The 220363-nt window shown below is 45.4% G+C and overlaps 3 protein-coding genes across 4 annotated transcripts; 2 read left to right on the plus strand and 1 right to left on the minus strand.

The window, feature by feature from the left end:
- Positions 1-33225: 33225 nt before the first annotated feature.
- On the minus strand, positions 33226-140943 carry LOC144097272 (putative 4-coumarate--CoA ligase 2). The gene is made up of 12 exons (XM_077630016.1): positions 140877-140943; positions 76703-76740; positions 58540-58595; positions 55070-55276; positions 52676-52877; positions 52074-52177; positions 49073-49278; positions 45798-45966; positions 44185-44460; positions 41577-41721; positions 34082-34339; positions 33226-33407 (listed from the first exon to the last, which is right to left on the minus strand). The coding sequence occupies exons 4-12, from the start codon at positions 55190-55192 to the stop codon at positions 33280-33282; spliced, it is 1611 nt and encodes a 536-aa protein (XP_077486142.1). The 5' UTR covers positions 55193-55276; positions 58540-58595; positions 76703-76740; positions 140877-140943; the 3' UTR covers positions 33226-33279.
- A 3314-nt stretch (positions 140944-144257) lies between these two features.
- Positions 144258-174809, plus strand: LOC144099353 (uncharacterized). Of its 2 annotated transcripts, none has more exons than XM_077632581.1 (5): positions 144258-144394; positions 163605-163756; positions 166005-166072; positions 166768-166851; positions 174530-174809. In XM_077632581.1, the coding sequence occupies exons 1-5, from the start codon at positions 144260-144262 to the stop codon at positions 174673-174675; spliced, it is 585 nt and encodes a 194-aa protein (XP_077488707.1). In that variant the 5' UTR covers positions 144258-144259; the 3' UTR covers positions 174676-174809. The 2 variants fall into 2 exon arrangements, with proteins under 2 accessions (XP_077488707.1, XP_077488708.1); XM_077632582.1 differs by lacking the exon at positions 144258-144394 and adding an exon at positions 159053-159206.
- Positions 174810-185021: 10212 nt separating this feature from the next.
- LOC144099354 (uncharacterized) lies at positions 185022-190797 on the plus strand. Its single transcript, XM_077632583.1, has 5 exons — positions 185022-185175; positions 186026-186177; positions 188500-188567; positions 189262-189345; positions 190510-190797. The coding sequence occupies exons 1-5, from the start codon at positions 185059-185061 to the stop codon at positions 190653-190655; spliced, it is 567 nt and encodes a 188-aa protein (XP_077488709.1). The 5' UTR covers positions 185022-185058; the 3' UTR covers positions 190656-190797.
- Positions 190798-220363: the final 29566 nt, after the last annotated feature.

A 220363-nucleotide genomic window follows, 5' to 3' on the forward strand; every position in this document is an offset into this window, starting at 1 on the left:
AAAGCTTCAGGAAGCCTTAAAATGGCGTAAAATTAAAGTACAAGTGGCGCCACCACTTGTGGATTTGTACAACTGCAGAAAGTGATGCCTTTATGCGCTTTACCGACGAACGCTATTTCGACGTGAATGGTGACTTACCTTCTAAATACGAGTAAAGAAGCGCGGCGAGCGCACCCAAGAATGTTAAGAGTCTTAGAATAAAAACCACGCAAAACTGACGATGAAGACAAAGGCTCAGTGCATGCACGTGTGCTGTGTCATGCGCCTCGGATTCTTTAACATCAAACGTGGTAAAGTTGATATAAAGGTTGTTACTAATTCGGGTGTCAGCCATTGTGGACCGCCAAAGTATACTCAGCCCGTGCCAACTCGGTTTCCAGCCACGGTCTTCGATATGGAATGTACATGCTGATCTTGAGAGCAGAATTCTCCTTGCTCGTCGTCAACGCCTGGTCACGGCTTTGGTTACGTTAGATGTCGCCAAAGCTTACGACAGTGTAGAACACTCCATCCTGATACATAGGCTACAGTCTCTTCAATTTCCAGATTATATAGTTGCATGGATATCTGCATTTCTTCATAACAGGGAATTCTTTAGCGTCCATAATGGTGTTCATTCAGAGAGGTATAGAAAAACGCGAGGTGTACCGCAAGGAGCTGTTCTTTCTCCTGTGCTCTTTAATATTCTGTTAAGGTCAATTCCTCTCCACCGCCATGTACGCACTTACGTCTATGCGGACGACATTGCGTTTTTTGCTGCTGCGCCGGATATACATTCTCTGTATGGTCTGTTGCAGTCATATATGAATACACTGGAGCACTGGTTGAGCGCATTACACCTGAAGTTAAATGTTGGCAAGTGCGCTACTCTTGTTTTCCCTCTATTCACTCCTGTAGTGGTCTCTCTCACTTGCCAGTTAAAAATAATACCGCAGGTTCAATCCCTAAAATACCTAGGGGTCATTTATGACAACAAACTCACCTGGCGACCTCACATTGACCATGTCGCGGCGAAAGGGGCTCGTGCCGTGGGCATGTTACGGAGATTATGTCATCACCGGTACGGCATGCGCAGAGATGCGCTATTAATTATCTACATAATGTATGTCAGGCCAATTTTAGAATTTGGATCAGTGTTGTTTTCAGGCTCGGCTACATATAAACTTCGCCCGCTCGTACTTTTAGAGAGGGAAGCACTTCGCATGTGCCTCGGCCTTCCAAAATTTGTGGCTATCAATGTGCTGTACCTTGAAGCCCGCATTCCGTCTCTCTTATCACGACTTCAATTTTTAACTGTGCAAACTTACCTCAGGATCTATGAATCCCATTTCCACCGTTCCCAAAGCATTTTCTGTTCTCAGCCGACCTCCTTTTTTGGTGTCCCCTGGTCTCGTTTCAATTCCCCTCAGGTAGTGTTTGTGCAAAGATTACTTCAGCCTTTAGATGTAAACATTTATGATATCCTTCCTGCGCTTCGGAATGGGCCAACTATCCACATTGTTTTCGACGACATATTCCCAAAAAATGCTAAACTTTTGCCACCGAGTATTCTAAATGGTCTTCTAGAAGATCATCTGAGGACCCTACCAACAGATATAGCAATAGCCATTGATGCATCGCAATGCAATGAAAAAGCAGGCGTGGGAATATTTTGCTCGCATTTAGACTGGTCCTTTTCTCTGCGCCTTCCAGATTTCACCCCTATTTTTCAAGCAGAGTTTCTAGCAGTTGTACTTGCTCTACGCAAGCTAGGCCCCTCTATTACAGCAGTTGCAGTAATTACTGATTCTTTATCTTTGTGTTCGTCCCTCGCTGCACAGGTTGACGGTCCCATTTTATCAACTTTCTTATCCCTACTTCCTCCGCATTTGAGCCTTGTTCATTTAGTATGGGTTCTCGGCCACAACAGTGTGACAGTAAATGAGATTGCTGATAATCTCGCAAAGGCTTCCCTCAGCGGCCCCGTGTTGCCAATCATCCCGGCTACAGCCTACATTACAGCATCTAGATTTCGGCGACGTGCGTTTTTAAGCACGCAAGACACATCACTTTTAACATCGGCGGATTATGAGCACCTTAAATATTATTGGAACAGGAAAATTTGTTGCTCTCGGCAGCTTGAAGTATCACTGACGATGCTACGCTGCCGCATCCCCCCTCTAAATTTCTATTTACACAAGTCGGGTTTGGCGCTCTCTCCCCTTTGTGCATTTTGCCGTGAGCCAGAATCTATTGAACATTTTTGGCTGTATTGTCGCCGATTCAACTCACTGAGAAAAAGGTTGCTGGAGGAGCCCTTGCAGCATCTTGGCCTTCGTTTGAGCAGCCCGCTCTTGCTATCATTTGGCGCCACCACATTTGGGTTCAGCCACAGATCTGTTTGCACCGCTGTTCAAAATTTCCTGATAGAATCTCACCGACTGCCTTGCTAAGTGTTCCAACCTTTCCTTTTATATCACTTATTACATTTTGACTAAATCATTATTATTCAATCCCTCTGTTTATTATTATTCTTAAAATTTTAAAATCAAAACACTCATCCCTTTTCTGTTCATGACGAAAAATTCACCGGTGTTGCGCTCCCACGTGCTTTTCCTTTTTGTTAACTGCGTTCAGGTGAATAGCCACCCGATTCTTGGCCGATCCCCCAGTGTGGGTATGTGCCATCTTTTGATAGGCTAACAACAACAACAACTATATAAGTGGCGCTGCGCGTGCTGCTCGTGCCGTTTCGCGTGAAGGAAGAAGCTCGTCCTCCTGTTGACGTGGCTCAGCTACCCAGGCTGCGGGGCAGTGGCTAAGTACCTTGCGGTGTTGCGCTAGCTTGCTAAATTTTTCCTTATTTTTGTCTGTGCCTGCTTGCTCCTGTTCTCGGGTGATTGGGCGGGGGACGCGAGCTTAATGTCTACTTCTCCTGGCCAGGGGTTTTCCCGTTGGTCGGCATCTCTTCCTAAAGACCAGCTCCCAATTGATCTCTTTTTCCGCAGTGGTGTTTCGAGCATTCTGGTCGCTTTAGTGCCTTCCGATGGCGGCGCTATCCGACTGAACAACCCGGAGGCAGTGCAGGCGGCTCTTCAGTTCACATCGCAGCACTTCATGCACATTACCGATGTCCGGCAGTTCGGCAGGGGTGGTATTTCGTGCAGGTCGCCGGATAAAGACTGAATTGAAGATCTTCTAAAGTGTACGACCTTCGCCAACCACCCGGTGAGCGCAATCATTCCGCCTCATCTAGCATGTTCCAAGGGCTTGGTTCGAGGGGTCGACTCTCGATTGAGCCCTGTGGATACACTTGAGAAACCTCTCGCCTGCAGGAGTGATTGCTGTCCATCGATGCAGCAGGATGGTTGACGGAATAAAAATTCCTACGGAGTCCGTCATTGCCATATTTGCAGGAATATTTTGCCCGTCAGAGATTAAGGTGTGGCTATTGGTTTTTCGAGTAGATGCCTTTAACTCTCGGCCCCTTCAGTGTCAAAACTGCTGGCGATTTGGCCACAGCGGCAAAGCCTACAAATCGGCCTTACGCTGCTGTGCCTGTGGGGAACGTCATTGAATAGAGGAATGTCCTGAACAGGAAGAGAAATGTTGCTTGTGTAGCGGTGCTCACCCTGCTGATCCGCCTGACTGTCCTGCACGAGCACAAGAAGTTCAGGTGCTCGAGCTTATAGACAAGCGCAGATGCACGCGGAGAGAGGCTTTTGCCGCAGTGAAGGAGAGAGCCTCAGCCTACTCTAGTGTGGCCGCCAAATGCCCACCCATAATGGATTCTAGTTGGTCCCGGGCTATTACCGCGGCAGTTGAGAAAGCTGTGGCAAATGCAATGGATCGCGTTATGAAAACCGTGTCCACGTGCATTTCGCAGGTCATAGCTGCTCAGATGACCAATCTTTTGCAGGCGTCCACCGCTCCGCTCTTGTCTTCTTTGGCTTCGGAAGCTACCCCTCCTTCTGTAGTAATCGATTCCGCTCCACAGGGCAAAAAACAATGTGAGCAACAGAAGACCTCTCAGGCCTCTCCTTCGAATAGCGTTATGAACGCATCCTCTATGGATTCTATGGATATGGAGTCTGATATCCGCGCCCAGAAACGAAGTGGGTCTCCTCTGAATATTGCAGGTCCATCTTGCCCCCAGTCGAAGACAAAGAAAAGTAACGCAAGTCAAAACGCTAAGGCCAGGATTCTAGAAAAGGCAGTCGCGGCTGCGTCACTTCCGCCAAGATAGGGTTCCTAAGTGTACTCCAGTTGAATTGTCGATCTATATTCTCAGCTTCAACAGAATTAAATTGCCTATGCAATCAGCTTCTTCCAGATTTAGTTGCTTTACAGGAAACATGGCTAACTTCAAATTTCAATTATCACCTCAAGGCTTACCGTCCGTTCCGGCTTGACCGGTCATCACGAGGGGGAGGGTTGTTAGTGCTCATATCTTCAAAGTTTTGCCACAGGGCATGGATTTCTTTTCAATATGCGGATAATGAATGTGAAATCCTTGCGGTTGACCTCAGTGTCCCAGATCAACAGTCATTTACGGTAGCTGATGCATATTTCCCGTCTGGTGTGCATGACACTCGGCCGCTTGACTCAATCATGTCTAGTAGCCGATCTCAGGTTCTATTACTTGGCGACTTCAATTCGCACCATGTGACTTGGGGGTTTAAAACAGACAGCTTTGGTTCTAGACTATTTGATTGGCCTTCTGGCAACAACTTGATCTGCAACAATTCCGGATTGCCTACGTTTGTTCGCAGTTAATGCCGCTCTGCCTTGGATTTAACTTTTTCCTCCTCAGGAGTCTCTGTTATGTCTTGGGCGCCTGTTGACTGTGCAACAAACAGTGATCATCTACCGATTAGTTTCAAGTTTGCGTGTAAATTAACTCTTCCTGAACGACATCAGCGCACGTTAATAAATTACAATTGCTTTAAAGACACGCTAAAATCAGCCCTCCAAATCACTTCAGACACTTGCGCTCAGAGAAGTGCCGAAAGCAAGGCTGCACATCTATCTTCAGTACTGGACCATGCAAGGCAAAAGTCTGAATTTTTGGTTAAGAGAACAAAGGGTGCTATCGCGAACAATTGGGGGAATTATGAGTGCACGCGTGCATATAGACGACGGAAAGCAGCTTAGAAGAAACTTCTCATCAATCAATGCCCAAAAAATTGGCTGGAATATTAGTATGTTGCAGCAACATTTAAGCGCACTGTCGACCCTGCAAAGGAGGAGTATAATACAAATCATTATGATTTCCTTTCCCAATCAGGAAATAAAACGAGCTTTGTTTAATTTCATGAGGCGCAACAAGGTGATTCCTCCGGCTGCCAACATTGAATCCCTCGTTCAGTCCCCTGCTGACATCGCAAAGGCCTTAGAGGATATTGCGTGTGGCTTAGAGCTTCACTTTACATCTGCTTTACCTTCTCCTACTATATTCACATGCACGTCAAGTGATTTCAGTGAGGTCTCTATGCCTGAGCTGTCGCAAATGAGGTCTATGCCTGAGCTGTCGCAAATGAGGTCTCTATGCCGGAGCTGTCGCAATTCAAAATGTGAAAACTTATGTGTTCGCCGACGATATTGCATTTTTTGCATCAGCAGGTGACACTCACACCATTTATCGAACCGTGCAAAATTACCTTAATGTTCTTGACAACTGGCTAGGAAGAATTCATCTGTCCCTTAATGCGAAGAAATGCGCATTGTTAGTATTTCCAGTTTCTGTTCCTTTAAATATCTGCCTGCTCTATAGAAATAACATAATACCTGAAGTTCAGACGGTGAAGTATCTTGGAATAATATACGACTCTACTATATCCTGGCGGCCACACATTGAGCAAGTTTTTGCAAAAGGAGTTCGGGCCATTGGCATCCTGCGCAGGCTTTGTAGTGCTAGGTCGGGCATGAGAAGGCATACGCTTCTGATGATTTATAAAATGTACTTCCACCCAATTTTGGAGGACGGCTGTGTTTTATTCTCAGGAGCTCCTGCCTATAAACTTCGCCCTCTTGTGCTTTTGGAGCGTGAGGCGTTGCGCCTTTGTCTGGGGCTTCCAAAATATGTCGCCAATGCTGTTCTGCACCTTGAGGCGCGAATGCCTTCGTTATCAGCTTGGCTTAGCCTTTTAACAGTTCAAACATTTTAAAATTGTGCGACTCACCTCTTCACGCTTCCAGTATAATATTTCTTAGTCAACCTTCCGCCTTTTTTAGTGCTGCCTGGTCTCGATTTCATACCCCGCAGATATGTCACGTGCAGTCCCTCCTTGATCGCATAAATATTCATTTCACAGATGACCGGCAAATATATACCAACTACTCATTTGTCCAGATTGAATTCAATGGCATTTTTCTATCGAATGCAAAGCTGCAGCCCTTCCCGCTTCTTCAGGGTATGTTGCAAGACCACCTAAGGTCCTTTCCCTCTCATGTTCTTATTGCTGCCGATGCCTCGCAGGATCGCGAAAAGGCAGGTGTGGGAATGTTTTCGCCTTCACTGGATTGGTCTTTTTCTCTCCGTCTTCCTGACTTCACTCCAATTTTTCTGGCTGAATTATTAGCAGTAATCTTAGCTTTACGAAAATTAGAAACTACCGTTCCCCAGGTCATGGTTATGACAGACTCTCTGTCCATTTGCTCTTCCTTATCCACACCCACTGAGTTTCGGCCATTACGCCTCTTTAAGTTCCTGATTCCGCTCCATCTAAATTCGGTAAGGCTGTTTTGGGTGCCAGGTCACATGGGCTTTCACTTAAATGAGGTTACAGATTCCTTAGCAGGAGCCTCTCTCAGCGGCCCAATTGTTGCTGTCCTGCCAGCGTGTGCATATACAGCTACGGGGAGGTTTCGCAGCTGCACAATATTTCAGGAATTTGCTGCCTCGGCTGTTACATCATCTCCCGAATATCAGCATCTTCTGCATCCTTGGAGTAGCAAAGACCGGCGCTCACGCAAACTAGAGGTCTCTTTCACGCGCTTGCGTTGCCGGGTTCCCCTTCTAAATTTCTACCTTCACAGATCTGGCCCTTTTTGTACTGAACCTGAGACAATAGATCACTTCCTGCTGTTCTTCCGCCGCTTCTTTCATTTGAGGAAGCGTCTTTTGCAAATTCCATTTCATCAACTGGGCTTGCCTGTGTCTTCCGCGGTTGTTCTTTCCATTGGCGCTTCTTTGCTTGGACGAAGCGACAGGAGTTTGCGCTCTGCTGTGCAAAATTTTCTTCAAGAAACGCAGCGACTCCCATTCTAATTTGTTTTTCCAGCTCTCAGTCAGTACGACATTGCAACATTACAGGCATTGTATACTATTATGCACATTAAGCCATTGTCCCGTCTTCGATCTCCAAGTTAACTGGACCCCTGTCCTTCCCTCTTCCAATCTATCAGACTACATTCTATTAGCACTCCCTTTGCCGTAAAAACTTTCCTGTATCCAGTAATTAACTGCCTGTGTCTTGGCCACTCCCCCGTAGTGGGTATGTGCCAGCAACGTCTGAGGCCTTCCTTCCTTCCTTCCTTCCTTCCTTCCTTCCTTCCTTCCTTCCTTCCTTCCTTCTATATATGCTCTAAAGCTGCGTTTGGCTGTTGTACGAAGCTACTTCAGAGCCGCTAGCTCTCAACGGCATTCACATTCTGTTCTGCTTGCTAGGGGGCCTGTGAAGCGGTTTCATCCTCACTACAGCCGTCGAATCGGCTGCGTTGTGCAGGCGGTGTGAAATTGCAGGTTATTTGGCTCTTTTATATTGGTAGTCGCTCATGCACACACTCGCGAGACGTTGTCAACGTGCGAAGCACGATGCAAGCGCATGGTCTTTTCTGCGTTCTCTGCAGTAGAGAGGAGAATATGCTACGAGATATACGGGAAATCACCATCTCCTCTCATTTGGTGTATAAAAGAAAACCATTTCCCAGCGCGGGTCGTCTGCATGCAGTACCTAAGGCGCCGGCACGCAAGGAACAATTTCAGCTCCCTTGTTCGAGTGCGCCTTATCTATGGCAAAGCTATAGCATACAGATGTGAAGTGTAGCTTAATTGGTACAATAGTACACATGCTTGCGCAAGAAAGTCATTCAACAAGCTGATGCATGTTTGTCGAGATTATTCGTGTATTACCTGCCGACAGCTATAGGCGACAGGCGGCACACTGCAGGTGGGCGAAAGGTAGCCTGATCCGTTTGCGTTTACAACCGACAGGAAGCAATTTACGGACGTAGAAGTCGCAAAGACCACAGCAGAGTCAATCACAAGGGTCGTCTGCGATCTTATTTACTGGACAGGCGAAGAGACTGTGTATACCACAAGACTTCTATGTGTTTATCTACATCCGTGTGCCATCACTGCTCTTGCCACCAATTTTGCGAGAAAAGCGTGGTCTCTGTCTATCTGCATTCATGAAGGCCTCCAACCTCCGACAGTAAAGACTTTGGTGGTTTTCACCGATCTTCTGGCCACGCCAAAAGGATGTGCAATATTCTAAGCTTTGCGCCTGTGTGTTCCCATTTTCTTGTCGATGTTGGTTGTGTGCGCAAAATTTTCATTCCACTAAGACTGGCAATAACCGACTGCCCAGTGCACCGTTTGCTGAACACTGTGCCTGCAATGTTTCACTCAGATTTGGTACTGAATGAGACACGTTAGAGCGCGACAGATACTCGCATACCGATGTGGTAAAATGTATAGTAAGAAACAACCACCCTTTCATATGTCCCTCTTTTATACATCATCGCGTACTACCAGATATTTAGCGTAGGCTACTTTTATCTACAGGCCACGCACAACGTATAAGGAGAATGACGGATCTTTTTCATTGGTGTTAAAATATGGAATACTCTTCCACAAGAAATAAATACGCTCAAACTTTTGCACTTACAGCTAAACAATTCTTTCTGCGCATGCATTCAATATGTTAAAAGACATATATCTGCTGTTCGCATACGATTTATTACTATAATTTAACATGCAAGATGTTTTTCAATTGAAGCGACTGTTCCTTGTTATGCATTTATTTGTCATTTGCATCATATATACACTCTCCCAGCTCTTCCATGTTTTTATTGTGGATGTGACGAAGTGCCTCATAATAGCATTTCTTTTGTTGAACCAAAACTAGCCTACGGCTACGGGTACAAACAGTGCTGGACACACTTCTATTGTGTTTTCAAGGATAAATAAAGAATTTGAATTTGCAGCACCGGACAGAAGTCATGTTTTTAAGTTGTGTCTGCCATGTTTTGCTTTTGTGGACAGACAATCAGAAAGCTCTGCTCATTAAAAAAAGATTTACAATTTCCCTTTTACAGCATCAGATAGCAGGTGGTCTGTTTGTGAAAACGAATCTTTTTTTTATTTTATCAACGGGGGTCATGTTTAGACAACGTAATCCGCTAAACAGTCGGGCGTTTTACTGAACAAATGCTGTGCAAGCGTGCATTTGTTAAGCCTTGTCAGATGAAGAAGGGAAACCCATGATTCAGAATGCCTGGCGCAAAGGAAGAGCGTAGGCCAAGCGTCATCTGTTTGTGGCTGTGCGTAGAATGAGAAGTGACAAATGGCCCGTCGCCGCTTTACGGAAACGTTTGCGCAGTACAATGTGGTAAACAGCAAATATGTCCTTTGGCAATAACTTCTTCTCAGGGTGGCTTGCACATTCGGCTGAACCTTGACGGTGAAAATACTGCATGAGCAGAATGAAAATAAGAATGCTTGTTCCTTAGGGAGACCTTTTACCGGGTAAATTATAACTATCGCTAGTGCTATTTTGAATCTGCTGTGGGTTTTTTAGCGTTGGGTGGGTTCTTTTAATAGTCAAGATCTCGTACAGTAACGAAAAGTGCTAGTTTAAACAGTACCTGAAATGAAAAGTAAGAACTCTGAAATAACAAAGAGAACCTACCTTTTGGAAATAAGGACAGCTAGACAATTGTTAGTGGCATGGCTTGAGTGAAATGCTGAAAGGTGTAATTTCCGAGGAAGCCTTAACTGTGGCACATACAAATTTTCTCCCCGTTCGTTCTGAGCTGCAGAATGTGCTTTGCGCAGTGTTGTCGCTGCATTACCAATGGGTAAGAAGAGATATGAGGTTTTCTGTTATACATCTGTATCAAAGATGCCAAATCGCTGTTTGCTAGCCCAACGGAAACATACGTCTGTGGGTGCATTGTCTCACTGGTGTGTGCATGTCTCTTAGTCCTAATCACATTTTCATGGGTCAGTAGACAGAGTGACCATGTCTATGTAATTATGCAGCGACAAACCCACTGCACACTTTCTCACTAGGGGCAGAAACATAAATTTTCCTGGTTGCATTTGCTAAGGGGCTGTGAAAAAAAACAGCGGTTGGAAGACAGTAACTGTACACGCAAGGTACTACTTGCCTTGTAGGTTGGGCTTCTCAGGAACAGCCATTTGCAGGACTTCTCATGAATTTATGACACTCGGCTAGCGCTGATGTTTCAGTGTGAACGGTATCAGCTGCGAGTTGCTGTAATAAAAGTTATAAAAAATATTGAATTAGACCGAATGGGGACCAAACATACGCAATATTAGACTAGGCATATTTTGAAGGGGCGATGCCTTGGTTTAATAGGGATATGCAGGATTGAAAAGCGCTATATTGATATTATTTTTTGAATACTTAAACTGATAAAAACGAGTAGTAGGATAGAGAAAAGAGTTCTGAGTTTCAAGTAGCGTTTACACCTAACTTTATAATTTACTTACCCAGAACAGCTATTATGAAGATGCAATAGCTAATACATCGCCACGGGGCAGCCTTCGAAATGTGCATTGTATGACAACCAGAAAATCGAGATACGAACATCGTGTACACATAATAAGACTGATATTCTCACACAGGCGAAGTTGTTTGTACGCGGGTAATGCGCTCGTCAGTCGCCCCTGGACGTAGAGAGATAAAATTCTGATAATGCTTTATGACGTTCGATTGCGGCCTACAATCGTCAGAACAAAAAAAAAGGCCTTTGCCGGAATTGAATCCCCGGCGTTAAATTATCTCGCACAGACGTTTTGCAGCGCATCGCCAACACGCCAGTGTGCACCACAGGAATGACGTAAAGTTGAATCAGGGCTGCCCTGCATACGTTTAGGTACTTTTAGTCAACAACTTATGGAGCGAATACTCGCAGCAGTTGTTGGGCAGGAGTAGTTCGGCCACGTACACGTCGTAATTAATGACGCATAATTAAAAGGAAGTCTACAGTTTCTGTGGTTCAGCATGCCTTAACGCTATGAAGAGTTGATGCGTCGATATTCATTTAGCAGCGTACGCTATTTCTGCTCATACTCTTCACATTTGGTTGCGGTGTGGAGCCCCTGTTTTTCTCTACTGCTCTGAAAGAAGTACAAAATTCTGGTCAGGTGGCTTTGTCTTCTCACGGCGCTTTTCCATAAAATATGTGAACTACGAGTTCTGCAACTCAGTGCACTTTCACCGCTGCAAGTTCCCCTTGCCATTCGTCTCAGCACACGATTGTAATGAGGCATATTTTAGCTTGTTTGTTTGAGCGACAGACTTGTCATGTTTATAGTGATTACAATTGTTGAATGCGCTGCTCTTTTCACTTCATTTTTTCTCTACTATAAGATATAATGGCCTTTTAGTAACCTAAAACAGGCGAGCTCATTAAAGGCCATACGTGGTATACCAAACATGAAAAACAAAGAACTAGCCCCTAGCAGCTGCGTTGTGACTGATCCGTTGAGGAGTGTCGATTATAAGCGCATCTTGGTCATTGCGAAACCCATTACCGGCATAACGAACACAAGCAGCTCTGCCCGTATGCCAGTAGGGGGACAGTGGATGCGTGGATTTAAAGCGACGGCGCTGGTATACCTCCATGAAGGAAAAAAAAATATTCCGGAGTTGGCGTTGGCGCCCATTTGAAGCCTCGCAGCCGGATAGGCCGCCGCACCTGGGTGGGCCACCTAGGTCACGTGACCTTGCGGCATCATCAAAACCAACCTACTGGAATGTTACCAAACTGCTCACCATGGTAGGTGCCAGTTAAATTATTGATTGCTCGGGAGAGCTTTCTCAGGAAGAGCAACATGGGTCGCAAAAGCCCCACCGGTGGCAGCACCTAGCATCGCAGAACAGTTGCGCATCGCTTAACAGCTGTTTCACTGCGCCAGGAGGCGTATGAGAATTCCCAGTGACCTATGAAGGTAAAGTCGAGAATGACCAATTCCGCATATATGGGCTTTAACCCACTAACGCTAACGCACCTTACCCTTAGGGCGGAGCTTAAATGCCTCCTCTAAGTTTTTTTAGCTTTTGGTAACAGGGCACCAAAGCTGCGGCAAGCAGGGCATATGAGGCGCTTTGGTTCGAGAAAAACTATGATTCACCAAAGAATCATCTTGACGCCAGCTTAACTGGTGCCAGCCAGCACTACCCTGCGTTCCGAACTGGAGCAACCTTCGTATTAAGATGTGTTTCGTTGAGAGTAGGATTGCTACCGCGAAGCAGTAAATGTCAATCGTTCTTCAAAGTCTAGCCGAGATGTCGTCCTTGGACGCAGCCATTTTGATCGCTGACTTAATTAATCGTAGTATGCCCTCAATCTGGACCTTGCAGATGTGGCAAAAATCTTGAATTTGCAAAGGTTGCTATAGAGTAATCAATATATCTAAAGAACTTATTTTCTCAGAGCACTCTTTGCTATCGGTAGCCGCCGCGGTGGCTCAGTGGTCATGGTGTTGGGCAGCGGACCTGAAAGATGAGAGTTCGAAGCCCACCGAGGCGGTGGCATTTTCGACGGAGGCGAAATGCTAGAGGCCAGTGTACTGTGCGATATCAGTGCACGATAAGCTTCCACAAGGGGTCTAAATTATCCGGAGCCCTCCACTACAGCGCCTTCATAGCCTCAGTCGTTTGTCTAGTTAAACCCCCAAAACCAAACCATCTTTTGTGTCTGTTACAATGGAACTATTATCTTTCTTTTGGTTGTAAAAAGTACTCATCTGGCCTGAGAGCCTGTATCAGTCAGATTGGCGTGAAGACGCATGAAAAGTAACACACATTATCATTCATATTCGAATCCTGCAGCCCAGGAAATCCCATCACACGGAGTAATGTAACAATGGCTCTTCCTGCCTCCTTCATTTTTCTTAAGTGCCGGGTAAATGATTTTGGTCAAACAAGCCAATTATTTTCCAAGCGATATTATTTCTTTCTGGCGCTCTGCGTGCCTTCCGGATACCAGTTAACGAATAGAAGATGCTTCTACGCGCTTCGGATGACAAGCAGACCTGCCGTGTATTCCGCGCGAATGTGGCAAAGCGTATTGGAAAACGGAAAGTGACGTTCCACATGGGTCAACCACCTGTGTCACCCATTAGAAAGCTTGTGAAACTCAAACAACAGAACGACATTTTCTTGATGGGCCACATGTAATAATGTAGGCATTAAGAGGCTTTGGGCGTCTGTCAGTTACATGCAAGCCACAACTGTCTCACTTGTGGCGGCGCCCCAACATCCGCCAAGCAGGAAGCAGAGAACACATGAATCATTCTGAAAGGCTTGGAGGTAAACGGGGCTGACAAGGTTATTAACTTCTAGCTGCGAATAATCAGACAGCAAGAATCAGCGTAAAATGATATTCTGGCTTGAAATTGTTTGCGACCACAGGATGCAGGATATAAAATGCTACTGCGCGAAGCTTAGAGACACACCGGGGAGTAAGGATGAACCGCTCGCTAGCAGTTGTCTTGGCCAGCTTTTTGGCATTGCTTGTCGCACCCTCCAATGCTGCGAATGGTCCGATTGCTCTTCCGCACGACGTTCCAGATGCTTTTGAGGTATCAAACGACCACTGCATCAGTCAAGCATGTTTACTGCCCTGCGGTAGCTTGCATGATCGGGAGGCGTTATTCAGTGACGCCAGGAAAGTTACCAGCATGTTAAATGAAAAGTGGTAATCTTTCTGCATTGCGTCCGGGAAATGTCGAAAAGGATCTCATTTATAGCATCAGGTGCGACCCGTAGTTTTCTGATTGCTCCTCTCTTCCTCTGATGCGACCAACAAAATGGGAGAAAACAATGAATCAAAATAATTGTCTTTGCTCGGTACACCTTGATGATAGCCTTTTCTCTGCAATACTTTGGTGAAAAAAGAAAGCCTTCTGTGCTTTTTGACCACTTGCGCTTGCAGAATGTTGAAAAAGATAGAAGCTATAGAGCTCAAGAAAAATTTAAAAGCGAAAAGGCGTATGGAGATATAACATGACACTGAAATATGCAATATTTATTGATGTACAAGTTTTTTTTTCGGGTGCTGTTACAACGTTTGAATAAAAAACATTAGCTGAAAGATTAGTCCTACTATATGTACTTACATAAGTTGCACTAGGTTCGGAGTCCAAAAGGCATAACATGAAAAGTATAAAGAGATGAGCAATTTGTTTGCGCCGGTGTGATAACTTTTGTATGCCTTCTTTTAAGGTCATTGCAAATTTTCCTTACTCCGTCGTCATATCTGATGTGAACGACGACGCCATTTTCGAATGCTTGACTGCTAAATGAAGACTTCCACGCTGCGGCAAAAACAGTCACCTTTGTGTGGTGACGGCAAAAGGTACTTTCTGTAAAATAAGGCGTATTCTTTGTGTGTGTTCTCCAAGCTGCGATGAGAAAACATAAACCGCCACAATGTAGGCCCCTGGACCAATTTGAGCCCCTGGGGTTCTTAAATGAGGGCAAAAAAATCGAATCAAAATTTCATTGTATTGTCGCCTCTAAGAAAATGCGAATGGTGTGGCCGCATTTTAACACGTGATTTTGTGGTCAGTAGAAGTCTGAAATAGCCACTGACCAGGCGAGGCTTGTAATTATAAGATTCAGTGGGAGTTAATTCACCGATAGCAGCTCTCTTCAATCAGCGCTCAATATACCAGAGCGTTTTTAAAGCGAAAGTTTTACAACGCCAGCCAGCGAGCCATTTCGGCACGTCGCGCACTTCAGCCGTATGCCGTATGTCGTGTGCCGTGTGCCGTATGCCGTATGCCGTGGCCGACGAACGACCTTGAGCCGCCGTTGCCTAGCAATGCCGCAGGCGCGCTCGAACAGATGGCGCCTCCATCGATGCCGCTGCCGTCGCCGCTCGCTCCACGAGATGTTCTCCGCTGGGGTAGAGGGAGAGGAGGTGTCGCCTCGCGAGGGTATATATATATATATGTGTGTGCTTCGCCTCAGTGTATTAACGCGACAGCGCTAAGGAGCTCGTGTCGCAGTAAAGCCGGTGTCGTTGGCGTCTTTGGCCGTGAGCGAAAAATGATTAATCTCGGTGGACACCTGAGCCGCGCCGTAAGAGAAGGGATTTTCCGTCTCTTACGGAGCGGTATGGGTATTTAGCGAGAATTGTGAGACAGGCGTCATTTTCTTTCTATAAAACCAATCGACTACTGATCCGGAGTTCACGGGTTCGAACCCGACCACGGCAGCTGCGTTTTTATGGAGGAAAAACGCTAAGGCGCACGTATGCTGTGCATTTCAGTGCACGTTTAGGATCCCCAGGTGGTCGAAATTATTCCGGAGCACACCACTACGGCACCTCTTCTTCCTTTCTTCTTTCACTCCCTCCTTTATCCCTTCCCTTACGCTAGGTTCAGGTGTCCAACGATATATGAGACAGATACTGCACTATTTCCGTTCCCCAAAACCAATTAATATTATTTCAATTTCCTTTCCTACGGCCTGGTTCTGGTGTCCACCGAAATATGTGAGACAGGCGTCCTTTCCTTAAAAATTTTATTTTCATTTTCTTTGCCTTACGGCGCTATTCGGGTGGCCACCAAGATATTGTCACGTAGTGGTGACGGCAGTCGAAGCAGCGATGAAGACGGACGAAAGGGTCTTGTAAAAGAACTGTTTATTGGGCTGACTTGCACCCAAAATGGACTGAATCACTCGGCGGCGGCGAAGCGACAAGCGTGCTCGGCGGTCGTCGAACAGAATGCCCGCCGCTGTCGGCCGTGCTCAATTTAAAGCTGATAGCGAACATTCGAGATAAAGGGCGCAAAGTTACTAGAACATTCCGGAACAACGTAGAATCAGCTTTGCCTGGCTGCGATCAATCGAGATAAATCTAGTCGCGTCTTGCGTCGCAAACAAAGCGATAAAGTGGTGTCGCGGCAGATTTGAAAAACGAACAAACACTGCAAATATACGCGGCATTACTCCCCTCTCAAAGAAGCATCGACCCGATGCATTAAAACAAATAATGCGACTAGTAAGGGAAAAAACGGATCTTGCGAAAATAGAGCATGGAAACGCAGCGGCCTTTAGCGCGCATAATACGGCTTCAGACGGACTACATGGACAACTTCTGGTCGTACGCGGCGTCGCTGGGATGCAGTCATTGCGTCAGGGATGACTTCATAATCCAGTTCACCCAGCCGACGAAGAACCTTGTACGGGCCGAAATAGCGGCGCAAAAGCTTTTCACTCAATCCACGGCGGCGAATGGGCGTCCACACCCAGACTTGGTCTCCTGGCTTGTATTCCGCGTTGCGTCTTCGTAGGTTATAGCGTCTGGCGTCGGACCGCTGCTGATCTTTGATCCGTAATCGGGCAAGCCTTCGAGCTTCTTCTGCGCGTTGAAGGTAGGCGGCAACGTCGACGTTCTCTTCTTCTGTAACGTTGGGCAGCATGGCGTCTAGCGTGGTCGTGGCATCCCTGCCATGGACGAGCCTAAAAGGCGTCATCTGGGTGGTCTCCTGCACTGCGGTGTTGTAGGCGAAGACGACGTAAGGCAGGATGACATCCCAGGTTTTGTGTTCGGCATCGACATACATAGCGAGCATATCGGCGATGGTTTTGTTCAGGCGCTCGGTCAGTCCGTTGGTCTGCGGATGGTATGCAGTTGTCCTCCGGTGACTGGTTTGGCTGTAGCGCAGCATGGCTTGCGTGAGTTCCGCCGTAAATGCTGTTCCTCTGTCTGTGATGAGCACATCGGGGGCACCGTGTCGAAGAAGAATGCACTCCACGAAAAATTTGGCCACTTCTGCTGCTGTTCCGTTCGGTAGGGCTTTCGCCTCGGCGTAGCGGGTCAGGTAGTCGGTCGCTATGATGATCCACTTATTTCCAGATGTTGACGTTGGAAAAGGGCCAAGCAAGTCCATGCCAATCTGCTGAAAGGGCCTTGAGGGAGGTTCAATGGGGTTCAGAAATCCTGCTGGTCGTGTGGGAGGAGTCTTTCGTCGTTGACAATCTCGGCATGTTTTCACATAGTGTGCGACATCGGCAGACAGTCGGGGCCAGTAATACTTGTCTTGAATGCGGCGGAGGGTGCGAGTAAACCCGAGATGTCCAGCTGTCGGCTCGTCGTGTGAAGCCTGTAGAACTTCTTCGCGGAGACAAGTAGGTACAACAAGGAGGTAGGCTGTTTTGTTCGCTGTAAAGTTCTTCTTCACAAGGACCTCATTCTGCAAACAGAAGGAAGACAGTCCTCGCTTGAATGAAGCAGGGGGTGAAGAAACCTTGCCTTCCAGGTACTCGATGAGGCCTTTTAGTTTGGGGTCCGAGCGTTGCTGCTGAGCAAAAGAGCTTGCGCTGATGGGTCCCAGGAAGGCGTCCTCATCGTCGTCCAGCGGCGGTGCATCTACAGGGGCTCGTGAGAGGCAATCGGCGTCAGTGTGCTTGCGTCCGGACTTGTAAACGACGGTGACGTCAAAATCCTGGAGACGCAGACTCCATCGAGCGAGTCGGCCAGAGGGATCCTTCAAATTGGCAAGCCAGCAGAGCGCGTGGTGGTCGCTGACCACCTTGAACGGCCGTCCGTAGAGGTAGGGGCGGAATTTCGACGTAGCCCAGATGATGGCAAGGCACTCCTTCTCAGTGGTCGAATAGTTAGCCTCGGCCTTGGAAAGGGAACGGCTAGCGTATGCGATGACCTTCTCCAGCTCGTCACTTTTTTGAACGAGAACGGCGCCTAGTCCCACGCTGCTTGCGTCGGTATGAACTTCAGTATTGGCGTTTTCATCAAAATGCGCAAGGATCGGTGGGGACTGTAAACGACGCTGAAGTTCCTTGAAGGCTTCTGCTTGCGGCGCTTCCCATTTAAACGGCACGTCTGCCTTCGTCAGTCGGGTCAGGGGCTCGGCGATGCGCGAAAAGTTTTTCACAAATCATCGGTAATATGCGCATAGTCCGAGAAATCTGCGAACTGCTTTCTTATCGGCCGGCGGTTGAAACTGTTCAATAGCAGCTGTTTTCTGTGGGTCTGGGCGTACTCCTTCCTTGCTAACAATGTGGCCTAGAAACAGCAGCTCTTCGTAGGCAAAGTGGCATTTCTCTACTTTCAAGGTTAGGCCAGACGACTTGATTGCGTCTAGGACTGTTCGAAGTGTTTTGAGGTGCTCTTCAAAGTTCGAGGCGAAGACAACGACGTCATCTAAATATACCAGACAAATTTGCCACTTCAGGCCTGCCAGCACTGTATCCATTACTCGCTGAAACGTCGCTGGTGCGGAACAGAGACCAAATGGCATCACCTTGAACTCAAACAGCCCATCCGGAGTTATGAATGCTGTCTTCTCGCGATCTCTTTCGTCGACCTCAATTTGCCAGTAGCCGCTCTTGAGGTCCATCGATGAGAAATATTTGGCGTTGCAGAGGCGGTCCAGTGTGTCGTCGATGCGGGGGAGGGGGTAGACGTCCTTCTTTGTTATGTTGTTCAAGCGGCGGTAATCCACGCAGAATCGAAGTGCGCCGTCTTTCTTTCTCACTAGAACAACCGCTGCCGCCCATGGGCTGTTTGAAGGCTGGATGACGTCGTCGCGAAGCATTTCTTCAACTTGGTCCCGGATGGCTTGTCGTTCTCGCGGAGACACACGATAGGGGCTTTGACGGAGAGGTCGGACGTGTTGATCCGTTATAATGCGATGCTTGGCAATTGGCGTCTGTCGCACCTTCGGCGATGTCGAAAAGCACTCACTGTAGTTTTGAAGCAGATTGCGGATCTTGTCTTGTCTGCTCCGGTGCAGGGCTGGGTTGATGTCGAAAGTGGGCGAGTTCTCTTGGTAAGGCGGATCTTCTGCGGAGGGGTCGGAGAGGGCGAAGGAGTCTCGTACGTCGGATATTTCGTCGAAGAAAGCAATCGTCGTTCCTCTGTTAATATGCCGGTATTCTTCGCTGAAGTTAGTCAGCAGTACTTCGGCCTGGCCATTGCGGAAATGTGCGATGCCTCTTGCGATGCTGATTCCTCGGTCTAGTAGCAACTGCATGTTCCCCTCGATGATGGCTTCAGTGTTTATGGCTTTCGTGGCGCCTACGGTCACGATAACCCTTGAACGGGGTGGGACGCTCACTTCTTCCTCCAGGACACTTAGGGCAACGTGATTTTCCCGAGTTTTCATCGAAGCGATGGCTTCGTCCGTCGAAAGCGTGATCAGCTTGGATCGCAGGTCGATGATCGCCTGATGCTCATTAAGGAAATCCATACCCAAGATCACTTCGCGGGAGCATTGCGGTAGCACAACAAAGGTCGCAGGATAGGTATGTCCTTTTACAGTCACTCGCGCTGTGCATCGTCCTGATGGCGTAATGAGGTGGCCCCCAGCGGTGCGAATTTGTGGGCCGTCCCAAGCCGTTGTGACTTTTCTGAGCTGCGCAGCGAATGTTCCATTCATCACCGAGTAATCGGCTCCTGTGTCGACTAGAGCGGTGACTTTCCGGCCGTCGATAGTCACTTCTAAGTCGGAGGTCCTGGCTCTTGCATTGCATGTCGCTCTCGGCGTCGGGTCACGGCTTCGTCGCGTATGCGAGTCACGGGTTGGGCGTGTGGTCGAAGCTCCTCTGGGTGGCGGCGTCGATTTCAAGGTAGCTTGCGTCGTGGTCGAGGTTCTCATTGTGTGCGGCGTCGGTGCAGCGAGTGTCGGTTCTTCATGCGGCGTCGCGGGTGTATCGTCTTCATGGGACGTGGTCGGTGGAGGATCTTCGGCGTTTAGCTCGTGAGCAACCTCACCTCCAGAGGTTGCTGCCTTTAGTTTCCCCTACGGGGGCTGGGAGACCTTCCTCGTACCGCGGCTGCGTAGCTGCGGCGTGGCGACGCAAAGCGCGAGGTTGACGGCGATGGTGAGCGCGAAAAGCGGTTCGGCGTGTACTCTTCTCGACGCAGGTACTCGTCGATTTCGTGCGGTCGTTGTCCGAAGCGTGGTCGTGGGGCGTTAACGACAAATCCTCGAAGACCGATACGTCGGTACGGGCAGTGACGAAGAATATGGCCGGCCTCACCGCAATGGAAGCACAACGGCCGGTTGTCGGAAGTCCTCCAGGCGTCGCATTTCCTGAGGCTTGAGCGTCGGTCATAGGCTGGGCGGGCGGGGGCTGGGAGGCGGCGTTGTGGAACGATTGGCTCATCTCGGGGAGGACGTGGGGGTTGTCGCTGGGGCTGAGCAGTACTTACTGCAGCGGCGTAGGTCATGGCCTGGGGTTCTGTGGCCGTCGGGGTGCCAAGTGCCTGTTGCACTTCTTCCCGTACCACATCCATCAGAGTCGCTTCTTGTGGCTGTGGGGAAGATGGCAGTAATCGGCGTAGCTCCTCTCGGACGATTTCGCGGATAAGTTCCCGCAAGCTGACGCTGGTGGTGGCCGGCGTGTCCGAACGGATTGCACAGGCAGAGGAAGGGCGATTGCACTGCCGAGCTCGAACGTCGAGGGTCTTCTCAATCGTGCAGGCTTCTTGCATAAACTCCTTGACTGTTTTTGGCGGCTGGCGGACGAGGCTTGCAAAGAGTTGTTCTTTTACGCCGCGCATTAAAAACTGAACTTTCTTTTCCTCGGTCATCCCGGGATCGGCGCGGCGAAATAGGCGCTTCATCTCCTCGACGTAACTGCGGACGGGCTCATTCGGAAGCTGGATCCTGGACTCGAGGAGTCGTTCGGCTCTTTCTTTCCTCACGACACTGGTGAATACCTTCAATAGTTCTCTCTTGAATAGCTCCCATGTCGTAAGGGACGACTCGTAGTTTTCGTACCACGTGCATGCGGAGCCATCCAATGAGAAAAAAACGTGTCCAATCTTAGCCGCATCATCCCACTTGTTGAATGACGCCACGCGCTCAAATTGGTCCAACCATTCTTCAGGGTCTTCGACTAGGGATCCACTGAAAGTTGGCGGCACCCGCGGCTGCTGCAGTATGATCGGTGTCGACATCTTCGGCGAGGTTGAGGTGCTCGTAGCAGCGTCTTTTCGCTGTCTGGTGCGGTCCGGCAGTTTCCCAAACTCAGGCTCCTCTCCCTGGAGACGTCGGCTGGCTCGCTGAGCTGCTGGCTCGTCCTCGGGTGCGAAGCGCTCAGGGCTGGCTTCACGACTTGAAGGGGGCGTCCGGAACATGGAAGGCTACCCAGCACCTCCACCAGATGTCACGTAGTGGTGACGGCAGTCGAAGCAGCGATGAAGACGGACGAAAGGGTCTTGTAAAAGAACTGTTTATTGGGCTGACTTGCACCCAAAATGGACTGAATCACTCGGCGGCGGCGAAGCGACAAGCGTGCTCGGCGGTCGTCGAACAGAATGCCCGCCGCTGTCGGCCGTGCTCAATTTAAAGCTGATAGCGAACATTCGAGATAAAGGGCGCAAAGTTAATAGAACATTCCGGAACAACGTAGAATCAGCTTTGCCTGGCTGCGATCAATCGAGATAAATCTAGTCGCGTCTTGCGTCGCAAACAAAGCGATAAAGTGGTGTCGCGGCAGATTTGAAAAACGAACAAACACTGCAAATATACGCGGCAATATGTTTCCTTTCCTTAAATTGTCCGGGCAAGGGGTCGCACCGAAGGACGATGGCGTTCCGTGGATACCTTGGCAATGCTTCAACACGCTGTCGCGTCCTGCTCTTACAGGCGAAGCTCAAAGGTCCTCCAAATTTTTGTAGTCGTTATGGAGAGCGCGAAAGAGACGCAACAGCGACAGAACGAAGCATGGAAGACCCAATGCGCTCAAGAGACGCCAGAAGAACGCGCCGCACGACTCAAGAAGCGTCGTAACGAAGATGCGGCCAGAAGAACTCGTGCGATGTCCCCGAATGACTCTTCAACTGCGGAAGAGACCGGTTTGAGTTATCGAGAGCATCGGAATGAGGCGCTGCGTAGACGACGTGCCGAGGAAACGAAGCTTTCGCTATTCAGCTAGGGTTAACCAAAGCAAAACGACCGCCAATTATTTTTATAAGGTCCAAAATTGAAAAAAATGCTGTTTTTGAGGTAACGAAAAGCTTTTTGCTGCATAGTAAAAAGCAATTTGGCGGGCATAAAAAACCCGCGAATGATACTAACTAGTAAAGTGGTTAAATAAATACTAATAATTAACTTTCAACTATTACAGGTAGGCATCTGATTGCAATTACATATTTGTGGCCGGTCCTTAGTAATAGCCATATAAGTTTTAGAGTTTTGAAAACTTGATTACCCATGTCTCTATGGCTCACGTTATATATTGCATTTGTCGCGCCATTCGAAAAACATGCTAATGCGGAAAGACACAGAGACCTCATTCAAGTCGCGACACACCGTGACGCACGTACCAGGCGACAATCTCAGACCTGCCCGTGCTGCAGTGCTCCCCGCTCCTCGGCACCTCACTGGTAGAGCGCGGGCGGTGCAGAGAATTTCATGTTGTATGTGCGAGTCACGTAGTGTCGCCATTTGATTGACGTCACTCTGCGCCCTCTCGCAAGCGCGCGGTTTTCGAATGACGCAAGAAATGGCCGAAGTTAGTCGAACCACTGCGGCGACGATAATCCCCTGTTCAAAATTCTAAAACCTGTATGGCTAGTACTAACGGCCGGCTAAAATACTTATTTGCAATCAGGTGTGTAACGGTAGTAGCTAAAAATTAAAGTAAAATAATTTAGTTAATCACTTCACTAGTTAACATGATTATTCACCAGTCACTGTCGGTTATGGCGGGAACTGAAATGAATAACTACGTTCAAGACGCATAAGTGTCGAGTTCACAATTTTGAAGCGTTGGTAAATTCAATTGTGAGTGTGATCGCCAAGTCCCGCTTTTTTAACCTCAGTTATATCAGTTATCTCACTGATCGTGATTCAGTTCAACACATTTTAACGGGTTAATGTGCTTAAAAAAGTAGTTTCAATTTTGTATGGTACCAAGTCAGACATCTGGTCCCTGGTAAGAAAAGATAGCAGAATTCTCAAGTAACTCGTTTTCACGGGGTATGCGGGAGGAACCAGCGGTGAGCGCGTTGGGAAGCAGAGCAGCTTCACTCTCTCAGCATAAAGTTTTTAAAAAGGTGCTTGCGCTTTGCAATGCAACAGCGTCACGCTTTCGCATGAGTCGTATGAAGAAAATGCAATGCATGCTTCAATAGGTTACTGACCCCGTGAAAGTTTTGAGCTACAGTTTTGTTGAGTTTTCCCTTTCGAGCATTAGCGCCATAAAGTGATTGCCGCTAGTACGAATTGTCGCGTCCATAACTTTTCTAAATTCCTTCGCCACTAAAACGCACATTGCCCCCGATATGAAGAAGAATACGTGCGGCACTGACCCTGCGCCCGTGATCAGTGCGAGCAACTTTATGAGGGAAAAAAGCAAAGGCAGTGAATGGGCGCCGCCTAGCCTCCACGGAAGGATTAGAGTAGCGAGCATCACACTTAATTTTATGTGGAACAATCAAGTGGGTGAGCACACTCAATGGCTTACAATGATCATTAAATGTGGCCTATCCACGCGTTTGAATGCCACTTGTTTCCCAGGAAACACGTCGGCTTCCACCACACCGCCGGTGCAACACCAGACGCCACAAATTTCGCCGTCGGCCAAGGTAAACCCTTTTGGCTACGTCCGATGTTCACAATAACGAAAATAACGTCTTCTTTTTTTTTCACAATAGTAAATAGATACACGTATGAGCTGAGCGTGTGACGAGGAGGCCTTATTTACGTAAGCCCAGCAACAATTACGCATGCACTAACTCACTGAATGTATGGATGTCGTCGTTTGTTTTCCAGTTCTAGTAGGTATTGGTTAATGCATGTGGAGTTCGTAAGAAAAAGGATTAAGCACGAGAGTTACGAAGTTATGTAGACAGCGCAAGTTGTGCATACGTCGATATGCATCAAATACAGGCGCATTTGGTGTATTTGATGATCGAGAAGAAGTGAACTTCATTTCGGCAACGATATAACGCGTAGCGACTTCCTTTTTTAATTAGGTAATGCGGGAAAACCAAATGAACCAGCTTTCAATTGCTTTCTTCTGACCTTTGATATTTCGGAGCACACTCCTGATTAAGAAAATATAAAAACAGTTCTCACCTTCGATCTAGGTGGTCATCAGTTTCGCTACAAAAAACTGCACCGTAATATCGAAAATGAAAAAAATATATTACGTAACTTAAGTTAATAATCTAATTATTGATCGATATGAGGTACACAATGTCCGCTTTTGTGCATAATTCCGCTCAATAGAGCGCACAGACGTATCTCTCACAGTTTTTGAAATAAAAATATGTAAATGTTTGAAAAAGGCCGCCACCGTCTGGAAGACGTTGAAGTAACGAGCGTTAGCTTTATTGGCAGTTTGTAAAACGAAAGTCTTTCCGCATCTAGCGGGGCCAGTGAAGAAAACCCTGAGCAGTTCGGAAAAGTATACAAACTTTTCCACCTAGCGGAGCGTTTGCGCCTAGCGCCATCTATCAGAGAAATTACGATGCACGTCTACCCGTTGTCGAATTGCGCCACCAGGTTCCGCTCCCGCCAAGATACGTCCCAATCAGAACTTTCTTCGTTTGGGGGGTCAAGGTGGACCCAGAATTCGGTGCGCTGGGCAGTATAGTAACGCTTCAATTTTTAATTACGTGTATACAACGCTTGCCTATTACAGAATTGTGGTTTTATTTCTTGCCTACCCGATTCGGTAAACAACTGTCACCGGATAGGTCCCCCTTCTTGGAGTGTGTGTGTGTGTATATATATATATATATATATATATATATATATATATATATATATATATATATATGGAGGCTTCAGCCATTACGCAGGCCCGTGCACTTTCCGTCTTCCTGTCAGCAGCACAGTTGCTGCCACAGGACGTGCAGTGATCTAAGGGTGGTAGCAAACCCCACGAAATGTGCGAATGTGATGCGAGGAGGAAGAGCTAACGCTCTTAAAAATCATCTTGCATAATTTGGTATAGGCCGCTTCTACAGAAAGCTTGAGCATGGACCGGCTGGGTAGATCACAGCTTGCTGGTTTGCAGTACTAGAGCAAACAGCTGATGATGTCATTAAGAATATAGGTTCCCTCGCTGATGATCACTGCTAGTTCGTGGCAGCAAGTGTGAAAGACTAAGCGCGTATAGCACACCGAAAGGGAAAAAATGGCAGTGGCTTAGCTGGGCTATGCCAGGATATATGTAGCGACAGCAAGTGTGAAACTGTCTGGCTGGCCTTGTTCACATATTGCACAACGTAAGAAGCACAGGCATAAACGTCCAGTATGACCTGTAGGTCCATGTTTGATTTCAGCACCGAGGCTATCCAAGGATTGATGGGGTCGCGTCACTCTTACGCCTTATGTTTAGGCTAACGGCCTGTTGTTCTTCGGTTTCCTGAGCCCGCCGCTGAAGTCTCTTAGCCTCATTCCATCGTTCATCACGGACCGTCTTCAGTGAAGCAGGACTCAGGTCTCTCTGTGGCTGCTGTCGCTGCTGCTAGCGGTCGAGACACCCGACGTTAATCGTGCCTGTCTCGCGGCAGCGTATTACGGCGGCGTTTAGCCAGTCGTTCGACGTGCTGTTCGTCTATTTCCTGGGCGATTCGTTTCCTCTTCATCTCGTTCCGTCGTCGATTCCAGGCCCCCTCCAGCTTAGTAGAATTGTCGCCGTCCATACAATCGCCTCAACTGTGGTTGCGGCGCACGCCAGCTCTCCTTTTCAATCCTGTTACATCTTATCACGCATGCGACGCAGCTGTCGAAGCGAGCGGAGGCGAGCGCAACGACGAGGAACGCGGTGTCACGTCCTACCAAACGGCGGCGGCAGTGAGCGGTGCGGTGTGACGTCATGCCAGATGGCGCGGCGAGCGCGCGGAGCACAGTAACCTTCCGCGGCGATGCGCTCGTTGTGACGTCACGTGCCTGGAAGGCGTACCGAAATCATGAACAGAGAGACCGGCTACTCGTAGGTCGACCGGAAAAGTTTCGATTCCACGGGTGAAACTGAATGCACTTCAATTAAAGAAATTGGAATAAATTTCCGATGTTTTTCGCCCTTCCATTTACAGTTTCACCACACGGCGTTGTTTTCACCACTTCCCTAGCAGAGGAAGAAATATTTGGAAAGAAAAACAATTTTGGCCGCCTTACGAAATGTTCTCGTATTCTTCTCTGTGTAGTGGAGGAGGATCAGTGAGTAAAGGTACAGAAAGAAGCCTGAGATGTTTCTAACGAATGTAACAATTCATAAACGCACGCCTGTAACGCTGCTTTCCGACTTCAAAAGCGCAAAAGACCGGTCGATGGTGCCTAACACTGTATGCCATAGTCTTGCGCACCGAAAGTCTACTGGAGAATGGTCGAGGGGCAGAGGTCACAGTGAATTAACAAAGCGGGATCATTAGAACAGAGCAAGATGTACCGAGTTCCTTGCCTGCTGTTTTGAGGGTCAACCCGCATTGCTACACTTTTTTTGTTATTCTTACGCAGCGAAAGAAACAAAGGCAGGTACAACTGTTGCTTGTGATCCCTTTAAATAAATATCACATATTTAAAGTCAAATAAGCACCACGTAGAGAACAAAGTCTTGCGAATTTTAAGTTGCGAAAGTATTTATACCAGCCGCATCTCGCAGACTCTGACAAGGTGGAAGTTGCCTAATTCGGTTGGAGCGACAAGGACTGTGCCATTACCACACTACGCAAACCGTAAGCATCCTGCAGGAATCGTTGCGTCCCCCTTATTTAACAGGGCGCTAGCCATGCACCGGCATCTTATAGACAGTCACCTTGCAGCGTCGCCTGCAGAATACGTGACTGGCGGAGGAGAGACGAGTGCTAAAAACGGAGGTTGAAAAGAACCGCGACCGCAACAGGACGTGGGAAGAGAAGTGGACAGGACGAGCAGCATCTGGCAACCGGAGTTAACTGGCCCATAAAAAGTGTGCCTGTGCAAGCCATATCACCACAGAAAATGGCCATGAAGAACGTCCGTGGCAGAATTCAGGCAAAATGACTTTGAAAACTAACGAAGAACCAAAAGCAAATTGCATAAAGAAAAAAGCGCGTAGTACCACGCGAAAGATGGAGTTTTCTAATTTAGAAGATCCACAGAAAATTCTCTATTGCGTATGTCTAGCCCAAGTTCACGCATGCATGCCGTTTATAAAATTTCTCTTTCCATCCTACGCTCCCCCCGATAACCGATAATAGCAGCACCCTTCGCATTGCCTGCCATGGTTTGGGAGATTGGTGCCATTGATCACGGAATGCCAAGGATGCTTCAAAAGGTAATTCTCTAATCCTCGGCCGCTAATCCTCTCCTCTTTTTGTGTTGAGGGATTTACACCACGTGTAAGAGGGATGTCACATGGTGTACACAAACACAAAAAATAACCTCCGGCAACTAGCTTCCCAATTTCAGTGTTGCTTCAAGCGTTTTGTAGACGCATTTTTAAACGTGGAGCGCTCCATAAATACGAGAAGAAGGAATATTAAGAATAAACAAACGAAGTAAAATACTAAGTAAATTTATTACGCTGTAAGGCTTCGCGATTTTGTCTTAGACCTGGTATATATATCAAACTCCAGCGCTTGCTTGCGAAGACGTGCGTAGAAATATCTAATCCCTTATCGGAAGCTAGCTGTGAAAGCAGTTCGTTTGCATTTCAAAATTTTGAGGCTCCAGGCTTTCGTATTTAAGTTCCTGCATCTCGATGGAAGGACAAAAAGCGTAACTGAAGCCCGCATAGTCTGCCTCACTTTTGCCTAGCACAACCTAACAACGGAAGCCAACACGGACGAAGACGGTTATGGACGGTGTTGTATATGAAGGTCTGTGTAGCACTCCTGTTGGCACTTGGTTTTGACTGTAGCAGCTACACTATTAGTGCGCATTTGGGGCTACAAATGACGTTCATTGTATACACCTGAGCCTTTGGAGCAATCTAAGTCTGTTCAAGCTTCACACTTCTCCAACCTTGCAGAATGCACCCGGTGGGTGTCGAAGGCCGTCGAAGACATGGTGCCAGCCCACTGCCTCGGGATGTTTCACGACATATGCGGCGTCGCGGTGCCTCTTCACGCCAGCGACCTCTGCGTGGATGACGAGGTCGACACCGAAGACTCCTAGGTGCAATAATGCCTGGCCTGATTACAAATGTTGCTCTTCGTGGCATTTGCCGCTTGCTCGGATCACCTACTAGGCTTTTTGTTCAATAAACTTCTTTACGCAATGTACTCCTCGTTGGAATGGAATGAGCTCCTAAGAACAGCATACTACCCTAGCGGTTCAAACGAATGACGTTCGACAAGGTGATATTGGCCGCACTAATGTGTTCTGCTGTACGTATTTTTTATTTTCGTTAGGTTTCTATGATCTTTGCGAAATGTATTCCAACGCAATTTTGTCGCCGGTGCTAGCAGTTTAACTGACATAAAGGCTTCAAATATAAGCCGTTTTAGTACTATAATATATGTAACCGTTCTAGTAGTAACTGAAATCTATGTTTCGCAGGCCTGAAATAAAGTGTTTTCTAAGGGCTTTTCTTCCCCCCCTTTGTTACACGGAGAGGGCGTCACGGCGCAACGAGAACTCTAAAGTTTTTTTCAGCTGTTGAAACGTTTGTACATGCTCAAAATATAATGAAAAAAGTTGGGAAGGGACCATTTTCTCTGGAGCTGTTATCGCTTTATCGACCATCCTCATGAAGCCTTTCACTGATTATTTATTTATTTGTATGCGCTGCAGCCTCTACGGGGATATTGCAGGACTGGACATATACAGACTTTTGTAGATATAGTCAAAATTATGAGATGTGACATCAAAAATTAAAACAGCAAAGTTGAAAACATAGAGAACACTACACAACTTGGAGGTTAGGAACAGTAAACAAAGAAATTATGAATTAGTTGTGGCATGCATAAATCTGTGTATTGGGAGGGAACGCATTTGACCGGGCAGTGCATTCAAATGCTCAATGGGACGCGGAAAGAAACTATTTAAACACATTCATGGAAGCAAAGTATGTTGAGAGATTAATATCATGATTACTTCTTGCAGACGACGGTATGGAACTCGTGATGTGCCGTGATGTACGACACAGTGCAAAACATTTAACGATTCCAGTTTACGGCCAGCGGCGAGGGTGGTTATTTGCAGTGATTCGAGGGCAGAAGGGGGTCAAAAGTCACTACGATATTGAAGTGAACTGATTTGCTTTGGGCGACCTCAGTTTTGTTATGTCTGTTACCTTGTAAGGGTTCCACACAAAACAACCATAGTCAGGAATTGGAAGGATTAGGGGTTTATACAATAGTAGCCTCGTTTCCTTCGGAGCCAGGTTAGCGTTCGTCTAAGATATCCTAATTTTTTTGGGCTGTATTACAAATAAAGCCTATATGTTTGGACCACGATAAGCTGGAGATAAAGATAATTCCCAGGCACTTGTACAAGGACACCCTTTGAAGATGTATATTGTGAACCGATGAACCGGTACTATTAATTAAAGGGAAGCTGAAACGGTTTTCAAATTGCATGAAGCGCTGTGGTTGAGAAGAAGGGACTGAAAATCATGTGTGTAAATTTTTTCTCGATTCTGTTCGAAAATGAGCCGCAATCGCTTACTAAAAACCCGCCGCCGACACGCCCTCTTTGTTTCCGGAAGCGCCGAATGGGGGGACGGAACTGGCGGAAGTGACGCCATTCACGGGTAGTCTGCCGGGCGGCCTGATTTGCTTGCTGTTTTCGGCCCGCGCTTTGGTAAACAACGGATCCATAATTTGCAAAACGCAGTCCTCAAGCCAGCTGAAGCAACGCGCTACGCAGCAACACAGTCGGTGTTAGCCGGAGATCCCGTAGATGACGTCACGACGATCCCGGCAATTCGCGGCGTTCGCTCCGCGCCCTAAGGCGCTGGTGCCCGTTTTATTTACTCCCTTTTCGAAGGCGATATCCTTTTGCAACGGACTAAAAACTATAAAATGCCGCATGGAACTCAATTTTTTCGAAAAGTGCGTCAGGTTCCCTTTAATGTCTACACAACACTTTTGAGGAAATTAGCATCCATGTGCCACCTTTCACACCACCTATAGAAGTTAGAAATTGATTCAGTAATGCTAGTATGATCATCTAAAACGTGAATGATGTCATTCAAAACACAATCATATGCATGCATGTCAGTATTCGAGTTGATGTACAAGGCAAGTGAGTAATCTACAATCGAAATACAGGCCCTAAAGCCGAGCCTGTGGCTCGCCAGATCTTACAGGGGCGACGAAAGACTGGGCTGAACCGATGTTAAGCAACCTCTAAAGCTTGAATTAACTTTGCGCCTCGGAGGACAGAGCAACAATTTTGCTTGCTTTTGGATCATAATTCCAAGCATTTTATGTCCCACGAAAGTATCTGTCTGTGACTGCCTAACAACGTCATCCGCTTAAAATCTTCATCTTCTTCTTCTTCTGTCGTTGTAGAGAAGGATGAAAGTGGGAGGACACGGGCTTGTCTACTGGAGGGCTAGCCTCCGCGCCCACTGCCGGCGTGTCATAGGAGGAGGAGGGGAGGGGGAAAAAGATTGACAGGAGAGGGTAGGCGCGCAGCCGCAGTGATAATGTCAGATGACATGTGCTGTCCCCTGTGGCCTAGAGGCGGCCGGAGAGGCCGGTGGCCTCCAGGAAGGAGAGGAGGTGCCGGAAGGCCTTGGCAGGATGGTGACCGCCAGGGAAGAGAAGGTGGTCCGCTGAGATGCAGGGGAGTTCCATGGAGCGGTAGCCCGCCTCTCATGATAGTCATTGCGGACACAAAGGCAGGGCAACCACACAGGAGGTGCTGGGTTGTCTCTTCTGGTAATTGCAGAGGGAGCACCCAGGGGAGTCGGAGAGGCCAATGTGGAAAAGGCGGGAGCCGGTGTTGGCGCAGCCTACCCTGAGCCTCAGGAGGAGGCTGCGCTCCTTGCAGTGCAGGCCAAGATTTGGAAGAGGGTGTGGGGTATGGCCGTTAGCCACCCTGGTATCCGGGTGATCGAGGAGGAGGAGGCGGTCCACTATGCTCCTTGCAAGGTTCAAGGAGCAGAGGTTCCTGGAGAGCACAGTTCCTAGGGAGTGTGCCGCTTCAGCCAGGGCGTCCGCTTCCTCATTGCCCAGGACACCGACATGGGCCGGGACACAGGTCAGCCGGATGCGGGTTTCCCTGGTGCACAGTGCGTCGAGCCGCCAAGCCAGCCTGCGGGCGATGGGTGGGCCCTTGAAAGGCCTCAGGAGGAGCTGGAGGGCTGCCCTGGAGTCGGTATAGATGGCTGCCTCCTTGATCCCAGGACGTTCGTTCAGAATGTCAGCAGCCAAGTGAATGGCGGCCAGTTCGGCGGTTGTGGACGAGGAAACAAATGGGAGCCTGGCCTGTCTGCTCACGAGGAGCCATGGGGCAGTGCAGGCTGCAGCCACAGATGGGCAGGGTCCTGGGAGGACGGAGCCATCCGTGAAAATACGGACAGTGCCAGGGGGTTCGGCCTTGAGAACCGCAGCGACCTCCTGACGTAGGCCCACAGCAGCAGTGTTCCGCTTCATCCGGGAGCCAGGTAGGGAGAGGTGGACCTCGTAGAGGTGTGCAAGGTACGGGCGAGGAGAGAGGGGGAAGGTCTTGGGCTGTCCCCCAACAAGATCTTGGAAGTACTGTGCCACCTGACCCATTTTGGAGTTGGGCGTCGTGAGAAGGCGGTCCAAGAGGGGGCGCCCATCGGGCGTGTTGTTGAGGCACTCTATGTGGCGGAGGGAGGTGCGCCTGGAGAGGAGCTCCAAGGGCTTTGAACCTGCTTCTGCCAGGGTGGCAGCCACAGGAGAGGAGCGAGGGTGTCCCAGGCATAGTCGTATGGCCGCCCGCAGTTTACGCTCGATGGCCAAGTGTTGGGCCACAGTGAGCCGGACGAGGGGTGTAGAAGTCAGCGATCTGCGATCGAAGCTATTACCAGAGTAGAATAAGTTAATAAGAGTTAGTCCGTTCTTTGTTAGATATATGATTGCCAGGGCCCCCATCTGTTCAATTAGGTCGTGTACTATTTTACAATGGTTGGCCCATCCCTACCTCATAGCACGCAGTTTCACATTACGAGCACGTCTCGCACTCTCTCTGTCGGAATTGCTTCTGGACAGCGCAAATGCCTTTTCCCAGTAGTTAATCAATCCAAGGTCGATAATCTTATCGCTGCGTTTGATTCGGCATTCTTAAGCAATGAATATTCTTCGGGCAAAGTGTATGAAAGGTACTGTATGCAAGTGAAAAATTTTGATTGAGTTTTCATTCGGTTGGTAGGTAAGTCGATAAGAAAGGGTCTGGGCTGGATGAACAAAGAAATTCTCTCCGCAATTTCACCAAAGATACTTTATGGAAGTGTTGAGAAAGAAGTCCGAGGAACTAAGCGCTTCAATTAGAATACGTCCGCAAGAAACAGGATTGCCGCTCTTCTGCGTGGCGTCAAATGCTGTTGACTTTTCATTAATTTCGGTAATAATCAGTGAATGTTGCAGAGTTTGGTCTATGGTTAATCATCCCAGAAGGGCTAGTTACCTTAAATGTTCTGTTGTCGGTTCTTTTCACCAGCTTCTGCAAACAGTCGCAGATGCTTTCAATGGGCACTTCGTAAGAATGTTTAGAATGGCTGTTTCTTCGTCCGCAAACACTCTATAGTTAAAGCAATTCATATCTCTGTTGCTTTTTACTCGTAAATGTTCGAGTCGTAAACTGAAAATAATTCTCAGTTTACGTTCCAGTAAGCCCTCTGGATAAAATGGAATGTCATCGCACATCCTCCAAAAGAGTGAGATATCAGCCTTTGCATACTGAACGACCTTTTGGAGGGTGACCAAATTCCTGAATGCTTATAGCCTCGAGTCCTTTTACCGCTACACAAGTAAGATAATAAATATAACAAAGCTACAGACTAACTTCTATTTTACCAACAGAGGTCTTTCTGGTGACTTAAGAAATCAGGACACGTTTCAGTCGACGCAGACGTTGATTACCCGGTCAAAAGAAAAATTTATTCCCACCCTTTGGCGCATCAGAAGTGAGGATGCTCGGGAGATTTAAAAAACCTTGGAATTCTCGTACAAAGTCTTGAGTTGATGCTTTAGAACTTTTCCGTTCGTGTTTCTAGTCAGGCGGTCCACAAATATAACCCCGCCGTTAAGGCGCTTGTATGACTCGATGTTGTCTGAAAAAACAAAATTAAGAAAAAATAAAATAAAAAACAGCCATCTCGATACCGCCCTTTCTTTTGATAATTAAATTTCTCAAATACGAGTTTCGATGAAGAAGCACACACACAACTATAAGCAGTCACTTTTTTAACGTGAACAAATATATAACCCTTTCTAGGGCAGTGGGGCATATGTGACCCATTTCCTTCATTCCCAGCATTTCTGGACAAAAGCATTTTTAGCGGGCCCCCATTTGTGAACGCAGTTTTTTCATATATTGTTAAATTTCACTATAATAATCAATATATTCGCACATCAACCGACGGCAGTCTTGTAGTTTTTTTTTGCTCTTGAGGTTTTTGCTTTCGTTAAAAACCGCTCCCTATTGGCTTCATATGGCCGTCCTAAGTGTTCGGTGCTATTGCTGGAATCACTTTAAAAGAAAGATGTTGCTACATATCAGATTGGTGAACCGTTACCTTCGGTATTTCCATAAGAGTGTCTTACAATTTTGTAATTTTCAAAATTTTTGCCAGAGGAAGCTGGACTTGGAAATTGTTGGTAAACGGATAACTGGAGTACCTCTGTCATTTACACGTGTGCGCAAACGATTCGGGTACGCTAGGAAACGTGTGTAGTAAGGCAGCGGAACAGAGTTTGAAAGCAGCGAAGAATAGAGGAAGCTCACCTGCAACTAATGCTTTCAGGTGGGCGGCCAGCTCAGGCGACGCTGCCGACTTGTCTCGAAGGACGACGAAAGCAGTAGCCGCGTCCCCGTACCGTGTGTCAGGGAGCCCCACGACAGCGACGTCTGCCACGCTGGCGTGAGTTTGTAGCAAGGACTCAAGTTCGGTGGTGGAAACTCGCTGGTCCAAGCACTTCATGATGTCCTTGACGCGGTCCACGAAATACACGCGGCCGTCTCCGTCGTAGTACATGAGATCTCCTGCGCATGAACAGGAAACTGCTTGCTGCTTTGCTGATATAAAAAAAATATCGTTTTTTCAGTGGAGGCATCTAATTTAGGCTGATATTTACGGCTATCCTTAAATTTTATCTTGGACTGGTTGGGTCTGCGATAAGTATTTTCTACGGTCTGACTTTTTTGCGTTCAATGTAGATTTTTCTAAACACGAGGATGCATTTCATGTTGGCACAGGAAGAAATTCAAACTCGACGCGTGTCATTTGAGAACCCACTTGCATACTCTTTCACGTTTTGATACAGACATCGTGAAACGAAAGTTCATTTTGCGCTTTGCTTCCCTTAAATCTTTCCGATTACCTTAATGCCAATGTCATTGTGATTGAGATTTGTATTATGGAGACAGAATATATTACAAGGTATAGCTCACGATTTTTATCTCGTAATTTGCTGCCAGCATCCTTATGATGACGATTTTCAGTTACGTTGAACTGCACTAACTGGACACCTGTGCGACTCATTTTTTGTGTGTGTGAAAAGAAAATAACTGCGGACCGTCTCCTGTTTTCTCCCGCCTAATACTCTTTTCTCGAGGGTGTTGCGAGAAGTTTTTTGGTGGATGGTGCGTGTGGTCGTGTGGCATGTAAATTGTGGGAAAGATTCAAAACTGCATACGCTTTTCCCTATCGGTAGATAAACACTTCCTCAACAACAACCCAGCCGTTTCACCCTCCCACCACCCCAATACACACTAGATTCAAGATGCATTGCGGTCTGGCGGCAACTGCAGACAAACTGCTGCCTCTCACCCGGCCTCCTTTATCGCTACCGCACTACTTTGACCCTCCTACTCATCTGAACATGTGGGCAACCAATGCCGCCCTCATACACTGGTTGGCTAGTTCATGGTGTTTAGCGTCCCAAGGCGACTGAGGCTATGAGGGACGCTGTGGTTGAGGGTTCCGGAAAATTTCGACTATCTGGGGATATTTAACGTGCACTGATAGCGCACAGTACACGGGCCTCTAGTATTTCGCCTCTATCGAAAGCCACCGACGCATCCGAGATTGAACTCGCGTCTTTCGGGTCAACAGCCAAGCACCATAACCACTGAGCCACCGCGGCGGCTCATACACTACCTTTGGGGATGCCCCCTGAACATGGAAGCTCCCACAACCCACTCATGCCCCCTCCTCGTGGGAGGCCGTTTTTCCAATTGCTAAACCAGCTGTCCAAAGATGGCTAGTGGGCAGAGCTCTCCAGGAAGGCCAGTCCCGTAGACTCTAGGGCAAGCAGGAGCCCACCTTTGAGGACCTTTTCGTCTTTTATTGAAACAAAGTAGTTACCGTTACCTCCTTATGAAACGGGTGACGTCCACTGTAGGATAACGACCTCTGCCACTGGCCTCCAAACATCCCTCTTCTGCGCTGCTAGAGGCCATCATGACGAGAAAAATTCCTAATGTTTACAAGGGATTTTTTGACGCTTCCCTTGATATCTACTGTGCCCCATTGTAGACAATCTGCTGTATGGTTTTCGCAGCAAATGCCACCCCCACTTCCTGCTTTAGCAAGAATGCTATTTTATCTTTGTTCTCTGATCTGTGCTTCCGTATTTCTGGCTTAGCTGTGTTTTTTTTTCATTTATATTATTGTCCTACAGCGTCCGATGGTTTTCGGTTGTAGAATCCCATGGCAGCGACATATCCCAACCTATCTTTGTTCTCTAATCTATGCTTCCGTATTTCTAGCTCAAATGTGTTTTTTCAATTATATTATTGCCCTACAGCGTCCGGTGGTTTCCTGATGTAGAAACCCATGGCAGTGACCATATTCCAACTTATCTGATTATTACTGGCCATTCCACATTTTCCACAGCCACGTATAGGCAGCGCATTGACTGGACAGTTTTTAAATTACTTATGGAGGCTGATTGCACAGAAGGCTTCTCTACCGGTCTTGAACAAAAATTAAGGAGGCCATAGAACAGGCCACCTGCCCCTTTAACCCTGCGCTAACTACACCGATTTTGACTTCGGATTGCTGCGACTGCGATCCCAACGGCGCAGAGAAGAGAGCAGATACCGACGCACAAAGTCGCGCCTAGACCTTAGAAATGCTAGGCGCATACAGAAGAAGATTCAGCGCAGAATTCAGGCACTGCAAACACAACGTTGGAGGACATTTTGCCAAACACGTGAGCAACGGAAGCCTTTGTCATGCGTTTGGAGTGTAATTCGGAGTCTTCGCACGTACCCTCAACAGCGCTACCCGTTCAAATCCGTAGTGCTCCACCAAAGGCGCAGTATGGTTGAGGTAGCCGAGGATTTCTGCGCAAGAATAACAGGCCCTCCGAATCTAGGCAAAACACTGCACTGCAACAATGTTCCACCCTCACGGGATTCTCGGATGGATGTACTATTCTCCATGGAAGAACTTGATGCTGCGCTGGCTTATTGTAGAAGGTCATCACCAACAGGGCCCGATGGTGTGACTTACTCTGCACTTGCCAACCTTGGCCAAGAAGTTCGACTGGCTCTTTTGGACACTTATAACAAGTCATAGACTGCTGGCATAGTTCCTCATGATCGGAAGACCAGTCGTCTGGTTCCACTTCCTAAATCGGGGAAATCACCGCTCGACCTTTCATAATACCGTCCAATTGCCCTCGCCAGCTGCGTCGGCAAAGTCATGGAAAGAATGCTGCTCACACGCGTGGAATGGTACTTGGTGCGATATGATATTTATCCGACCTTCATGTCTGGGTTCCGACGGGGCCGCTCTTCTATCAACAATGTGGTTGACCTTGTAACGTCGGTGCAACACAACAAAAGTTTGAAAAGATTGACCGTGATATTGTTTTTGGACATCAAGGGCGCGTACGACGTTTTTGGATATCAGGCCATTTTGGACGCAATGTAAGTTGCTGAGATCGGAGGCCGCCCGTTAAGCTGGACACGCAGCTATTTATCAGATAGGTCGTTTTCTGACCTGACTGCGGACGGACCAACGTCTTTACACCGAAATCCGTGCGGAGTCCCTCAAGGCGGAGTAATGAGTCCAGTTCTCTTCAACCTTGCTCTCATCGGCCTGGTCGACGTATTGCCACAATCTGCTCAGATCTCTGTATATGCAGATGATATCTATATTTGGGCATCAGGGGTGACCCGTCCTCAAGTTCGTGCAAGAATTCAAAAGGCGGAATCGATATTGACATCTTATCTTCGCTTTCAGGGTCTGAACATTTCGACCGAAAATTGTTCACTTGTGGCGTTCACACGCAAAATAATGTCACGTTACACCATTGGCATCAATGGCGAAGTCATTCCCGAAGAGAGAAGCCACCGATTCCTTGGTGTTGTCATCGACAGGAACCTCTTGTAGAGTCCACATATCTACGACATGAGAAAGAGACTAATTGCGATTGCCCACGTCCCCTCTTTCCTCGGGGAAAAATCGTGGGGAGCATCAGTGCGCTTGATGCTACAACTTTATCGTTCCCTATTTCTGGGCTACATGCAGTAAACTCTTCCGATATTCAGTTTCATTAGAAAGACAAATATCAAGACACTTCAAAGTGTGCAAGCGCAAGCTCTTCGTATCTGCCTTGGACTGCCTAAATGTGCATCAACAGCAGCAACTGTTCTTGTTGCCCGGGAACATCCTCTTACTACATACATTGCTGTTGACACCATGAGAACACATATTCGGCACCACACGGTTTCCCTGTCATCACCTCGCAACACTCACAATAATTATGCCGCGTACTGCCTTCGCCAAAATCATTGAAGCCCATCGCGCATATCTTCCATCGGAGTTCACCCCTGCGTCAAGACCGTGCTCACCCTTATGGAGTCTTCATGAACCTCGGGTTCACCTCTATATTCCTAGCATTACGAAGAAAGCTGGTGTATCACTGCCCGCTCTAAAAAAACTCGCATGGAATCGCCTGCATTCTTACCACAGTCACCGCATACATGTTTACACAGATGGATCAGTTCACTCGACCAGTTCTGCGGGGTCGGTGGTGATACCGGCCAGATCCATCTTCATGAAAGTGAAGACGACCTATCCAACATCTTGAACTGGTAAGGAACTCGCAGCCTTACGGGCTGCAGTATAGTTCATCAGTCAAGAACCTCCACATGACTGGACGGTTTTCACCGACTCTAAAGCAGCCCTTCAAGCCCTGCAAGCTGCGCTACGCCGCGGGTCGCAGGAGCAACTTGTTGCTGAGATCCGTCTACTGTACCAGGCCACCGTATCCAAAGGTCATGACATCATTTTTCAATGGCTGCCAGGACACTGTGGTATTAACGATAATCACCAGGGCGATGCGGCTGCGCGTTCTGCCCACAACGACGGACTTCCAGTGAGGATCCCAATATCAAGACCTGACGCTGCGTGTGGGCTTCGCCCTTTGGCGCTGGAGCTCACACTTTCAGCGTGGAACACGGGAAAGATTTGCAACCTCCGTCTCAAGGCATTGGACCCTGGACTGCGTCTTAGTCTTCCATATAACTTAGCACGTCGCGAAGCAACATTGTTATGCCGTTTACGGATCGGTGTTGCTTTTACCAACCACTACGCTTTTCGGATGGGGATGGCCGATAGTCCTGCGTGTGAAAGCTGTGGTTGTGAGGAGACCATCGCTCATCTTCTTTGTGAGTGCCCTGCATTTGCGAGTGCAAGGCATACACTGCGTTGTGCCCTGGACCGCCTCGATCGTCGCCCATTAACAGAGCAAAAGATCCTCGGTCCATGGCCACAGCGGTCGACTGCCTTCAAGGCACACAAGGCATTGTTTGCCTACTTGACAGCGACTGGATTGAGTGACAAATTGTGACAGCGTTGTGCGTGTGTGTGTGTTATGCCTTTTTCCTCTTCTCTCTTCCTCCTTTTAGGCCCCTAATTCCTCTTCCCTAGTGCAGGGTAGCCAACCGGAACACCTTTCTGGTTAACATCCCTGCCTTTCCATCCTCCTCTTTATCTGACTTTCTACTTATTGTCCTAGGCTCGTTGGGTAGTGATTAATCAAGAATAAAACTTTCGCGTCCAAGCCGAGAAAAACTTACGACTCGCGGTTTATTGCAATTACTCTAAAATAAACTATCACACTAAGCCACGGACATAGATGGGGGTGTTCCATCTAAAATCAGTAATCAAAAGAAAATCATTTTTATACGAGTGCTTATATTGGTATGATATTGTGAGCGGTCTGAATATCGAAATTAAGCTAAAAGGTGTTAGCTAGCAGGCTAATTAATTACTGCTAACAACAAACGTTTTAGTTGTTTAAGCAAGACGCTCATATATTTAGTGGCTTCAAACTGAAAGTAAATATTATTTACTCGCTTCTAGACATTCGAAAATGCTATTTTCTTCGTCATGCAGAGCAGTGCATCCAATTTTGTGGCCAAAAAAAGGTGAGACGTACACACGGTAAAGTAGCGCATGCGGTTGCGCCTAAATGGCAAGTAGTTTCGGTGGCAACCAGTTTCGGTGTACCGAGGTAGGAACTACGAGTTGGCTGAGAGCACGGGACACATTCGTCGCTGTGCTCCCTGTGCTCGCAGGTGCGCTGAGTGTGCCATCCAGCCGTTCGAGTTTTACCATTGTGCGGGCCCAATGTCGCGACGAGTATTGCATTCTCGAAAGTATGAAATCTAATCAAAAACATTGATAGCGATGAGCTACGAAACTGTAAGTTAGTCAGATGCTAAACTTTTATATTTAAAAGAAATGATGAAATATTAGTTAATCACTGTGGTAGTTAACACGTGTTACCTGTATTTTGATACGCAAAACTGAAAACAGCACCGTACCAAAGAAAGCGCTCTTTAAGAAAAACTGGGAGACGCCTAAACTCCGCCGTAAGCGTAATGGACTAATTCCCGTATATGCAGAAGGTCATTCTCTACTTTACAATCACAAATACCTGGGAGTTCTCATACCGCTCCTGGCACAGTGGTGCAGCGGCGCTGTGGTGCAGTGGTGTAGCACCTGCCATCGCCACTGCCCTGTGGTGATAGGTGCTCCCAGCGGTGGTTCTTGTGTCCCGGGTGGCTCTTCCCGAGCGACCAATCGTTAATTTAACTGCCACCTGCCCCGGGCGGCAGTTTGCTCACTATCCGATGGGCAGGTCGTGATAAAGCCGTAAGGTCACGTGGCGTAGGTTACCTGCCTTCTAGGCTGCTCTCTCGGGACCACCTTCCAGAGCCATGCCAGTTATCATTCTCCCACAGCGCCGATACCGATTTTTCAGGTCAACAGGGCCCTTAATGCTCTCTAGCAATAATGCTGCTTTAGAAAATTACTTCGAAATATTAATTAAAATGACCTGTATATAGAAATGAAAAGTGTTATGTTTCTCGGTTAAATATACTCTCAAGAATATTTTATAAGCGTTCAGAGTTTAGTTTCTGCTAAAATGGCGACAAGTTTCTTGCTGCTTCGCGAAGGTTTTCCGTCGGTGCTGTGGCAGTTGCTTCAAGCTACCGCCCCCCCCCCCCCCCGCCCTTCATTCTTTCCGTTATTCAGATATTTATACCGCAATCCATGCAGAGTACTAAGCATTTCGCGTGCACTCTGCAGTCCGGAGTTATTTCGTCCTCTATTTCTAACCAGAGGTTTTTTGCAATAAAAAAAGTCGGAATTGAAGTGAAATTGGCAATGGAGACGGCAGTGGCCCTTAAGCGCTGCAAAAAGCATCTTGAAATATATTTATTTACAAAGCTTCATCCAGAGAACTTATTTATACCAAACACATAAGCTCGGCAGGTTGATAATGTTTCTGCTAAGTGCCGATCACTTTGTGCGTTACAGAGAGGATTCGTAGGATGCCTAGAAGTTATCGTTAACGACTTCTGTCATGAACGTAACAAGCAACTGAAACATGAATGCTCATCGTACTGCTTTTATTCCTTGCCGCAACTTTTGGAGCCTCCGTTTACATGAATGCCATAAACCATTACTGTACCGAAGTTCTTATTACTGTTGACACCCTTTATGACTGCTTTCTTGGTTTTAGAATCTTGCCCACTGCTCCACAGAGGATTAGTGAAAAATAGCAGCTCATTTTTTGCAAGTTATGGCTGCGCACCTCAGCTCCACATTTCAGTAGAATGAAGAGAACAAAGGAAAAGATAGAAACAGATTGTCTCCCCGATTCTTCATAATTTGCGTACGTTATCGTCAACATGTCTTAATTTTCTTTCAGTTCGGTCGAGAGGCAATGAGTGCATTAGTGTCTGGGCTTACCTGATCGACACCAGCCGTCTTCATCCATAAACTTTCTCGCCAGCTCCTGATTCTTGTAATACCCTTTCATTACGCTGGGGATCCTGAAGTACACTTCACCATTTTCACCCGGTCCCACCTTCTCACCCGTGTCCAAGTCGAGGAACTGCGTCAGAACCGAAAGGCGGCCACATTACCGAAACCATTCTGGTCTTGAAGCAGCCACCGCCGTTTCATTATGGCAACTAGGGCGCGTCGCTCTGAAATGTGTTTTTTATTTATTAACTTATCCGCTTGCTATCTAAGCGCCGGCTAAACAAAAAAAAATATATTTGGAAGCGTTTCAACACGTGACAATGAACTGGTACTGACTCAAAATAATTTGATAAGAACAGCTGAGATAAAACCTCCTATTCTGTGATTCGAGGCACGTGTAATCTAATTAAAAAGCGCCGCTCATTATGAGGAAGTTCTTGAAAAGAGTGTGCTCTTCTATGGCTGGACCCTCCAAGATTAAAACATAAACAAAACTTTTAGTGCGTTAGCATTTGATCCCACACTCACCGATTCCGTCGCTGTCTGTCTAAAGCCACTGGCAGGTGGCCCACCTGTCTCAGTAGGCTGGTGGCAACCTGCCAACCGGGGTATGGGGAACCTGCCGGTATGCTTTATGGCCAACCATGAAAGTGCATTAACACTTAAATGCGTAGCCCTTTAACTCAAACTCAGTGACTTCGATGATGTTGGCCTGAAGCTTGCTTGACCTTGAAGCATCTTAGGTGGGCGACCTAGGTCACATTACCTTGTGACGTCATCGCAACCTGCTCACGACATTGTGAGCAAACTGCACACGGTGCAGATGCCAGTTAAATTAATGATTGGTCGTGAGAGGCTGGTCGGGAGGAGCATCCTGGGGGTCAAAAAACCCACTGGGGTCAGCACCTGCCATCCCAGGGCAGTAGTGTATTGCTTGACAACTGAACCATTGCCCCAAGATTTTTGTGGTCTCCCAGCGATCTATGAAAACTGAGGCTCGAACCGATTCGGAAGTACTAACGCACTTAATTCGCAACTGGCCTAACCACGCTAAATCCCCTGTCATTTCACAGCTGTAGCTAAAAATTAAGCATCCGTTCCCGAGTGTCTCGTCATGGTAGCAGTAGCATGTCGTAGTCGTCAGCGTAAACGGTGGGTGCGTTGCCATGGGAAAGACATGGAGGGTGTTTGCTATGCAACGAGAAAGGTTTGACTTCAAGGAAGAAATGCTTAACTGGTGGTTGGATATTAGAGGAGCATTATGGAGGTTGCTCACCATAGAAAGAGGAGGGTATTGGGTAGGAATAAGTCCTATCCGAAGGGTAGTTACCCTTGAAGGAAGAAGGTACGTCGAGAGTGTAAGAACGCGCCATCTATCGGTGGTTGACACGAAAACCATTCCGAGAGTAGTTATTTTGGAAGGACGAAGAAGGTTAGCATAGAAGGATGCTTTGTAGCTAGAGCTTAGGAAGGCATAACCAAAGGACGGTTACAACGATAAGTGTCCGTAAGGTCGTGACCGTGGAAGGAGGAGAGGATGGCGAAAGTGTAGGAAGGCGTGCTACGGTAGTCCGGAGAGTGATTAACGTGGAGGGAGGAGGTAGGGTAGGGCGAGAGCGGAGCAATGTAGCGCGGTACATTCGCGGCAGCCACTGTGAAACGCCCCACACGTATAGAGAGTAATCATCGGCGGCGCTGCGTTTCTAGAGGCGGATTGGAGTGCAGACCTAGATGAAGAACGCGTGTGTGTGGAAAACTAAACAACTGGTACGGTTTTAACATAGCTATACCGAGCAGACCTGCGAACGCATCTGTTTAGCCTGGTTGGCTCATGGTTTTGTTTTGCTGGGTCGTCGGCACGTCTGGCTACGATATCAGACTCGGGTTAAGCTCTGATAGATGTTACGCTGATATGATCTGTTCGCGCCGCACGTTAAAGTTGATGAAGACGAAGACGTACAATGCACAGGGCGAGAATATGTTGAACTTTAACGCGAGGCTTGATCGGCGGCGGCGATAGCATCAATGCTCTTGTGCAGTGGCTAGCGAAGCTGCTCTGTTCGCTTTGCCGCCACGGGTTCGAAATCCCGTCGCGGCAATATTTATTTTATTTTTTCATGGGCTGTGTTTGTGTTAGGTTGTGCATAAGTGAGCTTAAAGGTCAAGCTCCACAAAATCTCCGTGAGCAAGTTAGACATTGTGAACTCGTGCTTCCCCACAAAACCGCGCCCTAGTACTATATTGTGACGAAGAAGACGACGAACTGCGCAGTGGCGCGGGCAGGAGCGCTCGCGCTAGGCCGGCAGCCATTAAATCATCTCATTGCCATCGATCATCGTGTCTTTTTCTTCGGCTGGCCGCCACGTAACAATATAAATGTGGGTCACTCTCACACTCTCTACCGAAACTTATCGTAAAGAACAAATATCTTAAGAGCGGTTGCTGTATATCGCGTTTGCCAGTGGTAACCGTCCTGTCAATTTTTATTTTTAAACTAGACCTGAACCCCTATAGGGTGGGGCACCTAACTATAAAACAACAAATGCCATCCGTTTAAATGAGAACTGGCGTGACCATGGTATGTTACGCTCACCTTCAGTTCCACCATGGGCGCGGGGAAACCGACGTTTCCAGGGGATATATCTCCTTTAGGCGGCGTGCATATGACGCCACAAGACTCCGACATGCCGTAGACGTTCCGTAGAGACTGCAGGCCGTCAAACGCCACCATGATCATCTTGGCGAATTCTTGTGTCAGGACTGTGCCACCTACGTTAATGTATTTTACTGATGGCAGCTTTGTTCCCGTTCTTAAAATAGCGGCCACGTAGTAATGCAGACGCGATGGGCCAGCCGCAAACGTCGTCACCTGGTGAGAAAACATCAGATAATTCTAGGTGAACCGTTAAGTGTGAAAAAAAATGCATTATGCAGCTGAGGTAACGGTGCTGTGTAATTTTAGATGTAGTTTTGTGAAAATAGGCATGCAAAGTAATTTTTCCCGATGCACCGAGTACATACATATGACACTCTTACTTCCTCAACCTTATTTAGGTTGTGGCTGAAAGACTTGTCATACAACAGTCAGCGTTTGCTTGTTTTCTATTTTAATACTGACAACAAGATGCTTTCACTCCGAACCCTGGAAGACAGTACAGATTAGGGGGGCCAGCGCAAGCCAAAAAGGCTTGTCTAGCTTCAGCCGGTAGTCGTGACTGACGAAATCAGCAGTACCAACAGTACCAAGAGCACCAATTAGAAAATAGCCCCGGCTTTGGTGAAAGATTATTTAATGGTCAAGAATCTCACAAAAAAATATATAATTTTTAATGCATGTTTTGATACCAAGACAAGGCATCATCAGGAAAGGAGTTAAAAACATTGGGAATAAAGAAATTTATCACAAATCGGTCTCGTCGTGCCCGAATAAACGATCTGGAGTATAAGGAACCAAGAATTCAGATTTCCAAATTTAAATAGGAGTGCGCCGCATTTTGTGTAAATGAAGGAAGGTAAAACTATCTACATTTACTAGGGTTTTTGTAATGTAGTTCAGAGATTGCAGGATTGGCTCTAAAATAAAATTTACTTTGGGGCGGCACGCAAAAGAATGGCAGTAAAATACAGTAAATAATACTATACTGAAAAGTGCCGTTAAGAAGAGGATGAGTAATTACGTTCGGATAAATATCTCACAACGAAATCGTGAATAATGAGCGTACGAGGCATGCCACGAAATTTATTAGCGAGGAAACATTAATGACTATTCCAAGTCATTTGCTATCAAAGTTTACTCCCGAAGCGCGTATTTTACAGTAACCGAGAGCGGCACAGAAGCATATCCGGCAATGTGAAGTGTGGAGAAGAAAACGTAAGAGGTGAAATTTTTTTTAGGGTAGTGGAAGCGTACACCTTTTGCTTCTTATTTGCTAGTGGAAACGATGTTTTTTAGGGACGGATATATATTAAAAAAAACAAGCAACAGATTGGAGGGCTAATAATGGTGCTGCAAAATAATGCAGACATGGCGACGTCACTCAACAGCCCTCAGTTTGTTTCACTGTGCAAGGAAAATTCTTCTTCTTTAAAAACTTGTTTACCCTTAGCTCAGACATTTGGTGTTTGTCTGGATTCACAAAGGTAGGTATTCACATTTATTGTAGCCAATCTCAGTGCCTCAAGATCTGTGTCCTACTTACTACTCACTTTATATTTGTTTACATAGTAGACGAACTCGTCGAACGAGAGATTAGGGTTCACTACGAGGCAAGTGGACCCCACACAGGCAGCTACAGGAGTGAACATGAAGCCAGAGGCGAAGGTTATGGGGTACCAGGCCAGGAGGACGTCTCCAGGCTCGTAGCTCACAAGCGCTCTGAAAAAAAATATCAAAAAATTATCCAAAATTATCCAAAAATGTTGATTTGGATAATAGCCAGCCATCAAAATATTAAAACGTCTTAGTAGCTGACGTGGCTGGCAATGGTATATTGATTCACAGTACATACAAAGCTCCTTCGAAGGCCAGTGCAGCTAGTGCACGAAATTACATTCGATAAGGAACCTTGTTCCTCTTTTCGGCGCGGGGTTCAATGGCGTAATTTGTCACGAGCTGTTGAGTTTCCTTATCTATGGCTGCCATTATAAAAACCCCAGCAAATGTAGATTGTTTTAACTTCCTTCAATTACAAAAAAATTGGTGCCCTCTTTTTTAAATCATTTCTCCGTGCTCACTTTTGGAAATCAGAATTTTTGCTTCCTCATACTACAGACCGTTCATTCAGGCATGACCCGAGATTTCATACTCCAAAAACCCAAACCAATAAACGCGTCATTTCCATCAGCTTTGAGAATTGATTGTAAAGGGCACGAAATACTAAAGCTCTTTTATTTGGTTTTTGAGACAAAGCATTGCTTCAATGAACAAAATGAGTCCAACCCCTCCTGAAGCCACAATATAAAAGTGTCCAATCGGCCATGGTCTCTTTCAATTGGCTTAACGTCAGTATTATGACAGCATTAGACGAATTCAACGAGTGGGCAGTCACAGAAATCACAACATAGCGCTCCTACATAGACAGCTGCGAAAGATTTCATAAAAACACAAATAAATAATAAAATAAAATTTTAAAAATCAGAAGGTAAGCAGTAAAATAAGAATTGAAAACAAAAATGTAAGATATAAAATGAAAATTAAAAACCAAAATGAAAGAGAAAGAAAAAGAAAAGTTTCCCATCTATGGCTGCGATTGCTTGAGTATGCAACCAATAATCATTTGCAGTCTCGAACCAGCCACTTATGCTGTTGCATCCCTCATACGGTTGAAAGCTACGATTATATCTCCAAAGAGCATTGACAAAAGCGAGAGGACGAAATCAAAAACTGACGAATAAACCCTTATGATGGTGCGTGGTGGTCGTTGATTTCACAAAACCAATTTGGCGCCAATTGGGAGCATGAAAGTAATTTATGAAGTACTTTTGTCTCTAGAGCCCAGAACGTCCTCTTGTGGCGTGAGGATGACGTTATTGAGTGTTGGTAACGGCCAACCTGCTGTAGAATTTAAAGCCGAAGTCAGAGAACAAGCGAAAAAAAAGATAATTTGCAGCATATAAAACAAACTCTTCCTAATTAGCTACCCGCGTTGTAAATTCTGACGTCTGCATGCTGAGAATGCGGGAGACTGAGCACTGAGTCCACTGTGAACGAACCAAATGATTTTCCACCCAGGCAGGCAGCGTTAACAAAGACCTCAGAGGGTGCTTTGATACGTGTTTAAGTCCTACGTACAGCTACTTATGCATGTTCAGATAGGTTCACTCAATTTTTTGCAAAAAGCAAGCTATTTATCCTTTGCAGTTCAGTAAATACAACGCTGCGAAGTTCAGCCGCTGCGAATTGGTGCAGACCAGTTCCAGCTTTGCTTCTTGAACACTTTTGCAAAGCCCAACCCTAAGCCATCATTTGCAGTTCTCACTCTGCCCCTTGTCTACATTTATCCTTCTTCTTCACTGACAAAATACGTATTCAACTAATTAATCCGGCAGACGATGCACTTGCAGGGAGAATGGTTAAAGATTGTGTCAAGTAGGCAGTTGTCGGAACCAGCTCTACTAGAGAACGTCACGTAATCATCCAGTGAAACTATGGAGGCATGTACTGCGCAATATATATCGCCAAAACTGTCAAGCTAAATATATATTAGACTTTTCTCGACCTGGCTTTGACGAGCGCGGATGCCTAGCGTGACAAATTCCCGACAAAGCAGAATTAAGCTGGGTACTTACTAAACATGCGTGCTTTGAGTGCCTGGTACCACAACAGGCAATAGACAAAACTGCGTATAGGGAAAGCATCATTTCTTGCATCAAACCTCGCCTTATATTTTTGGGATGTATTCTAACAAAACGAATAAAGACCAGTACTCTCAGAGACTCTTCTCTTGCTTTCAACGAATTTATCGCGATGGACTTCGGCATTTATGTTCAAAAATCTGTCTCCCAGGAACATGTGAACGTAGAGACATTTCTGCTGCTCTCTTTTCGCCTTCACTTTCCCCCCGTGCAGGGTAGCAAACCGATTATTCTTCCGTTTAACCACCCTGTCATTCTTCTTCTTCTTCCTCCTCCTCCTCCTCCCCTAAATAAGTACAGTGCACATTCAGTTTATCACGAATTACGGCAGTGGACATTCGCAGAGTAACAATGATATCTTTAATACCGGCGCTTTTTAACATGGCGTCTTTTCCATCATTACAGCGCCAACCTAAGAGACTTGCTAGAAAGGTACCATGCAGTAATATACTGGTGGAGCAGTGCAGATGCTGTCCAAATGTTTGGGTATGTCTGTCATAAAAAATCACCAATAAAATAACTAAGGTTAGTAGGTCTAGCTCAGCAAAGAGTAATTGTGTGCAGAAGGGAATTAAAAATACATGATCCACGTAAAGGCCCAATGCTATACTTTTTATCTTGATCTGCATTCCCAATTAATTGATCTTTAATGCGACCGCTGTTTTTTTTTGTAATTACAGTCAAGACCTGCCAAGCTTGTGTAGCAATTACTTAGGGCACACTTAACCAGCAGCATCTGGCTTGTCGGTTCATCATATTGAGGACTACAGTGCAGTAGCAGCTCGGACAGGAAAGACAGGCTCTAACACAGGCGCTGACATGCAACAATCTTATTAAACGGAAAGAGATCTCTTGCAAGACCACGACGACGCAACACAACGCTGCGTTGCTGGCAGTGCCTTCGAGCGATCATATGTCAGGCTAGGGGCACATATGTGCGTGTAGGGCAGTGCAATCTTGGCACGAGTCCTCTTTCGACGAAGTAGTGCAAGGACCCAGGTTGGTCGTTGCGGACTGCTCATGCACCACAGTTGGCGTACCTAGGCAGCCACTATATAAGCCTCCTGAATAAAACCCGAATAAGCTTTTAGGGCAATTGTTTTAGCTTGATAATCAAAAGCACTTACTTTGTGAGATGCAGGTTAGCCACAATGCTGTAGTGCGAAATCTCCATTCCCTTGGCTTGTCCCGTTGTGCCTGAAGAGTAGAGGAGAGCTACGGTGGTCTTCTTAGGGTCCTCAATCCGCACCTCCTTGAAGTCGTCCTCGTTTTTATTCACGAAGTCAGACACGGACGTAAAGCCGGGTGCAGAGTCGCCCACCATAAAAAGACCCTACGTTAAAACATCAAAAGAGAAGTTGCAGTATATTTTGAGGCATGTAAAAAATGAACTTAAAACCTCTTTTAAATCAATTTCTGGACTGCTGAGCTTGGTCGCTATTGTCGAGAAGACCGCATCAATATGAGGTTCTGTCAGAAAGCATGTAAGGCTGAGCCATTTCAACGAGAATTATTCATGCATTAGTGTTTTCTCCTCAGTACCGCACGCATGTCGCCTTTAACTATTCTTGGCCACATGGCAACGTTATTCCGTGCCTGTTCACGTGCTTGGGCTTAACTTCTAGAAAGAGGCGCAATTTGGAAAATGAATTATCGTTCCTTCCCGGAATGCTCGCCGTGGTGCAGAAGAGTGATCCTGAATCTTGCATGTCTGCATAAGAGAAGGCTTTCGAGAGGTTTGAAATTTTAGATCGACGAGTGTCGATTGCGTGTTTCTGCGTATATTAGTGGGATCTAATGTAATTCTTGTCCGCGCACTTTGTATAGTCAGGGTATGTCTAGTTTTCCGACTCATGATCACGTAACGTCTGCTGGAGCTTGGAGCTATGCTTAGGCGGAGTATAATAAGGACTCCACTTGGCTGCCATTAAACGAGCCTCACTTGGCATCTAGTAGTAGATACCAAAGAAGTGCTCCGAAAGCCGCTGGGAATTGCTTCCAAGAGAGCCAGTATTGACATTAGCTTCTGTACTGCAGAAGATCAGATTTTTGCACAAATGAGCACGTTCCTACCACTACTCGCGTGTTTTAAATTGTTGTGAGCGTTCTGGAGTTTGCAACGCATGGTAACAGGATTATCAGTTGTGCCGAAGCAATTTTCGGAGAGTTCAGCAGCGTGCAGATAGTTACATGAGCTTTCAGAATTACCGATTAAAAAAATAGAATGGGCACTTGAGCTCTGCCTCAAGGGTATGATGCAATAGTATTATTGATTGTTGTTCATCTATGGGGAATTGGTAATTGTCTACTTAACGTTAATAGATATCTTGTAAACCTCACACCACTCCTGGCGCAGTGGTGAAGCGGTTGAGTGATGCACCACTGCCCTGCGATATCAGGCGCTGGCTTCGGGGAGCCTTAGCGTCTCAAGTTGTTCTTCCTGAGCAAACTCTCGAAGCAATCCATTATTTAACTGCCAAAGTGGGCAGTTTTCTCACTGTCAGGTGGGGATGTTTTAATGTCGCGTCAAAGTCACGTCGCCTAGGTGGCCCACCTGGTCCTGTTTTCTCTGGGATTTTTTCGTGAATTTTTCGCTCACTGTCAACGACGCCGACGATTACGCCGGCTTCTCAGCGACACAAGTTACTTAAAGCTATCGCGTTAATTTAATCACCAATATAATCACCGAAGCTCCGTGGAATGGCGAAGAAAGGCTTCTTTCATTGATCCGTAAGTAAATCTGCTGTGCCCCAACTGCAGCGACCCCTTCCCTCTATCTCCACAGATCTCCTAATTTCATCCTTCCACCTGGCTCTGTTGCTTTCTACGTTTCCTTTCCGTTGGAATATACTCATTTATCCTAGGAGGAATTATATTCTCTGCTGTCCGCAGTTAGAAAGTGATTGACTCGCAGCAGTTTCTATACCAACTACGTGCCTTTTATATCTCATTGCTTTGATATATTTTTTCCTTACATAGCTCGGTACGCTGGTAAGAGGTGGAAGAACCTATAATGTAAGGAAAAAGCTTTCTGCACAGCGCTCCGCTCGTCAACTAGTGTTTTCACCAGGGTGCTTCATGAAAAGCAAATTGTTAATTTTTTCTCAGTCGCGTCTGTTTGCTGTATTGTGGTTAATACGCAAGGCATGCAGTGAAGGAAAAGGGTTGAAAAATGCGATCCTAGGGATCCTTTTGGAAGAGACAAATGTAGCTGTAGCTCCTATTTATTCGTAAATTAATTTATACCTTGTACAGTATATTATTTATAATTGTAAACATTGTAATACTATGCTGTCGAATTGTAATATTGTAAATTGTAAATTTTGTTGTACCATATATTGAAGTAGGAAGCTACGCATATAAAGCAGTATGCAGGAAAGAACAAATGCATTTTGTGTGATAGACTGGAGCGTAATTTGTACTGACGGAAGCATAGGTTAAGCTGATTATTCAACTTGGTACCGTTAGGGTTAGGGCCAGCAGTTAGTTCATCTAAGCATTCATAGCAATGAAACACGCGCGCCAAATAGAGAGAAAAAAACGCTGACGTATAGCGTTTTCCTCTCGCCTTCTCCCGCGTGTCTTAGCGCCATGAAAGTTCGCGTCTTTATCATAAATATCAACGTCGCATTCGTTGAGTTACGTTATAAACGTTTTAGACCACTTTTTTCTGGAGTACAGGTGTTTTCAGTCCATTAGTGAGTGAAAAAGAGACACTGCTAGCGGATGCTGTATGCGCATAAAGCCAGGCTAACGGAACCTCTGCGATCTCAGAAGTGAATCATGGCCACGCGTACTAAAACATCAACATCATATCGTGCTTTAATGGCCGTGGCTGACTGCGTTTACTTTTCAAGAAGCAAGCTGTTACGACGTCAGTAACCTCATCATGAGCTCTGTTTTGCGCACATAAAGTAGTGCGGGCAAATATAAAAAAGCTCGCTCCGCTGTTTGGCACAGAGCAGGAAAAAACGTTTTTACGAAGTTTATGGCTCAGTCAATAGGCGCGTTTTATAGCATTCTCACGAGAGTAATAGCTTTTGGAGCCTGCTAATAGCGTCAAGAATATCATCCTTTCCTGTCGGGTTTGATGAACGCAATACAAAACGCTAGCGCACCGTGACTTACCTCTAATTTAACCTTTTCTTTAAGGGCTAGGACCTTCTTTGAATAGCGTGGAATGGTCAAGATGTGCGTTGCGTCTGCGTGCTCGATGTGAAATTGAAGCTCACCTGCGAATAATTTATCACGACTGAAGAAAGCGCGGCGAATGAGGGGAGATACACGTCAGTATCTACGGAATTTATAAAGTAGCCCACTTCAAGGAGAGCAGAAAAATTATTATAATAAAGTTCTGAAAACCAATTTTTTTTATTGAGATACAGACACCGTGTTTTATTTAAAGCTACACTTTCTATCTCTTCCTCCGTTCCCCTTACCACGTGCAGGGTAGCATACCGGGCGCTGCCTAGTTAACCTCCCTGCCTTTCCGTTTGTCTTTCTCTCTCTCTCTCTCTCTAGACACGCCTGGTAACGATATGTTACCTGGCCATAGAGGGCTGGCTGCAAACATGCTGGATGCAAGGCCAAGATACGCGTAGCAGTCTTCCAACACTACATAATGCACCCCCCCCCCTTCCCCAGCTTTTTTTTAACACAACACTTTCTAAGGAGGAAGGTGGAGCGCTTCATCTCAAAGACGACTCGAGAGCTTGACAAGTACCCCTTACTTTCATTCAGCACGGGGTGGGAAAGCAGCACCGATGCTCCCGTGAAAGTGAGGCTGAAGAGCACCACCATGTTGTCCACGCTGTTATCCAAATGAACACAGACGCAGTGTCCTGGCCCGACGCCGTGCGCCTGGAAGCCAGCCGCGAAGCGGCAAAGACGAGTGAAGAACTCGCCTCTTGTCAGCTGCGTTTTGTCGTCCACCTGCGTGCCGTTAAGGCTGCTTATAGGCGATGTTGATGTGGAACAAATTAAAGGAGTTGAGTGCTGTTTTGGAATCCTCTTGTAGACAGAGATAGCTGTGATTTTGAGAAACTACGGTGCATGTTCCGGCGCCAGAGCCGGTTCGAACAGCTTCTGAAGTTGTATTCAAGAGGATCTCAGTTTCTATAGTGGGATACAGCTCAAGAACGCTGCAGATTTTCTCTTTAAAGGATTATGGCGTCGGCTGATTCTCATGGCCCTGCTTGTCTGATTCTCATGAAAATGTAGAAGGAGGTCTATCCCCAACCACAGAGGGAAGGAACCATCTCCTTTCTTCTATCACTCCCTGCTTTGTCACACCGGCAGGGTCATGAGAATCGGCCGACGCCATTGGCTGGAAGAGGGTACTTTGAGGGAAAAAAGTCGCTGCGTTCTTAAATTGTATCCGACTATAAGCAATAGCATTAGAGTCCCTATTCCGCGTTGTGGGTCACGAAGTTTGTCAATTATTTAATACAGGTCCCGTGACTTAGTGACGTCATCATAATACCTGCCCACGGAACAAAAAAGCAGAGAGGCAAGAAGGAATGGCCACAAATTATTGTTAGAACCAGTTCTTGACACAGTCCAAAAGAAAAATGACGTGAAAATATTAAATTAGGAACAATGGGAGCTGCAACGCTATTTCATTTCGCTCTTAAGGTGCGTTATGTGTTCCTCAAGTTTTTAATGATACTTCCAAGCTTTTCAGGCGTACATAGCACGAAACAAAAAAACACTATTATACGCTCACTTCATTGTCTGTGACGAAACAACATTTTCAGAAACTCTTGAGAAATATTTGGATTCACGCGAAAGGTGTCTCTGCGAAAAAAAAATGTGTCAGTGAACACAACTTTGGCAAGCGCTGCTTTATGGATACTAGAGACGTTTGTTAACATTGGTATATCGCTTCGAGATAACTAACGGTATCGTCACAACGTTGCAGCTGGCGAGTATAATTTTTAATCTGCCTCAGCCAGAATATCAGGGAAGGGGGGGAGTGTTCGCGCTCGACAGAAATTTGAAACAGGTAGGTCACCAAGTGTCCACTTGAGGCCACCAAAAATTCAGCGGTATACTTAGACAGAACAACAGAAATAACTATCGTAAATGGGCGGGAAAGCTAGGCACCTCACATCTCAACAGGTACATTGAGTGCCACCCGAAGAGCTCTTCATAAAAATGCTCTTTGACCGAGGATTGCCGCTATTGTTCTTACATGGAGAAAGCCCACACGAAAGCAGGTTTCTGCACTATTTTGCGGCGCTGACTTGATGTTCGCGTCTCTTTCAGCGTCAATTCTTCCCTCTGCACGAAACTGGTTCGAAACTACACACCCTAGCAGAAGCAGCGGTTGTAGCAGTGGTAAGGCCTCCCTTGTGAAAAGACTTCGTGAGAACGTAGAAAGCAATTTATCTCCCTGGAAAGCTATGGTCAATGTCTCTTGGAGCAGTAAAGCAGTATCGGTCCAGGTGCTTCCAGAAAGGAAATTATTAAATATTACACTCTGTCCTAAGCCCTCTTGAAGGAATTCTTGAAGAGTGCAAGTCTGCATGACTCATACGAAAGTGCTGTTCTCATAGCCACTAGTCTACTGACACCAATATGTACCATCGCCCACTAATCTTACTCCATCTATTCTTATGTAGACAGTAGCAAAGTTTGTGAAAGTAGGTATCGATTATAAAAGTAAAATTTTTCGCTGCCTTTTCCGGATTTTGCCCCCTTTTGTCTATTCACTTCTGCAAATATGAAGTATCGCTGCGGTGCGCGTTTTATTTTTACTCTTTGGACGCTATAAAAGCCTTAAGACTTGGTGGAACAAGTAGTATGCAGCTCCGAATAAACAATCTGTTAGAAATAACACGGGTATCTAATTTGAATGGCGCTTAACCTGTTTTTCTCGCATTCATCAAACCATTCTAAGCGCTACCTTTGTGCGGCAGCAGGGAATTGTTTAATATGCTGCATGCCAGGAAAGGCAGAGTTCTGTCTTGCGGGTGAGCACATTAAGCGCATAACAGCTGCCAGGTAGGGGACGTTGCATGTAAGCTCTCAACATCTCGATACATTCGCCTTTCATCTTCGAACTTCAGTCATTGATGAAGTGCTTGATACCTCTGTACAGCGGGAGCACAATGGTGTCTTACCAGTGCCAACTTGTCCGGAGACTTTGTCAGAAATTCTTTCATGGCGTTGTACACCGAGCACGTTGGGATGTCCACTTTGGGATACGGCGAGTACACGATCCCGTCTTTAATAGTAGCCTTCATCTCGACTTGATTTTTCTGATTTTTTTTTCACTTAACACGAAGAAGTAACCCCGGTTCTGATTCCTTCAGATGGACTCCTGAATTCTGAAAGAGTACAAATAGGTGAGAGAGATAATGCACCTTTTTTATCTAGACAAGGAAGGATCACATATCCCGCTAACAGCGCATACCGAAGCGTTGAACGCATACGAGTTCAATGAAAAACAACGCTGGATTTAGCGTGAAGAAGAGCTATCTACCATACATATATTAAAGACACCATTAAGCGTTACAAAATATCCATAAATTAATTTATCAACGGCGCCACAAAAATTTTTGTTTTAGAGCAAAGCTCCTACTAGCTCTCCACCTGTGGGCCGAGCGGCTACGTTGGAGGTGGTGGTGACGTAAACATATCACGTGACCGGAAATGAAGACAAAGATCTTCGCGGCAGTCGCCTTGCAATGCTTTTAGTTGTCAAGAAGACAAAGACGAATAACGCGTTACCACATCTGGCCTAAATCGAAATTTGAGGTTTCAGCTTCTTACTGCGCGGACGTATTTAAGGGTTTTGGAGCCTGTTCCTGGATTGGCTAACCCAATATTTAGAACCAATCCATCTCAATTCTTTGCTACTTTTTGGCCTAGCTATAAGCTTCCTCGAGTTGTGTTCACTAATTGCCTGCTGTCAAAAGTTTCTGTATCAAGAAATTCGGTAGTACCAGTTAACAACCGCCATGCTAATACTGTTGTCTCTTTTGATGACACCTTCCCAAGGAATGCTAAGAATCATCCTGCCAGTGTATTAAATGTTGTTATTGAGAAGTATCTAGATAACGTTCCTTACCATATTGCCGTTTTTACATATGCCTCCCAGCAAACTGAGAAGGCAGCCATTGGCATTTACTCGAGGGCTCTTGATTAGAGTTATTTATTTTGGGCCCGTGACTATACCCCCATTTTTGTTGCCTAGTGTCTGGCCATTGAGTTGGCCTTAATAAGGATTCTCTGCAGTATCTCTCAGGCTATTATACTTTCAGACAGCCTTTCCCCTTTGGCAGCACTCTAAAAATCGAGGGATACTCCTATGAGCCGTTCTCTTCGATTTCTTATTCCGCCGCATATTACAGAAGTACCCTTTCACTGGCTCCCTGGGCACTGTGGGATTGCTTCTATAGAAGGCTGATTTTTTAGCAAAGTCCGTCCTTCGTGAGACTATTGTCCCGGTCCTCCCTAACACTGTCTACTTGACTGTAGCACGCTTGCAACGGTTCCAGTGCCTCCACTACTTGAGGCACGAGCCTCTCTTTGCTGCAGAGGATTTTCAAAACCTGGCATTTCCTTGGCATTTTATCCTCTCCTTCGGGGCAAGCGCTAAGGGATATGCTTTGAAACCGTGTGTGCGATTTTATTCACGGATATATAATTGCATCAGGTAGATTCCTCTGCTAGAATGTGAATTCACAGCTTTTTCATTTCCTTTTTTTTTCATGTTTTAACGCGAGAGCTTTAAGGAGCTCGTGTCGCAGAAAGACCGGCGTCGTCGACGTCGGCCGTGAGCGAAAAATTCTTCATCCTCTTCCTCGGAATGCACGCCAATCCCCCAAAAGATGGCCCGCGACGGGAGCTTCTCCCGCTCGTCTCGTCCGGGCGCAGTCGGGCCGTGCGGGCACGCAGGAGTCACGCGGTGAGCGGCGAACAACGCAGCGCACATCCAAAGCGCGTTCGCCACAAAGCTTTCGGCTTGCTACCCGTTCGTTCAGCGCGGAAGCTATGCTGGCGTTCGTGGCATCGGGTTCGTCGAGAACGATGTGCCGACGAACTACGACTGCAACTTGAGACCCGCGAGATTCGGGAAGGCGCCTGGCAGCGCTTTTACGCGGGTTGCCGCTCCGCGCGTCCATTTCACCGTACGTAGCAGAGCGATTTGTCTAACGGGGAAGGCGTCGGGCCGAACGGGCGATGGCGTTCCGTGGACTCCCTGGCAGTGCAGCAACACGCTGACGCGTCCCACTCTTAAAGGCGAAGCTTAAGCATCCTACATTTTTTTTTCAATCCGAATTGAAGTCTTCGTCACGAAATTATCCAATTACTCGACTCCTTGCTCAGGTGTGCGTTCGTATCACCAATGCACCCTTGCCAATCCCCAGCCGTGGGTATGTGCAATTAAGCATGAGGACATCATCATCTTCCTGACCGTTTTCCATCCCACTCTGGTCGGCCAAACGGTAGTGGTCTTCGGGCCTGCTCCGTTCAGTGCGCTGACCTCGCGCAAAAGTACAATAAAATAGGGAGCCTGCTACACCGAAAGCCTGCCTAGAAAGCCATTCGAACAGAGATGGGCCGCCGCTGCCGTCCGGACACCGCTGTTCACGGCGCCAAAGTTGAATCTCAACGCCGACGTCAGACGATCGAAGACATACGAGTATAGAAACAATTAAAACAAAGAGATATCAGAACAGCTCAGCGTAACTACGCCTCACGAGAAATCATAATGAAGTTTTGAGTTTTCTCCCCCTAAACTGATACCTAATACTCATCTCTAATTCAAAAATTTTTACGAAATTGTCACATCCTTACTAGGTCGCCTATTCTTAGTAGGTCTCGCGCATTATTGCTACAGCAGGGCATGCGGCACCGACAGCGACATGTCAAGTACTTCCTTGAAGTCGGGGTGTGAGTCCCTCAAACCACGAACCTCAAAGTTCATCTTTCTAGTGAGGGTGTGCTTCATTGCTTTGCGCAATTAGGGACGCTTGGCACAACCAAATACTTCTAAATGTTTTGCTAGAGCTGAACACAGAGCATCAAGGTTATTCTTTTGCAGTCAAATGGTTTTCCTGCCCCTGCCATCAGAGAGTTTTGTCGTAGCTCGAATTTCGAACTTGGAAGCCAAACCATTGTGACATAATTACTGACCCTAAACGTATTGGCATTTTAATTCGTTCTAATCCGTTATTACTAACTACTAGTACCATCATTTGTGCTAAGGTGCTTCCCGCGACGCTGTGTACACCGCCTGTGCCAGGATTGAAAGCCGAATTGGCCGAAAAGTGCAAGGTAACTTATTACATAAATTTATGACCTTGGTCGTCCTAATGTAACCATTACTTTCCGGTCGGCCTCATATAACTCTGCTTCCACTGCTTCGGCTCACCGTTGCGCCGTTGCTGTCACCAATCGCTCAGTTAAACTGATCGCAGTGAGCTGCGATGAACATTTAAAGCGGGCCGATGAAACAAGGATAGAAATTAGGATTGTCTCCGCAATGGCAGCAAAAATGCACGTTGCCACTTGTTAAAGGGCTGAACAGACATCATAGAAGCGCTTCATACGCGCGAAATAAAGGATAATGCTTCAGTTTTACCTGTGATGTAGCACAGGCCTTGCGTTGCTTCTTGCAGACTCCGGGAAAATGTCAACCTGCGTGGATCAGCGCGAGTATTTGCGGTCTCTGCTGTTAATACACAAATAAACTGCAATGGCAGCTGCCACGTGGCCGTCCCGAAAGGTCACTGTGCTTTTGTTTGACCTGCACTTGCAACTAATACAAGCTAGCGCACACAATTGGTGCGCTACATGCGCCAGACTTTGCCCATTAAAGATTGCTTCCGCTCCTAGCGGAGCGTTAAGGCAAACTCCACTAAAAAGAAAGAAACAGGGTATACGAGCATTAAACTCTTTGATTGTAATACCCGCAAAAGCACCGAGCTGGAACGGACATAAGAAACATTCACTACCAGCGATGTTGAAAGTACTTTGAAGCAGGACTGTAAGAACTTACCGTTCGAACAAAGTCTACCGGAATAGGATGTACTATTTTGCTTCCCCTTTACAACACAAAAATATACGACGGATCATTCGGATGCAGGTGGCGTGGTAGTACGCCAGATATATTTTTTTCCAGTACTATGTCAGTGGCCTTGTTTTCAGAATTTCGATTCCCCGCTAAAGCTCGAAGTTCTTTATTTCTGGCGTTATCGTGAAATAGTAATCGGGTGCCGAGAGTTCTAATTTTAATTTGCAGGAAAGAAGACATTATTTTAAAGCTGTGGTGCTATATAATAAAGACAGTGACAGAGTTTAGGGGCCGCTGTTCGCCAGTCTTAATACGAGGCTTTAGGGCAGGTTAATTTATTGAACATTTCAATAGTTTAGTGTGAATACCTTCAATACCTTAGTATTATTATACTGTAGCGAAGAGAAAGAAACGCGATTGCGGCGTGCCGACGACGACGCTGCTGCTGTTGGACCTGCCCGCTCCTGTGTTCTTGTGCTCCTGCTATCACCACCTGTGCTAGCCGCCAGCCTCTGCGTCAAGCAAGCAGTGATATATGGTGGAGGTGCTGGGTAACGCATCTCATGTGACGCACCCCGCCTCGCAATTCGTGCCCGGTACTAAGTCCTGGCCGTCGGGATTTCCTGGAGCCCTCGGGAGAAACAGAGGCCTGCGCTAGACGACGTCAGCAAGGCTAAGCGCCGGAATTCGGGCTATTGCCCCAGGGATCGAAGGCATCTAGGACCAACGCCACCATGCCGTCCCAGTCACAACAAGCCGTCCCCGCGATTGCACCGAGGATCGTGTACGTGCCCGTCACCCCAAGATCTGTCGCCCCGTTCCGTGGCGATGGACTTGATGATGTTGAAGACTGGGTCCTGCACTATGAACGGGTAGCTCGACATAATGGGTGGACACCCGACCAATGTCTGCAGAAATTGTACTTCTCCTTAGATGCCACAGCGAAATAATGGTTCGAGAACCGCGAGGCTTCGCTAACACCATGGGAGACGTGCAAGAACTAGTACGCACATTCTCAAACCAGCAGCGGCGACAGCATGCTGAAGATCTGCTCCACGCTCGTATCCAGGCTCCCACCGAGAGCGTGAGGAGTTTCATTGAAGGCGTACTCCGTCTGAGTGCCCGAGCTTACCCTCGGGCTACTGAAGAAAAGAAGGTGCGGGCCTTGATGAGGGGTGTCCGGAATGATATCTTTGGAGGCCTCATCCGCAACCCTCCTACCACAGTGGCCGAATTCGTCGCTGAAGCTACCAACATCGAGTACGCATTTGCCACAAGAACCAGTCACTTCCAGAGACTGAGCGCCCTTCCTGTCGTCTCAAGTCTTGCTTCTTCTGGCCTGAGCGGTGTTGGCCTTGCCGATGTTCGCGAAATTATCCGCGACGTCGTCCGAGAGGAGCTGAAAAGGCTGTTCCCAGCCCCTGACCAGCCTGCATCTGCCTCCATCGCGACGGCTGTTCGGGACGAACTGCGACACGCGCTGGCGTCCAAAGACGTACCCATTGTAGCTGCAGCCGACCAACCAATCCTGAGCTACGCTGCTGGCGTCCGTCGTCCACCTCCCGTACATCGTCAGTACCATACCGCTGTCAATTCTGGTTCTCGACGCCACGAGTTCGTGCCGCCCGTCTGATGCACGCTTGGAACCGCTGGGCCGCAGGAAAACCGACATCTGGAGGACTGCAGACCGGAGGCCGCTGTGTTTCCAATGCGGTGAGCCCGATCACATGTACCGCTACTATCTGTACCGCGAACTCGGCCTTCGAGGTTTCAACCGGGCAGATCCGCGCCCCCGCCCCGGTGAACAGCCCCGCGAGATACAGGACTACCTTCGACGCTCTCCATTGCCAGTGTCAGCTCCATCTGGCACCTCCCGGTTGCCGCCGCCTCGCCGATCATCACCCCCTTCTCGCGGATCTCGCCGTGAGAGCCTTTCGCCACTTCGGGAAAACTAAGTACGGCGACGCCTGGAAGTGGCGTTGCCGGTGTTGCACGCAGTAAAGAACCTCCGCCTGCGATGGAATGTCTCCGCTCGACCGAAGGCATCCTCAGAGGTGAAGACTGTTCTGTGGCCTCTAGCAGTGTACACGTTTTAATCGACGGTCGTGACGTAACGGCGCTTGTCGACACCAGTGCCGATTACTCGGTCTTCAACGGCAACTTCTCTCGGCGTCTTCGCAAGGTTACCACCCAGTGGGATGGCCTGCCCATACGTACCGCGGGAGGTTACCTCGTAAACCCTGTTGGGTAGTGCACTGCCCGCGTTGAGATTCACGGTGAGACATGCCCAGCCACATTCGTGATCTTGGAGAATTGCTCCAAAGATGTTATTCTTGGTATCGACTTTTTCTGAGAGTATGGCGCTGTAATCGACGTAGGGAGGAACAAGATGACCCTCCGCGAACGTTCTTCATCGCCAGTACCTCCTCAGGTCCCTCGCGCTGCGATGAAAGTTGATGCTGACCATGTTCACTTGCCACCATTGTCGACAGTTTTTCTTCTGGCCCGAGCCGATGCAACCGTATGTGGCGAAGCGTTCTCGATGGAAGTATCCAGATGCTACTTACTCGGGCATTGGTGTAGCGCGAGGGATCGCCAATGTTGAACGTGGGCGCGCCAACATTTAATGACCAACTTCAGGAACGAGCCGCAGTACCTGAAGAAAGGGGTAGTTATTGCCTAACTGGAAGAACTTAGCGACGTTCGAGAAGCTGTTGCGCTGCCTGAAGAGGAGGCCCCGCCCGAGTCATGTGACCCTACAACGTTGCCCTTGGACATCGATCCCAAGCTTGAGCCTGCCCACACAGGCGAACTACTCTCTCTTTTGCGTCGGTACCACAACTGTTTCGCAACGACATCCCGAGTTCGCCAGACGCCCGTCGCCAATCATAGAATTAATGTCGATACCGCGACGCCCTTGATTCACCAACCACCGTACCGCGTTTCCTTGAAGGAGAGGGAAGCCATACAAGAGCAAGTGCACGAAATGATTAACGACGACGTCATCCAGCCATCCAACCGTCCGTGGGCCGCCCCTGTAGTAGTGGTCAAGAAAAAAGACGGGACCCTTCGATTTTTCGTCGACTACAGCCGACTCAATAAGGTGACCAAGAAAGACGTGTATCCACTACGTCGCATCGACGACACTCTCGACCGTCTCTGTCATGCCCGCTATTTTTCGTCCATCGACTTGAAGAGTGGAGGCTGGCAGATTGAAGTGGTTGAGCGCGACCGCGAGAAGACCGCATTTATAACACCGGATGGACTCTACGAGTTTATGGTCATGCCGTTCGGCCTGTGTACAGCGCCCGCGGCATTTCAACGAGTCATGTATACTGTGCTCGCCGGAATGAAGTGGAAGACGTGTCTCGTGTATCTGGATGACGTTGTCATCTTCTCCAGCACTTTCGCTGACCATCTTGTGCACCTTGAAGTGGTTCTTCAAGCTCTTCTGACCACCGTACTCACGCTCAAGCCTTCGAAGCGCCTCTTCGCATACAGTGAGCTGAAGTTCCTAGGCCATGTCGTCAGCCAAATTGGTGTGAAGCCAGATCCAGAGAAAACGGCTGCCGTAGAGTCCTTCCTTCCACAATCCGACAAGAAGACTGTCCGCAGCTTTCTCGGTCTCTGCGCGTACTTCAGACGTTTCGTTCGCAACTTAGCCCAGATCGCAGCGCCACTTTACCGCCTTACGAAAGATAGCGTCGCCTTTGAATGGATCGAGAGGCAGCAATCAGCATTGAGCCAATTAAAGCACTTCCTTGCAGTGCCTCCCGTACTGGGCCATTTCGATCAAGAAGCCGACACTGAACTCCACACGGACGCTAGCAACCTAGGACTAGGGGCAGTGCTTGTGCAATTCCAGGACGGCGCCGAGCGGCCTACGCCAGCCGAGCTCTTTGGAAGGCGGAGGGCAATTACTCGACAACTGAAAAAGAGTGTCTCGCTGTCATTTGGGCGATCACTAAATTCCGGCCCTATCTGTACGGTCGCCCTTTTCGCGTCGTTACCGACCACCATTCGCTGTGCTGGCTCGCCAATCTCAAGGATCCCGCAGGCCGCTTTGCTCGGTGGAGCCTGCGGCTACAGGAGTACAGGAGTCACCATCATCTACAAATCCGGCCGCATACGTATTGATGCCGACTGTTTTCTCGAGTCCCCGTGAATCCGGCGCCAGGGGGCGATAATGACGACGAAGACGGCTTCCTTGGGGCATTGGACACGGCAAATATGGCTACTCGGCAACTCAATGATCCTCAGATTCGTCAACTGATGGCACACCTGGGAGGCCACGAATACGTGGTGCCCCGCGTTTTCCTGCGTATTCTGCCGACGTTCCGGATTCTGTACGGCGTATTGTACAAGCAGAACTTCGACAGCAGCCCGAAGTCATGGATCCTTGTTGTGCCAGAAGACTTGCACGCCGAGGCGGCCGAAGCTTGTCACGATGATCCTACAGCTGGTTACCTTGGCTGCAGCCGAACACTTGCACGTATTCGAGAAAAGTATTATTGGCCGCAACTTCCTAAGTACGTCCGTCACCACGTAAAAACTTGTAGAGAGTGCCAAAGGTGGAAGAGACCTTTTACACGACCAGCTACACTTCTAAAGCCGCTCGATCCACCGCATGCTCTGTTCCACACAATCGGAATGGATTTTCTCTGCCCATTTCCAACGTCGAAGTCGGGTAAGAGGTACATTATCATAGCCACCGACTACCTAACCAGATACGTCGAGTCCTGAGCACTTCCGCCAGCGACGGCTGCAGAGGCAGCTCAGTTTTTTATTGAGTGTATTGTGCTCCGTCATGGTGCCCCTGCCGTTTTATCACTCACCGGGGTGCCGCGTTTCACGCACAGCTCACACAGGAGATCCTCCGTCTCAGCTGCACCAGCCACCGCCGAACTACGGCGTACCACCCGCAAACCAATGGGCTGACGGAGAGGCTGAACAAGACGATGGCTGACACATCGCCATGTATGAGGACGTCGCCCATCGCATTTGGGACGAGGTACTGCCCTACGTTACATTCGCGTATAATACCGCTGTCCAGGAGACGACAGGTATGTCCCCTTTCCAACTGCTGCATGGTAGACAGGTCACCACGATGCTTGGCGCCACGTTGCCACACGAGCCGGCTGTCGACGTAGTATATGATGCCCGTCTAGCCTGCGAGCGCGCGGAGGAAGCTCGGCAACTCGCTCGACTCCGCCTCCAGAACCAACAGCATACAGACGCTCGTCGGTACAATCTCCGTCGACGTGACGCCCATTTTTACCCTGAGGTAAGGTCTGGGTGTGTGCGCCGGTACGCCGTCGAGGTGTCTCCGAGAAACTCATGAAACGCTACTTCGGCCCGTATACGGTTCTTCGTCGCATCGGTGACCTGAACTACGAGGTGCTGCCCGAATGAATGCGACCGTCATCTCGTCGTTCCCCCCGCCCGGAACTTGTGCACGTTGCCCGGCATAAGCCGTATTACGCGCGATAATCGCCTGCATTTCCCACTGCCTTCAACATCGGCCAGAATGATTTCTGGGCCCCTGTGTGGTTTTCCGCCAAGTGTTTTCTGCTCTCGGGTTAGCATCGGGACGATGCTTCTTTATAGGGGGAGGTAGTGTAGCGAAGAGAAAGTGGAAGTGCGATTGCCGCTTGCCGACGACGACGCTGCTGCTGGCGGACTTGCCTGTTCCTGTGTTCTTTTGCTCCTGCTATCACCACCTGTGCTCGCCGCCGGCCTCTACGTCAAGCAAGCCGTGACAATATATTGGCATGAAAATGTTTTCACAACCTCGCACATAGGGACATGCGTCGATTAGAATGTTAATATAATTGCTCTTATAAAATTAAATACTAACGTCTCAAAATGCAAATGAAGATTCAACGTTTTAATCATCGGCACACGTTTTTCGTCTAATAAACCGCATAAGCCCGGAAAGCAATGCTGAGCACAACGGACAGACGCATAAATATTGGTGTCTGTTTAAAACGTAATGCGTCATAATTATCCCTGTTCAAATTCAAAAGTCCTGTTTCAGGGACCAGCAAAAAGATTCCATCATAAGCCAGTCTTGGTTTATTTTTAAAAGTAAAACCTTTACGAGTTCGTTGCGCTGCAAACAGCCACTTAACGCCACAATACACGTGGATATAAACTTGGAAAAAAAACGTAGATGCAATTTTTAAATACTTCACATGAGCTACGTGCTGTGCTTTTGCCGTACAAGATTTCATGAATCGCTGCCAGAATATTCATGTAAATAAAAGGATTTCAACATTGCTCCCATTTAATACAGTTAATCCCTGCTCTTACGGAGCGATTTGTGACGAAATACAGAAGAAAACAAAGTAACAGCTACCGTTGACTCCTCCCACAGAATTGTGAACACTGAAGCACTGGCAGACGACGGACGAAGGGATGACGAGAAATACAGTGCGCTTAGGTTATTGTATAAAAACGTGCGGATCCCCTTTTTTATATTAAAGTAATTAGTTCAGCGCATTGTGTGTCTCGTCCTCCTTTCGTCCATCGTCTGCCAGCGCTTCAGTGTTCACAATGTCAAACCAACTCGCCCAGTAACACACCCTGCTCCCAGAGAATACCATATAATTGGTGCCTTGTTTGACGGACTTAAGATTTCCTACGACCGGACATAACAAACAACAAGTCAACTTTACAGACCATTTGGCACTGAGCGCGTCGATTTGGTGCGCTAATATAGGAATTGGGGGACAAGTGCTACACCAGGGTGGATGTACTGAGGGGGTGCGTTGTCGGCTCTTGTCACCGGGTTCAAGCCTCACCTCAGGCCAGGTTGTTAAATTAGTACCTACACACGTAATACATCTTGCCCTCTCGAGAATACTGCGGCGCCAGGTTTTGAATCACGGTAATCTTGCTACCTCAACGCCAACACTGGGAGCTGTGCTGTTCGGCGATCTAAACGATGATAAAGGGGATGCCACAGGGCTTAGGGAAATTATGAGAACTGATGAAGCATAAACAATTCCAAACGGTGGGAACGTACTATACTAAAGCAGTGAAACGGACAGACGAGAACTAGATGTGCGATTGTTTACCAATAGGGATACACCTGACAAAATGAAATATAGACATGGTAGCGCTTATTTAACTTAATCTGAAAGGGACACTGCAGTTAGTAGGAGAGAAACTTGGGGGAGTTAGTACAGATGCACACCGGGCGGAACAGTGCAACCGGGCGAAAGACAGACAGAAAGAAACAACACAGATGGCACTAATGGGTAACACTAATTAAGGGTAGACTGATAATTTAGCGTGACGTGATGGCACATGAGTCATTTTTACAGAAGACAAAGCTTCAGCAAGCCATAAAGTGTTGCCAAATCAAAGTGCAATTGGCGCCACCACTTGTAGATTCGTATGACTGCAGGAGGTGATGCATTTATACTCTTAATCGACGAATGCTATTTCGACGCCAATGGGGAATTACCTTCGAAATACGAATTGAGAAGCGCGGCGAGCGCAGCCAAGAATGTTCAAGTCTTAGAATAAAAACCACGCAAAACTGTCGTTGAAGAGAAAGGCTCAATGCAAGCACGAGTGCTGTATCTTGCGCCTTAGTTTCTATGCTTTAAAGCTGCATTTGGCTGCTGTACGCAGCTACTTCAGAGCCGCTAGCTCTCAACGGCATTCACATTCTGTTCTGCTTGTTAGGCGGCCTGTGAAGCGGTTTCATCCTCACTACAGCCGTCGAATCGGCTGCGTTGTGCAGGCGGTGTGAAATTGCATGTTATTTGGTCCTTTTTTATTGGTAGTCGCTCATGCACACACTTGCAAGCACGTTGTCAACGTGCGAAGCACTATGCGAGCGCATGCTCTTTTGGGCTTTCTCTGCAGTGGAGAGGTGAATATGCTTCGAGATATAAGCGAAATTTTCATCACCTCTCATTTGGCGCATAAAAGAAATATATTTTCCAGCACGGGTCATCATGCATGCAGTACATAAGGCGGCCGCAGGCGAGGAACAATTTTAGCGCCCATATTCGAGTATGCCTTCTCTGTGGCGAAGCCATAGCATACAGATGCGAAATGCAACTGAATTTGCACAATAGTACACACGCTTACGCAAGAAAGTCATTCAACAAGCTGATGCATGTTTGTCGAGATTATTCGTTCATTACCTGCCTACAGGTATAGGCGGCATGCGGCACTCTGCAGGTTGGCTGAACGTAGCCTGATTCGTTTCTGTTTACAACCTACAGGAAACAATTTACGAACGTAGAAGTCGCAAAGACCACAGCAGAGTCAATCACAAGGGTCGCCTGCGATCTCATTTACTGTGTAGAACAACAGACTGGGTAGACCAAAAGACTTCTATGCATTTATCTACATCCGTGTTTCATCACTGCTCTTGCCACCAATTTGGCGAGCAAACCGTGTTCTCTGTCTTTCTGCATTAGTGAAGGCCTCCAACCTCCGAACGTCATGACTTTGTTTGTTGGTTTTCACCCGTCTTCTGGCCATGCCAAAAGTATGCGCAATATTATAAGCTTTGCGCCTGTGTGTGTCCCTTTTCTTGTCTATGTTTGTTGTGTATGAAAAATTTTCATTCCACTAAGACTGGCAATAACAGACATAAAAGTGCACCGTTTGATGAACAATGCGCCTGCAATTTTTCACTCAGATGTGGGACATGTGGGGCTGAATGATATTTGTTAGAGACAGACACTCGAATACCTTTGAGGATTACTCGAAGCATTCGCGTACACTTCATGACAGCATACAACGCATCGAAGGGCACACGCTCGCGTCATTATCGCCTATGTACGCGTGCGTGAGGGCAATTAGCACTTTGTTCTTAAGTCTGCGGCTGCCCTCGATAACCTAGTTTTTTCGCAGCCACGGAGCCTATTTCTACCGTAACCAAGCACTAGCGAGATGCAGACACAAGGGATGCTACTGAGAGCATTTTCCTTTCGGTGAAGGGATGAGGTACAGTGGAGTCGGTGATGGCCGACCGTCTGTCACGGATCTCCCCGAATAACACTCGGAGCGAAAGAATGGACTAGGCGACAGGTGTACCCACACAGACTCACATTTAATACACCCTACGTGACACACACACTAGCACACAAAACTAACAAAGCTAACACAAAACACAAGGACTATGAATACACACGAGCCGGGAACACTGCTACCAGCGTCTACTACTAGCGTTCTACTATCAGCGGTCGGCGTTCATGCTCATGGTTGGTTCGGTGTGGCTGCGGAGTTGTATAGATCCAGTAGCCGGCGTCAAGGCGGCGTTCGACGTCCTTGTGCTGGCGTAGCTGGCTGCGTCGTACAAGCTCCCGGTCCAAGCGCTTGTGGAGGTGATGCCGGTGTTGTTGGCGTTGGGGCCGCAAGTCGGACGGGTGGCAACAGGGCTGGAGACACCCCTGGCCGTAGCAGGTGGTAGCGTCCTCCGTTGACTCCCCAGAACGGGCTCAGGCACGGCAGGAAGTCCACGATTCGAAGCCGTAGAACGCGAGCTCACCGGAGCAGTAGCCGGTGTCGCTCTGTCGCTCTCTTCCAGCCGAAGTGTCCCTGACCCACCGGAGCCTCCGCTTCTCTGCTGTTCCCGCCCGTTCCTCGCTCTTCCTCGCCATTTTATCGCCTCGGTGTTAGTCCACGTAAGCCTTGTCGTCGTCTTGATCTCTTCTCCACCTAGTCATCTCTCTCCACCTCACCGAATGCTTCTTCTTACTCTTCTTTATTCTTCGCTTAATCCACGTCGTCTTCTTCACACCTTTTTCCTTGATAATTTTATTTTGGACTCCTTAGTATATGTGACACCGTGACGGTGGACTCGGCGGGTCAAAGACAAGCGGGCTAGTTTCGGTTTCTGGCCGCGTTTCCAGAGGCGTCTCCTATGGAGGGCATTGGAAAGACGTCGTAGAAATGATCTTCTGGCTGTTCATTTTTCGTGGGCGCTTTTAATGTGGAGTGGTTTCGGGAGTTTCATTTGCGGCTTCGCTCGGGAACGCTCCCACCTTTCAGAGCAGAAAAAAAAGTTGGTGGTGTCCCTGAGGAATAATTCTTCCGTAATGCTTAGTTTATTATTTCCTTCGTGTCCCTTCAGTAAAAGGTTCAAATTGAAGCTGGTACAGGCCTACACGCGTATGTCCAAGTATGATGAGCATATAGTCGAAAGCGTCTATGGTGATGTGTTATTTGCAATGAGCGTAGCAAGGACAAATAATACTGCACAAATAGTAGCTTCAGCGCCAAGGTAGGCAAGAAGCAGCAGGAACAGCAGCTTCTGGGAAATAGACTGGAAACTGGCAAGCTCTCTCGGGAGACGAAAGCTTTGTTTAAGAAACTACGAGCTGTGAAAGCGTTTAACCCCATAGATAGGAACGAGCTGGCGGAACTGTGAAAGTTCATCTAAAAGCGTAAGATAAGTAACATAATGAAGTAGAGTGCACACAGAATCGCGCAGGCTGTAGAGAAAGGCGTTTCATTACAAGTGGTGAAGAGTAAATGGGTATACGAAAAAATCTAATGTATAAGTGCGCTTAGCTAGAAAATGGGCTGTCATTAAGAATATTAAGAACATTAAAAATATTCTTCAGGAGATAGTCAAGACAACCGAGGACTTCTACAGAGATGTACACGGTAGTCGATAGAGTCAAGAAGGTAATGGCAGGCGCATATAATGACGCAGGTTGCTGTTAACCCTCTGGTAATTAAAGATAAGGTAATCAAGCCCGAGAAGCAACGCAGAAGGCGTAAAGTTTGACGTGATCAGGTAACTGGAAATATTTTGAAGGACGATGAGTAGGTCGTGCACGAAAGACTAGCCGCCCTCTATACGGCATGTCTCATGACTTCTAGCAGAAAAATAACATTCTCGCACTCCGTAAGAAGTAGGACGTCAAGGACTAAATAAGAAAGAGAAATTTCCGATAAGCTTTTTTTGATTGGATGCTTACAAGGTTTTTACTAAGGTAATCACAGAATAAGAGCAATCTGAAGAGAATGAACAAAAGGACAAAGCTAGCTTATGTAAATGATATGTTACAATGTATCGTATTCGCTCAATGGATCAGGTGATGGAGAAACGAGCAGAATAACTAATCCTGAGATATATACTAATATGTTTCCTAGATCTATATATATATATATATATATATATATATAAACACACACACACATAATATATATATATATATATATATATATATATATATATATATATATATATATATATGCGTGTGTGTGTGTGTGTGTTTAAGATCATCATCATCATCATCAGCCTTACTACACCCACTGCAGGGCAAAGGCCTCTCCCATGTCTCTCCAATTAACCCTATCCTTTGCCAGCTGCATCCACCCTTTGCCTGCAAACTTCTTAATCTCATCCGCCCACCTATCTTTCTGCCGCCCCAGGCTACGCTTACTTTCTCTTGTAATCCACTCCGTTACCCTTAAGAACCAGCGGTTATCTTGCCTTCGCATTACGTGCCCTGCCCAAGCCCATTTCTTTCTCTTGATTTCGACTAGGATGTCATTAACCCGTGTTTGTTCCCTCACCCACTCTGCCCGCTTCCGATCTCTTAACGTTACACCTATCATTTTTCTTTCCATGGCTCGCTTTGTTGTCCTTAACTTAAGCTGAACTCTTTTCGTTAGCCTCCACGTTTCTGCGCCGTAGGTGAGTACCGGTACGATTATGCTGTTGTACACTTCCCTCTTGAGGGAAATTCGTAAACTGCCACTAATGATCTGCGACAATTTGCCATATGCGCTCCACCCCATTCTTAACTTCTAGTTATCTCCCTCTCATGATCCGGATCAGCTGTCACTACCTGCCCTAAGTAGACGTATTCCGTCACAATTTCTAGGCTCTCGCTGCCAATTGTGAACTGTTGTTCCCTTGCTAGGCTGTTGAACATTACCTTGGTTTTCTGCACGTTAATTGTTAGACCCATCGATCTGCTCTGCCTGTCTAACTCATTGATCATGATTTGCAGTTCACCTCCTGAGTGACTCAGCAAGGCAATGTCATCAGCAAATCGCCGATTATTTAGGTATGCTCCATTTATTCTTATTCCCAACTGTTCCCAATTCAGGCCTCGAAATACCTCCTGTAAACATGCGGTAAACAGCATTGGCGAGACCGTGTCTCCTTGCCTGACGCCCTTCCTTATTGGAATTTTATTGCTGACTTTATGGAGGACTATAGTAGCTGTGCAGTTGCTATATATACCTTCCAGTATTTTGACATAAGGCTCTTCTACCCCCTGATTACGCAATGCCTGCATGACTGCTGAGTTTTCCACTGAGTCGTATGCTTTCTCGTAATCAATGAAAGCTATATATAGAGGTTGATTATATTCTGCGCATTTCTCTATCACCTGGTTGATAGTGTGAATGTGATCTATTGTGGAATATCCTTTACGAAACCCTGCCTGATCATTCGGTTGACTAGTCTAACGTTGCCCTGACTCTATTAGTGATTACCTTAGTAAATACTTTGTAGGCAACGGATAGTAAGCTGATCGGCCTGTAATTTTTCAAGTCCTTGGCGTCTCCCTTCTTATGAATTAGGATAATGTTTGCATTCTTCCAAGCTTCTGGTACAGTCGAGGTCATAAGGCATTGCGTATAGAGGGTGGCTAGTTTTTCTAGCACGATGTCCCCTCCATCCTTCAACAGATCTGCTGTTACCTAATCCTCCCCAGCTGCCTTTCCCCTTTTCATTGCTTCTAAGGCTTTCTTTACTTCATCGTTCGTTACTGGCGGGATGACGCATTGCTGTGCACTGCTGTCTTTCTCATTGACGCTCTGATTACATTGGCTACTGTACAGGTCTGTGTAGAACTCTTCGGCTACGTTAACTATCTCATCCATATTGCTAATGACATTGCCCTGCTTGTCTCTTAATGCATACATCTGGTTTTTACCTATGCCTAGTTTCCTGTTCACTGTTTTTACGCTACCTCCGTTTTTTATAGCATGCTCGATTCTCTCCATATTAAACTTCCTTATGTCGGCTACCTTGCGCTTATTTATTAACTTTGATAGCTCCGTTAGTTCTATTCTACCGGTAGGGTTAGATGCCCTCATGTTTTGGCGCTTCTTAATCAGATCTTTCGTCACCTGAGATAGCTTCCCGGTATCTTTTCGAACTGTCCTACGCCTACTTCTACTGCGCACTCCGTAATTATTGATGTCAGATTATCGTTCCTTTTATGAACTTCAAGATCACCTTCCTCAGTTTAAGCCGAATATCTGTTTTTCAGCGCTATCCTAAACTCCTGTGCTTTCCCTCTTACAGCTAACTCGTTAATGGTCTTCTTCTTCACTAGCTTCTTCCGTGCCCTCTTCAAGTCTAAGCTAATTCTAGACCTTACCATTCTGTGGTCGCTACAACGCACCTTTCCGGGGACGGCCACATCCTGAATGATGCCAGGTTTAGCGCATAGTATGAAGTTGATTTCATTTTTAATCTCACCATTGGGGCTCTTCCAGATCCACTTCCTGTTTTCTCGTTTGCGGAAGAAGTTATTCATGATCCGTAAATTATTTCTATCCGCGAATTCGACTAATAACTCTCCCCTGCTATTTCTAAAGCCGATCCCATAGTCACCTACCGCGTGGTCGCCAGCCTGCTTCTTGCCCACCTTCGCATTGAAGTCGCCCATCAGTATAGTGTACTGCGATTTTACTTTATTCATTGCCGATTCTACGTCCTCATAGAAACTTTCAACGGTCTGGTCATCATGGCTGGATGTGGGTGCGTAGGCCTGCACCACTTTCAGCTTATACCTCCTATTAAGCCTAATTACTATAGCTGCTACCCTCTCGTTAATACTGTAGAACTCCTCTACGTTGCCAGCTATATCCTTATTAATGAGGAATCCCACACCTTGTTCTCGTCTATCCTCTAACCCGCGATAGCACAGTATGTGTCCGTCATTTAGTACTGTATACGCCTCACCTGTCCTCCTAACTTCGCTAAGCCCTATCACATCCCATTTAATTCCCGCTAGTCCCTCAAACAGCACTGCTAGGCTAGCCTCACTAGCTAAAGTTCTAGCGTTAAACGTTGCCAGGTTCAGATTCCAATGGCGGCCTGTCCGGAGCCAGAGATTCTTAGCACCCTCCGCTGCGTCACAGGTCTGACCGCCGCCGTGGTCAGTTGCTCTGCAGCCGCTGAGGACTGAGGACCGAGGATTAATTGGTTTGATCATCGAAGGTTGTGGCCAAGTACTACACCAGGGTGGCCAAGTCCTGCTCTGGTGAGGAGACTTTAGGAGAATGCCTTCTAAATCTAGGATTCGCTGTTGACGCAGCCTAGATAAGTAAATCATGGGACGAATTGTAAAATCATGATCAGTGACTAATGCAAGGAAGAATAATAGGTGGAGAAATTTATATAGAGAAAACTAATGTCATTTTCTAAAGTAAAAACGCAACAACACTTTATGTTAGGCTGTGTTGTGATAATATATGAGTGGAACTTTTTTATAACGAAGTTGAAGAGGAGCGGCTATTACTTCGTTAATGCTGTAGCTTCGTCACAGCCCATGTTGACCATGCTTCTGAGGTGAATCGTCATACCTTTATATATCGAATATTTCTTTAAGAAACCGCTTTGTTATATCGAGCTTCGATTAATTTATAGACCAGGTAGTGGCCCCAGACCAAGAAGACGAGGTTAAAATAAGTAGCGCGTTTATCAGGCACTGAAAGATCAAGAATGACAGTTTAGCTGTATTAATCAAGAGAAAAGTATATAAAGGCTGTATCCTACTGGCAGTCACATTAGGGTGGAAACATATATGCTAGATTAATGGGTAGGACATAAACTTTGATTTATGCGATCAGCTACGGAGAGCAAACTGGTTGGTATAACTTTAAAAGGCAGGAATGGAGCAGAACGGGTCAAATAACACACCCTAGTTAATGACATCGTAGTAAAAATCAAGAATCAATGGGCTTGGGCGGGGCATGTAATGTGAAGGCGAAATAACTAATGGTCGTTAAAGGTAGCGGACCGGATTCCAAGAGAAGGCGAGCGTAGCAAGGCTTGGCAGAAGGTTAGGTGATCGGAAGAGATTATGAAGTTTTCGAGGTTCAGGTGGCCGCAGCTGTCAAAGGAACGGGTTAATTGGTGATGAATGGAAGAGGCCTTTGCCTTGCGGTTGGCGTAATTGGCCTTACCTTAATAATTTTTCGTGATAACGATTTGTAACGGTGCACATCAGTTTAGTAACCATAAAGTTACCGCAAAATAAAAGCAAAATAAAGTTACCGCGTACAATCAGCTCTATCAAGCACCACAGAAAACACGCGCAAAACTTTTCCCGCCTCAATTTTTGCCAGCCTAGAGCTTGTCTCTGGACCATTCCTCGGCTTCGACACAAAAAAATTTGCATGAGGGCAAACTGCTCACCACGAGGGTGATTGCGTGTCCATCCCCATCTCAAGAGCCGACGCAGCGCATAGGCTTAGACCACTTTCCCGGGACATCACGCTTGCCGCGTGGAATTCAGGCCAATTCTCGCATTCGCGTTTAAAAACCGTAGACCCAGATCTGAAGCTTCGACTTTCATCCGGCCTACCACGACGTGAGGCAACTTTGTTGTGTCGCCTGTGGCTTGGTGTAGCTTTCATCAATCATTGCTCATCTGTAATCGGTGTGGCTGACAGACCTGCATGTGCCATCTGCGGGTGTGATGAGACTATAGCCCACATGCTTTGTGAGTGCCCGGCCTACAGCGCCGAAAGACAGTGCCTCTGCCGTGCACTGGAGCATCCCGACCAGCGCCCACTGACGGAAACGAAGATTCTCGGCCACTGGCCGCGGTGATCATCGGCGGTGAAGGCGTCGAAGGCGCTGCTCCGCTTTTTGCAGACTCGTGGCCTGCACGATACGCTGTGAGTTTACTGAACACTGTGACTTTACTTAGTGACTTTAATTTCCTGCACTTGTCTTTTCTCCTTCACCTTTTCTCACCTCACCCCTTTCCCCCCGTGCAGGGTAGCAAACCGGCTATTCATGCGGTTATCCTCCCTGCCCTTCCTCCTCCTCCTCCTCCTCCTGCATGCGCGCTGCGCTACTCAGGTGCCATGTGCAGTTTGATTTCTGTTTCCATAAAGTGGTCCTGTGCTTTGAGCTTCAGTAATTTGAATAGCTTTGGTATTTATTCGTACAGAATAGTAAAACTTATACGACGTGCACAGAAGTCGGTCGGTGATCGGAAGAAAGTTTAATTACGAAAGGACAGCACTCGTTGTTTACGATATTTCAAGGACGGGGATCAACCAGTTTGCATTTTCATGCTGCTAAGCGACTGTTAATATAACCAAAAAGAATGGCTGCCCTTTATACAAGCGTAAAATCTGAAATCAAAGCTTCAATGATCGCTGTTCTGAGCCGATGTTGGTAATGCACTTACTGCAGGTTTTCTTGGGTTCCCTTGCATCCAATGGCGATGCATGCTTACAGGCTTACATTGGTGATTGTAATGAATTAAATTTTATATTCTACTATCATTTAAATCAGCCGAATGTCAATTTTGTCGATACAAGTTATGATAGTTCTGTCTTGTTATTCCGCCAACGTGTTTCTAAACCCAGCGCTATTCCCGAAAGCGTCCATCCTGACACAGCCATGAAATAATAACGGTATTATATTTATTTTTCTCTCATTGAAACAGCAACATAAACTGCCCGTATATATTTAGTGCAAAGTCTTGTGCTGCCAGCCAGCATTGAGTTTCTGCGGCCAACGAATGCGCATGCCAGGAACGCTGCGCATATCATCGCATCTTGCGGGCGTACGCAGGCTGCAAACAGTTGCGCGTGCACTCTACGATAGCTGGCTATAAATAGTGGCGTTCGCTTTTATTTTTCGCATTCCCGCCCAGTCGTCACACCATAAGCGAAAACTAACTCTTCTTTTTTAGGTCATTTGGCATCTTTCAGGCTTTGAAGCCGCTGTATACGCAAGTCTTGGAAACGACGCTGAGTGAAGCAGTTGAATAGTTTTTGTCAGATTTTTGCATTAGCAATGATTACGGTTTTTTTTTGGAGCAAGAAAATTAGAGAACGCAGTCACGCTTGCCATCTATTATTACCGACAGAAGGTCCTTCATTCCAGCGCCAACAATCTTTGACTTCTTGTGACTGAGTGGTGCCACGGGGTGTGCGGACATTTGAGGAAAGTAATATTTCGAGGAACGCAAATGCCCAGCAAAGTAAAAGTGTTTTGTTTCCGCCGTTTACAGCGTACGGAACAACAGTGAGCGATGCGTGCACAATCTCGCTGCACATGCCCCAGCTAAAGGTGTCTCATGCTCGTGAAGATTCGGTTGCGCCACGACTACTTACGCATAGAGCAGCTAAAGAGCGCCTCCTTCCGTCTGCACTGCATCTGTCACTACGCATATGCGCCCTTCAACATTCGGCTTCCTTAAGTCGGAATGCCACCTATTTTAGCCCTTTTCTTGAGTGCTTTAGAATATATGAGTTCAAGCCAGAATCATATTCTTGATAGAGTAAAAAAACATGCTTATAAGTTTAGTTGATGCAGTCTACCTAGTACTAGTATTAGCGAAAAACTATAAGCGGTGATTCTTCGCAAAAATGAACCCGAAGAGCTTCAATGAAACGGTGCAATATCACTTTCTAAAAGCATATGTGAAAAACTGCGTACCGGTTGGAAATGAAGTCTATAGAGTGTTGGAAAAATTTTTACCTTCGTTTTTTCTGACGCTGAGGCATGGATGGATCATCCTAGAGCGGAAAAAAAGTCAGTATTAGATGAGGCATGTGATTGATACCTGCAACAAGAAGATAAATTTTTGTTATCTCTATTGATAAAAACTTCATTCCAATCTATGAATACCTATTCAATTAGATGCTTTTATATCTGGCTCATGTCGTGAATGGCCGACAGGTTTTTATGGAGATTTTAAAGTCGGTGTCGACAGAGCACGCGGACAGCAACGGTATGCATCAGCTTTGTTAGGCAGTAGGACGACAACAACCATTGAAAAACAACAAAGGACAATCATTAAAAAACAAATTTCTGAAAAGCAAGTGAGACTAAATCGAGTAAGAAGCGTGCACGAGAAAAGCTTTCACAAGAATCGTCACTGAGTTTTGTTTAAACTGCGGGCTTGCATTCAAAGCCGTACACGAAGCACAATTCGTTACGTTATATTATTGACCTTGCTGAGGATTGCAATACCTGTTTTTTTTTAGTAGCTGGTTTAAAAGACTCACTGTAAAAATGAACTACTGCTGAGATTCTGCTGCACTGGTACGACGAACTGGCTAGCAATTTAATACCCTGAATAATATAAGCTTCTTAACGCTTATCCTTGATAGGGCCATCAAAAATGACCATTTCCTTTCATGCGCATATAAGTCAAAGATGGGCTTCGGGTTCTCATTGCTAGTAGACATTCTTCTATGGCTGAGGCGAATCATGACTTTCCGCCCTTTGCTGATTGTAACGGCGTTTCTAGTCCGAGACGAAAAGCTGACGGCAATATTCTTGCGATTGACAACCTCAGGATCTTCAGGTGAACTGAAATACAGGTCTGATTTGTTGTTGCATAAATATTACCTTGGCACATGGAGCGTCTCGGAATTCCACGCTATTTTTGTTTATGTGTTCTTGATTCTGAGAACACTTGCAGGGCCAGAGCTATTCGCTTTGAGAAGCAAGAGAGCTGCCTCGAAGTTGTGCCGCTTCACCTCCAGTAACAGCACAAGGGCTTTCGAAAAACATTTTCTAAATTGGACTACCGAGCTATACGCTGCTGAAAAGAAAATCAACTATATGTATTACTTTGTTCTTACAATCTATCAGAGGAGGCTGGATTAAATTGATAAATCTTTATGAATAAGTATTTCACGTAGTTTATCAGGGTAAGTGTGCACTTAAATTGCGCTTTGCAATTAACATTCAATTTCTTCAGTTATCTTCGTGAGTTAACTTCAAGGTATGTTAGGAAAAATTCGACTTCTTGCGCTGAAGCTGCCACGCTTATGCAGGGTCCATACAGATGGGCGCCTTACGCTTTCATTACAGCTCACCTATTTTACACGGACGAAATCAATGAATTCCTAGCAAGCTTTTGCTTTCCGTCTTTTACTGCGGACAGGAGAGAAGCTGCATTACCAGAAAAAAAGTCATTTAAGTAGTGTATAGGCTGCCTTGTCATTGCAACCACAGGAATCGCTTAGGCTGTGATATCGCGGGGATTGTGCGCCTTTTCAATTATGAGGCCAGCAGATCTGGCATGCAGCCGGAAAAGTGATGCATTTTTAAGACCCGAATATGAAAAACGGAAGTGAAATGCTTGATGTATATACGACACATGTGCGACAGTTACATGCAGCCATAAACTGCCGACGTGCGGGAGTACTGACCCCTGTCATTACTGGTCGTAATTATGGCTCTAACACATGGGGCAAGGAAGTACCTTTACGATGTTTTCATATAGGATTTCGCGTACGTGTATTCCTTTTATTAAGTTTTTAGAAAATGAGACGCGTTTCTATCACTTTTAACCAGCTGCTGTAATTCGGCGAAAGAATACCGGTACTTAACATGGCGGCTTCACTTCGAACACTACCGTAAATTAGAAAGAGGAAGATGAATAACACAAAGGTCACATCGATACACATTCCTGAAATTATTAGAAGCAAATGCTGTTCGAATCAACACTGAGCTTGCTGAATGATTTATACTCTGGCGCAGAGGCAATCAGGTGTTCATGCATTGATATAAGACGGCGTCAATTCGCACTAGGCTGTTGTTTTAATTCTCATGTCGACTACACTCATGCGTAAGACGCTTCATTGTTTAAAAGGTAACAACTTGGCATAATATTGCCGCGAATATTTGCAGTGTGTTCGTTTTTCAAATCTGCCGCCACATCACCTTATCGCTTTGTTTGCTACGCAAGACGCGACTAGATTTATCTCGATTGATCGCAGCCAGGCAGAGCTGATTCTACGTTGTTCCGGAATGTTCTAGCAACTTTGCGCTCTTTATCTCGAAAGTTCGCTATCAGCTTTAAATTGAGCACGGCCGACAGCGGCCGGCATTCTGTTCGACGACCGCCGAGCACGCTTGTCGCTTCGCCGCCGCCGAGTGATTCAGTCCATTTTGGGTACAAGTCAGCCCAATAAACAGTTCTTTTAGAAGACCCTTTCGTCCGTCTTCATCGCTGCTTCGACTGCCATCACCACTACAAGGCAATATGCAAAAGGTATCACGCTGGTTGATATAGCACTTTGGTATATTACGTGAGATTCGTGGATTGATCGGCGGCTATTGGTTTAAATAATGCATAAGAAATAAAACCAAAAGGAAAACAAATGGGCAGAAGAAAACAGTGACGGGAGTATGTGCAATAGGGGTACGTTTAACATCGTGATACCATTCATTACATGCATGAGACTAGAGTAGCGTTGCACATCGCGACTACATCAGCCGTGGAAATCGGCGGCCGCGCACTTTTTTGTGTCTTAATATTTTGTAGCAAACAGAAGCATATTCTCCCGAGTGATGGGATTGTGCTAGAGGGTTTTTACACCCATCTTGCACGAAAAAATTGGAGAGGCACCTACGCTTCACCTTAAGGGTATGACCCGATAATGTAATAGGCTAATGCGCATATATGCGGAATTGGTCATTCTCTACTCTACATCCATAGATCTCTCGAAGTTCCCATGCCAATACTGGCGCAGAGGTGCAGCGGTGAAGCGATACGCTAATGCCCTGCGATATTGAGGCTGGTGGGGCTTTTGAGACCCAGGTTGTTCTTCTTGAGAATTTTCTCGCGACCAATCAATAATTTCAGGATCACCTACTCTATAGCGTATTTCGCTCACAATCCGGTGGGTAGGTTCCGATGAGTTCACAAGGTTACCTCAGCTGTGTGGTTCACCTGCCTCCTAGGATGCTTCTGTAGGTACGTTTCGTGCATTTTTCCTTCGCGATCAACGACGTCGACGGATCCCCGGTTTTTTTTTCATACGAGCTCCTTAACGCTATTGCCTTAAAACCTCCCGGCTTTTTCATCCTTCAGAGAGTGAAGAAGTGAGATGGATATCTACAACATTTGTCCGTATAGTTCTGAGATTGAGTCTATTAAAAAAATGCGTTTAACGTTGAAATAATTTGTGCAGCACCCCTTGGAAAGTCAGCCTTGCAGTCTATACACAGCTTCCAACGCTTCTTGAGGCCTTGGAAACAGTTAGAAAACGCTTCTTTTGGCATAGCTGTCGGCTCCTTTGTGGTGGCGTCTTCAATGTCCTCCACGCTGCCCATCTAGCGACCTTTTAGGGCTGTCTTCAAATGAGGAAACAGGAAATATTACATGGGCAGAGGTCAGGTGAGTATGGCGGATAGAGAAGTACAGTAATGCTGTGCTTGACAAGAAATTTTATCACGCTGAGTGCAGTGCGCGGCCTTGCTTCATCGTTAAGAAGGCTCCATTGTCCAGACGCCCATAAGTTAGGGCGATGGCGTCGCACTGCATCACGCATGTGTTGGAGCACGAAGATATAAAACTCCTGATTCACCGTCTGCGCTTGTGGGAGGAACTCGTGGTCTGTGACACCTCTGGCATCGAAAAAAAACTATCAGCATCGTCTTTGTTTTGGTCTTCTGTCGCCGCAGCTTTCTCGACGCCGGAGAGCTTGTGGACCGCCATTCGGCGCCCTCACTCTTTGTTTGAGGATCGTATAGAAAACACCATGTTTCCTCTTCACCGATGATGCTGTCGACTAATGCAGCATCCTTCTCTGCCTCGGAGAGCAAATCAGCGCTCACTGATGCCCACGTGTACTTCTGGTCCTGTGTGAAGGAGTGCGGCACAAGCCTGGCATTCAGCTTTCGTTTCCTTAAGTTCGCGCGCAAAATTTGGTGGCATGTTGTCTTACTAATGTCGAGAGCATCTGATTGCATGTGGAATCTAATGGTGCGGTCTTGCTGTACGAGTTCCCTGATCCGAGCCACGTTGTTGTCATTCCGTGAGGTTGAAGGGCGCCCCAGCCTTGTGTCATCTTCCACAGACGTTCTCTCCGAAACGACCCTCTTGTGCCAGTATAAAAGAGCTGCTATTGCACAATGTTGATGACTCCTCCAAAATTTGACAACGTTGCTACGCTCCAGTATACGATGGCACGACACATACCACCAACATGGGGGCCGTGCATGGGCAAGGACTACGTGCCTATCCTGGGCTCCGAACTGTTGTGATCAGTGCCGTCGATTCTGCCGCCTTGTGTTTCGCATGTATACCTGTTTAATAACAGTGTGCTACTTTTTGTAGACACTGCAGTTACATTCACTCTAGGAATTGACAATATCTTGAAATAAATAAATAAACAAACTAAGTTAAATACTCAGTAGATTGCGGGAGATCCTTGCTTGACATGATGAATTTGGGTGCGAAGTAGTGCCCGACACAGCGCCAACATTCAGCGCAGAAGGTGTGCACGTCCTCAGCCTAATCTCCGTTATCCACTCTAGTGGCTCATGTTCTTGCTTTCGCAGTGCTCTTTTATTTACCTTTCTTTTCGTTGTAAGCATCGGGCCGATGCTTGATTAAGACGGGCGCAATGCCGGTAAGGTTTGCTATGCGTGTTTTCATGTCCATTGTTTCAGGGCGCGGTCACATGGCCTTATGAATTTGTTGGCTACGCGAGATGTCCCTTGAGCCATCGCAAACTGTAATGCTCACACGCGGCGGTTTCTAAGCGGTACGCAATGGTAATGAATGGAAGTGGCCTTTATCTTCAAAGTTCGATGCTACTTTTATGCTGAGCCCGGCAGGGAGCGATTGTAATTCCAATTTTCGCCTGTAGCCAAGCACCCTTGCCCGTATCGCCGTCACTGATTGCACTTTTATTTGCGGGTAAAGATGACCATTAAACTGTTTTGCTTGGATTCTTTCTGCTCTCCAGCCTTGTAGATTGCCTTCGCCGCCACTTCACAATACGCGGCGAGGTCCATTTGCAGTTGCTTAACACTAAGCTAATTTATTGACAGCAACGAATGGTTTGGTTTTTCGGATTAATGTACTAGAGCAACTCTATCTATGCGGGACGCCGTAGTGCTGGGATCGATCCGGATAATTTCCACCACATGGTTGGAAATTATCCGGATCACATGCTCTTTCACATGCTCTGCCATCGCGCAGTGAACGGGCCTCTAGCCTTTCGCCCCCATCTAAATGCTAGCGCTGTGGCTAGGATCGAACCCGCGTGTTTCAGGTGAGCAGCCGAGCACCATAACGACTGAGCAATCATGGTGGCTTACAGAAAAAAATTCTTCAGCAAAGCAATCGTGTGTGATCCAAAGCGAAATGCTAGGCACACATACGAAGCACTGTTGAAGGGTTCTGGACAACTACAACACTAGAATAATATTTCAGGAATGCACTTCGTGAGACTACGAATGTGTTGTTGAATAGCACACAAGTCTCGATCACTCATGCGGGTGTTATTGTGTACGTGGACTTTATGAGCAACTCGCGGTTAATATGCTGAATCGAGTTAGAAGAATTTCAGTAACTAAACTTGAAACTTGGCTAAGCAGCATTGCTCCAAATATCGGTAATGCACCTGATGCGAAGAGTGGGATGAATGCTTTCTCTCCTGTAGAGAGCCGCAAAGAAAACAGGACCATTTTTATTTCAGTATCCTACGTCATGCTTCTTTAAGTTTTCACGCATGTTTGAGTACCTGTGCTGCAGAACTAATTTAAATTCCTTATTGTTTCGATTGAGGTGCAGTGATACCTGGAGCTCTGATCATCGCAATCTAAATTACGGTGCTGCCGAACTAACAGGCCCACCCGCAAATCAACAAGGCAAAAAACTCACAAAACACCAGCTTATTCTACCAAACAAAATGTAAGACTCGTTTTATGGCTTTGTTAGCCGTGGGCGATCGGAGCGATAGCTCAGCTCTTTGTTCGGCTGAACTCGTGGAGCGTCCAGCGAAGAACGCTTGTTGTCTTTGTCTTCGTTGACACATTGGCGTAACTTCTTCGCTACAGTCTTGCCCCCGCAGGAAAGGGCAAGCCATCCTGGTAACTCAATTATGGAGGCGAAAATTATAGCGGAACCACTGTATCACTTTGGACAGTCGGCATAGATGATATGTCGTCTACGGTGGCGAAGAACGCTTTAGAGGGCTAGCGGTACAGGCGAGCTAGTTCACAGGGGAGGACTGCTGGATCACACGATCGAGGCCGTGTTACTTGGTGACAAATTTGTTGGAGAGGCCAGCTGGAGTCGAAGGTACCCAGAGCCACACGTGAGCGGCGGGAGAGCTTTCGGCCTTTCCCCCTTAGCCATTGTTCTTGACGTTGCGAAAGCTTACGACAGCGTGCTTCAGAGCTCAATTCTAAACAGTTGGCAAGGCATGGGTATACAGGGTTATATGTTAAGATTCATTTACAAGTTTATAAGTGATAGCGCGGTACGTGTACGGTTAGGGAGTACGTTAAGCACCGAAAGCGTTCTATCACGAGGTGTGCCTCAAGTAAGTGTTTTTCCCCCACGCTCTTTAACGCCGTAATGGCTGGCCTTCCCGATTCGATGAAAAAAAGTTGCAGGCGAGTGGGTATGTCACTTTATGCTGACGACATTTGTATTTGGATTACTGGCCACGAACACAAGCGATTAGCCCTGAAAGCTCGACAGGCTCTACTTTCGGCACAAGCTTACCTTCAAGGTGTGGGGTTGTCTCTGTGAATGGAAAAATCCGGTTTTGTTCTGTTTCCAGGCGTAGGAAGACGTCAAGCGCGGTTGAAGATAGACCTCGGTCACTCTTGCATCCGTCAATTCAACCACACGCGTTTCCTGGGCGTCTATTGACTCCCGTCTACAGTGGCGAAAAGCTGTAGACGCGATTTTCATCTATATCTTCTCGTTTCAATCTGATCCTTAGAATTGCACGTGAGCAATGGGGAAACCATCCTTCTTCAATGGTCAAACTTCATGAAGCGCTGGTGGTCAGACGCATAATGTATCAATTACCTTTAATTTCCCCCTCGGCATGACAACTTGAACGTCTCGAAGTACAGAAAGGGCCTAAGAAGAGCCTTTAGAGTTCCCCAGGCGGCTGCGAATAAGGCAGTACTTCATGAGTCCCTATCGAAACCTCTTAACCTTATCGGTTTTCAGAGACTACTAATGCATCTTGACCGCCTATGAGAGACGGTAGCTGGGCGATCCCTTCTCAAGCGGCTCTGCAAGAGGTATGAGTCGAAGGCTCACTTGGCACTCAGTACTCTTAGTTCTTTAGGCATTAATGTTCGAAGACAAAGGAAACGGTTGAAATCCCCCTGGTCTTTTCCGACCCTCGACTGTAAGGTCAGAATTCGCCATGTGAGTGCAAAGCGCAGCTCTTCTTTGGCAGCAACGCGTTCGCTTGTACTGAAACTCTTGGAAACAGAGTATACCTGCCATCTTCAAATTTTCACGGATGGTTCTGTGGACAAGGTCAAAAAGGCTAGCGCAGCGGCTTTTTACATTCCTTCTTTGGACTGCAAGTGGTCCGTACGCTGTACTGCTGTCGTATCCTCCACAACAGCTGAAAGTGTTGCTATTGAGGCGGCTTTACGGAAGTTAGGGTCTTGTCCGGCTCAACCTGTTGTCAACCTAACTGATTCAAAATCTGCCCTTCAGAGGTTAGAGCGCGGATTCCCTAATGACGCCTTGTCTATAAGCTCTCTGCGCTTGGTGCAGAATCTGCACAGCAGAGGCTTTACTCTACATTTCCAACGGGTGCCCTCTTACATAGGAGTCAACGGTAATGAGGTGGCAGACAGTCTCGCCCATAAAGCTCTCTCAAGGATTCTATCAAAAAAAGTACCTCAAGATGGAAAAAGTCTCTGCAGGAAAACGGTGCTTGATCACTTCAGTACCCTGTGGAGTGCGTCCCACAAGCCAAGTCATGTGTGACCAAAGAACTGAGAAGCTCTCAGGCGACCCTTCTACATCGAATTCGCACGGCCTCTGCTCGCACTCCTGCATGGATGCATAAGACCGGCATAGCATCGTCTCCGCTCTGCTCTTTAAGTGGTGTGTGCGGGGATATAGAACATTATATTATGCACTGCCCAGAGTACAACGCGGAAAGGCATGTGATGTTCGTTTCCTTCAAGAAGACAGGAACCCGTCACAGCACAGTTCAGGACATTGTCTACCCGAGTGGAAACCAGACATGCAGAACGGAGGCTGCACGCCTTCTTTTAACATTTCTGCAGGACACGGATCTTGTTTCCAAATGGTGAGAACAGGAACGGACTATGACCTACTGTGATTGAATGTGTGCGTAGATGGTGTCTTCCGGAGTGGACTACGTTATACTTTGAGGGAATGTGTGCATGGATTGTGGCACTGCAATGGCCTATGTTCTACTGTGACTGAATACGTGCATAGATGGTGACTTCTAGAGTGAATTGTGATGTGGATTGTATGGATTGATTGTGTGCATAGAGGGTGACTGCGGGAGAGAATGTGTGCTATTATAAGTGACTGTGCGCATAGCGGGGTAGATGCGTATTGGTAATATAGAAGGGACGCTACGGTGGGGCAATTGCCGGCAGATAAAGCAAGGCTAACCCCACCTGTAGCATTCAACACCTCAATTCAACTCAACTCAACTGGGCGGGAGAAAGGGGTTGGCAGGGTGACGTCGCTACGGGCTTGCTGGTGACGCTGCTCTGGACGTTTGCTTGATGGTTGCTGGACATTAAAAGAAGCAAGGAGTACGCTGAACAGTGCGGGGAGCTGTGACTCTTTATCATTAGAAATGGTGTAGTCTACAGCTGTGGTGAAGGCTGCCATTAGCGATGACGCGGTAAAGGGACGAGGCGGGCCGAGGGCAGTTAGCGGTAAACTGAATGATCGAGTAGGAACTGGAAAGATGCGATCCGGATGAATGAGCCCGGCGTGTTCAACGAATTCACCATGCGGTAAAGTGAGGGGGCAGAAAGAGTTGTTGCTTATTGCGATTTCAGCGCGAAATGAAGAAAGGAGACGGTGGGCGGAGGACCGTAGACATCGGAAGAAAGGCATATGAGGTGGGAACAACGGCACAAGACGAAGTCAGTATATCGGTAGCGTGCACAACGTGATATTTGCTTCACTAGTAACATTAGCGTCCAATGACACCTCACAGAGCGGAGACAACTCTACCTCTGCACGCACACTTTTAATGATGGCTTGATGGCGAGATCAGAAGTATCACTCTAAAATAAAGTCATCAGAGCAGGCACGCAGAACATATATTTGATCACCTAGAGAACGTCCTGCGTCACAACTTCGTCCGTAAAGGTACCAAGCGGCTCAATGCGCAGCGCAGTTGCCGCTCGAAGGGATACATGAAGCACACCTACGGCGGCTTAGAGAAGTAAATGATAAACCGTATCTCTTATAAAGGGTACAGCAGCTCCAGTATCGAAGAGCACATTGTGGCGGCGTTTTGAACGTAAAGCTGGATAAGATTTGTATGGTACGAAGCAGGATTTGGAGAGTTAGAGGAACACGCAGGTCTTGTCTGTGGGAACAACGTTTAGTGATTTTCCTGCGGTGGAGAGGTAGGACAGCGAAGCACCGGCTACGGCGAGCGACGACAGGGAGAGGTTGAGCGGCGAGCCGCCGACGAGATTAGCGGTCAAAATTCGAAAGGAGAGGTAGACCAGGAAGATGGGAATGCGGCGCAGCATATGCAGCTGGTCTCTGGCCGGCGACGTACAAAAGAACATTCTACGGCGGCAGAGACATGGCACATGCCAAGGGAAGCGAGGTTTCGAAGGTAAAAGGTCGGTTATCAGAGGGGCGTCAAGGGTTCAAAGAACTTGGCGCACGGTGATGAGAGGAATATGTACGTAGGGACGGATTGTGGGACGAAAACCTTCGAGTGTAATGTACAAGCATGTCTACTGATGCACATATATTTTGAATATAAAGCAATATCAATTCACTTCAACATACAGCGCTGAAGAAAAACATACAAATCCCCTCAAAGGATTCCCCTTTGCCGGTGGGGGCGACCAATTTTTATGACCTCGAAGACAATCCGCTTGGAACTTCTAGCATGACATTGCTGGGCGGAGGAGATGAAACGTAAGTAACCAGGGCATCATGAAAATTGGTCTACAACATTGGCTACAGGGCTTTCTTTGAGTGCGCTTGACCTTTCATTCTTGAGTTGTATCCGACTATAGTACGTTCGTGCAAGCAAATGTGGCTGTTTTTCCCTCTCTGTTCCTTCTCAGCCAAAAGAAAGCAAGCACAGAAATTCACAGAGATGCACAACAGGAGACCTATAGTAGTATAAATAACTGAAAAGAAAACCAAATTGTGTCAACAGTTTGACATCCATATGCGATGCTTGTTTCGATTTTTTTTTGCTTCGTCGGTTCAGCAAGTCAGGAATTTTTATGTTTTGAAAGGGGTGTCTTCTAGTATTGTAGTATTTTTCATAAAACGCATATAGCATCTGCAAATGGCATAAATTTGTCTCAGACTACTCCAGTAATGCTTTAGTGCTTCTAAGGGGTTTTCTTCAGCCGGTTTTCTTTTTACACGAGAAGCTATGCAGTCCTTGCGTTAGCTTCTAAATTTTACGCTTTGAAGAAAAACAGAACTTTTCGCCTCGCTGATGCTCTTCAGCGCAAAGCCGTATTGATGGGTGCCTAGGAGATGAGCTACAAATCAGGAGCCTGCAAATTGTGCTCCATATTCGAAAACATATTTTTGCGTGTTTATGTGAGACAGCAAAAGTGCATGATCCGACTGTTTGGAAGAGTGCATGAAAGTGAATTTGCTGGTTGAAGTAAAAAAATGGATGCTGAAGCATGCACTGGTATGTGTCTGTCCTTTTTGAATGCTATTGATATCTTCTTGGCGTTGAGAACACAGAGGAAAAGCCGAACTATTCTCTCCAGCACCTATTGCATGTATGGGCGGCTGCAATTTCGACTGATGCAATAAATTACCAGAGAGCGTTGCACTGCTATACGAAACAGTGAAAAGTTACTGTAATGAATGGCACATCATAAAATTGCAACATGCATAAAGGGTATGAAAGCTGAACGAGGACCGTTGCACTACTTAGGAAAGGGTGAAAGTTACATGAAACACGTTTCACGGTTTCTGTTCAAAAACGGTGAAATTGAGAAAAGTACGTAGATAATATTTCACTCCGTCGATGAACACACGAGTTCTTGCTTTGACTTTCAGTGGTAACATTTTCGCCAGTGACTGACCTGAACTACACGAACGCTATGTAGACTGCACCCCCGAAAAGTCACAGGTAATGGCTGCTCGAACAAGTTATTGGCGCTGTTGTTGCTGTAATATATATATATATATATATATATATATATATATATATATATATATATATATATATATATATATATATATATATATATATATATATATATATATATATATATATATATACAAAATACCTCACATTTTTTGTGAAATATCATTTGAACCCCAAGAAAAATTTTTTTCTCGCATAAACCTTCACTGACTCGATGCCTCACGTCTCTCTTTCGAAGCTACCGGCATTTTTTCAGAAGGTTACAGCGGCCGCTCAGCCCGTTCCGCCCTTGTTACTGTTCTTTCATTGCTTTCTTGGGGAATGTCACAAAGAAACGCATGAAGAGAACACAACAGATGATTAGTAATGGCATGGGATGAGTTGATGTGAAATTACATATTAGAATATTTAGAGGTACAACTGCAAGGTGGCTGTCGCAAGAAAATCATCTGAGTGGCTGATGATAATGGCATGGGGAAACATTATGCATCAGTGAACAATAGTCACTCCTCAGCTTGTATTTGAGATAGACGTGAATTAGTTATTTCGCATTTACTCTGTAATGTCACTAGAAATTCAACGCTCATTTTCTCAGGGAATGCGCAATACATCATTGCTCTCTCTTTGCATTTTCATAAAGAGCCTCGGCGCTTAGTTCTTCTACAAACACTTTTCCGGGATCACATATTTGTGATGCTTCAGGTTCACGCTAATAAATTATTTGGGTGAGTGTTGAACCTATCCTTGATACTTTTCGATAATGTAGAGCCCGAGTTTTTACATGCTTTCACTCTTCTTGAAGTTTCCCCTAACGTATTGGGTTGAGAATAAAAGAGGTAGGCAGAGGGACCACCATCGATTGAATAGCTACGAGCGACAGTTTGTGCACATGGCATATGCTATTGGTTGCACTGCGGAAAATTCATTGCGATGGAATTTTGTTTGTCTTATGCTGCTCGTACTCTGAAGGAACACGGAATAAAAAGAACGGGACAGAAGAGAACAGACACACAGGAGTGCTGACTAGGAACTGGACGCATGTATTGCGCGAGCGTATGCATACATATGAAGAGGCTTGCCCAGAAGCTGCGCAGAAGAAATGAATGTTCCGTTACCAACTCGCACGACAACGTACCATTGAGGGCAAAAGTATCCGACTTCCCCTCCAGTTTCCCACTTATGCCACTCTGCGGGGGGGTGGTCTAAATTGCGCCTGTCTCGACTCCACAGGCGGTTTGTTTGGTCTCCCCCCCACCTCCCTGCAGAACAGCATGAGTCGAAATTTGGAGGGGAGGTCGGTTACTTTTGCACGCGACGGTACTTTAATGCATTTACTGGTATTACTTCTTATCCTCCGTTTTTAGGTGATCACAGCTTTAATAATTTAATAAAAAAAATTTGCTGGGCTTTAACTCCGCCTAAACCAATGTGTGACGTACGAAAGCGCGGTGCGGAAAATGATGACTCCGCGAGCTACCCCATAGAAACCAGATGGCGCAAACCTGAAAGCTGTGAACTTTTTCGGGGGTGGCCTTGGACCACATTTTTCGGAAATAACCCGAGTCATATCTCGAAGCCGCCATCCTGCCGGGCACGCTCAATTACGTTTGGTCAGGGATTTTGGTACAAATCAGCTAAGGTCAACATTGGGGTTGCACGGGACAAATGTTTAGAAATGACCCTGGCAAAATGTGAAGGTTCCCATCGTGAGTAGCATAGTCAGTTATGATTGGACAGCTATTTTTATCCCGATCACCAAAGGTCAAATTTCAGGGTTGACCCGAGTCAAATTTGAAATTGACCATCGTGTCGGGCACACCCAGTTGTGGTTGGGCATCAATTTTGAAGAATATCGGCCGAGGCCAAATTTAGGGGGTGGCGCGGGCTAAATTCTTGCCGCTTGTACTCACAGTTGCTATGGCAACGAGCAATGCAAAAGCAAGAGATACAAGCAAAATGCAATGCGCAAGCAAGATATTTGCACAGCTGTGACGATCGTATGACAGCACTAGCGGAAATTTCATTTCTATGGAACAATAAATACAGGGCTGCGTACCCGCAGAGACCAACGAGAGTTTGAAGGAGTAGTCTGCATTACTGCTGCGCGAGGCCTCCGTTCGTTAAGCTTCTTACTACAGTGTTTTCATTTTATTGTTGGTAATTTACTGCTTTGAATACCTTGACAGCTCTGCTGCGCTGTTCCCAATTGCGTCTTCCTGAATGTACACATGAGATCCTGGGTCAAATCAGCGAATTCCGGAAACTAAGTTTCATTTCAGACAAGAGTATGCGATTAACTGTATTAAAGGGTCATTCCACGCGAAACTCCCCATACCGCGAAAGCGACCATAGCCAATTCTCTTGAAAAGAAATTGGGCTAGTGGGCTATTAGGTGCATTAGATAATTTTCAGTTCAATTAAGTCATTTTCACGAAAAAAATTTTTGCTCACGTGAGCGCTCTTTGAAATTTCCGCAAAGAAGCAAAAGTTTGAGTTAAAGAATATAAAATCAAATATGCAGCAGGATATAATAACAAATGTACTTTTATTAGATTTTACTTGCGTTGCTCTTTTACATGATGTTCTTAATGAAGCTATGGAAGAATTTCCCGCGTTTTATTGATTCAGTAAGAAGCAATAAATGACCCGTTTTCAGAAATTGTTTACACAAACATTGGTAAACTTATGGCACAATATTTTTCCTCCTTTCACCTGTTGCTGTGGCTTCTGCTTAAAATAAACTAGAATTGTATAACAGGGTACTTTTCAAAATAATTGTAAGGTTCGCAACAAGCGACTTTTCTCGCATTCAGACCTAAATTCTGACCAAGGCCCACGAGATAAATATACTTGAGAGTGATCATAATACAAACCAACTCTGATGCCAGCACATCAGAAATTTTAATTTGAGTGAATTTAATTGGACGCGAGAAAATTTTTTTGAAATCTGCAGCCAGCCTCCTCGGTAGATACTATCGAACTGTCTTAACTGCAGAACATGTACTATCGTGCTGAATATCACCTGCCTTGCACAAGATGTGATAAGATCTCGGTTCGTGAATCAGTGTAAGCACAATGGGGCTAGAAGTTGTTTGAGTTAGCTCTCGATGTAAACAGCAAAGCTCACTTAACGTTTGTGAAGTGAGGTGCGGTTTGACATCGGACATTGATTTACTACAAAGCGGAAACTTGAGCTGGTTCTCACTGGATGTGCTGCAAGCTTTATTAAGCACAATAGTACGCGTCGCTGCCTCTTTTTATGGCACTAATATGCACTGTGACTTTCTGCCAAGTGATAATGTGTTGTTTTATTTTACGCCTTGCAGTTCATATGGAGCACGATAGTGCGTGTTCTGCAGTGAAGAACGTTCGGCAGTATCTGCAGAGGAGGCTGCCTGCGGACTTCATATTTTTTTCTTGCGTCAAACTAAATTTACTCGAAATGAAATTTCTTGATACCAAGCATCAAAGTTCGTGTTTATTTTGAGCCCTCGGACGTATTTTTATCTAGATGGCCTTGATCCTTAAATAAAGTCTGAATGACAGGAAAAATGCACTTTTGCGAATTTGGGAAGAAAATTTCTTAACAAGCAGTTGGCTTACCAATTTTAATTTATTTTTAGCATAAGATATTGCAACAGACGAAAGACGGAAAATGAATTTGAGGCTGACATATTGAGGAAGTTTATGTAAAAAATGTCTTATAACGGCACATTTCTTTCTTTTTTACTGAAGAAAGAAAACACTGAAAATTCTTGCTTGCCTTTATTATGAACTCAGATTAAAGAACAACGCAAGTGCAATCCTGTAAAATAAAATTGATTATTGCATCCTGTTTCATGTTTGATTAAAATTTTTTAACGCTAATTTGAGTTCTGGGAGGTTTCGCGTGGCATGACACCAAAGTTACTCTCCTCTCCCAACAAAGTGTGTGACGTCAACACAGCATCATGTTACGCACGAACTTGAACCTACAGCGCATGAAAATAAAAGTGGACAACGACTTTCAGAAAAATAGTGAGCTTTCAGCACAAATACGTATTGGCGCCTGAGGCCGTAGCAAAGGGAGACGCGGTTTTTTTTCTGGCGGCTGACCTCGAGAGAGAGCCCTTTTCGGAAGCTGAGGCTTCAGCTGTTCACGCACACCACTGAAATTTACACATACAAGGAACATATTCCCACATTTCAATAATGAACTTAAGGGCCTAGACCCCAAGCCACAGATTAGTACGTACGCAGTTAAAACTGCGCGCATGGCGGCTGGCGATTTCCGACCTTTCAGCAGCATCGACTACGTACAGCTGCACTACACAGCTGCAATACCGCCGCGCGGCCTGTTTGCCAGCACCCAAGCTTTCTCAGTGCTATACGGATTTTTCATCATCCTTAGTCGCATAATAAAAATAAAATTGAAATTCATAATGCTGAGAAGCTATGTTCACAGCTTGCAGTGAAGTCATCTAGCACTGCCACTGTATAAAGACATTTTTTCGGGTACTCTTCTTCGCCAGCGGAAAAGCACTGATGTAAATTTAGCAGGAAGGCTCTAAAACTCCGGGGTAAACTAATGCATTTTACGTGTCAAAGCAACACCTGAGACACGAGACACAGTAAAAGAACTGCACCTTTTAAAGGAGGCTTGAACTAAAAGTGAGAAACTGGCCGTTCTCGTGTCTCCACTGTAGGTTTTTGGAAGGCACGTCGTTCCGTTTTTTTTTCTTTTTCAAAGGGGGGCGGGGAAAGGGCAGAAGTAAGAGAAGTGAAGCGGTGCTGTACCGTTTTTCGCAGTATTGTGGGTAGCTTACAAAACGCAGAGATGCAAAGGAAGCAGTACCTTGGGAAGTATTCCTTTCCATCAGTGCTAGATGCCTACCAGTTGCACCAGAATCCGATTTGCCGAAAGTGTAGGCACACTAGAGCTACGAGCAGGCCTATGAGTGGTGATTAAGCTTTCTATTCCGGATCTATGTCTCCCTATTCGCTTACTCTCCGTCGACTCCATTTTTGGGGTAAGAATGATGCGTTGCCGAAGAGTGTTTGCCAGCACTGGTGTTTGTAGGATAATCGCCATATTGTGGTAAATATTTTTGTTGCAGTCCTGTCTTCTATGCAGTGCTACCGATGCGGTTTACTTCCTTATTTCCACGCGCGTATTTCTGCAGCACGGGAAGGAGATAATTCCAGACAATCATACATTTTTTTAAATCAGTAGCTCAGGTGGCGAATAACTGCGGAACTAGGCAGAAAATTCGACGATAAAGGATGTCCTGTTTTCATCGTAGTACAGTGGTGCATCCATTGGTGTTTCCGACTTAGTTCAATGTTGGGTGCCATCTTTTTTCATTTGCTAGCATAAATATCAACTTTTGATACAAATGAAATGAATGATGCCGTTTCTAGAGGCATCGTCTTCCAATCGTTATCAGATCTGCATGCCACTTATGGGTTACTACCCATGTGCAAAAAAAGGTAATCAGTTCATTGTTTTGTCTTTAGTCACCATTAGCAGAAAGAAATGTTAAACTTACCAATTAAAGGGAATGCATGACAATATATACGCACTCCCGACGTGAAAACATGGCAAGAGATCGCAGTGCATTCAGCAAGTCAAGCAATTGGGCGGAAATTGATGCTCAAGATCTGTGTTATCACTCCGAAAGTCTAGCGTTTTTCCTCTTCTGGTGCAATGTACTCGCGTGAAAAATAAATTTCTCGATGTCGCGTTGCTCTCTTCCCTGCTGTTGGAGGCGACTGTACTGAAGTGCGGTGGGAAAAACGAGCAACAAAATGAAGTCGTTTTGTGAAACGCCTAAACCACCAGATTTGTTTTTTGTTCGCTGAGCGGAGACACTTACGAATTTTGAATAAATAAGAACGGTTGCATTTAACGCTCATGACAGTACGTAATTAACGTAGTGGTGAAAGTGTACGGGATTAAGTGAAAAGTGATGTTTATACAAACCTGTGTTTGCCGAAATGCCAATTGCGGCCTATACATGTATAATAGTTAACGTTTTTTGACCAACGGACTATCTGCTCATGCTATAATACAGCATATTTATTTACGAAATTAGCTATGACAACTTATTACATCAACTCAAACAGCCCGAAAAATGAGCACAAGACAAAGAACGGGACAGACGAGACTTTTTTTGCGCTGTTGCCATTTTTTTATTGTGCGTTACCAACTCGCCCAGTTCGCTATGTCGTGCGATAACATGTCTCGTTAAATGTGATTCTCTCTGCCACCATCTTTTATCACAAAACCGCTACTTCACTAGCAAAGCTGAGGAAGCAGAGGTATGTGTGCAGCCTCAACCTTTCGCTTTTGACGGAGCGCCAGCGGCGGACGCCTTGCGCAGCTGCTCCGTCCACGCATGGAGCCGCTTCCTCCCCCCCTCCCTTCCCCACAAACTTCCCGCGCGCGGATGCGGAGAGCGGCTGACGATAAGAACTTGCATGCGGTTCTCTTTGAGGCGGTAATGCCTCAAGTGCTTTCGCACGTCCTACTCGGTCTAACCACTCTAAAACCATGTCAGTTCTTTGTTTTCATACAGTGTTACATTCAAAGGCATTGCGTTTCCATTGCGCAGAGTGAACTGGCGCTACGCGTGGTTACTGGCAGCTACTGGAATCCTGATTTCAAAGGACGTTGTTCGCCTGACTTTACTTTGAAAATATTGCCCGTCGTTTACCTAGGCACCTCTCTAACAAAATGCATGTGCTGCAAGCAGTTGACGCAAATATGAGATATTCCTTCACAATGCACGTATTACAGGAGGTTGAAACTGCGACCGTATAGCAGATGCAGACAAGCCGGAAAATATTAGCACTGCAGTTAACGGGTGCTTGAAAAATGTCAGCTTCTTTAGCATCTTGGAAAAAAGACCTCGAACTCGATATCTTCGGACAGGCTGCTGCTATCTCTGAGCATAATTTTAGTTACGCCATGGGGAAGACGAGTGCGGTCTTTGTGTAAAGAGGTGCACTGTAATAATCCCGCTTCCTGACTACTCCCGGAGGCTTTCCAACGGCCTGATTACCTTCCCCAATACACCTTCATGCCTCAAATCTTTCTGCTTACTTTTGAAGACTTCAATAGGGAACACTGTTATTCGACATAAGGATTGGTTTATTCATATAACTGAACCACTTCCATCATTATCTAATCAGCGTAGGCCATATTTTAAGTTATTTATAGGCGCCAACTTTTCTTTCATTTAAAGTAGCAGTTAGCGATTTACTGCTGCCCGTTTCTTGAAAGGCCTATTTTTCATTTTGTAGTCATTGGTGTTGATCGGACCGCATCGATTTTTGCTTGCGTGGTCAGGGCACCCGGCTTTCTTACAAAATGTTCTGTATTGATGCGTGCACTGCATTCGATTGACGACTAGACAGCTGTGAAATGTTGTTGGTATTTTTCTTGTTTTTGAAATATAAGTAAGCTCTCCTCAAGCGTTCTTCTCCCTCGAAGTGATTGAGAGTCTGTAGCGCTTCTGGATGAAAGCGACAACTTCGACTGTTTCAGATCACCGGTACTTGTGCCAGGACCCTTATAGCATTAAAGATTTGCAAAAGTGTTCTTTTGGAAAGAAAATAATATATTAATTGTTGTGTGTACAATACTTAGTCTATTTATAAGTACGTATATCATATAATATGCAATGACGTTTCGTTGCTGAACTTATCGCCTTCTTAAGGTTTTGTGAACTTGGTTGCTTGTTCATTCCCAGTATTTGGGAATGTTTTCCGAATTGATTGGTAAACACGCTTATGTCTTCCAGAGCAGAAACGCCCGAATTCGTCATACAGTTCTAGCCGTCCTTACTGCATGCTAAAAACGAATGTTGCAGTACAGTCGCATCTATCTAACAACACGGTCGCTGTGGCCTCGCGTTTTTCGGGCAGTTTTGCTGAATACAAACAGACAAGAACAATTTCACGAAAAAAAATACTTCGGGAGAACAACGAGTTATTCACTCTCCTATGTAAACAATCGCCAGTGTTCTTTAAGGGCAAAGTTTTGCCAATTTAGTCGAAATCTCTTTGGAGCTTCTTTCACTTTCAGCGCATTAGAGGGCATAATGTCCGTGCTACAATAGCAGCGTACTCTGCTAGACTAGAAGTGAGACTGTATTAATGAAGGCTAACGTCGTTACAGAACGTGTTAACTGTATTTTCAAGAATGAGTCGGTCGAGAAATCTCGGCACGAATTGACGGCATGAACGCTAGAAATATTCCCTACATAATCTGGTTTTTTGGAACCTATCTGGTGTTCCATTTATTCTGCACCGAGACAAGATTTTGTGCTTAAAAATATATATTTTTGTTGTTCACCGAAGCCTCAGCAAGACGAAAATGAACGATCGTAGCAAGGAAACGATTATATAATTGTCATTAATGTGTAAAACAGATGGACGCAAGCTGTCAGTCTTCCTATCATTTCAAGTGCCGCTTCTACGTTCTGTATTTTTATTCGGTGCATTTGACACCGTCGCGACTCGCATACATTTGTCTCCCGACCACTTTTTCTACATATCTGAACATTATTGGCGAATAAATGGAACAGACGGTACGCTTCATAGCGAGCCAGATGTCTTGCGCATATTTGGTCATCTCAGAAATACATATGTTCATATGTTAGGATAGCCATATCTCCTACTACATCGCATAGATGCACATGAGCAAAACAGCGGTGCCTGCGCTCCGCAGCGCGGTTCAATTCAATCCAATCCACAGCGCTACCCAAATTTAGTGGTGATGTACTTTACACGTTACAGCAAATCTAAACCGTGATTAAATAAAAATTGTGCAAGCAATTTAGTCATTATCATCACACACATTTTGGATTTTAGCGGCATTTGATGAGAAAGTTTGAAATTGATCTAGTTTCGTTCGGAAAACTTCATTCCTAGAGTGTTTTTAAGCTCTGTTGATAAAATAATGCTTAAAAATGGTTATCCTTGAAATAAAGCAAAGAAAGAATTAGTACATTCTTTGTGTGCACTCAGGGGCACACGTGTGCGTCAACACAAGCTTGTAAATTGAAAAGCAGGCTTCTGCCACAAGCACTCACCTGACAGCCTTCTTTCCAAAACGTTAACACTTGATGGAATGTACGGGACCTAGTATATCTTTTACTTCACTGTAGTTTTCATAATTTATTATTAGTAGTGAAATAATAATTGTTTTTTTTGGAAAAGGAAATGGCGGAGTATCGGTCTCATATATCGTTGGACACCTTAACCGCGCCGCAAGGGAAGGGATGAAGGAGGGAGTGAAAGCACAAAGAGAAATAGGTGCCATAGTGGAGGGCTCCGGCATAATTGCGACCAGCTGGGGATCTTTAACGTGCACTGACATCGCACAGCACAAGGGCGCCTTAGCGTGTTGCCTCCATAAAAACGCAGCCGCCGCGGTCGGGTTCGAACCCGGGAACTCCGTATCAGTAGTCGAGCGCCCTAACCATTGAGCCACCGCGGCGGGTTGTAGTAGTGAAATGGTAGACGCGTACAGGGCGCCAAACAGCACGACAACGGCTACTTTTGTTTCCTCTCTACGTCTTCAGTTTCGCTTGTAATACTGAATTGAGAAAGCCACCGCAAACTGACCTAGCAGAACCTATTAACGTTGTTGTGGTTGTTATTGGCCTCCATTGTAGCACAGGGACATCCTTGTTTCATCGGCGACAGGGCTAAAGAAAACATACTTATCGTGGTCTTTCAGCTTAATATATTCCGCCGATCTCTTCCTATCCTTTCCAGTTAATCACACAGTATTCCTGGGGAAGAATAAATGAAACTTCGCTCAAAGCAGTCCTACCTAATATGAAACTATAAGAGGCTCAAGCTGAAATTGAAGGCTCTCGCAAGTGGATAGAGCTCATTTTGATCCATACATCAGGATAATCAGTGTTATTTTTTTATCTGACATTGGTTCTGCGCACAGCGATTTATACTTTAGTGGGAACTTTTCTTTTTCACAGCTTTTGCAAAAGAAAGATCTATGGCTGAGCTTTCTATTAGGATGAAAACTCGCTTAGTTTTGGTATATGCATTTCGCCCATTTCGAAATAAACTCTTATATATACGCTTCGTATAGTGTGCCCAACAGCACGTTTCGTAACAACAAAAAAGTCGTTTAGATACAAGTGATGCTTGGCTGTAGTATAGTGCAGCAGTTTGTTTGCCACTCTATTAGTCCCACCCGGATATGCCTTCCTTTCCTTCGCCACCTCCTGGCGTCATCTGTGAAGCGTTTCTCACGCCCTTATCAGGGTTAAAAGCACTGTATATTTGTCCCTTCCCTCATTTATTCTGTAAACAACGTGCCATATGACTCGTTAAGTGCCCCGTAGTCGGATCTTTATAACCTTTTTCAGTCAATGACGGAAGTACTGACTGTGTTTGACATGACTACTTTTTCCCCTAATATTTAATGAGCTGAAACTACACAAGATTCTTGACTCTGCTAGTCGAAACTTATAGGAATATAAGGGAAGTCAGAAAGACCCATTCCAAATCATGAAAGGAACACATTTTTCACAAGATGCACAGCCGCAATGTAACGATCCACAGAGGAGGTGCTTTTTCCGACAGAACCTCACGCCGTATTTTCGCAACTTTCCTATGGTCACGCAGATGTAGAGCATATATATGCCTCAAAGCCGCTGTCAAATAACCTTATTTACCTTACCTACTTCACCTATTCTTCAGTGCTTGACTTAGCGATGACTAGCTGACCTACAAGTGGGTCTTCGCGGAATAAATCCTATTTGTTCTTATTTTGATCTAGATCAGTGAAGGAATTAGTTTTTATTTCTTCCTTCTCCACCAGTGAGGCAAGGAATGAATGAAACAGCTCCAATATTTTTGCTCAGTGCTGAAGCAACGTATTTCTGTATGCGTTGTACAAGTGACGTCTGGTCTGCCCTTGATGCTACAGGTAAATTTCCTCTGACTTTTGGTGCGGCAGTGTTGAGAAAGAAAGAGAAGGCCAGGAGGGCTCGTGACGCACGCCACCTAAGGCTAGACATTAAGAAAAAAATTGTTCAATTAAATAAATTAATAATTAATAAAATTAATGGCATGCAGTTCAATCAAGTAAAACGGCTCATTCATCACAGGAGTCTTATCTAGTTCATTCTTGCCGCAAACAAGTTGTTTTTCAGTGAGGAAAAGCCGTACAAACAAAAGCAGTGCTAGCTGATTTCTTTCCCGCTAATACTTTCTACAGTGCTTCAAATATTAGACCGTACAGTTATGCTACCATTTTCAAACTACACTTTAAACTTCTTTTTTATGCATACCTTTATCGAAAGTTGCACTTAGTATCAGTCCGAGATAAGTTAATCAATTGCGGTTCAAAAATTTGTAACAAAGATGTGATGGAACGCAATAGCGCACAGACAAAAAATCTCGCTTTTTTGTTTCACACCACACCAAGAGTGCCTTTCTTTCTCATTTGAAGCAAAATGTGTCTTAGTTTCTTTATTTAAGAAGTACACAAGAGTTTTTGCAACAGTACTGTAAGAATCCTGGGCTGAACGCGTTCATTAATTGCTGAAAGCAATCTGCTCTGCACCTAGATAGAGCCTTGACAGGAGCAGTCAAGGCGAAACGCTGTCAGCTCCATTTTAGTGCGGAAACCGTACTAGACGCATTTTCCGATATCGTGCATAAGTACGTGCATAGGTACATACGTACGTCCCTGCAGCCTGGTTTGTGGCAGGCGCGGCTCACCTGCCACCGGGCTGTGGGCAACCTGCCAGGTATACGCGGCTGACAGACCTTCAACTGGGTGAATGCCTTTGGGCCTTTAACAAAGTCTTTACTCAAAGGCCTTCATGCTAATTGTCTTCGGGGTCTCCACCTGGCAGGCCTTCACCTTGGTGGAGACATTTAGGTCTGTACCAAGGTCTTTACCCAAAGACCTTTATTGCAAAGGCTTTTGGAAAAAGCCCTAAAAGTGAATATCATCATGGTAAATACCTTTCGGGTAAAGGCCATATGATAATTGTCTCTAACGCAATGATTTACCATGTAAGGACCTTAAGTGCCCTCAGCAACTAGTGCTACTGCACGATATTGCGAGCTTAGCCGTGCTAAACCGCCAGCTATTTTAACACGATAGCGTTAAGGAGCCCCTGCTGCAGAGAACCCGGCGTCGGCGTCGTCGGCGTCGTTCACCGTGAGCAAAAATCCACCAAATATCCCCAGAGAACAGGTGAGTGCATGTTGCAACCGCGAAAAACGACGAGGGACGAAGAGAAGAATGCACAACACACAGCGCGGAACTTCAACTGAGGTTTACTACACGGAAAACCACATATATACAAGTTCCGTAATCACATCCGATAAGCAGCAGACAACATCACGTGACACTGGCATGCGGGCGCGCGTGGCACAAGTTAGCATCAAGTTAGTTGAATTCCTTCTTGGATAAGGATACGTAAGTGGTGCTTATGCAGCGGTCATTTTCTTTTCTAATACTGTAGGCTTCAAAAATTTCCCTGCTAAGCTGGATCGGTAATTTTTTCAGGACAGTTGTGTCTCGGAACCTGGGTGTGCAGTTACGGCAATGGCGACAATGTTTCGCCAGTTCGCCTACCCCCGCCAATGATTGAACTGCTGCGCGGTACTCCAGAAGTCTCACATTCAGGCAACGTCCAGTTTACCCCATGTAACAATTCCCACATGAGGGGTATTAAGTACGCCACCCCGGTTTTGAAAAGAACAAACCTGTCTACGTGCTTATTGCGACACCCATTCTTTTTTTCATTTACCTGCACCATATTGGGCATGCCTGAAAGCTTGTTGGGCGCCGTGAAGACCACCGGGACCTCACATTTCATGGCCACTTCTTTGAGGTGATGTGAAATCTGGTGGAAGTACGGCATAGCCACGGGTCTCCGGCGGTGCGGTTCTTAACTTAGGCAGTGCTTCGGTGGGCATCGAGCTTCCTTGGCAAGGGCTTCTATCACCGAAGTGACCAGCTCACAAGGGAAATCCGCACTAGTCAGTCGTTGTAACTGAAATTGCACGCTGTTCTGCATTTCGTGTGGGCAAGACTTATCAAGAGCGGCGTGCAGGCAGTTTTTTGCTATCCCCCTTTTTATAAGCTGACTGGTGGTTTAAAATACCTTTTTTTTAACGAAGCTGGTACCTTCAGCACACCTGGGTTTCACTAGTACTCGTAACAATACAGATCTCCAAAGGCTGCAAGCACCCCTGCGACGGCAACTCATAGGTGAGGCTGAACCCAAAGGCACACTCACCGAAGATTTGAAGAATTTGGTTCACTACTGTAATAGCTCCTTCTAGAGATGCGGCTTTCAAAAAAATGGCATAATCGTCTACATATCTAAAAATCATAGCCGAGTGGGCAATGTCCAGGTTTGTCGCGATTCGCCTGTCACAATATGATAAAAAGATGTCACTTAACAAAAGGGGAATACGTGAACCGATGCAAACACCATGCTTCTGAATGAAATTCTTTCCCTCAAAATTAACTATGCTCGAAGTAAGATAAAAACGGAGCATTTCTACAAAGTCGTCCACACTCATGCCACATGCGTTTTGAAAAGCCACTGAGCCGCAGTGATCTATGGTATCCATAAGAGCACAAAGCAGTTTGTCTTGTGATATGGAATAAAAAAGGTCAACAACGTCAATTGAAAAAGGAAACAACGATTCACCTGTGCTTTCCTGGTCACTAAGGAATATGATGAGCTCTTCAGAATTCTTAATCAAGAACGGGTCTTCAAAGCTGAGCATGCGTAGGCGTAGTAGTCATCGCTTGACTGCTGCACCACTGCGCCAGGAGTGGTACTGATTCTGCATATATGGGAATTAACTTATTACGCTATCGCATCATATCCTTAAGGTGGAGCTTAAGTCTCACCTAGGATTTTTTTATTCACTTCCAGGGGTTACAAGCGATCAATCCACAGAGCTTCCAATTGCATCTTTTGCTTGATCAAGCCGAAAGCAGAATTGCTATACTTCGGCGAAGCGCAAGCTTTTTCTAAGGCACTCTGGATAGAAGAAGTTCGGTCTCGCCTGTGTCGAATTCAACCGAGTATATATTCACAGATGCACAATTGTGAACTAAGGATGAGCGTCTGTTTTTGTGAGCCACTTTTTTCTGCCTTCACATACCCATAAAGCTTTCGCGGCAGCAGCATACTTATTTGCATTCCGCGGGGCTCTGCATATATCGGTCGTCAACAAAACCGGAGTCGTCTTAGGACTCTGCATGGCAGCGTTCTCTGGCTCCTTGATGACTTTCGCTCGGCTGAATCTTCTTTACGGGCCGCTCATGCAGGCATGAGCGGCATTGATTGCTATTAGTGAACGAATGAGTTCTTCCAATGGAGCTTGCAGACGCAGAGAGCAGCTTGTCTGGTTCTATGAGCACTGGCAAAGAGCAACTTCCAATTTGGAACAATGAACACCTGGCCTCATTATCTTGTTAGGCTCGTTCAGACGTAGCACTTGGAACGGCAATATACCTCGCGGGAAACCGATCGGAGAGCGCACTTACGCGCTATTGAATGAACACATTCTACCTGTAAGACGCTTGTAGCCTCATTCTCAGTACTTTGCGCTGTTCAACATTTTTGTGCTTTATGTAAGGTCGAGCTGAAACATTTCCCTTCGGTTGGAAAAGCGCCATTAACTCTCCGAACACGTGTAGGGGCTTAGTAGTAGCGAAGAGTGCTGTTTCGTTCGTAATGAAAATTACATGTTTGAGGCTTATATTCCGCACGTCATATTACTTACTGCTTCAAGCTGCGGCGCTAATCTGTATTGCGCCTGTATGGCGCCAGAGCTGCAGGCGTTCGAGACATGAAATGAGCACACGGTCGGTCCGATTGAGCAGCATCCACCAAAGCAAAGCTCTAATCGAAATATAAATTTTTCTCGCAACAGGGCAGGTGTGACGCATGTAAGCTATGCTTCGTTACCTGGTCAATAAATCATGTACCTTCAGGCGCAATTCTATCGACAACTGTTTATGTTTGCCAAAGCGATTCGATAGCTGAATGGATGAGGCGCTTTTTAAGGCCTTCACAGCGACTGCATTATGCAAGTCGGGGGGGACAGTAACAAGTCATGCCCGAACAGATATGCAGTAAAACATTAAGCTATAGCTAGGGATGGGCTTTGCCTAAAGCCATTCTGATACTCATTTCATTTGAGGAAAGGCTTTGCAGGGGAATGCTTGTTGAGCGTCGATGCCAAAGTAATGTTGAGGTACAGTTTTAATAGAATTGGAGATATGGCTTATAGTTTGAATCGCCGAGATCCGCGAAAGGAAAACATTTTACAGGATGTCAAGTCATTTGTTAAGTTGGGCGTGACGTTTACAGTCCGTGGCGATCATCGGGAATCCACAAAGAGCCAACTTGTATATTTAATGTAGCTTACAATATTTTTTAGTCAAGAAGGCTCATTAGTATATAATAGGGTAGCCTTAATACACTTTCAATGATATGAAACCTAGTCCAGTCCGCGTCGCAGTGCGAAAGGAGCGTTATCGCTAGCTGCATGATTATATTAGGGGGAAAAATTGGCTCGCTGAGTCGCAGGCGCATTTTTTAATATTCGCCTAATGTTCCCTGAATCTATACACATAGCAGCACTCATTTAAATGTTGAGGGTATAACCTTAGCTGTGGCGTTCGAAATGTTGTGTGAGACAGCTAATAATAACTTTTGCAAGGCTGAGTCAAGCGCAAACGACGTTAGGATCTTTTTGGTAATAGTGATATCTCATTTCTCATTCCTTAGATGGATACTGCATAAGCCGAGTTGTATATAACGGAGCAACTTCGTCGTTAGTCACCATATTTCTAGCAAAACCAAAATTCGGAGTAGTCTCCAAACGTAGACACCACACAGTTGCTCCACCAATCACCAGCACCCAAACACTAAATACGAGTAATCCTATACTGGAGTCCAAAGACAGTAAGCTGGCAGCCATTTCATGGGAAATGTATGATGCTTATGTTGCGGAGCGGATTTCGATTACTTAATATGCGGAACGCTTACTTTTGGAAACTGAGACATGCATGGTAACTTGCAATTAGCATATTTGGGAGAAGGCTTTCAATTGCGGCATTGGGAGCCTCAAGGTTACAAATAGAGGTGGTTGAAGCCACGGTTAAAATATTACTAACTGCAAGATCTTTGCAAGTTTGAAAAAGGTGATTTGCTTTTGTTTCTAACCTTAAGTATCTCGTATGTTTAGTGATGAAAGTCCAGCTGAGGGCTTGGGCAGTGTACGCTGCCACGCCGAGGCAGTGCGCTAGAGGACAGCTTACTCTCTTGTTACTTCTTTATATTTTGGAATGCGCCATTCTATGGAAAGAAGTGATCATCATTTACTTCTGACCATCTAACCTGTGAGTATAATTAAATGTTGAGAATATTCATAAAAGTTACAATTGCTCCATGTGAGAAAATTCTTATCAAAACGCTTCGGTAAACAATTCATGTTTCATGTTCAACGTTATTGGACAAAAACTTTCATATTTTGAACATTTTAAAATACTGTTATGAAAATATTGGAGGTAGTGGTCCAATCTTGTGATATGTAGAAATATCTTTTTATAAAGTGCTTCCATACAGCGCCTCACAAAGTTAAGGCTGCCTTAGAAAACCAATCGACAACGGTTCTGACGACAGTAATAACGCTAATACAAAAAATGCATAACCGTGCTCGGGTGTTCTGCGGATATATTGAGTGTTAAAGAAAATCTTATATTATATAAAAGATTGCGTTCGTAAATGGTTCCCCGCTCAAACATAATTTTGTAGTCCAGAATAATTCTACTGTAATGGGCACATGTACCTTTTCATATGCTGCCCCTCCAAATTGAACGCTAACATAATTTAAGAGTTACATGTCTGGTCAATCATAGTTGGTCTAATATTTTCTTAGCTATAAACGATATTATCCTGCGTTTTTGCTTACTACTATATAGAGCTAATATTTAAAATGCTTTCATACTATTTTAATGCTCATGTCTGTATATAAATCTGCTACTAGCTACTACGAGAGAAAGTGGTAAACAGGCGGCAGGTAGATCGGATTCTTGAAAACAAAAAAAGAAAGCAAAGTGAACAAGGTAGTGTGAGCTTCAAGGTGCTTAACCAACGTTATGACGCGAGGACTTATCTTCGTCTGGGAACATTCCTCGCCACTGGTGGGATTTAAATGGGACCTTCACTCCGAAAAGGAAGACCTGGTGAAAGAAAGGAGGGTGTGATGTGGAAATAATGCTAGATTGTGGGTCATGAACGCCGATATCTTGTCTAGGCAGGATGCCTGATAAAGAGTATTAAACTATTTATGTGTAAAACAGGTATGAAGAAATACGCCATCTCACCTGAAAGGAAGCCGGGGGAGGGGTGGTAGATATAGCAAACGCGGGATTGAAACGGTCTGTGTTCGTGCATTCGAGCCGCATGGTATGCGTGATTGGGAGTACTTGGAAAAAATACGCGGAATCATTAGCGCAACAAGGAAGAACGAAATAGTTCAAGGTTTTATGCTTTATACGGTTTAAAATCCCGAAGAGGTGCATTCTATAAGGGGCGCCGTAGTGGATGGCCCCAGATACTTTGGGCTCCCAAAACCTGAACTGACACCACAGAGACCACAGGGCTTTAGCATTTGTCCTCCATCTAAATGCCACCGCCATGGCCTGCATCGGGCCCACGTCTTTCAGGTCAGCAGCGGAGCACCATAACCACTAAGCCATCACGGCGGCTCGAAGTAGTCCTGTTGTTCCAAATCTTTCAGCCGTAATAACATCACCAAATTTTATTATAGTTCGAAAAAACTAGATTTCATGGCTAATCCAAAAGCCCGCTAATAGTGGGAATAAATGTATCATCAATAATAGTTTATTTTTCGGAATTTCAAAGTAGCATTTTGTTCTGACTGTCATTAGTTCTTACATCCTATAAATTAAAGTCTATTTATTATTCTTTACTTCCTAAGCACAGTATGACAAAGTGTAATCATATGTATGAGATTTTATTTCTCTTTATAAAATATTTCGCAAATTGTACATCAATTCAGTCTTTAGCTTGACCACTTTGTGGCAGCCCTTGCTGCATCAATTGTTCCCAAAACAATCACTTTGCAAAAAAACTTCCTGGCGCACATTCGTCCCAACACTTTCTCTCTAACACATATTTCAGCTGAAAGCTAGTCCAGCTTTCGTGGACATCCCTTTTAATTGTCAGGCAGTTGCCGATGATTGTAGGCGACTTATGGACACATTGATTTGAATAGTCTAAGCTTCCGACGCGTAGCAAAATCTTGCTTTCGAAGTTTTGTTTGCGCTCGTACCAACTGCTTAAGAGCCAAGACCGCCACAGAACGAGAAATCTTTGTTTTAGAATATATAACAAAAATATGTAACCATCCGTATACTTGGTTTAGAGTTGGTTTTGACAAACATATTCCCTTCTTACTTCCAGGTCGTAACTATATACTGCAAACGAATAGGAAGTTTTTGAGTAGCATATGCAGGCTTGCGTACTCGAAACGTGAGCATTTCGCGGGAAGTTATGACGTATGTGACAACCGCACGTTTAGTTTAGCGTTAGAAGAACGGAAATTTGGGCAAGCTGGTTAAAATGCATAGCTGGAAAAGGCACATAGGCATGAATAAAAAGGAATGCAACAACCGGCGCTGTCCTTGTAATTTTTTTTTTGTACGAGTGTCCCCTTCGCGCTTTTATCAGCTGAGCGCATAGAAATGTAGGCGCAATCATTACTTCGGTAATCCTGGCTACTCGGCCAATGAGTTCATAACGGCGGCAACCAGACCACGGCGCGGCCGTCACAATTTTGAATAAAGGGAGAGGAAAACTTTTAACTTCAAATTCTTTGAAAATAAATGCTTCTTTTGCTGCCGTACAAACGCTAAGACAGCTGAAAAGAGCCAAGGAATTATTTTTCTGTTATTCTTGATATTTTTTGAGCTTTCATTGAACTTTCCTTACGAAGTGATGAACTTGTTACAAAGTATTGTTGAAATAAATATAACAATGAATTTGTCGTTATCAAATGGGATTTGTAGAATATAATGAGTTTTGTATTTTCATAAAACATATAGAAATAATGCTCTTACGCTTTTTGTGTTACGTCACAGGAATATAATGCTTTCGCGGTAAACAATTTCAATGAACAAAAAGAGAGAATTGAGCAGTGCTTTCAAATGCGGCCCCTTTCGTTTTTTACATAAACTGGTTGTTTCCTGCATATTCGAATATCATTTCTAGACTTCGCAGAAAGTAAGGGGTTGCAGTTGTCAGATTACTGTACAATCATGAGGTGCTCAGATGAATATTTTCTGCCTCGCCTGATATTTGAATACCTAATCGATGCAAAGTACTCAATGTACATTATTTTCTGTGCTAGCCTTTGCTTAAACGGCATTTCCTATAAAAGGCCTCATAGCTGACTCCGCTGACAGGTTTACTGAGGTTTATCATACCGTTTGCAGAAGCAGTGACAGCAAAACACGTGGGTGTAAGACATTTTTATGCCATGCGCACTGAGCACATGGAAGCATAAGACAAAAATACATAATTATCGGCGCTATTTAAGCAGCAGACCAGCAGAAAACGTTCTTAAAAACCACAGCTAAATTCTCGAGGTACCAGTCGGGAAATGTCCGTGTCCCATCTTAATTCAAGGACTGCCTTCTGGGAGTTTTTCTCCTTGTCATAATGCCGCACCAATATGAGAATTGTTTCGTCCACGTTGATGTTTGCCTATTTTGTTAATGTTAATATATATTTTTGCGCTCTTACATTCAAAAAAGGAAATGTGTCTGCGTAAGTATTTATGCTTCTATGGTGTATAGAACAGCACTACGAAATAGAAAGTCAGAACAGAGTGCTACCTATCTCTGTACTCAAAAACCACATGTATTTACCACATAAGTGGACACTGAATCGGGGATTAAAATTCGGTCGAAAAGGCAAACTCTGACGTATTGAATAAATCATAACGTCTGTCATAAATTATCAAACCATTCAAAGACAGACAGGCAGAAAATACATCTGTCAGCACGTAAAATAACAAAAGTTTTTCACAACGCGCCTCTCGTCCTTCTCAACACATGACACAAAAGAATTCTAGAATCGTTTATCGTTTTGGCGAAACGCGCACATAGTAAAGGTTATAATATACGGCAACAGTCAAAAATCAACGGCCAGTCAGACCGGTAGAGTTAGTGAATAAAAAAAATTTCTGGGGTTCAAAGTGGCTTTAAACTAGTTATAACAGCGAAAGCTCTCCACTGTCTGAAATGAAATGCGAAGTTCAAGGTGAAGGTCAGACATCAAGGTCTGCTACCCAATAGTTATAACCCTATGATCACGTCGTCATACCTCCGTAGCTTTGGCCTTTCCACCACGCAGTTCAGTTTGACTATGTGAGGTATTGAAGGTCATTCGTCAGTGTGGTGCCCACTGTTTCATATCAAATGTAAAGGTCAAAGGTCAAGCTCAGGTACGCTATGGTCAGAGTCATATGATCACATGGTCATACTATAACTTGGGCCATACCACCACGCAGTTAAGTTCGGTTTTACTTTCTGAGGTATTAAAGGACATTTAATCATCCACAACGAATCCCCAAACTAAAAGAAAGCTCTCGAGCAGCAAGGGTATAATAACCACCTCACTGTAATTAATGCATAATGGCCTGCATGAGTTATAGTGAGCTGAAATCCGTTTTCTCCTTGTGGCCAAACTGATGCTTCTTTATATAGAAGTTTTCCAGTTTAACAAACAAAACCTGTCCGGGAAAAAATAACGGTTTTTCACTAGTGGACACTGCGCACCTCAGAATGTGGCTTTTCCTTTCCTTACACTTTCTTCGTGACGCACTGGAACCTCGGCACCTTGCTACAAAATTGCAGCAGGGCGCAAGGGAAGGGCAGCATCTGCTTTCGACAAGGAGAACGAGACCGACTCAGCGCTTGTGCGAGTCTTTTCTTTCTCTGGCCCTTCATTTTAGTTGCGCTGTCCTGTTTTTCCAAGGTGGAATACCAAACTCTCCCTCTATGCTATGTTGTTAAAATTCATTTCAAGAATATAGTCCATGCTGATTAGCAAGAAACAACCATATAAATCTTTCTACTTCGGTGCTGCTTATCCCTGGCTGAATCTTTATTCCTTGCTGCACTCTGCAGTTGCTTGAAGAAGCTTAGATGACGCTCATTTGAGCTAGATTGCATACCTCATGGCAGCAACACAAGGGCACCCGGTAGCCGAATATTTATGTTGCTTTCATGCAGTTCATATTAAATATGGATCGCATGAAAACATTATAAATATTCCGCTGCAGCAAAGCTGTAAAGTGAGGTAGTAATTCAAATCAAATCAAATCAAAGGTGTATTTGCACTTCATACAAAGAAATGCAGGGCACAGGGACAAAAAAGCTTGTCAGAAGACAGCTTGACAGGACCCCTGCGCCCTTACAAATTGCTGGCGTACAGTGCAACAAAAAGCATCACTAAGGACTGAAATAACATGACATAATTACCACAATCAAAACGAAATTAGGTACACAAAAGAACTACTACAAAGATTTAGTTGTTTTGACCTTGAGGAGTGATCAGTTGCAGACACATTTATTAAACATTCAACAGATACGTCTTAAGTTCGGCCGGTTTCATGCTGTATACATTTACATTTTTTTAGATTAACTCATTTAGAAGCCTGCTTATACGATTTTCAATGTTGTTCCACCCCTGAATCGTCCTAGAAAACGGAACCAACCATGATTCCTGGTTCCGAAGAGAATATTGCATGTCAGGAGGCCGTTTCAGATTAAGCAGTGATAGGTATGCCTTATTATTGAATTTCAGGCATGCCTTATATCGCGTTATCAGTCGGTAGCTGTACAAGTTAGTGAACGGTAAAACGTTGTACGCTTGAAAAAGAGGCATTGATGGTGCGTCCCAAGAAACTTCCGCAACTTGCCGGAGAGCTTTTTTCTGTAATATGTGGATTCTATTAATATTTACCTTTGATGTTGTACTCCAAACTAAAGAGGCAGTAGTCTATTTGGGATGAAAAAAAGGCAATTATATACCTGAAGTTTAAGCCTTGCAGGTAAGACATGACGGCAGTTACACAGTACTCCAACTACTTTCGCCAAATTAGCAAGGACATAGTTCACATGCGAGTTCCATACCAAATGTTCATTAAATATGACACCGAGCACCTTAGTCTCTGGTACAAGTGCAATCTTGTCTGACCCAATATAGAGGTCAAATCTGCAACTTATGCGTTTTTGGGCCACAGTAAAAAGGATTGCCTTAGTCTTTTTAGTGTTAATATGCAGTGAGTTTGCTTGGCTCCAATGGTGTAACGCCTCAAGGGTGGCATTGGCTGCATCATGAAGATCGTCAAGGCTGTCAGACTTTATAAATACGCTCGTGTCGTCTGCATAGATAATGAAGGAAGCATGGTCTGTGATGTTTACAATATCTTTTATATATAAATTGAATAACAAAGGTCCTAAGACACTACCTTGTGGAACACCGGCTTTCAGGAATTTCGGAGTAGAATAGTCCTCATTTATTACGACGGATTGTTGCCTGTTTGTGAGATAAGATTTCAGGAGATTTATTGATATTCCCCGAAAACCATAGTGTTCTAGTTTCGCTAAAAGTGTTTCGTGATTCAAAGAGTCAAAGGCTTTTGAGAAGTCTACAAAAATACCAATAATTAGCTCTTTTGCTTCTAAAGATTTTATTATGATTTCCTTTTGTGCTAATAAAGCAAGTTCGGTCGACATTTCTTTTCGAAAACCAAACTGGCATGGGGATATTAAACTGTGTTTTTTCGCAAATAAGAATTCATTCTAGTGCAAATAATTTTTTCTAGTCCTTTGTAAAAGGCAGGGAGGACCGAAATTGGCCTATAATTTGAAAAGTTGTTCTTATCACCTGATTTGTATATCACTACGACCTTTGCACGCTTCATGTCTTCTGGAAATTTGCCGGATGTCATGGACAGGTTAAAAATGTGCGCAAGAACCGACAAAATGTGTTCTAAAACGAACTTCACTGGTTTTATTTTGAGACCGTCAATGTCTCTAGCTTTACTATTTTTTAATCCGAGAAACGCTGCGCAAATTTCACTATATGTCGTTGGAGAGAAGAAAACGCTGTCTTTGTTGGAGGCGCATAAGTACGGAAGGTAGGACATATGATGTTTGCTATCTGCTAGGTTAACGAAATAGGAATTAAAGGCATCTGCTAGAGGCTTTCCTGTGAGAGTATTTCCGTCGCACTGTATTTCTAGAATTGGTTTGCTGGATTTACTTCGATTTAAGAGCAGGTTTAATGTGCTCCACAATTCGTCAGCATGAGCAATGTGAGCTTTTGCGAACAGATTGTTGAAGTACGCACGCTTGGCATTTCGGAGAACGTTCGTGAGAGTATTTCTAAATTTTTTAAACTGAACCAGGTCTTCTTTTTTTCTAGATTTGATAAATTTGGCGTACATGTGGGTTTTCTTGCGTATCATTTCAAGGCACTCGCGCGTAATCCATGGCTTACGTATCTTTTTGCACTTTTTTATTCTTTTCAGTGGAAAAGACTTTGAATATATGTCAGTGAAAATTGACATAAACTTCCTGTAAGCGTCATTTACGCAGTTGCAATTGTATACCGGTGCCCAGTCTGCCATAGAAAACTCGTACTTAAATTTGTCAAGAGTATTTGGGGTTATATCTTGTATAAAGAAAGTGTCTGAAGCGGCCAGTGTTTTTTTGGTGCAGTTCGTTTTCCAGAAGATGTATATCGGTAAATGGTCGCTAAGAGAAGTCTCTATAACACCACACTCTGTATCTACGTAGCATTGAGTTATGAACATGTCAATGAGGCTCTCAGAGTCTGTTGTAATACGTGTCGGTTCGGTAATGACATTTCTGAAGTTATTTGATTCCAGTAACAACAATAATTCACTAGATGGGCTTCCTTGCTGTAGTATATTGATGTTCAGATCACCTCCTATAACAAGTGCCAGTTTGTTTTCATTCGCATAACTTAAAAGTTTTTCCATAAATTTTAAGAAGCTGCCTTCGTTGCCATTTGGAGGACGGTAAAGAACAACGAACAAACTATTTCCACAGTGCACCGACAAGGCTTCATAGTTTACACACGAAATACTAAAAGCTGGAGATATGCTTGCTGAATGGGAATTTTCAATCAGCATCGCCACACCACCACCGCGTCTGTTCTGCCTGTTTAGGAAGAAACTCGAATACCCCGGCAGGTTTAGCCAAATCGTACTCGGATGTATACCAGGTTTCTGTCATCATCAGGACGTGGAACCTAAAAGATAAAGCTGATAGAAAGGCTATCAGTTCGTCGTGCTTATTCTTCGCTGACTGCATGTTGCAGTGAAAAAAACTGATGTGCTTACCAACTCCGGGGTAGACGAAATATTGTTGCTTAATCATTGCAATTCTTTAAGCAATGAGGTAAATACATTGATACATGACTGGAGTTCAGGCATCTTATGAGCACACTTATGGTAATCTCGGGACAGCGTGTGGCAACGTTGGAAAGCAAGATGTACTGAGAAGAAAAAAAGTACTACAGCGCTTATTTCGGTGCAAAGAACAAAGGCTCGAGTGTCAATGCATGTATAAAAAAATGCACCTTGTTTGCTTGGCTTGATAACGTAAAACGAGTGGTCGCAAGTATACACGTACAATTGAAAATGGGAAGAACGGGCACAGCACTGACAATGCTTATCAAAAGTCGAAGTTGATGTCAGATAAAAGGTCAGGAGTAAAACAGCTAGGTGCGTTTTACAATTCACTCTGTTGTAGGTCGCGTCGCTGGCGACTTTGGTACACAAGACAAAGAAAAGAAAGCTTCAGGAGGAACTTACAATCTTATCTACGTCAGCTGAGCTGGTAATCCTGATTGACGGAAGTTGGTCACTTTCTCGAGCGTAAATTTTGCCATTACGCACCCACACATACTTCCAATGTGCTTCACGTTTGCGCGCCGTTGCGAGGCCCAGGAGCCGTTTCAATTCTGGGCAAAGATGTTCATTCACGAATACCAGCTCTTCTGTTTCGAAACCGAGGTCAGAGCAGTTTAGCCTCAGTCGCCGACACTTTTCCAGAAGGCTGTCTCGCAGTTGCCTAAGGGCGAACTGAACGATTATGTTTGTCTTGTCAGAGTTCATGATCGGCACGCGGTGAATGACTTCAATGTCAGCAGGAAGCACAGGTACATTAACTTTTTCACCAATTTTTGCGACCAATTCGTGAAGGTTCTCTTCCGCTTTGCGTGGAATGCCCTTTATTTCCACGTTCTTGATTCGAGAATATTGCTCTACTCCAAGGATCCTATCCTCGTGCGTTTTCACCTTACGAGCTAGTTCTTCGCACATCGTCTCTAGTTTAGTATTAGCAACTTTCAGCTCCTTGTTTTGAGCTTTAATTTCCTCGTATTCCGCACTCATGAAGCTTAAACTCTGTTTTATTTCTCTCATTTCCTTCCTAAGTTCTCTTTCAATGCTCTCCTTAAAATCTTTCAACTCCGCTCGTAGCTCACGTTTCACTTCGTCAACCAATGCAGCTATTTCTTTAGACACCATGGTTCAGGAACAAAATCACAAATTGGCAGCAGTGGCAGCAGAAAAAAAAATCTTCCGGATTCATCGTTGTCCATCTGCGATGTATTTTTTTCTTTTTTTCTTCTACAATTTTGTAATTTTTTGACACACTGATTTCCGCCATCTACATTTTCCTTCTAGCCCCTATACAGCTGCCAAAACGGAGCACTTCATTTTATTTCACAATTTTTTAAAAATTTGTGGCACTTTTTAATAATAGCAACATGAGTTTCGGATATCATCTAAGGCTATTGATAACATTTCTGCTTACCTCTCGAAGAGCTCATTTCCTCCTTAAATTTTTTTCTTACTTTCAAAATAGTACAGTGCCTGACCATCAGCTTGAGTGGTTAACTTTGCGTTGTGAGCTTTTACCACTGTGTTACAATCGCTAAATTCCCACGTTAATTCGATAATACTGACTTGAAAAGAAAACAAAACAAACCACGACTTAGTCGTATATTTCTCTTATCAAATGCTATCATCTTCGATCCAACATTTAGCGCAAGAAATCGCTATGAGAGAAGAAGCTTGTAAGAAGATGTCTTCGAGAGATCCGCTACCGATGAAACGCACGAAATAAGGGCCATTAGCACCGGATATAGTTCCTCAACCCTCCAGAACAGCCTTTCCGGGTCAGAAGCTTCTTCCTTTGCCTTAACGATAGTGCGTTTTACATTTGCGGTGAACTAATTTAAGGCACGAAGTATTTGAAACAGGCGTTAGGTACAAGAGGGGGAGTAGATTGCGCCAGGTGGTTCTTTGTGAGTGCAAGAACCTACAGCGTATAAAAAACATTTGCGAAAACAGAAGCAGGAAACGGTAAGGACGTGTCCTGATTACCAACTGAATTTAATAGCTTAAATCTAGCGCTAATACATGTTCTGGAACACAGAAGGTAATAAAAGAATCAATACGTTGCACTAAATGAGGGAGTCACGTATACAAAGTCAGCCGAAGAAGAAGCAAATGCGAAGGAATTAATCAACCTCATTAGGTAGCAAGAGGGAAGAAAAGTAAATTACTGACTATTCGGCGGAGCACATGCGGCGGAGCAGTGTGACCCAGCATTGAATGCAACAAAAGTATATATTGCAACATTACCAAGCGTTAGGGAAGAAGGATACGAAGATTGGGAGCGGGGGTGGGAATAGGAGAGGTAAACGGGGAGATTGGAATGGGCGAGATACCCGCTTGAGTCAATAACCACTGACCCTGACGGGTAAGGGAAAGCCGGGCGAGTTGTGAGTCACGATGGAGACTGAGAAGAGAACGAAGAGGATGGAAGAGGCCTGTGGCAAAGAGCTTAGTGGTAGAGGTAGTGATAGGGAGGTTGAGAGCTGCCTTGTAGAGGCCCACAAGGGCAGTCTCGAGAGCGTTAAGTTGAGTCTCATTGAATGAAGCGTAGGGTGCAAAGTACAAGACTTTGTTGAGGGCCAGCGCGTGGGCAACGCGGCACGCGTGAGCCTCGTGGAGACCTGAGCGTCGAGTGACCACGCGCCGCAGGAGGTGAGTTACAGAGTGGCAGGTGGTGACAGCGCGGTGGAGGGCTTGCACATTCTTAGCCGCATGCAAAGGGAAGCCAAGAACTTTGCACTGTGTGACGACAGGAATGGGAGAGCCAGAAAGGTGGAGAGAGACGAAGTGGTTGTGTGAGCGCTGGTAGGAGGAATGGTTGAGAAGGAGAAGCTCGGATTTCTCAGGAGCAGGAGAGAGGCCAGCGGTGGTGAGAAAGGAGTCGATGAGATCTAGGCCACGTTGCAGGGTGTCCTGTACGTGACCGGGAGAGCCAGATGAACACCAGAGAGTGATGTCATCGGCGTAAAATATATGATGCAGGTCGGGAATTTCAGCTAGCTGGGAGGCGAGAGGGGCCATAGCGAGATTGAAAAGGGTAGGAGAGAGAACAGCACCTTGAGGAGTGCCACGGGTGAGGTGGTGTGGGTTAGACAAGTGGGTATCTACTCGAAAGCGAGCCACACGTTTAGAGAGGAATGAGCGGATATAGGAGTACATGTGGGAGCCACAATCCAAAGAGGCGAGTTGAGAAAGGATGTGATCGTGGCAAACACCGTCAAAGGCCTTGCGCACATCGACAGTCACAAGTGCGTAAATTTGAGTGGGTGTAGGGGACAGGAACGTTTGCTGGAGAATCAGAAACATGTCCTGTGCACAGACGCGGCGTCGGAAGCCAATGAGAGAATGGGGGAAGAACTCCCGTGCCTCAAGGAAATCAGAGAGGCGAGTCAGAGCCATTCGCTCAAGGGTCTTACCAACGCACGACGTCAGGGAGATTGGGCGGAGGTTAGAGAGAGAGGGAGGTTTGCCCGGCTTTGGAATCATAGAAATAAGGGAGGATGTCCAGGAGCTCGGCAAGCAGCCGCTCTCCCAGGCCTCATTATAGGTTTGAAGGAGGAATTCTTTGGCGCAGTCAGGAAGGTTACGAAGTGTGGTGTATGTAATGGCATCCTCACCGGAAGCCGAGCGTGTAGAATTAGCAGCCAGAGCAGATTCGAGCTCCCGGAGAGTGAAGCATTGGTCCAGATCGGGGTTAGGTCCACCTGAGTACACCGGGTAGGAGGGTGCCAGAGGGGGCGGGAGGTAGAGAGAGGCGAGTTGATCAAAAACTTCGGAGGGAGTCCCCTGAGTGAGGGCTTTAGCTAGAATGGGAGCAAGGGCAGGCTTACTGCCAAGGAGGGATTTAAAGAGAGACCATGCGGATCGCGAGTGCAATGCAGAATCAAGGCCATCACAAAGAGTACTCCAACGAGAATGCTCGAGGGAGGCGCAGTGGGCGACGATCTCAGCCCGCAGAGCAGTGATCCGGGAGGAAAGTTGGGCATTGTGTGGTTGGGAGCGAAAGGAGCGTTGAAGACGTTTACGGCGACGCCATAAACGGATAAGGCGTGGATCTGGGTCCTGGATTGGGTAACGAGAGCGAACGCGACGGCTACTGGACGTGAGCGCTGCAGAGATGCGCGACGTCCAGTCGTCGTAGGATTGAAAGGAGTCGGAGGCGAGATTTGTGCGAAAAGCATGCCAGTCAGTGTGAATAACCGGATGACAGCGAGGGATGTGGGAAAGAGAGGTGGTGATATGGATGAGAAAGTGGTCACTTAGAAGAGTTTCGGCTGTCACCTGCCAGTAAAAGGAAAGTGATCCCCGAGAGAAAGTGAGGTCGGGTGTCGTGGAGCGTTGTGAGGCAATACCCGCTCGAGTAGGAGAGCCAGGAGTATTAAGAAGGGTGAGGTGGCGTTCCTGGGCCAGACAATGCAGGAGGCGGCCGGGTTTGAGGGTTTGTGGGTAGCCCCAGAGTGTGTGAGGGGCATTAAAGTCACCACCAAAGAGGAGATGGGAGGTAGAAGGAAGAGAGTGAAGGAATTTGCCCAGAGCAGAGAATAAAGAGGAAGTGACAGGGGGGTTGTAAAAAGACAAAAGGACGAGTGAGATGCGGGAAGAAGGGTGGTAATAAACCACACAAACTAAATATTTAAGGAGGGTGGAGGGGATGTCAATTTGCTCTACGAGCATGTCACTGCGTACATAAATAGACGCAAGTGGCGTGGCCGTAGTGGCATGGTAGGCGCGGTAGCCTGGGACATTGCGGGCCGTCCGGGTCTCCTGGAGAAGGAGAAAATGAGGCAGAGAGGGGCGGGTGAGTAGGTACTGGTGGAGGGGGGTCTTATTGTGGCAAAGATTTCGGCAGTTCCACTGCACAATTTCGAGGTTCTCGCCAAACGCCATTATGAGAGTGGAGAGGAACGCGATGGTACGCGTTCCTTCTTTTTTGCCGGGGGCAGTGACTCATGGACGGATTGGAGCATAGATGTGAAAGATTCCAATTGCTTTGATTGTGCTTGGAGGGTGGTAAGAATCTGGAGAACCGAAGTTTCCAGCTGAACCAAGCGAGTGTGATGTGCCTGTGTGGTGGTTTCGACAAGGTCAGCCAAAGGGGCGACCTGGGCGCTGGAGGAGGGAGTGGGGAACGTGGCAAGGTGCTCATTTAGCTTGCTAAGCTGGGAGGTAAGAGAGGAGGTGGTTGTCTGGAGGGTTTGAGTCAAGGCATGTATCTGCTGTTGTAGATCGTGGGAAATGCGCTGCTGCTCTCGCTGCTGGCGTTCGAGCATTGCTAGCCGGAGGTCGAAGGAGCGGCTCGCGTCAGTCAAGGATGGAGAGGGTGGTGTAGTGGAAGAGAGGGACGCTGGCACCGAGGATCCTTTAACTATGGCGGCGAAGGAGCCTGGTGGTGACGTGATCGGAGCTGATGGATATTCATGATTAGAGGAGGAGGACGAGGAGGAGGAGGAGGGGGGTGGTGGGTTGAGTGGCCCGGCGCAAAGCTAGGCGTCGGAGGTATGCAGCTTTAGCACACTCGCGTTGTTTAGCAAGGAGGAAGGGGCAAGTGGGGTCGAGGGAAGGGTGGGTATTCACCTGGCAATGAACGCACCAGGGCTGGGCACACACATGAGCGGAAGGGTCAGCGGGTAGAGGGGCAGCACAGCGACGGCACTTTGCCGGAACGCTGTGCTGGGGGCATTGGTGGGCGCGGTGGCCTAGAGTGAGACAACGGGTGCAGGTGGGAGGCTTAGGTTTATGAGGACGGCACCGGAAGGCAACGCGTTTGAAATATACAAAGTGGGGGATGACGGTACCAGCGAACGTTATGAGCACTGATTGAGTGGATCCCATCATGCGAGCAGCGAGAATATCTGTTTTGAAAGATTCTAGTTCATGCATGAGCTCATCAGGAGTGAAGTGGCCACCGGCGTTATGGATGACGCCGAGGCATGAGATGGGAGGATGGGGGGAATAAGTTTTGATGCTGACAGGCTTACCGTGAAGGTGGAGGTGCGTGATAGAAAGTAGGAGGTGGGCGGTGAGAGGAGAATGAGTTTTTAAAAACACAAGGCTTTGGGCTGGCTTGGCCTGAAGGGTGATGTCTGCACTGGTCTTGGAGGAAAGGTGTGCAGCGGAGGTGACTGCGGCGAGCACGTCGTAGAGAGGCAGCTTGGGATTGAGGGTACCAGGAGGGAGTTGTATGCCAACAGTGATGAGCTCGGAGCGGGGTCGGGTGGCGGAAGCAGGCTTACGGCTGGCACCGATGGTGCTCCAGCCGATTTCCGGGGATGGAAAGTCGTCTACCGGGGACGCCATGAAGTCCATGTCTGCCGATCTTCGTATCCTTCCCCTCCCGACCATCATGTCCCCCGTCCTGCACGCCGGACGTCGTCATGCGGCCGCACAGCACCATTCCCCTCTCTTTGATACCCAGGGTGTAGCTTACACGGATGCCTCCTTCGTGGCTCCTCGAGGTTCCTGCGGCTACGCCCTGTACCATCCACACCTCCCTTCTCCTGAAACCCACACCAGCGGGCCGTATCTACACCCTCCAGACGCATTGTCCCTCGAGGTCCTCGCCATTGCGCATGCCCTCCAGTCATTTGCCCTCCTTCCCTCTCTCCAAGAGTACACAGTCTATTCAGACTCACAAGCCGCTATACACCACATACAGAAACGCACCCTGACCCCTTCTCTCCAACAGGAGGTCGAGCGAGCGGTCTCCGCACTGCAGCCTTCCATCGTTTTTTTCCGCTGGGTCCCTGGGCATTCAGGGATTGACGGCAATGAGCTGGCCCATCAGCTCGCCCGCGACACACTATTCCGGGAACCGTTGATCCCCTGGCCCAAGCCCTCGGAGGACGGTGGGAGGCTCACCCTTCGCCGCACCATAAAAGAGGTCTACCTTGAGCTCCGCCTCGACAAACGCCTTTACCCTCCTCCTCATCCATCACTCACGGTGCCGGAGTCTCGCCTTCTTCGGCACATTCAGATGAATGCAGTTATCACCCCGTCCCGCCTCTTCCACTATCGCTATCGATCGGACCCTTCCTGTCCCAACTGCCCCTGCATCTATGCGGACCTGGCCCATTGCCTCTTCTATTGCCCGGCTGCTCAGCAGTCGGGTTCCTTCCCCCCACCCTTTCTATCCATCACCACCTGGCTCGACTGGCTTGGCGCTGAAGGGGAAGAAGAACAGCGGCTTCTGGTCGCCCAGGCGGTCGACATGCTCGGCCTATAAATTATGGTCGAATAAAAGTCTTTACTACTACTACTACTTTCTACAAGGAGGCTTTGCCACATAAAAATTGCCAGTTTCTGGGGGTAAGAGTGTTAATAGTCCGACGAGTTGTGGAGCGAGATGCTAACGCCTATGCTTTATTCAAGCCTGGTGGTCATCGACGACGGAATTGCTACCGCAGCTGCCTGGCGACCCATCCAGGAAAATCAGCACTAAAGCTGCCGGTGTGCGTCACCTGAAGCAAGACAGGAGACATGTTACTCGAAGTATTTTTCTCTGCACTTGCGGAATTTTTAATTCACCACAATCGAATTAATACAATAAGAGCTGTTGACCTTAATATTGACTTTTCCGAAATAAGGAAACCTGGTGTTGAGCGCTATCTACTTGCTGGATACGGAATAGAGGATATGATTTATAGTTTAACCAGGGAAGAGGAAATGGGCACTAGACTTAGTCATGCATCGACCATATAGCGGTCAGACTCCCGTATAACGTCGCCAACGCTGCAGTGATACGTACAAAGGTGGCGCATCATTATCTCACAGTGCTGTGTGTTCTCAATCAAGAAATGGGAACATCGAGTCAGACGGTCAGAACGAACAAATAATTGATAACAAATGTTTTACCGAGCTCGTCCAAACATTTAATTGGAGATCTCTGCTATCTCAATCTCACATTGATGCTTATAACTCATTAGTAGCCAAGGTTGATGAGGTTTATGGCACTTCCATGAGGAGATTAAAATCAAGAAATCCAGAGAAGTGAATAACGAATGATACACCTAAACTGTCTCATGAGAAGGACAAACTATGGAATGACCATCAACAAGACGTCGAGAATCTTGCCTTGAAAGAGCAGCATAGAGCAAATTGTAATAATCTTACTGCTATGCTGAGGCAAGCAAAAAAGCAATATTTTTCTTCTGAGTTTTCTAGGTGTAGCAGCAACACAACAAAAACTTGGTGTCTAATAAATGAATTATTAGGTAGACAGAAGAAATCTAAATTGTATGAGAATTTGCATAGTACTCTTGTGAAATCGGATGCTTCGACCATTGCGAATTCTTTTAATGATGCGTTTGTATCATCCAATAATGAACATAAAAAAATCTGTCATTTTTACTATCGAATACCAAGGCGATGAAACAATTATTTCTGCTGCTTTTCCTCCTGTTGATCAAGAAGTGTAGTGGAACATTATTAAGACGCTACCAGGCCGCAAACCACCAGGTTACAATAGGATTAGACTGCGTGATTTGCGAAACAATTACTCCAAACGTAAAGAAGTACTTTTACATTACTTAATGGTTGTTTTAAAAACAGGAAAAGTACCATAAGGTCTCTAGATCTCAGTGCTAAGAGCAATCTACAAGTGGGGGAAAAAGACAGATCAAACAAAGACCAATTGCCATGCTACCACTCATGAGCATCCTGATGGAAAAAATTTTGCGCCAATATATGACATATTTTTGTGAGAAGTATTCTTGTTTGAGTACTACACAGTATGGTCTCCGTCGTAATATTGGTATGGTTGAGATTCTTGAATATTGCTGTGATTTTATTAATGGTAACTTGGATGAGAACCAATGTGTTTTTGAATTATTTTTGAACTTATCGAAAGCATTTGATGCCGTTGAGCACTCTGGTTTGTTACATAAGTTGGAATGTATTGGAATCCGTGGTCCATAGCAATTTCTTGCTACCTAGCTTTCGCACCGTAAACAAGTAGTAAAAATTAAAAAAATCCTTTAATATTTTTTGGATATTCAGCACGATGTTCCACAGAGTTCTGTTTTGAGACCCTTTTTGTTTAAAATTTATTTAAATGATATGGACAACCTAAAATTAAATGCAGAATTGTTTCAGTATGCTGATGACACAGCTTTAGTATTATCCCATGAATCAAGCTCACTCGCACTGACACTACTTCAGTGCGATATCAATAAAAAAGTACACTGGTTATCTAGAATTTAAACATACACAAAGAAAAGAAAACTGTGTTAATATGTTTCATAAATCCGCACAAGAACGTTGATCTTGCGCAGTCAGTTCTGCTTAATGGTAGCAACTGTGCCAATTGTGAATGTTCGCCACTACCCTACTCGAAAAGTGTTAAATATCTTAGCTAGTATCTTGATTCCAACATGTGTTGGTATTTCGAAATTGACTATTTATTCAAGCGCCTCCGTGCTCATTTTGTGCAGCTTTATGGTGTTAAATACACTACATCTGTAAACTTGCGTCACACTGTGCATAGATCTTTAGGAGAATCCACCCTTAGTTTTTCAGTGCATGGTTCTTGTGTTCCTTGTAAGGTCAAGAAGGTAGACAGTTTACTGTGGAGAATCTTCACTAATTTATTGTATAGCACTGCTCAGGAGAAGTCCGACCACAAAACTAGAATGGTTAAAGCAGGACTTATTCCTCTGCATGACTTGTACGTGCAAGTGGTAGTTCTCAGAAATTACTTTTCAGTGCAGTTTAAACAGCCTGATAAAAAACCAGAGTCACTTAGGCACCTAGCGCGTTATAAAGTTCCTAGGGTTTATACCAACTATAGTAATAGGACACGATGAGATCTATATACACTACTATTTTAACAAACTGCCTGCAAATATGTTGAGTTGTGATTTTATCTGGACAGGAAGTGTGGATGGAGAGTTGCAATGAAAAAAATACTAAGTTGCTTTGTAATTTAGATTTTGTTATTGAAATTTCTGTTCTGTTTATTGACTGCAGATTTCCTTTGCTTTACATAAATATCAATCGGTAATTCGTTGACTAAACTATATATAATATATCTATTTGTGTTATTGGTATTTGCTCTCTTCTTTTTTTTGCTAACAATAACAGTTGCGTACTTTCAGTGTTTTGTATTGACGGCACATTGTTGTGACTTCCGTGGCCCGCCCACAAGCGCTTACGCTTCTGCGTCCGCACGCTATGTACTGCATAGATATATCTTGCAATAAAATTCCTTTATGTATGTATGTATGTATGTATGTATGTATGTATGTATGTATGTATGTATGTATGTATGTATGTATGTATGTATGTATGTATGTATGTATGTATGTATGTATGTGTGTATGTATGTATGTATGTATGTATGTATGTATGTATGTATGTATGTATGTATGTATGTATGTATGTATGTATGTATGTATGTATGTATGTATGTATGTATGTATGTATGTATGTATGTATGTATGTATGTATGTATGTATGTATGTATGTATGTATGTATGTATGTATGTATGTATGTATGTATGTATGGCGGGGTAAAAAGAGACAAAAATTTGCACACTCATACTCTTGTTACTCTCTTAGTACAAAACCCGAAAACGTTGTACAGGAGCCTTCCCTGGCATCTTAGCTATGTGGTCGGCAAAACTAAGAAAACTTGCAACATCACAACTATGAATATTCTTGAATTATAAAAAAGTGTCATTTGTGTCATTTTGCCCCGACGCACGGGGCAAAACGAGACATCAGGTGGGGCAAAACGAGACATTTTATCAAGACCAAACAAAAAGAGTTCTTGCACTCGGAGCACTTGAAGTACAATCCATGGGGTCCTGAACACTCTTCGTGAGCCCACTTGTGACACATCGTGCATTGGATTCACACAGAATTAGGCGCTGTGTTGCCCCATAATTCTTTGCACACGAGCCACTCTCAGTCATAATTGTTGCTTGTTAACCGCTTCGCAGAAAGTTTTCCTTTCAGTGCAATAATATCCTGCGACTGAACACTGCCACCAACAGCCCATTCATTCTATTTCCTGCTTCGTTTTCTTGCGGCCATACCTGATTCCTTGGGAGGTTTTGCTGCAACTGACTTTGACTTGTAAGGCGATGAGGTGAAAACTGTGCTTGTCTCCGACTTACCTCTTTTTTCTTTTTCCATAGCAGGCACAGGAGAGTGAACTCGAAAGGTCATATCACTATAAGCAGGCTCTTCATTGCCTTCGGTAGAAGTAGGCTGGGAGCAGTTAGCGCGGGATTCTTGGCGTTGACCGCAAGTCAAATGTCCCGATGTGCTCGCCAATGGCGCTTCATCGAACTCAGCATCATGCAGCGGCGCACGACAAAATAACCAAACACCACACTTCCTGCAATCCATTGGTTACGTTACTGATGTTTTCTGATCGCTCAAAGGCTTTGCTTACCAGCTAATCTACATACTCCATCGTGATGCGACTCCCAATGTTGCTCAGCAGCCATTCCAGGCATGCGTTGTTGTAGGCAGCTTTGAAAACTGAAAAAGCTTACGTCAAGTGGCTGTAGCTTGTGTGTTTGATCCAAGCTGCTTCTTACAAACCACGTATGGACCACGCGTCTCCAGTCGTTTTGCTCGCCGTTGAAGGGCATCCTTAGTCTCAGAGAAGACTTTCGGTGCAGCGCGAATAGAATATTTTCGCTGGCACACGATTTCTGGAGCCGCCTTCATATTGGCCTCCCTCCATGCAGCCCTCGTCGTCTTTCGTGTGTGCGGGCCGCCATTCTAGAAAACGAGACAAAAAATCCGAGCTAAAGAATGCATTTTGCGTAAGCAAAGACTGCAATTGCTTGCTCCGCACGATGAACAGTCGCGTTTTGCCCCTTTCATAGGCTCCTACTAAACCAATTTTATAGTTATGAAGATTAACACATAGGGAACTGTAATTATTTCCACAGCTAGCCAAGGAGATGCAGTAACAACACAAATGCGTACCTTGCAGCAGTAGTTCACGGCTACGCTGCTGCACAGGTCCAAAGAAACAGGACGTCAGAATTTCGCAGCTTTTTGGCGGTACAGCAACTCCACGAAAGTCCCTCCAGAATTTTTTCCGGAAATGGGCAACACATGATTCTCGCCGTTTTAAGCATACATTTAGTGGACACTTGGCGGTACCTACGGTGGTTTAAGAAACCTACTTAATCCAAAAGATTTTATGCTAGATGTCGCTAGACGAGACATGTCTCATTTTGCCTTATGTCATTTTACCCCGCCCAACCTTATGTATGTATGTATGTATGTATGTATGTATGTATGTATGTATGTATGTATGTATGTATGTATGTATGTATGTATGTATGTATGTATGTATGTATGTATGTATGTATGTATGTATGTATGTATGTATGTATGTATGTATGTATGTATGTATGTATGTATGTATGTATGTATGTATGTATGTATGTATGTATGTATGTATGTATGTATGTATGTATGTATGTATGTATGTATGTGTGTGTGTGTGTGTGTGTGTGTGTGTGTGTGTGTGTGTGTGTGTGTGTGTGTGTGTGTGTGTGTGTGTGTGTATGTATGTATGTATGTATGTATGTATGTATGTATGTATGTATGTATGTATGTATGTATGTATGTATGTATGTATGTATGTATGTATGCATGTATGTATGCATGTGTGTATGTATGTATGTATGTACTCTAATCCTCCCCTGAGGGTGTAACGTGGTTTACAGTGCACGCCGCGCAGGCTTTAGGCCAAACTTTCCAAACGTGTGTCGGCTCGCAAAAAGAGAGCACGGGGCAGGGACGGCTTCCGGCACATGTGCTCCCCAAAAGCACCCCAAAATCTTTGCCCACATATTTTGCACCATGCTCCATAGCTCGATGGAGGAGCATCCTCGCCCCGCTGAACCATCCAAGGCTGCTTTTCTGCATGGGCGGTATTAGTTTTTATACGGAAGAGAGGTGCCAGTTTGAATGCGGGTGGACACCTGCGCATTACTGCGAACGGAGCGATTAAATTTTTTACTGCCTAATGTTGCAAAACGTGAAAGTAAAAATCTAAATTTTATACTTTCCTTCTGCACCATTCCTCAAAAATATTGTTTCCGCATACTGAATTATGATTATAGAAAAGATATTAACTATAACATTCTTAATTGAATTATCTAAAGGCTTCGAATTATTACTTTTAAACGTACATATTTTGCACGTTCTCACAGGCGAGTGTGTGTGGAGCCATTTCGCAAGAAAAAAAAAACTCGAAATAATCTAAATAGTAAAAAGTGAGGAAAAACTTATACTGATTTCGTGAAATGAAAATTATTTACTAAACTCTGCCTTTCTCTGCAAGTGTGATTTATGCAGATGTTAGTTTTTTGAACATTCGCGTTGGACAGTACAAAAATTTTAAGACACGCGATGCTCCTGCTTACTCCCGCGTTACGCCTGCTTGCGCGAACACTACCCTGTTCTGTATACGAATTGTGTGGGCAAAGATACGCGAATGTTACATTGCGCTGCGTTTGCGACCAGCGTCCCAAGAGGAGGCTACGTGTGTTGGACACTTGACTCTCACATCCCAGCTACGTCGAACGTCTCATGATCGCGCGTACCACGTTGTGACTGCAAAGACTGCGCGAAGCGAAAATCAGGGACTAATGGGGCCGTGTTCACTTAACCGCCTCCGTCGCCTGTCTAGCACGCACCCACCTGAAGATGATGGCAGCACGAGCTACGCGCAGAGGTTCACCACGTCATCACGAAACAGAGCCACTCGTGGTTGTCGTGGAACGTCTGTACGAGGGGGTGCTCAAAAGAAACCGAACTAATTTTCTGGTGGGCAGAGCTTGTGTAGTACAGCGTTTTGCTGCTAGGAGCGCATCGAGCAAACATTCCACAGTCAGTAAGTCGTGCGCCGTCACTGAAGAAGGCCGGCATTAGTTTCGGCAGAGTTTACAGTGACAACTGTTTTGTGTAAGTCGTTTTTGCAGTGCAGTTTCGCGAATAGCGTGCGACCGTGAATTTCTCCTTTTTTGCTAAGAAAAAGCGAACAGAAAATCTTGAAATGTTAGAAACTTCGCACAAGGATGATGCCATGGGAAAAAATGAAGTGTTGCTGAATCATATCTTTAATCAATGAAAAATTCAAGCCAGTGGAAAACTTCAAATTGCCTCGCCCCAAGAGAGCTCATCAGGTGAAATCAAACCACAAAACAATGCTGATTTGTTTTTTATTTCGATGTGAGAGGAGTCGCTCATTCAGAGTTTCTTCAACAGGGTAGGACAGTTAACTAGACTTTCTACTCGGAAGATTTTAAAAGATTGCGCAAAAGTGTGCGGTGGAAGCGGCCTGATTAGTGGCAGTCGGGTGACTGGTTTTCCCATTAGGATAATCCCTTCTCACACCCCTCTCTGTACCACAATTCTTGACAAAAAATGATAAGACCCCTGTTTCCCCTCCACATGGTCACCCGATCTTGCCCCGTGCTTCTTTTGTTTGTTTTCTTGAATGAAGAGACACATGAAAGGAAAGCGTTTAGCTCATGTTGGTGAGGTGAAGAAAAAACGACGGAGGTGCTGTCAAGCATCACAAAAGATGAATTTAAACAATATTTTTAAAAAATGAAATGAAAGATTAGACAAGTGTATCAGTGCGAGTAAAGAGTACTTTGAAGGGGATTGAAGGTCTGTGCTTAAAATGTGAATAAATAAGTTCAAAAGAAAATAAGTTCGGTTTCTTTTGGGCACCCCTCCCCCCCCCCCCCCCTCCTGTATCATAGCGGTGCCATAAAAGCCATTGCTCAAGAAATGCTTTCTGGCCTGGCACGGCTTTTCAAGAGCTAAATGTGGTAAAGTTCGAGTGTTGACAGAGAAAACTTCCAGCACAGGTATTTTCACATAATTTGCTTTTTATATTGTGCAGTCGCCCTTGACAACAAAGAAAAGAAATTTAGACTGCACAAGCCAAAAAAGCTGCTTCAAGCTACATTTGCATGCTCCATAAGAGAAAGGCCTATTTTCCAAAAACTGAAGACGGCAAAAAAGAATCTTCAGTCAATATAAATGCATCACGTTTTTCTTCGCGGCTATATTAGAAAGCGGGGGTGAACTGTCGGCGGAAATTTTCGTCTGAAACGTTGCGTCATAGTGCGGCTTTTAAAACGTTAAGGACGAAGGAAAAGGGCGTCATTAAAAAAATACGGTTTTCAAGTTAATCTCGGTTAGCAATCAACAAATAAGCAGAAACGCTGTTAAATTTTTGGTGGACTCCAACTTTGCGAAAAAACACTGCCTTCGGTTCTAAAGCACTTCCCCTGTCGTTAGTGGAGAGCTGGCTCCGATGACATGCGCCTGGCGTAAGACATAAAAAAGGCGCCGTCATAACAACTAAATTCTATTCCGCTACTACCAGTTCAAGTCCCTGGAGAGAATATTAAGAGCTATTCAGACGGAAAAAAAATTCTTTTGTGTTTTCCGGACCTTGTCTGTGGTTGCCTGATTATTATCGGTCAGGTTTATGTGCAAGGACACATATAGTGACCGGTAATATTTCCATCTTATATTTGGCTCTTCAGTGCATGTCAGCCATGTAAAAGTAGTTCGGGAGTTTTGTCTGACAGCAGACAGTGATTTGGGAAGGCCATGGGGGGGGGGGGGGGGAGGGGGGTGGTACTGTAGGAGAGATATTCATCTCACTTGTGCACTGCGTGAAGGACGATAAGACGGGGAGTATTTCCAAGCGTGATTGATGTAGAATAAAACAACTTGCACACCATTCGACGAAAATCTCTGACTCAGGGCACACTATCGTGTTTCGCTCTCCTAATTTTTTACTTCTGTTTTGTCGCCAATTGTTAAGATTTAAGGTAACTTAGGCGAAGTTGCACGTAATAAAATCTCTTGAACCTTTCCCCAGGTTTGAGAAACCTTTTATAAACACACGAATATTATTCAGTCGTTAGGCTTACTGGAGAATATTAACTGAGCATTAAGGTGGGGAATTAAAATTGGAACAAACTACTTAGCACTGATCTAAAAACACCTTATTGCGAGTATATGTCCGTTATCAAAGAAATCAAAATAGCCATAATATTTATTGTCTTCGCGATGGTATATTACCTCAAGGATTTTTTTGCATAATTACTCGAAAAGTATTCGACTGACAAAGTGAACACGTGGCATACCCATAGAATGTCTTCATGTCAGGCAAGAACATGGGAACTGAAAAAAAAAATATCATTTCACGGCACGTGGCATATGACATGCGCATCGAGTTCAAATAATGTGCAGGTAAAAAAAAAAACATGACAGATTTAGGTACAGCTCAGTTCTGAAAGCGAGCCGCACTGATTGCCGGGGGAATTAAAAAGAGGGTTGCTGTTTATTCCGTACCTGGAAGAGAATTGAGCCTAAAGTCAGGACAAAAAGCATTCTAGGAACAAAATCAAGCATAGCCTTTACTCTACAGCCGCCATTTCTAGGGCGAAATTGTTTCCAGCTTCTCTATTGCCATTGGATAACGCATGTTATGGCCTATAAAACCCTAAATCAGTTTGTGACTCAAAAGGAAATTTGTATTCTCGCGTTCGTTTTGGACATCTGATAAAACAAATGAAACCCAAAACAGGACTCTTGCGCGTCCTGCTTACAGCATGGACTAAATGGTTTCGTTGTAGAACTGCAAAAAAAAAAAACGCTGTGTATCACCCCCAACGGAAACAGCGACATCTGCTCCACGAATGAATATCCTGATCGCGAGCGATTGTGGTGTTATATGACATGCTTTCCTTATTATCGACTCGGAACTGTCTCCTGCCCATAGAGGTCGAGCCGGTAGTTTTCTTTGTTAGTACTTAGTAGTAGTTAGTTGTTAGTCGTTTGTTAGTATTTAGTAGTAGCGAAGCAAACATGCCTCAATGTTTCATCTTACGTCTGCTAAAACGAATGACCAACCAGAAACGAACACGCGACGTAGCGTTTCTGTTCGCTCGTAGATTCAGTGCTCATTATATTAAGTGATCATTCTCGGGGGCTTAAGACCAAAGCGCGCAAGCATTATCTGAACCAGAAATGAATCTGCGACCTTCTAGTGCGCATTATTAGGGCAGTCCATCAGAACCGCGGAACAATAAGAGGGTCCGTGTCCAGGGCGACTATTTCGGTGAGCTTGTTGCTCATGAGGAATCCTTCATAGCACGCGAAGCGGAAGCATGAGTACAAAGTGTTGTCTATGTTGCGTCGAATAAGCATGAGCTGTCTACTGCGTTCCTTTCCGGTGTTTAAAAGGCTGCAAGTTTTATATTAACGGAAAGTCGTGCTTGCGTTGTGTGTGTGTGGATTGGGGGAGGGGGTAGAGAGAGGGGAAGATGGTGACTAATATCGCTGCGTATGATAATGGTGCTTCCTCAGCCTTCTAGGCCATAATTACTCTGCAGGCGATAGCAGTGAGCTCAATGGAAACTAATTCTTGACATGGTTTCAATCGTCAATGAGTTATTCGTAAGGAATAAAACAAATTGGCGGTGGTTTAGCTCTGGTTAAACCTGGAGTGGCGCGATAGCTACAGCTGGCCGAGTGTAACTTGGCTACGTGACCAGCCAAGTGACGAACCACGTGATCAGCGACGGCGCCGCGCCGCCGCTAGCTGCTCCGCACGACGTAACCAACCACGTGACAGCGTGGCGGCGCCGTCACGCTTAAGGCTCCAAATGCTACCGTAATGTAACTATCGCTACAAAACGCCGCTGTAACTACTAAAGCTGAATCTTCTAAGTGGACAGAGGATCTGATGTCAGCCAACAACCGTGACTTTGCAACCGCATTGCTGTTTTAAATTACACGCCAAATTGAACTGATATCGTCAGCAGGTAAAGTGGTCTGACCTTCATTAAGCAAGTGGACCCAACAAGTCCAACACTCTTTATATATTTTAGGTGAGGAACATTTATGAGGGCGCTTTCATAGAAAGGTCTTTCACTATTTGGGCGTGTCAGGACGTTCTATATTTCGTACAGCGAGCGCTTCAACTTTACTACATCATTATTCCAAAACACTGCTCATTAGATCAAGCTAAAAAAAGGTGCGCGCATACTCCTCCCATGAATACGATTTACCGGATCACAAATGCGGCTGGTGTGACCACCTTTGGTACTGATTTCAGATACGGTTGTTCTTATCTTTTTCGGGCGAGCTTCAGAATTCAGCATGGCGGGCAGAACAACCGCCCCATAAACGTCGTTGCTCGCGAAACTGTAACTGAAGAGGTCAAAATAATATGGATGAAATGCATGTGAGCAAATGCATTCAACCAATACCGCTTCACACTTAGATACGTTTTTATCTAGTTCACGTCAGTCCTTATGGCCTTTCGTTTTTATCCGGAGTGATGACGTACACCCCACAAGGCACGCGGAAAGTCATGCTGCCTCCGCTGCTAACATTTCATCGACAGTATTCGGTTGACGAGGATGAGAAAAGCCACTGCATAAACGAGATTCAGGAACGGTATTAACTGCAAATAATTGTAAAATGCACGCATAAAAATTGTAATAAACATCTTCATAGCGTTTCTGCACACTTGGTGCCTCAATAAACTGCCGATACATAAGTGTAGGTCAATAATTTTTTTGCTTGTTTGCTTAGAATTACTGGAACTTTTCGTTGCGTGGCTGGTTCAAAAACTCATCAAAAAGATGAGTTTCTGCCTGAATGCTACTGTACTGCAACGTCCGCCTCACAATAAATTTGGCCTCCTGCATATTTACTTGAATCAGCACTCCATCGTTAAAGTTTTATGTGCCACAATGATCTACTTACGATGTGACCATGAGAAATGAACATTAATTTCTTCGCATAACGTCATCACTGAATAGCGCTGGGCTGTCAATGATTGTCGAGATACGTCGATATTAGGCACAAACGGGCACCTTCCCATCCTTGATTGCTTACTAAATACAGCAAGAAAACTGACAGCAATTCTCTTGCAATTTTATCACTTATTCACTCGCCGGTTAGAACGTCCACAGTCAGGAGCCGACGTGAGACAAACACTATCGCCAATAACAGAGTTGGTCATTGTGGCAGAAACGTTACCTTGTTTGCATTTCAGTTTTCCTGGACATAAGGCGCCTTGCGGGGCACAATACCGTGCTTCAATTTTAGCTGTTTGGTTTCGGAAGCAAGAGTGTGGTTTTGATGTCTTAGCGTTTTGTTTTCAGCAACAAAGAGCACTATTTCCCATACCCAGCAATTCTGGACAAAAGCATTTTTGAGTGGGAAACCGTATATGAACGCAATACTTTAATGTAATGAAAGATCTCGCTATAACGGTCATTATATCCTCTCGGATCACCCGTCGGCAGTCTTTCATTTTTTTTCTATTCACGTTTTTGATATCCTCAAACACGTTGCCCATTGGTTTTCTATGGCAGTCTTAACTGTCTGATGCGATCGTTGGAAACTGTTAAAAAAAAGATTTTGCTACATATCACAATAATGAATCATTACCTTCATTACTTCCAAAACTGGGTCTTACAATTTAAAATAGATTAAATTAACTTAAATCTTCTAATTTTCAAAAATTTTGCCCGAAAAAGCTGGACATGACTAATTTCTAAACGAGGCCACCTAAGAATTCCATGCTCTAAACTGAACCACATATTCGCTTGCCATCTCAAGGTGATTGACTGCAGCTGGCTAAATTCAATTAAAGAGAAAAAAAATTCCCGCACATCATTTACTTTATTTTCTAATCTAAATTTGAGTCCACAGCTCTTTGTCCAATACAATGCAAGTTCTATTGCTACGGTACACAGTCGCGAAGCGAAGAGGACGTTGTTCTTTCTCTGGGCAGTTGACGACGACGAGGACGCTGCAGCTAGTGCTTGAGTGACTCGGTTATTCTATCCGGGTCGAAGCTTGGACGCCAATTTTTGCTACTGAATGTCTCGCTGATGGCTTGGCGCTCCAAAAAGTGCCCCACTATATTTTTGATGCAATCATTCTCTCGGACAGTCTCTCAGTCTTGGCATCGCTTGAAACCTTGAGGACTTCTCTTTTGAAACAGATTCCTGATGTGATTTGTGCCTATTCATGTGCGACCACAGGTCCGTGCCAAAAGCCAAATAAAAGAAAAAATTCACGCTGTCCATACACGCCGGATTTATGCGCCAATGAGCTAGTGGCATGAGGTAGTACTGCCCTCTGACATTATCGGCCGTATGCCTTGGCCAAAGTAATTTTGCTAGAGGTGGTTTTTACGATGCTCTGACATGAAATCTGGCATGGATGTAATTCTTGTAGTACTTGTGTAGAGTGAGGCATGTTTTTTTAAATTTTTGATAGAATTTTTTAGTTCGTCAAAAAATACAGTTCCTTAATAGACCGGCTCTGTTTCGACCACTTTGCGACCGGTTTGCAGGAGGGAAACGAATCAAGCCAACTCCTCATCCCTACGCAGGTGTAAAATATTTCAAAGCTATCTGGGAACGAATAAAAACTTTTGTGTTAGTGGCGTAGCGGCACTGTAGAGGCCGTCGATTAATATTTAATGGCCTGCCACACGGATGACATTGTCTGAGCTTTGACTTTGAAGGTACCGAATGAGTGAGACGATTAATGATTAATTATTTAAAAGATGACAATTTGGCTTAACATAAAATAAAACTGAATAGCTTCTTGTCTTAACGAAAGGTGTAAGACATAATGTTTGGGCCTGATTGAGCAGATATTTTTATTAGAAAGATATATGAAATGGAATAAAAATGAGGAAAAATCTGTTAAAGAAGAAGGAGTTAGGAAAGCACTTGACAGGACGATACCTTTTTGATCCAGATACCAAATGTAGCAAAGTGGCCATCATCTTAGTATGATACGTAGCATATTCATGAGGGGTTTTTTTTGAGGAGAAGCGGAGGGGCTCGGGAAGGAGACCTAATTATGAAGGATGACTTTAAACTGCTCGAAGACGCCGCGTGCGCGACGTGAAATGGAAAGTGAGAGAGGCATAGGAGAGGGGAGAGGAGGTAATAATGGGATTCCAAGTGCTTCAATGACAGGAGGAGGGAGGAAGACAGATTGTCAGGGTGTCGGGGAGAGGTACTTCAAGTTTCCTTTTCATTCTTTTCAAGATACACCGGGGTATAGGATTGGGTGAGGAAAAAAGCATAGAAAGTATAGTAGAAAAAAGACGGCAACCAGAACCACAAACCGCAACCAGGAAAAGAGAAGGGTAGAGAGCGACCACTGCTAAAAGGCCCCGAAGAAAGGAAATGTGCTATCGAAGTATCTCACATGAATATGAAGAAGGTTGGTACAGGGAACACGATCCCCTTCTTTTTCTTTTGCCTTGAATGGCTATCAAATTTTCCTTGTAATGATGTCATCCCTGTATCCGATGCTGGTGGAGAAGTTCTCGATCATAGGTACGCACCTACACGAGACAGATTGCTAAGCAAAGTTTCAACCGGTGGCGTTTATTTTGGGCCTTTCTTAATCGCTCCCTTAGTAAGTCATTAAAGTACATGCTGGTTTTCCCATTATAGAATCTGCCACAGTTGAGCAACACTTTGTACACCACTTTGGATAGACAGCTGGCGCACAGGTTCTGATGTCTCGTGGTGCCCTGGCCGAATGCTTGCTGATAACCTTCCTACAAAGAACTGCGAGGTGGCTTGTGCCGAAAAGACAGCACGAATGCTTGCACGCTGTAAACTATAGGAAGCGCTAAATACCGGACGACGGACAGAGTAAGGGACACAAAAAACAGGTTCACGAGCGCTCCCTTACTCTGTCCGTCGTCCGGTATTTAGCGCTTCCTATAGTTTACAACATGCATCACCAACTAGCCCGGCAGCTTGCTCTCCTGAGCTTGCACGCCTTGAGGGATTCTTGAGGCGATGTGAACGACTATGAAAGAAGAAAGAGATGCTTTGACATCCTGGGCGAACTTTGGGAATGTTCTTTAGGAGCGCCTCACAGGTTGTAGGGAATTAAAAGGAAGGTTAGTCAGATTTTTGCAGGTGGTCGACCGTACATAGAAAGCTTGCTTGAATCTGTTGCGCGCAGGACCTGAGTGGACACTCTTTCATAGTAAAGATGTGAAGTCATTTAGTAAGGTGACAGCGTTAAAAGGTCCAGTTCGGCGGAAAACCGGTTGCCTGTTTCGTCGCGAACAGAAAATCTTGATTGGTTGAGATGCTAGTGGAATAAACAAGCAGTTTCGGTGGATACAAAAATGCAGTGAAAAGGATTGGAACAGCTATCATTTGGGTCGGTTACACATGAAAAGCTATTTCTACGCTACTGAAGATTTTTTTTATTACTGGTTTGGCAACAGCAAACACAACACGACAAAGGACGAACTACATAATGCTAAAAACACATATTGCAGTTTTTTCAGTATACTTCAGTTAAAAGGTTCTAAATGAAGTCAGCTGAACGAGCACCTGGCAACTGGTAGAAGGAACTATAACCGCAGAATAGGTGAAATACATCGCAGAAACAGTTGGTAAAGGTTACTAATTATCGTCACCAATCATTATGGGCGACGATGTGCAGTAAGGCGGTATGTGATAGCAACAAGCTTTCTGATGTCTGCAAAAGGGTGCGCCAGCGAACCCGCAAGTAACCGTAGGAGCGCTTTAACGTTGGCTGGTTATTTCTTGGAGGTTTAACGCCTCAAAACGACTCAGGCTATGGGGGACGCCTTATTGGAGGGCTCTAGATTATTTCTACCGCATGGCTTTTTTAACATGCGCTTACGTCGCACAGTACACGGACTCTAGAATTTCGCCTCCATCGAAACGCAGCCGCCGCATCCGGGAGCGAACCCTCTTCTTTCAGATAAACAGCCGGACACTATGAACACTGAGCGACGGCGGCGTTTGCACCTTTTAACGCTATCGCATCATATTCTTATGGTGAACTTGAGTGCCTGCAAAGTTTTTTTGCAATCGCCCCTTGCACGTCCAATCCCTTCTGGCAAGTATAACATAGCGCGAAGGCATTTTTGTGACTCAAGAGCAGGAGGATTCTGCTGCTTGCTATTTCTTTTGCGTTTAAAACCGTGGGAGTGAGGAGGTGACATGGAGAGGCAAGGGTGTCCATGTACACGGCTGTTTCGTTCGCATGTCTCTTGTTTTGATCTTACTGATGTCGCAATAAAAATAAAAAGTGCTTATAAAAGCGACCCCTAATTTGTGTATCTTTTGGTGCCGCCAATGCTCCTCAAGGAGACACAATCTTATAAAAGTTTGACGAAATAACTAGAAACATTATTACATATCTCGTTATTACTGAAGCATTTGCAGAGCTGGGCTGGGCAGTTAAGAGGGGGTATTCTGAATTTCTTTCGAATGACGTTGATGGCTGACGTTAATGTGCATGGTTCAAGGCGGGAACTTACGTCCGTGGATTAAAAAAAAAACTGAGGAAATTCTCCTACAAATAACATTTTGTGAAATTTGGCATATATTTTAGAAGTAGACTGACAGTTGCCTTCACTTTTTCTTTTACTAAATATATATAAGGATTCAGATGAAAATTAGGGTAACATGCATGGAGAAGTCACGGACGCGTTCTCCGTAAGACGCTCGAACAATTCGTAACCTCGGAAACAAGATATTTCTGAGCAAACAGGAGTTCCCATCAGTCGCTATACTTGCGAGCTGCGCTGAACCCAGTAAAAATTTTCAAGGTTAGCAGACGCTAGGGAAAATGCTGCAAGGCTTTGAAAAGTTGAAGATTTACTTATTATGGCACATGAATTGCGACAAACCTCACTGAAACCCAACGTAAATGCTTTCTATGTTTTCACACATGCTGTCGGAGGGAGGATTGTAGCGTAGAGGCAACTTCGCAGTAATCAGGTTCAATTGCCAGGTTTCTACCTCTGCAACTTTTTAGGTTGGTTTATCTTTGGCATAGCCATTGGGCGTATGCAAGTTTGTGGCACACGTTGGGATGACTGTTGTTTGCTTATTCTTGTGAGCTGAGCATTTTCAGGTGCCCAACGAAACCCTGGAAGCAGGCTATTTTTCTTGTTTTGACGTTCGCAGTTTAGGGGCCTTTAAACCTGTAGCCGAATTTCACTCAACACTAGATTTCCGTTTGTTAGTAGAGAGAATTTTTGCTACATTGGCATGTTTTCCTGGAGACTGTTCAGCAGACTCCTAGACTATGTTTATCTGAGAAAATAATCAATGAAGCGTGCTTTACTTTTCAAGGGGATGCTGACTGAGGTAAGTGCGAAAGAATATTTTAGCACCGGTTCCTTGCACTGCCCTTGGAATCTTTCAAAAGTAGGAAACAGCCGCGATGGAATCCGTACCCTTTGAGGCGGAGCACGAAGGCGAAAGGGTCACGTGTTGCCAAACGGTCTATCGCGCGCTTAACGTGTCCGGCTTACTGCGGCCTATCGTGTGTACGGCCCATCATGCGTCGTCTTTGAGCTCTGCTCTTCGGAACCCTGCAGAAAGAGTCCCGGGCCTATGGTTACCGCTACCTTTAAAAAGCGGAAAAGCCTTAGCCTGCCCGCTCACCTATGCTATTTAGCTTAAAGCAGCTAGGACACGCACGTGGCATGCGAGCAGTGCGCCCGTTACAGGACAAATCATGTAGTTGCACGTTTCTTTTTAGCTGTGGCGGCGAATCCAATTAAACGGGATGTGGGCGGTGAACGCGAGTATAAACATTCAGCCTGCGAGGTTCAAAGCCTGAAGGCAAAGGGTAAAAGCGTGAAGTGACTACAAACACTGTTCGCAGCAGCAAGCGCCAGACACAAGCCTGCTAATTATTTTCGCCACTGAGCAACTGTGGTTATACACATTAGCTCAATGGAGTAAAATAAGCGGAGGTCATAAACAGGAGCAGTACACAGCTGTCAAGCTGTTTAGCTACATCCTTCAGCCTAGGGGACATAGGACACGACAATGTTGGGAAAAACCACCGGCTGGATTTTCTAGTCATTTTTGTTTTTTTTCTCTATCTTGGTTTTTCTTTTAAGCAAAACTACCGGTTGCTTCTAGTCGTTTTTGTTTCTCTTCCTAGGCTGCTTCTTTTTTTTTCTTCTTGATTGCACGTAAGACATCCTCCGCAGATTTTTGGCAAACATGAGAAGCCCTTGGTTGGAAAATACTGTCAGCAATTGATACAACCACTGTGACAGCGCAGTACAGGAGACGTACGGCAAAAAGATAGAAGGAACCATAGCGTTGCTAAGCGCTCTCTGCTTTTGGAACGTAAAGCGAAGAAATGCCCTCTTTCGATTTGCGCAAGATAAGATTGACCATTGACATGTCCCAAAGATAAAAAAGTTAAATATTTTTAGCTGCTTTACTATGCAGGTGACATTATGATAGTTTTTTATGTGAAGCATGTTTCTAAAAAGCTGCAGTTAGAAGAAACAGGTTAGAAGAACCAGGCGTCCCCCTGTCTTTCCTCAGTTACCAAGAAATCGAATAACTCTCATCCATACAGTCATTGCATCGAAACCAGCTGCTGCATGAGGTGCCCGGTGGTAGTAGCTGGTAAATTTGCAATTTTCTTGGTGAAGACTACTCTACCTCGGTTGCATAATAAGTAAGTCCCATAGCTTTTTAAGAAAGTTAGCACTATCTTTAGATTTTAGGGAGCGTGAGGAAACGACACCTCCGTTTCTTTGTAGAAACGAAGTGAATTCTTAAGAAATTCTCAATAAGTGAGTTATGCCTGTGGTTATGAATGAGAATCGATCACTAGGATGCGAGGGTCACGCCTTTGATATGTCAGAGTTTTTATTTGTTGCTATGAGATGTATCAGCTTCTCTTTTTGAAGGTGTCTTGTTTTACAACATCCGGAACTTGAGAAGAGAGGAGCCTCAAGAGGGATTACTGAAAGATCTGGATATTACCAAGGGCACAGTATGTGCATCACTTTTGGTGTACAGCTCGATCGCCTGTCAATGACAAAGAGAAAATAAATCGCTTTGAGGCAAGGACAGGATTCTTAACTGTTCTACTGGTCTGTGCACAGGTGAACAGCGTCGTGAAGGAAGTGATAAAGGATGGGGTGAAGGTGGTATAGAGAACGAAGTGGTGCAATAGATGGCTGGAAAGAAATTTCGACCACCTTTCGTTCTCTAACGTGTACTGACTTTGTGCAGCGCATGGAAGTCTCTTAAACTACGTGTCTGTTGAAGTTCAACCACGAGCCGCCCTCATTTCTCCAGCATCCTGCGGCTCGACAGCCGAGGAATGGCTAAGCATTGAGTGGAAAAAGGAAGAAAAATAAGAGTAACTACTCATTAGCATCCACCAAAGTGCGCCCGTTTGTGTACAAAGTTGTTGCTGTTTCATTTATTTCTTTATTTTATCTATTTATATTCCTTGTTTTTGTGTTGTGTGTTCGTGTTAGAAAGATTATCGTGTTACAAAATACATGAAAAAAAGGGGGTTGAATCGACTGTGATCGTAACATAAACTAGAACTGTGTCTAAACAAGCAATTCTTCGTACAAGTAGTGACGGACTGGGAAGTCGTGTAAGTCATTGACACTAGAAGAAGCTAGAGATTCACACAGAAATGTACAAGATATTGATATCATTGAGTGCAATTAGCAGATATAGGAACAAAATAAAAATAATTTTTGAAGCTGTTATACGCACAAAAGGAACGAACAGCTGTTTCAAGAAAATACAACGAATATACTTTTAGATGAAAATAAGCACACTGTTCATGCACTTATCTAATTAAACCATCAATCTTCAAAGCAACCTGCCAAACAATTTTTAATGGAAACGAAGGGAGGAACGATAACACTACAGACACATGCTCTGACACACGAAAACTTTTTGTTGTTTATTACGACTGTATATCTCCAAGTGAGTACCATTTGCAATAAGTGCTCCATGAGCTGTCAGAAGCTATGATGATGACGTTCGTAGTTTTAAATCTTAAGCCTCTATGGATGGATGTAAATTAGAAAAAAGTTAACATTGACTTGGGCCGCTAGGCTGTGAATGCTTGCCGTAACTGTTGTGCCTTTGATACAATTGTTCGCCTTCAGCGCTTAACTGATGATCTCTGCATAGTTTGCACCGCGGGACAACCTGAACACAGTGTTCTTGCGATTTTGAAATTTTAAGCCTATCCGGGGTTAACAACGTTACGATCGAAAGACAAACTGGGGCAAATTTCGTCATTAGCGGTGTAGATTGTAGTTGCGGAACCGATCTTGGCACGTGGAGCGGCTTGTATCGCCGCGTTGTCTGCTTTTGCATCTTCTTTCAGGTAAGAAACTTTGCGATAGAGAACTCTACTGCCATGTCAGATGCTTGGTATTAAAAATCAAGCGAGTAGTCTTGAAGTTCGACCGCTTTCTCTTCAGAAACAAGTGATGCGTTTTCGGGGAAGAAATTCTAATGTAGGCAACTCAGAGACTTGGCGCTCAAATATAAGCCCCATATGTGTTTTTCATCTCTGTATCAGGTCTTGCAGAATGCGAAATTCAATCATGGAATCAATACACTTTCGCTAAAATCATTAACTTCATCTCTCATTTTCAATATCATTTCTTCACTTCTCTTCGCGACTTCAGTGCAAGGTATGTACATTCACAAGAAATGGACTCGGAGCATTTTATTGGAGACACACAAAACTTTTGAGAGGGCTTAGATGTTATAAAGGCCAAAAACTACGTGGCCTGAAGGCGGTAAAGGAAATGAAAATTAAAAAAAACCTGGTAGTGAAGCGCAAAACCGCACACCTGGATAAAAAGAGGAAGTGCACGGTGCGCGATCATGGCCCAGAATATGTGTGCCCCCTGTACACATTATAAGTATGCATGAATGATGGCCGATATTCATCGAGTGCAGTAGCAACGCAAACTAAAAATGACCTGGGACGAGCTGAATCAAATGCTGAATTGTTCCCATAACTTCCATGACCTAGAATACTGTTTTTAACGGTTGAACACTCCACTGCGGGTGCTAATGATTAAGAGCCTTGAACCGAAACTGCCATGCGTCTGCAGAATCCATCGCCAACGGCCGTCTCTCACTTACGCCACAGCTCACCTTACTTGTGGGGAAGAAAGCTGCACGATCACTATTGAAGTAATTTATCCGACGCTTTCACTGCTGGCGTAGAAACTGCTTAATGTACCGCACACCTTTGCGCATTTTGTGAGCGTGAGGGAAGTGCGCATGGCATGAACCCAGAAAAAAGCGTATTTCAACGACCGGAGAGACATGCCGAAAGCCAAATAGAAAGTGTCGCGATCTGGGCGATATGTAGCCATAAACAGTGAGAATCTGCGACCACTGCCCCCTGACATTACCGGCCGCAGTTATGGAACTAACCACTGTGGCAAGAAATTGTTTTTGCAGTGCTTAAAAAAGAAAGTGGATTAGGTGCATGCAATCTTTGCCAGAATTATTGTGCACATCGAGGCTCGCGCTCTAATTGTGTTAATACACTGAAAAATAGCACCTCTGAATACAGCGGCGCCATTTAGATCATTTTCTGATCAAGTGAAAGGTGAAAAGCGGATAGAACAAATGCCTACCGACACTTAGTTTTAAAATTCTTTGCAAGAAACTGAGACACGAATGACCACATTTGTGCTTGCGAGACGATATATTCTCTGGATAAAAAGCAATCAGGCTTTATTGGATTAATAACACTCAGTATGTCATTCTGACGAGGATATCGCATCAGGTTTGAGGCTGTTCGTCGGTTAAGGCGTAAAAGTTGGCGTAATATAAGAAAAACCGGCATGCCACTAGGTATTACGAATGAGAACATATGTGAGATATTTGCTTCAATTAGCATCTAGTTTTGTTATAAATGAATATGAAATCAAATGAAAAGAAGGCCTATTAAGGGTGAGGCAAACGTTAGGAGAGCACGTCTAATCATCCTTTATGTAACGTCGCAACACCGTCAATAGCGACATGGCCAGCAAGGTGATATGACAAGTAGCGGAATGTCGAAGTGAAACTGTAGTGGTTGGATAGTTATTCCGAGATCCCAGCAGGGAGCTGTAGTAATTAAATGAAATACTGTTGGGAAATCTAACATACTTCGTCAGATACAGAACAGCGACAGCTCTGTATACCCCTGCACAAACATCCCTTAAAAATGAATGCGTTGGAAGTGTTAGGAGAAAAATACAGAACCGGCACTACGTCAGCGGACGGGGAAGAGAATCACGAGAATAGGAACCACACCGAATAGAACGTGCACGGCATTTGCACGTACTACGCACTGGGTTGAATGGAAAAACCGTTACGTTTTCTCCTACAGATAATATTTTATAATTCTCGTTTGCAGGACCGTTTGGAAAGTATTATTAAGCACGATATCTTTGAGACTTCTTCCTTGCTGTAGCCTTTTGGTGCTTGCGATTCCTTGCACAAATCAGAACCAGGGGGCGAGTGTGTTAGCAGGAGGGGCCAAGGAGCAAAGAACTCCGACAAATCAACGAGTCTCAGTGTCACTTTAACAATCTAACAGATGCGACTGTCATAATAAAAAAAATACAATTTTGAAAGCTTGTAATCGACTAATTAGATGCACCAGAAGATGTCCTATTGCTTTAGAAAGAATATTAAGCTAGTGTATATTTCACTGTGGGATTCTTTATACAGCTGGTGGCCGAGATCTTTTCACAGCGCCTGAGGAGAATAGCACAGTTGTCCAGCGCACGTGACACGTAAACATTCCCTACTCTCTGTTTCCTTTGAAATGTGCTATATTAACGGTAAATGAAAATCCTCCTACAAGGAAAAAAAGACTTACAAGATTAGCAGTTCAAAAAACTTTAGTTCCAATGTGTGGAAATTTTCAAGGGTGAATTCCTCTGCGGAACAGGCACAGGAAACTCAAAGAGCAGTTCCAGAACGATTAGGAAATTACGCCAATCACCGTTTTGGCACGAAAGCGCTACTTCACTAGCAGAGCGGAAAAACGCGCGGTATGCGTGAATCCTCAACCTTTGACCTTTGATGGAGCACCAAGGGCATAGGCCTTGCGCAACTGGTGCATCAGCGCGGAACCAGCACCACTCTACTACCCGCGCGCGGCTGCTGACAACGGCTGACGATAAGATCTTACATGCGGTTGCCTATGAGGCGGTGTTGCCTCAAGTGCTTTCGAACATCCTACTCGGTTAAACAACTTTAAAGCCCTACCATTTTTCCCCATGCGCACTTTCGAGGCGTCTTAGCCTCTAGCAGAATTTATTTCGCAAAACTAGGACCACGTATTCACTTGCAAATAAACTGTGTATGTGCTACACTGCCAGCATGTCAGTGTCGTTCGTGAACATTGTTGAATTCAGGAGACGTGTAGACAATGTTTACATGAAGGTATTGTCACGAAGAAGATGGCAGTGGCATAGATCACGCACTCGAGCTAGGCCAGCAGGCATTAAATCATCTGATTGCGATCGCTCATCTCGTCTCATTCTTCGGCTGGCCGTGACATAACAATGCATTTAAAGAAGCGTGCGTTACATTGTGAGAGCAAGCGAATATACGTAGATTGGAATAAAAGTTCAAACAGTTCGCTTGCGCTCCTCTTAGCAGCTCCCAGCTTGCTTTAACCCTAACCCTACAACGACACGTGCGTAGTATGTGAACAATGCTTCCATAGCACTTATCCACTTTCGGTTGCATTTTAATTTTTTTGTGTGTGCCAGGGAATCCAATTAAAAAAAATGTCTGTGGCGTATGCGAGCAAGAACATTCAGCATGCGAGCTTGAAAGCCTGAAAAAAACTGTCAAAAGCATGGAGCGACTGGAAACACTGCAGTGGTGTTGTGACAGCAGGCGTCAATCCGAACCGTGCTGATTATCTTCACGCGTGCGCAGCTGTGCTGCCAGAAACACAAGATAAGCAGTGCGGGAACGTAAAAGCGAGTTAACCAAGGAAAGCGTAAATTAAAAACCGTTTTTATCACACAATAATTCAATTCGAATTACAACTGCATAAAAAATTTCAACAGAAAGTAAAACAGCAAACGCTCCATATGAAACCAGCGTGTATCTTCTTCGCAACCGCGAATTTTAAAGCATGCACAGAAAGGATCTTCACCACATAAGGCTTCATAAGACCTGGTGTTCTTGCTTTATCCGTGATGAATTAAGGGGCCACTTCAGAAAGAGCTTTGTTTTCCAGCCGTCATCGGAAAAGCTTTATATAGCTCTCGCGTAAGCTTATCTCGTCACATAGAAAGTTAACTGTGTTGTCAAACAATGAAGAGCACTTTCACCTGGACTTATCTACAGCAAGGTTGTCACGGGCGCTTATAAAAGGGCAGGAGTATTTACTATCTTCTCTGTTGTCATTCAAATGCACCCTGTTTGGTTCAAGTTGTCCTGACAGCATGACAAAGGGGTCCCGTACACAACTCTTGAAGCGCAAAACGTCAACTTATGAGTACGCCTCAGCCCGCATGTCTTTTAACTGTTTCTGCACCTCTGATTATTTATCTTTTGCGCACAAGCACTATAGTTCTGCAGCGGTGAAACAGCGTACACTCGTCATGCTGTTCAGCCTCTTCAGCGTACGTGGCACGCCACCCTTGCACGTAAGGCAAAATCTCTTTGCGTTTATCTTAGGCGTTTTGTTTCTTTCTTCTTGTGCTTCGTTGTTTATTGTTTCCTTATTATTTGCACCAGACAAAACCTTGGCTGTCTTCTTCGGAAGTCTGGCAGGCCCTTGGTTGCAGAACTTTGGCAAGGAATTTGAATCATCACGGCATCAAATTCCGCTCTGCAACAATCGAACCGAAGGAGCATAGGAGGGCCCTTAACGCTAATAAACACTATTTTATGCCACGATATAGAGCTAATAAGTACCTGTTTATTGTTGCAAAAATAAAATAACACTAATTCTGATAATGCGGCGACAATCCGCAGTTATCTTCCCAATGTGCGCCGCTAGAGAAATTCACTAGTTTAGTTCCTTTGTGAAAAGAGCTCAGTGTCGCCGTATCTTTCGACTGCTATGACGAAATTCAATAATAAGCTAAGGCAGCTACCAATACTTGATGATTAACCTCGTGTTTGGCGCATGGTAGCCACAGTTGCTTATGTGCCATAATACCTAACACAACACACCATATCTTGATGAAACAAGCGCTTCTCAAGGTGGGCACTGTAATTATATTGTGTGCCTGAAGGTTCCTGGCAAGATCTGTCTCGCATCGGTTGCGTAACAAGGAGACACTACAGCTGTTTGATGGCGTTACGATATGTCCGGAAATGAGCGCGAATGCATGAAAGAGGCCCTAGATATCTTGGAAAACGCGGAGAAATTTTGTATAAATGAGTTGCTACTGTGACCATGCCTGAGAATCAGTGGCTAAAATGCGCACATTTTGACTTTTTTGATGATGAATAGTTTTTACAGTGCAAAGTTTGAATTGTCAGTTAGCGCTGTGCACTTTTCCAAAGCTTTACTTCACGTTTAGGACGCCCTCTGCTTCTGTACCAACAGAAGCGTACTTCTGAACAGCAAATAAAATGCTAGCTAGCCCTTTTCACAGTTTTCATTATAAAAATGTTGTGATAATCACCATCAATTTATGTAAACGTGCTAGAAGGTATGGCAGTGGGCATTAGAATTACACACAACTTCTGTCTTCGAATGGTAATATGTGGGCTGGAACGGCAATCATCGTTGTGAAATGTTTTGGGAGCTACAATATAATCCTCATGTCCGGAACGCTTTGCTTGCCACCGCTAGTTAAGCAAGTCTGCCTCTAATTTCGGGAAGGATCGTTTTATGCATCGTAACAATGTAGAAAAAAATTTATTCCATAGTTGAGCTGAAAGTATCTGAAGAAGTGTCGTTATGGAAGTGGTAGTTTTAATCGCCTTTTAAATGGCAGGTCACCAATACCCCCGAAGAAAAAAGTTTACAACAGCTGTATCTTACAGGCGCTCACCTACGGGGCAGAAACATGGAGGTTAACGAAAAGGGCTCATCTCAAGTTAAGGACAACGCAGCGAACTATGGAATGAAAAATGATAGGTGTAACGTTAAGAGACCGAAAGCGGGAAGAGTGGGTGAGGGAACAAACACGTGTTAATGACATCCTAGTCTAAATCAAAAGGAATAAACGGGTTTGGGCAGGGCATGTCCTTAAAGGTAACGGAGTGGATTCCTAGAATAGGCAAGCGTAGCAGGGGGCGGCAGAAAGTTAGGTGGGCGGATGAGATTAAGAAGTTGGTGGGATATGGCGGGCGCAGCTGGCAAAGGACCGGGTTAATTGGAAAAACATGGGAGAGGCCTTTGCCCAGCAGTGGGCGTAGCCAGGCTGATGATAATGATGATGATGTATGAGAGGGCTTTGGCAACTCTTCTTAGGGTAGATTCGCCGCGAAGGCTTCATACTATTACGCCAGCGAGAGCGTCTCCAGCAACATTTTGTGCAAAAGCCACATACGTTGCCGAGCGCGCGTTCTATATATTTTAGACCTCTTCTTTTTGGCAGGTAAATGTCCAAATCATAACGTTATCAAAAGATTAACATATGAATCGGTGTGCTCTTTCGTCACCTTTGCTGGGTGTTGCAAGTAGAAATGTTAGTACCAACTAGGCTCGGCGGTGCCACACGACCATTTTTGCCACATCCAGCAGAGGGAAAGTTTGCGAGAATTCTCTTGCATCCAAGTAAGAGCAGTAGTGCGGTCGATCAGCTGACGCATCGTAACGATTGCGGATTGAAGGAAGACGTGCCCGAGTGGCTGTGACTTATATCCTATCCATCCGATACAAAGCGCTGAGATCAAATAAATCTGAACTATATTTTGTTCTTCGTCACTCCTACGCAAGACAACAGAGAAACGCCTTTATTGCAACACATCCACACTCTACCTAATGTATTATACAGCTTCATGCTCACTGACTCTGAACTTGGCTCCTGTTGAAAAGCAGGTTATTCAATTAGTTTTGTAGCTTTTTGTCCTTAAGTTTTGTGGAATCACTGCGGGCTTGCAGTTTCTGCTTGAATATGAATACTACAGGGCTTTTCTTTCATTTTAATATTGTTCTCTCTGCTTTCAATTTTTTCTGAAGACCAATGAATCTCCTCATATTCATTTTCCCCCTTGTTTTTGTCGCGATGGTTGTTCTTCTGCCCTGTTTTATTATTTTTCTGTCCGCTACGCCTGCCGCTAGCCTTATAATAATTTAAGAATATTGAATTTGCCATTGGGAACTTTTTCCTAAATAAACTATAAATGATACCTTATTTTATTCGACTCGCCAATTCGACAAAAGAAAATCACTTATTTTCTATTTGTGCCACGCTGCGATTTTAGCGCGTGTGCTTGGTTTCAGGTGGCTTCAAGCAAGTTTCAGTGCATAGTTAACATCATGCTAGCGTTTCTGAAAAGGCAAGTTTTCTCTTTTATTAATTAGAAATATCAGTGAGAAAAAAGTCCCATTCATGCATATTCGAAATATATACGAAATCATCTGCAAGATTTATTACACGAGTTCCCTCCTTGCGCGCCTGCAAGCTCCTGATGAGAGTCAGTTCCAGGGCAACAGTATGTGCCCTCTGCGCCAGAGAATAGCTCTGTCGATCAAGAGTGCTACTCGAAGCTCTATTAAAAAAAGTTACTGTTGAGGGGAATGGGTTCCTGATGGTTTTGTATTAACGGCCCAATAGCTTCAGTACAATATCATGAAACTGTAAGTTTTGAATTTGATAGATTACAAGAATAAGTCTTCAACCAACCCACAGTCCTGCGGTTTTCCGCTTCAAGAAATAAGTAGCTATAGTTGACTCATCCCGTTGCAGTCGCACAGCAGCGAAAACAAGACGGGCAACGTTTTTGAGCACACTGCTAGCAGCCGCCGCAAATTGCTGGATTTTAAGTAAGGTCACCAGTGAAACCGGTTGTGATGTCTCTTAGAGGCTGGCTGTGGCCGCGTTTATAGGCTAAACTTCGTGTCTCGCACTGGCTTCCTCTATACAGGCAGTAAAATTCAATGTTCCATTTGAGCAGTAATACTCTGTTGCCGCGTTTCAGTTTTCGTAGGTGCACAGCACTGGAAATCTTTTTTTCAGGAGACATATTTTTCGGCATGGTGTGTGTTGTGAGGTTTTCCCAAGGTCATGTCAGATCACTGGCGTGAGTTTAAATAATTGATGACACTGAAATTAGGTTAGCTTCAGTGACGATAGAAGGATGAGGCTATTGGCTAGTGGGAAATGACATGAGGTTCCATAGCGCCAATCAAGAATAGGCAAAACAGGAGCGTTAACTTGCACTGCACTTTTTTGGCGCTCACAGGATTAGAAAGGAACAAACGGAGTGCGCAGAGAAAAACTTTCGAACTCTTACCATATCATATGAGGGAAGTTTGAAAAACCTGTGAAACTTGCTCACTAGTTAGCCTCTATGTTTCGATGTTTTTGTGCGTGTATTTCTGTTTTGTCTTTAAAGCCTCGAGGGGTTGACGTGACAAAAGATCAAGTGCTTGTTTACTCACACCCTGTTTGCTCCTTTATAAACCTGCGAGCGCCAAATAAAAACGGTAATTGCTAGTGTCTTGTCCATGCTTTGCGCTACGGAACCTCATGTTTAGTGAAGCGCACGTCTACCAAGTACACCGTAGAAGCAGATTAATATCATGCATTTATACCCATGTTTTTGCGGGGAATTACGAAGATTAAAGGCCATTTTCGCGATTTTTTACGTCAAGCAGACACGCTCCCCGCTTTCCGGTTTTGAGAAAAACTCTTTAAATGAAGATTATTGCACAGTGGCTGCGTTTAAAATTGCGATGCGAAATTATCATTGAGTTCGGCAATTAGGCTTGGAATATCAGCCTTAGCACTGAGCTAAAGTAAAAAGAAATTATTGAAGTTGGGATGGTTATCAAACATGTACAGTTCCCGTCACAGTTATTGTGCCCGCGATCGCACAATACATAAAGTCCTTTATTGCCGGAACAAAACAATTGTATTGCTCTTTGCAGTGGACATGTTTTGTACAGATAGAGTGCAAGCTCTTCTAGCGTGCAAGGACAGAGTAACTGAAAAATAGTTCTCCGTTCACGGCACGTGGCAATGCACTAGTGCACCCAGTTCAAATAACATGAAGGTCAGAATGGCATGAGTTATTTAGATACAGCTCCGCAGCTAAAACGTGTGGCTATGAAGGCCAGTACTAAAAATGGGGTCACAGCTAATTCCCGAGCTGAAAGAGAGCTACATTAAGCATTAAACATTAAGCATTAGGATGTCTTAGAGAAAGCATTCTTTGTCGAAAATCGAGAACAGGCGTGCATTTATTGCTGACATTTGTACGGCACAATCGTCTCCAGTTTCTTTACTGCCGTCCGACGTCATACCTTACAAACAATGAAACAATACGTAGCAGTATGACTAGCCGGGAAGCAATCCTCTTTCCTGATTTTGGGACCTGGTAAACAAAATGCTGTCTTGCATCGTATCTTGTCATATATCATGTCTTGCAGCATACATTTAAATGGGTTCCGGGAAGAATTCTCGTACAGGGCACGCAGCAATATGAGTGAAAATTTACACATTCTGTCGCGCGAAATAATATGCAGGTGGTCATCTATATGTGGCGATATGGCGCGCCTATCCCATCGTCTCGGAACTGTGTTGTGTCGTAGAGGTCAAGTCGATAGTTTTATGTAATAATTATGTGGTGTAAGCCCCGTGTAATTAGGCATTTAAAGTAAACTTCCCTAATAGTGTCATTCTTAATGAGGAGAAAACAGTGAACCGAGAAAAGCACACGTGATGTAGCCTCTCTTCTCAGCCCTGCGCTGACAGATACCCAAAACAAGGCACAAGTTGTAAACTGCCTATGATACACGTATACAACAACTCTATGCAGCAATCAACTGCGGCGGTAGATATCGGTCGTAGTTATTGGCATAAGTGATAACGCGAGCATTTGTTTTGCAAATGCTTTAAAACAGCATTTTTCTTACATGTAAATTTTGGTACTGCGGTTTTGAAGTGGGACTGGCGTTAGTTTTTCAGCGATCTGTTTTCATACGTTGAAGAATACTACTCCTGAAACGGGCAAAAAAATAAAATAAAATTGAAAATAATAAAACAAACGCCACGCCCCTTCTCTCTCCTAAGATTCTTTTGAAGCGATGTGGGCTCGAATGAACACCACAGTGCTAGCCAAGTTATTTACATTATTTAATAGCGTGAAATCGGCAGTCATGGATAATGGTACATGGTCTGCTATAGAGGCAAGGGAAATCGGGAGTCATGGATTAATGGTACAAGGTCTGCTATACAGCCAAGGCTACTGTCCGAACCTCGACTTCGATCATACTACTTGGGTCATTGAAAAAAAGGCAAGTTGGCCTAATTTACAAGAAAAACTGACCGATTTCTTGAAATAACAAAAAGGCCAAGTTGGCCTAATTTAAAGGAAAAACTGCCAGATTTCTTCACATAACTCCTGCGTTTAATGCAGGAGATGCGGTCCTTAATTATCAGGTAATCACGTTTAGAACTGATATGGAATAAAAATAGAAGGAAACAGATATGATTGCGAAGTATTGAGGAATGCATGAGAACTGACGGGTAGTGTAATGTTGCGATACAGCCAATAGCAACGTGGCAGGCTAAGTGGACTGATACGTAGCGAGGTGGTGGAGTTCTGATAACAATGTTTGTAACTTCGTTTAGAGACGGCGGTGAGTAGCCACAGGAGATACTGCAATGTAGGTGGTATACCAATGCTATTCGCCCCTGGTACAAAAGCGTGAGAGCAGAATGGCTGCATCAAAATGGCGGGGTAAGTGTGGAACAAAGGAGAAAAGGTACTATGAGCGCGCCTTCGCGTACGGCTTCACGGAAGAGGCTTCTATGGCAAAGACCAATGGTTGGTGCCAAGTACAATACAGCACGTTGACTTTTTTTTTGCCTTCTGCTACTTGGTCTTTCTGGCGCGTGTCAAAACGTGGAATTGAGAGCTTGACAGCGAGAGGCAAGGGATTCTTTGGATACAACCTTGCCGCACGCGAGTTAAAATGTACCTCGAACAAAGTGCGCTGAGAAAAAAAATAAAAGGAGCGTACGTTTTAGTCATGAATGCGCTTGAAGAAGTGATTGTTAAAAACTATTATCTAATGACTCGAGTCTTCACGACGTGACTCGTTTTTGCTAATGATCATTGTGGCTTTTGCCTAGATGAGGAGACAGGCTGGGTTGTCCAAAGGAAGTGCTAGGTAAATATGACTTATACTCGATTTTATTTCAAACACGATAAGGAAAGTGCATGTTTCAACACCAAAGCAGAGTCCTTCGACCCTCTCAGAGTCGGCAAAAGCATCCTGCATACAATATATTGGGAGATAAGTACGACTGCGGGGAAAAAGTTTGTGCAACTAGGCAGAAGGGCTAGAAAGAGACATAGTTTCTATGATTTTTTTTACTAATGAATTTGAGATATGAATGAAGAAGCGAAATAATATAAAATAACGATGTACGCAAGGAGCACATTACCCATAGGACGCTTTGGAAATTCATAGCCTCAGATTCGCGGGAGCTGAGGAAAAACAGGAGTTCAATGAATTATGATTTGCTGGTTCCCTGGCAGCGAAGGCCATATTGTGAAAAGGCAAGATTCAAAGAGCCTATAAAAATGTTATTGTGTCAAAGGTTGAGGGGTAATGTGTTTTAGAGCGTAAAATGCATGAAATCTCACATCACAGACCAAAGAAGAAGTTTTCGCTGTTATCGCAGCTGCCACAGAATAGTGGACTGTCATGTCCGGGGCAACCACACACTAAACTCGACCTTCTGCCCGGTTTTATTTTGAAAAAAATTGCATGCTAGCTGATATCCTTTCGTGCGCTAAACTATTAGGAAGTTTGTGAATAAGGCGCAGGTGATAGCTTGTGGCACTTCCTCTGAGCAGCTTTACCTGCGTAGCTGCTATTGCTGACTTTCCCATGAATTTATTCCCGTTGTTACTTTCTGTACTCATCGCATACGAAGAGCGCATATGTTATTGCCTTTAAATCCGGAATTTTTACAAATATAATTATTTTCAACGCGCTGTAAAAGAGCTTGAAAGGCTCTTTTAGACTGTAGCCTATATTCATGCCCATAGGTAACACCAGATATCTATTAGGAAACAAGGAGAATTTGTATTACGTTGTCAACACGTTAAGTGCGATTTCTGAGTGGTCTTAGTTCAGTTCAAAAATTATTCACAGAATCGGGCTTTACTTGTATGAGCTTGTCAATTCGCGTAGGTGAAACTAAAACACTTTCAACGTTTTCACATACGTCGCTAACACAGCCCTTGGCAGCTCTACGCTGGTGTTTTTTTCTAACGGAACAACGACACGCGCGTAGAATGCGACCAAAGCTTTCGAAACACCAGTCCACATCTGGCAGCAGTTTTTTGCTGCTTTTCGAGGATGTCCAATTAAAAAAACACGTCGGGAGTGTAGACGAGCAGGAGCAAATGACCTGAAAGCTTGAAGGCCGGAACGCAACGGCCGGAAGAGTGCTGTGACTACTGACACTCTAGCGGTGTTATTACAGGACGCGTCAATCACAAGTTTGGGAATGGCATTCGCCAATGCTCAACTCAGGTCATATGTAAACACAGAACTCGCAATACGGGAAGCTTCAAGGCAACACACCGAGAAAAAGTCTAGAAGGCAAACGCCGTATCTGCAGTCCGCGCTTATCTGAGGGTTTCATTTGTCCATAACAATCATAAACACCACCAGCACTATCACAATAGACAAACTACAACCACTGGATCAAAAACGACTTTCACGTATGCGTACAATTACTCTGTCCTATACAGCAGGGGTTACTTATCAGCGTAAACTTTTTAATCATGCCCGCCTACCTAATAGCCTGCCACACCCTGCTACGCTTTCTCATTTTTGGAATCCACTCCGTTACCCCAAGAAACCATAAGTTATATTATATTAACTGTGCATTATATTCCGTGCTCATGCCCGTTTGTTCTAGATTTCAACTAGGCTATCATCAACTCGAGTTGTTTCCTGACCGAATTTGCTCTCTTTCTGCTTTCCAAGGTTTCACCTCAGAGTTTTCTTTCTATAGCTTATTGCGCTGCCTTCAACTCAAAACCTAGACTTTCCGTTATCCTCATATCTTCAGCCCCATGGAGAAATAGTGCTCTTGTAAACTTTCTGCTTGAGCAATTCCAGTAAGGCGACATTATTGCCTTAAGAATGCGTGCCAAATGCAGTGCAGCTGATCCTTATGCTTCTCTATATTTTAATGCCGCACTCCGGTTCAAATGTTTTTACCTGCCTTAAGTAGATGTATTTCTTTACAACTGCTAATCGTTGGCAGCCTATGGTAAACTGTTGCACCCAGTTATGCTAAGTGAATATTACTTTTAGCTTATTCACATTATTTTTAGACCTATTGTTATCTTTTTTTGTCTAGGTCACAAGTATGCCTTGCATATTGTCCTCTGAGTTACCTAACAAGGAAATGTGACCAGGAAATCGAAGGATTCTTGGGTATTTTTCATAAACGTTTAAGTAGACTAGCACTAAGATTCGCACTCACCGATTTCGCCGCGGTCTGTCTGGCGACGTGGGTTGTTCGAGAAAAGAAACTGGGGTCTTACAAGATGCACCGGTGGCAGCACCTGCCATTGCAGGGCAGTGGCGCGTCGCTTAACCACAGCACCACTGCGCCAGAAGTGATATGAGGGCTGCCAACGACATGTGAACGTAAAGTGGAGGATGACCAACATTCAATAGATAGGCATTAAGCCATTTATACTATACCGTCGTTTCCTTAAGTTGGAGCTTAAGGGTTTCCTCCAGTTGTAATGTGGTAGCGCCAAGGTCCCCACACACCAATTTCGCCGAAAAATATACTGCATTGGAAATAAAGCGTGCTTAACTTTGAGAACCGAGCTTCGAACTGAAACGAAAGCGAAGCGAAAACCCAATTGCTGGCGCATATACGCATTTGCCTTAACAACGCTGAACCGCTTGTCATTTTTTCCACAACTCATACCAATTCTATCCACTGGACACCTCCTGTAAGCATTAGGTGAGCGTTACTGGAGCGATCGTTTCTGCCTGACACACGTCCTTCCTTAGTCGAATTTTATGACTTCTCTGTGGACTACTGTGGCGGCTGTAAATTAACTCTACATATGCCCGTATAACATCTTCGTTCTGAGATGCCGGTAAGACTGCGGTGGTTTCCACTAAGTGAAATGCTGTCTTATAACCTGCAAATCCTATACAAGATCACCAGTACAATAAGAATAACAAAACAATTTTTGGAAAATGGTCTCTCTCACGTGATCCCTGCAAACTTCATAATCTCACCTTCCCAGCTGACTTCATACCGTTCCATGTGGCGCTTGCATTCCGTTGGAGCCCTCTCTTTTGCCCTTAACTTCAACAACCATCGGCTAACTTGCATTGCAACAACACATGCCCGGCCCAAGCCCATTTGTTCTTGATTTCGACTAGGATATTATTAATCCGCATTTGTTCTCTGACGCACTCTTCCTGTCTCATAATGTTACACCTATAATTTTATTTCCATAGCTCGCAGTGTTGTCCTAAACTTGAGCTAAACCTTTTTCGTTAGCCTCCACGTTTCTGCCCTGTAGGCGAGAACTGCTAAGATGCAGCGGTTGTTTACGTTCCTCTGAGCGATACTCGTAAACTGGCATTCATGATCTGATAGTACCTGCCATATGCGTTTTGATTTGCCTGTGTGGGTCCTCCATAATACTATGCATTTGCTCCCCTATCTTACTCAGCAAGCCAATTCGCACATTTTGGGAAGCTAAGGTATCCTTCATTATTTCTTCGCAACTCTTCCAGATAAAGATCTCTAGATACCCCCTGCAAACAAGCGGTGAATAGTACTGTAGACATCGCGTCTCCGTGAATAGTGCTCATTTTGATTGGGATTTCATCAGTTTCTCTACGAATGCCTATGGTGTCAGTTGCAGCCGATATATATTTTTCTCCTGCCCTTTAAGAAATGCCTCTTCTACAACCTGGTTCCGTAACGACTGCGTGACAGCTGAGGTTTTGATTCGGTCGAATTTTTGCCACAATCTACTAAGGATGTGCTTAAGGATTAGTTATTTTCGGAGCTTATCCACATCACCGCATTGATATCGGTGTAGTCTATTTTCGGATAATTTTTATGAAATCAATTCTTGTGCTAATATTGTCAGGGGTCGTCCAGACGACGCGGGTCGAAGGCGCACTGGGTGACCAGGACCACAGGAGCAGGCGCCAGAGACAGGCCAAACGGTCGCGGCCGGGCTCAATATTATCTGAAGACTGAGGTTACGCTACTTCCATTTTCTAGTACCTTTGCAAGTATCTTGCAGGCAACAGACCGTAATCTGACCAATCTGCAAATTCTGAGGTCCTCGTTACCCCCTTCCTAATAGAAAAGATAACCTCACCATTCTTCGATGAGTCCAGCAAAGTGGAGGTTGTGAGGCCTTGCGTAAACAAGGTGACAAGTTTGTGACACACAATCTGCTTATCTTCCTTGAACAGATCTCTATTTACCTGTTTCTCATCACGCGCTTGCCCATTTTGCGTCGCTTCTTGGGCTTTCTATGGTTCCTGTTTTGATATCGATGAGATGTCTGATTCTTCCTCCTCTCTGTCTCCGTCATCAGCGTCCTGATTGTGGGAGCCACTGTGAGATATTTATACAATTTCTCGGCTACTTTAGCTATCATACATATTTATAATGACAGTGGCATACCTGTCTTTTTGTGTGTAGTGTTATTTTTGTTGAAAACAAGCTTCCTCTTCACTGGTATCAAGTTTCTTCGGCTCTTTATAACTCGCAAGATTCTATCTACATTATCCTTCATTATGTCAGTTAACTAAAGCTGAAAAAGTTGTCACAGATCTACCAGTTGTATTCTATCTATACTTTAGGCACTTCTATTCTTTGGTGCTTCTTAATCTGATTTTTCGTCTCCTGAGAGAGCATGATAGTATACTATCGAGCTGGCCTATCCTGAGTTTCCTTGGCACGCTCGGCAGTGCTATTTGTGAGATTATCATTCATCGGAGGAACACTATGGTCGTATTCAGATAAAGCGTAATATCTGTATCTGAAGTGATATTCTTAATTCTTCTACGTACCGCTACTTGGTTGACGTGCTTCTTAGTTCCTTCGTTCCCTATTCAAGTTTTGGCGAAAACGGCGTTCTGCTGTGCGACTTGAATGCCCGTTAAAGAATTACAAGTGGCCCTAAGTAATCTTTAATACTTTAATAGGCTTTAATCTTTAATAGGCTTTAACTACGGCGACTCTCATATTTCATCGGTCGCTTTTGGAAGCTATACTGCACTTTAAAGTCGAATGCAATATACTGCGGTTTGAAATTGATGCCCTTCGAACCACCCTTCAACTCTTTTCTCCGTAGATGTCTGAGAGACTGGGGCGGAAGAAGTGGCAAGAGGCCCATCCGCATACCGGGCTATTACACGCTTTACTCACCTCGCACCACCCATGCCTAGAACTCGTCCGAAATATATCATCAAGTCATCAAAATTATTCCCCGAAAGCCCCGCAAGCAAAGTATGTTCATCTTCAATGTGCACAGTTCCCCTCACCAAAAAACATGGCAGTGGCTTAGCTCAGCTATGCCAAGATATACGTAGCGAGAGCTGCAGCGGCGCGGGTCAGGTGTCATAAAACACCGGCGGACTTTGATGCGTTCACTGGAACAGTAGGTGTGATTCATGCGACGCCTGCCGGGGAGACCGACACACGAACCGCGGCCATAAGGGAAGAAAAATGAAATGGAAATTGGGATTAAGGGAAAAATATTACACGTGTCTCGAAGAGGTCACGGTGGCATCGCATGCGCAGGTCACGAAAGTGGGTTCTGCCGTGGTGGCTGAGTGGGTGGGGCGCTCGGCTACTGATCAGGAGTTCCCGGATTCGAACCCGACCGCGGGTGCCGCGTTCTGATGGAGGCACAACGCTAAGGCGCCTGTGTGCTGTGCGATGTCAGTGCACGTTAAAGATCCCCAAGTGGTCGAAATTAATCCGGAGCCCTCCACTACGGCCCCTCTTTTTTTCTTTTTTCTTTCAGTCCCTCGTTTACTCGTTCGTTTACGGCGCGGTTCAGGTGTCCGCCGATTCGCTGAGGTCTACGCCAGATCACTGGAAAAATTCTGAAGGCTATAGAATTCCCTTAGACCAGAGTACTTTATTTCGAGAAGGGTTTCGGAGAGAACTCTAGAGGCCAACAGTTTTTCACTGACTTTGTTACCTAACTGTCAATTAATATTTTTCCTTTTTGCAGCTTACTTTGCACGCGCAGCATAGACACCCTTGTGCAATTGTCAAGACAATGTGTTAAAATGCTTTTAGAAGCACCAATTTTTCATTTAAGTCATTGCAATATAGAGGACATTCGCTTACGTGAGCTGACTATATATAGGAATTTTTCCTGTCTAATTCCATCTAATGCCTGAAAGTAAATGGTGCCTGTGTTTATGTAAGAGCGTTCTGGGGAGTATAGTGATGTGCTAAAATGAAGCACAGTGTCATGAGTACGTTGAGGTTTGATAATATATATACCCAGCTCTCAAATTCAGCGAATAAAGTGCAATAAAACTCCGCTTCCAGCAATCCAACTTCCAGCATATTCTAAGTTGTACTTCGGTTCATTGAAAATAGTATGTGTTGGAGTGTAATCAAGTGTTTAAATTTCACTCCCATGAATGTTTTCGGTAGTTAATTCTAACAGATGGCTCATACGACATGCCCCGAGGCGCCCAAGCACAACAGCACGCCGGCTATCCCTCCAGCGAAATAACAAAGGCCACCGATCATGCGACCACCTGTAGTACGTTGTTATCACAGTGCTCCAGGTACTCTGTTCACTGGCAGCTTGCCATTATTTGTCTGACCACATGCCGTCCGCACGGTCCGCTAATCACCAGCTGGTTCTCATTGACAAAACTACCCTACCCACTTTTCCTTTTTACCATCACGGCAGGTCGGACGTAACTCGTGGTTTCAACGCGATCGCGCTCAGGGCCCCATGTCAAAGAAAAGTGGGCGTCATTGTTAGCGTCGGCGTCGTTGGCCGCGAGCAAAAAATCCACAAAAGATACCCAGAGGAGCACCCAGGGGGCTGGAGGACTACGTAGGCCTTGTGACCTTGTGGCATCATTACAACCTGCCGACAGGATTGTGAGAGAACTGATTACCATTGCAGATGGCACTTAAGTTAATGACTGGTCGCGAGAGGTTGCTCGAGAAGAGCAACCGGGGTCTGACAAATCCCACTGGCGGCAACACTTGCCTCGGCAAGGCAGTGGCGCATCGCTTAACCGCTCTCTATGAATGTGAAGTAGAGAACGTTCAGTTCCACGTATGTGTGCATTAACCCAATAACGCTACGTCGTCATACATTCAAGACGGACCTTAAGTTTCCTCTCCAGTTTTTTTCAATCGCTCTTCTCCCCATTTTCTCCCAAGAAGCTATTGGGGCTGGTGAGTGGCTTATTTTACAATGATTACTCATTTAAATTGTAATTTTTCTACCAGCTAATGTAATCCGCTTAATGATAGGATGAAGGACCCGATCCTTATCAGTCGGTTTACTGCTGATTAAACTAAAGAAAAGAAGACTGCGGACCACAGCAGCATCAAGAAGGACTCATGTTACAGTACCTCTACCAAATCACGTACCTGCCCATGAACACTATATTTCACTGCCTGCTTGCAATTTCCTGCACTTCACTCATGACACGTGTGAGCGATGGGAAATTCATGAAAAACTGTTTCCAATTGATTAAAGGGTTTGTCAGAACTTGCAATTATCAAATTACATATTATGACATTTTGCCATCAGGTTTTTGAGGCGCAGTTAACAAATGAGCAAGAGGCCTCTTATTCATAAACACGCCACTCAAGTAGAGCGACAGGCTAATCAGCTTCTACATAAAACTGAACCTTGAAAAGGTGCTTGTAACTACTTACTTTGCAATAACAAAGCAAAATATTCCGACGGATCACCATTGCTCTTTTGAGGCATGGCGCATGCACATGCCAAGGACATTTTAAGTCCGAAACACGTCGCTCATATAGAGCGACAAGTTAATCTTCCGCTACATGAAAGAGTACAGAAACTGATTAATTCATGAGCTTAATGCTTCGAGCCCGTGAAATTAGTCTTCCATTCGAGAGTATAAAACGTCGGTAGTCATATCCCTCCTCTGAAACAACCGTCAGCATGAACACTTCTTCAGGACTCGTTGTGGCTTTCCTGGCTATCTTCCTGCTGGTAACGACCACCGAAGCAGCGAGAGGGCCAAACGTGCTTGAGCGGGATGTCCCAGACGCCTTTCAAGTAAGAGAGGGGCAATGCAAAAAAGCATCCCTGCTCTTGGTACTAACCTTTTTCTCGGCAGCGAACTAAATACTCTTTATATTTATTTTGCAGATGCTGAGTGCACTACAGTGCGAGTTAGGCGCAATCTTATCATAAATCCCTCTCTGTGGTTATTTTCGCTTGAGACCCAGCAATCAAAGACGTCTGCAGTTTACGAACAACAGAATCTCAGGCGCGTTACACAGTGAAGATTTCGCACCATGAAGAGCACTTTCTCACTCTCTGGTGAGGCGGCGGTTCCTGGTTCGAACCCCGGACGAGGAGGAATATTTCTCTGACTACAAACTTTCTGAGAAAGCTGCATAGCTTTACTTTGTAGCCGTAATGCTACCCATCCTTGGGGGATTTCCCTAAAACTTGTGATGTTTAAAACTTGTTCTTACTAGTGAGCGTGGTCACAGCCGAAACTTTCAAGTCCTATGCTTCAGCTTTCAAAACGATGCGGCTCAGCACGAGCTTGTTTCACGGTGGCAGGCAGAAAAGTGTGCGCATTCATGTGTTTTTCAGCATGCGGCGAAGTATGGTTAGGCACTTTAAATATCTGAAGGGGCAATAAAACAAATTATTACGATTTTAGCGCATTGGGGCTCTTAAATTTCTCTGCGCTTGAGAAACTTGATACTTTTTGCTATTCGGAGATTTTTCAGCTCGCAGCCAAACGTTCTTGTACTTTTTGCTAGTTTGTTCTGTATACGATTTCCTCGGCTTTTACAAAAACGTGAGCGCGTTAAGTAAAAGGACAAACTTACCCTCTAGCTGGTCAGTTACTGATGTTGTTAAGCTCTCTGTTTCCAATCGCGCTATTACATAAGGCATTGTAGTTTTGAAACTTTGGACACAGTGGCAGTAAGCGCAATTAACGTGTTCTGTGAACATAGGCCGGACAGCGTAGCGAAAATAGGCGTTTACGTGACGAAAAAAGAGCTGCAGATCGCGAGGGACATAAAATAAACTACATATACTGTTAGTCGGCATATGTTTTCTAAATGGGTTCATTGCAGTGAAGTGCGAAGAGTCAAGTTTCAACATGGTGCCTTTGCAATTGCTAATTAGGTATTTATTCGGTGATGGCCACGTGGTTAAAAATTTAGGTATTTATATAAGAACGAGAAAATTAAGAGACTAACATGAATGCAAAAGTAAGCGACATGCTGACATTCGTTGATGTAATGCTGTCTGCAGAGACCAAGGCAGAAGCGTGAGGGTCAAATGTGTTTTCTGAATGCGTATCAGGAGGACAAAGGGACAACTGCAATACGTATGACGGACAATATGAAGGAATAGACATCAGCTCGCGACTAACGCTAGTACGTTGTAAAGAGGTATGCAGAATGACGAAATTTGGAAGTTGTCGAAATGGTTTACGGCTTCAAAAGAAGACCCCACTGTACGACCAAGAGATGAATATTGAGTTTTATTCTTAAATGAGGAAAAAATGAACATGGGAGGGCATGTAATGCGAAATAAGGACAACTGATGGTCCTTAAGGGTAAGAAATTGGATTGCAGGAGAAGCAATCGTAGCAGGGATGGAAGAAAGTTCAGTGGGCGAATGTGATTAAGTTTGCAGAGAAACGGGGGCCGAAGCTGGCGCAGGGCCGTGTTAATTGGAGAGATTTGGGAAAGGTCATTGCCCTGCAGTGGGCGCAGTCAGGCTTATAATGATGATGGTGAGTGGAGACGGTAGCTTAAGTTTCTGGTGTAACGTCACTTACAGAATATCAAACCGTGACAAAATGAGGTAGGGGTGGATGCGTACTGCTGCACATACATTCGTTAGGTTGGGGCAACCTGAAAAGAATGAAAAATAATAAGCCCCTGCCTGCACCACTAACGTAAAACATGGTTAATCCAATCTGAAGATAAATGAAAAGGCCCTTATGCAATGATGTAATTTTACCAACCGTAGGTAGGGAAAATGGAAAAAAATAAAGGGGGGTAAAAAGCTACATAGCGACCCACAGTCGGGGGAGCGAGTCCGGGGAGGCTCCCCTGATCTCCCCTGGGACGTAGCGGAGAGGATGGGCGTAATGGGTTATGGGAATTGGGATGGGAATGGGCACAGCCAGTTTTTTGTTCTGATCCTTCAAATATCTCGGCTCCATTACTGGCCTGCCTGGGCAGGACAGGGAGGGCGTAAGATTGCCCAATGATGTGGCCCCGCTACAGCAGAATCGCCGCTGCCTTCGCAAAGAACCTTAATAAATATAGACGCTGGATAAGGGTAGGCACGGGAGTCTGAGTACTGAGTCGCGGACATTGCCATGCTCTGATGATTGCGACAGATAGGGCCCTGGAAGAGCTGGTGAACACTATACTTGCCCTTGCACTGTAGTAAACCGAATTCAGCTCGCAATTGCAGTGATAGCCGGTGAGATATTCCTACACTGTGAGCAAAAAAAAAAACGGCAATACGGCAAGGAGCGGTAAATAGCACTTCCTCTATCACAAGCAAAAAAGAAGGTTTAATTTACCCCAAATGCTCGAGTAATTTATTTACTCGGCTATACAAGGCAGTCAAACGTTCACTACGCTGCGAAGTGAAACACAAACTTGGCGCCATGTTTTATATCATTGCGCCATACTTACAGCAGAAGGCAGAAGCGAGGCTGCAGAAGTCGTCTGCTTTTTGTCTGCTACTGTTTTGCGAGCTCGTTTGGTTTCCTATTAACCGTAGGTGAAGCGTATAAAATTACAGTCAATGGTTTGCAGCTCAAACGAGGCTTCACAGTAGTTTTTGTGGTCATTAACAACGCTGTAGTTTTTAACATTAACCAGAAAAGAATATTTTGAAAATCAGAACACCACCATAGGTGACCTGGGATGACAGTAAATTTAGAAGCTTCGTTCCTATATGTCTGAAAAACAATGAATGCAGACACGTAAACTTTATAAAAAGTAGGACTTCGAAAATTTTTCTATGTGAGTTTCATGTGCACCACACTGTGGTCGACTACAACGCACCGCACCAAACAGATTGAAAAAAATCTCGCAGAATGATGCCAAAGCGCGCGCTCTAGTGGGTCGGCGGCGCAAATATAGAAAGGCCAGGTATTGTGGTAGCGTGATGGGAGCTTCAGAGAGGGGCTCCGTGTAGGTTGCTACAGTGTAAAACGGCCACAGTCTTATATCTCTTATCCGCAGGAGGCGCCGGTGGCGCCCCAGAGGTCAATCAATCAAAATAACTTTATTTCGCAACTTTATTTCGCAAGAAAATACTGCTACAGAGAAGCTTGACTGGGTTCCAGCCACTTGTCAGCAATGGAAGCAAAGATACATCAAAAGCAATAATAATAAGCACAGTAAATAAAAGAGGAATACATTAGAAATGCAACGCGCCACTATATGGACATATTGATATACAGGAATGAAGACTAATGAATGTGATAACAGGAAGGCATGTACTACCTATGAGGTGCACTAGTTCATCAGAAACAAAAGCGACACGCAGCAAATGATCTAACAGACGACAGTCATTATCTTGCTGAAAAATTAGCACATAATGAAGCACACTGAAGCTGTTAACCTAGAGTAAAACATATATATAAAAATGCAACATCTTAGAGAAAGATATTGCAAAAGAGCTGCGAGCCAGAGATGATACCTGCCGCGGTGGCTCAGTGGTTAGAGTGCTCGGCTACTGATCCGGAGTACCCGGGTTCGAACCCGACCACGGCGGCAGCGTTTCGATGGAGGCCAAACGCAAAGGCGCCCGTGTGCTGTGCGATGTCTGCGCTCGTTAAAGATCCCCAGGTGGCGGAAATTATTCCAGAACCCTCCACTACGGCACATCTTTCTTCCTTTCTTCTCTTAGTTCCTCCTTTATTCCTTCCCTTACGGCGCCGTTCAGGTGTCCGCCGATATGTGAGACAGATAATGCGCCATTTCCTTTTCCCAACAGCGAATTCAATTCCAGCGATAATCGTAATCGATAGGACGTCACTCATCATCATTATCACACGACTGACGAGTCTTTAAGTGGCAGAATGGGCGGCGGAGAACGGTATTTTTTCTTCCCTACTGGGAGCCCGGGGAGCGTTGAGAGAAGGAAGCGCGTAACTCGTTCCGTCCAGTACCTGGCCGCCGCATAACAGCGGTCACTGTAATGCCCACGAAGACCAGCTACGCTCGGACGAGAGCAAGGGAACATTCTTACATGCATCGCACTTATTCTTATTTTCACGACAGTACATCGTTATTGCAAAGAAGTCAGGAGAGACAGGCCAGGGAGCGCTTAAGAAGGTCCATTAGAAGGAATCGCTCTGCTAGAAACAGTGGTTCTTTTTTGATACACTCGCATGAGGAAAAACGTGTCTCTGTTTTTGGGTTCAGTTGAGAAATTATAAATCTCTTGCAGGTTTTTGCGAATTTTCCCTACGGCGTCGCCATCACGGACATTGACAACGACAACATTCTGGATTGCTTGACGGCTAAACGCAAAGATTTTGATCCTGAGGCGAAGACAGTCACCTACGTATGGTCGTTGAACGGCGGAGAAGGCAATAATAGGTAATTTGCTACCGTGCTAAAGGATTCGTTACACATGAAAGAAATCGCAGGGAACGTAAGAGCTCAAGCTGTACGGGGTTCTATACTTTTTACCTATAACGCACATAAGGTTCATTTCACGAAAATACTAAAACTGTACAAAGAGCGGCTTGAAACTGAAGTTCATTCCTTGAGGTACATGAAAAATGCATGCATACACCGAGTGATAATACAAAAAGAAGTCCCAGAGCAATATGCCATAACGGAACCTCTTACAATCGGAAGGTGTGGTACACTTTTCGCATTGTAAAAGATCATAAAAGGTACCTGAAATTCTCGGTCGGCATATGCTACCCATGAGACTGGTGCACACCAGGATTTCGAAAAAAAATGTTTTTGCAGTGGTCAAACCACTTAATTCTCTCTCAGAATTCGGTACGACGCCCACACGTTAGCATCAGGCGCGGGCCTGTTACGAAGCCCAATAAGCCCCCTCCTCAATTCGAGCGGCCGGACTTTTGGTCCCGTCAACTTCAAATATATTTTAATATTTAGAGCCTGGCTCATTCATCCCTCTTTTTTGACTGCATTTCTTTTTTGCTTACACTGATGTGCTCAAAGATGTATAACAATTTCCTAATCTCCGCGTCATTGACTTCTGACACGAAGCCGGGGTGCATTTATAGTGAATAAATAAACGTCAGTAAGTCCTTGAGACAAATTATAGATAATGCTCCAAGAAAAATTCTCACTTCTCACAGTGACCTTTGAACAAAGGCTTTGTTTATATCTCCTTCTACAAAATCATCAAGGACAGAATTCTACGGCTTTTCCACTGACTGCATGAATCAAGGACGAAGCTTGCAAATGCTGCACAATAGCTCAAATGAATTTCTCATATCAAAAGTTAGAGGATTGCAGCATGTCAAAAGAAACAAAGCAGTCAGTAAGCCACCCATGATTGGTATCTCTCAGAAGGTAATTTATTTCCTTCAAGAGTTTTCCAGATATTAGCATTTGTAGAGAAATTTAGTCTGTCTGGTCTTTTTTTCTAATTTCGGCCTCGCATCTGGAGTGCGCAATGCTAAATTTTCCATGTTTTTAAGGCAGCCAGATTCCTGCAACAGAGATTGGTTCTTAGACCTAGCGTACGTTTGCCGAAGCACTTGTGCAGTTTTTCTCGCCGTAGAACCACACTCATTTCGCTGTAATATGCAAAAATACCAGGATCGTTGTTTCACTCCTCTTTAGTAACAAGTGTCGTCTCTCCTTCATCAATCGTCATGAACCACAAAGTTCACGCGAGCGTGCTATAGAACTGTACTCGTTTTCAGAGGATCTCAGTCTACACCGCGCAGAAGTTCAGTCCTGCACGAAAAACACGTACGTTTACATTGACGGTGGAGCTAAGTGCTTTACATGAAACACATTATGACGTCGATGGTGAAATTTCTTGTCCACGATCCTATCAGTATTATCTTCACGCCTGCCAATAAATAGTACAAATTACCTCTTCAATTTTATTACTAATATTTCATTTGCCTTCATGATTTTGTGCCGAAAAGTATGCATAATAACATCTTCAATTTAATGAGCGCCCATTGCAAGTCATTTCAAACGTTCTAGGCCTTTTTGCGGTTATGGGCTCGTTGCACTGCATGCAGGTTTACATGTTTTCTCTTCCCTGCAGCTTGAACACATGACCTCCGCAACATCAGCTAGGAATAGTAAAGGTCTAAGAATTTGCCTTCGTTAAATTTTGCGTGCTCATGCAAAGAAACTAAGTGCGTTGAAAAGAACAAAAAATGTATACATCACTGAACAAGCCTCAGAGACATTTTTATGAAATTAAGTGCATATTATGGCATACCTGTCACAAAATCTGCGAAAAATTTTCTAAAAGTAGTGTAAGAGCTATTGATCACTTCATTCACTAAGATCGTGGAAGTGAAACAATGAAATTTTGATCGAAACACGCTTTAAAGTCGACCCTTTGGACTAGCCATTCGTACCAATGATTACGCGAATTGCATGTTTTCGATGTGCCAGCTGGCGAAAAACTCACTAAGCAACTGTAAACAGTGCTAGGCAAGACCAGCTTAGCAGTCGAGCGGGAACATATGGGAGAGTAATTGGCTTTTGGCCTTTATCTTTCCTCTTTCGTTGAAGTAAAACAATTCCACCCGTTGCGATGAAGTAGCCAGAGCCAATTACCAGCTATACGGGATTCCGTGCAAGCTAACTTAGGTCTTCTTTCAAATAATTTCAGATATCATGTGGCTTTTCACCATACAGCGGGGGCTACGCCAGACGCCACAAACTTCACAGTGGGCAAGGGTAAGCACTTGAAATTTGCCACATGTTTCTCCCTTTCCTGTAATAATATCCATGCCGGATGCTCGCGGGGCAGGATGACTTTTGCTCGCGGTAAAAGTTTAAAGCATGCAGAGGCCATGACTTGTAAATTCTGCAAATAATAACGGAGATAATCAGTAAACGCTTTCATGGCCGGGAATATTTTTGTGTCCGCTTACTTGCCTCGATAATTCTTAAAGAAGTTGAAAAGAAGTTTCTATGCCAAGGAACCTAAAAAAGCGAATTGTTTTATCAGTTCCTCAAGGACAGCTTTTCTTCTGGCTTGTAAGCAGATAAATTACTGAGACACTCAGGAAAGGCACCGGGCACATGCATCTGACAGTAGTTCTTCCAGCAGAGGCAATGGTAAATAACTGCTTGCTCCTTGTGCTAAGCAGTTTCGGAAATGTATGCTATTGCACTGCTCGGCATACGTTTGATGAAGCTTTAATGGATGTTTGATGATTTGTGGGCTACGTTGGAGAGAATGATGCTTACGCATGATTAACGCTGTAGCACACAAGAGCTTAAGTTATTCCTGTTCCTAATGAATACATTGCTTTAGCGCACATAATATACGCATGCTCGGTTTTAGGCGTCGCTAATTTCACAGCTTGAGATAAAGAGCCAACATGCGTTCTGTTTTGCTTATGACTACTTGCTAATGATAAATGCAGACTCCGACAATGTGGAAGTGGCTCACTTCTTATACAGCGACAACAAGGACTGTGCCATCGTTGATGTCCCGCACTTCGGAGACGGTAAGGAATACGGACGCCATTCTTTTACTATGCATTATTTCGCTCATTGAGCAGCGTGTCAGAGCATAGTGAACCCACGAGTGACCGCGAAAACACCGTGTTAAATAGTATAACCAGTAATCTAATGGCAGAGATGACAAACTTAGTGGTAGCGCTCTGTTTAGTTTTTATTCAGTATTCGCTAAGTTTCCTAGATATTGTATAGAATCTAAGCAATGATTTAACTAGCGGCACAGCAATACATGCCGCCTTGCCAATTATGACAGCTCTATGAAAGAATGGGGAGCGCACGGCAAGCCTCTTAGACGCACTAGGCAGCCATGTTAATGCGAAGTCGAAGACAAGCAGCTGGTGACATTCAGAATGACTTCAAAGAAGTCAAAGACAGAATATAAGGATTATTCTTTTGTAAAGTGCGGCGCAGTGTCCCACAGTGAGCACTTTTACCAGCCGCATTTCTACGGGCGCTGTAGGCTTGTGCTAGTGCCGTAGTTTTTTAGCCGTGTCGCGAAATTTTCGCTATGATATGAGGTTTTGTTTCCTTACTGAGTTTTATAGATGCAGGAACTGCGTAAGTGATGTGTGAATAAATATTAAAAAACATGCTCATATATATATATATATATATATATATATTGTAGTGTGGTAATCTTCATCGATATAACCACTGACATGCGTCGCGTGCTGCCGCTCTCAAGGACGAAGAAGTTGTTCGCTGCCTTGCTCTTTCGCCACGCCTGACGCTTCGCTGCGAGTCTCCCCTGAGCGGCTGGAATCATCTGGGTTCACCGAATAAACACACCCCTACAATTGGTGCAGGTGCTGCTGGGTACGTTCCCGTCCACCCTGGAACTAAGAAGCCGCACGTTACCCTCTGCTTCCAGCATGCCGGATGACACTGCCACGACATCGTCGCCCCTCCCAACCACCGTGCTGTGTTCTGGAGCTCTACGGCAGCGTGATCCGTGCTTCTTCAGTGGCACAGCCGACCAGGACGTCGACGATTGGTTGGCGGCATATGAGCGCGTCAGTAGCTACAACAGATGGGACGACGCTATCAAGCTAAGCAATGTAATCTTTTATCTGACTGACGTGGCGAACCTCTGGTTTCGCAACCATGAGGCAGACCTGCCATCTTGGTCTGCATTTAAAAAGAATTTTGCAGAAGTGTTCGGCCGCCCTGCAGTTCGCAAGCTCCGGGCAGAACAACGCTTGCGTGAGCGCACTCAGCAAGTCGATGAGTCGTTCACTAGTTATATAGAGGACATCGTGGACCTATGCAAGCGTGTCGATCCGCTAATGACTGAAGCGGATAAGATCGAGAACATCATGAAAGGCATCTCTGACGACGCGTGCCAAATGCTCTGGGTAAAAAATCCTGCCACGGTGAGTGACGTGATCAAGCTTTGCCAGAGCTACGACGTGCTTCGTAAGAAGCGCGCTTCTACCCGGCGGTCCGGTGTTAGAGACGACGCCATCTCTACACTTGCGCTGGGCGGTTCTACCCCATCAGAGGACAGCCCTTTACTTCAGCAAATCAAAGCCTTCGTTCGAGAAGAGGTCGCCCGCCAGCTATCGCTGGTCCCTCAGTTACAGGATAGTGGCCGCCTTGTTCCTGACATGGCTCCGTCTTTGGCCCCTACCATACGGCGTGCCGTTCAAGATCACATCGCTGACGTTCTTCCTCCCAGCTCCATGCTCCCGCCCAGCCCTGTGCTGCCGCCCAGCCCCGTGCCAGCGCAAGTAACGGCACCACTGACTTACGCCCAAGTTGCGGCCAGGCCGCTCATGCCATCAGCATCTCTTTCCTACCAGGCCGCTCCTTCCAACCTTCCTTCGCCTTTGCCTGGGTCTGCATTCCATGTCCCTATTCCAAGGGTACGCCAACGCCCTACGAACCCTTGGCGTACCGCGGACAACCGACCAATCTGCTACTCTTGCGGGCTGCCGGGCCATGTCGCACGCCTTTGCCGCCAACGCCTTCCACCTTCTCGACCTGAACTATGGAACTACTCCTACAATACAGACCAGCCCTCGCCGAGAAATCCGCCCAGTTCCGAATTTGTATCTCGTGACAATCAAACGTACACAGCTCGCCGATCACCTTCCCCTCGTCGCCGTTCCCCGTCCCCACTCCGACGTTCTACCGGCACCGTTGAGGGAAACTAACAGTCGCAGTTCCCGGGGCAAGAACTGCGCTTGGTTCGAACTCTTCAAGTCCTCGGTGTTCTCCCACTAACGTAATTCAAGTGTTTGTCGACGGCGTCGCAGTACTCGCTCTAGTCGACACGGGCGCTGCCGTATCAGTCATCAGTGAAGCTCTTTGCCGTCGTCTTCGTAAGGTGACCACCGCACTTTCCGACTTTTCGCTTCGCACCGCCTCATCACAGCGCATTCATCCCTCAGCGGCGTGCACGGCCCGTGTTCTCATCGAAGACGTCTTATACACCATCGAGTTTATTGTACTGTCTCGCTGCTCACACGACATCATCCTGGGCTACGATTTCCTTTCCACTCATCATGCCGTTATTGACTGCGCCCGCGCGGAAGTTTCCTTTTTACCTCTTTGTGATACCGTCTTGTGTGACGTCCCTACCCGGCCTGCAAAACTCCTCGTCGCCAGTGACACAGACATTCCTCCATTTTCTGCTGCCCTCGTTCCACTCTCCTGTGAAAGCGTTCTTAGTTCGACTGTCTTCTTCACACCTTCCGACGCCGCTTCACGCCATCCCTGCCTCCTGCTTCCATTTGCGGTCCTCAAGATCGAAGATGGCCTTAGTGCAATGTACGTCTCAAATCCATTTTCGTGCCCGTCCGTCCTGCTACGCGGCGAGTGTCTCGGTCGTATTGAAGAACTTGATCCCGCGCTTGTAAATACTCTTCCTGCAACGCCTACTTCATTAGACGTTAATGTGCTCAGCTCTTGCGATACAGCGACCGCTTCGACGCCACCCGATGTTCTTCAACAAGCTATTGACGCAGATCTCCCACCCGCACAACGCGATCAACTCGCTGCTCTTCTACAGAACTTCACTTCTGCCTTCGACCTTCCTCACACTGCTCTGGGTCGCACGTCTGTCGTTACGCACGCAATCGACACTGGTACAAACGCACCTTTACGACAGCGTCCTTATCGCGTGTCGGCCTCTGAGCGCCAAGTCATTGCTGACAACGTGGACGACATGCTTCGCCGGGGCGTCATACAGCCATCTAACAGTCCATGGGCTTCTCCGGTTGTTTTGGTCACCAAGAAAGATGGTTCCATCCGGTTTTGCGTCGATTACCGTAGGCTTAACAAAATCACGCGCAAAGATGTCTATCCTTTGCCGCGAATCGACGACGCCTTGGACTGTTTACAGGGAGCCGAGTATTTCTCCTCTTTGGATTTGCGCTCCGGCTACTGGCAGGTACCGATGGCTGATAATGACCGCTCGAAAACTGCCTTTATAACACCGGATGGATTATACGAGTTCAACGTTATGCCCTTTGGCCTCTGCAATGCCCCGGCTACTTTCGAGCGCCTGATGGACACTGTTCTTCGTGGACTCAAGTGGCAGACCTGTCTTTGTTATCTGGACGACATCGTAGTTTTTTCTGCCGACTTTTCTTCTCACCTTCTCCGCCTAAAGGATGTCCTCACGTGTCTCGCCGGCGCTGGGCTTCAGTTGAATTTGAAGAAGTGCCACTTTGCCGCTCGAAAACTCACAATTTTAGGCCACGTAGTTTCTAAGGACGGCATTCTTCCCGACCCCACCAAACTTCGCGCAGTTGCAGAGTTCCCGAAGCCAACCTCCCTGAAGCAGCTTCGGAGCTTTATCGGCCTCTGCTCCTACTTTCGACGTTTCATCTTGAACTTCGCCTCTATCATCGCTCCTCTGACCCAGCTCCTTGCCGGCAGCTCCGACCTTTCCGCCTGGACTCCAGCCTGCGATAAAGCCTTTGACACTTTACGCCGCCTTTTGGTTTCGCCGCCCATTCTACGCCACTTTGATCCGGCTGCGCCTACGGAGATCCACACTGATGCCAGCGGTATTGGGCTTGGTGCCGTCCTTACCCAACGTAAGCCTGGTTACAGCGAGTATGTTGTGGCATACGCCAGCCGAACATTGACAAAGGCAGAATCTAATTATTCAGTCACAGAAAGGGAATGTTTGGCCATTATTTGGGCTATCGGAAAATTTCGTCCTTATGTGTATGGTCGACCGTTTTACGTTGTGACCGATCACCACGCTTTGTGCTGGCTTGCCTCTCTGAAAGACCCATCCGGTCGCCTTGCTCGCTGGGCTCTTCGTCTCCAGGAGTTTGACATTCATGTCATTTATCGATCAGGGCTGAAGCATACGGACGCGGATGCTCTTTCCCGCTCGCCATTGCCTAGAGATAATTCGTCTGACCACGTCTGTGCCTACGATATGTCGACTCTTACAACTATCGACATGGCTACCGAGCAGCGGAATGACCCCTGGATCAATGCACTTTTGAATTTTCTCTCAAGTCCTACTCCCGGTCATTCCTCCAAAGCGCTCGTCCGCCAAGCACACCACTTCTCCATTCGTGACGGTCTTCTCTATCGCCGCAATTATTTGCTTGATGGACGGAAGTGGCTTCTAGTCATCCCGCGTCATCTCCGCGCCGACATTTGTGCTGCGTACCATGGTGACCCACAATGTGCTCACGGTGGCGTATTGAAAACCTACACACGCCTACGTCTGCGATTTTACTGGCGTGGAATGTACCGCTTCGTAAGACATTTCGTGCGCGCTTGCGAATCTTGTCAACGCCGAAAAACTCCTCAGAAGTCCTCTGTTTCGTTGCAGCCGTTACCCTGCCCTGCTCGTCCGTTTGACCGCGTTGGCATAGATCTCTATGGCCCTCTTCCGACTACTCCTGCTGGAAACCGGTGGATTATTGTGGCAGTAGACCATCTGACTCGCTACACTGAAACATCACCGTTACCCTCTGCCTCTGCAAGAGACGTTGCTTTGTTCATTCTCAACAACTTGATTCTTCGCCACGGGACTCCGAAGGAACTGCTCAGTGACCGCGGACGCGTTTTCTTGTGCGACGCTCTCGAGGCCCTACTGAAAGAATGTCGCATCATTCATCGCACCGCTACTTCTTACCACCCTCAGACGAATGGCCTGACAGAACGCTTCAACCGTACTCTGAGTGACATGCTGGCCATGTACGTCAACGACGCTCATTCCAACTGGGACCACGTTCTTCCCTTCGTAACCTACGCGTACAACACTGCGATACAGACCACCACTGGATTCTCTCCCTTTTTTCTTCTTTACGGGCGCGAGCCAACCTGCACAATGGACGCGCTTTTTCCCTACCGCTCTGATGTTTCTGAATCGACGCCACTCTCGGACGCCGCCCAGTATGCAGAAGAATGCCGTCAGCTCGCTCGTTCGCTCACAAAGGAAAATCAATGGCAACAAAAACACCATCGTGACACTGGTGAGGCGCCTTCATATGCGCCCAACTCCCTGGTGTGGCTCTGGGTTCCTGCCACAACCGCCGGCCTGTCAAAGAAGCTTCTTGCTCGGTATCACGGTCCATACCGAGTGCTTCAAAAAACATCTCCTGTGAACTACGTAGTTGAGCCCGTTACGCCATCTGCGGACTTGCGTCGCCGTGGACGCGAAATAGTTCATGTGGACCGAATCAAGCCCTACTACGATCCGTCTGTCCTTTCGGCACCATGAGTCGCCAGGATGGCTCCTTCTCTGCCCGGGGGGAAACTGTAGTGTGGTAATCTTCATCGATATAACCACTGACATGCGTCGCGTGCTGCCGCTCTCAAGGACGAAGAAGTTGTTCGCTGCCTTGCTCTTTCGCCACGCCTGACGCTTCGCTGCGAGTCTCCCCTGAGCGGCTGGAATCATCTGGGTTCACCGAATAAACACACCCCTACAATATATATATATATATATATATATATATATATATATATATATATATATATATATATATATATATATATATATATATATATGACGCGCTCCCCAGCATTTATAGTCCCCTCACAGGGAAGTGAGAAAACCCAACATAGGATGTCAGGTGAGGAGACTCAATCCGTGACGTTTAGTGGAGAGGACGCTTAGAAGAAGTATTCTGTGCATTGGACTGATATAAGTAGGGGCTAATATTACTTTAGTATGCATTAGTAGCCTCTATTTTGGTGATTGTAGTGGACATACGGGTTCCTATACTTTTGCGTAGACGTCGGAGGTTGGAGAAGCAGCGCCAGGGGCGAAATACTCTTTAATGGGACACCGAGTGACTTCATGGCAGCGAGAAGCAGCTCATGACGAATGAGAGATAAGATTGTGGTGTCTTCTTCATCTGTTGTTTCATTCAATAATCGATAAAGAATAGATGACATTCCTTCTGGTTAAGAGACGATGCTAAGTAGCCTACATCAGCTGCAATACGCGAATTGTACGGCTGACAACTGCCCTTCGCTGCAGCCTAAAGGACGAAGAGCGAACTTTCCCATTGCGTCTGCGATCAAAATCCTCAGTTGCTGCGAAACTGCACAAGCTACTTGGTCATTCTTTGTTGGAGAACAAAGAGCACAATTTTTTCAGGCTTCGGCAGGTCGGGTTGCTTCGCTTGGTTAGTGAGAAATTTCCTGTGCTCACTGAAGAAATCTTTAGCCCAGCGTGACCAAAATGCTTGCAGCTTTCGTCATATTCTTTTCAGAACACTCTCAGCTCATCCGAACAGGAATTTAAAACGAAAAAAAAAAACCGTCGGCATAGTCGAGAGCCCTGTATAACAATATTCCGAAATGGAACTTCCTAGGAGCAGTGACCAGAAAGGGCGTTGATGTGGCTCCGAACGGTGCTTATGTTCCTCCACATCTTTCATCGCCACGGCACTCGGGCCACGGTGCCGCAACGCTGAAGGCTCTAAATGCTACCGTAATGTAGCTATCGCCACAAAAGGTGGGCGCAGAAAGAGCGAAATGACGGAAGGGACGTTTTTCCAGGTCAGCCCAACCAGTCCTACCATGACACTTAGTCGCAGTTCCCCATAATGCGGACACAGTCTTTAAACCCATGTTAGCTATCACTACAGCCTCCTGTCTGCTCAGCTTGACTGTTTTTTATGACAGTTTTGCAGGTAAACAGATTAATTACCTTCAGGATCCATCCAGCCGAGGCAACATGTTTAACTTCACGGTCCTCAAACTATTACCTTTCCAAAATCGCACCTTCCTTTCTCACCATAACTTCCTCCTTAGAGTCAAGGCCATTTAACCCCCGCCGATGACAAATGCTTCGCCCAGACGAAGACAAGTCCGTTTATCGAAACGTTGTCTAAAGGCCCTGAGGCTCTATCCTGTGTTGTTCACATTGTATTGTCTACAAACCGCTATTTCTGCCCTTTCTCTAACTTGGAAAGAATTTATGTTGTTATCTAACAGAAAGCTAGAGGCACATTTGAAGTCACCGAGAATGCACTTGCATCCTAGAGGCTTATTGTAAGTAAGATGTTGTTTACACTGAGTACAAGTGGTGTCTCTCACTACTGCCGAGAGCTAAAGCAACAATTCTTCAGTGATGAAAACAGCCTTCTGCTTTTCGATAAAATACCGCGTTTTTCTAACTAAATATTTTATTCATTTACGCCTGTACCTCCCGTCTTCTTGGTTTTTCTCAAACAGAATGTGTCCTCTTCGTGTCGCAAGAGAAGGAGAATGACGTGCCCGAGATCTGCCTAGAGCATTTCGCTGACATCTGCGGTGATGCGATCGCAGTGCGCGACAGACACCGCTGTGTGGACGACGACACCGATGAAGAGGACTACTAGCACTTGAGTCTTCCGCTGCTGCATATAGGCGGAGCCAGTTTGCCAATCAGCGCATTTGTTTGCTTGCCAGAATGAAGCTACTCGCGAGTATTGTGCACTGAAAAGAGAATAAAATTGCACGTGTTCTTACTAAAGCGGCTACAAATCGAGTTGGTTCGAAAAGATTTTTTATTCCACGTGATCACAATATGTTTTCTCAGAATGCGTAGTGGCAGAGACAATGGCACTTTGAATCAGCTTGGGTAGTTCACATGGGGGGACGGCAGGAAGCGTAAAAGATTGTTATCGGCATGCGAAGCGGACAACGAAAGTTCTGCGACCACCTGGATAATTACAGGGAATGTAAAAAATAGCAGTGATGGTAAAATAAAGGAAACATATAGCGCCTTTCAATGAAGCTAAACAGCGAAGTGGGAAAGCGCCCCGTCATTGTTAATTCAACAAGACCATTGAACATTCCTTTCCAAGAGCTTTGCTTTCTATGACATGGTGCCCAGTGCAAATTTTTCATCGGTGGAGTGTATCGGGGAAAATTATATTTCGTTCATTGGAGGCATGCCCCAATTTATGCCGGCAGTCTAGTTTCTTCTTAAGTTGGCGTTATATACCTGGTGGTCATAATGAACATAGCTAATCAGCCATCAATACCGGTAGCCATCATCACTTCAGTTTGCTCGCAGGCTGATCTAATTGTGTGTGATGTAGCTGCTAACACCGCTTCAGTGATCTCGATATCTTTTGATTTTACCTCAACCTATTAGCGATCTGAGCCCAAAATCCTGGCTAAAACCAGGAAGAAGCTATGCTCGAAAATGAATCGTAATCAACTATGCACCACTACGAGTTTTTTTTTTTTGCCCAAATTACAGGCAGTAGAAAAAAAATCATTATGATACATTATTCACGAGCGGGAATCCAATCAGCTCCGGCTGAGACAAAATGCGAACGTTTTCTTGTCCTTTTCGCAACAAAGGAATTCTCGTTCTGTTTTTCTGACAAGGCGATCCTTTTGCGCTTCGTTTTGTAGACAGCAGGTTTCCAAACCCTTCATCCCTCAGTTGTGCGAATTGCTTGGAGCCACTAGCTCTGGCACCGCGACCAAGAAGCACCGCCGGTAGAGTCAGGAGACAGAAAGCGGCGACTAAGTCGCCAACAACACCTTCAAGTAGCCGCCTGAGAACCTTATAGCGTGTGCAAACAAGTCACTAATATTGATGAGCACCGGAAAAGCACTGCGATGCGCCAAACACCAAGAGCAGGTACGGGTGCTGACGCACTGCCCAGCAAAACGAACAGAAAGGGCTGAAAGCGGTGGCATGCAATGCAACGAAAGTGACGAAAGAAGTCCAGTACACTTTTCAATGCGCTTCAAAGCTTGCTCAATAGGCGAAAGCATCCGGGGCTATTATACGCGCGACCTACGTCCGAAGCAGAGAAGCAGCCGAGGAGCAGCGCAACAACAGGAATCCAGAATTCCTCGCCATAACTCGCGTACGGTGACGGCCATCTAAGAGGCTCAGTAGAATTTGTTACACCTTTCAGGGATGAATGCCATGCCTCCGTTTACTCTGGTGGCCGAGATAGGCTTCAGTCTATACAGCGCACCTGTTACGCGCCCTTCCTGGCGTAATGGTTAATGGTTAAGGTTAAGGTTAATGGTAATGGTTAAGGTTAATGGCGTAGAGAAAGTGAAAGCGCCCAATAGAAGACGGCGGAGGTGACAAAAGGCGAAAAGAGGTTCATAGGCCTCTCCCCGATCGTATGGCACGTGGTAACTCGTCGCCTCCGAATGGGCGAACGACGAGGACGCACGTAGTATTGCTCATCCTCAATCATAAATCTTTAAGCGTAACAATCGACTTGCCCCCTCAGCGGATGAGTTCCCGGTCATTTCATCAGCCGGATCTCATAAGGCTTACCCTGATTAAAGATGTTTAGTGGCCAGCAGCCACAGGAGGATCTTACGCGAGCGCATAAAATAGTTGAGAATTATTCACAAAAAAGCCATTTTGCTACTCCACCAGAACTTAAAATAAAGTAACAAGTTTCTGCTCAAGCTTCTGCTCTGTTTTAGAGCTCGGATCTCACACACCAACCACGTAACATATACATAAGGGCACACTGGGAAGTAATGAGCAAAATAAAAAGAGGGCGCTGCTTTTGGTGGCCTACTGGACCAAGTTCTTTAGTGTCAGAATAAAATTAACTACCCGGAACACATCTCGAAACTACTTCCGACATGTTTTTTATCGACCATATCTGGAATCTACAAGCTAGAGCAGTAGCAGGTTGCAATGTCCAGGTTCTGTTGTGTGGTGGCGTTTGCTCATGATTCTAGAGACTCGGCCTTATTTAGTCCGAGCTGAAATATGCTTCTATTTCCAGTAACGTATACAATTTACAGGCTTCGAGAGACATATCTCAAAAGGTCGCCCGCCTATACGCCACGTTTTTCAAATTTTTTGATCAGTTCCGTTAGGTCATTCTATTGCAATTACCTCCATATCCCACCAGCTATAACACGGAAAGTAATAAGCCTCCTGAATGACCCCTTTTACGCAGCTGTTGACTCCCTGGCGTTCATTTCCGCCACAACGGTGGAAAAGTATTTCTAATTTTAAAAGCTGAAAAATTAAATGCCGCTTTCATATTTGACATCGGTATCAAATCGGGTCACTGCGTTGCGAGACAGCCGGCTCACCGCTATATCAAAGTTGGAGTTCGCTTAAAAGACTGATATTGGCAGCACACACAAAGGAAATGTTATGACCAGTCACAAGGCAGGGCACCAATAGCACACTCCGTTCCTGGGTCTGAAGTTGATAACAAAATTCCATGCTCTAAGTGTCAGTATTAACTCCTGATTGAATTCTCTGGTATGGCAATATATAAAGCTTGTTCAAACGCAAACACTTAAAATAATTTTGCCATTTTAGAGAAACATCTAAGTAAGAGGGTATTTTGATCAAATGAACACACTTTGCATTTAGATACAAAGTATGAAAGTACGTATGGCTGAAAGGCTGCGCAGGGAGGAAATAACTTCTGAAGGTGCTGTCAATCTTAATCTCGTTCGCGGAATGTTCACGCATATTTAACCAGAGTAATGCAACCCTCCTTATTTTTACAACGTTCGGGGAACCTTGAACGTAGCATAAAAAACGAGCTTCGTATTTTTCTATGCATCGCTACTGTAAGAAAGGAATGGTTTGTAAGTGTTTGTATAGCATACCACCCTCATTTCTTCCGCATTCTACCCATTTTAATGCAGATGTATCGTTAATTACGACCTAACAGTGAAAGCAAAGTGAGCAGCAGGGTATGCGCAGGCAGGCTTTCTGTCGTCAAACATATCAGATGTAACGTTACTGAAGTTACCATCGAGCTGATATTGCTTGAATCAATGGAAGTCACTTGTTTTCAAACCATTTGTTTTTCTACCTTATTTCTTAAAACTAACTGTAAAACCCTTACTTTAAACTCGCGCTCTGATCGGCCACGTGCTAGTAGATCAGCTGTAGAGCAGAATTACGCATTTCCCGACCGATACCCTGTCGCATGCCCATCCCGCCACCGAGGAGCGTAGATTCATCCGTCCATGCTAGGATCGTGTGATGTCAACGTCGCTTTCAAATTCTGATCTGAAACAATTCATAGCCAAAAATCCTTAATTTTGGAAAATATTTTGCTGTTGCAAAGTTCAACAAGTGGTTCTGAGTGGCGTCCTTTGCTCGGCTGTTTCTGATTTCATGGTTTGCTGAAACGGTTCGGGAAGGGCACAGTATGTTATCTGCATACGGCCAAAACTAGCGTCGGCGGACATCTCTTTTTTTTTGCGGCCTTCGCTCGAAGTAGTGATAGCGACACTTATGGTGTCTGTGTGCGGACCCTTGCTCTTTTCATTATTTTTGTTTCTTTCTTGAGAAACTTTTTTTCTCTATATGTCTCTAGCTGTGTTTTCGTGCAGGCGAAAGGCTAAAACCCCCCAGCTTTATTCAGGAGTTTTATCCACTCTGGCACCAATTTTCGTTCTTTCTTTTTCTGTTTATTTCATTGTTTCTTACGCAGTTGCTTTCTTTCTTTTTACTTTTCTTCCTTTCTTTCTTCCTTCCTCTCTTTCTTTTTTCTTTCTTATTTTTCTTTTATTTTCTTTCTTCCTTCCTTCCTTTCTTTCCTTCTTTCTCTCTTTCTTTTTCTTTCTTTCTTCCTTTCATTCTTTCATTCTGTCTTTATTTCTTTATTTTTATCTCTTTTTTCCCCTCTTCTACCCGCACATTTTCCTACGTTTCTTTCTTTAACATTCCATGACTTTTTCTTCCTCTTCTTCTTTCTTTCTTCCTTCCTTCCTTCCTTCCTTCCTTCCTTCCTTCCTTCCTTCCTTCCTTCCTTCCTTCCTTCCTTCCTTCCTTTCTTTCTTTCTTTCTTTCTTTCTTTCTTTCTTTCTCCCTTTCTTTTCTTTCTTTCTTTCTTTCTTTCTTTTCTCTCTTTTTCTATTTTATTGCATTCCAGTCTTGTTTAACTCGCTCTCTAGGCCATTCTCGCACAGAGCGGTTCGTATGCCAACCCCGAAGTAAGACAGCTGCTTCGCCACGTAAATTCCCACCTGAACTGCTAGGTTTAACAATCAACCTTCTCGATAGATGCCCCGTATGCTTTAAATGAGTGCTACGTCATTAGCCTTCAGATAAAAAAAAAGTTGTAAGTTTTAATGAAGAAGTTACCTCTTGACCCCCGCGTCATATTTTCTGAGCTTCGAAAAACCGGCGCTATTTAGGACCTGCGGTCGTAGTTATTAAGTAGCTACGACAACGGCGCGGTAGCAGAAAAACTAATATTCCGTGGTCACAAGTACTGCACGTCTCAGAGAAGCTATTTAAAGATAAATGGAAAAGATGAGAAATAAACCAAGAACCAAATGAGAACGTTTACGCTTGCTCTCACTAAGTTTTGCTTTTTGTGCCGCATGGGGTAGGCGTACTCAAACATCCTTTCTTAAAATGCGACACCTCAATACTCTTCCTATAGATGCCTCCAAGTTGAATTTTTTCTGTAGTCTTCAGCGTAGCGAAGGCTTGCTAAAATTTTTAAGAAGTGGCTCATCCTACACCATATATCAATATGATCATTCAGTAGGGTAATGTTTTTCGATCCCACATAAAGTAATTATTTACTTGTTGACAAGTTTTCTTTACAAGTGAGCACTAAAGGAAATGGTGGTACTCGTAAAATTTTCTACACTATACTTGATTAAATTCTTTGCATAGTGTGACGCAGTATCTGTTTCAGCCTAAAAAAACTGTCTCTCATATTTCAAATACAGCCACCAATATATGAAGCACACTTAAACAAGAAGATTTTGTAGCTTCTCGCCCTGCTCTGCGTACTGAAGCAGCCTCTTGCCATCAGTGGAAGCGTGCAGGCAATATAGTTGTGATGTTTGTTATTCGCCACATGATGTTTTTTTTCTACCCTGATAGGCCTCGCATCCACGCCCGGACCCTTGCACTGGGTCAACCTGGACATAGTTTCCCCGATAATGCCGAGTGTCACTGTCGTTTTCGTTTTATCTCCCATCATCGACGCAATCAGGAATCTGGTGGCTGTTGAACTGAAGCTCCTAGACCAAGCGAAGAAGACACCCTGCCCTGCTTCCTCCGGAAGCAATACCCATCCCTTCTATCGGCAGTGTCATCAAGAAGAATCACGAACTTTTCTGATAGTAATCGGTTTTTACTTCCAGGGAATTTCTCGCTACCAAATAGTTGTTTCTTCCACCAACCATTTATATTTGCAGGAAATCTGGCAAATTTGCGAGACGACGCCTGCTGCAGTGTCACGTGTTAGCGCCTATACTAAGTCAAACGCGGTTGTATCATCCACTTCCTGTGATAATGAATAGCGTGTCACTAAAATAAAAGGCCTTCGCCATAGTACGTCCCAGTTCGGATAACAGTTCAGATGATATTATCGACAAGGCCGAAAATCATGCAGCAAGCAAAATATATGCGGAAGCAGCTTGCTAATTTAGTGAAGTGCTGATTTCCTACACGAACATGCCAAGAGCAAGGACTGTTGTCTAGTTTTTGGTTGCAGTTGTTCAGACAGTGCACATGCACCGCAGCGTAGTAAGGGTGTGGAATGTCCGATGTCTGCTTGGTCGTCTGAGTGACTTCTCATAGCGTGTCTATAAGTAACGCTTCCATCTGATTGTCAGCCCACCATGGTTTCTGCATTCCGCCTTTCTAGGTATATACTGGTACGGTCTTGAGAAGCAGTTGAAATGAGCGAAATGTTCGTGTTCATACGCTGAGACGTTGAGCATGGCTGTCAAATTCAACAGCGACAAAACACGAACGACTGCAACTGCTGGGCATTAACACTAAAAGGACGGGCCTTTCAGTAATCGTCAGCTACATTCCACCAAGAGATCAGATTAAATTTTCCCACCTATCACCAGTGATGCAGTGCTATACTCCGATACAATGCTATACAAAGGGTCACCTCTTTTCTGCGTGGGACCTCCTAAATCGGCTGCTTGGATATGACTTTTGTTTCAACCGGTCTCCAGTCCTCCGCTGCAGGCTGGTGCAGTCATGCGGAAACACATGAAAGTGACCACATGCCATGGTAAGTACGCGTCAAGTGGTTCGCATCTACTAATTCGTCTCGTGCGTGATACATAGACTGGCCTGCCTTTAGGACATCCGCGGAGACTTCCTGAGTAGACCTCAAGTCATCATCTCAAATAGAGGAACTTATCTCGTTCTATCTGGGTCAGACAACACGGTAGATATGTGCGCCTATGAAAGGGTATTCTACCCACTTGGAATTCAAGATGCACTTAGTCGGCGCGCCGAAAGAAAATACAGAACAACAAAATCCAGGAAGGATTCTCGCCGTTAGTCATTGTGCTCAATGAAAAATAAAGCTCCACCTCTAGAGGTCAGTGAAACAATGCTGTAGAAACTTTTGTAAATCACTGAATCCTAGCAAGAACCGGTCGCGCATTTAGCATGTTTTTAGAAGCTTGCGCTCATCCCATTAAGAAATGCACCTTTTCCGTGACCAAGCCCTTTACCAACGCCGCACTTAAGTACAGCTAGAAGAAGATTTATGCAAAATGGTTCTGCGCAGAACTCAGGCAGCTTCAACAATTTGGTATTTTTTGGTGCCTCAGTCGCAAAATGACCACAACGACTTGCTCTTTCCTGTGCCTGAATTAGATGCCGCCCTTGCCTCGTGTAGGCTTCCATCTGCACCTGGCCCTGAGGCCATTTGATACTCCTCTCTATCTGCATAATTATTACAGTAAAGCGTGAGTTTCCGCTACTGTTCCTTAACAATGGAAGAGCAGCCGCATAGTTGCTCGTTTCAAGCCCGGAAAGCCTCCCTACGAGCTTACCTTATATCCGCCAGTTTCCCTTACGAGCTGTATGAAAGGTTATGGTGCGAATGGTGCTGCGGAGACATGAGTGGTTTCTTGAGAGAAATTCGCTTTATCCGGACATCTTGACAGTCTGTTGGCCGTACGCTTTTGAATTGACGGCTTCATTGACCTCGTTACGAGAGTGAAACATCAAAACTGTCGCCACCGAGCAGCAGCTTAGATATTCGTAGACAATAAAAAAGCATACGACCACGTCTTTTATGATGCACCCATGATGCGCCATTCTCGATGCACGACGGCTTGGGCGTTGGCGGCCGGCTGTAGCCGTGGGTTCTGAGCTGCATATCTCATCGGCCGCTTAGTTTACACGCCTGCGCCTGACGGAGAGACTGCTCGTCATCAGTTTGGGCCGTGGAGTTGCACGGGAAGGAATCATCAGCCGAACATTATTTAATGTCTGTTTATTGGATTGGCAAGCGGATTGGCTTGGTAAGTGAACATATGCTGATGACACCAGCATCTGTTCTGGCTCGGTTGGAGAAAAGCATGCTGTTGTCGCATTCAGGCTTCAGTCTGCCTATCACTACCCAACAACACTTCACGGAGCCGAAATAACTTCTCTCCCGCCACAGAATATTGCGTATTATCATTGACCGCGGCCTCTTCCAGTAGAGGCACACTAATATGCTAAAGAAAATGCTAACTTATTTTTAAACGTTCTTTTTTTCGTAGCAAACTCAAATGGGGTCCAACAAAGCGCACATCCGTAAGACTACACCAGGCTATGTTGCTAGACTACTGCATTCTATACAGCCTCCCAGTGCTCTCTAATATGAGTACTTCCTCCTTGTTTACGGTAGAGAGCGTTGAGGCGCAGGTGCTCAAAATGTGCCTTTAAACTGCCACGGAAGCAAGATTCGGGAAGAACGTGCCTGCAAAATATTGATATACTACTTGGAGTGTATACCCTGCAGCGCTGTCATCCACTAGTTATGATTGAGGATGAGCGGCCGAAGAGCAGTTTTCCAAGTGCACTGCCATGAATCTCAAATACCATCAGATTACGCCATTCCATATCATTCCGCCAAGCCACCGTAGGTGATAGTTCTGTCTTCGGTATACCGGCGTGTACGACCCTATACTAAAGGAATCCGCGGCACCAGTTAGTGGCCTGATGCAAATTGAGTGCACATCTAGCGAGAATATCAGAACTATACGTTCATCTAATCATCTCCAGCCTGACTACGCCCCGTGCAGGGCACAAACCTCTCTCATGTTTCTCCAATTAACCCTGTCGTTTGCAAGCTGCGCCCACCGTATGCCCGCTAACTTCTTTATCTCATCCGCCTACCTAACCTTCTGCCGCCCCCTGCTACGCTTGCCTTCTACTCTTGCCTTACATTCATGTATCCACTGTCGAATCTGCGTCACCAGTGTCATCGACAGCCACTGCGGTGGTACGCACTTAGCAGATCACTCGCGGTTTCCTTTAGGACATACTTCAACATTAACCGCTGAGCTTGTTACACTTCAGGCAACATTGACCACATCTGTGGGGAGAAACCACCTAAAGAGTTGCATATACCCACCGAGCGAAAAGCTGATCTACGAATTTTATTATGTTTCCTACGCTACATCACCTACAGATCTCTGGCACTAGGCATCATCAGTGAGCTCCTTTCACAACTAAGCTCTGTACAGTTGTGCCTGTCTCTATACAAGGCACCACTTGTCTGCGTTCGTGCTTTGTAAGGAATGCGACTTACTGCAAGATACAGGAACCAATTGAATGCTGGGCACAATCACCATGAAAGACGAAGTCCGACCGACAGTGACATATTTGTTTCGCGTGGAATTCCGCGCCGCCTTGCATGCTTACTGCACATATTACGTTTACACGTTGCTCTCACGCGCAAACGCTTACATTTATTCTGACTAGGGGACTGCCCGGACAGCACAACTTGAGGCACAAATGAGGCTATGGAGCATCTACTAGTGGTGTGACCAGTACATCCGCGAAAAAGAGTAACGCTGGCCGCTTCCTTGAAGCGTTTCGACAGCAGGCCACTGTCCGAGGGCTTATTGCTAGTAGCACTACCGGAGAGTTGGAAAGGTCTCCAGGCAATGCAGGTATATTCTCGCTTCTTGTCTGACATGGGCCTCGTCTCGCGATTGTGATGCCAACAAATTTGCGAGCATATATTTTCTTTTCTCTTTTTAACACATCGTCACCCATCGCAAACCTCTTTTTTCTGCTGTTCACCTTCCCCAATGTTGAGTATCAGACCAGATATTCATCTTTCCGGCCTGCTTCTCTGGCCTTCCTGTCAATAAAGTTATCGATGTATCTGGCCAAATTTTATATTCAAGCGATCTAAACTTTTAGTTTTTTTCTTCCCACAAAGGTACGGCAACATGCCTTTATCAAAAGCAAACACGCATATACAATTCAATACTATTTTTTGTGTCTGCCTAATTCATCATGTCACTACCCGTCATGATACTACCGCGTCGATAAAGTAAATCCATAGCAGGCTAAATATAAAACTTCTATGGAGCAAAGCACGCGTACACAGAGCACAACTGTTACTACCCCTGTCACAAGGCTCACGTGCCAACAAACCCGCGTTTAACCGCTTATTTTAATCACCGGTCACTCACCCCTGACGTGTATGTGCGATTGGAGGCTAAATGAAATTCTCTTTCGCAACTCTCAAGAGGTGTTCTTTTTAGGGTTTATTTCGCAGTACTAATGGAAAATTTCACAATCCTGTATCTCCAATTTCAGCCGTAGGGAACACTGAGTGACATGGGCATTCTAAGTCACAAACACGTAACTCAAGTAGAGCGACAGAGTAATCTGCTTTTTCGTGGAACTGCATACAGCTTGTCACTCAATAATGAGCTCAAAGTCTTGGCCTCTCCAAATATTAGGCTCACTTTCCAGCGTATAAAAATGTATTCGATCACGGCTCTCCTCTGAAACAGCCGCCAGCATGAACACTTCTGCAGCACTCGTTTTAGCCTTCCTGGCTACCTTCTTGCGAGGAGCGACCCCACAAGCAGCGAGAGGGCCAAATGTACTCGAGCGTGATGTCCCCGACGCCTTTCAAGTAAGACAGGGACCGTGGCGAAAAACTGGCTTTGTCACTGGCGTTACACTTTTACTCGGGAGAGTGGCGAATCTTCGTTATTTGTTCTTTTTTTTAGTTGTGCGGAGCACTGCACTGCATTTTGCGCAGAATATCTTCACAAAACCGTTTTGTGCCTTCTTGCTCTCTTGATGCCCGGCAATCAATAACTTGTGCAATGCATTTCACAACGTAATCGCAGGCGTTGCATCCTGGGACAGTGTTCTGCCGTAAAAGATCTTTCTAACACGCATTTAGAGCCAGTTCTTCCCTCATGTTAATAAGGCCATAGTCTAATAGTCTCACTGCCCTTCACGAGCTTCCAAAAGGGGGCAGTCAGTGGCAGAATGTTCTACGGGGATGGTCAAGAAAGAAAACGCATTCGCATTTATTTCCGCAAGTGTTAGCGCATCTTCAATCACTTATAATACTCAAAACAGTGCACTGAACAAGCATAAACGCATATATCAGAGAATAGGGGAGTAATCACTCTTCTTCTACAGTCTGAATTTTATCTCTCAGTATCCGCTCACCTTATAAGAGCCTTGACTGCAATGTCCACGGAAACTGCCTAAGGCGCACTTGAGCTACACAAAAGCAGCATACCCAAAGAAACGCACACATCCCGTATCTTGCTTCCCTTATCTCACTGGTAAGCAGATCGACGTGATTTGGTCAGACGGGGCGCTGAGGTGGTGCCATTAGTAGCTATTGTTCTAAAGAAGGAGGTTCTCTATTACAGTTGCAAGCAGAAAAGCTGATGCCTCCGTTTTTGTTCTTGCTGATAACACTGAACGATTTTGATTTGCAGTTTGATATGCCTGCTTTACAGATTTTTGCGAACTTTCCCTACGGCGTTGCCATCACAGACATAGACAACGATGATATCCTCGACTGCTTAAGCGCTAAACGCAAGGATTTCGATCCCGAGGCGAAGACAGTCACCTATGTATGGTCGTTGAACGGCGGAGAAGGAAAGAACAGGTAACTTATACTAACGCGCTAAACGATACCTTATACGAGAAATAATTTGTAGCGGACATCAGTACACAACTTATTTATGTTCTGCCCTTTCAAATGACCTGTCGTATAGGAAACTCCCAAATGATAGAACTCAAATTGCAAATAATAGTCCCAAAGCGCAGTTTGCGCGTTCCCGAAAAGCAAAAAAAAAATTATGTGTGACTAACATTTGTCCGAGCGACCAGAACTGAAACAAAAAAATCTAAAGGCTGATTCGCATGCAAGCGAAACACTCGCGACTCTCGCCGCCGCGGGGCATACACCATCTCTCGAGCGGCGGCGGCGGAAGCTCCAATGATGGAGCTGTGAGGTTCGGGCAAGCTGGAAATTCTTTACGCTTCAGAACCAATGACAGCCCGGCGTTGCAACGTAGCCAGCAGTACGGGAGTTTGCACGCCGCACGTACGAACGTTTGTTTGAAAAAAAGATTATTATAAGGAGCGTTGAATGGTTAGAACGCGAGATTCATATTTGTTTAAGTCAAATATGAGAATGACTGATAAAATGATGGTGATAAATTACGCTCATGGGTGGAAAACGCGCGGCGGTGACGCATGTGAAACGAAATTTCCCGAAGCGCTTCGCTGTGCCACGCCGCTGTTCACTCGATTTGCCGAATCTCTTGCCTGTGAACCAGCCTTAATTGATACCTGAATGTGATTAGGATTATCGTCCACTGTATGCTACATCAGGCAGCTATTCGCCACAGCACCAAGAAATGGGAAAAACTTTGTCCAGTGAATCCATAGACTTCATTACTTGGGAGTATTTAATACGTGGTGCCCACGTTGATAGTAGTCAGTTGTACTTATTGGAAAAGTTAGCAAGCCACTGGTTTTATGGTTTATGCTTTGGGGGAGTTCCATACTGTTAATCTAATTTGAAAAAATCTACGCCTTCCAATGCCGAACTTCCAATTTTTTAGGCCTGAATACCAGCGACGCAAACGTCGCATGTATAAAAGAATGTGAAACATTAACTGAAATTCGCCTGTAGCGATTGTTTGCCATGTTTTCGAAACAAAGGTGATACGTTTATAGAACCTGACATTTCATGAGCTAGACACGGTCAAATATTGAAAGCTGTCTTCCCCACCAGCCAGCAGGCACTCTGCTGTGTGTCGAAAGAGTTCTTTGAGTAGGAAATTAATCCATGAACGTGTCTGCATCGCCATTCTCTTCCAAAAGATGATCATAGAGCACGTTTGAATGTTTAAATAAAGAGATTGAAATGAGGACAAATAAAACTGTTCAATCCAGTTTTCTTAGGAATGAATGCGTTATTTGTCACTGGATGAATATGCAAGTAGCCAGAAAGATTCATAGAATTCCTTTGTATTACGAAAAAAAATTGAGTAAAGTGGCTTTATTTGTCCCCTTAAAGCAGCCCGCTCGGGAGCGCCTGTTTCATGTGTGCACAACTTGCGTGCTGAAAGCCTTAAAATTGATATGCATTTCCTCTTGTTTGTTATTCTCCCATCTATTTCGTAACAAAATAAACGAATTCTAAAAATTTCTTCCTGAGACCAAGAAAAAAATAGCGAAATAAAGTGAGTAGCATTCCTCTATACATACAATGTCCCAGAACCTGCTCCCTTTCTAAAAGACCCTAACTAGCCGCAAAGCTCCCCATTTTGTTTTGTTTTAAGGAACTGTAATAAAGACAAGAAAAGACCAGATTGTAAGTTAAAATTCACAAAATCGAAAATGTCATAAACTACAGTAATTGTTCTTTTTGCGAGCATCTTAATCGATTCTTGAGTTGCATTGAAAGCAAAGCATTCCGTAAGATGTAAGATGGCAATTTCAGTTTCGTGTTGCAGAAAGCGAAAAATTACGATTTGCCTTGAAACGCACTTCAAACTAGACCTTTCAGACTAGCCGTCCTTAACATGCCGGCCACCTTGAATCGTGTTGTGCATATGTATGGTTGGGCTTGGTAATTGTGAGTAAACTGTTTGAAGTATCCGTCCAAAACGATCTAATTTAAAAATGCCGACGTTCCAGAGCGCGCTCGGTTCATTCTTCATAGGCGACAGAGCGTGAAGTCTTGCGCGAAAGGTCATTAGGCAACTCTAAATAACGGTGGCGGAATATGAGCCTAATAGTTAACGCTGAAATAGTTTAAAAAAAGCATAATCACAAGTAATTGCTTTCTTGGCTTTCTCAAGTGGTTTCTTTGTTAATGAGAGAAAATGTTCAACCTGGTGCAATCCAGTTGCCAAACTTGTTTGCCAGATAAAGCGACGCCACATTTCATAAGTCTTCACTGAAATCATTGCAGACGTCACGTGGCTTTCCACCATACAGCCGGTGCTACGCCAGATGCCACTAACTTCACAGTGGGCAAGAGTAAGCACCTGAAACCTTGGACCTCACTTTATGCTAACGCGCAAGCCAGATGCTCCTGACGAAATAGGATTGTTAGTCCTGATCTCTTGCGGCAGTAATGGTTCAAGCTCAAGCTTGCCGTGATGTGTAAATTCTGCTGGTAGCAAGATGGGAAATGAGTAAAAGATTTCGCGCCTTTGTACTGTTTGTGTGCAGAAAAGTTTGCCTCGTTGCTTTTTAAACTTAACATAAGGTGAAATTCATTCGTTCCCAAAAAAAATCCGATAACCTGATTTAGTTTTGCAGCTTCTCGACTATCGATCACCTTCCTCCTCGTTCCTGAGCAGTGAAATTATTGAAAAATAATCGAAAGGTGCTAGGAAAGAAATATTGCGCTGGGTATGCCGCAGCGAGGAGCTATAGTAAAATGACGCTTGCTACGTCTATTGATCACTTTTCAAATTATATGCCGTTTGCTTCATGCTTGAATGAATGCTTAACGATTTAACAAATGCGTACAAGAAAATTAATAATTTGCACTATTATTTCTATAGCTCAAAACAGAAGAACTGGTTTCTTCTGCTGCTGTCAGTTCTATTGTTGGAAGCGCGCTCAGCTCAGTTTGTGCCGCGGCTGAAGGCGGATTTCTGTGATTCAAATATACAGGAAAATTTCTTTGTGGCTCACTTATGTCTGTGCGGTTACGTACACGCAGACTCGGACAACGTGGAAGTGGCCCACTTTCGCTACACCGACTACAAGGACTGTGCCATTGTCGAAGTGCCGCACTTCGGAGACGGTAAGGAAGAGCAATGTCATTACATTTACTGCGTCCATTCGCCCGCAGCAGATCGCATCGAAAAACATTGAACCAGGCAGTGGCAAGAAAGTTGGAACCTCGCATCGTTGTCATGAAATAGAAATAATGAAATACACGCAGCTGGGCTAGAGCCAATTTGGTAGGGTATCGGAGTTTATAAAATGCAACTTCCCGACATTTACAGATAAATTGTATAAAATTTTTGTCCTCCCGGTACACACTAATAGCGCTGAAACCGGAAGCCAGTAAAAACATTTTAAATCGAATTGAGGAAAGCGCTGCGAGGTGTGTAATGGAAGATGGTAACGGCAGTGTTGAGCTGAAAAAAATGAGCGGAGTAAGGAAACAAGATCACCGTGATTACATCTATTGCGCAGTGCTCAAGGCCTTTAATCAGTCTGAGTAGGTTCCCTTAAGATACAGATATAACGAGATGTAGAAAGCCATGCTGGGTGAAGAGAATAGGGAGTTCGAAGAGATAGCTGGACTATGGCTAGCTAAGAGAGGTTTAACTGGGGACCATTCGAAAAGGACTTCATAATCAAGTGCACGGAACTATGGCTTAATCAGCGTCTTTGGAGGCGGTGGCTTCGGCTTCTGCGTGAACCCTCCACCAGCCAAACATGGCAGGTGGTGTTCATGAGGATCTCCCTCTCTCCTCCTTCCACCTGGCAACCGCCTCCCCCTCCACTTGCAGGAAAGAGGCCGGAAAGAGGCAGGAAAGACGCCGGACAATATATGGCTAAACAAAAATAAAAATTGCTTTGAATGACTCAGCAGCGATGAATTAAAGAAGCCATTACGAATAGAAATTGAAGAAGAAATAATCACAATTGGCATAAGATTGGAATTGAATACGAATAGTGTGAGATTTCTAACAGATAGGCGAATAAAAAACAAAGCTACCGCATTTTGTCCGCACCAATCAAATTTATCTCCCGCGAATATTACTTTTTTTCGTATAAGATTGGAATATAATACGAATAGGGTGAGGTTTCTAATAGATAGGCGAATAAAAAAAAGCTACCGCATTTTTTCCGCACCAATCCAGTTTATCTTCCGCGAAAGTTACTTTTTTTTCGTACTTTTACCACTTCTGCTTACAACATGCATTCTTGTTTTGTTTTTTAATCTCGCGTGCAGAATGCGTCCTCTTTGTGTCGAAAGAAAAGGAAAATGATGTGCCCACGAGCTGTCTCGAGCAGTTCTCCGACATCTGCGGTGAGGCGATCTCACTGCGCGAGAGACACCCCTGTGTGGTGGACGAAACCGATGAGGAGGACTACTAAAACTTGGAAGACACACCACAGGTGCTTAGACTCGCACTATTTCCACAAGCCAGGGATTGTGGTTCGCGGTTCAATCTGCTTTCCGATGCATACTTTGAAGACTGTACACTGAAAAAAGAATAAATTTATTTGTGTGTCGACACAGTGTATCTACACATTCTTGTGGCTATACAGCTAAGTGCCTGCTCCAATTAGGCCGTTGACAATGATGATGCTTTGTCAGCGTTCAACTGCATCTTTTCTCAGCCTGCAGAATAGTGTGCTCAGTCCTTCTAACTATTTCTTTTGATTCCCGGCATATTCCACGAATGATTCGTCAGTAATTGGTGTGACACTATACTAAACTACTAAACAAACAGCTTTGGCTTTGTTACCACTTTTCTGTAACTACAGTATACGAGCCAAATTAAGCTGGTCTTGCCAATCTGCAGCGGTATTTTTCGTTCAGTCGGTAAGTGCATTCAACACTCAATAATAATCTAAGGAATGAAGCACTTGTGACCGCAACTTCTAAAAGAAAATACCTTAATTTTGGGGCGCGCCAGGGCAATCTGTATTTTGTACAGTGAGCGCATAACTCGAAGCGCTCCTATAGGCAGACATACTGCCCTATTTTTTTAAGTGAAAATAAATGTGAGCCAATTTCTTCCCTCATTGCCATATTACCTGGCTAGTAATAGGGCTGGCGAGAAAGCTTGTTGCTCTGGGTCATTTCATATATTGAATATGGTTGTTAGAAACATTATGGACTGATCTTTAGATCGCGAATTTAGGACGCAAAATTTGCACTAGAATATCAGTGTTTGCTTAGCTATAACCAAAGAGGCCAATAGAGCATGAATGAAACGCATGATACATGGCAGTCTCAGCGCTGGCGCGTGAACTGTGATGCTCGATATCGCGGCCCTATTTTCATGTGCATATTGTGTCTAATTCTGTGGTTCGCCGCCGTTTCACCAGGCATTATAGTTTTGGTCCTGGCTGATATGAGGGAATCTGCCATGTTGTATTGGGACTTAGTAAAGTCAGTGTTTTCGTTTGAGCTAGTTGGTTTGCTGCAATCAAAAGACTAACCAAATGTGAAAGATCGAGGACGCTGAGAGGACACACACAGCACAGGATGCGCTCTCGGCCTGTGTTGTGTGTCTTTTTACAGTGTGCTCTATCCTTCGCACTAGGCTAATCTGTTTCTTAGTAAAGGGTCCGACGCAATGCCTCCTGGTTAGGAACTAGAATAGTCGAAAGAATATTACGTGCTTGAATACTTCGGCCGGTTCTTTATGTGAACAAACGTCAACGAACATATACCACGTGGCCGGTGGTCTAAGGTTCTACCCGTTAGTGCGCGTTCACGCCAATACTGCCGGTAAACAGTAAATGCCGAAAGGTCAGAGATAACAGGCATTCTTAGCCCGGGGGTTAGCGATACGCATAATTTAGTGTTGCAGAAAAAAAACGCAACGCCGTGAAGCAAGGAACGTGTGCACTGGGGAATCCCCACTACACACACGAAAAAACACTTTCAATGGTTCGATGGCAAGGACAAGCTGAGCCCTTCGGAAGAAAAGGAAAACGTGAAAATTAAAACTTGAAAATAAAAGCAGATAGAACTTACGACAGAGATTACTAATGTGCAAAGCCGGAAAAACGTTTAGCATAAAAACGAGAAATGTATTCCACAGAATCTGCGGCGGCCTGTGGTCATTGTGTTTTCCAAACGTAGGCGTCATTTTGTTGGTAACACAAATGCTCGCATTGAAGTCAAACCGTCAGTCATCGTATCATGGCTTTCCGCTACGTCTAAGCAAACAATGCATCAACAAAACGTGACCCCCAAGAATAATGTAAAAGTCGTAGAAATTTGGAGAATTCAAAAGACGCCAGAGGCGCGCAGAATGGATTCGTATGCGATCAGTATAGATATTCAAGAAAAAAACTTAATTCTGAGCTATCTAAACAAGCACAAAAGAAAAACCAGGAGGTGTTTGGTGCGTATACGATGAGTACACGGAGCACGCACTGAAGGTACTGCAGTGTGTGTTCAAAACCCTGTCTAATGAACGCACAAATTATACAAACAACTTAAATACAAACCTTTTAATGACAGGAAAGGAAAGTTAAGGCGCACTTCTGCGATTGGGTACATGCTGCGAGGTGAGTTCCGTGAGATGTTAAAAGCAGCAATAACCCATTTCTTCTTTGAAATGCTATTGCCTGTATGGATCGCTTTGCGCTAAAAAATTCACATTCATTCGCACTGGTATGTCAACGCTTGCCGCAATTGTTGCATCCTTGAAAGAAATGCTCGCCTTCCGTTCATTGCTGATAATCTCTCTAGCTTTTGTCCGGCCAAAAGACCAGACAGCAATTTTGTTTTAATTGAGGCGAGCAGACTTTCTCTGCTCTCCTAAAGAAATCACAATCATTTTTTGCTCATTACCGGTCAAGATTGCTATTGTGGAAACTTTATCTTGGCTCATGAAACACTGGTTTGCCGTGCTGTTTTGCTTTAGGGCATTTTTGAAGTGGAGACATATTACCACTGGGCTGAAATTTTAACTGTTTGGTTTAAGAAGCAAGCGTGCAGTATAGAAGTTTCAGTGCTTTGTCTGCAGCAACAATTCGTGCCTTTTAGACAAATAAATTCTGAACTTGGCAACTGAGATATTCGTCGGTCAAAACTGAGCTCCATTTGTATTTTTCATTCCTTTTTCATCCCGAAAGCTAAATTCAGTCGTGACACTAATACAGTGTCAAACGAGTCTCCAATGCTATTTATAAATATGGAAATAATACGTTCATTATACCACCCGAGAAAGAAAAGATCTCTGATAGGCCTGAAATAGAACTTTATAGAGCAGCTTAATGCACAAAACTGCTCAAAATTAGGGAGACTATAGGGCGCGATCATGGCGCAAATAACTATGCTCGCTAAAGCCATCATAAACTGAATAGCATGCATGGATGATCATCGGTAACTGACGTGTCGAGTGGGCGTGCACCACAACAATAAATTCCAGGGAGGAGCACAGTCGAGTACAGGGTTGTTAGCATGTATCAACCATGCATGGCGGCCAGGACATGAATTTGAACGAGCAGAAATATGAGTTTATGGCATGCATACACTCCGCTGCGGTACTAGACAACGATGTTATTCGGTGTACCCGCCATGCCTGTGCAGGGTCCATCGCCGATCCCTTCCTTACACTTGGGCCAAAGCTCACCTTACCAAGGAGTTATATGCTGGTAAGCTTTTATGTGCAATAAATGGAGGTCAGTACAGAAAGCTGGATGACAAGAATTTAAATGATTTACCTGCACTCTCTCTGCTGTCATAAAAACTGTTTCATCTGTACCATATGAATTTATGGCACAAGATACGCTGTCGCAAGAAAAAAAGAAAAAAACATGTGCACGTTTATGAGTGTGAGGTAGGTGCGTGCGACATGTACTGGGATAAGCTGCGTATGCTCTTCCGACCGATGCGACGCGCCCGACATAATCTACGTTCGCAATACGACGGGACCAGGATAGATATATGCAGCCATAAAGAGGAAGAATGTGTGAGCACTGCTCCCTGACATTATCTGCCGAAGTTATAGGCGCAAATAGAGACGCGGCAAGGTGCTTTGAAATAGTATTTTGCATATAAGTAATTTTTGCAACAAAATTTACGCACAGTCAGACCTCCCCGTTTCTAGCTGCCTGACTTAATCTGGCGGAAAAAAGCTTCTCTTTTCTGAACCGTCCCATTTAAACCACCTTATGATGAGTTGAAAGAAAAATGTATTCAACAAACGCTACGCCCACACAAATATTTAAAAACTCTTCTCAATAAATAGCAGCACGAATGAACACCTTCGTTCGTGCAAGGTGATTTACATTTTGGCGCAAATTCAATCAGCCTGTCTTGGAATAAAATTACCTGAAGTGACATTTCTCGCGTCGTTCATTCGTGCCTTATGATTGTATGGAAGGTGCTCCTGCGGGGGAGGTTCATGGGTCAGACGTAAAAAGTTAGCATAATTAAAAAAAAACGGGGTTATAGTTGGCATCACAAATGTACATGATGCAAGTGATTTGTAGCTGAAAATCCAGCGAATTGGGTTGAAAGAAAAACTGTTAATGGCGCAAGAAAAGGGGACGCAGAAGGCACACAAAAAACAGGACTGACGCCAACTTACAACTGCGGTTTATTGCACCTAGCCTGCCTTTTGTTCCACAACCAAGCCATATCAACAAATGCGTAAACGTTGTACATATCAAACGGCAATTTATGCGAAAACTGGCAACAAAGTAACGCTGATCACTACAGAATCTAATCTACACAGAGCTTGGGAAAGCAACTTCTTTTCTGGCCAGCACAAATAATAACAACATCATCCAAGGGGCATGACAAGTCCACACTATCAATTTATGAAACGCGTGAAGAAGGCGAAAAAGAGCACGAATTGAACGACTATGAGATAAAACCACGTGAAAAAAGATGACAATAATGAGGGATGAAGTCTGAAGATACAGCGCCTAGCGTCAAGTGACGAAAACTGAATATCATTCCTGTAAAAAACAGTCGTCTTAGCGTCTAAAAATCTAAAGATAGTAAAACAACGAAAGAAAGGACGAAACACGAGCACAAAACCAAGGGAAATCTGCGAACTACAAAAAACCTTCTATAAAAGACGTTTCGGCACTGCTAAGAATAATGGAAGGCCTGCTAACGCATTTGTTTCCAGCTTTTTTGATGAAATATGCCTCAACAATCTCTCTCTCTCTCAGTTTTATCTTTTCCACAGCATCAAAAATCTAGTTCCCTCGAATTCTGGACGGCACTTAGAGCAGCTTTTGCAGTGGTCAGCGAGGAAGCTCCTTTCGTTGTTGCGCAAGTTTCGGGAATGTTCACTTGCACGCTCATTAAAACAACGATCTGTTTGCCCGATGTAAACGAGGCCACAGCTAAGCGGTATCTCATAAACCACTTGTGTCCTGCATTGCGTGAACTTTTTTTGGTGTTTTATGGTGCAAGCCGGCCGCTTTTCTCTGTTGGTCATGGCACAAAGTCTTGAAAGCTTACAAGACGCGGTGAATACAACCTGAACATTATGTCTGCTCGCTATTTTCTTAATATTATGCGACACCTTGTGAATAGACGGTATTACTGTTACTGATGTATGCGAAACCGGCTCCCTTATGCGAGTGAGTTGCTTGAGTTTCTGCAAAAGCATTTCGCAAACCGCCGAAATTAGACAAGGCGGATAACCTGCCTGTTTTTGCCTTTCAACTTGAGAGCGAAAGCTTGTTGACAACATGTGGGGACAAGATTTGTTTAAGGCAGATTGCAGGGAGATAGAAACAATCGCGCGTTTCACAAGCTTTGAATGAGCGCTGTCAAATGGTAGCAAGCCTTTCTTAGAACGCGGGTTGTACATCCAACAGAGACATTTTTCCGGAAAGAATAACTTGATATCTAAAAACTGGAGTTGGCCGTCCGTAGGGACCTCCTTGGTAAACGTGAGACCCTGGCCGTGGCTTGAGAAAACGGACACAATCCTCGTGACGGCAGCGTCTAAATCCTGTACCGGATTGTCCTTCATAATGACCAAGAAATCGTCGACATACCTATGTATGGAAACTACATGAGGGTCACTGATATGTCTGCTGATGTCCGCTCCTACCACTGAAAGGAAGATGTCGCAAAGGACGGGTGCAAAAGAAGAGCCGATGCAGATTCCTTTCTTCTGGACGTAGAACTTTCCCTCGTAGGAAATTGCGGTGGATTTCAAGTAGAGTTCTAATAGCGTAATGAAATTATCAGTGCTTATTCCAGCAGCATTTTGGAAGCGAACTTCTCCTGTAGACAGGGTTTTATCCCTGACCGCTCTTATGAGTGCTTGGTGAGGAACCGAATAGTAAAGTTCCTCTATTTCAATGGAGAACGCGGTGTACTTGGAAAAAGGTCTCTGTTGGATGTACAACGTGCGTTCTAAGAAAGGCTTGCTACCATTTGACAGCCCTCATTCAAAGCTTGTGAAACGCGCGATTGTTTCTAACTCCCTGCAATCTGCCTTAAACAAATCTTGTCCCCACATGTTGTCAACAAGCTTTCGCACTCAAGTTGAAAGTCAAAAACAGGCAGGTTATCCGCCTTGTCTAATTTCGGCGGTTTGCGACATTCTTTTGCAGAAACTTAAGCAACTCAATCGCATCAGGGAGCCGGTTTCGCATTCATCAGTAACAGTAATACCGTATATTCACAAGGTGTCGCATAATATTAAGAAAATAGCGAGCAGACATAATGTTCAGGTTGTATTCAACGCGCCTTGTAAGCTTTCAAGACTTTGTGCCATGACCAACAGAGAAAAGCGGCCGGCTTGCACCATAAAACACCAAAAAAAGTTCACGCATTGCAGGACACAAGTGGTTTATGAGATACCGCTTAGCTGTGGCCTCGTTTACATCGGGCAAACAGGTCGTTGTTTTAATGAGCGTGCAAGTGAACATTCCCAAAACTTGCGCAACAACGAATGGAGCTTCCTCGTTGACCACTGCAAAAGCTGCTCTAAGTGCCGTCCAGAATTCGAGAGAACTAGATTTTTGAAGAGTGGAAAAGATAAAAATGAGAGAGAGAGATTGTTGAGGCATATTTCATCAAAAAAGTTGGAAACAAATGCGTTAGCAGGCCTTCCATTATTCTTAGCAGTGCCGAAACGTCTTTTATAGAAGGTTTTTTGTAGTTCGCAGATTTCCCTTGGTTTTGTGCTCTTGTTTCGTCCTTTCTTTCGTTGTTTTACTATCTTTAGATTTTTAGACGCTAAGACGACTGTTTTTTACAGGAATGATATTCAGTTTTCATCACTTGACGCTAGGCGCTGTATCTTCAGACTTCATTCCTCATTATTGTCATCTTTTTTCACGTGGTTTTATCTCATAGTCGTTCAATTCGTGCTCTTTTTCGCCTTCTTCACGCGTTTCATAAATTGATAGTGTGGACTTGTCATGCCCCTTGGATGATGTTATTATTTGTGCTGGCCAGAAAAGATGTTGGTTTCCCAAGCTCTGTGCAGATTAGATTCTGTAGTTATCAGCGTTACTTTGTTGCCAGTGTTCGCATAAATTGCCGTTTGATATGTACAACGTTTACGCATTTGTTGATATGGCTTGGTTGTGGTACAAAAGGCACGCTAGGTGCAATAAACCCCAGTTGTAAGTTGGCGTCAGTCCTGTTTTTTGTGTGCCTTCTGTGTCCCCGTTTCTTGCGCCCTTACCAGTTTTTCTTTCGACATGAACCAGCTCGCCCAAACTAGAGTTTTACTTGAATTGGGGTGATAACAGAGAAGAACCAAATCTCATGAAAAGTTAATCTGAATTTGGGAAATAGTGAGGGTAGAAAGTGAAATGATCTCAATATGACGACTAGATAGCCTGGAAAGCAAGGTGGCTACTAAACACTATGATATGTAGCAGAGCCTTGAAGTGGGGGCTATCGTGCTGGAATGTTTCTTTAGACATCCCAGTGGCAGGGGGGGGGGGGGGGGGCGGCAAAGGAATAAAGTGGAAGATTGGAGGTAATTACACGCTATCACATGAAATATGAAACGGGGACAGCTCGTTATATCACAGCGGAATAATAGAGGGCTAGTGATGATCACGACACGAAAGGAGACCTCAAAACAAAAACAAAAGTCAAGCGCGTACGGCATTTACGCGGTACTACGCATTGCACTGAATGGAGTGACACCGATGTTTTTGTGCAGCGATCATTGGCGCAGGAGTAGTTGGCGAGTAAAATATCGCACGATGGTTTTTTGACGGCTCTGTTGCTGTTGCCTTCTGCTGCTTGCTCTTTCGCTTGGCGGAGAGCGGATACAGGGATGTGACCTGGGGTGGGGGTGGGGGGGGGGGGGGGGGGCAGAGAGTCAACGCACACGGCCATGTCCCAAACACGTCTGCAGTGACCCTTTAGCATTCTAACGGGTGATGCTGTCAAATTAAGAAACAGTTGCCAATTTATCAAGGGTTTAATTTATCACCCGAATGTAAAAACAAAAACATATCGTTACAATACATTACACTTTACTTCATATCCATTTCAGCAACGCAGAATGGTGTCCATCATGCGCTCGAAATTAGATGTGGCTACAAAACGGTAGGTCCAGGTAGGTCCATGAAGACCTACCAGAACGCAGAGCGTAAATCGAGAGAAGAGAACAGTTCCACTCTTTTAAGGCAGTTCAGAGCACCATAAATGCGGGAAAAAGGGTAAACATCCTTTCGCGTGATCTTATTCAGGCGGCGGTAATTGACGCACAAGCGAATAGAGCCATCTTCTTCACGAGTACCACGGGTGAGTCTAAGGAACTCAGTGAGGCCTGAATCACGCCGTTCTGAAGCATGGTGTCAACCTCTTCATGAATAACTTGGCGCTGGCTGGCGGAGACACGATATAGGCGCTGACGCAGAGGGGCGTGGTCACCGGTGTGGATGTGGCGGGCGACAGTCGGCGTGCGGGTCAAAGCAGGTTGGTGTCAATCGGAGGAGGAACGAAATTGATGAAGCAGTTGAGTGCGTTCGGGTGCAGGAAACGAGGCGTCGATGAAGGGAAGGAAAACGTCTGGAGGCGGAGTGTTGAGAACAGCAACCGGCGGGCTGAGGGCCTCTACGTCGAGGGACGGCGAACGATCAGTCTCATCGCGATAGAGAATGGAATCAATGATCTGGACGGTCCCGAGGCACTCACGGTGACGCACAGGGGAAGCATATGTAAACGCATCCGTCGCGACCAATGCGGTAAATCCAGCTGACAGGGCAAGTATGGCGTAAGGTACAGGCAAGTACTTGCGGCACGTAGAGAGAGGCGATGGTGTAATAAGTACGTTGCCGTTGAGGACAAGGCCAGAAGTGATGGGCACAAGAACAGAAGAGCACGCAGGCAGGTCAGTGTCTTCGGCAACGATGCCTTTAGCAGAAGAAACAGAAAGGGCATCGGGCGGCGAGGAGTGGCTAAGCGCATAGAACCCGACTTCAGCACGAGCACAATCGATGACTGCGTTATGGCGCGACAGGAAGTCCCAACCGAAGGTGATTTCATGAGAACAGATTGGCAGAATGATGAATTCATTAACGCAGAGAACCTCCTGAAAAACGACCCGAGCCGAGCACGTCGCTAACGGCGCAGTAGCCTGCGCGCTTGTGGTGCGCATAGAGAATCCAGAAAGTGGCGTCGCCACTTTCCCGAAGGAGCGGCAAAAGGGGGCAGCCATGGCAGAAAGAGATTACCGGTGTCGACAAGAGCCAGAACAGAAACACCCTCCTTGGAAACGGCGATCAGGTATTCGGGAAATAAAATAGGTCTTGGACCTTTCGCTGCTGGCACAGTTCTCACCTCAAGAACTGCGGCATCTATTTTTTCTCTTGCGAAAGATCCGGACAATGACGCATGGGAGTTAGGCAGCGGCGACGAAAAGGTGAGTGCCGGGTGGAGAAGATAGTGCGGTGAGGTGAAATAGGGCTACTCTGTGGCGGTTCGGCTGGCGGTGATTATAAATTTGGAGGAGGCCAATAACTGGCGACTTGGAAGGCTGGCACATGACGACGGCCAAGCCGGGCAACATGACCAGGCAATCCACAAGAGTAACAAATCGGCCGATAGTTACCAGTACTCCAGGAATTGCCGAATTGTTGAAGTGGGCGGAAAAAATTGCCTGTGGTTTAACTCTGCTTAACCCTAGTTGAATTGAGAAAGCAAGAGCTCCATGGCTACGCTTCTGGTGTTAGCTTGTGGTTAAGCGTTTGGTTTAGCTCTATTGCATAGACGCGATAAGACGCAGTGTTCAGGTAACGACTAGGATTTCATTCCTTATACCAATGAAGACGCTGCGATGATCAGTCAAGTATTGGGACTTGGTTTGAACAGTTCTGACGACGTGCTCTGTATCTGCCGGGGCTGTGTGTAAAACCAAGTCTAAACTGGTTGCCCATTGTGTGGTGGTTTGAGGTTGGAGCTGGCTCGACTGCAGTAGAAACCGCTCCTCTGCAGCTTGGACGAAGGCGGAGTTCTTGTCTTTATTAAAGTCCCCCCGTACGACAACCAACTCCTTTTCACTTCGGCTACGCATTCCGGTAGCCAGAACGTCCAACGCAGTTTCAACGCTGGCATAGGGAGATATGTGCACCCCGGTTACTACGACCCCCGTCTCGCACAGTTTTACACAGAGAGTTTCACCATGTTCACTAAGCAGATTAGGATGGAGGAGCATAGCCTTCACAACGACTTTTACATAAAAGCATACCCATGCGTTTCGCTCCTGATTTATTCTCCTGGCCGCAGCAACGAGTCTAAAGCCTGGGATCAATAGGGCTCCATCTTGCGCGACTCCCGTCTCGGTAAAGGCAAGCACATGGGCAGACATGAGCAGAGTATCTCTGCCTATTTCCTGCACGTGGCTTGTAAGCGACCGAGCGTTGAGTGTCGCTACGGTAAAGTCGTGGTTTTGTATAAGGTCCTTCCACCGGTCGTAGGCAGTGTCTAGCGGGTGTCGTTCAACGTGGTCAAGCTCAGAGCGCAACGCCCTGCCGGGATTGTTAAGGAAGTGCAGAAATTCATGGCGGCCTTCTTTGTTGGTGAGATAAGGTCCGTCCAGACTAGTCACCCTGCTAAGAGCAACGTACACCAACTTTTGCGGGTGGTTGCCAGCATAGTCGTACAGCACGGCATCAAATGTGCCTCCCTGGGACTTGTGAATGGTCATTGCGCTTGCAGGGAGCAATGGGAACTGTGTCCGTTTCACACACATGTGTTTCACGGGTTTTCCTTTTAGATGGAATTGCATGCAGACAAGATCTATGGGTTATCCAAGTTGCATGGTGTCGTTTACGCGCACGTTGAGCGAGTCTGGTTTTTGCAATCAGGCCAACGTTAGGCGGGCAGCTAACCCGAATTCTGCTTGCTTCTTTTTCGACGTTAAACTCAATCTCTTGCAAGGCCCCGACCGTGCCGTTAACCAGTCTATCGGTCACGTCGAGATTCTTGATGAGCATGTACGGTTTATTCATGCACAGAGCGATCTAAGATGGCAGATTTGCACTTTCGACTCTACTGTGTTTACTGACATTCTTCAGCGCAAGCATTTTCTCTTCGTATGATCTATGGCCAAAGACGACATCTATAGCCACGTGAACGACCTTGTTACGAGTTCGTTCGGCCACTCTCTCGTCGTATGAATCGACATTTTTATTACTGTAATACAGCCTGACTGCGTCGCTGCATTTGGCGCTCGTCTCTTCCTGCGTGACGAAACGAGAGTTGAGCAGTTGTATTTCCGTGCCATTCAAATCTCGACCGTCACCAGTCTTGGTTAGCAATGCCGAAAACAGTGTGTCGCTCTGGCGGACGACTTCTGTCAAGGGAAGTATTGGAGGTGATGCCAGGCCAACACATCGGTGTTATACATGCCCCGGCCGACTTTTGTTCTTGTACGCCTCATTGGCCCTGACTGGTGGTAGTTGCCTCATGTCTCCGCACATAATGACGTCAAACCCCCCAAACGGTTCACGCATCCAGTGAGGCCGAATTTCGCGGAGACGGCTGTCCACCTGTCTTAGCAGATCAGCAGACAGCATGCTGACCTCATCTATGATTACGCATTGCACCCCTATGAACAGGACGCCAAACGTCTGAGGTCGCCGGCAGACAAACTCTTTTCGTATCGGGATGACGTCATAACGATCTTAAATGCCGAATGCACGGTTACCCCGTTCAGGGCAAATGCCGCCTTACCAGTCGTGGCGCACGCTATATAGGCATTGATACCCGAGAGTTCACCATCGCCGTAATTGATTCGCCGGCTCTTACAGTAACGGTTGTACACGTCCATGATGAGGCGCAACGTGAACGTCTTCCCACAGCCGGCCGGTCCCGTGAAGAAGAATTGGAGGGGCCTGGCGTCGGTGATGCGGTGTATAACTTCTTCGATCAACATGCGTTGACGATGGTTCACCAGGCTCATTCGGGTGTAGTAATCCTGCAGGCTCATGCCATCTTTCTTGCGTCTAACAGCAGGAGACATCGCCGCCACGACGATGCAGATGCTGTGGTTTCGGGTGCCAAGTCACTGTTGCCATTGGTATCGAGTAGAGTGGGAACGGCTTCCTGTTATTGTTCTTGCTGTTGATCCGGCGCAACCGCCGCGTTCAACTGTTGGCAGCATGCAAGCAGCTCGGCAGTAGTCACACCACTGTTGTATCTGCTCTTCATCTGCATGAGTCTTTCTCGATTTTCATCGAAGAGTCTCTCAAATGAATTGCCGTCGAAGAGGTCAATCTCCTTTCTGAAGGGCAGGTAGAGCATAACGTGCTCTCGTTTGTAGTTCACCTGGTCGTCCAGACAGTAGTCTCTACACCACAAGATGGCCGTTTTTTGGATTTTGCCGTCTTCGCGCGGTTGTAATCTGTCATAACTTCGGAGTATGTCACGTCTTCTATGTCGAGCGGACTTTGTTCGTACCGCTAGACCAAACAGTTATACCAAATGTCCACGCTCGTAGAAGCGAGGCCCTCTTCGTCCATCTGCTCCGTAGTCTTTCTGGACTTTGTTCTCTCCTCCGGCCACATAATGTTGGAAAACACGACGTCGCGGCTGGTGCTACTCATGTCAAACTTGAGTGGCATCGACACCTCTTCTTGCGCCGACAGCACTATGGCGTTGATCATCTGCACGCCCAACTTTCTGAGTGCCAGTTCGTATGTAAGTCTGGCCTCGGGGCTATCCTCAATTATCTTCTTAATGGCACGGCTTAGAAATGAGACGCCCCTGTTAGCCTTGTTTATGTATTCAACCACGTACGTAGCGCAGGCGTAAACGTCCAGGATGATTTGCAGGTACGTGTTAGAATTAAGCACGAAGGCTATACTCGGATTAAACGGATTCACCTTGAACTGGTCTAAACCGCGCTTAAGCAAGAGAATGGAACAAACGAGACCCGCACGGATAACCATCTGGTATTTCGCGTAGTCTGGGATTCCGCGATGTTCCCACATGGCTTCGATGTCAGTGTAAACCGTCGTTTTCAGCGCTTCGTACAAGGCGTCTCGCTTGGCTTTCAACTTCTTCTGTCGGTTGAGTGCTTCGACGTGTTCAGAAACCGGGACGGCGAGTGGGGTGGGTACCTTGGTAGCTGGCATGGGCCAGAACGGGACATGGAAGCGGCATTTCGCGCGGTCGCCCTTATAGCACGTGTTGGTATGCTGGTGTTCCTGACTTCTGGGCCTATCAAGTGCCACGTGATGGACACTCAGTGGTCTCTCCGCCATTGCCACGGTAAGCGGCATGTCGGCGTTTTGAAACTGTTCGTTCGCCGCATCGCTCAACCAGAGGAGAAGATGGGCGTGGGCACTCCCTCTGTGCTGGAAGTCAATGCGCTTAAGGTGCTTGACCACGTGGTTAGGCTTGAACGGGCTAATACGCTTGTTAGACAAGATGGATATGATGCCCCGGACCATGTGCTCGAAGTAAAAGGCACACGTGGCCGGATCATTGTTCACAAGCGTAGCGGCGTACTGATGTTCCATCTCATTGATGTCAATGCTTACGTCCGTCAGTCTGACCTTTAGACGTTGCAGCAAGTCGAGAAGGTTAGGCCAGTGTACTTCAGCTGCCGATAGAGTCAAGAACACACTTCGTTTGCCGAGCTGGCGAATCATAGCAAAGAGTTCTGATTTTCGCATATGCCAATACTGCATAGCGTTCGACACACCCTCCGTAAGTACCATGTCCCGTTCAATCATCTGCTTGACCTTCTCGGTATTGTCGATGTCGGCCCGTGTAATCCTTGCTGGTTTCGCCCTTATTTCTGAACATCACATTCATACAGCCGCACACCCGGTGACAAATGATTTTAAGGGCTATATACAGTACGTTCACGGGTAGCGCTCCTCGTCTGTCGCTCCACCTAAATTCCAACGAAGCCATGGTAAAGGTAGTCGGTTAAGCCTCCGGACAAACGTTCCTCGCATGGCCGAAGTAAATTTGGGGAAACGACAACTCCTCGGCACGCGTGTCGTAGATGATGCTTAGGGGACGTTTTCCTTTCCCCGGTGCCATGGTTAAGGTGAAGTCCTGTCGTACACCAACGTATGTTGGCCTAAAGTTAGAGCCGTCCCTTCCACTAATGGGTCTGAAAAGTCGTCTAGTTCGTCGCATTCTTCCACAAACTGCTGGCGCCACTCGGCCTCATCGCTCATCTTTTCGAGTTTAGCGGCGTCTATTTCTATTCCGTAAAGTGTATAAAGTGGTGAGCACCGGAAGACCTCGACCCACGGCAGAGAACTGCTCGCGAAACTTTGTCTGCCAGATACACGGTCTTGGCGAACATGCGTCTCTTTATGTTCACAAACACCGAACGCTGGTCATCCACGTATCTCAGCAATTGCCTAACCATTTGTTCGGTGTCGACGGGAGCTTTAACGATAGGGCCCTTGATCGCAAACTGGCCATTACTCCAGTTCATGAGCCTCCTGATTTTCACGAACGGTATGCGAGGTGAAATCAGTCTTTCGGATAAACTTTTAGCGGCGGCAAACCAGGCGGCACTGGGGGGTAACGGTAACCGTTCGACACAATGTACAGCCGCACTTTCTGCTGTCGAATGCTACTCCGGCACGGTTTACACACTGTAGCATTCTGTATCACCTCATGGTCCAAATCTGGGTAGGCGAAATGAAGAGTCAGATGCATAAGTTAAGTCACCGGTGTTAGATCGCTTTTGTGCCACAGCCGGTCACACACAGAACACGCACTTCCAAAGGGGTTGTTCGTGAAGCGGCGGTGAAACTCTCGCGTGGCCGACTTGTGCTCACTCACTGTTTGTGCAAAGTCTGCGCGCCGGCGACTTTCGACGTCTCCAGGCTGAACTATTAAACCGGCCCTGGTTTCGCTGCGCCTCGCAAGTCTGAGTTCTCGTAAAGATGCTGCACTTGGGGGTTCTTCTTCGGTTGCCGCAGAGTGCAAGCGAGCTCGTTTAGCTGCATCGGCGAGCCGCCGTGTCTCGAGTCTTCTTGCACGTTCTTCTTCCGTTTCCTTGGCACGTCGTCTACGCAGCGTCTCATTCCGACGCTCTCGAGAACTCAAAGCGGTCTCTTCCGTAGTTGAAGAGTCACTCCTGGACCTGGCACGACTTTTTCTAGCCGCATCTTCGTTACGACGCTTCTCGAGTCGTGCGGCGCGTTCTTCTCGCGTCTCTTGAGCGCGTTGTCTCTTCCTCGCTTAGTTCTGCCGTTGTTGCATCTCTTTTGCGCTCTCCATAACGACTACAATGCACTGCTGCTGCTACTGCCACTGCTGTTGCTGATAGGAAGAAAGAAAAAGGAAAGTGCGTGGGCTTGCCTACTGGCTCAAGCCGAGCCACGCTCGCTGCCGCGTGCTGAGAGTAGGAGTATTAAAGGATAGGAGAGCAGAGATGGAAAGAAAAGGCGCGCGCTAATAATCCCCGGGCCAATCCCGGAGGCAGTGCAATACCGGGCCGACCAGTGCCAGAGTGCCTCAAGCCGAGCACTCCGCCATATTCCAAAAATACATTTAATATCTTGGGCCCAAGGACCTACAGCAAGCATAAAATCTACAATACACTGAGGCGAAGAGCATATATATATATATATATATATATATATATATATATATATATATATATATATATATATATATCCACTCACCCGCGAGGCGACACCTCCTATCCCTCTACCCCAGCGGAGCACATCTGGTGGAGCTAGCGGCGGCGGCAGCGGCGTCGACAGCGGCGCCATCTGTTGTAGCGCAGCTGCGGTGTTGGTGGGCAACGGCGGCTCAAGGTTAGGCCACGAGCATACGGCTGAAGTGCGCGACCAGCCGAAATGGCTCGCTGGCTGGCGTATTAAAGCTTTCGCTTTAAAAAGTCGTCGGAGCGTGAGTGACTTGAAGCGCAGACGCTGGAGACTTGAAGCGCAGACGCTGGAGGTGGAGCGTAGGTTGGCTAGTTAGGCAGCCGCAGCCGTGCGACGGTTGCAGTGTACGTCAGGGTTGCAGCAGCCGGTGCGAGCGGCTGTGCTGGTGTGGGCGGAGAAACCGGTGGAAGGGCCTCAGCCACACATTCGCTGTTGACTTCGCGAAGGTCGGGCGCCGGGCATGGAGATTGTACGGAGTGGGTTGGCTGAAGCCAGAGTTGACGTGCAACTTCCTCACGCACGAAAGCTTTAATGTGTGCCAACAGATGCGAAAGGTCGGGTCCAGCCGACAGGCTGGCAGGTGACTCGGCAGGCGCTGCTGCGTGCTGACGAGTGATGAGCCTCTGCTTCCACAGCTCGTCGTAGCTCTGGCAGAAACTGACGACTTCGGTAACGGTGAGGAGATCTCGCGACAACAGCATCTGAAAGGCGTCATCCGCGATGCCTTCCAGAATATCCTTGATGTTTTCAGCCTCGGGCATCTGGGTGTTGACGCACGAGCACAGGTTTGCCATATCTACAATGTAGCTTGTGAACGCCTCACCCAACTGATGAGAGGTATCGCGCAAGCGGTGTTCGGCGCGTAGCTTGCGCACAGCAGGACGTCCGAACTTTTCGGTGAGGTTTGCCTTGAAAGCAGCCCACGTGGAGAAGTCTGCTTCGTGGTTTCGAAACCACAGGTTGGGAACGCCTGTAAAATAGAAGATGAGGTTGTTCAACTTAGCGGTATCGTCCACCTTGTAATATGTGCTCACCCGCTCGTATGATTTGAGCCAGTCTTCATCGTCATGATCGTCAGTCGCGCTGAAGAAAGTGCGGTCGCGGTGCAGGAGGGAGCCGGAACCGAGTACTGCTGAGACCACCTGCACGGGTTGGCGGTTGGCGTCTGCGGGCATACCGAAGTTAACTAGCGTGCGGCTTCTGAGATCCAGGGCAGTACGACGATGGGGATCCGAACCTCCACAAACTTTAGCGGAGGCTAAGGTCAGCGATCAGGCGGCGGCGTAACCACGGAGGCGAAAGAGTCTCTCCTCTGTCAAGGTCAGCCGGCTCTGGCTCTGAGCGATGGCAGTGCGGCTAGGGTAATGCCCTTCTTCTTCTTAACAATATATTCACCGTCCTCTAAAAAGCAGTACACGTTTGAACCATTGTGACAATACAGCTTTCTCATCCATGCCTAGATGGCTTCTGAAGCTCGTTTTTCTCTTGTGTTAATTTGTGGAGCGGCCTTACGGAATGCGCTGTGGCAGCAGAAAATGCCGAATACTTTGTATCTTTTAGGGATATGTGTCGTGCGCAAGAAGAGAATACGAATTTCTTGTGTAACCGTAAGTGCTTTCACCCATGTATTTTGCTACTCGTTGCTGTCCTGGGGTTGATGCTTTGACCATGTTTTGTAATGCTTTATTGTTGGTGCCTGAAATTCTTTTTATAGTTTTGAAAATTCTTCTCCGGTTATGGTCCTCAATCGAGGACAGCAGTGCTCTTAAATGAACTATTAAATAAAAAAAACAGGGCAGTCCGCTTCCGTCCTGAACGGGGCTCCATGGCACGCCAGCACTTCACACAGACCTCCCGCGGCCACCCGGGAAACTATTGAGTAGGCGCAGTGTGAGCCGTAGGCGAGTGCTTCGGCTTTGTCGTGATTTAGCACTGGCTCCAGCTGCCACAGGCTGCTGCAAGAGCAGCGTAAATTTTAAGAACAGGTGGGAGCAGAAAAATTTTACTCCTGTCGCGTGCGCTGACCTTGCCAGCTCCCCGCTGATTTTTGCTCTAACGCAATAACGACGCGTGCGTGACTTGCGGGAAATGAGTCTCCAAACTCACAAACGTTGAATCCACATAATTCCGTGTGAAACACTCGGTTGGAAAACGTGTGGCGCTCTACCCTACTACCTGACTAAAATATGTGTGCTATATGCAACAAGAAATAGTACGACACCACCCGCAGTGGTGATCGACGAACGGATGCGTTACAATTTTGACATGAAAATAGGTTTTTGAAGGAAGGAATGGCGGAGTAACAGTCTCACATTTCGGTGGACATCTTTACCGCGCCTTAATGCGAGAGGTAGAGAGTGTAGGATGCATGCAATTGAAGGCGCTATGTCGTCGGCTCGAATAGCTGTCACAAGCTTGCTTACAATTTGACAAGCACATGTAAGGTCGTACATGCAACGAAAAATCGTATGAGACCACCAGGAACACTGTACGACAAACGGTTGCTCACAATTTTTACACGAATTTAGTCGGAAAACTGGCGCCAAATTGAGGTAAGCCAGGGGGGATGTATAAAGACGAACAACGTGTACATGATCGTCCGAAATTATGATGCTCGGTTTGCTGTGTGGGTCCTACAGCAGTTTGATGACGTCACCTTATGTTCTTTGCCATCGCTGGAATTTTGCGTACCATCTGAGAGTACACACACACCAACAAGCCTGCACACGACACACGCCACCGGCTTTTCTCGTGATGGGACTAGTGCTGCTTTCGCATTAAAACGACCGTGAAAGAACGCCTCAATCATCAGGCCCTGCAGTACCGCGCGTGCTAGAAGCGAAATATATGTTGCGGGCTCTCGCCAGTTTTGAGGTCGGATTCTCAGTTGAATAGTTTTATTCCGGAACACTGAAACACATAGTTCATAATAACTGAATAAGCATAAGGAAAATACACCACGAGTTTGTATCTGGGTATTGTACTTTCTCGGCAAAAATAAGTAGTCTATAGACGCGCTTCGCTCAGCAGACCTCATTTGGGTGACTGCGCCTGCATCAAAGCTACGCCAGAATAGAAGCGGACGGACCAACTGTAAATCAATTAAAACGAGCATGAAGCCGCGTTTTCTGTTTTACCGTGTAAAAGCGAAGCCTCGCTATACCAGGTGTTCAACTGTTGTCATGTGGTAGCGAATACGAGGAGGAAATGGAAGAAACAGCAGGGGAAGAAGGTGATGAAGATGAATAAAAGCTATAGGCATTCGAACGAACGGCCGCGTTTCAGCTGCGTCCTTTACACCGTTTACATATTATTGCTGTAATTACGCGAAAGATACGTGGGTGTGGTCTGCCAGTTGGATTTTACAACCAGGCGGACGCTATGTACGGGATAGAGTTCAATGATGGAACTATTAATTAAACCAACAAATCAATTTCCTTATTTTTATATGAAAGGTCAACTTTATATTAAAAAATTTAAGGCTCTCAACATAAATGTTGAGTCCGGTTTTTAAATTTTCTTGATCGTTATTGCATTTCGAAATATTTAACGGAAAATAAAAACGCATTTTCTAGCCCGCGAAGTTGGCTTCCCGCAATGCTTAATTTTAGACGATGCCGCTGGATGTAGTATTGTCGAGGGTAATCACGTTAACTGCTTCAACAGCGTAAAATAGACAGACAGCTTCTGAATTTTCTTGATTAGAAATGCAAGTGACGCCATTTTAAAGATCCTCATTACGGGAAGTAAACTTTGCGACCTAAAAATCCGTATTTTCGATGTTAAATATTTTCAAATGCACTCTTGATAAAAAAAAGCAACTTAAAAATTGCACTCAGCTTTATTTTAACGGCGTTCAATTTCTTGATATACCGTTGGCCCCTAAAATAAAAGCAAAAATATTAGTTGATTTTAGATAACTAATAGTTTATTCACTGAGCTGGACCACGTACATAATATCCGCCTTGCTGCACAGTCCATCTACACCGACCGGAAAGACATCTCTCGCAGGGTTTAAAATAATGTTTTGTAAGCAGTTAAAAAAACACCCGGCATATTCAGAAACCATAATTTGCCGTAAACCACCGCCGCGGTGGCTGAGTGGTCATGGCTGTCGGCTGCTGACCTGAAAGACGCGGGTTCGATCCTGGCCGCAGAGGTCAAAGTTCAGTGGAGGCTAAATTCGAGAGGCTCATGTACTGTGCGACGTCAATGAACGTTAAAGAAACCCCAGGTGGTCGAAATTTCCGGAGCCCTTCACTACGGCATCCCTGATAGCCTGAGTCGCTTTGAGACGTTAAATACCCATCAACCATAAGCCATAATTTGCCGTCAACCTGTACACCGAGACGGCTGTCTAGGTTGCCTACAAATTATAGGCTTACATAGGAAGCCTGGCTTATATGACAAGCTTACATTTTAACGTCATGACACTGGCATTGAAGAAGTTACTCTTGTGCTGGGTTCTCGTTTAACAAAATTTTGCACCTGGTGCTCTACTAACTTAGCTAGGGCGGCAGGTATCCAATCGTCTGCTTTCAGGGCTTTTTATGTTCTGTATAACCAAATCTTGAGTGTGTTCACCAGCGCCACCCTCATCCATAGAGGCGTAGGCCTTGTATTATCGCGAGTGTCACGATTCACGGGACCAAATGGTGAGGGCTTAAGTTGTGCGAGAACCCTCTTATGGTACCTATGGCATCAGAACAACCAGAACCGAAGCCCTCGTTACGATATTAAGCAGAAAAAGGAAGGGAATTAGGGGCCTTGTTATAAGAGACGTATATGAACGAAGCCAACCACCAATGAAACCTAGTATTGTAATCATTATATGGACTTCGCATGTGAAGTTTTTGTTGTCTCTTTTTTTTCTCTTTTGTATATATTGCACATCCCAATAATTTTTTGTCACTTGAGAGTGAGCACTTGTTCTGCCTCCCTACGTGTCCGTCGTCGTCCTTGGGGTGCCTTAATAACGTCTATACATTAATGTGTTAGTGTTCGTTTATTCGCGCATGAATGCTTGTACTTTAACGCAACTAACAATATAATTCGTCAGTTTGCGTTTAATGGTATCTCAGATGCCATTTCAAATTACTGTGATATCTGGGATATAAAACGCAAACTTGATGAAACTGCCTTCATGCGGGTTATAAAATTATTTAATCCTTTTACTTCTACACTAACAAGGAGGTACCGGCACCTCGAAGAACCTGTTTTAAATATTGTGGTGCAAGATTTACATAACATTTACGCTGGTTTGAGACAATTTTAAGAACTATATACCAAAAAATCCCAGACAAAAGCATTTTTGGGCGCGAAACCCATTATGAACGCAATTATTTAACACAATGGAAGATTTCATTACAACAATCAATATATACAGAGATAATTCAAAGCCAGTCTTAACTTTTTGGGTTAACGTTTTTGCTATTGGTTTCCTATGGCAGACCTAACAATACGATGGGAATGATGAAAAACGTTCGAAAAGAAAGATTGTGCGACATATCAGACGAATAGACCACAGCCTTCAATATTTTCATAACAATATCTTACAATTTTCCCCTTTTTTAATTTTTGTCTGAGAATGTCGGGCATTAGAAATAGCAAGCTCAAGCAGATACAAATATCAATATTTCGTTCCATCTACAAACTCTACCATCGACATCATAACTAATCTCTATTAATCGTAATTAAAAACAATTACTTGGAGCTTCGGGATAATCAAGCCAGAATTAAATTCCTCATAAAACGGTGGCATTGCCATTCTTAACTATGCAACGTATTTGGAGCCTTCTTAATCGAGGCATTGCCACATGCAAGAACTATCATTGTAGTCACCCACTCAAACAGCTTTAGGTATTCATTACTCATAGACCTATAGCCGAATGAAAGAGTCTAACTTCTACCCCGAAGATTTCGCGCTAAATTTGTGTTTGCTTCGCTTGAACTAATTTTTAATTAAAAACGCATGTTCATTTGTCAAAAATTCTTTTCTGTTTTTTTTATTCATAGCTTTTGAGTGCTTTTGACACACAAATATAATTGATTTCCGTCTGCAGCGGTTCTTTGCCCCACCATTACTTCTTATGCCTCTGTACTATCGCAGCAAAATCAGTATAACACTTTCCAAATTGCTGCTCCAGATGAAGTTTCCTCTTGTCTGGCATCTATTTCCTCAATAGGAAAAAAAAATTGAAATTGCATTCCATCGTCAGAGACCAATGAACGAGTGCTGTTAACTTCTTTCAAAGTGGGCAGTTCATATTTCTGTAAAATCGATGATTTCTGCTTGATTGTTTTGGCATTAAAGCAATCATATTTGTGGGAAATCTCACCAAAGTTAGCTTTCGCAAGAAGTTTAGAAATTTTACTTTGCGTTTAAAGGCACACGAATGCCGTCAGCGTAAACAAGCCTGCATACACGTTTGATTAGTAGCTTTTGTATTCGCCAATGCAGCCTATAAAATGGACGGCATGGTAGCCTCGGTTTGAATAAGGCCGTCCTTTGCAGATTGGTTGAGAAAAAAATGTGCGCAGCAAATCACGTTTACAAAGAGCGTCAGTAATATCATTTCGAGCAAACTGCGCACCTGCCCACGAACGCTGTCCATCACCGCTTTAATTCAATTACCTGTCATTCACTCGTGATCCTTACGAGCGAAGGGATGCTCGCAAAAACACCTGCACTCCTCAAAACGCTCTTGTCAGGGCTTATTTTTCAGTAACCGAATTAAATGATTTCTCATGCCGCTATCACCCTTTTCGGGTACAGTGTATATATGGTACAATGCACCCTATCAGTTCATTGCTTCACTGGGTTCAACACATCAATTATGTAGAGTGACAGGCCAGTCTGTTGAACATGAAATTTAATCAAGATGTTCATGACATCATCAGGCTCAAGGTTGGACATGTTGTATTCAGTTTCGAACGCTTTAAAAATGTTTGGAGTCACGGCACTCCTCTGAAACAGCCGCCACTATGAGCACTTCTTCAGCGCTCGTTTTGGCCATCCTGGCTACCTTGCTGCTTGCAGCGACAACCGAAGCAGCGAGAGGGCCAAACGTCCTGCAGCGCAGTGTCCCAGACGCTTTCCAAGTAAGACTGGCTCAATGGCGGAAGAGCGGTTTCGTCATTAGCCCGGCACTTTTAATCGGCAGCGCGGCAAATCTTCGTCATCTGTGTTTCTAGATGTTGAGAACACTCTTATGCGTGTTGTGCCGAATGCTTTCCTAACACCTCCATTTTCTCTCTTTAAATTCACTTCCTACTCGCCAATCGAGATTTAATGAAATCTATCGATAACTCCGTCCAAGAACAGACTTCATGGAAGTCTTTCTGCGCTAAAAGTTCTTTCTTCTTCAGTTCTCTCTACTGTCTCTCTGGTGTTGGGGGCCCACAAAAAAATAGCTGCGGTTTAGCTCTGGTTAAACCTGGAGCGACGCGAGAGCTACATATGGCCGAGTGGAACTTCTTTTCGCAGGGCGTTCTTTCTTCATCTTCGCCCCTGGACGTGGATTCACTCTCTTTTCCTCTCCCCCTCTGTACTCCCTACCCTCACTGGCACGGCGCATGCGCGCAGCTTTTGCAGCTCGGTTTCACCGGCGCGCCGCGCCGCCGGCAGCAGCAGCTGCTCCGGACCACGTGACCAACCACGTAACCAGCCACGGCGCCGCCACAAAGCTCAAGGGCTGGCCACGGTGCCCACAAGAAGGTCGAAAAGCTCACGCAGTGTAGCTTTCGCTACAAAAGGAGGGAATCACTGCCGGTGTATTGTACGGTGCAAGCCAAGAAAAGAAGCGCATCCATGTATATTTGGACATGTAATGCGCATGGAAGCGTTTATCAATATTCTCAGTGATGTAGCCAATATACATAAGCGCAAATACGACAGGACTCTCGGCTGTATTACGCGACAGCGTATAAAGCTCGTTTGGTCGAAAAGCCGTCGGCGTAGTAGGAGTCGGCCATATTCGAGGGCTGCATAAAAAAATTGCATCAAGCCAAGTTCTGGTTCTAGTGATTGATGATTCACTGGTGTGTGATAGGCGATGACGAGTTAATGAAATTATTGTAATTAGTTCATTTAAAAAATAAAAATTAAAAAAATTGAAAAAAGGGGGATGACAGGTGTCACAATGCTGAGAATGAAAGCCAATGCTTGATGATGGTCAGTCTGGGTCTGATCAATTAATAAAACAATTGTAAAAATTAAAAATGCGTTCAAAGGTTTCACACTGCTCAGAATGGAAAGCCTAACCCACTACGCCATTGCTTCATGCCTTCAAATTTTTTATCTGTGGTTGAGAAACTTCAGAATGTGCGCTTTTTTGCGATTTCCTATCACTAAAAAAATATTTAGAAATGCTTGGGAAATAATTCGGTCACTTTTGCGAACACACGCTTTCCTCTCGCAAGCGCTTCCAAAAAGATTTATAATACAACTTCTACTCCGCGGACGAGCAGGAAACAAGTGAGGCCTTTGCGCTTTTACTTAGCTGGTGCAAAGGCTACAGGCTTCAGGCCTTTGGCGCTCCAGACCATGAAATTAATGTTATGCTCCCAATGGCTTTGAGAGAAACCACTCAGCACCTGCCCGACCTATAAAAACGTTCGCTGTTATTCTCATGGAAACTAAATGCGCTTTACCTATACACAGCAGCACTCTTATATAAAGCACATTTACCCTCAATCTCAACTCGCTTGTCCTTTCATTGCTAAATAGAGACACGTGACATAAAGTAGGTGGCTCTGCAGTGGTGCCATAGCGGTCGCTCTGTGTTCTTTAATACACATGCAAGCAGAAACGCTGATGCCTCTGCTTTCCTCTTGTTGATAAAAGTAATAAATTTAGATATGCTCAGTGGTTTTCATACAGTTTCTTTGAAGGTATTTACTAAGGTAATCGCTAATAGATTCAGGACAATTAACGTTAGACTTCAATCAACAAAATTATTAGGCAGGCTGCCGCAAAGGATACTCGACAATAGATTACATTCAGAGCATCATTCAGCTGATTGTGAAATGCGAAGGATATAACCAACCCCTGTATATAGCCTTCGCTGATTACGAGAAAACATTTACCTGAGTGGAAACGTCAGCAGTAATGCCGGCATTGCGGAACCATGGTCTAGAAGAATCTTATGTGGAAATCCTGGAAGACATCTATAACGATTCCACAGCTACTCTAGTCCTCCGCAAAGTGACCGAAAAATACCAATAAGAAAGTGAGTGTGCCGGGCAGGGACACACGATCTCGCAAATGCAATGCACCAACGGTTTACAGGACGTGTTCTCTGGTCTCAATTGGGAACAGTGGGTATAAGAGTCAATCGAGAATACGCGTACCTAAGAAATTTGCAATTCGCCGATGACATTGCCTTGCTATGACGCTCAGGAGATGAACCGTAAAGCATAATCAATCAGTTTGACAGGCAGAGAAGAACAGTGGTTCTAGCAATTAACATGCAGAAAACCAATGTAATGTTCAACAGGACACCTAGTCGAAATATGGAGCAAAAGATGTGTTTGGACAGGCCATGTAGTGTGAAGGTAGGATAACCGCTGGTCCTTAAGAATAACGAGTAGATTCGAGGAGAAGGAAAGCGCAGTAGGGGGCGGCAGAAAATTAGTTGGGCGAATGAGAATAAGAAGTTTGCGGGGACAGAGGGCAAAAAACGGTGCTAATGGAGAGGCATGGTAGATGCCATTCCCCATCAGTGGGCGTAGTCAGGCTGATGATGACTTCTTTCTCTTACAGATATTTGCGAATTTTCCCTATGGTGTCGCCATCATGGACATAGACAACGACACCATCCTGGACTGCTTAACTGCCAAACGCAAGGATTATGATCCTGAGGCAAAGACTGTCACCTATATATGGTCGTTGAACAGTGGAGAAGGAAATAACAGGTAACTTATGCTAACCTCCTAAAGCATGTTTGTGCCGCCGGGGTGGCTCAGTAGGTATGGTACTCGGCTGCTCACCCGAAAGACGCGGGTTCGATCCCGACCGCTGCGGTCGCTTTCAAAAAGCCCAGGTGGTTGAAATTTCTAGAGCCATTCACTACGGTGTCCCTCATAGTCTTAGTCACTTTGGGACGTTAAACTAGTCCCATAACACGTAAAATCTAAATCTAAAGTACACGCCACAGGAAAAAAGCAATCTAACCTCAGCACACATTTTGTCTGTGTGAAATTATTTACTCAGATCTGCCGAAAAAAAATATTTAAAAGAAGTTTCCAAATCTGTTAATGCACCTATTACGCCGTTTTTAAATTTACGAAAAAAATTGATCACTCGAAAACTGCGTTTTTTTTGCTTCTTGAAACACAAAAGGGTAATGGGCAACTTAAGGTGAAGATGTTAACTGAAGTCTTTAACATATTGACTTATGTTGTACTCAAATCTTTTGCAGATTTCACACGGCTTTCCATCATACAGCTGGCGCTACGCCAGATGCCACTAACTTCACAGTGGGAAAGGGTAAGCACCTGAAAACTTACACCTCACTCTGCTCCTACTAATGGTATGGTCGTTGCTCCTTCCAAAACGAAAGCTAGTTGTGACTGTTGGTCGCAGGAGATGTTTCAAACATGCGTTTGCCCAGAAGTTATAATGAGGAAAATCAGCAAAATCAGCACCTTCCTACTATTTGTGTGCGAAAAATTTTGATTTCATGCTCGCCAAGAACTTATAAACAAGCGTAAGTTGCTCTGTGGGCCAGTGAAGGCGAAAACCTCAATAATCTCTACATTTTCTTAGGTGTCGCTCTTTTCTGGCACTTAAGTAATGAATGTAACGTACTACAAACGCAATGCTTTCGAAAACAGAAAGATAACGCAAAGTTTGCTGCACCTTGAGGGTATAGTAACAAAAAACCTTTGCTACTACAGTTAAAAGCTATTCGTATAATATGCTGTTTGTTCGGGGCTTTAATGGATGTCTTATGAGTTCAGGTATGTGTCGGAGGAAATGAAGAATGCACATTGTTATTAGCGTAGCTCACTACAGCAGAAATCGCTTCATGTGTTGCTGTCCCCTTCATTGGCCTAAGCGCACATAGCTTAAGCGCAATCGCATTGAGCTTTGCCTAATCGCATATAACGCTCATTGAGATCTGCAGTGAAAATGCTTTCTTGCTAACGGTGGTGAGCAGCGCGAAAGAAAGGCAAGAGGGAGACACAAGAGGACAAGTGCTGATTCGCAACTCTCAGAGTTGCGAGTCGGCATTTGTGCTGCTGTGTATCTCGTGTCCCTGTCTTTCGCGCTGTTCACAACCGTTAGCATATTGAACCAACTCACCAGCTTGCCATTCTTACTCAAGTGCTTTCTTATTCACTTATGACTATGTTTCATTGGTACATGCAGACTCGGACAATGTGGAAGTAGCACGCTTTCGATACACCGACTACAAAGACTGCGCCATTGTTGAAGTTCCACACTTCGGAGACGGTAAACAACTTCATTTAAGTTCCTTTCACATTGCGGACTTTCGGGCACAGCGCATTCCATCAGAACATACCGAATCAAGCAATGGACGCAGTAACTCTTGCTCAGTGTAAGAACCAGAAGAAGCCAAATTACGAGCCTTGCATCCGCCCCATGAGAACGATATTGTAAATCTGATTACAATGAAGTGAATTTGGAAAGGTATCTACAATTATAAAATCCAACTTCCCAATATTCCTTAAACACTCTTCAGCCTGTACATGGTTTTGATGTTTGTAAACAATCATGAATGCTAATTATGATACCAGCCCCAAGGCGCTTCAGGAATCAATAGCGCGGAGTTTCAAAAGCTATAGGCCGGTGCAAACGACGCGCGTCGCACAGCGATTGAAAAAGTGCTGATTCAGACGACACAGGTCTCGCTGGTTTTGATAAGGCAGCACGAAAAGCAATGCATTCGGCACCGTGTTCAATAAGGCACCGGTGCAGCTTAAACGCCAGCTTTCGTTCAAATCGGAATTGTCCAGAGGCTAATAGCAGTGTTGCCGGAACAAAAAAACGTCCGGAAAAACACTTTCTTGGGCGAAAGCATGCTGCTAATCAAGAAGTTTAAAATTAAACTGGGGACAGAGATGCGAAGTATGGAACGAGAAGTGGTAACGGCATCATTGAACAATATGAGCAAAAATAATAAAGTAAATTGGAAATTATTTGACAATAGCGGATAAAAAGAAGAAGATGTACTCCGTTTGCCAAAAGTAACCGAGGAACGAGGTTCTCTTATCAGCCGTATTGTGGAGCCCTTACAGCACTGGTATGGATCAAAGGGTATCGAAAGGTGAGGTCGAGGGTTTTCCTTACTGTACACGGATTTTAAAACTCAAGGGCTGCAATAATTGTCCCGCTACACGGCTAATCAGCAAAATACGGTGATTGGTTATATTTATCAAAGACAGCAGCTGACTGTAACCTTTATTGCGCAGAGCTGTTTACACGCAGGCTCCAAATGTAGTAGCGTGGATTCCTTGGGAAGAGAAGCACACCCATAGGTGGCATAGATTAGGGTGGGCCTGTTAGAATAGGAAATTTGCAAGTTCAGGGGAGAATTCCTAAATGATGTTCATTAAAAAGATACTTTTGCTCTCAAGTTGACGTCGCTGCCTATCACTCGGCTGCTGCTGTCGCCTATAGTGATGCGCACGTCATTTAAGTCTTTCCTGCATAGTTTGCTGGTTAATTAGTGATAACCATTGCGTCATTACCAGGTATTCGGGGAAGCGCCCAGTAGTGCCGCTAAGCTCTTCAATTGGAGGCGGCAAGTATTTTTAAATAACTAGTCGCACTGACATCGGCCTGTACTTTTTTAAGGTGGTTTAGGTTTTGGCAATCTTCCAGAGAATTTGCTAGCAGCGATCAGTGCCCATTCTAGACTTTGCTCACAGTCTTCAGTGCTTAAAAGATGTGTCTACGGAAAAGTCTAAATCTGAACATGTTTTTAGAGACGAAAACTTCATTTGTCAGAGATCTGCGGCTCCCATGGCTTTTTTCAAGCGAAAAGAGATTGAGAGAAGGCAGTCAGATTTTTACTCTTGAAGCTTTTATTTTTTGTCAAAAGAACCAAGAAAAATGTCCAAAAATGATATTTTCAAAACAGTCATGTAATTTGGCGCAGGATAATTGTCCACTGTCCACAGTCGTGTATTGTAAAAAGATGCTACTTTTGTTACCATCAGAACATGTTATCGAAGCTCAACTGTTGCCTGGATTTTTTTTTCGCCGAATGATGTCAGCGCCCTATTTTATAATGTTAGGAGAGCCCTACCAGGTGGCAGCCAAGCGCTCTGCTCAGGGTGACTATAGACGGTTAGAGAAAACGCAGCCAAATATTTTCCTGAGGTATTTAGGAAGTGAGAAAGTGAAACACTGCGCCAAATGGCAAATCAGCATTTACAAAAAAAAAGACAGAAAAACATCTTCGCTCTGTGCCAAAGCGTATATTAGCCAAGATAACAGCCAAGAGTAAGCTTAGAAAAACGAGTACTGAAAAACTCGCAAAAGGCGTTTTCTTTACGCTATATGTGTAATAAAATTGTTTCCACCACAAAACATAAGTTACTTCATTCGATGCTTGAACCGGCACTTGGAGAATTCAAGAAAACACGGGCAATGAGGATTAGGAGGCTTAAGGGAAGTGTGCACTCTTATATGGTGTAGAAATGGGTGTCTATTGTTCCTGAAAGGGATATAAAAAACTAGCTTTTCAGTGCAAAAAATCCTACAATTTGAGACCAACGCATCGCTGAGCTTCTTAAGTTTGTTATTTGCGCCCACCATACGCACATTTGTTTGTTTCTTTCGCGCACAGAATGCGTCCTCTTCGTTTCGCGAGAGAGGGAAAATGATGTACCTCTGAGCTGCCTCGAGCAGTTCTCCGACATCTGCGGTGAGGCGATCTCTCTGCGCGACAAGCACATCTGCGTGGACGACGACACCGTGGACGAGGGCTACTAGTAATCGATGAATGCACTGGTTTCGTAACCCTAGTCACGGATTGCGATTCTAT

Source organism: Amblyomma americanum, chromosome 7 (assembly GCF_052857255.1).
Source record: "Amblyomma americanum isolate KBUSLIRL-KWMA chromosome 7, ASM5285725v1, whole genome shotgun sequence".
In the NCBI taxonomy this organism is placed as follows: domain Eukaryota; kingdom Metazoa; phylum Arthropoda; class Arachnida; order Ixodida; family Ixodidae; genus Amblyomma; species Amblyomma americanum.

Coding starts and splice junctions, on each gene's coding strand:
- LOC144097272 (XM_077630016.1), bottom strand. CDS start 55,192: ATGAAGGCTACTATTAAAGACGGGATCGTGTACTCGCCGTATCCCAAA. Junction 52,178..52,675: donor CCACCCCGTGCTGAATGAAA/GTAAGGGGTACT, acceptor AATTATTCGCAG/GTGAGCTTCAATTTCACATC. Junction 34,340..41,576: donor AGACGGCTGGTGTCGATCAG/GTAAGCCCAGAC, acceptor GTTCATGCGCAG/GAGATCTCATGTACTACGAC.
- LOC144099353 (XM_077632581.1), top strand. CDS start 144,260: ATGTCTTTTAACTGTTTCTGCACCTCTGATTATTTATCTTTTGCGCAC. Junction 166,073..166,767: donor AAACTTCACAGTGGGCAAGG/GTAAGCACTTGA, acceptor TGATAAATGCAG/ACTCCGACAATGTGGAAGTG. Junction 166,852..174,529: donor TGTCCCGCACTTCGGAGACG/GTAAGGAATACG, acceptor TTTCTCAAACAG/AATGTGTCCTCTTCGTGTCG.
- LOC144099354 (XM_077632583.1), top strand. CDS start 185,059: ATGAACACTTCTGCAGCACTCGTTTTAGCCTTCCTGGCTACCTTCTTG. Junction 185,176..186,025: donor ATGTCCCCGACGCCTTTCAA/GTAAGACAGGGA, acceptor CCTGCTTTACAG/ATTTTTGCGAACTTTCCCTA. Junction 189,346..190,509: donor AGTGCCGCACTTCGGAGACG/GTAAGGAAGAGC, acceptor TCTCGCGTGCAG/AATGCGTCCTCTTTGTGTCG.